The 237,121-nt window shown below is 44.1% G+C and overlaps 5 protein-coding genes and 2 long non-coding RNA genes across 14 annotated transcripts; 5 read left to right on the forward strand and 2 right to left on the reverse strand.

Moving 5' to 3' along the window:
• The first annotated feature begins 1,606 nt into the window (after positions 1 to 1,606).
• On the forward strand, positions 1,607 to 28,560 carry LOC311109631 (diacylglycerol O-acyltransferase 1-like). 2 transcript variants are annotated; one of them, XM_084152576.1, is made up of 17 exons: positions 1,607 to 1,913; positions 2,270 to 2,357; positions 8,781 to 8,821; positions 9,439 to 9,524; positions 18,090 to 18,142; positions 18,390 to 18,495; positions 20,916 to 21,044; positions 21,777 to 21,851; positions 22,656 to 22,759; positions 23,353 to 23,391; positions 25,086 to 25,127; positions 25,232 to 25,276; positions 25,446 to 25,558; positions 25,729 to 25,794; positions 26,003 to 26,090; positions 27,447 to 27,509; positions 27,628 to 28,560. In XM_084152576.1, exons 1-17 carry the CDS (start codon positions 1,693 to 1,695, stop codon positions 27,790 to 27,792), a joined length of 1,524 nt encoding a protein of 507 aa, XP_084008702.1. In that variant the 5' UTR covers positions 1,607 to 1,692; the 3' UTR covers positions 27,793 to 28,560. The 2 variants fall into 2 exon arrangements, with proteins under 2 accessions (XP_084008702.1, XP_084008703.1); XM_084152577.1 differs by lacking the exon at positions 21,777 to 21,851.
• Positions 28,561 to 42,225: 13,665 nt separating this feature from the next.
• LOC311124425 lies at positions 42,226 to 46,488 on the reverse strand. Of its 2 annotated transcripts, none has more exons than XR_014612750.1 (6): positions 46,272 to 46,488; positions 45,963 to 46,060; positions 45,745 to 45,794; positions 45,051 to 45,163; positions 44,199 to 44,295; positions 42,226 to 43,281 (listed from the first exon to the last, which is right to left on the reverse strand). It is a non-coding gene; the product is annotated as an uncharacterized lncRNA (long non-coding RNA). The 2 variants fall into 2 exon arrangements; XR_014612751.1 differs by having other exon boundaries at positions 45,963 to 46,063; positions 46,272 to 46,463.
• Positions 46,489 to 48,233: 1,745 nt separating this feature from the next.
• Positions 48,234 to 49,342, forward strand: LOC311117585 (G-protein coupled receptor 20-like; the record flags this gene model as incomplete). Its single annotated transcript, XM_084157540.1, has 1 exon — positions 48,234 to 49,342. The coding sequence occupies one exon, from the start codon at positions 48,234 to 48,236 to the stop codon at positions 49,326 to 49,328; it is 1,095 nt and encodes a 364-aa protein (XP_084013666.1). The 3' UTR covers positions 49,329 to 49,342.
• A 2,843-nt stretch (positions 49,343 to 52,185) lies between these two features.
• On the forward strand, positions 52,186 to 73,636 carry LOC311117575 (solute carrier family 45 member 4-like). Of its 2 annotated transcripts, none has more exons than XM_084157538.1 (8): positions 52,186 to 52,281; positions 57,656 to 58,292; positions 62,265 to 62,453; positions 62,795 to 62,974; positions 63,555 to 64,813; positions 65,171 to 65,270; positions 65,611 to 65,822; positions 71,517 to 73,636. In XM_084157538.1, exons 2-8 carry the CDS (start codon positions 58,067 to 58,069, stop codon positions 71,901 to 71,903), a joined length of 2,553 nt encoding a protein of 850 aa, XP_084013664.1. In that variant the 5' UTR covers positions 52,186 to 52,281; positions 57,656 to 58,066; the 3' UTR covers positions 71,904 to 73,636. The 2 variants fall into 2 exon arrangements, with proteins under 2 accessions (XP_084013664.1, XP_084013665.1); XM_084157539.1 differs by lacking the exon at positions 71,517 to 73,636 and adding an exon at positions 67,729 to 67,826.
• A 2,773-nt stretch (positions 73,637 to 76,409) lies between these two features.
• On the forward strand, positions 76,410 to 101,526 carry LOC311111486 (DENN domain-containing protein 3-like; the record flags this gene model as incomplete). Its single annotated transcript, XM_084154223.1, has 25 exons — positions 76,410 to 76,493; positions 76,627 to 76,915; positions 77,143 to 77,258; positions 77,422 to 77,549; positions 77,635 to 77,740; positions 77,992 to 78,102; positions 78,356 to 78,574; positions 80,456 to 80,571; positions 81,047 to 81,202; positions 81,508 to 81,604; positions 81,680 to 81,783; positions 84,043 to 84,227; positions 85,558 to 85,717; positions 85,975 to 86,339; positions 86,858 to 86,941; positions 87,417 to 87,676; positions 87,999 to 88,169; positions 90,185 to 90,314; positions 90,668 to 90,775; positions 93,140 to 93,279; positions 98,189 to 98,346; positions 98,995 to 99,128; positions 99,552 to 99,670; positions 99,867 to 100,004; positions 100,427 to 101,526. The coding sequence occupies 25 exons, from the start codon at positions 76,410 to 76,412 to the stop codon at positions 100,631 to 100,633; spliced, it is 3,885 nt and encodes a 1,294-aa protein (XP_084010349.1). The 3' UTR covers positions 100,634 to 101,526.
• A 991-nt stretch (positions 101,527 to 102,517) lies between these two features.
• On the forward strand, positions 102,518 to 232,388 carry LOC311124436 (focal adhesion kinase 1-like). Of its 5 annotated transcripts, none has more exons than XM_084158299.1 (32): positions 102,518 to 102,677; positions 117,836 to 117,865; positions 141,605 to 141,813; positions 143,606 to 143,772; positions 146,918 to 147,005; positions 150,257 to 150,336; positions 150,497 to 150,559; positions 158,358 to 158,412; positions 172,590 to 172,730; positions 173,042 to 173,119; positions 173,313 to 173,420; positions 173,768 to 173,885; positions 174,951 to 174,993; positions 175,647 to 175,708; positions 182,113 to 182,169; positions 186,345 to 186,442; positions 186,654 to 186,738; positions 188,402 to 188,502; positions 192,394 to 192,509; positions 192,614 to 192,714; positions 193,123 to 193,212; positions 193,335 to 193,539; positions 202,585 to 202,696; positions 206,969 to 207,073; positions 207,747 to 207,884; positions 208,066 to 208,197; positions 212,643 to 212,705; positions 217,784 to 217,823; positions 219,684 to 219,787; positions 230,866 to 231,021; positions 231,198 to 231,278; positions 231,529 to 232,388. In XM_084158299.1, exons 3-32 carry the CDS (start codon positions 141,640 to 141,642, stop codon positions 231,745 to 231,747), a joined length of 3,180 nt encoding a protein of 1,059 aa, XP_084014425.1. In that variant the 5' UTR covers positions 102,518 to 102,677; positions 117,836 to 117,865; positions 141,605 to 141,639; the 3' UTR covers positions 231,748 to 232,388. The 5 variants fall into 5 exon arrangements, with proteins under 5 accessions (XP_084014425.1, XP_084014422.1, XP_084014424.1 ...); XM_084158296.1 differs by lacking the exon at positions 102,518 to 102,677 and adding an exon at positions 103,770 to 103,844; XM_084158298.1 differs by lacking the exon at positions 102,518 to 102,677 and adding an exon at positions 103,770 to 103,844 and having other exon boundaries at positions 206,969 to 207,055.
• Positions 232,389 to 232,429: 41 nt separating this feature from the next.
• On the reverse strand, positions 232,430 to 233,760 carry LOC311124473. The gene is made up of 3 exons (XR_014612762.1): positions 233,698 to 233,760; positions 233,476 to 233,592; positions 232,430 to 232,958 (listed from the first exon to the last, which is right to left on the reverse strand). It is a non-coding gene; the product is annotated as an uncharacterized lncRNA (long non-coding RNA).
• Positions 233,761 to 237,121: the final 3,361 nt, after the last annotated feature.

Genomic DNA, 237,121 nt, shown 5'->3' on the forward strand with positions numbered 1-237,121 from the left:
TGCATCCTACCTGAATAGGGAGTTGTACAGTAGCCTGCATTTGGCCATGCCAACATTCTTCTCATCTTCCACTACAATGTTAAAACGTATATTAAATCCCCCTTGTAGGCTTTTCACTATAGGCAAACTCTTTTCCACTAACTTTAGTTTTACTTCAATTAAAAAGGCCTCCATCTTCACAATCAACAGTGGCCTAGGCCAAGGCTCCTCTCTCTCTCTATCTCCTACCCAGCATGCTCAGCAGTGGCCTAGGCCAATGCTCCTCTCTCTCTCTATCTCCTACCCTGCATGTTCAGCAGTGGCCTAGGCCAAGGCTCCTCTCTCTCTCTATCTCCTACCCTGCATGTTCAGCAGTGGCCTAGGCCAAGACTCATGTCTCTCTCTATCTCCTACCCTGCATGTTCAGCAGTGGCCTAGGCCAAGACTCCTCTCTCTCTCTATCTCCTACCCTGCATGTTCAGCAGTGGCCTAGGCCAAGACTCCTCACTCTCTCTATCTCCTACCCAGCATGCTCAGCAGTGGCCTAGGCCAAGGCTCCTCTCTCTCTCTATCTCCTACCCAGCATGCTCAGCAGTGGCCTAGGCCAAGGCTCCTCTCTCTCTCTATCTCCTACCCAGCATGCTCAGCAGTGGCCTAGGCCAAGGCTCCTCTCTCTCTCTATCTCCTACCCTGCATGTTCAGCAGTGGCCTAGGCCAAGACTCCTCACTCTCTCTATCTCCTACCCAGCATGCTCAGCAGTGGCCTAGGCCAAGGCTCCTCTCTCTCTCTATCTCCTACCCAGCATGCTCAGCAGTGGCCTAGGCCAAGGCTCCTCTCTCTCTCTATCTCCTACCCAGCATGCTCAGCAGTGGCCTAGGCCAAGGCTCCTCTCTCTCTCTATCTCCTACCCAGCATGCTCAGCAGTGGCCTAGGCCAAGGCTCCTCTCTCTCTCTCTATCTCCTAACCAGCATGCTCAGCAGTGGCCTAGGCCAAGGCTCCTCTCTCTCTATCTCCTACCCAGCATGCTCAGCAGTGGCCTAGGCCAAGGCTCCTCTCTCTATCTCCTACCCAGCATGCTCAGCAGTGGCCTAGGCCAAGGCTCCTCTCTCTCTCTATCTCCTACCCAGCATGCTCAGCAGTGGCCTAGGCAAACTGAAAAGCCTATAGTGCATAAGGAAAGTACCAAAACACCTTGATATAGGGGAGGCGCATGCAAGCAATTGAGGACATGTGGCTAGAATGGAATAAATTATATAGTAAAACCTGCAAAAGAGCGAATGTTAACCTTGAAAGAAAACATACTAGCCTCCCCTGTGCCCACACAACTCTCCCCAAAGCAAAACAAAAAAAGTTTGACAACCCTCCCCTATTTTGTACCACCGCTCCCTCCATTAAATTGCGATCTGTCCCTAACTTAATATAGCCCTTGCCTTCATCACTGGCATCCGCCCAGCCATTGTCCGCGTGAGACTCGCAACTCCTCCACGGTTCTGTTCCACTACGCCACATTCCTACGTATTGTGTCAATACGGAACTGTTGCTTGCTCCTCACTACAACTACAGTATTCATACAGTATCGCGTTTTGCAATCCCAATTTCCTCTTGCTCTCTCTGACAGTGTGATGTGTGGCAATAGTGGGCATGTGTTATAGCTGCCCGCAAAGTAGGCTACACGTCACATTAATCTAGAGCACTGAAGATCGGCGATATCATGGAAGCAACAGGGGCCATTACCCGCAAAAGAAGAGCCACTATATCCTCTGGAAAAGGTGTTACTTTGAAACAAGTGAATGGACGGTCAGCGGTTGATGAAAGTATCAACGGCCCCGGTGACAGCGGCAACATTGTAACGAAGCAAAATGTAACCGATTTGCCTTCTACAATGTCAAAGGAAAGGAAGAAACGAATAAATGTTCCTAATGATAGACAGAGGTGAGGCATAAACTAACAAAACCCGGACGTGTCCTCATAGTGTGGTGCATTTATGCCAGGGAAAACAGCTCGTTACTGTATTTATTACTGCACCTACTTGTGAAATCTTCCCTTATATGAACACTTTATAATGGCGTAGAATGAATTATGTGCATATTACTTTGAACCCTTTCGCATAGTCTATATGTCACCCATGCTGGTTCAGTAGGCTATATGTCATTTTGAATCTCGAAGGGAAGTCAGTGGTGTGTTGCGGAAGTCATTTGGGAAGGGTATTTCAGATCAGTTAACTATAGCTGTAGTATAGGAAATGAGTGCGCACGTATTCAAACTATCCATGTTTCTTCGTGCCCCAGTTGCCACAGGTTGCAGGAGTCCCTGTTGAGCTCTGCCAGTGGTTACAGGAACTACAGAGGAGTCCTCAACTGGTGTGTTGTCATGCTGGTAAGTTTTTTTCTGCATCTTCATAATGAGAGTCTCAGTTAATGCACCAGTCTGCTCAACAACACTCAGGTCAGTGTAAACACTAAAATCACTGGCCAGGTTTCCCTCTTAGGCTACATTTAAATACCTAATCATTTTTTGGGGGGGACTATTTGTTGTTCCATGTAGTGAATCTGTTATACAATGGGTTTGTATGGGCTAATAGCAGGGAAGGCCAAATATAATGATTAATCAAATAATTTTGTAAATAATAACATTTTTGATACTTCAAGGGGTCTTGAAATTCAAAATCAAATAGAAAATGATTATTGGTATGACCTTCTTAAAACAATTCCATATAGCTTAGTAGACCCCCCATTCCCCTGGTTTAGACTGGGCTTAGACTGTTTAGTGCCAAAAATAAGGGGTTAAATACATGTAAAAAACCACCAACTAATGTTTCCTGACCTTTCTTACAGTAATCTCTCAGATTTAGGACAGACACTTCAGAACAAACTTCCTTGAGATTTTTTTGGTGGGACTATCTGTTGTTCCATGTAGTGAATCTGTTATTCAATGCGTTTGTATGGGATAATAGCAGTAAGGCCAAATAACATTTTTCATCAAATATTTGTTTTAGATATATTTTCTTATACTTCAAGGGGTCTTAAAATTCAAAATCAAATAGCAAAATGATCCTTGGTATGACCTTCTTTAAAACAATTCCATATAGCTCAATTGGCCCAGCGTCGTCGAGGGTAGGGGAGGGAATGGCCGGCAGGGATGTAGCTCAGTTGGTAGAGCATGGCGTTTGCAATGCCAGGGTTGTGGGTTCGATTCCCACGGGGGGCCAGTATGGGAAAAAATAAATAATGTATGCACTCACTAACTATAAGTCGCTCTGGATAAGAGCGTCTGCTAAATTACTAAAATGTAAAATGTAGACCCCCCATTCCCCCGGCTTAGACAGGGCTTAGACTGTAATGGTTTAACACAAAGCAGCAGCAGATTCCCTACAAGAGGAGTCGATCAGAGAGCATCACTGTGTGGTGGTGGGTGTGTGCCCCCAGGCCTCACCAGAGGGCATGTTCATCCCACACTGGGCCTAAAACCAGAGTGTTTAAAGACACCTGACACTTATTCAGAACACCTCAAGAGGATTATATATCTAGCTCAAGGCTACTCTGTGTTTCTGTTCCTTTAGTTTAGTAAGATTACAGTGAAAGTGAGACAATATCATATTTCTCATCATATTCTTTTTGTCTTTTAATTATTTTGCTGCTAAAGGATCTGATGTGGATTGAGGTGAGGCCAAGGCCATACTGCTTTCATGTAGGGGACTTTTAATACTCTGATATTCTGAGAGATTCCTTTAGGCCTAACTTACTAGACACAGGATAGTTTAGGTACATTGCACTTGTGCCGCAGCGCTTACTGTTGCTGGACTAGACCTGTCCAATCCTAAAGTGGGACACGTAATGCTTAGCTATATAGTTAGCTAATGACTTTGTTAATAACCTTGTGTTTTGCTAATTCAGTTTGGCTTTGAAGTCAGTGTGTGAGAGGATGGGAAAACAGCAGGACATTCCCACTCCTCTCTAGCTTTCAGTGAGTCTCAATACAACCACATAAACCATTGTTTTACTCTTTAGAGAGAGATGTTGGAGTTCAAGGATGGTTTGATGATGCTAAGGGCAACATGGGAGTACCATTCCCATAGAAAAACACACAGACATTTAGAAGTGTATCTTAAGTGGGGAAATATAGCATTGAGAGACTATCTAAAGTAATCATTCTCCAACAGCTAGTTAGTCAGTCTGAATGCACGTCAAATCTGGAGCGCCGCCAGCTTAGTCCCCTTCATCAAAGCCGTTGAGAATAAATTCGAATTTCTAAAACTGTTGATAATCCACTCTCTGAAACAAGATAATTTTGTCATCACAGTAGTTTGTTCAGACTTTGTGAACTTCTTCTCAAATTCACATTGAACGTGGAGAAGTCTTTGTATTCCATAATAAGATGTTACAATCCAAAAGGAAACATTTTCAATGAGGGAAGGAAAGAATCGCAAGACAGACCCAAAAAATCTAGAGAGTGATTATCTTGACTTGCAAACACTTAATCTTTTAGCTGTCAAGATCAGTTCCACAAATAATACCGTGTTTAGTATTTTATTAGGATCCCCATTAACTAGAGCCAAAGCTGCAGCTACCCTTCCTGGGGTCCACATAAAACATAACATTCATAGACCATTACAGCTGAAGGGCAGAGCTACTTAAAATGACATCACACATAACATTAATAGACCATTACAGCTGAAGGGCAGGGCTACTTAAAATGACATCACACATAACATTAATAGACCATTACAGCTGAAGGGCAGAGCTACTTAAAATGACATCACACATAACATTAATAGACCATTACAGCTGAAGGGCAGAGCTACTTAAAATGACATCACACATAACATTAATAGACCATTACAGCTGAAGGGCAGAGCTACTTAAAATGACATCACACATAACATTAATAGACCAGTACAGCTGAAGGGCAGAGCTACTTAAAATGACATCATACATAACATTAATAGACCAGTACAGCTGAAGGGCAGAGCTACTTAAAATGACATCATACATAACATTAATAGACCAGTACAGCTGAAGGGCAGAGCTACTTAAAATGACATCATACATAACATTAATAGACAGGTACAGAACTACATACAGTACCAGTCAAAAGTTTGGACACACCTACTAATTCAAGGGCTTTCTTTATTTTTTTACTATTTTCTACATTGTAGAATATAAGTGAAGACTCAAAACTATGAAATAACACATATGGAATCATGTAGTAACCAAAAAAGTGTTAAACAAATCAAAATATATTTTATATTTGAGATTCTTCAAAGATTCTTCTCAACCAGCTTCACTTGGAATGCTTTTCTAACAGTCTTGTTGGCTGCTTTTCCTTCACTCTGCCGTCTGTCTCATCCCAAACCATCTCAATTGGGTTGAGGTTGGGGGATTGTGGAGGCCAGGTCATCTGATCAGCACTCCATCACTCTACTTCTTAGTAAAATAGCCCTTACACAGCCTGGAGGTGTGTTGGGTCATTGTCCTGTTGAAAAACAAATGATAGTCCCACTAAGTCCAAACCAGATGGGATGGCGTATCGCTGCAGAATGCTGTGGTAGCCATGCTGGTTAAGTGTGCCTTGAATTCTAAATAAATCACAGACAGTGTCACCAGCAAAGCACCCCCACACCATAACACCTCCTCCTCCATGCTTTACAGTGGGAAACTACACATGCGGAGATCATCCGTTCACCAACATCGCGTCTCACAAAGACACGGCGGTTAGAACCAAAAATCTCAAATTTGGACTCCAGACCAAAGGACACGTTACCTGCAAGGAAACACGTGCCGTCATCATTGCTTTGCACAAAAAGGGCTTCACAGGCAAGGATATTGCTGCTAGTAAGCTTGCACCTAAATCAACCATTTATCGGATCATCAAGAACTTCAAGGAGAGAGGTTCAATTGTTGTGAAGAAGGCGTCAGGGCGCCCAAGAAAGTCCAGCAAGCGCCAGGACCGTCTCCTAAAGTTGATTCAGCTGCGGGATCGGGGCACCACCAGTGCAGAGCTTGCTCAGGAATGGCAGCAGGCAGGTGTGAGTGCATCTACACGCACAGTGAGGCGAATACTTTTGGAGGGTGGCCTGGTGTCAAGAAGGGCAGCAAAGAAGCCACTTCTCTCCAGGAAAAACATCAGGGACAGACTGATATTCTGCAAAAGGTACAGGGATTGGACTGCTGAGGACTGGGGTAAAGTCATTTTCTCTGATGAATCCCCTTTCCGATTGTTTGGGGCATCCGGAAAACACCTTGTCCGGAGAAGAAAAGGTGAGCGCTACCATCAGTCCTGTGTCATGCCAACAGTAAAGCATCCTGAGACATTCATGTGTGGGGTTGCTTCTCAGCCAAGGGAGTGGGCTCACTCATAATTTTGCCTAAGAACACAGCCATGAATAAAGAATGGTACCAACACATCCTCCGAGAGCAACTTCTCCCAACCATCCAAAAACAGTTTGGTGACGACCAATGCCTTTTCCAGCATGATGGAGCACCTTGCCATAAGGCAAAAGTGATAACTAAGTGGCTTGGGGAACAAAACATCGAAATTTTGGGTCCATGGCCAGGAAACTCCCCAGACCTTAATCCCATTGAGAACTTGTGGTCGATCCTCAAGAGGCGGGTGGACAAACAAAAACCCACAAACTCCAAGTATTGATTATGCAAGAATGGGCTGCCATCAGTCAGGATGTGGCCCAGAAGTTAATTGACAGCATGCCAGGGGTGATTGCAGAGGTCTTGAAAAAGAAGGGTCAACACTGCAAATATTGACTCTTTGCATAAACTTAATGTAATTGTCAATAAAAGCCTTTGACACTTATGGAATGCTTGTAATTATACTTCAGTATACCATAGTAACATCTGACAAAAATATCTCATAACACTGAAGCAGTGAACTTTGTGAAGACTTGTGTCATTCTCAAAACTTTTGACCACGACTGTACTAATAACGGCTACACTGCAGTCATCCATTTCGTTACAGTTGCTTACTGTTACAATTGCAGGTCCTGATTCTAATCTCTCAGAACCAGTTGTTCTCTAAACACTAGCGAGAATTTCATAACATTAGGAACCACCCGTGTCCTTGGTTCTTCCGTTTGACGTTAATACTGTTCATAATAATAATGTGATTCATAGATGTTACTGAATGCAAGTGAATATGTAGACTTTTTATAGATCCATCACTGCATAATGTGCAATAAATTGAACAGAGTTATCATTATCATCAGATAGGCTTCACCTACGTCCTTCGCCCTGTCTAGTGCATACAAATGAACTAAACCAAACTGCCAGTAAAGGGTTTACTGAGGTATAGTGTAACGTGTTACAGTGTACTGCCCATAAAGGGTTTACTGAGGTATAGTGTAACGTGTTACAGTGTACTGCCCATAAAGGGTTTACTGAGGTATAGTGTAACGTGTTACAGTGTACTGCCCATAAAGGGTTTACTGAGGTATAGTGTAACGTGTTACAGTGTACTGCCCATAAAGGGTTTACTGAGGTATAGTGTAACGTGTTACAGTGTACTGCCCATAAAGGGTTTACTGAGGTATAGTGTAACGTGTTACAGTGTACTGCCCATAAAGGGTTTACTGAGGTATAGTGTAACGTGTTACAGTGTACTGCCCATAAAGGGTTTACTGAGGTATAGTGTAACGTGTTACAGTGTACTGCCCATAAAGGGTTTACTGAGGTATAGTGTAACGTGTTACAGTGTACTGCCCATAAAGGGTTTACTGAGGTATATTGCAACGGTTTGCAGTCTACCGCCCTTAAAGGGTTAGCTAAGGTATAGTGTAACGTGTTACAGTCAACTGCCCTTAAAGGGTTTACTGAGGTATAGTGCGTGGCCTTTGGACTTATTCATAAAATTCCCTTGATATGGAGTTTCCTCTGGTTCTCTTATGGAGTTTCCTCTGGTTCTCTTATGGAGTTTCCTCTGGTTCTCTTATGGAGTTTCCTCTGGTTCTCTTATGGAGTTTCCTCTGGTTCTCTTATGGAGTTTCCTCTGGTTCTCTTATGGAGTTTCCTCTGGTTCTCTTATGGAGTTTCCTCTGGTTCTCTTATGGAGTTTCCTCTGGTTCTCTTATGGAGTTTCCTCTGGTTCTCTTATGGAGTTTCCTCTGGTTCTCTTATGGAGTTTCCTCTGGTTCTCTTATGGAGTTTCCTCTGGTTCTCTTATGGAGTTTCCTCTGGTTCTCTTATGGAGTTTCCTCTGGTTCTCTTATGGAGTTTCCTCTGGTTCTCTTATGGAGTTTCCTCCGGTTCTCTTATGGATTTTCCTCCGGTTCTCATAAACTTGTTTTGCATTTCCATTTTCATTCCCCGCACCACACTCGCACCCAGAGGCGTCAAAATAATAATAATACTTTGATAGTTAGGTGCATCTACACAGATATACATGTACACTCATCCACACACACACACATTCATGCTACACACACATCACAACTGCTGCTACCAGACTCTTATTATGATTTCTAAATACGTCACAATTTAAACACTTTCCCCCCTTTCCCCAAAACACGTGTATTGTTATGCTAAAATGTTTATTCTACTGAGACATTTACTTTGTTTGTATTCTTATCTTTTATCATTTGTTGTTGTTGTTCCATTGTCGAAAAGGAACCTGCAAGTAAGCATTTAGTTGGATGATGTATACCATGTGTATCCCGTACGACTAATAAAACTTTAAACTTCAATGGAAAATAAACACTGTAATTTAATCCTATGATGAATGTATGCTTGTACCAAGTGAAACAAACTTTATTTTCAAGGATGCAATGAATTTACGAGCCCTCTTTTGCTGTAGGTCTTGAGCAATGCCCGTCTGTTCTTGGAAAACCTTTTAAAGTAAGTACGTTATGAGAAGCTTGACATAAAAGAGGAGGATAAAGGAGTGTGGTCTTTTCCAACGACGTTGTCATGGGCTGTTATTTGACGGTTGAAAGTAAAGGCCCAGTTTTCACAGAATGGAATGTAACGTCAGCCCCTTCACAGCTAAGACCATATGCTGTCCTGTACACTACTGCAAGCACAATGCCTCTTGACTGTCCCCAGATGCCCACCACAGTAGCAGCCTGTAGGGAACAGCTTACTAAAGGCATACTGTGGTAAAGACGTGCTAGGAGGGTACATTGTCATGTATTACTGTAAAGTAACATAGGAGGTTCTGTGTCTGATTCTCTCAAACACGCTGTATCATGTTTTACAGTATAATGCCAATGCAAATACTTGCAGCATTCTGAAAACTGAAAGGCTGAAATGTTTCAAGTGAAGTTTGAATGACACATGCACAAGTACAGTGAAATGACTTTATTGCAAGCTCTAAACCCAACAATGCAGTATTCAATAGCAATGTAGTATTAAAAATAACAAGGTAGAACAAAAACACACAAGATATACAAATAAGAATGTGGTTTGATTCAACTGAGCTCTGAGTGTCTAACCACAGTATTCTGTTTTTCTAGGTATGGCATTCTTGTGGACCCAATACAAGTGGTTTCTCTATTCATAAAGGACCCCTACAACATGCCTGCAGCATGCCTTGTTATCGGTACGTGGACTTTACTCTGCTCTAACATGGACTTTAGGGTCCTTTTGGATATACCCCCTCATTCCCCCTACGCATTAGATCACTATCACTCTCCCTATACACTAGATCACTCTCCCTACACACTATCACTATCACTCTCCCTACACACTAGATCACTCTCCCTACACACTATCACTGTCCTCTGTAACTCAATTGGTAGAGCATGGCGCTTGTAACGCCAGGGTAGTGGGTTCGATCCCCGGGACCACCCATACGTAAAAATGTATGCGCACATGACTGTAAGTCGCTTTGGATAAAAGCGTCTGCTAAATGTCATATTATTATTATTACTCTCCCTACACACTAGATCACTCTCCCATCACACTATCACTATCACTCTCCCTATGCACTAGATCACTCTCCCTACACACTATCACTATCACTCTCCCTATGCACTAGATCACTCTCCCTACACACTATCACTATCACTCTCCCTACACACTAGATCACTCTCCCATCACACTATCACTATCACTCTCCCTATGCACTAGATCACTCTCCCTACACACTATCACTATCACTCTCCCTATGCACTAGATCACTCTCCCTACACACTATCACTATCACTCTCCCTACACACTAGATCACTCTCCCTACACACTATCACTATCACTCTCCCTACACACTAGATCACTCTCCCTAGACACTATCACTCTCCCTACACACTATCACGATCAATCTCCCTACACACTAACACTATCACGCTCCCTACTTACTATAACTCTCCCCACACACTATAATTCTGACTTCACACTATCGGTCTCCCTACGCACTATCACTATCACTATCACTCTCCCTACACACTATCACTCTCCCTACACACTATCACTATAACTCTCACTACACACTATCACTCTCCCTACACACTATCACTATAACTCTCACTACACACTATGACTCTCCCCACACACTATAATTCTCCCTACACACTATCACTCTCCCTAAACACTATCACTCCCCCTACACACTATCACTCTCCTTACACACTATCACTATCACTCTCCCTACGCACTATCACTCCCCCTACACACTATCACTATCACTCCCCCTACACACTATCACTATAACTCCCCCTACACCCTATCACTATAACTCCCCCTACACCCTATCACTATAACTCCCCCTACACACTATCACTATCACTCCCCCTACACACTATCACTATCACTCCCCCTACACACTATCACTATCACTCCTCCTACACACTATCACTATCACTCCCCCTACACACTATCACTATCACTCTCCCTACACACTAGATCACTCTCCCTACACACTATCACTATCACTCTCCCTACACACTATCACTGTCCTCTGTAGCTCAATTGGTAGGACATGGTGCTTGTAACGCCAGGGTAGTGGGTTCGATCCCCGGGACCACCCATACGTAAAAATGTATGCGCACATGACTGTAAGTCGCTTTGGATAAAAGCGTCTGCTAAATGTCATATTATTATTATTATTATTACTCTCCCTACACACTAGATCACTCTCCCATCACACTATCACTATCACTCTCCCTATGCACTAGATCACTCTCCCTACACACTATCACTATCACTCTCCCTACACACTATCACTATCACTCTCCCTACACACTAGATCACTCTCCCTAGACACTATCACGATCAATCTCCCTACACACTAACACTATCACGCTCCCTACTTACTATAACTCTCCCCACACACTATAATTCTCCCTACACACTATCACTCTCCCTAAACACTATCACTCCCCCTACACACTATCACTCTCCTTACACACTATCACTATCACTCTCCCTACGCACTATCACTCCCCCTACACACTATCACTATCACTCCCCCTACACACTATCACTATAACTCCCCCTACACCCTATCACTATAACTCCCCCTACACCCTATCACTATAACTCCCCCTACACCCTATCACTATAACTCCCCCTACACACTATCACTATCACTCCCCCTACACACTATCACTATCACTCCCCCTACACACTATCACTATCACTCCCCCTACACACTATCACTATCACTCCCCCTACACACTATCACTATCACTCTCCCTACACACTAGATCACTCTCCCTACACACTATCACTATCACTCTCCCTACACACTATCACTGTCCTCTGTAGCTCAATTGGTAGGACATGGTGCTTGTAACGCCAGGGTAGTGGGTTCGATCCCCGGGACCACCCATACGTAAAAATGTATGCGCACATGACTGTAAGTCGCTTTGGATAAAAGCGTCTGCTAAATGTCATATTATTATTATTATCACTCTCCCTACACACTAGATCACTCTCCCATCACACTATCACTATCACTCTCCCTATGCACTAGATCACTCTCCCTACACACTATCACTATCACTCTCCCTACACACTATCACTATCACTCTCCCTACACACTAGATCACTCTCCCTAGACACTATCACGATCAATCTCCCTACACACTAACACTATCACGCTCCCTACTTACTATAACTCTCCCCACACACTATAATTCTGACTTCACACTATCGGTCTCCCTACGCACTATCACTCTCCCTAAACACTATCACTCTCCCTACACACTATCACTATCACTCTCCCTACACACTAGATCACTCTCCCTAGACACTATCACGATCAATCTCCCTACACACTAACACTATCACGCTCCCTACTTACTATAACTCTCCCCACACACTATAATTCTCCCTACACACTATCACTCTCCCTAAACACTATCACTCCCCCTACACACTATCACTCTCCTTACACACTATCACTATCACTCTCCCTACACACTATCACTCCCCCTACACACTATCACTATCACTCCCCCTACACACTATCACTATAACTCCCCCTACACCCTATCACTATAACTCCCCCTACACCCTATCACTATAACTCCCCCTACACCCTATCACTATAACTCCCCCTACACACTATCACTATAACTCCCCCTACACACTATCACTATCACTCCCCCTACACACTATCACTATCACTCCCCCTACACACTATCACTATCACTCCTCCTACACACTATCACTATCACTCCCCCTACACACTATCACTATCACTCTCCCTACACACTAGATCACTCTCCCTACACACTATCACTATCACTCTCCCTACATACTATCACTGTCCTCTGTAGCTCAATTGGTAGGACATGGTGCTTGTAACGCCAGGGTAGTGGGTTCGATCCCCGGGACCACCCATACGTAAAAATGTATGCGCACATGACTGTAAGTCGCTTTGGATAAAAGCGTCTGCTAAATGTCATATTATTATTATTATCACTCTCCCTACACACTAGATCACTCTCCCATCACACTATCACTATCACTCTCCCTATGCACTAGATCACTCTCCCTACACACTATCACTATCACTCTCCCTACACACTATCACTATCACTCTCCCTACACACTAGATCACTCTCCCTAGACACTATCACGATCAATCTCCCTACACACTAACACTATCACGCTCCCTACTTACTATAACTCTCCCCACACACTATAATTCTGACTTCACACTATCGGTCTCCCTACGCACTATCACTCTCCCTAAACACTATCACTCCCCCTACACACTATCACTATAACTCTCACTACACACTATGACTCTCCCCACACACTATAATTCTCCCTACACACTATCACTCTCCCTAAACACTATCACTCCCCCTACACACTATCACTCCCCCTACACACTATCACTCTCCTTACACACTATCACTATAACTCTCACTACACACTATCACTCTCCCTACACACTATCACTATAACTCTCACTACACACTATGACTCTCCCCACACACTATAATTCTCCCTACACACTATCACTCTCCCTAAACACTAATACTCCCCCTACACACTATCACTCCCCCTACACACTATCACTCTCCTTACACACTATCACTATCACTCTCCCTATACACTATCACTCTCCCTATGCACTATCACTCCCCCTACACACTATCACTATCACTCCCCCTACACACTATCACTATAACTCCCCCTACACCCTATCACTATAACTCCCCCTACACCCTATCACTATAACTCCCCCTACACCCTATCACTATAACTCCCCCTACACCCTATCACTATAACTCCCCCTACACACTATCACTATCACTCCCCCTACACACTATCACTATCACTCTCCCTACACACTAGATCACTCTCCCTACACACTATCACTATCACTCTCCCTACACACTATCACTGTCCTCTGTAGCTCAATTGGTAGAGCATGGCGCTTGTAACGCCAGGGTAGTGGGTTCAATCCCCGGGACCACCCATATGCAAAAATGTATGCTTTGGATAAAAGCGTCTGCTAAATGTCATATTATTATTATTATTATTATTATCACTCTCCCTATGCACTAGATCACTCTCCCATCACACTATCACTATCACTCTCCCTATGCACTAGATCACTCTCCCTACACACTATCACTATCACTCTCCCTACACACTAGATCACTCTCCCTACACACTATCACTATCACTATCCCTACACACTATCACTATCACTCTCCCTACACACTAGATCACTCTCCCTACACACTATCACTATCACTATCCCTACACACTATCACTATCACTCTCCCTACACACTAGATCACTCTCCCTACACACTATCACTATCACTATCCCTACACACTATCACTATCACTCTCCCTACACACTAGATCACTCTCCCTACACACTATCACTATCACTATCCCTACACACTATCACTATCACTCTCCCTACACACTAGATCACTCTCCCTACACACTATCACTATCACTCTCCCTACACACTATCACTATCACTCTCCCTACACACTATCACTATCACTCTCCCTACACACTAGATCACTCTCCCTAGACACTATCACTCTCCCTACACACTAACACTATCACGCTCCCTACTTACTATAACTCTCCCCACACACTATAATTCTGACTTCACACTATCGGTCTCCCTACGCACTATCACTATCGCTATCACTCTCCCTACACACTATCACTCTCCCTACACACTATCACTATAACTCTCACTACACACTATCACTCTCCCTATGCACTATCACTCCCCCTACACACTATCACTCCCCCTACACACTATCACTCTCCTTACACACTATCACTATCACTCTCCCTATACACTATCACTCTCCCTATGCACTATCACTCCCCCTACACACTATCACTATCACTCCCCCTACACACTATCACTATCACTCTCCCTACACACTATCACTATCACTCTCCCTACACACTATCACTATCACTCCCCCTACACACTATCACTATAACTCCCCCTACACCCTATCACTATCACTCCTCCTACACACTATCACTATCACTCCCCCTACACACTATCACTATCACTCTCCCTACACACTAGATCACTCTCCCTACACACTATCACTATCACTCTCCCTACACACTATCACTGTCCTCTGTAGCTCAATTGGTAGGACATGGCGCTTGTAACGCCAGGGTAGTGGGTTTGATCCCCGGGACCACCCATACGTAAAAATGTATGCGCACATGACTGTAAGTCGCTTTGGATAAAAGCGTCTGCTAAATGTCATATTATTATTATTATTATTATTATCACTCTCCCTATGCACTAGATCACTCTCCCATCACACTATCACTATCACTCTCCCTACACACTAGATCACTCTCCCTACACACTAGATCACTATCACTCTCCCTACACACTATCACTCTCCCTACACACTAGATCACTCTCCCTAGACACTATAACTCTCCCTACACACTAGCACTCAATCTCCCTACACACTAACACTATCAGCTCCCTACTTACTATAACTCTCCCCACACACTATAATTCTGACTTCACACTATCGGTCTCCCTACGCACTATCACTATCACTATCACTCTCCCTACACACTATCACTCTCCCTACACACTATCACTATAACTCTCACTACACACTATCACTCCCCCTACACACTATCACTCCCCCTACACACTATCACTCTCCTTACACACTATCACTATCACTCTCCCTATACACTATCACTCTCCCTACACACTATCACTCCCCCTACACACTATCACCCTACACACTATCACTCTCCCTAAACACTATCACTCCCCCTACACACTATCACTCCCCCTACACACTATCACTCTCCTTACACACTATCACTATCACTCTCCGTATACACTATCACTCTCCCTACGCACTATCACTCCCCCTACACCCTATCACTATCACTCCCCCTACACCCTATCACTATCACTCTCCCTACAGACTATCACTCCCCCTACACACTATCACTCCCCCAACACACTATCACTCCCCCAAACAATCTATCACTCTCCCTACGCACTATCACGCTCCCTACACACTATCACTCCCCCTACACACTATCACTCCCCCAACACACTATCACTCCCCCAAACAATCTATCACTCTCCCTACGCACTATCACACTCCCTACATACTATCACTCCCCCTACACCCTATCACTATCACTCCCCCTACACACTAGATCTGTAGGCAGGTCATTACAGGCTGTCCTGCTGCAGCTGTCTCCTGAGGATCATCCACCTGGCTTATTTTAGGGGCCTACAGTACTGAGAGTAGGCCTATGGGACAAGGGACTCCCTATACTGTACAGTACTGGGGCATAGCAGACAATGACGCCCTCGGAAGTCACTGGTTTTATATGCATTGCAGCATATTTTTTTTATTAACACTTGTAGTCGTTGACGCGTGATTCAGTGTCTGTTTTATTGGCTGTAGTATCAGTTAAGCTCAGGCACTTCTTGTGCTTGTGAGCCAGGCACAGATAGTGCCAAGGCACTAGAGGGAGAAGACTATTGTATTTTTATTCTCTGTTTTATTGAGGCTTGGTTTCCATAGAAGTCCACCTCAACCTATTCCATCTGGCCTTTGACATTTTGAATACTGTAGGCCTTTAGAATTGATTCTATGATGTATCCTTCAAAACACAGCAGAAAAAACATTATTACAAACACCAGGTCACATGATATGGAGTGAGAGGCAGCCCTGGAGCTAGTTAGATAATCCCGCGATTCAAAATAGTTGAGCCTTTCTGTGTTTTCTTTCTTTGTGTGTTCATGCTCATGCATACACATGTGTGTTTGCGTCCGTTCTCGTGTGTGTGTGTGTGTGTTTCATCTCCACTGCAGAGCTCCCCTGCCAGTCCTGTAGTAGAACAGTATCAGTCCTGCAGTAGAACAGTATCAGTCCTGCAGTAGAACAGTAACAGTGCAGCAGTAGAACAGTATCAGTCCTGCAGTAGAACAGTATCTGTCCTGCAGTAGAACAGTAACAGTACAGCAGTAGAACAGTATCAGTCCTGCAGTAGAACAGTATCAGTCCTGCAGTAGAACAGTATCAGTCCTGCAGTAGAACAGTAACAGTGCAGCAGTAGAACAGTATCTGTCCTCCAGTAGAACAGTAACAGTGCAGCAGTAGAACAGTATCAGTCCTGCAGTAGAACAGTAACAGTACAGCAGTAGAACAGTATCAGTCCTGCAGTAGAACAGTATCAGTCCTGCAGTAGAACAGTAACAGTGCAGCAGTAGAACAGTATCAGTCCTGCAGTAGAACAGTATCAGTCCTGCAGTAGAACAGTATCTGTCCTGCAGTAGAACAGTATCAGTCCTGCAGTAGAACAGTAACAGTACAGCAGTAGAACAGTATCTGTCCTCCAGTAGAACAGTATCAGTCCTCCAGTAGAACAGTATCAATCCTGCAGTAGAACAGTAACAGTACAGCAGTAGAACAGTATCTGTCCTGCAGTAGAACAGTATCAGTCCTGCAGTAGAACAGTATCTGTCCTGCAGTAGAACAGTAACAGTACAGCAGTAGAACAGTATCTGTCCTCCAGTAGAACAGTATCAGTCCTCCAGTAGAACAGTATCAATCCTGCAGTAGAACAGTAACAGTACAGCAGTAGAACAGTATCTGTCCTGCAGTAGAACAGTAACAGTACAGCAGTAGAACAGTATCTGTCCTCCAGTAGAACAGTATCAGTCCTCCAGTAGAACAGTATCAATCCTGCAGTAGAACAGTAACAGTACAGCAGTAGAACAGTATCTGTCCTCCAGTAGAACAGTATCAGTCCTCCAGTAGAACAGTATCAATCCTGCAGTAGAACAGTAACAGTACAGCAGTAGAACAGTATCTGTCCTGCAGTAGAACAGTAACAGTACAGCAGTAGAACAGTATCTGTCCTGCAGTAGAACAGGAACAGTGCAGCAGTAGCAGGTGGTCTGTGCAACACATGCTGTGTTTGTGCTGCCTCATTTGTCCCAGAAGCTGATGCTGTGACAGCAGGTTTATCTTAAGAGGGCAGTGGGTGGACCCCCCCCCCCCCCCCCCCCTCAGTACTGTAGCGAGGAAACAACACTAGACCTTTATTTGATCATCCTGTCATCTCCCTTTTATATGTTAACTCGCCATGCTTGTCATGTGTTTGTTTGGTAACATTTATTTGATAACCGACATCATTTGTCTCATCTTTCCTTCCAGCGTCCAACGTGTTTATTGTGGCAGCTTTGTACACAGAGAGAAGGCTCTCGGTGGTGAGTTTCATTCTGATGTACTTACCATTGTTGCTATTATTGTTATAAAAAAGTTTTGCCTGCGCTGCAGACGGCTATATCAGTCCGCTAATACAGGACTATTAAAGGCCCAGTGCACTACTTTTGTGATTTTATTGTATTCTTTTTTTCTTTTCTTTTTTCTTTTTTTTCAGGGGGTGCTGCAGTCCCCTCAGCACCCCTACTTCCTGTGGCTATGCCTTAACGTGCTGTTCTTCTGTCCATCCAGGGCTGCTTCAGTGAACGTGTTGGGCTGCTGGTTCATTCCATTAACCTGTCGATCACTCTGTGCTTCCCGGTGGCTATCGTACTGATGGTGAAGTCCATGACTCCAGGTACTGCATGTGTTCTTATCAGCCTACAGATGTAGGATCTTAATTTGATCACCCTGTTGCAGGAGAACTTTCCATTTTGCATCATCATGATGATGTGACCGGTGACACATTGCTTCTTGAAACTCCGATGTCTTGAAAACTTGACTACTGACATGCAAAACATTTTGGGACAGTATCAACTGTGGACTAATGAAATAAATATCAAAAGAGAGTTTCTGAGTGGAGTTTAACTTTAATCATAATCCACATAATAATTTACATTTCCTGTTGCTGCAGTATTGTTTTCCTGCAGTAGCAACCTGGCTCAAATTAAGATCCTACATCTGTATAGCAAATCCTGCTTTTCAGAAAAAAACGAAACTGTATCTGAATCCAGTGTGTCTCTGTGTTTCCACATTATTAGTTTAGTTAGTGTGTGTCTGTGTTTCACTATTAGTTTGGTTAGTGTGTGTCTCTGTGTCTTTACTATTAGTTTAGTTAGTGTGTGTCTCTGTGTCTATACTATTAGTTTAGTTAGTGTGTATCTCTGTGTCTTTACTATTAGTTTAGTTAGTGTGTGTCTCTGTGTCTTTACTATTAGTTTAGTTAGTGTGTAGACATATTATTTGATGATTTAAAGTGTTTAATCTTATCTGCACGAAATGACTTGGTCATTATTTAGTGTGGTATTCTATGATCTACTCCTGTAAGAGTTTATCTAAATGGAATCAGTTGCATTACAGAAGTTACAGTAGTGTAGTATTATATTATCCATGTGTGATTTTAGCTAAATGGAATCAGTGGTCATTAATGTGTAGTTAGTATAGTATTATATTATACAAGTGTGTGATTTTATCTGAATGTAATCAGTTGGGCAGTGTTTGATCAGTCCCAGTTGGCTCACAGGGAGAGGAAGGAAGGAGTGAGGTGAATATGAGGCCAAAAGAGGAGTGGCTGAGAGACAGGTCAATGTCAGGTCAGCTCTGCCTGTCTTCATCAAGCTGGTCGCTAGCCAGCATGGCATGTGGTGACATACAACAGCTAACAGCCTCTCATGTAGGCTACACATGACTCAGAACTTAGGAAGCTGACCATAACCACAAGATGTTATTAACTGTCTGTGATGTTGTTCTTTACCCACAGACTTACAGATGTAGGATCTTAGTTTGTTCACCCTGTTGCAGGAGAACTTTCCTGCAATGAAGGACATTTAAAAGTTGTGGATTACTGAAGTTTGTCATTTCCACTTTGATATTTCAGACTTGATTTTCCCTTACGAAAAATGTATCAACCCCTACACAAATGTCCATGAATTATAATCCACATAATAATAATAATAATAATAATAATAATAATAATAATAATAATAATAAAAATAAAAATTTCCCTTTGCTGCAGGATTAATTTCCTGCTGTAGCAAACTGGCTCAAATTAAGATCCTACATCTGTACACGCAAAAAGACAAAGGTGAACCTACAGTCATGAGTTTTTAGTAATCATTCTCTTAGAGGAGAATAGGAAGATTTTGTTTCTTTAAGATCTTCATTTTACCCCTCACAAATCAGATCATCTTTCCCTGGACGTTGACTGCGTAGCTACAGTATCCTTCCTTACCTAAAAGTATTTATTTCTCCTCATCTGCCGTCGCCACGGGAACTGACAAAGATGTACCATCTGTCTCTTGTACCTCATGCAGGGCCACTGTTTATACATCAAGGTCAGGGGAGTGGGCCACGGATGCTCCTCTTGGCGAGGGAGACAGTCTCTGTCGTTCTCTCTCTCTCTGTGCCCATGCCATCTACTAGGTAACCAGCACGGTCCATTTCCATGCAGCATATGGCTGCTGTTGATAAAGCAGGAGTAGTCTGTTAGAAGGACCTGGGGGCCTTGCCAGGTTTCCCTGGACCTCAGTCGGTAGCGCTGGTAGTTGGTTGAGCGTGAGTGGGCGTTTGTGTTTCCAGTCGTTCATCTTGTGTGATAGGCAGGGAGAGGATGGTGAGTGTTGTAACTCTTGACTGATATGGATAGCCCTAGATAAGGACAGTGAGAGCCAGGTGGGCAGCATTCCTCAGCTTCTTGTTAGGGCCTGCTTGTTAGCCGAACATCAAAGCCAACGTCTTCGCTAACTGGGAAACGGAGGGTTTAATTCATTCTGTCCTTGACATAGTTTGAGGTGAGACAGCTTTTCTGTTATACAGTGTGATGTGCATGTTGAATACCTCATGTTGACTGTCCCATAATATATTACACTGCACCTGTGCTACTACACATCAAGATAATTTACAACCACCCACACCCACGGCATTAACTCAATTTGATGGATAATGTGTATTGTACTGTTGTGCATGCAACACTTAATATGATTGACTATGAATTCTAACAGCAAATATTGTATAAATATTGCTCATAATTAAACATTGCACATTTGTCCTTGTCCTCAGCGGGTGGAGTGTCTGCTCTGGGAGTGTACACCATCCTGTTCCTGAAGCTCTACTCCTACAAAGATGTGAACAAGTGGTGTAGAGAGATGAGCCATGCTAAAGCCCGAAGCCTGGCCCGCTCCCTCTCATGTAAGTCCTCCACGGTCCTCTATGCCCCCTACCAGCAACTGGGCAACGACAGCACTGCTACTCTTTAACTACTTCGGATGTGCTGCTTTTGCTATCGATATGGCTCAGGCTTTCTGGGCTTTTCACTGCTTCGGATTTTACTGATACTTCTGTTCTTGAGGTTTGTGCGGTGTGAGGGAGATTTTTCAAATACTTTATATTTGATTGAGTCTGCCTGGAGTGCCAGATGGGCGGAGTATGTACTTTTGGGACTATTCCTTTTTATCCATTGCGCCAGGCAATCAAGTATTTGAAAGAAAACTAATATTGTTATACCAGGTTTGCTTTCAACCCTCACCCTCTCAGCTCTTCAGTGACGACTCCCAGAGTTGCTTTGCCTAGAGAGTTTGTGTCACCTGGATTCTACACTGACCTTTGACTAATAATAAAGGGCTTAATGAGGTTTCTGACTGGCCTCCACGGAAATGGCAACTGTTATCTCATTTTTCGTAGGCGGCAATGCTGGGTGTTTGTATATGTACCCTTAATGGAAACCGTTTTCCTGTTGGTGAAAACTTGTGATATTTTACCCTCTACACATAAAATTTAACACACACACATACAATACTACTATCCACATCGCTCCTTAACTGCTGCACTGCCACCTGCTGGTTGACTGTAGACATGAAGCCGTTCTTTAAGTAGAGTGACTGTGAGAATCATACATGTGTAATTGCTGACTCTCCTCTAAAGGTTCCTCTATACCGCGGTCTAAGGGAAGTGGAGTGGACTATCAGGTCTCCTACCCTGGAAATCTGACCCTCAGAGGTCAGTAGAGGTTGACCATTCCATCCCATGTAGACACAGACCTGGGTTCAATACAATTTCAGGTATTTCAATTACATTTCAAAACAATTTGAAAATAGTATTTGAAATAAGTATTTGAAAATATGTTCAAATACAATTTGGTCGACTATTTGGTTTTTACAAATAACCATTCAATTATTATATTTTTTTAAGTACTTGTTTTGGGCTGTGTATTTGAAAATATTCAAATACACAGAAAGTATTTAAATAACAAATACTCAAATACACAGAACTATTTAAATAACAAATACTCAAGTACACATATTTGAACCCAGTTCTGGGTAGACCCCACTCGTACTACTGCTGCCTCAACCTATCCTGCTATAGCAGACCCCACTCTTATCACTGCTGCCTCAACCTATCCTGCTGTAGCAGACCCCACTCTTATCACTGCTGCCTTAACCTATCCTGCTGAAGCAGACCCCACTCTTATCACTGCTGCCTCAACCTATTCTGCTGTAGCAGACCCCACTATTATCACTGCTGCCTCAACCTATCCTGCTGTAGCAGACCCCACTCTTATCACTGCTGCCTCAACCTATCCTGCTGTAGCAGACCCCACTCTTATCACTGCTGCCTCAACCTATCCTGCTGTAGCCTGCTACTGGAGCTGTATCAGACTATAAACATACTCTCTCTTTCTTTCTCTCTCTCCTTTCACTCTCTCTCGCTCTCTTTCTCTCTTTCTAATCTCTCTCTCTTCCCTCTCTCTCCTCTCTCTCTTTTTCTCTTTCTCCCCTCTCTCTCAACCCATTGTGTTTTTAGATTTATATTATTTTGTTTTTGCACCAACCCTCTGCTATGAATTAAACTTCCCCCGGTCTCCACGGATTCGAATGAGCTTCCTGCTGAGGAGGCTTTTTGAGATGGTGAGTTCTGTCCCCAATCATCCTTTATGCATTGGTTTGTTAATATGCTGCTTTATACTCTGTAAACTAGACTGAACAGTTGATGTGTCATGGTTCTGTCCTATTGATTATTTTATGGGTATATAAGAGGAGGTACAACTTCCTGTTTAGCCCCATGTGAAGGAGCACATTATAGAAATACAGTTACATAATAAGATCTATTCTCTTCAATACAATCTGACACAATCATCTACAGCAAACATGGATACAACAGATATAAGTAGCTTATTTAACAATGTCAACTTCCATTGTGAATTTCTCTGAACCCCCATTAGAAGATTAGCTTGGCTTATTGGTCTACTGTGGAGATGTGCACTCTGGTCCCAAGACTTATCCAAAGCTAAAAGGCAGACAGCGTTTTTCCTGCACACACACACACACACACACACACACACACACACACACACACACACACACACACACACACACACACACACACACACACACTCAGACACACACACACACACACACACACACACACAGACACTCAATTATTGCTATTTTGTTTGATTTAGAGGAGAAATGCTAAGTAAACAAGTAATCTCTCTTCCCAGCTGTTCTTCACCCAGTTATTGGTCGGATTAACACAGCAGGTATGTTTTCTACTGACACTGACTTACAGTGGGGGAAAAAAGTATTTAGTCAACCACCAATTGTGCAAGTTCTCCCACTTAAAAAGATGAGAGAGGCCTGTAATTTTCATCATAGGTACATGAATTTTTTTTCTCCAGAAAATCACATTGTAGGATTTTTAATGAATTTATTTGCAAATTATGGTGGAAAATAAGTATTTGGTCAATAACAAAAGTTTCTCAATACTTTGTTATATACGCTTTGTTGGCAATGACACAGGTCAAACGTTTTCTGTAAGTCTTCACAAGGTTTTCACACACTGTTGCTGGTATTTTGGCCCATTCCTCCATGCAGATCTCCTCTAGAGCAGTGATGTTTTGGGGCTGTCGCTGGGCAACACGGACATTCAGCTCCCTCCAAAGATTGTCTATGGGGTTGAGATCTGGAGACTGGCTAGGCCACTCCAGGACCTTGAAATGCTTCTTACGAAGCCACTCCTTCGTTGCCCGGGCGGTGTGTTTGGGATCATTGTCATGCTGAAAGACCCAGCCACGTTTCATCTTCAATGCCCTTGCTGATGGAAGGAGGTTTTCACTCAAAATCTCACGATACATGGCCCCATTCATTCTTTCCTTTACACGGATCAGTCGTCCTGGTCCCTTTGCAGAAAAACAGCCCCAAAGCATGATGTTTCCACCCCCATGCTTCACAGTAGGTATGGTGTTCTTTGGATGCAACTCAGCATTCTTTGTCCTCCAAACACGACGAGTTGAGTTTTTACCAAAAAGTTCTATTTTGGTGTCATCTGACCATATGACATTCTCCCAATCCTCTTCTGGATCATCCAAATACACTCTAGCAAACTTCAGACGGGCCTGGACATGTACTGGCTTAAGCAGGGGGACACGTCTTGCACTGCAGGATTTGAGTCCCTGGCGGCGTAGTGTGTTACTGATGGTAGGCTTTGTTACTTTGGTCCCAGCTCTCTGCAGGTCATTCACTAGGTCCCCCCGTGTGGTTCTGGGATTTTTGCTCACCGTTCTTGTGATCATTTTGACCCCACGGGGTGAGATCTTGCGTGGAGCCCCAGATCGAGGGAGATTATCAGTGGTCTTGTATGTCTTCCATTTCCTAATAATTGCTCCCACAGTTGATTTCTTCAAACCAAGCTGCTTACCTATTGCAGATTCAGTCTTCCCAGCCTGGTGCAGGTCTACAATTTTGTTTCTGGTGTCCTTTGACAGCTCTTTGGTCTTGGCCATAGTGGAGTTTGGAGTGTGACTGTTTGAGGTTGTGGACAGGTGTCTTTTATACTGATAACAAGTTCAAACAGGTGCCATTAATACAGGTAACGAGTGGAGGACAGAGGAGCTTCTTAAAGAAGAAGGTACAGGTCTGTGAGAGCCAGAAATCTTGCTTGTTTGTAGGTGACCAAATACTTATTTTCCACCATAATTTGCAAATAAATTCATAAAAAATCCTACAATGTGATATTCTGGATTTTTTTTCTCAATTTGTCTGTCATAGTTGACGTGTACCTATGATGAAAATTACAGGCCTCTCTCATCTTTTTAAGTGGGAGAACTTGCACAATTGGTGGCTGACTAAATACTTTTTTCCCCCACTGTACATAGTGTGACAACATGCATCTATTGAGAATAAGCAGTGCATGTCATTGTATTGATGATTTGTGCTGTCTCTTATTCTCCTCCAGTGGATGATACCCATAATTCAGAGTTCTATGAAGCCGTTGGAGGTAAAGTAGGATTACTGGTACATTTATCATTTTCATTTAAAGCATTTTTACTATTTTCCTCTATCAATACAATCGCTCTTTCTTCATTGATCCTGATCCTGTAGGATATGGACCTCCCAATGATGATGGAGCGTCTACTCAGACTAGCCGTAAGTACACAAGAGAACACAGTGGTATTGTGGTCATGGTAACATGATTCATAGTACCCTTGGGCCTTGAGAGATATGACATATACATAGTATTGGACAGTTCTGTTGTTCTGTTGTTGTTTTATGTTGTCCTGGATACAAACAGTATTATTTCCCTCTGTCCCATCAGGTGCCCAATCATTTTCTCTGGTTGATATTCTTCTACTGGTTCTTCCACTCCTCCTTGAACTTTATGGCTGAGCTCCTGCAGTTTGGAGACAGAGAGTTTTACAGAGACTGGTGGTAGGTGAAATGAATACGGTCTATTTTGTTACGTTGCATTGTTTATTGCCAGTATGTTACTAAGAGGGAGAAGTGATCATTTCAGATGTACAAAAGCAAAATGTCGATATCATGTACTACTGTAAAATACATCACTTCACATGACTATGAGACTTTTCCCTTTCTTGAAGGAACGCTGAGACCATCACATACTTTTGGCAAAACTGGAATATTCCAGTACACAAGTGGTGCCTTCGGTGAGTAGATGCAATGCATTCTACACATAATATATATATAACATTGAGATCCTATAAATTATTCTATAGTATGGAATCAGTGTAATGGAGGTTAATACTGAGCAGAAATGTATTGGGGATGTATTAGGTATTTGTGACATGGTTTGAAGCTGACGTGAGGTGTTTGATGATGTGCGACCTCCTGTCTCGCTCCCTCTCTCTCCCAAAGCCACTTCTACAAGCCCCTGCTGAAGTGTGGAGTCAGTAAGTGGCTCGGCCAATCAGCAGTGTTCTTGGCTTCAGCCTTCTTTCATGAGGTAAGGTGCTCTGCTCTTAGCCGGGTGAAACCAGACTGACCGCTGCGCACATGTTTAGTATCCCTTTTGAAGTGAAACAGAATGTTAGCTTTATCAGGCTGGTGTTTAATGAGGATACTCTGCTCCTACTACAGCTCATATCATCACTGTCTGACGAAAACATCTAATCGCCAAAACAGAAACTTTTCAAGAAATTATAAAAATAACCATATTTTCCCATGAACTAACATAGAATTATGACACTTAGAAGCTATTTTGAATACATTTTCTTGGTCCTAAAGTCATGAACTGTTCAGAGTACATTGAGGTTAGTTACCACTTTCAATAAATGTAAAACCATTTAAATTGGAAAAAATTGAGTTAAAATTTTTTCATCAGACACCGACGATATACAGTATTTATACCATTTGTGAAGAAATCCTGCATTTTATCGGAATACAGTTTCATAAGTGCTGAGATTGCTAGTCAGTTGATACTTTAAAGGCCACAGATATAGTTATTGCTTGACAGTACAGTGGCAATACTGCACAGTGGCTATACATTTAAAATAGGGCCCTTTCTGGGGATATTTCCCCATTGTCCAGACACACACACACACACACACACACACACACACACACACACGGGTGCGCTTGGCTCATATCCAGCACTCTTCATCATTGACGAAGGTCAGTGTTGGAGGGACGGTAGTGTAGCTGGGATGAGTGGAGGAGGAGGAGGAGGAGGAGGAGAGGAGTGTAACACAAGCCCATATCAGGCTACTGTGCTTCTGGAGGAGGAGATAAGAGGACTGTACGGTGAGGAGCCTGTTCAGTCAGCAGGTTCACAGAGATACGGCTCCCTCCCTCTCCCCGCCCCGGACAGACAGACAGACAGACGGGGCTGCTGCTGCTGTTTTAAACGGTAACCTTCAGAGGACAGTGAGCGGAGCAGAGAGGAGCGGAGTGCCACAGGGCCCTGCGGGACACTAGTCTCCCCATCTCCTCTGAGTAATGACAGGAGGGATCCTAGTGTCACACACACACACACACACACACACACACACACACACTCCCCTGAGTAATGCCAGGAGGGATCTCAGGAGATCAGAGGGTCATACAGCAGGGTTCTGTCAGCTCCCCATCACTCAGAGCAATGAGGTGAGGCTTGATAGTCATCCAGCAGTCATTCCACAGGTTAGCTATCTGTCTGTTACATCAGTTCTCTTTATGTCCTGTACAAACTGGGTGTCATTCCATAGGTTAGCTGTCTGGAGTAGAGACATTATTTTCCTGTTCGCTGTGGATGAAGGAGATGGCTGTGTGGGAAACTGTTCTTGAAAACTAAAACCTAATGTTGCTGATGTTGTCTTCACAGTACCTGGTCAGTGTTCCACTGAAGATGTTGAGACCATGGGCTTTTATGGGCATGATGTCTCAGGTGAGATGTTGGAATTGAGAAATGATCATCCAGAAGCTTATTGTCTGAAGATGTTTTTGACTCATTAAAATGAATGTTGTGTTTGTTTACTCAATGAATGGAGTCTTTGGCTTTACAGCTTCCGCTGGCCTGGTTTGTGGCCCGTTTTCTCCGAGGTAACTATGGCAACGCAGCCGTATGGATCTCTCTCATCATTGGCCAGCCAATCGCCGTGCTCATGTACGTCCACGACTACTATGTACTTCACTACCGAGACGGGTCAGCAGGGGGTGGACCTGAATGACCCCCTCAGGGAGATATAGAGTACCAGCCTCTACAGACCAGCCTTTTATAGGAAAGACAAATAGAGATAGAAATGTACTGTACTGTATGGTACTTTATGAAAGCACCTGAAAGGGGCAATCAGCAGTAGCTACATTAATTTTTGGATGTATAAATTAATTATATGTACCCATTGATTCTTAAAGAATATAACTTATATAAATGCCTTAGGAGCTTAGTTCACCAGTCATACCCCATCAGAACCTAAAATATAAGATTGTTTTACCAATGTTTGTAAACAAAGAAAATGTAAACAAACACTATATAGCCTCAAAACATGGTTAAAACTATAATTTTTATATCATGGATGGTCAATCCTTGCATCCATAGCTCTGCCCATGAATTTAAAAGTGATTACATTTCTCCAGCCCCATCCCTCAGCTTTATACCGAACCAGGGGTGGGGAGGCGCTTTGTTATTGTTTCAACTGCTGATTGACTCTTTAAAGATAACAAACTTCTCAAGGAAATAATCAATATAGTTAGTGAATATTAGAATATGCCTTATTGAAACACGTCTGACAAAAGTGCCAGTTTCTCCGAAAATTTGCACTCAAGCCTCAATATTTTGTCATCTTGTTTTACTGGGGTACGTATAGAGGGATATGTATAGATACGAAAACGGCAGCTGTTGATTCTTGACTTTTATTCCGTTAAATGTAAATTTTGCCATTATTATGTTGCCGACAGAACTACATCGACAAGTAAATATATTTCTCTATTTATTTGAATTATGTCCTATTTGACTTCTTGTTGTTACCACCATGTAATCATGTATTTCTCAGTTCCCTCTGCTTTATCTGCCACTGAGACTCATGGTCTTTGCGCCACAGTCAAAACACTGGAAAGAGGGCCACCTCTTGGCAGCTACTAGGAAGCTCATATGAAATAACAAAACTTGCACACAAAAAAGCTTCCATCTTGGTGTGCTAGTCTATTACTTCTTAATGTGGCAACATTTATCAAGTATAATTATATTCCACAGCATGTGTTGATGTATTTTAATCTCTCCTCTATCGTTTCTGGGCAAGAATCATCCAATCAGAGAGAATGTATGATGAATGGCTTCTGTAGCAGGAAGACTCCTGAAATGGCTACAGGTAATTCTACTTCCTGTCCCCGACCTACAATGTGACGCTGCTCAGATCCAGAGTCTGCAAGATGTTCTGCAGCTGATAGTGGTTTAGATTAGAACAGGAGTGCCGATTTGTTCTATTGCAGACTGCATAAAGTTGCATGCAGTTACACGTACAGTATAATGTGTATGATTTGAATAATTGTCAAGCTGCCTTTAAAAGAGTACAGTGTATTTGCTCTCACAAAAAGTGAATCTGCATTCCGTCTTAAACGTGAAGACCTAAACTGTTTATCTCCTTTCCAAATGAATTGAGAAGGATACCTTGCAGTGACTGCACTTGGCTCGTTTCCCAGTGGCCACCATGTAACTATGTTTATTCATTTAGTGACTGAGGGCCCTAGAGACATGCACCTGTGAATGCAGAGGAGAGGAGACAGGCGGATAGCCTAGCGGTTAAGAGCATTGGGCCAGTAGCTGAAAGGTTGCTGGTTCGACTCCCCGAGCCGACTAGGTGACAAATCTGCCGATGTGCCCTTGAGCAAGGCACTTAACTCTGGATAAGAGCGTCTGCTAAATGTAGGGGTCGTGGGAAGGAGTGACAACAATGGCTGGCTCCCTATATAGTGCACTTTTGACCAGGGAATAGGGTGCCATTTCTGGGACGCAGACAACGTCTCTAATTATTCACATTAGTGATTACCCTGCAGCTGTCTGACTCCAAGCCTCAGCGACTGGCTGCTAAATCATATTTGGCACCGTCGTTATCAGTTGTTTAGGGAAGTGGAGCGAGACAGGAGATTGTAATCCCTGATTGCCATGGCCTGAAGTTTGGAGTCAGTTTGTGTGTCTTTTCTCTCAAGAAGAAGGGTGTAAAGATGGAGAGAGCGAAAGAAAGAAAGAAAGAAAGAGTGTGCGTACATGCACGTCTACAGTACCTGTGTGTGTGTGTGTGTGTGTGTGTGTGTGTGGGTGTGCCGCCGAATTAACATGGTATACAGTAGGCCTATATTAAGACCTTGTTCTGTAACTCAGTGCTATTCAGAGATGATGGCTGTGTGTTTAACCTTGTTCTGTAACTCAGTGCTATTCAGAGATGATGGCGGTGTGTTTAACCTTGTTCTCTAACTCAGTGCTATTCAGAGATGATGGCTGTGTTTAACCTTGTTCTGTAACGTAGTGCTATTCAAAGATGATGGCTGTGTGTTTAACCTTGTTCTGTAACTCAGTGCTATTCAGAGATGTTGGCTGTGTGTTTAACCTTGTTCTGTAACTCAGTGCTATTCAGAGATGATGGCTGTGTGTTCAACCTTGTTCTGTAACTCAGTGCTATTCAAAGATGATGGCTGTGTGTTTAACCTTGTTCTGTAACTCAGTGTTATTCAGAGATGATGGCTGTGTGTTTAACCTTGTTCTGTAACTCAGTGCTATTCAGAGATGTTGGCTGTGTGTTTAACCTTGTTCTGTAACTCAGTGCTATTCAGAGATGTTGGCTGTGTGTTTAACCTTGTTCTGTAACTCAGTGCTATTCAGAGATGATGGCTGTGTGTTCAACCTTGAATATCTGTCAACTGTAGCCTACAACCCCAACATCCCCCTTACTTAATCCCTGACAAATGAAACAGACACCCTTTAGACAAGCTGTTAGAAAGGTCCTGATAACATCCTGAAACTCCTCAGACTTTCATCCTCCTGTCCCATCCATCTTTCCTGTCCTGTATATCATGTGGTTCCCATTGGTTCAGCTGGAGGGCTTTGTCCCAAATGGCACCCTATTCCCTATGGGTAATGGTCAAACGTAGTGCACTATATAGGGAGTAGGGTGTCAAAGTACTTCGGTATATAGGGTTTGGGTGCCTTTTGGGACGCAGCTCTAATGTGTGTGAGTGATCCAGGGGAAGTGTATTTACTTACATTACTGTCATCATTGTCGGTGTTTTTATTCACACGCTCCGTCCGCACGGTGCTCACAGCTGCCTGGAGGAGAACCTCCACACGTATTTCATTGCAGCCTGTAGCTTTTACAGCGTCGCTCTGAATTAGGGTTGCAAAATTCCGGGAACTTTCAATAAATTTCCTGATTTTCCAGAAATCCTGGTTGGAGGATTCCGGATGTCCTGCTTATTCCCTCCTGATTTCTGGAAAACCAGGGAATTTATTGAAAGTTCCTGGAATTTTGCAACCCTAGCTCTGATAGAAAGCAGAAACCTCAGACTGGGTCTTTACTGAACTGACGAAGGAAGAAGAAGAAGATGGAGTATTTTTCCGTTGTCATTTTTTTGTGCAATGGGTTCAATGGGATGTGACCCAGTTGTCCTTAATCTTTTCACATGGTTTTCTATAAAAGGACGTTTCCATTGAGTGAAAGTCCCTCCTGGTTTTCAAGTGGGTTAATGACTGAGATGATTAATGACATGTGGAAATCGTCTCTACCCCCTTACAGAGATAGTTCATCTAAATGCCAAAATTACATATTTGTTTTCTGACCTCGAAACCAGTCTCGCAACTGTTCAGATAACCATGACACTTGTTGCCTAATGTTAAGGTATTGCTTCTACGGCCCTTGGGGGTCATTTTGATCCAGCCCCAGAAAATATAACTGCGTCCATACTCGCCCTACAGCCCAACAGTGTGTCTCACTGGTGTGGTATGAGATGTTTAATGTACCAGTTTATTTTACCGTTCTCCAATCACTTACTTTGTTTATTGAAAGATCACAGGAGACTAAATGAATATTAAGTCATCCTGCAGCGAAGGGTCTGTCTAAACAACACTTAGAATGTCCTCAAACGTTAAATCCATGATGTCCAGTCAGAACCACTTGGACTGGAATTAAACAAACATTCAACCTGCATCTCTTGGACGTTGCAGGCAAGAGAGTTCTAATTCCTAATTCTATCTCAGAAGTAGAGGTGCCAGCTTTAGATACAGTCCAGTATGTATACTTTTTTTTTTTTTTTGTCATTTAGCAGATGCTCTTATCCAGAGCGACTTACAGTTAGTGAGTGCATACATTTTCATACTGGCCCCCCGTGGGAAACGAACCCACAACCCTGGCGTTGCAAGCGCCATGATCTACCAACTGAGCTGCAGGGGACTACCTTAACTCAGGTCTTTAAATACAGTCCAGTATGTATACCTTAACTCAGGTCTTTAGATACACCCCAGGATAAAAAGTGATGGCGCCGTAGAAGATGGCTGGTGTTTTACAGCCCTCTAACCAATTGTACTATTATGTGTGTTTTTCGCGTTATTTGTAATTTATTCTGTACATAATGTTTCTGCCATCGTCTCTTATTTACATTTTAGTCATTTAGCAGACGTTCTTATCCAGAGCGACTTACAGTTAGAGAGTGCATACATTTTGTAAAAAGAAAATTATACTGCCCCCCCGTGGGACACGAACCCACAACCCTGGCATTGCAAGCACCATGCTCTACCAACTGAGCTACACGGGGCCTAAAGAGCTAACCAAAAAGAGCTTCTGGATATCAGGACAGTGATTACTCACCTCGTATTGGACAAAGATTTTTCTTAAATGAGTCGGACGCGAAGGATATCCTACAGGCCCAAATCCCAGTCATTCGCAGGAGAAAAAGACGGAGATATCGTGGACGTAGGTCGGGGTGCCTCGTAAGGATCCGACGGCGAGCGAGTAAACTGCCTCTTCCATCCTATTAGCCAATGTTCAATCATTGGAAAATAAATTAGATGACCTACGATTACGCTTATCCTACCAACGGGACATTCAAAACTGTAATATCTTATGTTTCACAGAGTTGTGGCTGAACAACGACATGGACAACATACAGCTAGCGGGCTATACGCTACATCAGCAGGATAGAACGGCTGACTCCGGTAAGACAAAGGGTGGCGGTCTGTGTATATTTGTAAACAACAGCTGGTGCACAAAATCAAATACTAAGGAAGTCTCAAGGTTTTGCTCGCCTGAGGTAGAGTATCTTATGATAAGCTGTAGACCACACTATTTACCAAGAGAGTTTTCATCTATATTTTTCATAGCTGTCCATTTACCACCACAAACCAATGCTGGCATTAAGATTGCACTCAATGAGCTGTATAAGGCCATCAGTCAACAGGAAAACGCTCATCCAGAGGCAGCGCTCCTAGTGGCCGGGGACTTTAATGCAGGGAAACTTAAATCCGTTCTACCTAATTTCTAACAGCATGTTAAATGTGCAACCAGAGGAAAAAAAACTCTAGACCACCTTTACTCCACACACAGAGACGCATACAAAGCTCTCCCTCGCCCTCCATTTGGCAAATCTGACCATAACTCTATCCTCCTGATTCCTGCTTATAAGCAAAAACTAAAGCAGGAGGCACCAGTGACTCGGTTAATAAAAAAGTGGTCAGATGACGCAGATGCTAAGCTACAGGACTGTTTTGCTAGCACAGACTGGAACATGTTCCGGGATTCTTCAGATAGCATTGAGGAATACACCACATCAGTCACTGGCTTCATCAATAAGTGCATCGATGACGTCGTCCCCACAGTGACCGTACGTACATACCCCAACCAGAAGCTATGGATTACAGGCAACATCCGCACTGAGCTAAAGGGTAGAGCTGCCGCTTTCAAGGAGCAAGACTCTAACCCGGACGCTTATAAGAAATCCCGCTATGCCCTCAGACGGTCCTCTGTAGCTCAGCTGGTAGAGCACGGCGCTTGTAACGCCAAGGTAGTGGGTTCGAACCCCGGGACCACCGATACACACAAAAAAAAAAAAAATGTATGCACGCATGACTGTAAGTCGCTTTGGATAAAAGCGTCTGCTAAATGGCATATTATTATTATTATCAAACAGGCAAAGAGTCAATACAGGACTAAGATTGAATCGTACTACACCGGCTCTGATGCTCGTTGGATGTGGCAGGGCTTGAAAACTATTACAGACTACAAAGGGAAGCACTGCCGCGAGCTGCCCAGTGAGACAAGCCTACCAGACGAGCTAAACTACTTCTATGCTCGCTTCGAGGCAAGCAACACTGAAGCATGCATGAGAGCACCAGCTGTTCTGGATGACTATGTGATCACGCTCTCCGTAGCCGATGTGAGTAAGACTTTTAAGCAGGTCAACATTCATAAGGCCGCAGGGCCAGACGGATTACCAGGACGTGTACTCCGAGCATGTGCTGACCAACTGGCAAGTGTCTTCACCGACATTTTCAACATGTCCCTGACTGAGTCTGTAATACCAACATGTTTCAAGCAGACCACCATAGTCCCCGTGCCCAAGGGCACTAAGATAACCTGCCTAAATGACTACCGACCCGTAGCACTGATGTCTGTAGCCATGAAGTGCTTTGAAAGGCTGGTCATGGCTCACATCAACACCATTATCCCAGAAACCCTAGACCCACTCCAATTTGCATACCGCTGCAACAGATCCACAGATGATGCAATCTCTATTGCACTCCACACTGCCCTTTCCCACCTGGACAAGAGGAACACCTACGTGAGAATGCTATTCATTGACTACAGGTCAGCGTTCAACACCATAGTGCCCTCAAAGCTCATCACTAAGCTCAGGATCCTGGGACTAAACACCTCCCTCTGCAACTGGATCCAGGACTTCCTGACGGGCTGCCCCCAGGTGGTAAGGGTAGGTAACAACACATCTGCCATGCTGATCCTTAACACGGGGGCCCCTCAGGGGTGCGTGCTCAGTCCCCTCATGTACTCCCTGTTTACCCATGACTGCATGGCCAGGCATGACTCCAACACCATCATTAAGTTTTCAGACGACACAACAGTGGTAGGCCTGATCACCGACAACGATGAGACAGCCTATAGGGAGGAGGTCAGAGACCTGGCCGTGTGGTGCCAGGATAACAACCTCTCCCTCAACGTGACCAAGACAAAGGAGATGATTGTGGACTACAGGAAAAAAAAGAGGACTGAGCACGCCCCCATTCTCATCGACAGGGCTGTAGTGGAACAGGTTGAGAGCTTCAAGTTCCTTGGTGTCCACATCACCAATGAACTATCATGGTCCAAACACACCAAGACAGTCGTGAAGAGGGCACGACAAAGCCTATTCCCCCTCAGGAGACTGAAAAGATTTGGCATGGGTCCTCAGATCCTCAAAAAACTCTACAGCTGCACCATCGAGAGCATCCTGACTGGTTGTATCACCGCCTGGTATGGCAACTGCTCGGCCTCCGACCACAAGGCACAACAGAGGGTAGTGCGTACGGCCCAGTACATCACTGGTGCCAAGCTTCCTGCCATCCAGGACCTCTATACCAGGCGGTGTCAGAGGAAGGCCCTTAACATTGTCAAAGACTCCAGCCACCCTAGTCATAGACTGTTCTCTCTGCTACCGCACGGCAAGCGGTACCGGAGCGCCAAGTCTAGCTCCAAAAGGCTTCTCAACAGCTTCTACCCCCAAGCCATAAGACTCCTGAACAGCTAATCATGGCTACCCAGACTATTTGCACCCCCACCCCATCTTTTTACGCTGCTGCTACTCTGTTAATTATTTATTTATAGTCACTTTAACTCTACCCACATGTACATATTACCTCAACTAGCCGGTGCCCCCGCATATTGACTCTGCACCGGTACCCCCTGTATATATAGCCTCCCTACTGTTATTTGATTTTACTTTTGCTCTTTTTTTCTCAACACTTTTTTGTTGTTGTTGTTATTTTACTTTTTCATTAAGAAATAAATGCATTGTTGGTTAAGGGCTGTAAGTAAGCATTTCACGGTAATGTCTACACCTGTTGTATTCGGGGCATGTGGCAAATACAATTTGATTTGATTTGATTTGAGTATGTATACCTTAACTCAGGTCTTTAGATACACCCCAGTATGTATACCTTAACTCAGGTCCAGCAGAGTAGGGGATCTCGTTTTTGGTAGTGGGGGCGATTTGCTTTGGAGCATTCCTGCTCGTTGTCAGGAGGGACCGTTCAATGAAACACAGCTCCCTGGGCTTTGTCATGGTGACACAATGTTTAGGAGGCTGGGGACGAGGAGAACTGACTGGGACTGCATTAGGCTGGTGGCCTCTGATGCCCACAGACAGTTCATAGTAAAACACCCGGGGAAGATAGGTAACACTTGTGTTGCTATTATACTCGTGCAATAACACTGTAATTACACTAGTAACAATGTTGTATTAGCATGTTGTTACGTAATACTTTAGTAAATTCTTTATATTGGCAGTTTCAATAATGCAACTGATTTGATACCTCAAGATGAGTAAACACAGCTCACAGAAATAGATTTTTCAGCTCATTCTGCATACTTTCTGTGTGATAACAGAGTACTGACAGTGCAAGAGGAATGAGGTCCCTAACAGGAAATGTGGAAAAAGTTTAGACTCATTCTGGAAGATTAATGTGTCTTGAAGAGGTTCACTCATGGGCCATTACTTAGCTAGTACCAGAGACGGACTGGCCTAGGACAGTTCTGGCAAATACCAGATGGGTTGTCCATCTTTAGCCCAGTGGGCCTGTCTGAATTGGGCTTTTTCCACCAAATGATCATTATTCTGGCTTATAATTGAGGCCTCGAGGGAAAAATGGGCCGGTGTGCCCCAGTCTGTCCCTGAGTGATACTGTACTGAAATTATGTTTTCCAGTCTAGAAGTTTCAAGAGGAAACATCAAACTAACTTCTCACTTCAAATGCTCTTCATTATGATTCACTTTAGTTTTCCTTGCTAAATTAATGTTTGTATTGATGCAAATAATGGAATGTGTGTATTAAAGAGATCCCAAATCTAGAGTTGAAATGCAGTCATATGTGCCTCATGGCTGTTATAGGAGGATGGCACTTGATTTTTCTCATTTGTATGAAACCTCTGAAATCAGCTGTTATGGAAAAGACTTAACAATTTCCAGTTACTGTTGCCCTTTTCAGTCTCACAGGAATCAATTCCGGGATATTCCACAAGACTGTATGCGCTTCCCAAATGGCACCCTATTCCCTTTATAGTGCACTATAGTGCCCCCTGGTCAAAAGTGGGGGTGTAGGGTAGGGTGCCATTTAGGAAACAGTATGTGGTACAGAGAGTCCTCGTTTAGTGATGTCACAGTTCATGTAAACTCAGGAAGACTTCCTCTCTAAGTATCCTCAGCTAAGAGACCGGGGAGCGGATTAGTTAGTGTGATGCTGAGCGGAAGAGCAGACAGGGAGGCTAAGGCACAGAGAGACAGAACTGTGGTGTTTCCTTCTAAATGTTTAGATATGGGAAGAGTAAGAGCGCAGAGCCGTATGTTGGGGAGCAGAGGACCAGAGGTAAACAGTGAAATGAGGCGTTGACACAGTAGAGGTATAAACTAGGAAGCTGTAGGGGCAGTGAGGTTCTGGACTGAGGAGGCCCTGGTCTCTACACTAGCCTCAAGGGGTCCAAGACGTCACCTCAGACTGGCCAACAGATTTATTGATCTCCTCACTTGGTGTTGAGGTAAGTAGGGAATTATTTTTTATTTTTTTATTTTTTTAAACATGTTCTTTCTGACTGAGACGTGTCAGTGCAATATTGTTGGCAGATGATGATGGATGTTTTTTGCAAAACTTACTAAGATTCACTTTAATGCAACATTATTATTCACTTTATGTAACAAACTCTGCCTGTTACTGACACTCTTGAAAATGGTTAGAGGCTATAGCCTTATATGATGTTTATGTAGATTAGGCTACATCGTGGGATCTCACCCATGTGATGCTACATCCTGCCTGAAACAAGACATGTTCAGAACTCACACAGGGATATTTATTTGTACAAGGTTTTTCTGATCTGTTGGGATCCCTGACTGAACTTAGTTTTGCTGTCTCTATATCAGGACATGACATCCTATGAACTTTTAAAGCCCCCCTGCAGTCTTTTTTATTGTATTTTTAAATCATTACTGTATGTCTAATAAGTCCTTGAGTGTGTTAATTTAATTAAAATAACTCCAAAATATAATTTTTATCATTTAGTTCCCTGAGCATCTTTTGGCCGTTGAAATGCTCAGTCTGATCGTGTGGGTGTAGGAAACAGATTTGAATATATTTACATACACAGCCCTGATTGGCTGATGGTCTAGGGCACACCCCCTTAACCAGATCATTGGTCTATTATAAAGGAGATCAGATTGTGACACCATGATCTGGGCCAAAAACTCCATCCCACCTGAACAGGCTGAAATTCCAGGCATTCTTTTCAAACAGCTCTTACACGAAAAGGGCATTATCACAATTTCATAGTGTTATTTGGCCCTCATAAGCTAGGTTTCCATCCAATTGGTGACAGCTTTTCATGTGAATATAAAAAAAACTGCATAAAACTATATGCACATTTTCCCACAAGAGATGTGTTTCCATTAAATGGACTTGTTGCGGATAGAAGGCTGTGCGTGATGACGTAGCGCACATAAAAATTACTTTTGCGGTTAAAAATGAATGTATTGTTTAGTGTTGTGTTGTGTAGTGGCTTTGCTGGCATGCATCCCACTTTATTATTTTTTGCCCCACCAAGATTTACATGCTAAAATCACCACCCTTTAAAGTTTATCACAACTTATTTCATCTGTAGCCTTATAAACTGCATGCTTTCCCGAGTCGTAGTGGGACCACATAACATATCATCGCGTGACTCCAAGTTTACTTCGATATGATGGTTATTATATCAATATTTGCCCATAAAAGCGTTTCCACTATCATTTCTCACATAATAAATTTTACAGACACAAAAAGATCCCACCTTGTCTAGCGTATTTTGTTTCCATCAGGTTTGTCGTGAATTTTTTTATGCGACATGTACTTTACTTGTATAAAATGGTTAGACGGAAAACTGTTTAGTGTGTGGAATTATATATATTTTTTAAACAGGAAAATCCGTTTTTTAACTGCACTGTCCCTTTAAGTTAAAAGTCAGTCCTGTGGTATCTGACAATCATCTTATAAAGTCACTTATCATAATGTAATCATTACTTATATCCTTCCCACTAGGCACACACTGGTTGAATCAATGTTGTTTCCACGTCATTTAAATAAAATTGTTGTTTGTTGTTGTTTGTAGACATATCTACAGTATCTACATGCCTACATGTCTGTTTGTGTCACTTTGAGGTGCAATATCAGACCTCAATATACAATATATACAGTTGAAGTTGGAAGTTTACATACACTTAGGTTGGAGTCATTAAAACTCGTTTTTCAACCACTCCCCAAATGTCTTGTTAACAAACTATAGTTTTGGCAAATCGGTTAGGACATCTACTTTGTGCATGACACAAGTAATTTTTCCAACAATTGTTTACAGACAGATTATTTCATTTATAATTCACTGTATCACAATTCCAGTGGGTCAAAAGTTTACATACACTAAATTGACTGTGCCTTTAAACAGCTTGGAAAATTCCAGAAAATGATGTCATGGCTTTAGAAACTTCTGATAGGCTAATTGACATCATTTGAGTCAATTGGAGGTGTACCTGTGGATGTATTTCAAGGCCTGCCTTCAAACTCAGTGCCTCTTTGCTTGACATCATGGGAAAATCAAAAGAAATCAGCCAAGACCTCAGAAAAGAAATTGTAGACCTCCACAAGTCTGGTTCATCCTTGGGAGCAATTTCCAAACGCCTGAAGGTACCACGTTCATCTGTACAAACAATAGTATGCAAGTATAAACACCGTGGGACCACGCAGCCGTCATACCGCTCAGGAAGGAGACGCGTTCTGTCTCCTGGTGAGAAAAGTGCAAATCAATCCCAGAACAACATCAAAGGACCTTGCTGGCGGAAACGGGTACAAAAGTATCTATATCCACAGTAAAACGAGTCCTATATCGACATAACCTGAAAGGCCGCTCAGCAAGGAAGAAGCCACTGCTCCAAAACCGCCATAAAAAAGCCAGACTACGGTTTTCAACTGCACATGGGGACAAATATCATACTTTTTGGAGAAATGTCCTCTGGTCTGATGAAACAAAAATAGAACTGTTTGGCCATAATGACCATCGTTATGTTTGGAGGAGAAAGGGGGTCGCTTGCAAGCCGAAGAACACCATCCCAACCGTGAAGCACGGGGGTGGCAGCATCATGCTGTGGGGGTGCTTTGCTGCAGGAGGGACTGGTACACTTCACAAAATAGATGGCATCATGAGGAAGGAAAATTATGTGGATATATTGAAGCAACATCTCAAGACATCAGTCAGGAAGTTAAAGCTTGGTCGCAAATGGGTCTTCCAAATGGATAATGACCCCAAGCATACTTCCAAAGTTGTGGCAAAATGACTTAAGGACAACAAAGTCAAGATATTGGAGTGGCCATCACAAAGCCCTGACCTCAATCCTATAGAAAATGTGTGGGCAGAACAGAAAAATCGTGTGCGAGCAAGGAGGCCTACAAACCTGACTCAGTTACACCAGCTCTGTAAGGAGGAATGGGCCAAATTTCACCCAACTTATTGTGGGAAGCTTGTGGAAGGCTACCCGAAACGTTTGACCCAAGTGAAACAATTTAAAGGCAATGCTACCAAATACTAATTGAGTGTATGTAAACTTCTGACCCACTGGGAATGTGATGAAAGAAATAAAAGCACAAATAAATCATTCTCTCTACTATTATTCTGACATTTCACATTCTTAAAATAAAGTGGTGATCCTAACTGACCTAAAACAGGGAATTTTTACTAGGATTAAATGTCAGGAATTGTGAAAAACTGAGTTTACATGTATTTGGCTAAGGTGTATGTAAACTTCCGACTTCAACTGTATGTGGTGTTCTATTTTACTATTGTTTGCTTTTAAAATAGCAACAATACATCTTTATTACGTTTGTGGTTTATCATTTTGGGAGTTGTTGCTGAGGCTGGAAGCACAGTGTAAGAGAATTGTCAGCAGAAGTGTGTGAATGAATGTGTTGTAATTGGCAGAGCAAGAAACCATTTATCTCTGTAATCTCCGCAGAGAGACGTTTAATATCACATTTCCTGCAAATTACACCCTCTGTAACACATGCTCCTACTAATGATGATTAACTTGGCCTTGTGAACTGAATAATATGCAGGGATATTGAAATGAAACTAGTAATTCCTTCCCATGTATTTTTACATGTCTCTTTACAATGTGCTGTAGGCAGCCCGTGGCCATATTGCTCTCGTTGCTTTTGATAAATTACATTATTCATTTAATTATGCCCTCAACTGAGCATGTTATACTCATTAGTTTTGATGTTCTCAATTTTTCTTCTATGAAAATGTAGCAGTCAAACTCTCTACGATGCATCATATAGAAATTGAGTGTACAAAACATTAAGAACACCTTGTCTTTCCATGACATAGATTGACTAGGTGAATCCAGCTGAAGCTATGATCCCTTATTCATGTCACCTTTAAATCCACTTCAATCAGTGTAGATGAAGGGGAGGAGACAGGTTAAATAAGTAGTTTAAAGCCTTGAGACAATTGAGACATGGATTGTGTGTGTGCCATTCAGAGGGTGAATGGGCAAGACAAAATATTTAAGTGCCTTTAAACGGGGTATTGTAGTAGGTGCTGGGCGCACCGGTTTGCGTCAAAAACTGCAACACTGCTGTGTTTTTCATGCTCAACAGTTTCCCGTGTGTATAAAAAATTGTCCACCACCCAAAAGACATCCAGCCAACTTGACACAACTGTGGGAAGTATTGGAGTCAACATGAGCCAGCATCACTGTGGAACGCTTTCAACACCTTGTAGAGTCCATGCCCCGAAGAATTGAGGCTGTTCTGAGGGGAAAAGGCAGAGAGCTGTTTCTGTTCCTTTCCACTCAGTTGACTTCCCCACGATCTCCCTGCTCTGCTGCACTGTAAACCCTAATAAGTTCACATAACTCAAAAATTATTTTGTAACAGATTACACAAAAATATTTTAGTGATGTTTTTAAATGTTTTAAGTTTACATAAAATAAAAATTATATTTACAGTTGCCTTAAATTATCTCAATGTTATCTTATAAATATTGATATTCCTCAACTTATAATTAGGGAGTAATTCACTCAAAATTTTCAATATTTTTCAACTCATATAATGTGGGAAATACACTCAAAATTTTCAATATTTTTCAACTCATATAATGTGGGAAATACACTCAAAATATTAAATATTCTTCAACTCATAAATGTGGGAAATACACTCAAAATATTAAATATTCTTCAACTCATATAATGTGTGAAATACACTCAAAATTTTCAATATTCTTCAACTCATAATGTGGGACATGCAAACAAAATTAATTCTAAACTGAAATACTGATGTCGGTCCATTACACAATTATAATCAGCGAATAATGTTAGAAAACATGAAAGTGACACCACAGTGACAATTTAACTTTTTTTTTTATTCAACACAATGTGCTTTTAAAAAGGCACGAATCAAAAGGAGCTCAGTCAAAACAAAGTGCTTGTCATAAATTAAAACAAAAAAGGAAAAGGAAATGACTCCATAAAAACAAAATGTGTTTTAAAGTACATTAAGTGTTAATAGTTCCATATTCTGATAGTGGTCATTGCTACAGAGGGTAGATTCAGTATTTTGGGTCTCCATATCACACTATTCAGTAAACATTATGATAAAAACTCACAAAGGCTTCATGATAAAATTCAATAAGATTCTAATTATAATCCATCCTCAACAGCAATGACAACTATTAGAATGTGGAGCCATTTAAAACGTTTTGGCACTTACTGTACCTTGAAGGCTGCAACTCACTTTTTTTAAATAAAACATTCAAATAAAAGTACTGGTTTCTACTGTGCCGTACTTCAACTGGCAACATCAAGGTAAGCATTAGGTCACACAACATTAAACATGTATAGTGCATGAATTCAACAGTCGTTTCCCACAAGTACAGTACAAAAACTTGGGCTTGGCAATACGTCAATGTTGTGATATTTATCTATTAACAATCAATGTATTAAATCTGAGGTAGAAGAGGCAAACAGTGTAACATATTAAACATGAGGTAGAAGAGGCAAATTATTACATTTGTAAAGAGGGGAAAAAAACTAAAAACATCCTCAATACTCAGCTCAACAAATAGTCCATTCTGAGTGATTCACTCATTGAACAAATCATTCTTCAGTGTCAGTAGACGGCCTTTCAGTGGTTTGTTGTCCTCAAGACACATCACAACTTTTTGGATAAATGTGAATGTAAGCTCAAGATTCTTTGGGTACTGTAGGTCTAGTGCATAGACATACCCAAAGAGCAGGAGAAATGAGTCAGCCAGGTTTGTGGGACCACTCACAAGTATTTCATCTTCCACGACAATACAGATGCTCTCAGGGCTGAAGAGGGCCGCATCAGTAGTATCATCAGTGACAACTGTCAGGAGAGCCACCGGAGTGTCAGTGAGGTCTGGACCATCTGCTGACTATAAAACACAAATAATACAAAAATGAGTTCAGCCCCTCAAGGATACAAATCATGCTAATGATGTCTAGACATTACGGTCACTTTGCACTTAGACTGCAACTAAGCTACATGTTTAAACTATTTTCTTTACACATGCTTATTATTTTATGTTAGTTTCACACCTACCTGTAAGCATACTTTTTGTTTAGTGGAATTCTTTATACTTACCTTTTCATTTATGTAATTTCTACATGTCAGTTTGCAGAATAACAACTCAAGGAAACTTCATAAACAGGTTCTGGGGGCTATTCCAGAAAGGAGGTTCAACAAACTGAGCCTAACCCTGAACTCAGAGTTGACTTACCCCGTGAAGTGAAACTGAGTTTTCAGTTACAGAACAGCTGATCTGAGTTAGGTAAGTTGACTCAGAGTACGTTAACTCGGAGTTGAGCTTGTGCCTGACGACTAGTAAAAAGCCATCATCAATGGAGCTCCGATACGGTTATTCACCATGGCAACGGGAGAAAACAGGAAGCAGACATTTTCTGGCTGCGGCTGTTATATAAATCACTGACAGAGTTTCAGATGCAGTCGTCTTTTCATTTTGAATTTAACATCACTTTATTTTATATTAGCCTTTAAGGAAGTGGTTGAATGTTGTTCAATGTTTTATTTTAGGCTATTTTGTTTTATTTAAAATCGGCTGAAAATGAAATATAAAAACATTTTATCTCATACTCAATGCGGCGACAAACTAGAAACACGGACTTTGAAATTACGTTGTTGGAAAAAATACAATTGGCTATACTGATGGTTTTCACATAACCTGCTTTCTGGAATGCCCCTCTGGTTCTCCTAGAGTTCTTTGAGTGATGTCATGTTTAAGCTGACTGAATAGCTAAGCAAAGGGATTGATAGTGAGGCCAGTACACTTACATTACAGGTCCTGAAAAACTTGGGAGGCATCTTCACGCAGGTACACAGGAAGTGCACGAAGGACGAGGGCCCGTCTCATATTTACATCACGTTGTTCCTACATGGACAAAAAATATCCATTACAATAATAATTACACAAATATCAAAAACATTCATTGTACACTAATTATAGTAAAAATGAAAATGTTAAAAGATAAGCAAGTTAGTTATTAACAAGCAAAGCATCAAAGTTGTGTGCTTATAGATCTGCTATTTCTGTTGTTGTTCTTTGTATTTAACAAAGTATTAATAAAGGGTTCAAGTGATCAACTGTTGACCCCACAGTTGAGATAAAAACATTTAGAGAAATAGCAAAAGAATGACTGTGGAAACACATAAAATAAAACCAATTATTAGTGTAACCCTCTCACCAGGCTCGAATTTGACTCTCACGATATTACCTTATTTAGAATATCTGAACAGCATGGGATATTAGGTGAGAAGGACATCTCCAATAAGAATCCCTATTGTAAACTTGCTAGGGTGAATGACAAATAGGGTATTAACTTCAGATAGAATGATTATAGACTTGGTTATTGTTGTAAGGATATGCTTTCCCATGCATTAAATGAAACTGAAACAGTAAATGACTCCACCAATACAACAGACATAAGGTTCAGGATCTATATTAATCAAATGTTCAATGTATCACATCAAAAGAAATACAAATTATAAACCCCATTGATTTTTCCACAACCCCATGTCCAAATTATTTGCAAGCTTGCTTAAACCCTGGGCGCGCGTTGGAGCTCATAAAAAAAATGACGACATACATAAAGTCCCGAAGTCCACCCCACATTTGTAGTTACTCACTACTTGTAGATAATGCCTCAGCAAAATATAGTAGTTCCGTGCAGGTGTCCTCACAAGATCCACCGCGAACACAGCTATCAATGCAGCCAGTACTCGGTAGCAGCAACAGACATCTGTTGGAAACCCGAACTGATCGTCACAAGCAATTCTCTCCAAGTCTTGCACGATGCTAGGCTAACCTCTAGGATGTCGAATGTCGCGAATGTCTCCACAATGCGACGGCAGCTTCAGTCTCCACTTGGTCTTTCTTAACTAAATAATAAACACTCTCTTATAGAAATAAAATCAGGATTTCCCTTAAAAAAACTCTGTTTTTCTCTCTTTATCGTTTCCTTTGGTCGTTTTTCCTTCACCAACCCCACTAACGTCTCTCCTCTCCCTTCTTTCAACTTTTCCCTCCCTTTTCTTTCCCGGCAACCAGTCCACTCTCCCATTGGCCACAACTTAACAAGTTAGCTCATTGGTCAAAACTTTAACGAGATACGTGGGAAATTTAAACTTAAAAGTAAACCAACCTATTCACTTGTACATTTTTTAAAAACATTGCTTCAAAAGAAATGCATTAATGACATTACAAATCAGGAGCTATTCGATCACCTTTTAAATCTAATACCAATGAATTATAACAAATACACTCTATACTTGGTTTTAGCAATGTATTACATTAGTAACACTATTTCATAATACATCCTACCTGAACTGTTAAAAGGATTTCGAGATGATCTCACAACCACACACTTGAGCCTAGGAAGAAATACACAGGCCTGGTAAGCATAATGATAACACACTCACATTATGTTGTTTAGCATTGTTCGTTTCACGCTAGCACACACGTACACACAGCTCGATAACGTAAAATATTTACTGTGTAAGGCAGACACTTATTGAAATAAGTATAATCACAGTACGCACTTGCATTACCGGCGAACAGCGAAAACTCATGGACCTTCCTCCACCGTCAATGTCCCGGGCAAACATGCATTATGGGAAATGTAGTTCATCCAGGAAACCTGCTGATAATGTTACACCGTTGTAAGATGAAGTAACGTAACGTATTTAGCACATATTTAACAACTTCTAAAGTTACAATTACTTGGATTTTTACACTATTTACAACAAATATTCACTGTGCACATTGTACAAATGTATTCCCAGTTCCACATTTAAGACTATCGAAATTCAATTGAAAAAAAAAAATGAAAAAAAAACAGAGTTACTTACCAAATCAGAGGTGATGATAAGATGGCGCTTAAGAAAACGAGGGCAATAAGACTAATGATAAAAACGGAGGTGGTGGTGGTTTCAAGCGGGCAGCATAAAAGTGCGCATTGCAAACAAATTAAAACAAATTAAACTGTGTTCCACATCCACACGGGCGGCCCAAACAACCCCGCATCTCGGCAAATTCAAGATGGCTGACTCAGCTTTCCTGAGGGAGAGATGACCCACCCACCAGAACGTCATGACGTCGATAACGTCATGACACTTCCTAAACTTTTTGAGCGTTCCACACAAATTACCTATAAAATATTGAGCGCTCTTCAATTAAAGTGGCATAAATCTCAACAGAGCTCAACACTTTATAGTTTGGTCAACTGCATAACGACATTTGACTGTTATGACCTTATTACTTATGAGCTAGTACAACTGTTTGGGAATACAGTGTGGTCCCTCTCCTCCTCTCTGCCCTAATATGGTTAATCGCATGCTGTGGGAAGGGGATTGAGGATATGAGACCATCTATCTGTGTGTTTGTGTGTTGTGTCCGACCATTCCAAACACACTTCGATCTACTTGGTGTTATTCAAAGTGAGACTAAGCAGCTCTTCACAACATGTATTTAAGACAGGGGATTGTCTACAACGTATTGTCTTGTATACAGTGACACTAATTTATATTTCCATTGATTTGGTTTAGTTTTGACCTTGTAGTCAGATGTAGAAATAGGTGGGTTTGTTTAAAAGTTAAAAAGTAATGTGTATTGTATGATATCCCTTTATAGGAAGTTAACAGATAACTGTGTTGGTTGCTTTCATAAGGTCCCAATCTCAAAATAAAGGAGGGCTGAAATGCATAATAAGATACTATGATGACACTGCAAATACCAAAAGCCCCACAATAATTATGTCTGACGTCTTGAAATCATAGCATCTGTTTTACTCTCTATTGCTCTCTGTGCTGATTATCTTTGAAGAAGTTAACTTTGCCGGAGAACTGAATAATATGAATAATTTGTCATTCACATACAGGCTACAGCTGAATTTCCTATGTCAGTCCTGTTCCTATTGCTAGTGTATATTATGTAGCCTACGTTTTCTTATTTTTCAGTCTAAAAGCCCATCTTCACTGATAAATATAAAAATAAATTACACCCGTCTCTGATTCCCATGTCTGAGAAAACGAATGGATTTCTAGTTGGTAAATAAACTCTTGACATGAATGGAATAGCTCAGATGCCCTTGTAATTGGCTCGTTAATGGGGTTGATGCCAACAGAAACAAACACCGTGACCGTACCACAATGGGAGTGGATGGTGGAGAAGTAGTGACATTGGTGGCTAGAGTCCAGGACCCAGGTCAAAGGTGAATAAGTGTGGTAACAGAGGATGCCTGTTCTCATGAGACTCCAGATCCTCAGGAAAGATCTCCCTCCCTGATATTTACACACAAACATACATGGTTACTTTATCTGGGTTGTGTCTCAAATGGCACTACTGCACTATATAGGGAATAGGGTGCAATTTGGGACGTAGACCTGGACTGCATACACACTGACGTCCACATGATCCAATGGGATTGGCTGTATAATGTCCGACAGACTTTTCCCATCCAGTATCAAGTTACAATATTTATTTGGATCACGTCATAAAGAAATACAACAACAATGCTTGGAAGCTAATTGTGTCAGCAGGGGGTTGATATTTGTTCATTAATGTTTTGTAGATGTCTTCAGTCTTTAGAGAATATCACACCATTGAAACACTATTACAACATTATTATGATGTTGTATTATATTTAGATTTCCAATCATGTTTTGCAGAATATTCAGTATGGTTCAGAATTCCTCAACTAAAAATCCCATGGTAAATAGGTGTAGGCTAGTTGTGTTGATCTGCAAAATGAACCCACTAAAATCCATTTTGTTTTTGTTTGTTTTTCAGACCGCGGGGCCAACCACAGAACCATGGAGCCTACCTATACTGTGATGTCACTGGATAACTCTACATCAACTGTGATGCCCATGGCGATCTCCACCGGCAACACCACTGTGAGCATAGAGCCGTACATGCACCGCCTGGCCCATTTAGACGAGGGTCTCTACAACGACTTCTACGGCCTGTGGATCTGCCTGGTGGTGGTCAACACACTCATCTTCATGATGGGAATGGTCCTCAACACCCTGGCCCTGTACGTGTTCTGCTTCCGCACCAAGCCCAAGACCACCTCAGTCATCTACACCATCAATCTGGCTGTCACAGACCTACTGGTGAACCTCTCCCTGCCCACACGTATCATCCTCTACTACAGTGGGGGAAAGTGCCTCAACTGCTCCTACGTGCATATATTCAGCTACTTTGTCAACATGTACTGCAGCATCCTCTTCCTCACCAGTATATGCGTGGACAGATACCTGGCCATAGTACAGGCTGAGGCCTCTAGGAAGTGGAGGAACCCTAACGTGGCAAAGGGGGTGTGCACTTTCATCTGGCTCTTCGCTATCGTGGTCACCTACTCCTTCCTCACCACGGCGTTCCGACACGCGGGCTGCTGCGTCTCCAAGCTCTTCGCCCTGACCATCTTCGAGTTCTTCCTCCCCTTGGTCGTCATCGTGGTGTTCACCGTGCGCATCATGTGTGCCCTGTCCAACTCCAGTCTGATGCAGCAGAGCAGAGAGCGGCGCGTGCGAGCCGTGCAGCTCCTCACTACTGTCCTGGTCATCTTCACCATCTGCTTCACCCCGTTCCACGTCAGGCAGGTAATGGTGTACTTCTACCCCGACATGCCCCACCATGTCATTGTCTACCACGTCACCGTCACCCTCAGCAGCCTGAACAGCTGCATGGACCCCATCGTCTACTGCTTCGTCACCAACAACTTCCAGTCCACCATGAGGAGTTTCTTCCGCAAGGCGGAGGCGGAGCTGGAGCAGACCAGCGGGAACATCATCAGCATGCAGAATAGCTCCAAGGGCTCGGGGACTGTCACGGCTATCGCTCACAGTGTGATGATGAACGTCCTGTCCTCCTCCTCTCCCCAGCAAGGGAACCACATAGTGTGAGACTGAGAAAGGGATGGGAAGACTGAGAGAGGAATGGGATGTTCAGTGTTCAGAGAGAGATGGATTTACAGTGGGGGAAAAAAGTATTTAGTCAGCCACCAATTGTGCAAGTTCTCCCACTTAAAAAGATGAGAGAGGCCTGTAATTTTCATCATAGGTACATGTCAACTATGACAGACAAAATGAGAAAAAAAAATCCAGAAAATCACATTGTAGGATTTTTTATGAATTTATTAGCAAATTATGGTGGAAAATAAGTATTTGGTCAATAACAAAAGTTTCTCAATACTTTGTTATATACCCTTTGTTGGCAATGACACAGGTCAAACGTTTTCTGTAAGTCTTCACAAGGTTTTCACACACTGTTGCTGGTATTTTGGTCCATTCCTCCATGCAGATCTCCTCTAGAGCAGTGATGTTTTGGGGCTGTCGCTGGGCAACACTGACTTTCAACTCCCTCCAAAGATTTTCTATGGGGTTGAGATCTGGAGACTGGCTAGGCCACTCCAGGACCTTGAAATGCTTCTTACGAAGCCACTCCTTCGTTGCCCGGGCGGTGTGTTTGGGATCATTGTCATGCTGAAAGACCCAGCCACGTTTCATCTTCAATGCCCTTGCTGATGGAAGGAGGTTTTCACTCAAAATCTCACGATACATGGCCCCATTCATTCTTTCCTTTACACGGATCAGTCGTCCTGGTCCCTTTGCAGAAAAACAGCCCCAAAGCATGATGTTTCCACCCCCATGCTTCACAGTAGGTATGGTGTTCTTTGGATGCAACTCAGCATTCTTTGTCCTCCAAACACGACGAGTTGAGTTTTTACCAAAAAGTTCTATTTTGGTTTCATCTGACCATATGACATTCTCCCAATCCTCTTCTGGATCATCCAAATGCACTCTAGCAAACTTCAGACGGGCCTGGACATGTACTGGCTTAAGCAGGGGGACACGTCCTGCACTGCAGGATTTGAGTCCCTGGCGGCGTAGTGTGTTACTGATGGTAGGCTTTGTTACTTTGGTCCCAGCTCTCTGCAGGTCATTCACTAGGTCCCCCTGTGTGGTTCTGGGATTTTTGCTCACCGTTCTTGTGATCATTTTGACCCCACGGGGTGAGATCTTGCATGGAGCCCCAGATCGAGGGAGATTATCAGTGGTCTTGTATGTCTTCCATTTCCTAATAATTGCTCCCACAGTTGATTTCTTCAAACCAAGCTGCTTACCTATTGCAGATTCAGTCTTCCCAGCCTGGTGCAGGTCTACAATTTTTTTCTGGTGTCCTTTGACAGCTCTTTGGTCTTGGCCATAGTGGAGTTTGGAGTGTGACTGTTTGAGGTTGTGGACAGGTGTCTTTTATACTGATAACAAGTTCAAACAGGTGCCATTAATACAGGTAACGAGTGGAGGACAGAGGAGCCTCTTAAAGAAGAAGTTACAGGTCTGTGAGAGCCAGAAATCTTGCTTGTTTGTAGGTGACCAAATACTTATTTTCCACCATAATTTGCAAATAAATTCATTAAAAATCCTACAATGTGATTTTCTGGAGAAAAAAAATCTCAATTTGTCTGTCATAGTTGACGTGTACCTATGATGAAAATTACAGGCCTCTCTCATCTTTTTAAGTGGGAGAACCTGCACAATTGGTGGCTGACTAAATACTTTTCCCCCCCACTGTATATTGCCTAACTGTGAGACTCTGGAGTGCAATGGACATACTACAGTAGGCTATTCTCCCATTTGAGAAAATGCTTTCCTGCATACTGTATATTGTAGCCTATTGCTGGCTTGGAGATTTAAGTACTTGAAGACATTTTCAGATGAGAAACTTTATTCTTCCTGTGTTGGCCTACACCAGTCACGATGGAGGGCATTGACACTGCATACGACCTATAACCTGTTTATTGCAACTGTTATACCAGTTGCTCCTGTATTATTTATTTATACTGTACAATTATCATTTGAGGAGTATTTGTTTACTTTTATCCTAGATATTATGGACCACTGACAAAATAGACGAGTAATATTCTACTGCATTGGAAACAAATATAAATATATAATAAACAGCTTCTGTAGATTCATGTGACATTGTTGTCACAAAACATATATCTCTTCAGCCTTCTCCGAAACTGGTTTTATGCAAAGCTTATATTACTGGCAAATATTACCAAACCAATTGTCCAAAAACATATAGAATAAAACATACAAAACATTATTGATTTTATAGCAAAAACGTTGTTTCATTTAGTTTTCATTACTGTTACAGGGCCAGTAGGGGGCGCTCTTCCCTCTGGTCTAAGGCAATCCCAATGCCCCAGGGCAGTGAAGGGGACATTGCCCTGTGTAGGGTGCCTTGTTTTGTCTGGGACACTCTGTGGTCATAAAAAATCCCATGGCACTTATTGTAAGAGTAGGGGTGTTAACCCCGGTGTCATGGCTAAATTCCCAACCTGGTCCCATTCCATCATGGCCACCTAATCATCCCCCTCATTCCTAATTGGCATATATCACTCACCTCTCCACCTGATGTGTGGTGAGCATTCTGGCACAAAAATGGTCGCCGTGTGGATGAGGTGAGTTTCCCCTTTACTATGTAAAGCGTTTTGAGTTCCCGTAGAAAAGCGCTATATTAATCCACTCAATTATTATTATGTTTGTTACAATTATCATAGGACTGGTTGTCCATTGGACAAAAAATGCTACTGAATGTTGTGTACATTTGTTGAATAGCATCCAAGCTTGCCTCCCATTCGATAGAATTAGAGCAGTTGGTCATCGATTTTAGTGATGTCAGTAGGTACTGCTTTTTTACGGTGGCAATTAATGAGATTGGGCAATGCATTTGGCATTGGACTGGGCAGCAGCGTGTCGAAAAAAACTAGCAAGCTGAGGCTACTCAGGCACACGGGCGACTAAGAAAGGAACTTGAATACTTATTTACATTGGAAAAAGGGATCAGGTATGTTCGATGTGTATTTTTATGACAGCAGTCGGTAGCCCATCACAAGTCAGCAGGTTATCTACGGTTTAGATTCACCATAGCTAGCTAAAATACTGTAGCTAGCTTCAAAGCTAACGTTAACTAGCTAGTTAGCTACCGTCTAAGCATGTGAATACACCTGTTAGTTGTCAGGTGTATCATTAGCGTTCCAGACAGCTTATACAATATACACACCAACGTTAATAGCGGAGATGGTCTATAATATAGCGGGCTTTGACGTTAGATATGGGGCTAATGATACCCATGATATATCGGTAGCGCATGCCAGAACATAGTTAGCTAGCTAACGTTACAGACTGAGGAATTGCAAAAGAGCTCCTAAAGAGCTAGCCTGCTAACTTGGCTAGCTACTGTAACGTTAGCTGTTCGCAAATTTAGCAAGTTGTTGTTGATGATGATAAATACTTATTTCTTACTTCTGAGATAAAGAACCAGCCAGTCAGCATCCTGACCAGTCCTGTCTTAAACGTGTCCGAACCATTGAGGTATAAAATAATGGTCCCAACCAATAATGTGCAACTGCAGCCCGCAATAAGGGGGCGTTCCTGCATGTGGGCATTACTGCATCTATAGGAACGCCCCCCTCGAGCATCCCATTGGTTCCTGCATGAACGCCCCCTCCTCAAACAGGACATCTTCATGCTTGGGTGACACTTTCGAATGTGGGTCAAAATGTAAATAAAAGTATTATGAGTTTTTTGCCTACCGGTGTCGCCACCACCTATCGCTAGCTACTCCGGTAGGCGGGGGCGGGGGGCGCGACACCTTATGCTAGCAAGTGTGCTAGTTAGCTAGCTAGCACAGAGTGTCCTTTGCTCCCGTCTGCCGAACACCTGTCATAACAGAACTTCAGGAAAACAGTGCCCGGTGTGTACTAGCTATATTTAGCTACCGTTGTTGCCCCTGCCTCTTCTTCTTCTCTGGGGTTTATCAGTGGTTGGCATCCAACGTTATGGTGCATTATCGCCACCTACTGTATTGGAGTGCCCCTGCCCCCCACCTATGTGGCGCAGCGAGTGGCGCAGCGGTCTAAGGCACTGCATCTCAGTGCTTTAGGCGTCACTACAGACCCCCTGGTTCGATTCCAGGCTGTATCACAACCGGCCGTGATTGGGAGTCCCATAGGGAAGCGCACAATTGGCCCAGCGTCGTCCGGGTCTGGCCGGTGTAGGCCGTCATTGTAAATAATAATTTGTTCTTAACTGACTTGCCTAGTTAAATAAAGGTTAAATAAAATAAAATGTACCGGAGTCAGTATGTGAGCGGAGTGAGGAGCGGAGCATGCCCAATTTGCGGAGCGAGATTCCCAAAGGCTGGAGACATTTTTTTGATATCCTTCCCCAGATCTGTACCTCGACACAATCCTGTCTCGGAGCTCTATGGACAATTCCTTAAACCTCATGGCTTGGTTTTTGCTCTGACATGCACTGTCAACTGTGTGACCTTATATAGACAGGTGTGTGCCTTTCCAAATCATGTCCAATCAATTGAATTTACCACAGGTGGACTCCAATCAAGTTGTAGAAACATCTCAAGGATGATTAATGGAAATAGGATGCACCTGAGCTCAATTTCGAGTCTCATAGCAAAGGGTCTGAATACTTATGTAAATAAGGTATTTCTGTTTTTAATACATTTGCAAACATTTCTTTAAACCTGTTTTCGCTTTGTCATTATGGGGTATTGTGTGTAGATTGATGAGGAAATGTTTTAATTTAATCAATTTTAGAATAAGGCTGTAACGTAACAAAGTGGAAAAAGGGAAGGGGTCTGAATACTTTCCGAATGCACTGTATATGCTGTTTAATATTACATGTACCCTATTTGAAATGATGAGCGCTTCTTTTCTATTTTTTTTCATGTTTATTATAATACTTTTCATTCAAATCATATGGTTTGGTTTCAATACTTCAAAACCAAACGGTAGGTCCAGGTAGTCACAAAAATGGATGGCTGTTGGTTAAATTGTGATTTTAATGAATGGAGCGAATTTGGAGCTGCAGTTTTTTTTCTGTGAGAGAGGAGCGGCTTTTAGCAGAGCGGTTGGAATGGACGTGGAGCGGTACACAAGCACCACCCCATGAGCGATGAGCAGGATTTCCGACCGCTCAACTATTCTTCTCATGAGAATATTGTAGCTAGCTAGCTAGACTGGGTGGAGCATTGGGGGGTGGGTACTTCAAGGTAACTTTCCATATGAGGATCTTTAGAAAACATAGTTTAAGAAGTTTGGGGCTACTTCTTGTGTGGTACTTTTCTCCAGAACAGGGATTACTGTAAGACCTTATTGGAAATCCCAGCCGTCTTTTTTAAATTTATATAAAATGTAGTTCAATCTCTCTTAGAGCAGTAGGCCACCTGTTTGGGTTGTTGCTAGCTACCTCATCTACCCTCAAAGCAAGGTCAGTGACTAGAAGCACATAATGGACATCTATCTTTCTAGGCCTACACTATTCTCTCATCTCACAGCTTCTGGAACTCCTACAGGACCGCTAGTTCACCCAAGTTCACGCACTAACTGAGTTTTTGTGTTTCATGATTGCGTGGATGGAGTTTCCTTCATCCAATCTGAGGAACTTTCTCCTACAGCTGAATGGGTTGACACAGTACAGTAGCCTAATTGCAGGTGTAATTTTATAGTAATAGGGCTGATTACAGCAGCAGCTCTGCTTATCTATTTGGCAACATCCCAGCTGAACGTGCATCATTAAACTTGACCCAACTAGCTACTAATGCCATTATTGTATTTGTACTGCTGACCACTCAAAATATAAAATAGGTGTAAACTGTCAATTTGCCATAATACTAGCCTAAATCGGCCTTTCCAGAGTCCGTAACACTAAGATGTGTATTGGTTATAAAGGCGTTATTGACTATGGGTTATGTCTGGGTTAACATACTAATCAAATCAAATGTTATTTGCCACATGCGCCGAATACAACAGGTGTAGACCTTACAGTGAAATGCTTACCTACAAGCCCTTAACCAACAATGAAGTTTTAAGAAAAATAAGTGTTAAGTAAAAAATTATTAAAGAGCAGCAGTAAAATAAAATAACAGGGAGGCTATATACAGGGGGTACCGGTACAGAGTCAATGTGCGGGGGCACCGGTTAGTCGAGGTAATTGAGGTAATATGTACATGTGGGTAGAGTTAAAGTGACTATGCATAGATAATAAACAGAGTAGCAGCAGTGTAAAAGAGGGGGTGGGGTGGGGGGGACAATGCAAATAGTCTGGGTAGCCATGATTAGCTGTTCAGGAGTTTTATGGCTTGGGGGTAGAAGCTGTTAAGAAGCCTTTTGGACCTAGACTTGGTGCTCCGGTACCGCTTGCCGTGCGGTAGCAGAGAGAACAGTCTATGGTTAGGGTAGCTGGAGTCTTTGACAATATTTAGGGCCTTCCTCTGACACCGCCTGGTATCAAGGTCCTGGATGGCAGGAAGCTTGGCCCCAGTGATGTACTGGGCCGTACGCACTACCCTCTGTAGTGCCTTGCAGTTGGAGGCTGAGCAGTTGCCATACCAGGCGGTGATGCAACCAGTCAGGATGCTCTCAATGGTGCAGCTGTATAACTTTTTTAGGATCTGAGGACCCATGCCAAATCTTTTCAGTCTCCTGAGGTTGTATAGGCTTTGTTGTGCCCTCTTCACGACTGTCTTGGTGTGTTTGGACCATTATAGTTTGTTGGTGATGTGGACACCAAAGAACTTGAAGCTCTCAACCTGTTCCACTACAGCCCCGTCAATGAGAATGGGGGCGTGCTCAGTCCTCTTTTTTTCCTGTAGTCCACAATCATCTCCTTTGTCTTGGTCACGTTGAGGGAGAGGTTGTTATCCTGGCACCACACGGCCAGGTCTCTGACCTCCTCCATATAGGCTGTCTCATCATTGTCAGTGATCAGGCCTACCACTGTTGTGTCATCGGCAAACTTAATGATGGTGTTGGAGTCGTGCCTGGCCATGCAGTCATGGGTGAACAGGGAGTACAGGAGGGGACTGAGCACGCACCCCTGAGGAGCCCTTGTGTTGAGGATCAGCGTAGCAGACGTGTTGTTACCTAGCCTTACCACCTGGGGGTGGCCCGCCAGGAAGTCCAGGATCCAGTTGCAGAGGGAGGTGTTTAGTCCCAGGGTCCTTAGCTTAGTGATGAGCTTTGAGGGCACTATGGTGTTGAACGCTGAGCTGTAGTCAATGAATAGCATTCTCACGTAAGTGTTCCTCTTGTCCAGGTGGAAAAGGGCAGTGTGGAGTGCAATAGAGATTGCATCATCTGTGGATCTGTTGAGGCGGTATGCAAATTGGAGTGGGTCTAGGGTTTCTGGGATAATGGTGTTGTGAGTCATGACCAGCCTTTCAAAGCACTTCATGGCTACAGATGTGAGTGCTACGGGGGTCGGTAGTCATTTAGGCAGGTTATCTTAGTGTTCTTGGGCACAGGGACTATGGTGGTCTGCTTGAAACGTGTTGGTATTACAGACTCAGTCAGGGACATGTTGAAAATGTCAGTGAAGACACTTGCCAGTTGGTCAGCGCATGCTTGGAGTACACGTCCTGGTAATCCGTCTGGCCCTGCGGACTTGTGAATGTTGACTGGCTTAAAAGTCTTACTCACATCTGCTACGGAGAGCGTGATCACATAGTCATCCGGAACAGCTGATGCTCTCATGCATGCTTCAGTGTTGCTTGCCTCGAAGCGAGCATTGAAGTGATTTTAGCTCGTCTGGTAGGCTCATGTCACTGGGCAGCTCGCGGCTGTGCTTCCCTTTGTAGTCTGTAATAGTTTGCAAGCCCTGCCACATCCGACGAGCGTCGGAGCCGGTGTAGTATGATTCAATCTTAGTCCTGTATTGACTCTTTGCCTGTTTGATGGTTCGTCGGAGGGCATAGTGGGATTTCTTATAAGCGTCCGGGTTGGAGTCCCGCTCCTTGAAAGCGGCAGCTTTACCCTTTAGCTCAGTGCGAATGTTGCCTATAATCCATGGCTTCTGGTTGAGGTATGTACGTACGGTCACTGTGGGGACGACGTCATCGATGCACTTATTGATGAAGCCAGTGACTGATGTGGTGTACTCAATGCCATCGGAAGAATTCCGGAACATATTCCAGTCTGAATCTAGCAAAACAGTCCAGTAGGTTAGCAACTGCATTATCTGACCACTTCCTTATTAACTGAGTCACTGGTGCGTCCTGCTTTAGTTTTTGCTTATAAGCAGGAATCAGGAGGATAGAATTATGGTCACGAGGGAGAGCTTTTCCTCTGGTTGCACATTTAACATGCTCTTGCTGTCTGTCTGACACTGTCTGTATCTGTCTGTCTGTGTCCCCTCTACAGATTAATGAGTCACTCCCATGGGGCTCTACAGAGGAACGTTGTCCACCACCGCCGGCCCCCGTCTCCCCCACCCACTCAACCTCCTCAGCCTCCCCTCTACAGACATCATGAAATGGGCTTTATCTGAATGGCACTTAATATGGATTTGTATTCAGTACAGCAGCCAGGAGTGAAGAGAACGAATCTCTTACAAAGCCGCGTTTTGCCACGCAGCCTTATGAATTGCTGTCAAAAGTACCTCGAAAGAACTAAAGAAAAACAGGATTTTTCCTTGATGTATAGTGTTGCTGTTTAGAAAGACGTCCTCTGATTGAACATAAAGGGGAAACTACAGCTGCCTCAGATCGGACAGCACCATAAACTACATTAAGGCCTTAGGGGAACAGTGATAACTTCTATCTCCATGCGACCATGGTCCCCCAGAAGGCTGACTTGGACATTTTGCCAGGTCAGGATGTGGTGGAGATGCCAGTGAAGAAGCGGGACGAGGAGAGTCCTGATGGGTCTCTGGCTGAGGGTGCAGGGGGGGGGCGTATCCCCCTGCGCAAGTGGGTCATGCATGGAGCTGTCATGTTCGGACGAGAGTTCTGCTACGCCATGGAGACAGCCCTGGTCACACCAGTCTTACTGCAAATAGGTGGGTACCAATGGAGGGTGTTTGTTGATCAATTTTTTGTGGTCGAGTTAAAACTAAGGCATTTCATATATGTATTTCACACTTTTGGATAATTGTTTGCCAATTGGTTACCAAATATTGGTCCCGACCCAGTCTCTGTTAGGTTTACTCCATCATAAGGGCTGGGAGTTATGTGGGGCTATGTTAACTATCTGCACACTATGCACAGGCAGTATAACCTGTGTCTCCCGAGTGGCGCAGTGGTCTAAGGCACTGCATCGCAGTGCTAGCTGTGCCACTAGAGATCCTGGTTCGAATCCAGGCTCTGCTGTAGCCGGCCGCAACCGGGAGACCAATGGGGCGGCGCACAATTGGCCCAGCGTCGTCCAGGGTAGGGGAGGGAATGGCCGGCAGGGAGGTAGCTCAGTTGGTAGAGCATGGCGTTTGCAACGCCAGGGTTGTGGGTTCGATTCCCACGGGGGGCCAGTATTAAAAAAATAAATTTAAAAAATGAATAATGTATGCACTAACTGTAAGTCGCTCTGGATAAGAGCGTCTGCTAAATGACGTAAATGTAAATATAACCGACAGGGGCCATTACTAGGTTTGCCACCAATGCAGAAAATAACAATGGCTTCTACAAAGTTTGGTAGGTAGGGCAAGAATGTGTGTCTGCACATTTGGCAGCCTGTTTTCCCGCCGGGAAGAATTTTGTAGTAATGGGATTTGCCAAACTCCGTCCCTATGATGTAATGTCTATGTACAGTTTAGGATACATGGATAATAGGTCTCTAGGCTATCTTTATCTACACAGCATGGAACAGCTCCACATTTCTTTCAATGTATGATGAACATTGTAGGAAGACATTTTCACACAGCAAAGGGTTAGCTACAAATGAACTAGTATTGGATAACATAGGCTTATCTAAATCAGATCCTTCAGGATTATCATAATAGAAGTAAACATGTGAGTGCACATAATAATGTTTTGAAATACTGGTAAAAGTTTGTTTTTGTAACCCTTTACACTCGTACCCGTATACTGGTTGAAAATGGCAGATTTGGGCACTAATAAGCACCTAAATTGGAACGCAGTGGCTGTACAGTAACATGCTATACATGACGTCAGAGCTCAGTGGCTGTACAGTAACATGCTATACATGACGTCAGAGCTCAGTGGCTGTACAGTAACATGCTATACATGACGTCAGAGCTCAGTGGCTGTACAGTAACATGCTATACATGACGTCAGAGCTCAGTGGCTGTACAGTAACATGCTATACATGACGTCAGAGCTCAGTGGCTGTACAGTAACATGCTATACATGACGTCAGAGCTCAGTGGCTGTACAGTAACATGCTATACATGACGTCAGAGCTCAGTGGCTGTACAGTAACATGCTATACATGACGTCAGAGCTCAGTGGCTGTACAGTAACATGCTATACATGACGTCAGAGCTCAGTGGCTGTACAGTAACATGCTATACATGACGTCAGAGCTCAGTGGCTGTACAGTAACATGCTATACATGACGTCAGAGCTCAGTGGCTGTACAGTAACATGCTATACATGACGTCAGAGCTCAGTGGCTGTACAGTAACATGCCAAACATGACGTCAGAGCTCAGTGGCTGTACAGTAACATGCTATACATGACGTCAGAGCTCAGTGGCTGTACAGTAACATGCTATACATGACGTCAGAGCTCTGGCTCTGCGCTTCACAGCTCTGTATGGGTTTTGACCCATGAGCTGTTCTGGACTTGAGCACCTATACCTACTGCTAATTGGTCAACTTTTGCAAATTCTTTGTTGTCTGAGTGAGGGAAATGCTGTAAATTAAGATGACTCTGTATTTTGAAAGATGAGACGTTGAGGATTATACTAAATACCACTTTGATGTCATACAAGCAAGCCAAACAGTGTTAGATGGGACAACCACATACTACAGGCATAGAAATAAATGTTTTCCTCAATAACGTAGCTGTCAGTAGAGTCAGAGCTAGAAGGGGGGGAGGATTATTTAAGATACTGTTTGAAGAGGTAGGGTTTCAGATGTTTTCGGAAGATGGGCAGGGACTCTGCTGTCCTAGCTTCAGGGGGAAGCTGGTTCCACCATTGGGGTGCCAGGACAGAGAAGAGCTTGGACTGGGCTGAGCGGGAGCTGCCCTCCTGTAGGGCTGGGAGGGCCAAGAGACCTGATGTGGCAGAACGGAGTGCTCGGGTTGGGGTGTAGGGTTTGAGCATAGCCTGAAGGTAGGGAGGGGCAGTTCTTCTTGCTGCTCCATAGGTAAGTACCATGGTCTTGTAGTGGATGCGAGCTTCAACTGGAAGCCAGTGGAGTGTGCGGAGGAGCGGGGTGACATGAGAGAACTTGGGAAGGTTGAAAACCAGGCGGGCTGCAGCGTTTTGGATAAGTTGCAGGGGTTTGATGGCACAAGCGGGGAGCCCAGCCAACAGCGAGTTGCGGTAGTCCAGAAGGAAGAGGACAAGTGCCTGGATTAGGACCTGCGCCGCTTCCTGTGTGAGGTAGGGTCGTACTCTACGGATGTTGTAGAGCATGAACCTGCAGGAGCATGTTACTGAATGTATCCAGAGTATTTTCAGATTTCGTTATCAACAAATATGGCGAAAAGTGGCGTAAATGTAAAATCAACAGTGTGTAACGGTTGGATTCAGTCTTGTTGTGTACTCTCCTTTGGTCTAGTAATTGTCCCATTATCTCTAAACTCTTCCCTTTCAATTGCTACCAAGATTATGCATATGCTTTTCATATTTTGTTCTGTAGGAAACATTTCAATTTAGCCCTATCCATATAGGCAAATTCCCATGAGTGTAAAAGGTTAAGTCTTGGTGACATTTCCCACTATTCCCTTGAGTATAACCTAGTCCCAGTCATTCATTACGGGCCCCTGACGTGTAGCCTACGTTGAACTACTTTTCCTTGGTATTTATGAGAAGGACAATCTCACAGACATGTTGGTGAGAACATCTGACTTGATGCCATCTTCTCATATGTTGTTGATGTTCTGAGAGAGTTATAAAAGTCTGTCCAGAAGCCAGTGACATTTCAATAGCCATTTTACTGCTCAGACTGAGAAACAAACTAGGTCACATTCAGTGCATTCCACTCCATAAACGCAACAAGCTACGCATTTAGCCTTTCCTGATCAAATTCAAACGTGCACTCTACCTAGCATTTGAAAGAGGATAGAAAGCTGCCATTTATTGTGTTTCCAGTTGCACTATCTCTGTTCTGTTGTTGCCATAGCTCTGCAAGGCCTATTTCACTGTAGCGTTCCTACAGGGGGAAGTCTTGCAGCGATAAAGATTGTCAGTTTGTTTCCATACTTCCAGCAAGTTGTCTTGCGTGAGGACTCTATCTAGGTTAATGAACAACCGGCTTGTAGAAACAGGTCCTCTTGTTTTTCCTTTTTAGTGACAATTCTCTAACACACATTCTCACACATTCTAGTGGGAGATGTACAATGATTGTTGTTTAATGTGTAGGCCTACTGAAGTAGAGCATCGGTAGCATAGCCTTCACTATACTGCTCAGTAAAACAGCCTAGTTCTGAGCCACGGTCTACAGTACATCAGAGTGGAGAGTGATGGTGAACAACACATTACGTTGAGATGATTCCAGCTACCCACAAACCTCCTTTCACTTCACCTCACCTGACACGCCCCGATTTGAAATGCATTTCCTCACCAAACCTGCTAGTGACTATGGAATGGCTAGACTGTGATTCAGCATTCGTCATTGTTGATTAAAAGCTCTGATTGCTGTGGTTCTGTGTTTCTAGCCTGTAGTGTTACTATGAAGAACGCCCTTTAGGCTGCAGGCAAAATATTTTGTAATAGCTGAACTTTTGACAGACAAAAACAATTCATTGATGAATGCTAATACGATTTAATCCGTGATCAGTCTCTCTGTGGCCAAAGCCTTAAGCATATTGACTGAAGTTTTTTGTTTGTTTTTTTATCCTCCCAGGTCTTCCAGAGCAGTACTACAGCCTGACATGGTTCCTGAGCCCCATCCTGGGCCTGATCCTCACCCCTCTCATTGGTTCAGCCAGCGACCGCTGCACCCTGAAATGGGGCCGCAGGAGACCCTTCATCCTGGCACTCTGTGTGGGGGTGTTACTGGGAGTCTCTCTCTTCCTCAATGGGTCCCTCATAGGTGAGCGTAGTATCCATTGGTACTTAGTTTTGAGGGAGATACTGTCAGAGTCCCAAATGGCACCCTATTCCTTATCAAGTGCACTACTTTTGACCAGAGCCATAGAGCCCTGTGGTCAAAAGTAGTGCACTATAAAGGGAATAGGGTGCAATGTGGGACGTAGGCACTATTTAATCATCATATATTATAAATGTGAACCTCCCTTAGATGCTCATAAGAAATTGTATATCGGCTACAAATGATATTTTCTTCTGTATTGTAAAGATGATGATTCGTTGTAATGAAAGCACTATGCTATATAAATAAATGCATTATTATTGGTATTGTTCTGTATGCTCTAGGATTAGCCCTCGGGGACGTTCCCAACAGTCAGCCCGTTGGGATAGTGCTGACGGTGTTGGGTGTGGTGCTACTGGACTTCAGTGCAGACGCCTCAGAGGGGCCTATCAGAGCCTACCTGTTGGATGTAGCCGACACAGAGGAGCAGGACATGGCCCTCAACATACATGCCTTCTCTGCAGGTACACTATGCTGCCGTAGTTGTATTGGCTGCTTCCCAATAGTCTGTCCGTGATTCTTTGTGTTCGGAGGGAAGTGAGAAGAGGATTTAAGGACCCTACAAGCACATTTTCTCTCCTCATATCCTGTTCTCTTTCTCCGCTTTCGTCTGATGTTTTGAGGAGGAGGCAGGGAGAGGGCGGGAGGAGAGACCACTAAGACACTTTATAGAATCACTATGTAACTGGGGGTGGTGAATGCCAAATCCACAGTTACTCTATAACGGTTCTTCTTGCACAATGTTACATTAAGGGAGCTATCAAAGTCATGTCTCGTGTGACTTTTGAGTTCTTTGCATTTTAATGTTGTTGAAGCTGGTGTGTATGATCGGTGGCGACATGTTTGGAATGTGAGGACACATGGTGCTCCCTCTAAACAAATACAATCTTTACCTTTATTGGTCACGATTGCTCCCGTGATGATTCCCTGAGGGGAAATAAACAAAAACACATAATGAAACTCATTTATCATCGGCATTTCGAGCACCGAGAAACTCATAATGTCGCTAGCTATAACATTGTTTTGACATTGTGTTTTTGGCAGGGCTGGGAGGAGCGGTCGGCTACATGCTGGGTGGCCTGGACTGGACCAGCACCATCCTGGGCACGGCCTTCAAGTCCCAGGAGCAGATCCTGTTTGTGTTTGCTGCCGTCATCTTCACCATATCTGTGATTCTACACATGTTCAGTATCAAGGAGGAGAGTTTTGAGGCTCGTGATGACACTCCGGGAGAGGGAGACTCCGACAGACTGTCCTCTTCAGGAAAACTGAAGGGGGGCTTGGCGGGGCCTCGTAGTATACCCCAGCTGGACATTATAGGAGAGGAGGACGCCCAGTCAACGAGAGAGGTCTTCATCAACGTGGACAGGGTGAGGAGTAAGAGTGACTCGGTGCTGGCCATGCCTGACGCCACCATTGAGCTGGACTCCGACCTGGACCAGGATGGTCATTTCCTGGCCGACATCGAGCCCTCCATCTTCCAGGACTACCCCCAGGACCACCCCCAGGACTACCCCCAGGACCACCCCCAGGACTACCCCCAGGACTACCCCCAGGACCACCCCCAGGACTACCCCCAGGACCACCCCCAGGACTTCTACCCAGGCACCCCTCAGACACACTACAGCGGTTCGGGCATCCAGGACCAGGAAGGTCCCCAGCCCCAGGTCCAGGCAGACAGCCAGCTGCCCCTCTTCCTTCAGGACCCCTCCCCCTACTACAGCAGGGAGTACATGTTGCTTGACAACCAGGCCAACCAGGGAGCCAAGGGCCTCAACGGGGCCTCAGGGGCCACGGCCGTCCCCTCCAACCACACGGCCCGCGGTGCCAACAGCCAGGGCCGTATGCCAGGCATGAGGCCGTCCAACACCAGCACCACCGCCGGCTCACGCCGCTTCCCCCACACCTTCTACCGCCAGCCCTCATTTACATTCTCTTACTATGGCCGCGTGGGTTCAGCACGCTACCGCAACCGCAGAAACACCATGGGCAATCCGGCCGGCGCCAACCTCCGCATCAAGGCCTCGCAGAGCATGAACGACATCTACGAGCACATGCAGAGGCGGCAGGAGAGGAGGGAGCTCCAGCAGAGCAGCAGCACGCTGTCCAGCGGTGACTCTGAGAGCGACGACGGGGCCGAGGGGGGTACCACGGTCAAGCTGCTGTGGCTGTCCATGCTGAAGATGCCCCCCCAGCTGCTGAGGCTCTGCGTCTGTCATCTCCTCACCTGGTTCTCTATCATCGCTGAGGCAGTCTTCTACACAGACTTCATGGGACAGGTCATCTATGCTGGAAAACCCACAGTAAGAACCGGTCCAGTCCTCCATTGTAGTTCATTGTTTATTGTAGTTCATTATAGTTTATAGTTCATTTCAGTAAGAGAATGAGCAAACTCTTCCTTTATTTGTCCATCTTTCTTCTACCCAATAATCTACTGTTCCTGTTTTCCTTCCTTTTCTATTACTACTTCTCTTCTTTTGTATTCTCTGTCTCCCCTCTGCAGGACAGGGAACCCTACTGACAAGGGCTCAAGTTCTTTTAAATGCCAATGTATTGTTTTTAACGGTACAACATTACAATTCTGAGAATATGCAGAATTTTGCGCCGCAAATGTCTTTGTCAGTTTGTGGACTTCTGTATGTCCTATTTCCTCCATCTAGGCTCCTGCTAACTCCACTGAACTGCAGAACTACCATAAAGGGGTTCAGATGGGCTGCTGGGGACTGGTTGTCTATGCTGCTACCGCTGCAGTCTGCTCAGGTAGGTCCTACTCTTTAGAGAAATACACAGTATGGACAGCCACATGTACAGTATGGACAGCCACATGTACAGTATGGACAGCCACATGTACAGTATGGACAGCCACATGTACAGTATGGACAGCCACATGTACAGTATGGACAGCCACATGTACAGTATGGACAGCCACATGCAATAAACACATTAAGGCAACATGTACAGTATGGACAGCATAGTAGGGGTGAGAGTGAGGACTTGACTCACAAACAGTAAAGTGAGTAGGAAGTACAAAGTACATGCTACTTAATGCAACTCATTTGTGCCAACTTAATAATGTTGCGTATGTTGTATTTGTTGACAGCTGTGCTCCAGAAGTACCTGGACAACTACGACCTGAGCATTAAGGTAATCTACATCCTGGGTACTCTGGGCTTCTCCCTGGGAACCGCAGTCATGGCGATCTTCCCTAACGTCTACGTTGCCATGGTGATGATCAGTACCATGGGCATCATCTCCATGAGTATCTCCTACTGCCCCTACGCTCTGCTGGGCCAGTACCACGAGAACAAGCAGGTGAGGATCACTATGGTTCACTATAGATCACTATACACTGAGTGTACAAAACATTAGGAACGCCTTCCTAATATTGAGTTGCACCCCCCCTTTTGCCCTCAGAACAGCCTCAATTTGTCAGAGCATGGACTCCGCAAGGTATCAAGTATTCCTCAGGGATGCTGGCTCCAATGTTTCCCACAGTTGTCAAATTGTCTGGATGTCCTTTGGGTGGTGGACCATTCTTGATACATTCCTTCAATGGCTAATGGATGAAGGCAATGCCAAACGTCCAATGGCTGTAGTGTAGCAGAGCCGTTACGTGATTTCTGTCTCATGTCCTTTCTATTAAATGTTAACATAGAACTAGCTGGAGGTAAGCTGGAGGTAAGCTGGAGGTAAGCTGGAGGTAAGCAGGAGGTAAGCTTCTCATATGGTGTTGAGTAAAGCTTAACCATGTATTAGATCGTAGGTAGGTAGTTAGTTGTAGTTAGGTATTGTATTTATTATAGGTTAGTATTGTTGTTATTGTAGGTTTCCGTAGGTAATTGTAGGTTAGTATCGAAGCACGAGGCTAGCTAGCTAGCGGGTAGCTACTGGTAACGATTAGCAACGGTGGAGAGCTGTTTCCAATGTTAATGTGCTGCTACCCAACGTTTAATTTTTGCTGCGTTATGCGTTATGAAAGGAACTAGACACGGACATGAATTATCTGTTTAGTGTGCTAACACACTCTTGGCAGTTTGTTGTAACCAAGTATTGGTGCTAAATTGTGTGTTAATGGATGCTAGCTTGCTAGTTAGCTACGGCGTCATAGCTAGGTATCGTGGGTTGTTGTGGGTAGTTACTGCAGGTTGGCAGTGTCTTCGGCCGTGCCGGCTGTAGCACGAAGCGAGCTAACTAGCCGTTTTTCGAACAGAGTCAGAGTCAACACAGTAGCCATTGTGTGCCGGGTGTAGCACGAAGCTAGCTAGCTAGCCGTTCTTCAAACAAAGTCAACACAGTGGCCATTGCTAGCTACCCAACACGACCAGCTAACTGTACTGTAGTAGCTAAATACAATATACTTGTCCTAGCTAGCCAACGTTGAATCATTGCTGCGTCATGAAAGGAACTTGACACAGACACGAATGATCTGTTTAGTGTGTTATCATACTATTGGTGTGTCTTGGCAGTGTCTTCGGCTGTAGCACGAAGCGAGCTAACTAGCCGTTTTTTCGAACAGTCAGAGTCAACACAGTAGCCATTGTGTGCCGGGTGTAGCACGAAGCTAGCTAGCTAGCCGTTCTTCAAACAAAGTCAACACAGTGGCCATTGCTAGCTACCCAACACGTCCAGCTAACTGTACTGTAGTAGCTAAATACAATATACTTGTCCTAGCTAGCCAACGTTTAATCATTGCTGCGTCATGAAAGGAACTTGACACAGACACGAATGATCTGTTTAGTGTGTTATCACACTATTGGTGGTTTGTTGTGACCAAGTGTTTGTGCTAAACTGTGTGTTACTGGATGCTAGCATGCTAGTTAGCTAGTTAACACACTATTGGTGGTTTGTTGTGACCAAGTGTTGGTGCTAAACTGTGTGTTAAACTGTGTGTTATTGGATGCTAGCATGCTAGTTAGCTATGGTGTCATAGTTAGCTAGCTGAATAAAGTGGGTTGAATCTATTCCTTTAAACATTGAACCGCTGTGGTTCACAACAATTCTGATTTCTAAAGGTGGAAGTTGGGAGAGTTTTTGTTCGGGTGGTTCAGTGAAACAATTTTAGTTTCTGAGGTAGAAGTTTTTGGTGAGGGAGGCCCTGCTCTCTCCTCTCCCAGATGCTTAGCTCATTTCATTCCGATCTCCTCTGCATTTTTGTAGCCATTTGCTACAGCCTGTCAACTATGCCTCTGCCTATCCCTGTTCTCTCCTCTCTGCACAGGCTACACAAACGCACCACACCGCGCGGCTGCTGCCTCTCTAACCTGGTGGTCCCTGCACGCACCCCTCACCTGGAGTTCCAGGTCGCAGGCAGCCTCTGGAACTGCCGTTCTGCTGCCAACAAAGCTGACTTCATCCCAGCCTATGCCAACCTCCAGTCCCTCGACTTCCTGGCGCTGACGGAAACATGGATCACCACTGAAAACACTGCTACTCCTACTGCTCTCTCCTCGTCTGACCATGTGTTCTCGCATACCCCGAGAGCATCTGGTCAGAGGGGTGGTGGTACAGGAATCCTCATCTCTCCCAAGTGGACATTCTCAATTTTTCCCCTAACCCATCTGTCTATCTCCTCATTTGAATTCCATGCTGTCACAGTCACTAGCCCATTTAAGCTTAATATCCTTGTCATCTATCGCCCTCCAGGTTCCCTTGGAGAGTTCATCAATGAGCTTGACGCCTTGATAAGTTCCTTTCCTGAGGATGGCTCACCCCTCACAGTTTTGGGGGATTTCAACCTCCCTATGTCCACATTTGACTCATTTCTCTCTGCCTCCTTCTTTCCACTCCTCTCCTCTTTTGACCTCACCCTCTCACCGTCCCCCCCTACTCACAAGGCAGGCAATACGCTTGACCTCATCTTCACTAGATGCTGCTCCTCTACTAATCTCACTGCAACTCCCCTCCATGTCTCCGACCACTACTTTGTTTCCTTTTCTCTCTCGCTCTCCTCCCACACTACTCACTCTGCCCCTACACAGATGGTAATGCGCCGCCGCAACCTTCGCTCTCTCTCTCCCACTACTCTCTCCTCTTCCATCCTATCATCTCTTCCCTCTGCTCAATCCTTCTCCCTCCAATCTCCTGATTCTGCCTCCTCAACCCTCCTCTCCTCCCTTTCTGCATCCTTTGACTCTCTGTGTCCCCTATCCTCCCGGCCGGCTCGGTCCTCCCCTCCAGCTCCGTGGCTTGATGACTCACTGCGAGCTCACAGAACAGAGCTCCGGGCAGCGGAGCGGAAATGGAAGAAAACTAAACTCCCTGCCGACCTGGCATCTTTTCACTCCCTCCTCTCTACATTTTCTTCATCTGTTTCTGCTGCTAAGGCCACCTTCTACCACTCTAAATTCCAAGCATCTGCCTCTAACCCTAGGAAGCTCTTTGCCACATTTTCCTCCCTCCTGAATCCCCCCCCCCCCCCCCCTCCTCTCTCTCTGTGGATGACTTCGTCAACCACTTTGAAAAGAAGGTTGACGACATCCGATCCTCGTTTGTTAAGTCTAATGACACTGCTGGTCCTGCTCACACTGCCCTACCCTATGCTTTGACTTCTTTCTCCCCTCTCTCTCCAGATAAAATCCTGCGACTTGTGACTGCAGGCCGCCCAACAACCTGCCCGCTTGACCCCATCCCCTCCTCCCTTCTCCAGACCATCTCCGGTGACCTTCTCCCCTACCTCACCTCGCTGATCAACTCATCCTTGACCGCTGGCCATGTCCCTTCCTTCTTCAAGAGAGCGAGAGTTGCTCCCCTTCTCAAAAAACCAACACTCGACCCCACTGATGTCAACAACTACAGACCAGTATCCCTTCTTTCTTTTCTTTCCAAAACTATTGAGCGTGCCGTCTTTAGCCAACTCTCTTGCTATCTCTCTCAGAATGACCTTCTTGATCCAAACCAATCAGGTTTCAGGACTGGTCATTCAACTGAGACTGCTCTTCTCTGTGTCACGGAGACTCTCCGCACTGCTAAAGCTAACTCTCTCTCCTCTGCTCTTGTCCTTCTAGACCTGTCTGCTGCCTTTGATACTGTGAACCATCAGATCCTCCTCTCCACCCTCTCCGAGCTGGGCATCTCCGGCGCGGCTCACTCCTGGATTGCGTCCTACCTGACCGGTCGCTCCTACCAAGTGGCGTGGCGAGAAGCTGTCTCCGCACCACGTGCTCTCACCACTGGTGTCCCCCAAGGCTCAGTTCTAGGCCCTCTCCTTTTCTCCCTATACACCAAGTCACTTGGCTCTGTCATATCCTCACATGGTCTCTCCTATCATTGCTACGCTGACGATACACAACTAATCTTCTCCTTTCCCCCTTCTGATAACCAGGTGGCGAATCGCATCTCTGCATGTCTGGCAGACATATCAGTATGGATGACGGATCACCACCTCAAGCTGAACCCTGGCAAGACGGAGCTGCTCTTCCTCCCGGGGAAGGACTGCCCGTTCCATGATCTCGCCATCACGGTTGACAACTCCGCTGTGTCCTCCTCCCAGAGTGCGAAGAGCCTAGGCGTGACCCTGGACAACACCCTGTCGTTCTCCGCCAACATCAAGGCGGTGACCCGCTCCTGCAGGTTCATGCTCTACAACATTCGGAGAGTACGACCCTGCCTTACACAGGAAGCGGCACAGGTCCTAATCCAGGCACTTGTCATCTCCCGTCTGGACTACTGCAACTCGCTGTTGGCTGGCCTCCCTGCCTGTGCCATTAAACCCCTACAACTCATCCAGAATGCCGCAGCCCGTCTGGTGTTCAACCTTCCCAAGTTCTCTCACGTCACCCCCCTCCTCCGCACACTCCACTGGCTTCCAGTTGAAGCTCGCATCCGCTACAAGACCATGGTGCTTGCCTATGGAGCAGTGAGGGGAACGGCACCTCTGTACCTTCAGGCTCTGATCAGTCCCTACACCCAAACGAGGGCATTGCGCTCATCCACCTCTGGCCTGCTGGCTCCCCTTCCTCTGCGGAAGCATAGTTCCCGCTCAGCCCAGTCAAAACTGTTCGCTGCTCTGGCACCCCAATGGTGGAACAAGCTCCCTCACGACGCCAGGACAGCGGAGTCACTCACCACCTTCCGGAGACATTTGAAACCCCACCTCTTTAAGGAATACCTGGGATAGGATAAAGGAATCCTTCTACCCCCCCCCCCCCCAATTGTAAAGTGGTTATCCCACTGGCTATAGGGTGAACGCACCAATTTGTGAGTCGCTCTGGCTAAGAGCGTCTGCTAAATGACGTTAATGTGCCCTTGAGCAAGGCACTTAACCCTAATTGCTCCTGTAAGTCGCTCTGGATAAGAGCGTCTGCTAAATGACTAAAATGTAAATGTAAATGTAACTACATGTCCACATGTCTTGTAGGGTTAAATGAGACTATACACTGAGTATACCAAACATTAGGAACACCTCAGAACAGCCTCATTTTGTCGGGGCATGGAAACTGTTGAGCTTGAAAAACCCAGCAGCGTTGCAGTTCTTGACACAAACCGGTGCGCCTGGCACCTACTACCATACCCTGTTCAAAGGCACTTAAATATTTTATCTTGCCCATTCACCCTCTGAATGTCACACATACACAATCCATCTCAATTGTCTCAAGGCTTAACAATCCTCCTTTAACCTGTCTCCTCCCCTTCATCTACACTGATTGAAGTGGATTTAACAGGTGACATCAATAAGCTCATAGCTTTCACCTGGTCAGTCTGTCATAGAAAGAGCAGCTGCTCATAATGTTTTGTACACTCAGTGTAGATGACTATGGTTCACTATAGATCTTAACAGACCTAGTTAGTACATTCTGCTAGGCCAGTACCATGAGAACAAGGATGTCGGTACACTTTCAAACTGGTCATATTCTTAATAAAAACTACTTTATATGGATATGTTGCACATTATAGGCCAATCTGATGATAATTGAGTTTCCTACTAGGTAATAGCCTATCATGTACTGTATCTGACGTGAGAGATTAGTAAAAAAGGTAACAGCTTTTTGCCTCCTATCTTTCCCCCAGTACATCCACCACAGTCCGGGGAACTCGCGACGAGGCTTCGGCATCGACTGTGCCATACTGTCGTGCCAGGTGTACATTGCCCAGATCCTGGTTGCGTCTGCGCTGAGCGCGGTTGTGGACGCGGTGGACAGCGTGCGGGTCATCCCAATGATGGCCTCTGGAGGCTCCTTCCTTGGCTTCCTCACCTCCACCTTCCTGGTCATCTACCCAGCCTCCTCCACTCCCACCACCACGCAGGACCAGGAGGGTTATGGAGAGGAAGGGGCTCAGGCCCTGGTGGCCCCAGAACCAGGCCCCAGCGGTAGCAGTATGCAAGAGCCAGTAGTCCTGCTCAAAACGACGCCCAAGGGCAGCAGCAGCACAGCAAACCACGAGTCCACTATTTAACGAAGAAGAAGAGGGGACGGACAAAATACTGGTGGCATCTCAATAGTCATAAAGTGGCTTCCTCTCTGTCTCGTTTCTTTCCTCTGCACAGATATCTAGTGGAGAAAGACTGTGAACAAACCTTAACACTCACTAGTCGCACGAGTGGCAGTGGGATGGACTGTTCCATTAAACACATTGTTGTGCAATTCTTGACATATGGCTGTTGTACAGAGGCCTTGTGTTTTTCTCCTCCTCATGGGGTTCTAGAGTTTGTGGTTTCACTGGCTGCATCCCAAATAGCACTACTTTTGACCTGGGTCCATAAGGCTCTGGTCAAATGTAGTGCACTAAACAGGGAATAGGGTGCCATTTGGGTCTCATTCACTGTTTGAAAGGCCTGCAGGAGGCAATATCAGACTATCCACCTCATACACATAGGATCTAATGCTGGACTCTCTTTTTTTAGTCATACACAGGATCTAATGTTGGACTCTCTTTTTAGTCATACACATAGGATCTAATGCTGGACTCTCTTTTTTACTCATACACATAGGATATAATGCTGGACTCTCTTTTTTACTCATACACATAGGATCTAATGCTGGACTCTCTTTTTTACTCATACACATAGGATATAATGCTGGACTCTCTTTTTTACTCATACACATAGGATCTAATGCTGGACTCTCTTTTTTACTCATACACATAGGATCTAATGCTGGACTCTCTTTTTTTAGTCATACACATAGGATCTAATGCTGGACTCTTTTTTTTAGTCATGCACATAGGATCTAATCCTGGACTCTCTTTTTGTCTTAAATGTGACTTGGACTATTTCTGTAGATGGTTGTTTAGACTGCACATGTGAATATTTTCACTGCATTTCTACGTTGAAAACATGTTTTGTTGATTTTATTTTGTGATTGTACAAAATGGTTGGAATGACCGAAACGTAGTTTCCCCACAGACAGAATGCTATAGGTGTCTCTCTCTTACTGTGACCTCACTAAAGATGCTGCAGCCACAGAGGATCCAGTTCAGAACAATATAGGTCTCTATCTTACTGTGACCTCACTAAAGATGCTGCAGCCCACAGAGGATCCAGTTCAGAACAATATAGGTCTCTATCTTACTGTGACCTCACTAAAGATGCTGCAGCCACAGAGGATCCAGTTCAGGGTCATTCAGTTACATTCCCTATTATAAACACCCTCCACTAACTGTATTTCTACTGTCTATTGACATGTATATCATGAAAACGCTCAGGGGTAGTATACAGCACAGAAATGCTGCATCAGACAATATGATGTCCAGGTTTCACCAAAGGTCCAAAGAACCATTCAGGACATAACTTTTTGTAGCTCATATTTGCCATTGACTGGGTTGAGTGGCCTATAGCCTACTGTTTATATTACAGAGTTGGATAAACGTTTTCAGCCTTAAGATAATAAAATGCTGAAGTGATGATGCTTACATGCTAACGCATTAATGTTTTAAAAGGGATAATTTTGTAATAATCCATTATAGTATGCTGCATGGAAGGATACTAGATTTCATACTACAACTAGTACTTTAAAATGGTCTATGACCATAAGATGCCTTTGGGCCCATCCAGCATAGAAGAAACCCTATACTGTGCTGCAGTAAGTGTCCCTCTGTTGTTCTGAACCATCTGCTCCACAGGGTAACATACAATAAAAGTTGTTATGTTTAACAACTGCAAAAGCTGCACAATAAACTTTAAGACGTGACAGTGTGTGTCATTATTTATCTGGCAGAACATTAACGCAAATCTGTTGAACAATCTATATAGAGATTAACGGTATGTGTCCCAAATGTCACCCTATTCCCTATGTAGTGCACTACTTTTGAATAGAGTCCTACAGGGCATGTACATCTAACGAGCTGTGTGAGCCTAGAAGGTATTCCTAGGCCCAGAGTATTGGGTTGAGGAGTTGTTCCATCTACGTGGGGTGGTAGGTAGCCTGGGTCGTATTCACTAGGAATGAAATGGAAGTAAAAGGGTGGAAACGGGGGACAGACCTACCTGAAATTATCCAATAAGAAAAGTGTCCCGTTGCAAAGCGTTTTGCTACGGGGTTCACTAATGAAGATGATCCATCATCACAGCCAGCAGGAACATCTGGCTCTAGAAAGTGGAAAAGGAACATTGTGTTTTTTTGGTACATTTTACTTGTCAACAGCTGTAAATTGAGAGGTTTGGTTGTAATGGGGAAAATACAAATGTCTAACTGGTTGTGAATAGTTTGGGAATCAAATTGGTCACACTCAAGTATCAATCTTTATAAGATAAATTATCTCAACATTTTGGTTTCAAAGTCGAGCAATGATTTTGTCAAAGTGGAAATGTTATATTCCCTTCTGCTGTTGAACTGTACAGATGTGTTTTACTCTGTTAACAACTAACCTGCTAACCCTAACCCTGATAACTCACCTGCTAACCCTGTTAACTAACCTTCTAACCCTGTTAACAACTAACCTGCTGACCCTAACACTGTTAATTAACAAGGTATTTATGTACAAATGGAGAATAGGTAATGAATGCACCTTTAAATATCAAAATGCTGTCCCTCCCCAAACGTGTGCAAATTGATTTAAAATAACCAGCAGTGGTTGCCTTTGAAAAAGCAGAATCTTTATACTATTATTGCAACTTTGGTAACACTCAACTTACATTGAATGTTGTTGCATTGTTGAATTGTTACAATGTTACAAATTGCTCACTAGATGGCATTATAACAACAAAGTCGATTGAGAAACCGAATGAGTCTTCTGACATAATTTAATACAGCCGCTTTGTTAAGTAGGCAACGCAGTGTCTTAACTTCTACGACAGCAAATTAGAATGCATAAGGTTTTGAATTCCTTACAAAAGTAGGAGCGACTGCCTTTTTCCAAACTGTTTCCTCAGTGCACATGATTTTGTATCCTTTCTGAAAGCAGGAAGCAGCACACTGTCAATCGTAGTAAGACAGATAACAGCATTTCCTTGGAAGAGCCATTCAACTGCAGTGTTTACAGAGGTGTTTTGACTGTCGCTTTCTGTGGCTACAAATTCATTCAGACGAATGTCAGTGACTTTGGCCCTTGATCTTTGATTACCGATGGACCAACAGGTTGGTGAAGATCATTGCTTTGCATTTGAAATAAATCAGTTAAAGACTAACTTTATGTTTAGACTTTTTTTTTTTATGTAGCTACGTTCTGATAGAAGTTAAGCCTATTCATTTTCACGAAAACATTCATATGCTTTGGCGGTGATGTATGCACAGTAGCTACCTGTGTGTGATTGACAAGCAACATGGAATTTGATCACATGCTTCTTGGCCAATAAAGTTGTCTTGGGGCGGCAGGTAGCTTAGTGGTTAAGAGCGTTGTGCCAGTAACCAAAAGGTCGATGGTTCTAATCCCCGAGCCGACTAGGTGAAAAATCTGTCGATGTGCCCTTGAGCAAGGCACTTACCCCTAATTGCTCCTGTAAAGCCTATTATTTAACTATGCAAGTCAGTTAAGAACAAATTATTATTTACAATCACGGCCGGATTGTGATACAGCCTGGAATCGAACCAGGGTCTGTAGTGAGGCCTCTAGCACTGAGATGCAGTGCCTTAGAACGCTGCACCACTCGGGAGCCATGACGTGATTCATGTGTATCATATGAACACTTGTTGTTCTCCTATGCAAAGGAATGCAGGAACTGGTGACTGGTCGCCTTTCAGACAGCCCATTAGAAAATCACAGGTCTATTGTAGATGCCAAAGAGATTTTTATTTAAAAAAAATTGAAATCTCAAAAGGCACTTATTTTCAATACAGTAGCACTAGGCCATCCACCCACCCATCATAAAGTGAACTGTGCCACTCTGTAGAGTTTTCTCAGTGACCTATTAAAGGGTATCTCTGTCTTCAGCACACATTAATCCAATTTGCTCAGAACTGCCCCTCAAGCAGGGAAATGCAATTAAAGTTGGTGTATCTTTTATCTCCTTAGGTGGCTGCCTTTACAGAGGAGAAGAGCTTGTACTTTACATGACTACAGCTGTATGTCCACCAACTCTGCTTTGTTGTTTGGCGAGGTGATTCCATGGTTGCTTTTGACACATTTTTTAATGGTTTCTCAGAGCATTTGGTTTATTGGCCTAGTAGTGATCAGGTGAACTGTGTTTCAAGCCTGCGGGCCTCTCGGCTTGATGTTGTTGTTGTTATTGGGAATATCTATTAAAAGGTGATATAATAAGCAGGATGTCATGTGTTCTTTATCTTGTTATCCAGGTGCTGTGATCAAGGGTAAAACAACTTGCCCAAATGAACAAGCCAAGGAGTGTGACTCCTGTTTCTGAAGAACAATCTCTGTCTCTCTCTCACCCTTTTTCTCTTTCTTTCTCTCTCTCTCTCTCTCTCTCTCACCCTCTCTCTCGCTTGCTCCTCCAAAGCACAGATCCCATGCTTGGATGTGATTCCACCATTGTGAGCCTGAGGTACAGAGGAGGAAAGTCAGGTTCTGATGGCAGACCATCTTCCCTCAGGGTTACTGGAAGCATGTGTTGTCGTCGGAGCCTCTGGGGATCAACTCAAGGATGTCTACCAGGTAATGCCAATCAGCAAATGCAATTTTTTATACAAAGCTTATTAGGCTAGGTTGTTGTTGAATAAATATTGAATCAAAAAGCCCTATGTGCCCTGTCTGTAAAATGGAGGTTAACGTGGAATGTTCTGTTTAGTCTTTACAGCAGGGCAACAGGACAACAGACGTCCCTTTTTTAGACTCAGAGGTCTTGCAAGTCCACGTGCCTCCGTTTGTGACCAAAGAGAATGCCGATGAGTCTGGTGGCCCCAGAACCTTCAGTCAAGTCCAATGCAGACGGTCCTTTATCAAGAAGAAGGAGAGGCCAGTGGTGGCTCCTAGTGGCCCTGGAGGGGCAGGGAGCAGTGAGGGGGCCACTATAACGGAGGATGTCAGCGTCCCCAAGGACATCGACCTCATGGCCCTGCCCCAACTCTGTTTTCCAGGTAGAGTATATCGTGAAGCTGATAGCCAGTTAAATTTGTCATTGTTGGGATTATAAAGATGACTTGACTTGTTTTGACTTGACTTGAGGTAAACGCCATACCAAAATGAAGGCTGACAGACATCCCTATTTACAATGTCATTGCATTAAAACATTAGCTCGAAGACATTGCCCAATGCACTGTCTAACAATAGAGAGATACAAATAATCCTTCTTTTCTGAAATCAGGGGGGCTTCAAGTAACAAATGAACCAAAAGAAGAGCGCTTTCACTTTCTAGTCTTCACGGATGTGTTCGGTAACCAAACCCATGGAGTGGTTGTTCAGTGTTATAGACCATTTCAGGTGTGAGACTTCCCTTTTTATTCTCCTTCATAAACATATGATCATTTTCATTATAAAGCTGTGCAAAACAAAACACTGTGTTAAACGCTTTCGCTATTATGACGCTTCTTCCTGCGAAAGACTCAATGCTCAGACAGTTGATTTGTCACTTCTGTCCTCATAGGAAGGGTCAATGTTCTATCAGAATGGACACTGGTCATCCACCAAGACCACTAAGCTCTACATTGCTTATGCCATCTGTGTCATATCCAAGCATCCTTACTACAATGCTCTCAAGGACTGTCTGTCTTGGTAAGGGTCAATACATCTTCAGTACAGCCGTATCTGTGTATTGTCATTTCTTAAATCTTTCATTCTCTTCTGTACACTTCCGTAGTTTGTTGGTACAGCTTAGAACATGCAGGTTGTCTGAAGAGATGGTGAAGGAATTTGCAGCCAAACTTGCTCTGGTGCCCATTCCACCCCCTGGACAACTACATGTGGTGAGCTGCTTTATATCTATCCAAACTGCTAGGCTAACTGAAGTACCAGTGGTTGGTTGTATTTTAACACCAGTCACTCTACATGAACAATGCATTGTTAGGGTTTGATTCCTCCTCGGTCCCTCACGTCTCCCCCTCTCTCCATCCAACGGTCTGAATAAAAATGACCCAAAAATACAAAACACTCTACTACTACTACTACCTGAATGTGTAGTGATGTTGATGATGTATTCACCCCTGACTGTGCCCAGGTGTTCAACCTGAGACCCCTGATGATCGTACTACCTTCCAGAGAGGATAAGGATCACCCCGTTGTAGACCTGGACCTCCATCTGTGCTTTAGGTCCAAACAGATTTTACAGGTGAGGACAGGTAACAGCATTTTCTACAACGAGCCATTCAACTGAAGTGTTCGGAGTGGTGTTTTAACTTCATCCCAGTCTGGCAACACAAATGTCTGTTTCAATGGACAATACAGTTCTCCTCTCCTCTCCTCTCCTCTCCTCTCCTCTCCTCTCCTCTCCTCTCCTCTCCTCTCCTCTCCGCTCCTCTCCTCTCCTCTCCTCTCCTCTCCTCTGGTAGTATTGACCCCTGGCCCTGTGTTGGTTTGTCCAGATCATCACTGGTATCTTGATGGAGCAGAGGGTAGTGTTCTTCTCAGCTGACTGGGCCCGCCTCACCCTGGTGGCAGAGTGTTTCATGGTCTACATCCACCCCCTCCACTGGCAACACCCCTACGTGCCCATCCTCTCAGGCCAGATGCTGGACTTCGTCATGGCCCCCACCGCCTTCCTCATGGGCTGCCACCTCAACCACTTTGAGGAGGTCGCTGCGGTAGGAAGCTTTGTATTAGTAGTAGTAGTTTCTTTATTACAACCTTGGTACATCCTTTATATAACCATGGTTACAGTGGGGAAAAAAAGTATTTAGTCAGCCACCAATTGTGCAAGTTCTCCCACTTAAAAAGATGAGAGAGGCCTGTAATTTTCATCATAGGTACACGTCAACTATGACAGACAAATTGAGAATTTTTTTTCTCCAGAAAATCACATTGTAGGATTTTTTATGAATTTATTAGCAAATTAGGGTGGAAAATAAGTATTTGGTCACCTACAAACAAGATTTCTGGCTCTCACAGACCTGTAACTTCTTCTTTAAGAGGCTCCTCTGTCCTCCACTCGTTACCTGTATTAATGGCACCTGTTTGAACTTGTTATCAGTATAAAAGACACCTGTCCACAACCTCAAACAGTCACAATCCAAACTCCACTATGGCCAAGACCAAAGAGCTGTCAAAGGACACCAGAAAAAAACAAAATTGTAGACCTGCACCAGGCTGGGAAGACTGAATCTGCAATAGGTAAGCAGCTTGGTTTGAAGAAATCAACAATGGGAGCAATTATTAGGAAATGGAAGACATACAAGACCATTGATAATCTCCCTCGATCTGGGGCTCCACGCAAGATCTCACCCCGTGGGGTCAAAATGATCACAAGAACTGTGAGCAAAAATCCCAGAACCACACGGGGGGACCTAGTGAATGACCTGCAGAGAGCTGGGACCAAAGTAACAAAGCCTACCATCAGTAACACACTACGCCGCCAGGGACTCAAATCCTGCAGTGCAAGACGTGTCCCCATGCTTAAGCCAGTACATGTCCAGGCCCGTCTGAAGTTTGCTAGAGTGCATTTGGATGATCCAGAAGAGGATTGGGAGAATGTCATATGGTCAGATGACACCAAAATATAACTTTTTGGTAAAAACTCAACTCGTCGTGTTTGGAGGACAAAGAATGCTGAGTTGCATCCAAAGAACACCATACCTACTGTGAAGCATGGGGGTGGAAACATCATGCTTTGGGGCTGTTTTTCTGCAAAGGGACCAGGACGACTGATCCGTGTAAAGGAAAGAATGAATGGGGCCATGTATCGTGAGATTTTGAGTGAAAACCTCCTTCCATCAGCAAGGGCATTGAAGATGAAACGTGGCTGGGTCTTTCAGCATGACAATGATCCCAAACACACCGCCCGGGCAACGAAGGAGTGGCTTTGTAAGAAGCATTTCAAGGTCCTGGAGTGGCCTAGCCAGTCTCCAGATCTCAACCCCATAGAAAATCTTTGGAGGTAGTTGAAAGTCCGTGTTGCCCAGCGACAGCCCCAAAACATCACTGCTCTAGAGGAGATCTGCATGGAGGAATGGGCCAAAATACCAGCAACAGTGTGTGAAAACCTTGTGAAGACTTACAGAAAACGTTTGACCTGTGTCATTGCCAACAAAGAGTATATAACAAAGTATTGAGAAACTTTTGTTATTGACCAAATACTTATTTTCCACCATAATTTGCAAATAAATTCATTTAAAATCCTACAATGTGATTTTCTGGATTTTTTTTTCTCATTTTGTCTGTCATAGTTGACGTGTACCTATGATGAAAATTACAGGCCTCTCTCATCTTTTTAAGTGGGAGAACTTGCACAATTGGTGGCTGACTAAATACTTTTTTCCCCCACTGTATGTCTTTGTTATGTTATTTGATGTTGGACAACAATATGATTTTCATGACAAGTGTCCATCTGTCCATATACAGTGTTTAGACCTACTGCTTGGTTTTAGTGTCTTGTTCCGTTTCCAAACAGTTGAAATGTCATAGCAGTTGGAGAAAGAAAGCTTTGACTTTTGAATGTTTTTGGAACTCTCTTCTATTCTCTATGACAGGAAACAGACGACCTGATCTTGATTAATATCGATGATGGAACAGTGTCGTCCTCCTGCTCAGAGACTGTCGACCTACCAGATGTCCCCTTCGCTTCAGCAGAGTGTTTTACCAAGCGGTAGGACACACATTCCAAATGGCACCCTGTTCCCTATATAGTGCACTACTAGGGAATAGTGTACTACTTTTGACCAGAGTCTTATGGGCCCTCGTAAAAAGTAGTGCACTATATAGGAAATAGGGTGCGATTTGAGAATCAATTAACATTTTATTTGTGACATGCTTCGTAAAGAACAAGTGTCGACTAACAGTGAAATGCTTACTTGCGGGCCCTTCCCAACAATGCAGAGAGAAAAACATTATAACAGGAGGAATACATAGACAATGCAGACTATGTGCTCTGTTCTGTGCTGAAGCTCACTACAACTGAAATGAGACATCCATTGTCTCAATAACACAGAATGAGGATATTGAGAGGTAGAATATCACATCAGTTATCACTCACATTCTGGCACGAACAGTCATGTTTATATAACATTGTTTTTTGTGTCAGTGAGTGAACAACAGTTTTTTGTCCTCCTGCTGCTCTACAGGAGGAAAGGCCTCCAGCTACAATATGATCTAGAGGTGTGTCACCAAGGGGCCGGCGCAGACATTAACGAGATGCGCATGCTGAGAAGAAAATGGCAGCAGAACCTGAACTGGGAAATACAGAAGGTTACCTTGGAGTTAATTGTCAACATGTTCAGGTCAGTCGTACTGTTCATACTCTTTTTCTGAGGTGCTTAAAGTATGACATCATCATACACAGCGGGTGGACTTCCTGCTTACAGACATCAACAAGTAAATTCAAATCTGCCAAGACTGCTCTCCCTTGAGGAATGCCCACACTGGGAAGAGCTAATAGTGGCATATGTGAGATTTTGTTGGTGTTGTTTTCTATAAGGAGGAAGTCACCCCGGTGAGGTGTACGAGGATGTTATATTTCCTAGTCTTTAAAGGCACTAATGTAGCCTGTGTATTAATGGTCCGTTGCATTTCCGCCTTTCATCAGGGATGTCAGTGGTCACCTGAACTATGAACACAGAGTGTTTAATAGTGAAGAGTTCCTGAAGACCAGAGAGCAAGCTGACCAACCCTTTTATAAAAAGGTACATGTTGATCACTATCGCTATAAAGAGTACGGTTGATTCCTACGGTCAATTTATACCTGTGTGTCCGTGTAGGTCTTGGAGACACATATCTTTCATTCATTCCTGAAGGACCGCCTCAATAGGAAGATGGATGCTTTCACACGCATGGAAGTCAACACTCGCTCAGAGACACAGAAGTAAGCTCTCACTTACAATATCCCATTCCTGCATATCCCTTCCCCTACCCTCCAAATCACTTTTCTCCCTGATGGGTACAGTGATGGTTAGAATGAATCCTGAGTTATGGCACCACTGGTAACCTGCCTGGACATGTTATGGAATTCAGTCCAATTATTCAGTCACATAATTATTTTATAGAACACACTGCTGCAAACATGCTTTGTTAACATCAAAGGAAGAGTTTCTCTACAAGTCTGATCCAGTTATCCAGTCTGTTGGATGTTGTATCATTGTTCAATATTTGAATGTACAGCGGAGGGGTTTTTCTCAAACCTCTCTTCGAGAACCCCCATCCATTTACAGTGTTTGAGAGCTTCGATGATTAGTTGACCAGTTAGGCTGAATGATTAGTTGACCAGTTAGGCTTGATGATTAGTTGACCAGTTAGGCTTGATGATTAGTTGACCAGTTAGGCTGGATGATTAGTTGACCAGTTAGGCTGGATGATTAGTTGACCAGTTAGGCTGGATGATTAGTTGACCAGTTAGGCTTGATGATTAGTTGACCAGTTAGGCTTGATGATTAGTTGACCAGTTAGGCTTGATGATTAGTTGACCAGTTAGGCTGGATGATTAGTTGACCAGTTAGGCTGGATGATTAGTTGACCAGTTAGGCTGGATGATTAGTTGACCAGTTAGGCTTGATGATTAGTTGACCAGTTAGGCTGGATGATTAGTTGACCAGTTAGGCTGGATGATTAGTTGACCGGTTAGGCTGGATGATTAGTTGACCAGTTAGGCTGGATGATTAGTTGACCAGTTAGGCTTGATGATTAGTTGACCAGTTAGGCTTGATGATTAGTTGACCAGTTAGGCTTGATGATTAGTTGACCAGTTAGGCTGGATGATTAGTTGACCAGTTAGACTGGATGATTAGTTGACCAGTTAGGCTGGATGATTAGTTGACCAGTTAGGCTGGATGATTAGTTGACCAGTTAGGCTGGATGATTAGTTGACCAGTTAGACTGGATGATTAGTTGACCAGTTAGGCTGGATGATTAGTTGACCAGTTAGGCTGGATGATTAGTTGACCAGTTAGACTGGATGATTAGTTGACCAGTTGAATCAGGTGTGCTAGTGCTGGAATAGATAAAGTGAAAGAAACTGGCTAGGGGTACTGGAGGAGCGATTTGGGAAATTATTGAATTCTGTTACATAACACCCCACTGCAAACATGCTAAATCTATGACAGGTTTAGGGTCTTGTATGGTATTTAGGGTATTGTATGGTATTTAGGGTATTGTATGGTATTTAGGGTCTTGTATGGTATTTAGGGTATTGCATGGTATTTAGGGTCTTGTATGGTATTTAGGGTCTTGTATGGTATTTAGGGTCTGTATGGTATACAGTCCTTTTATGGTATTTAGGGTCTGTATGGTATTTAGGGTCTGTATGGTATACAGTCCTGTATGGTATTTAGGGTCTGTATGGTATACAGTCCTGTATGGTATTTAGGGTCTGTATGGTATACAGTCCTTAAGGTATTTAGGGTCTGTATGGTATACAGTCCTTATGGTATTTAGGGTATGTATGGTATACAGTCCTGTATGGTATTTAGGGTACTGTATGGTATTTAGGGTACTGTATGGTATTTAGGGTCTGTATGGTATTTAGGGTCTGTATGGTATTTAGGGTCTGTATCGTATACAGTCCTGTATGGTATTTAGGGTCTGTATGGTATACAGTCCTGTATGGTATTTAGGGTCTGTATGGTATACAGTCCTGTATGGTATTTAGGGTCTGTATGGTATACAGTCCTTATGGTATTTAGGGTATGTATGGTATACAGTCCTGTATGGTATTTAGGGTACTGTATGGTATTTAGGGTCTGTATGGTATTTAGGGTCTGTATGGTATTTAGGGTCTGTATCGTATACAGTCCTGTATGGTATTTAGGGTCTGTATGGTATACAGTCCTGTATGGTTTTTAGGGTACTGTATGGTATACAGTACTGTATGGTATTTAAGGTACTGTATGGTATTTAGGGTCTGTATGGTATTTAGGGTCTGTATGGTATTTAGGGTACTGTATGGTATTTAGGGTACTGTATGGTATACAGTCATGTATGGTATTTAGGGTACTGTATGGTATTTAGGGTACTGTATGGTATTTAGGGTACTGTATGGTATTTAGGGTGCTGTATGGTATTTAGGGTCTGTATGGTATTTAGGGTCTGTATGGTATTTAGGGTCTGTATGGTATTTGTCCCATGTCAGAATGAAGGCGATGATCGACATCCCCAGGAGGCCCACCATGCAGGAGATGGCCAGGAAGTATAGCAGCCGCCCAGAGAACCATCTGAACAAGAGGCTGGGGATGAGCCTCCCCAACCTGGGAGAGGAGCACCCCCTCAACCTCCTCAGACATACCTCCCTCAAGAAGATCATCATCCCTGAGAGTGGTGAGTACACTCTTAGAAAAAAGGGTTCTAAAACGGTTCTTTGGGCTGTCCCCATAGGGTAACCCTTTTTGGTTCCAGGTAGAACCCTTTTTGGTTCTAGTTAGAACCCTTTTGGGTTCCATATAGAACTCTCTGTGGAAAGGGTTGTACATGGAACCCAAAAGTGTTCTACCTGGAACCAAAAAGGGTTCTTCAAAGGGTCCTCTTATCCTATGGGGACAGCCGAAGAACCCTTTTAGGTTCTAGATCGCACCTTTTTTTTTCTAAGAGGGTTACAAACTTCCAGTAACTTTCCCCAAATTCCCAGGTTTTCCAGAAATCCTGGTTGGAAGATTACTGGAATTAGGAGGGAGTAAACAGGAAATCATCCAAACGGGATTTCTGGAAAACCAGATAATTTTGGGAAAGTTACTGTAATTTTACAACCCTAGCAGTGGGAGGACTAATAATAGCTACACACTGATTAACACATATACTGTGAGGTTAGTAACATTACACGGTTACATTAACATTACTCAGTAACATTATGCGCTTACACTTTCCTTGAAACGTCCTTCTAAAAGGCTACTTTACATAACACTGTCATAACAGATGTCATAACAAGTCATGTCTGTTGTTGTCAGCTAATGAAAACTGACTTCACACTGTTATAACACAAACAATGTAGTGTTACGTATCTCTGGTTCTACCTGGAACCAAAAAGGGTTCTTCAAAGGGTCCTCCTATGGGGACAGACGAAGAACCCTTTTACGTTCTAGATAGCACTTTTTTTTCTAATAGGGTTAAAAAATTCCAGTAACTTTCCCCATATTCCCAGGTTTTCCAGAAATCCCAGTTGGAAGGTTACTGGAATTAGGAGGGAGTAAGCAGGAAGGTTAAAGTCAAGTGCAAGTCATTAGGCCTTCTGTGAACAAGAAGATTCATCTTAAAAAGGGACATTTCACAAATGTTCAACTTCATATTCATCATCTCCAGCACCACCCCAACATCAACATATGTGAAAATGGCACGTTTCCATATTTTGTAATAAAAAAGATTGAGGGAGTTAAGCGTTCCAATGACATCATTGGTGAGCGTCATGTGATATTAACCAATTATGAGGAGGCATTACCTACTAATTGCTTACTAATTGTCTAGTTATTGGTTGATGTCATTGAAAACACTTATCCCCCTCTATCTTTTTTACTATAAAACATAGAAACGCGCCATTTTAACATATGTTGATGTTGGGGTGGTGCTGGAGATGATAAATATGAAGTAATTTGTTTTGTAATTTTCCTTTAAGGCTCCTATGTTTACAGTGTCAGTCTTTTTCTCTTTTTCTACACAGCCCTCAAGATCCCGCCCAAGCCTGTGAAGATCTTCAAGCTGCCAGAGTTTCCTCCTCCCATGGTGCACCACTATGTCCAGAACTACTACGGAGAGCTGATCATACTACTGGGGAAGGCCATCTTCTGTGTTCCTCCTGAGAACTCCACTCTCCTGGCCAGGTACTTCTGCTTTGTTTAGAACATTAGGTTTACTCATTTATATTTGTGAAGCCACACTTTAAACAAACTACATCTAAAAAAGTCCTCATAAAGTGACCAAACCGCCAAGTTTACAAAGGCAATGCTCCTGCCGGTAGCAACGAGAGGCACCTGGTGAGCGAGAAAGAGAGAGGGCGCATTAGTGTGTGTCCAACCGGTCAGAATACGCACTACATACGTCACACTACTGTCCATACAACCCTTTCCCTATTTCCAAGGTACTTCTACCTGCGCGGCTTCATGAACACGCTGTGTTCCAAGCGTCTTGACGCCCTCAGCGACTTCCAGAACCTCTACAAGACGGACATCGAGATCTTCCCCACCGTCCTGGTGAAGACGCTAGTGGACTCGCTGCAGAAGGACGAGCGCTCCCAGGCAGACCAGCGGCCAGAGCTCAAGCGGCTCATCTTCAAGGTGAAGACAGACAACGAGATGGTGCTGGTCCAAGCTGACGACCACGTGAAGAAGTTTCAGCTCCCTAAAACCCACATGCTGCAGGAGGACTTTGTGAAGCGCATCCAGGAGTCTGGGATTGTGAAAGACGTCACCACCATCCATAGGTTGTTTGAGGCTCTCACTGTGGGTAAGTTGAGATTTACCATCCATTGGCTGTCTGAGGCTCTCACTGTGGGTAAGTTGAGACTTACCATCCATAGGCTGTTTGAGGCTCTCACTGTGGGTAAGTGACTTACCCATCCGTAGGCTGTTTGAGGCTCTCACTGTGGGTAAATTGAGATTTACCATCCATAGGATGTTTGAGGCTCTCACTGTGGGTAATTAGAGATTTACCATCCATAGGCTGTTTGAGGCTCTCACTGTGGGTAAATTGAGATTTACCATCCATAGGCTCTTTGAGGGTAAGTTGAGATTTACTATCCATAGGCTGTTTGAGGCTCTCACTGTGGGAAAGTGACTTAGCGGTCAGGCCTCTCATTGACAGGACATGGAAATACATGAGCAGTACAGTATGGTTGTACTATAACAATAAGAACACCCATAATAATAAACAAGTGATTGATCTGTTAATACAGTTTGAAATACAGTACTACTCTGCCTAGGAACACGGTGTGTGTCATCTGATTATCCTTACTTTATTAATAGGATCTTGTAAGAGTGACTTGGGTTTGGATTCAGCCATGAGGAGTCCCTCCAAATCAGTATTTTACATCGACTCCTCATTGGATGGTAAGCAAAAGACTAGGCCTATGTCCAGTTTGCCTGCAGCATCCCATCGTATGACGGGTCAGCGGGACTCATGTGGCATCTCAGATTTTTCTCTCCATCTTCATCTCTGCTTGGATTTAACGCTCGTTCCATGACATCATACATGAGATGTATGGCTGTTGTTTAATGGGGCGTCTTCAGCTATGAAAGACGTATACGTGTGCTCTTTGCTTTGACAAAACACAGTGTTCCTGTTTACAATGGATGCTGTTTGAAGTAGCTTGTTTCTATTGGCTTGTATGACATGCATGAACATCAAACTAAAATGATGGAATGCATTTGCATGGTTTTAATGTGCGTTTGATGAGCATGTTCTCTTCAGGCTGCTGAGGCTTGTCATGCCTTGTTTAGATTCACACCACGACTCATACAAAGAATGGCTCCTTGAAGATTGGAGTTGATATTTCTTCTAAGAGTAGGTTACCTGTGTTTCAAGGGCAACAGAAGCAGATTGACCCAGAGGTGTTCCGTGTGTTCTACACCTTCTGGAAGGAGACGGAGGTGGAGGCCCAGGACGTTCACCTGCCAGCTGAGGTCATAGAGCACCTGGACAACAACGAGTGTGTCTACAAGCTGTCCTGCTCCGTCAAAACCAACCAGGGAGTGGGCAAGATCGCCATGACACAGAAGAGGCTCTTCCTGCTCACTGACGGGAGGCCTGGGTTTATCGAGATCACCAAGTTCAGAGACATAGAGGTGTGGTTACTTTATGTTTAGGCAGTAGTAGTAGGACTGTTCAGGGATGAGTTCTCTGAAAGCTTTGTAGTACTAAAATAATATTTGGCAAGTATAGGCAATGGACGAAAGATGATCTTAGTGCTATGAAGCTTTTGGAAACTCACTGAGTAATTAATAATACGGAAGGGTACATTGGTATGACTACAGTGTATTGCCTTCAATGTTTGGCTTTGTTCAAAGGAAAATATGTCATGATGACGATGACTCATCTGATATTCCTCTCATCACATTTCAGTTGAATGCATTCAGTTGTCCAACTGACTAGGTATCCCCCTTTCAGGAGGTGAAAATCTCCTTTGCTCCGTTCCTGCTGCTGAGGATCCCGTCTCTGAAGATCAAGTGCAGTCTGAGGAAGGAGGTGTTTGAGGCCAACCTGAAGTCTGAGTGTGACCTGTGGAACCTCATGGTCAAAGAGATGTGGGCTGGGAGGAGGATGGCAGATGTCCACAAGGTAGGATATAAACTTTGACATGATCTCAAAGACTGGTGCTGCATTCAGTAGGGTATACTGTATGTAACCAAGTCGAATTCATTCAACTAACTCAGCTTGAAATACCACAACCCGCACTGTGGAATTGCTATATTTTCGGTGGCGCAGCTGTCTGAAGGAAGCAAAAGCTGTTAAGCAGTGCAGTGACTTCTGTTAAACACTTTGTGGAACGTGTGGGTAGAAATATTAGCATAGTCCATTTTGCCCTCCTGAATGCGTCCTGTGGTTATTCATAGTCTTGAAAAACATGTCACATTCTTTTATTTTATTCTTTTATTATGAAAGATCGGTTGGCACTTTTGGCAGCAGACATTTCCTAAGGTCACAACGGCATCCTTTCTCAAACTACAGCATCCTTTCTAAAAAAGCTGTTGTTTCCTAAATCACACTTTCCTTCTTTTTTTTTTACACTGGGGAAAACACTGGCCTGGTCGTTTTCTGCAGGCTTCCTGAAGTGATATTATTCTTAAAGTACATGCTTGTCCCACCCCTCTGGCCTGATGGTTTCCTGCAAGCTTCCTAAAGTGATATTAATCTTACGGTACAGGCTTGTCCCGCCCCTCTGGCCTGATGGTTTCCTGCAAGCTTCCTAAAGTGATATTAATCTTACGGTACAGGCTTGTCCCACCCCTCTGGCCTGATGGTTTCCTGCAGGCTTCCTAAAGTGATATTAATCTTACGGTACAGGCTTGTCCCGCCCCTCTGGCCTGATGGTTTCCTGCAAGCTTCCTAAAGTGATATTAATCTTACGGTACAGGCTTGTCCCGCCCATCTAGCCTGATGGTTTCCTGCAAGCTTCCTAAAGTGATATTAATCTTACGGTACAGGCTTGTCCCGCCCCTCTGGCCTGATGGTTTCCTGCAGGCTTCCTGAAGTGATATTAATCTTACGGTACAGGTTTGTCCCGCCCCTCTGGCCTGATGGTTTCCTGCAAGCTTCCTAAAGTGATATTAATCATACGGTACAGGCTTGTCCCACCCCTCTGCTCTTGTGGAAAACATTATATTTTGTCCTAATGATTTTTTCCTGTTAATGTGATCTCTGGTTAATTGGCCCTACTCATTGTACATTGTAGTGTGTAGTAGGTTGTGTATATCTCTCTTATAGGATCCTCAGTACAGGAAGTGTGTGTAGAAGTTATCATGTTCCCTTTAAGGATCCTTAGTACAGGAAGTGTGTGTATGTTGTCATGTTCCCTTTAAGGATCCTCAGTACAGGCAGTGTGTGTAGAAGTTGTCATGTTCCCTTTAAGGATCCTCAGTACAGGAAGTGTGTGTATATTGTCATGTTCCCTTTAAGGATCCTCAGTACATGCAGTGTATGTATAAGTTGTCATGTTCCCTTTAAGGATCCTCAGTACAGGAAGTGTGTGTAGAAGTTATCATGTTCCCTTTAAGGATCCTTAGTACAGGAAGTGTGTGTATGTTGTCATGTTCCCTTTAAGGATCCTCAGTACAGGCAGTGTGTGTAGAAGTTTTCATGTTCCCTTTAAGGATGATTAGTACAGGAAGTGTGTGTATAAGTTGTCATGTTCCCTTAAGGATCCTCAGTACATGCAGTGTGTATAAGTTATCATGTTCCCTTTAAGGATCCTCAATACATGCAGTGTGTGTATAAGTTGTCATGTTCCCTTTAAGGATCCTCTGTACATGCAGTGTGTGTAAGTTCTCATGTTCCCTTTAAGGATCCTCAATACATGCAGTGTGTGTATAAGTTGTCATGTTCCCTTTAAGGATCCTCAGTACAGGCAGTGTGTGTATAAGTTGTCATGTTCCCTTTAAGGATCCTCAGTACATGCAGGGTATGTATAAGTTGTCATGTTCCCTTTAAGGATCCTCTGTACTGGCAGTGTGTGTATGTTGTCATGTTCCCTTTAAGGATCCTCAGTACATGCAGTGTATGTATAAGTTGTCATGTTCCCTTTAAGGATCCTCAGTAAAGGCAGTGTGTGTATAAGTTGTCATGTTCCCTTTAAGGATCCTCAGTACATGCAGCAGGCTTTGACTAACGTCCTGCTCATGGATGCTGTGGTTGGGAGCCTTCAGACCCAGAAGGCCATATTTGCTGCCTCCAAACTGGCATACTTTGACAGAGTGAAACATGAAGGTATGCATTATGGTCCAGATACACTGTTGATTTTTTTTGTGTGCATATAAATCAGCTGTAAGCTTTACCATTTGTATTTTTAAGGGTGGGGGGTTCCGGACACAGATTTAGCCTAGTCCTGGAATAAAATACAAACTCAATGGAGAATCATTGAAAAATGTATTTAGTCCAGGAGTTTCCAGGAAACCAGCCCTCGGAGTTCAAGGATCAAGTATACAACTAAATCAATGACATTGTATGACCCTCTGAAGAACAATAGTGTTTGATATTCATTGTGATTTTCTGTAATCAGGATAGTGAATAATCTTCTGATATGATGCCATGATGTCATTTTGTCTCCTGTCTGTGAGCAGTTCCTATGATGGTTCCGAAGACGACATCGGAGACGTTGAAACACAAGATCAATCCATCGCTTGACCTCCCAGCTCCCCAGACTGTACAGGTCTTACTCTACACACCAGGTGAGGGGATATAGACCGCTGAGTTTTTATGATAGTTTCAGTCTCTTATCTTCACTCTGATGTATCTGCCTGTAAGATAGAAGTTGTTTACGTGCCAGTTAAGTGCATGTCCTAACATGTCCAGTTAAGTGCATGTCCTAACATGTCCAGTTAAGTACATGAAGAGATGTGCTGATACATATTGACCATCTTGTTGCTATGCAACCAGTGAACTGGCCATCATTGCTAGCCATGGTCTCTCTCTGTGTTATCTGAGACAGTCACAAGATGACATGATGGTGGACGGTGTTAAATTGACCAATTTAGCATCAGTAATACATCTGAGTTGAAAACCAGAGGAGCTTTGAAGCCATCTTTGTTGGCTGCAAATACACACTAGTGGAAAGCACCCAGACAGGTCTAATTGTTTGTCTACTCTCAGCTGTTTACTTAGACGAGTACATGCGCATGTATTGTGAACTTTTGTCTAATTTCTTCACACTTGTCAGGTGTGGTAACTTATGAACATGTTATACTGTACAGTATGAGTCAACAAACGTAATATGATCTCAAAGGCACTGAAAAAAACATGATATGTTGTAATGGAGAGCTATATACCATATACACATAATATATATACAGTGGGGAGAACAAGTATTTGATACACTGCCGATTTTGCAGGTTTTCCTACTTACAAAGCATGTAGAGGTCTGTAATTTTTATCATAGGTACACTTCAACTGTGAGAGATGGAATCTAAAAAATCCAAGAAAATCACATTGTATGATTTTTAAGTAATTAATTTGCATTTTATTGCATGACATAAGTATTTGATACATCAGAAAAGCAGAACTTAATATTTGGTGCAGAAACCTTTGTTTGCAATTACAGAGATCATACGTTTCCTGTAGGTCTTGACCAGGTTTGCACACACTGCAGCAGGGATTTTGGCCCACTCCTCCATACAGACCTTCTCCAGATCCTTCAGGTTTCGGGGCTGTCAGCTCCGCAAAACTGACTTTCAGCTCCCTCCAAAGATTTTCTATTGGGTTCAGGTCTGGAGACTTGCTAGGCCACTCCAGGACCTTGAGATGCTTCTTACGGAGCCACTCCTTAGTTGCCCTGGCTGTGTGTTTCGGGTCGTTGTCATGCTGGAAGACCCAGCCACGACCCATCTTCAATGCTCTTACTGAGGGAAGGAGGTTGTTGGCCAAGATCTCGTGATACATGGCCCCATCCATCCTCCCCTCAATACGGTGCAGTCGTCCTGTCCCCTTTGCAGAAAAGCATCCCCAAAGAATGATGTTTTCCACCTCCATGCTTCACGGTTGGGATGGTGTTCTTGGGGTTGTACTCATCCTTCTTCTTCCTCCAAACACGGCGAGTGGAGTTTAGACCAAAAAGCTCTATTTTTGTCTCATCAGACCACATGACCTTCTCCCATTCCTCCTCTGGATCATCCAGATGGTCATTGGCAAACTTCAGACGGGCCTGGACATGCGCTGGCTTGAGCAGGGGGACCTTGCGTGCGCTGCAGGATTTTAATCCATGACGGCGTAGTGTGTTACTAATAGTTTTCTTTGAGACTGTGGTCCCAGCTCTCTTCAGGTCATTGACCAGGTCCTGCCGTGTGGTTCTGGGCTGATTCCTCACCTTCCTCATGATCATTGATGCCCCACGAGGTGAGATCTTGCATGGAGCCCCAGACCGAGGGTGATTGACCGTCATCTTGAACTTCTTCCATTTTCTAATAATTGCGCCAACAGTTGTTGCCTTCTCACCAAGCTGCTTGCCTATTGTCGTGTAGCCCATCCCAGCCTTGTGCAGGTCTACAATTTTATCCCTGATGTCCTTACACAGCTCTCTGGTCTTGGCCATTGTGGAGAGGTTGGAGTCTGTTTGATTGAGTGTGTGGACAGGTGTCTTTTATACAGGTAACGAGTTCAAACAGGTGCAGTTAATACAGGTAATGAGTGGAGAACAGGAGGGCTTCTTAAAGAAAAACTAACAGGTCTGTGAGAGCCGGAATTCTTACTGGTTGGTAGGTGATCAAATACTTATGTCATGCAATAAAATGCAAATTAATTACTTAAAAATCATACAATGTGATTTTCTGGATTTTTGTTTTAGATTCCGTCTCTCACAGTTGAAGTGTACCTATGATAAAAATTACAGACCTCTACATGCTTTGTAAGTAGGAAAACCTGCAAAATCGGCAGTGTATCAAATACTTGTTCTCCCCACTGTATATGACTGTGGGTGTATCCATTGACTGACTGACCCATGGATTGTACAGGTTTAGTGTATTTGATGTTGATGTAGACATTCACAGGTAAAAGCTGAACTGCTGTGACTGACTATCCAGTCTCTCTCTCTGTCTATCCAGGCCAGTTGAGTTACTCGGAGGCAGACGGAGATGGGAACCCCAAGCTGTGGTGTGCCCTCAGTGGTGGGAGGGTGGTCTTGTTTGATGCAGCCAGCTGGTCCATGCAGCAGAACTGTATTCAAGTGGGATCCTCCCAACTGGTATGATGTCTGCAAGCGTACACATACCATTTCCCCTGCACTCTCCCTGGCCTATCACTCAAGCCTCCCTGCTAGGCTTTGTTCCACTATTCACATTATAGTAGCATATCACTTAGAGAGAAGCATTGGATTTGGCCATGCATTCTAAGGGTTATATGCTAGTGTGGATATTGGAACATGTCCTTTGTTTCAGTGAAAATGCTTACAGATAGCCATTGAAAATAAATTGTTATATTGAATTAAGTACACAGTGATCTCTTTCTCTCTGTCTCTCTCTCTCTCTCCCTCTCTAGCTCTGTTTCACTTGTTCTCCCCCTCTCTCTCTCTCTCTCTCACTCTCACTCTCACTCTCACTCTCACTCTCACTCTCTAGCTCTGTTTCACTCTCACTCTCGCTCACTCTCTTTCCCTCTCACTCTCTAGCTCTGTTTCACTTGTTCTCTCTCTCTCTCCCTCTCTCTCTCTCCCTCTCACTCTCTAGCTCTGTTTCACTCGTTCTCTCTCTCTCTCTCTCTCTCTCTCTCTCTCTCTCTCTCTCTCTCTCTCTCTCTCTCTCTCTCTCTCTCCCTCTCTCTCTCTCTCTCTCTCTCTCTCCCTCTCTAGCTCTCATTTTCTCTCTTTCTCTCTCTCTTTCTCTCTCTTTCTCCCTCTCTCTAGCTCTCATTTTCTCTCTTTCTCTCTCTCTTTCTCTCTCTCCCTCTCTCTCCCTCTCGCTAGCTCTCATTTTCTCTCTTTCTCTCTCTCTCTCTCTCTCTCTCTCTCTCTCTCTCTCTCTATCTCTCATTTCCTCTCTCTCCCTCTCTCTTTTTCTTCTGTTGACAGTGTTTCCTCCTGGTGGTCCTGTAATGTATTTCTGTGGTCTCAGGAACAGGAGTTCCTACCATTCACATGACAGTGGATTAAACCTGGATATGCCTTGCAAAAGTATTCATCCCCCTTGGTGTTTTTTCTATTTTGTTGCATTACAACCTGTAATTTCAATGGATTTTTATTTGGATTTCATGTAATGGACATACACAAAATACTCAAAATTGGTGAAGTAAAAAAATAAAAAAATAAAACTTGTTTCAAAAAATTCGATAAAATAAATAACGGAAAAGTGGTGCGTGCATATTTATTCACCCCCTTTGCTATGAAGCCCCTAAATAAGATCTGGTGCAACCAATTACCTTCAGAAGTCACATAATTAGTTAAATAAAGGCTGCCTATGTGCAATCTAAGTGTCACATGATCTGTCACATGATCTCAGTATATATACACCTGTTCTGAAAGGCCCCAGAGTCTGCAACACCACTAAGCAAGGGGCAACACCAAGCAAGCGGCACCATTAAGAGCTAGGAGCTCTCCAAACAGGTCAGGGACAAAGTTGTGGAGAAGTACAGATCAGGGTTGGGTTATAAAAAAATATCAGAAACTTTGAACATCCCACGGAACACCATTAAATCCATTATTAAAAAATGAAAAGAAAATGGCACCACAACAGACCTGCGAAGAGAGGGCCACCCACCACAACTCACAGACCAGGCAAGGAGGGGATTAATCAGAGAGGCAACAAAGAGACCAAAGATAACCCTGAAGGAGCTGCAAAGCTCCACAGTCCATAGGACCACTTTAAGCCGTACACTCCACAGAGCTGGGCTTTATGGAAGAGTGGCCAGAAAAAAGCCATTGCTTAAAGAAAAAATAAGCAAACATGTTTGGTGTTCGCCAAAAGGCATGTGGGAGACTCCCCAAACATATGGAAGAAGGTACTCTGGTCAGATGAGACTAAAATTGAGCTTTTTGGCCATCAAGGAAAATGCTATGTCTGGCGCAAACCCAACACCTCTCATCACCCCGAGAACACGATCCCCACAGTGAAGCTTGTTGGTGGCAGCATCATGCTGTTGGGATGTTTTTCATCAGCAGGGACTGGGAAACTGGTCAGAATTGAAGGAATGATGCTAAATACAGGGAAATTCTTACATTTACATTTTAGTCATTTAGCAGACGCTCTTATCCAGAGCGACTCACAGTTAGTGAATACATATTTTTTTTAATATTGGCCCCCTGTGGGAAACAAACCCACAACCCTGGCGTTGCAAACGCCATGCTCTATCAACTGAGCTACATCCCTGCCGGCCATTCCCTCCCCTACCCTGGACGACGCTGGGCCAATTGTGCACCGCCCATGAGTCTCCCGGTCGCGGCCGGCTGCGACAGAGCCTGGATTCGAATCAGGATCTCTAGTGGCACAGCTAGCACTGCGATGCAGTGCCTTAGACCACTGCGCCACTCAGGAACACAAATTCTTGAGGGAAACCTGTTTCAGTCTTCCAGAGATTTGAGACTGGGACGGAGGTTCACCTTCCAGCAGGACAATGATCCTAAGCATACTGCTAAAGCAACACTCGAGTGGTTTAAGGGGAAACATTTAAATGTCTTGGAATGGCCTAGTCAAAGCCCAGACCTCAATCCAATTGAGAATCTGTGGTATGACTTAAATATTGCTGTACACCAGCGGAACCCATCCAACTTGAAGGAGCTGGAGCAGTTTTGTCTTGAAGAATGGGCAAAAATCCCAGTGGCTAGATGTGCCAAGCTTATAGAGACATACCCCAAGAGACTTGCAGCTGTAATTGCTGCAAAAGGTGGCTCTACAAAGTATTGACTTTGGGGGGGTGAATAGTTATGCATGCTCAAGTTTTCTGTTTTTTTTGTTTTATTTCTTGTTTGTTTCACAATAAAAACATATTTTGCATCTTCAAAGTGGTAGGCATGTTGTGTAAATCAAATGATACAAACCCACCAAAAATCAATTTTAATTCCAGGTTGTAAGGCAACAAAATAGGAAAAATGCCAAGGGGGTGAATACTTTCGCAACCCACTGTATGTCTGCGTCAAAAATAGCACCTATTCCTTATATAGTGCGCTTCTTTTGACGAGAACCCTATGGGCCTTGGTCAAAAGTAGTGCACTATATATGGAATTGGTGCCATTTGGGACGCTAATTACAGTGGGGGAAAAAGTATTTGATCCCCTGCTGATTTTGTACGTTTGCCCACTGAAAAAGTCATGATCAGTCTATAATTTTAATGGTAGGTTTATTTGAACAGTGAGAGACAGAATAACAACAAAAAAATCCAGAAAAACGCATGTCAAAAATTTTAGAAATTTATTTGCATTTTAATGAGGGAAATAAGTATTTGACCCCTCTACTAGTACTTGGTGGCAAAACCCTTGTTGGCAATCACAGAGGTCAGACCTTTATTGTAGTTGGCCACCAGGTTTGCACACATCTCAGGAGGGATTTTGTTCCACTCCTCTTTGCAGATCTTCTCCAAGTCATTAAGGTTTCGAGGCTGACGTTTGGCAACTCGAACCTTCAGCTCCCTCCAAATATTTTCTATGGGATTAAGGTCTGGAGACTGGCTAGGCCACTCCAGGACCTTAATGTGCTTCTTCTTGAGCCACTCTTTTGTTGCCTTGGCCGTGTGTTTTGGGTCATTGTCATGCTGGAATACCCATCCATGACCCATTTTCAATGCCCTGGCTGAGGGAAGGAGGTTCTCACCCAAGATTTGACGGTACATGGCCCTGTCCATCGTCCCTTTGATGCGGTGAAGTTGTCCTGTCCCCTTAGCAGAAAAACACCCCCAAAACATAATGTTTCCACCTCCATGTTTGACGGTGGGGATGGTGTTCTTGGGGTCATAGGCAGCATTCCTCCTTGAGTTGATGCCAAAGAGCTCCATTTTGGTCTCATCTGACCACAACACTTTCACCCAGTTCTCCTCTGAATCATTCAGATGTTCATTGGCAAACTTCAGACGGCCCTGTATATGTGCTTTCTTGAGCAGGTGGACCTTGCGGGCGCAGCAGGATTTCTGTCCTTCACGGCGTAGTGTGTTACCAATGGTTTTCTTGGTGACTATGGTCCCAGCTGCCTTGAGATCATTGACTCCTGAGTGGCGCAGTGGTCTAAGGCACTGCATCGCAGTGCTAACTGTGCCACTAGAGATCCTGGTTAGAATCCAGGCTCTGTCGCAGCCGGCCGCGACCGGGAGACTCATGGGCGGCGCACAATTGGCCCAGCGTCGTCCAGGGTAGGGGAGGGAATGGCCGGCAGGGATGTAGCTCAGTTGATAGAGCATGGCGTTTGCAACGCCAGGGTTGTGGGTTCGATTCCCACGGGGGGCCAGTATAAAAAAAATATGTATTCATTAACTGTAAGTCGCTCTGGATAAGAGCGTCTGCTAAATGACTAAAATGTAAGATCCTCCTGTGTAGTTCTGGGCTGATTCCTTAAAGTTCTCATGATCATTGCAACTCCACGAGGTGAGATCTTGCATGGAGCCCCAGGTCGAGGGAGATTGACAGTTCTTTTGTGTTTCTTCCATTTGCGAATAATCGCACCAACTGTTGTCACCTTCTCACCAAGCTGCTTGGCGATGGTCTTGTAGCCCATTCCAGCCTTGTGTAGGTCTGCAATCTTGTCCCTGACATCCTTGGAGAGCTCTTTGGTCTTGGCCATGGTGGAGAGTTTGGAATCTGATTGATTGATTGCTTCTGTGGACAGGTGTCTTTTATACAGGTAACAAACTGAGATTAGGAGCACTCCCTTTAAGAGTGTGCTCCTAATCTCAGCTCGTTACCTATATAAAAGACACCTGGGAGCCAGAAATCTTTCTGATTGAGAGGGGGTCAAATACTTCTTTCCCTAATTAAAATGCAAATCAATTTATAACATTTTTGACATGGATTTTTTTGTTGTTATTCTGTCTCTCACTGTTCAAATAAACCTACCATTAAAATTATAGACTGATAATTTATTTGTCAGTGGGCAAACATACAAAATCAGCAGGGGATCAAATACTTTTTTCCCTCACTGTGTGTATGTGCTGAATACGTGGCTTTATTATGTGCACAGAACTGCATGCTGGGATTGGACCAGGATCAAGTATGGATTGGCTCCCAGGATTCCATCATTTACATAATTGACACTCGCAGCATGTCCTGCAATAAGCAGCTGACAGAGCACAGGCATGAGGTTATGGACTTTGCCCTGGAGGAGAGTGACAAGATGAGGTAAAATGTTACACATATAGTACTGTATGTCTGTGTCCCAGAGTGCAGCTTATTCCCTATATAGGTCACTCCTTTTGACCAGGGCTCATATGGTAAAAATTAGCGCAGTATGTGTATAGGGAATAGGGTGCCATTTGGGACACAGTCGGAGTCCTCTTCATGCTACTGTCACTTCACCCTCACAAACTATTAACCCAGGATTCTATTGCAAAGGAAGGATAAAGTGTTCTTACTGCCTGTTCAAATTACCAATGCACCTATTGCAGAAAGTAGTTATTGTGGTCCTCTGTAGCTCAATTGCTAGAGCATGGCGCTTGTAACGCCAGGGTAGTGGGTTCGATCCCCGGGACCACCCATACGTAAAAATTTATGCGCACATGACTATAAGTCGCTTTGGATAAAAGCGTCTGCTAAATGGCATATTATTATATTATTAATATTCTGACTGACATCACCCCAGTATAATTTTGCAAGGCTCTTAGAATGTGGAGTGTTCAGTGTTGTGATGCCTATTTCCAACCAGCAGATGACAGTAGTGTACTTAAACGACACTACTTAACACTGTGAATCTTCAGTAGTTAAACCACAATCAGGCTTCTGCGTGGTGCTTGTTTTAATCCAACTGTCCCTCTCCTCCCTCCCTCCCAGTCAGACATACTCCTGTAGTGCCGATGGAACAGTCATTCTGTGGGACCTCTCAACGCTAAAAGTGAAAAAGCAGTTTCAACTGACCTGTGATAGGCTTATGTCCATTCAGCTCTTCAATGGAACACTGTGGTGCTGTAAGTAAACTCACTCAGTCATAGTTATACTCTAACTGTATATTATTATTATTATTATTATTATTATTATATTTTTGTACATACTCCCATGTATTGTATACCCTGCCAATGATCAATTAACAAAAGTGTGTCAAGTGAAAGACAGAAAAGTTTTTTTTTTGTTCAAATCAAATTGTGTTTGTCACACCTTACCGTGAAATGCTTACTTACAAGCCTATAACCAACAATGCAGTTTAAAGAAAAATAAGAGTTTTACTAAAATATTTACTAAACAATAAAATAACAATAAAATAACAATAACGAGGCTATATACAGGGGGTAGCGGTACCGAGTCAATGTGCGGGGGTACAGGTTAGTCGAGGTAATTGAGGTAATGTACATGTAGGTAGAGGTAAAGTTCCCATTTGTTGTTATGTTGACTAGGTGCCAGAGACGGCATCATTGAACTGAGGAAGAACGGATCCCCACTTCGTAAGATGACACTTCCTGAGGATCTACGGAGCATGCCCACTGAGTTCAGCAGCCTCATCCTCTTCTTAGAGGTAGTAGGCCTGTGTTCCCTTCATCTTGGAGATTTCACTGAACCAAGATCTTTATCTCATCCTGGCCCTTCACCTTGGCCTCCAAGTGGTCTCAGTAATCAAGCCAGGCAAAATGTATTTTTGCAACGGTCAGTTTGCTTGTCATGCGAGTGTCATGAGCTGATGGCTAAACCAGTCCACTGTGTGTTTCTTTCAGAGGGGCCAGTTGTGGACGAGCTGTTCTGATTCTGATGAGCTCTGTCTCTGGCACTTTAAAGACCTGACCAAGCCTTTCCTGAGGGTGCAGCTACAGAACTGTACAGGGGTCAACCGTATGATCAAGGTTAAGAATCAGGTGAGAAAATAATGGTCTCGGTTGGATGTTCACACCTGCTGTTCTTTGCATTTTCTTGCTGGTAAGACTTTATTGGAAGGGTACCAACATAAGAACCTCTTAACACATTACTATTAACCCATACAAAACACATTCATAAGCAGCGCCTAATAATTTAGTAAATTATTCTGTCAACAATCGTCTTTCTCTGAATTTTGCAATTTCTACAAAAGCTTTCAAAGTAGCAGTTAAGATAGTACAGGACTTAGAAATGATACCATACATTCCACCCTACCATCATTCATTTATCTTCTTTCTCATAGTGAGAATTTGCATTTCCAGAGCAAACACTGCTTTTTATTTAGGTAGTAAATGTCACAGTACAACTGCAAAGCCTCAACAAGCTTATCTTCCTTGTTTGTCTCTACCCCTCCCTCCTCCAGATCTGGGTTGGCTGCAGAGGGCCGAGCCCGGACCAGTGCAGGGTGAGTGGGAAGATCTACGTAGTGGACACAGAGAGCCACAGTGTGGCGAAGGAGCTGATGGCCCACACAGACAGTGTCCAGGCACTGTGCTCTGCCGAGGACCGCTATGTACTCAGCGGCTCCGCCTACCAGGATGGCAAAATCGCCATTTGGAAGGTCGAGTAGAGAACGAGTAGCCTGGTCCAATATCTGTTTGTGTGGTTTCGCCAACTCTTTTAAGTGAATAAAACGTTTGGCACAACAATGACAGGAGTTTCCTAAACAGCACAAATAGATCTGGGACCAGGTTAGAGGAAGAGCCCTGCAGACCCTGAGGAGTCCTAAACGTCTGAAGAAGCTATAGACCCCTCAAACTCAACTCTGGACCTCGAAGCCAGTTTCAATGCTTTGTTTCATTGTTCCCTCTAATCAGGGACTGATTTAGACCTGGGACACCAGGTGGGCGCAATGAATTATCAGGTAGAACAGAAAAGCAGCAGGCTCCGGACCTCATAGGGTCAGAGTTCAACGCCCCTGCCATAGACTATAAACTGTTCTTGTTTTTTCAAAGCATTGCTCTGAAATGTGTTTTTCCTGGATAAAAGACTGAAGACTGGCCATTTTGTTTTTCACATTCTTCGATTCTGTGTCCCGTGGCACCCACGCTGCGCCACCTTGTGGTCTGGTCTCCCTCCTCCCTGCCGTACTCAGCAGCACCACCTTGTTAGAAAATCCTGGTGAGGACCCTGCTATTCCCTATATAGTGCACTACTTTTGACCAGAGCCCTATAGAGAATAGGGTGCCTTTAGGGACGCAGTAAATATACAGTGGACAGTGAGGCTCAGGGAATTACCTGATCATGAAGAACCATGTCGTCCTCTGTTCTCTTTATTTTAATGTTGGGGACTGCCTTTATATACTGCGTGATGATGTAATAGCATTTCTCAGACTGTTTCACTGCATTTTTACTTATTTCACTAACAATGTTCTGGATACACTAAATGTCTTCTTTCAGATTCATATCTCCACTGCAACCATGTCTTAGCTGTCACTTACAATAAAAAAGTATTGTACGGTTTGTATTCCTAAACTTATTCATGCAAGTCACCCTTTCTTTCATATACAGAGAACGCTGAAATAGGTCTTGAATACAAACCATTGTCATCTAAAATCATATTCTGAGCAGTTGACGTGTGCTTCACCCCATCGTATGGGCATTGAGGGTTAGTTTTTCAGTGAATATGTCTTAGTTAGCCCTTTAAAGCGAGGTTGCCTTGGGTGTAAACAGCGAACAGATCAGTGATTCTGTATCTTACTATGGCAGGCATCCTCATCCACAATGCATTCTTCTTCCAGTCCATGTTCTGGGCAGGGATTCAGTGGTCTGGCCGAGGGTGGTGGGAGGCTGCTCTAATGCACCCTGGGGGTACGTCCCAAATGGCACCCTATTCCCTATAAAGTGCACTACTTTTGACCAGGGCCAATAAGGCTGTGGTCAAAAGTACTGCACTATTTAGGGAATAGGGTGCATTTGGGACCTTGCCTGGGTCTCTGGTATGGGCGTGGCTTGCTGTGTGTTGTAGTATTATGCAGGGAGGTTAATGAAAGGAATGTTTTGGGATGTGTGTGTTAGACAATGGAAACACAGAGTTATCTTGCTGTGTCTGTCTTTGTGGGTGTGAATGACATGTAAATGTGGGTCTGTTTAACCACAGAGAACTCTGTTGTCAAAGCATTTTTTTGCATTGCGAAATAACATTATTTCTATTGAAAGTCGCTATTTGTATAATCAATGTTGACATTTTATGAAACATCTATGAAAATTGCATTAGTCACTTTAGTATACGAAAATAAGACTTTGTGGAGAACTGCAATGCTCGTTGATGCAATTGTCAGGGAAAAAGCTATTTACAAGTAGAACAATTTATGAATTTGCCTTTTGACACCTGAGATGGTCAGTGAGTCCTCTGAACTCTCCGGCCGTTTCTACTGGGCATGGTCACTACATGGTCACTACACGTCAGCCATATTGGAACTATTAGGGTGCAATGCTGCTGTGTCAGTGGGAACCGAGAGGAGGGAGCTCGTGCACGGTGTTGTGGAGAAACAGAAACGGAGAGGGAACCCCACACAGCTATACGGTTATAACGGGATTGTAACACATATTTGCAGGATAGGAGACCGGTTAACGGAAATAGTTGAGGTGGAGCTTCGATAGTAAAGATATACGTGAGTATAACGTGGCCTTATACATTTTTTAATGATGTGGAGGATATTAAATAACTTTAACGTTAGCCAGTTAGCATAGTAAGACACCAGTCATTGACAATGGGTTGCAGTGAGAGTCGGAGCTTTCAGTTAGCCTACTTTAATTAGCGTTTTTGGTGGAGAAAATACGGTTTCATTAGATGGCGAAAAGGGGAATATACCCTTTATGCACATGAATATGCATGTTTCTGCAAACAGTGGTGCAGTGTCCGAATCTCACGCCTAGGTGCAAGGTTCAGGGAACACAGAATGTCTTATTCAAATAGTGTGCAGCGAGTAGCTACATTTCATATACCCCGTGGTGAATAGGGAAATTATACAATGTTGCTAGTTCAAAACAAAAAAGTTGTTACAACATTGTTACAATGTTACAAATTTTAACAACTCATGGTTGTTTTGAGAGCTCGCTACATTGTATGCCATTGCATTATGTAGTTCTGTAGCCTGCTCAGCCCCAGTCAATCCGTATGCAATTGTTAATATTACCTTTGACTAATGTATACTTGCAGGGGAGCAGGGGAAGATTAGAGGAGCCCCTAGTATCCTCTGTATTTGACAAGCTGATGTAATTACACAAGTCGAATATGGACTGTTCCTTATTCCACTTGTGTATTAACAAAAAGCTGCTCAACTCCATTAAAAAAACATGTATAATAACCATCATTGTGTTAGGAGGTTCACAGATATTGAGTTTTCTTCAGTTACTGTCACAGTGCAAACCGGAGAGCGTGCTCATAAACTGTAATGATTTTGTAATGAATCTTTTTTATTTAATTTTTATTTTTTACAATGAGTTGCATTGATTTGTTGACTCTGCATATGATTGCAGGCGAGCAGCATTATTTTATCTGCATTCCTGGATCATCTATTTGTTTAGTTTTGTTTCAATGATCAGTATCATTATTGCCATGCCTGCTGGTGTAACAAGTTCAAGCTAGTGTATAAAGGGAGGAGTTTGGAAGAGAGGAGGAGAGGCCAGGTGTGTTGGTAAGAGGGTGTCAGGTTATCAGCTCCGTAGCACTGACAGAAGTGCTTTGGGAAGTGATTTGCACCAGTTGGATATACTCTGTAAATGTAAATAGCCTACAAATATGCAGTTCTGGAATTTCCTGGCCTGTGGAAATGGAGGTAGGTGTACTATATTTATATCCATAATACAACTGACAGTTTGTGAGAAGCAGTGGTAGGCTTGTTTGGCTGAGAACTGAACGTGTGTCAGTCTCAAGAAGAGTGAGTCCGTGTGCCTGAGATAAGGGGAGGAATTTGCTCATGTCGTGGCCGTGCAAGCAGTTGCATGTGAAACGTCAGACAGGTCAAAGCCGTTTGCAACATGAATCTTATGTTACTAGTGGCATCAGGCATTCTTTTGTCGAGTACTGCCATTGTATGTAATCATACAGGGTATGGAGAGCAGGGTAACAATCTAAAGTGTTCAACCGTATGTTGTACTGAGTGGTCAACCCTCAGAAGAACCCATAGCATACCTTGTTTGTCAATGTTACCTGGTAAATTCCAGGACACTGAGGTATACCTCAGAGAATGTGCTGCTTCAGGGCAAGTCTTCTGGTATGAGTCATCTCTTCACATCTAATGGCTTGTAATAACCAGAAATATCAGCAGTTATAATGTGGGTATGAGTAATAGATAAGCCTATGCTTCTGCCCGTGATGATACTGGTACACACGGTGCAATAGGTACCATACACTAACTAACCCTATAGATGTGCTCATAGTGGAGTAGGCAAAATGCTGTGGATGAAACCACACAGGCAAAAACCTGGGTTTCTTTCACCTCAGTGTCATGACAACAATAGTCAGATCAACTGTAGTCAAATCAGTAGTCAAATCAATGAAGGCAGAGATTGTCAACAAATTGTCAGATAAATGTAAGCAGAGATTTTGTTGTGTACAAAATGTACCTTCTGATGTCGACCGCCCCTGCAGAGGGCGATCCAGCTGTTATGTATTGCATCACAATATTTTGAACAAATTCCAATCTCAGGCATAGACAAGCCTTCTGTTCAATTAGATTTGAGATGATCAGATGTTCACTGCCATTGTATGTAATTACATTACACAGATACAGGTTGATAATAAGTAGATGAATGAACAGGCTAGCCTTGCAATCTCAGTTTGCCTCAGGCAATCTCAGATCTTCAAATGCTCAACCTATCTATGTTGATTCATCAATGGAATTTGCATTAAACTGACTTGTCATGTTATTGTGTAAAAATCCAAATGTACACTTTTGCCATATTTGCCATCTGGTTGTAGTTAGTTCTTTCTCTCTCACACACTGTGTTGTGATGATAAGCCCTCAGTGGGGAAAAGAGACAATATGGCCTACTGTGCTTGCTAAACATCGACATGCATACCTACTGTACTCTACCTCACCTTCCAGAAGGCTTTTCAAGCTGCACGTATCAGGCAGAACCCAGATCAATGACAGGCATAATTCATTATGGAACCCTTTTTTAATATGATCCTTGGCAAGGTACACGCTGAGCAAAGGCTAGCGCTATCAAATATCTTGTCAAATGTTGTTGTTTTAACCAAGGTTTGGAGATCTGCTGTGTAAATCAGCCAACAGCGATTATAGGACGAGTGGATGGGGAGTTGAATTGTGTCTTCTGGGGGAAAGAAATGCCTGGAAAGCCCATCAACAGTGATTTATTCAAAACAGTTATGTAAAAGTGAATCTGTGTATTGAGACAACAAGGCTGTCAAGTGTAAAACACATTGTAATACAAGAAGGCAACATCTGGAAGCAAAAACATTTTATACTCTGTCAGTTAGTCTTTACTAAGAATATAGAACCATCGGTCAATAGTGTTCTGCTCAAGAAGAATGGTGGTCTGTAGTTAAATAACTACAGGGAATGGCCTTATAGACTTAGTCCAATGGGAAAGTGCTTGTGGGAATAACTTTCACTAAACTACACTCTTAGAAAAAAAGGGTTCCAAAAGGGTTCTTTGGCTGTCCCCATAGGAGAGCCCTTTTTGGTTCCAGGTAGAACCCTTTTGGGTTCCATGTAGAGCCCTCACAAAAGGGTTCTACCTGGAACCAAAAAGGTTTCTTCAAAGGGTTCTCCTATGGGGACAGCCAAAAAAACCTTTTATTTTATTTTTGTAAGAGTGTGTATTGCAAATAGAAGGACTCAAATATGCTCTAACCCTCAGTGATGTATGGTGCAGCTCTCACAAGTCTACAGCACACCTTAGGCTTGAATAGTGAACCTGTCTCTCTCTCTCTCTTTCGCTCTCGCTCGTGATGTGAGATGGTCTCTCTCTCTCTCATGATGTGAGATGGTCTCTTGTTTGAGATGGTGTCTCAAAACATCTTTAAAAATGTTGATGACACCAATAGGTTAACTGACATCCGGAGCTTTTACACAAATCAGGAAGCTCTGGCCTCCCAGGAATTCAGCGTTGAGACCACATTATACTGTCACACCCAGCTCTTATGAAGTCACTACTGGGATGTGAAGATCAAATTATCCAACTCAATTCCTCTGAGCCCACACCTTTATTACAATGCTTTCTTACTCCTTTTAGTATGTGTTGCGTACCACCATGCATACCACCATGCCTACCACCATGCGTACCACCATGCGTACCACCATGCGTACCACCATGCGTACCACCATGCATACCACAATGCCTACCACCATGCGTAACACCATGCCTACCACCATGCATACCACCATGCCTACCAACATGCGTACCACCATGCGTACCACCATGCGTACCAACATTCCTACCACCATGCGTACCACCATGCGTACCAACATTCCTACCACCATGCGTACCACCATGCGTACCAACATTCCTACCACCATGCGTACCAACATGCATACCACCATGCCTACCACCATGCGTACCAACATGCATACCACCATGCCTACCACCACCATGGCAAGTTATTTTTGTTGAACAGCAGCACACACCCACTGGGCACAGACGTCAGTTCAACGCCTTGTGGTCGGAGGCCGAGCAGTTGCCATACCAGGCGGTGATGCAACCAGTCAGGATGCTCTCGATGGTGCAGCTGTATAACTTTTTGAGGATCTGAGGACCCATGCCAAATGTTTTCAGTCTCCTGAGGGGGAATAGGCTTTGTCGTGCCCTCTTCACGACTGTCTTGGTGTGTTTGGACCATGATAGTTTGTGGGTGATGTGGACACCAAGGAACTTGAAGCTCTCAACCTGTTCCACTACAGCCCTGTTGATGAGAATGGGGGCGTGCTCAGTCCTCTTTTTTTTCCTGTAGTCCACAGATGTTTGGCCCTGCATTGACGACGGCTTTTTATAGCAAACAAATCCTAAACCGATATGTTGCCAGAGACAAATTGGATTATGTGATTAGCAGCACAAATTATGTAAATGGCAAGAACTCTGACTCAATTGCATTTTATACCTGAGGTTGAACTGATGATCAAGGTGGCTGCCGTCATCACTCTCCTTGAATTTCTTATTTTACATTTCCTGTTCATTGATAGAATGCAAACAACTGGTGTGTATTATTCAGTGAGACAACAAATATTTCTGAAACTGGTAGATAGAAATGTATTGAATAAAGCTAACATGATTTCCAATTCTACCTGACTGATAATCATGTCTGTTCTAAGCTATGCATTTCTATGTGAACATTCTGTGGCAGGATCTAGAGTTCTTACAGTAGTCATGTCTGACAGTCTGAGGCTTTTCACATCACTGTAGTTTATACAGCTAATCTTCAGGTCCCAGTAAAAAAAAATATCCATCTATCTGGATTTCACCTATTAGATAGGATGAAATTAATTAAATAGAATGAATAGAACAGACGAATCATTGTCTTGAATGGGGACTCCTGTTCTATTCATTATATTTCTATTAATTGAATCCTATCTGATAGGTGACATCCAGATAGATAATTATTTTTTAAACTGGTCCCAGGCCAATAGGATTACTCTGCTAGAGCAGCTGTTAAATGATTACCACGCAAGAACGATTGACCTCTGAGTGGAATAGCAGCAACCCACTGGGCACAGACGTCAGTTCAACGTCTAGTTTGGATTTACGTTTGGTTGAGTTGACAACTAACGTGAATTCAATGTGAAATCAACCAAAGATGTCACCCAGTCATTGGATTTAGGTTCAAAGTTGGGTGAAAAAAAGGACAATTCCCTTACGTTGATAACTTTTTGCAAATCCATTCAGTTTTCTATGTTGATTCAACGTCATCGCATTGAATCTTTTAGTTGAAATGACTTTGGAAACAACGTTGATTCAACCAGTTTTTGCCCAGTGGGAAGGTGACAATCGTTCTGTGCTGTCCTGTTAGTAATATCATTTGAGTAGTACAATTTGAATGTAGAGGCTAGGGGAATTGGGAATTCAGCATTACTGTACAGTTTTGAGTAAGATTGTGATTCATGACCATCTCCTCCCCTGTGCCTCTCCTTGGCAGGTGTTGTCTAGGTGAGTAAATGAGTGGCGTGACAGAGCCATAGCGTTGTGCTGAGTCAGACGTAGCCCATGTATAGTCTCATCCTAGACCAGGTGTACTGGTATAGGCCTATCCACACGCGCACGCACGGTCGCATACACACACACACGCACACGCACACACACACACACACAGTAATCCGTTTTGCAAGCTGCTGTCTCAGCAAGTCCAGTACACATCACCATTCAACAATCACCCAGATCAATCAAACAAGCTAGGTCTGCTGCAGTATGTCAATCCAGTCTGGTCTAGGGGAATCAGGAGGAATGTTGTAGTCAGTCAGCCAGGTCTGCTGCAATATGTCAATCCAGTCTGGTCTAGGGGAATCAGGAGGAATGTTGTAGTCAGTCAGTAATGACAGTTGACTGCCTCCTTTTAAAAGGCTGTGTTTGTCTTCCACACACACACAGACAGACAGGCATGTGCACACACACACACACTAGGGAGCTGTGTTTGGAGTCTGACCCGTTCGGGGAGGCAGAAGGACGAATGAACCCTGCAGCCAGAGAGTCCTCAATGTACACTTCCATGGTCTTGGTCTCCGGACCAGACAGAGAATAAAGCCGCCCCCGAGGCGGTGTAGTGCCTGGGAGGAGATCAAGGGCGCAGTCGTAGGCTCGATGCGGAGGAAGAGATGTGGCACGGGCCTTGTTGAAAACCTCCCGTAGGTCCTGGTACTCCGCGGGAACTGCTGAGAGGTCTGAGGCTTTTCGGCTTTTCCCAAGCCCGCAGGAGAACGCCCAGGGGCAGGCTGCGCCGCCTTGAGGCAATGTGCGTGACAGAACCGGCTCCAACCCAGGATAGAACTCGTAGCCCCCCAGTCAATCAGGGGGTTGTGCCTTTGGAGCCATGACAATCCCAAAACCACGGGTACATGAGGAGACTCAATGAGCAGAAACTGCATGGACTCACTGTGGTTACCTGACACTCGCAGGTTGATGGGAACCATACTGTGAGTGACCCTGCCAATAGAGCGTCCGTCCAATGCTCTGGCGTCCATGGGAATGGAGAGGGGTTGTGTAGAGATGCCCAGTTTCGACACCAGGGTAGCGTCCATAAAGCTCCCGTCGGCCCCAGAGTCAATGAGCACCCGGAGAGATTTAGACCGGTCACCCCACAGCAGGATAGCATGGAGAGGAGTATGAGTAATGGGAGATGGGAGACTCCCTGTATGGCCCACCAGCGTACTTGTACCTACTGATGAGCCTGGGCTTTTTACTGGACAGGTGGATATGTAATATCCTGAAGTACCACAATACAGACAACATTTGGAGGTCAGTCTGCGTAAACGTTCCTCAGAAGACAATCTAGCCTTGCCCAGTTGCATGGGCTCTTGAGGAGGCGAGTCGACAGTCCTCGATGATTCCCGGGGGAACTCGGTTGACATCGGATTCTCTCGGGAATGCAGGCGTCGGGGACTTCCGGGATTCTTCAGAGGCGAGGGGGAACCCATGGACGATCGCGTGTGGCCAGGAACAGACCTCCTCTCCCTGCTGCGTTCCCGTAACCGCCCATCAATCCTTATGGTCAGGGCTATGAGGGAGTCGAGGTCCATAGGCAGCTCCCGGGCTGCGAGCTCATCATTAATTCCCTCCGATAATCCGTGAAGGAAGGTGTCGAACAGGGACTCCGGGTTCCAGGCACTCTTGGTGGCCAACGTGCGAAAATCTACCACGTAGTCTGCCACACTACGGGAGTCTTGACTCAGCCAAAGTAGCTTCCGAGCCGCCTCTCTCCCGGACAATCGAACACTTTCCTTACCTCCGCCATGAAATCCTCCAGACTAAGGCAAACAATGGGTTGTTGCTCCCACACTGCCGTAGCCCAGGCGAGTGCCCTCCCGGACATCAGCGTATTAAGATCCGAAGGAAACGAAGAGGGCTGTAGCTCGAAGATGAGGGAACACTGGGAAAGAAACGCCCGGCAGGTTCCAGGATCCCCAGCATAGCGCTCCGGAGGAGGTAAGCGGGTTTCTCGGGAATCCGGGGTAGGCTGGGGAGAAGCACCGCTGGTAGCGTGGTTACTGGGAGTCTGGAAGGTTACCGTTGTGGCTTGCCGCCTAGTAGATAGACCGCGGAATTGTTCCAACTATGCATTGAAGGCATGGTCATGGTGTTCCGCCAAGGTATGGAGTCCCTCCACAAGGTTATGAAGTAACTCCTCGTGTCTTCCAATGGTGGCTCCTTGGAGGGAGACAGCATTGCGGAGCTGGTCCGAGTCTGCTGGGTCAGTCATGGCCAGTTCGTACTATCACGACTCAGGATATGACCCAGATGCAGACACAGGAGGCGGATAGTTCGATTCTCAGAATATTTATTAACACCAAGGGGCAGGCAAAGGGCAGGTCGAGGGCAGGCAGAAGTTCGTAATCCAAGGCAGAGTCAATAAGGGACAGAACGGCAGGCAGGCTCAGGGTCAGGACAGGCAGAAAGGTCGGAACCGGGAAGACTAGAAAACAAGAACTTGAGAACTTGAGAAACGGGAAACACGCTGGAAGACCTGACAAAACAAGACGAACTGGCAACAGACAAACAGAAAACGCAGGTATAAATACACAGGGGATAATGGGGAAGAATAGGAGACACCTGGTGGGGGGTGGAGACAAGCACAAGACAGGTGAAACAGATCAGGGTGTGACACAGTGGCATTTCATATGTGTTAAAAGAGGAATTGATAGAACCATTTATTTTGATCAGTGAGGAAGAATATACAATCTCTGTACCACACAACTTCTCTCAGTTTATGGCTTTTAGTATCCAATATCATTAATTTTTTTATTTTATTTCACCTTTATTTAACCAGGTAAGCCAGTTGAGAACAAGTTCTCATTTACAACTGCGACCTGGCCAAGATAAAGCAAAGCAGTGCGATAAAAACAACACAGAGTTACATATGGGGTAAAAAAACATAAAGTCAAAAATACAACAGAAAATATATATACAGTGGTGCAAATGTAGCAAGTTATGGAGGTAAAGCAATACCTCCATAACTCCATGTCATTTGAAGCCCTGGCGCTTAACATTTTAGTCTGTCGTTGCCTTTTTTTTTTACCCCGAATTGACTTATTTCCATCCCATCCAAAGTCTTACGTCATGGATCCCTTATTCAGTCATCGCTGTTCTCTCAGATCATCTATATCATCTCCTTCGCTGTGCTTTCTGCTGAGACAGGTTTAGTCAAGAATAACGAGCTTTATGATTAACTGATGTGCTTAGCTGCTCCTGGCTCCTCACTGATAGCAGGGCTTCTGTCTGTCTGTCTGTCTGTCTGTCTGTCTGTCTTTCTGTCTGTCTGTCTGTCTGTCTGTCTGTCTGTCTGTCTGTCTGTTTGTGTGATGAGGTGGTGTTGAAGAAGTCAGGCGCAGGAGGGTAAATCACAGAATAACAGGCTTTAATCCGCAAAATACAGGTTTACGCAGAAATACGTAATACAAGGCACACGGGAAAATACTCCCGTCGATACACAAGCCCCACCGAGCTTCACAAACCTCCACAATAAACAATCCCCCACACAGACAAGGAAGCAGAGGGAACACTTATACCATGACTAATGAGGGAATAAGGACCAGGTGTGTGTGATTGAAGACAAGACAAATGGAGTGATGATAAATGGATCGGCAGTAGCTAGTAAGCCGGTGACGCTGAACGCCGAAACCTGCCCGAACAAGGAGGGGAGGCAGCCTCGGCATAAGTCGTGACAGTTTGTTTTTCTCTCTGTCTGTCTATCGGTCAGTGGAGGCTGCTGAGGGGAGGACGGCTCATAATAATGGCCAGAACGGAGCAAATGGAATGATACCATTCCACTTACAGTGCATTTGGAAAGTATTCAGACCCCTTTACTTTTTCCACATTTTGTTACGTTACAGCCTTATATAAATAAATACATCCTCATCAAACTACGCACAATACCCCATAATGACAAAGCGAAAACAGGTTTTTATAAATTTTTGCAAATTTATTCAAAATAAAAACTGAAATACCTTATTTACTTAAGTATTCAGACCCATTGCTATGAGACTCGAATTTGAGCTCAGGTGCATCCTGTTTCCATTGATCATCCTTGAGATGTTTCTACAACTTGATTGGAGTCCACCTGTGGTAAATGTAATTGATTGGACATTATTTGGAAAGGTACACACCTGTCTATATAAGGTCCCACAGTTGACAGTGCATGTCAGAGCAAAAACCAAGCCATGAGGTTGAAGGAATTGTCCGTAGAGCTCCGAGACAGGATTGTGTCGAGGCACAGATCTGGGGAAGGGTACCAAAACATTTCTGCAGCATTGAAGGTCCCCAAGAACACAGTGGCCTCCATCATTCTTAAATGGAAAAAGATTGGAACCACCAAGACTCTTCCTAGAGCTGGCCGCCTGTCCAAACTGAGAAATCAGGGGAGAAGGGCCTTGGTCAGGGAGGTGACCAAGAACCCGATGGTTACTCTGACACAGCTCCAGAGTTCCTCTGTGGAGATGGGAGAACCTTCCAGAAGGACAACCATCTCTGCAGCACTCCACCAATTAGGCCTTAATGGTAGAGTGGCCAGACAGAAGCCACTCCTCAGTAAAAGGCACATGACAGCCCGCTTGGAGTTTGCCAAAAGGCACCTAAAGGACTCTCAGACCATGAGAAACAAGATTATGTGGCTAACAGAAGGCTGTAGTGCTGCCATTCTTAACGAGACAGCACCTGAAAAATGTGGCTATATGAATACGTGTCGAAATACGTGTACTCCTGAGTGGCGCAGTGGTGTGCTAACTGTGCCACTAGAGATCCTGGTTCGAATCCAGGCTCTGTCGCAGCCGGCCGCGACCGGGAGACTCATGGGCGGCGCACAATTGGCCCAGCGTCGTCCAGGGTAGGGGAGGGAATGGCCGGCAGGGATGTAGCTCAGTTGATAGAGCATGGCGTTTGCAACGCCAGGGTTGTGGGTTCGATTCCCACGGGGGGCCAGTATAAAAAAATATGTATTCACTAACTGTAAGTCGCTCTGGATAAGAGCGTCTGCTAAATGACTAAAATGTAAAAATGAAATGGTAGGAAAGGAGGAGGAGTGGCTGCCCTATTCAAAGATACGTTCCAGTGCAAAGAAAATACACTAGGTAATTTTATTTCTTTTGAATACCTCTGTTTTACATTGAAGGGTACCCCCAAAATTTAGTTTTTAACCATTTACAGACCTCTACGATATTCTGCAAATTTTTATTGATGATTTTGCTGAACTACTCTCTGTTATATCAGTTGATTATAACTTGTTTATTATTACAGGGGATTTTAACATCCACATAGATAATAGTACAGACAATAATGCCAAATAACTTTTTGCACTACTTGACACTTTTGATCTCCCTCAACATGTGAAAGAGCGCACACACACTCAAGGCCACATTCTAGATCTGGTAGATCTCTAAAGGTCTCGATATTTCCTCTGTCATGGTTAAAGACATGGCCTGATCATTTCTGTGTCTTTTTTTAATCACTTATCACCCCGAATGTTCCAGTAAACTCAGTTTCTGTTAAGAAAAGCTACATTAATGAGAGTACCAATGCTCAGTTTATGGAAGCCATAGCTATCTCTCCAATAATAAGTGCTGAGTCAGTTGATGTACTCCTGGATAATTTTAATGCCAAAATATTGAATGTCATGGATCGTGTTGCACCGGTAAAGGTAAAGAAAACTATGAGCAAACAGAAAACACCATGGAGAACCACCATGATGGTAAGCGCCCTGAAAAGAGAATGTAGGAAAGCGGAACGTAAGTGGAGGAAAACTAAACTTCAAATTCACTATGACATCTATAAACAAAGCCTTGGTAGCTTCAACAATGAGTTACGCAGGGCCAGACAGCAACATTTATCGAGAATGATCAACAAGAATATTAACAATACCCGCCCTGTATTTGTCATGGTCGACAAGCTTACAAACCCAATAAAGCAGATACCATCAGAACTCATGTCCACTGTGAAATGTAATGAATTTGCGTGTTTCTTTAGTGAAAAAATTATAAGTATAAGACGGACCATCAAAACTGCTCAGTCTAAAAAGGACTCTGTACCATCACCACGACCACCAAGACATAACTTGGTTATTATGTTGCATTTTAATACAATTGATCAAAAATCCCTAGAAGAAACAGTTCGACATCTTAAAGCTTCCACTTGCTGTCTCGACACACTGCCATCAGACTTTTGTTTAACTCTATAACAATGGACCTACAGCAAATAGTTAATAGCTCTCTGCAATCAGGCATTTTCCCAACGTCTCTAAAAACAGCTGCCATTAAGCCCCTATTAAAAAAGAGAACACTGGATGCATCTATAATGAACAACTATAGACCTGTATCAAATCTCCCTTTTATAGCCAAGATCATTGAGAAGGTTTTCTTCAATCAACTCAGCAATTTTGTGACCTCATGCGGTCTCTTAGACAAATTTCAGTCAGGTTTCCGACCTCACCACAGTACTGAAACGGCCCTGATTAAAGTTTTAAATGATATATCAGTTCTGGTTCTATTAGATCTCAGTGCAGCATTTGACACTGTTGATCATGGAACACTTATAGATAGGCTGGAAAAGATTGGTTCAGATCTTATCTAGATGGCCGGAGTTACTTTGTCACCATTGGTAATCATGAATCTGATAGGGTGGCTATGACATGCGGAGTTCCACAGGGATCAGTTCTCGGACTGATTCTGTTCAATCTCTATATGCTACCTCTGGGCCAAATTTTACAGAACAACAACATTAACTACCACAGCTATGCTGATGATACTCAAATATATATGGCTCTCGAACCGTATGACAACAGCTCAATAGACTCTCAGTGTCACTGTATAGAGCACATAAATACCTGGATGAGCCAAAATTGTCTACAATTAAACCAAGATAAAACTGAGATTATTGTGTTTGGCAACAAAAATAAAAGAACAAGTATTAGTAAAGAGCTGGATTCTCGGGTCCTTAAAACCAGCGATCAAGTGCGTAATCTTGGTGTTCTGATAGACTCAGACCTCACATTTAGCAGTCATATCAAAGTGGTCACTAAAACAGCATTCTATCATCTAAAAAATATAGCCAGAATCAAAGGCTTGGTGTCCCAAAAAGATCAAGAGAAGCTCATCCATGCTTTTATCTCTAGTAGGGTTGACTACTGTAATGGCCTCTTAACAGGACTCCCGAAAAAGACTGTAAAACAGCTGCAGCTCATTCAGAATGCAGCTGCTAGAATGTTAACCAGGACCAAGAGAACGGAGCACATCACTCCGGTTCTTAAATCTTTACATTGGCTTCCAGTCAGTTACAGAATTGATTTCAAAGTGGTGCTTTTAGTTTATACATCTTTGAATGGTTTAGGACCCGAGTACATGTCTGATATGTTTGAAGAATATAAACCGAGCAGGGCTCTTAGATCCATGAACACAGGTCAGCTAGTAGAGCACAGAGCCCAAACTAAACATGGAGAAGCTGCGTTTAGCACTTATGCCTTACACAACTGGAATAAACTACCAGAAGATCTTAGATGTGCCCCAAACGTATCCATTTTTAAATCCAGGTTAAAAACACTTCTCTTTTCACATGCCTACGGCTGAGCACTTAAACTTAACCACACTGTTTAGCCTTATAGCTTCCTATGTTTTTATCCCATTTTTAATTTTTAATTTTAAATCTTTAAAAAAAAAAATTTTATTTATTTTTTATTGTATTTTTATTATTATTATGTTTTCATTACTTTTGATAAACATCTTTGTAAAGCACATTGAATTGCTTCGATGTATGAATTGTGCTATATAAATAAACTTGCTTGCTTGCTTGCTTGCTTGCTTGATGAAACCAAGATTGAACTATTTGGCCTGAATGCCAAGCGTCACGTCTGGAGGAAACCTGGCACCATCCCTACGGTGAAGCAAGGTGGTGGCAGCATCATGCTGTGGGGATGTTTTTCAGCGGCAGGGACTGGGAGACTAGTCAGGATCGAGGGAAAGATGAAAGGAGCAAAGTACAGAGAGATCCTTGATGAAAACCTGCTCCGGTGTGCTCAGGACCTCAGACTGGGGCGAAGGTTCACCTTCCAACAAGACAACAACCCTAAGCACACAGCCAAGACAACGCAGGAGTGGCTTCGGGACAAGTCTCTGAATGTCCTTGATTGGCCCAGCCAGAGCCCGGATCTGAACCCGATCGAACATCTCTGGAGAGACCTGAAAATAGCTGTGCAGCGATGCTCCCCATCCACACCTGACAGAGCTTGAGAGGATCTGCAGAGAAGAATGGGAGAAACTCCCCAAATACAGGTGTGCCAAGCTTGTAGCGTCACACCCAATAAGACTTGAGGCTGTAATCGCTGCCAAAGGTGCTTCAACAAAGTACTGAATACTTATGTAAATGTAATGTTTCCGGGTTTAAAAATAAATAAATTTGCTAACATTTCTAAAAACCTGTTTTTGCTTTGTCATAATGGGGTATTGTGTGTAGATTGATGAGGGGAAAAAACTATTTAATCAATTTTAGAATAAGGCTGTAAATGAACAAAATGTGGAAAAAGTCAATGGGTCTGAATACTTTCCGAATGCACTGTATTCCGCTCCAGCCATTACTACGAGCCCGTCCTCCCCAATTAAGGTGCCACCAACCTCCTGTGCTGCCGGCTACCTGTCTGTCTGTCTGTTTGTCTGTCTGGCATGCTTTTGTCAGTCTGTCTTTTCATCTGGCTGCCTGCCTAATAATGTAGCCAGCCCTTCTAAATCGCCACCCTAAGAAGCCAGTGAAATACTGATGTGGTGAGTCCCTTGTGCTATCTAGAGGGGTCTTATCAAAACCCTGCCATCATCTGCTGTCTGTCTGAACGTGCCTCTGACTTTAATGACTGCAGGAGGATGTAATCTTGAGTGCCAAATGGCACCCTATTCCCTTTTTAGTGCACTCGTTTGACTAGGGCCCATAGGTCAGAAGTAGTGCACTATGTAGGGAATAGGGTACCATTTGGGACGCTACCATAATCTCCACTGGAGGACAAGGTTAGGTGGTGACTGACTGCAGGCAGGCAGACAAGGACCCCTGTGCTGAATCCAAAAACACTGTGTGTGGAGAAAATAGTCTAGACTGCTTAACGCTTATTAGATTAGGGCTAATCAATTCTAAAGTGATCAGAAACAGAAGCACATCCTCCTCCCTGTGTCAGGATTCGGTGCGTTCCATCCAGGATTAATACTATCTTCTTTCTTACTTTGTACCACTTTCCCCACGATCTCTCCAAATCAATTTATGACAGTCACCAGCCTGCTACCATCATGCAAGCCTTTGAGAAATGTCAAGTACCATAAATGTATAATGTTACTACTTGAGAATGACATGTAATGCTACTTGAGATTACATTCACCGTTACATCACCTGAAACAGCAAAGGTTCTGTGCAAGCAAGCCAAGACCCCAGTGCCTTTGGCAGCGCAGTCTACCAGCCTCAGGGCTGTGCTGAACACATGACCTCTAGGGGGCTGTATCTGCACAGGTGCTGCTGGCTACTGGCTAGCCTCCATTGGTGCGTAGCTTTCAATGGATCACAGTCAGCTCATGTAAATACCCTGAGTAATGCCATTGAATGCCTTCCTAACATTTCTTCTCTCTCTCTGTTTCCCTTGCAGATATTTCCAGGATATCATCATACTACGCTGGTATGTACCTGGGGATTTTTCCTCCTTGTAATTTGGCACAATTTTCCTTTAATCTTTGCACTGGCAGTAAAGATTCTGTAATTTAAAGTTAATAGTGCTACGTGTGAAGCGCTGGTTGAGTGTGTGTAGTTATTATAGAAAAGGACAAACTGCACCTAGACTTGCTCTAGATGATTGCAGCCAGATTGCATTTTGCATGTTATTCCCTATACAGTACATACAGCTATGTGACTCTGTGTTAGTTTCCTGGAGGGAGCCCAGGGCTGAAGCTAAAGGCAACATGGGTCTCTCTTCATCTCCTGCATCAGCATTTCTCTATCTGATTCTTCATCAATATTTAATTGTTTGAACAACATGTACTGGAGAAAATGTTCTAATGGAAAATATCAGATAAGTATTAGTTGCAGTAAACATCTCTGCAAAGGAATGAAGGAATGCAAACTTCTTCCAGTTTGATAGCTATTTCATTTCTCATCAGACTTACAGTTTTGACTTAAATCGGCTTGAAATTCTATGGCAAGACGTCAACATGGCTGGCTAGCACAACCTGTTCTCATAGTTTCACTTCGGAATTGCCGTAATTGGATGAACGTACATTTTTGACCCATTAATTCAGTGTGTTTACAGGGTTAATTCCACATGGTTACAGGGTTAATTCCGCGTTGTTACAGGGTTAGAACAGAAACAACTCAAAGGGTTAATGCACTGTTTTCATTAAGTATCATCAAGTACTCTCCCTGCTTGCAAGATAATTGTGAACTGCCGTGGTGCAGTGGTCTAAGCAGCGTGCTCTGGCTCAGAGCCTCGTGAGTTTGTTGTTCTTTGTGCCGTTGTTTTATTTGTAATTGTTTTTATTTATTTATATAGCTCCAACGAAGGCATATATCCACGTCCTCAGGACCTTTTCAAACGTCCAAAATCGACGGCTCTTTCTTGTGACCACCCTGGTCTACCAATGATCAACAGCCAACTTGACAGTGTTTGAAGAATTTTAACGTAATAATAACGTAATGTGCAAATATTGTACAATCCAGGTGTGCAAAGCTTTGGGAAACCCTGCCTTAGAGGATAGAGAAAATAGGAGAAAGATCTGTCTCTACACTCTTACAACCCAACTCGCGTAAACATACAGAGGTACAAGTAAAGGTCTTGAAGGGCTCAGACTTGCGTGTGAATATACTAATACCATTGTGTTTTGCAACAGGTTTATAACTGCTTAATCATGTAATAGCCTACGCCTAATTCATGCATTATGACTTTATTCCATAGAACCTCTGTTCTGATGTGTGATTGGTGGAATCAAAAAACCTCAATTTGCCACTGAGACAGGGAGGTAGCTGTGACCTCATCACACCACAGAGACAGTATCTCTGATCCAAGACATTCACTAGGATGGTGATAGCATTGCAGAGTTACTTTTCATTTAACTTAAAACATCTTATGTAACGTCATCAGAATTCCTCACCTGTCTACACCTTGGAGGAAAATTGAATGCTGCAAATGGAAAGCATACAGTAGAGAGGAGAGGAGGAGGAGAGGAGAGGAGGAGGAGAGGAGAGAGGGAGGGACATGTTTTGGCTGGGGACAGACCTGGTTATAAGGAGGAGGAGGAGGAGAAAGAGGAGGGAGAGGAGGAGGGAGAGGAGGAGATATTGTTTGCTAATGAGCTGAGCGCTAGTCATGACCCTGGTTGGACTTGATTTGCAGCTCTCTCTCTCTCTCTCACTTTCTCTCCGCTGTCCGTTTTGTAAACAGGAGAAGAGCTGAGTGTAGTTCCCTAAATGAGGTTGAGCTCTCTACTAGTCTCTCACCCTCCCTCCCTCTCTCTCTCCTCCCTTCCTCCCTCCCACCTTGCCTCCCCCCTCCCTCATTCTCTCTCTCTCTCCCTCTCCCTCTACCTCTCTCTCTCTTTGAGTCACACACAAACCCAGCTCACACTCCCTCCTGACACAGCCGGCTCGGCAGCAGTGTTTCACAGCAGCAGCAGCAGCAGTAGCAGCAGCAGCTTGTCCTGAATAACAAACTAGAGCTGAGGAGCTAAAAGGAGCTGTCACATCAGAATAGACTGGCGGTTGTAGTGCTGAATTAACTGAAGGATTGTTTTGTTTAGTTTTTTGTCTCCTCTGTCTTCTACTACACTGTTTTCCAAGTCAGCTGCCTCACGGGCTGGATTAATTTACAAGGCTGTGCAGAGGCACGCAGAGGGATTTATTTAGAGGCTGGAAGCCAACGCTGAGGGCATCTGAAGAGGAATCTGAAGACGAGCTGACAACACAGACCTGTCCCATATTGATCTCTCTCTCTCTCTCTCTCTCTCTCTCTCTCTCTCTCTCTCGGAGTGACACCAAACACCTTCTCTGACCCGGAAACAGCCTGTCTGTCAGGCAAGGTGGATGTTGGGATAAAAAACCTCTTGAGGATTTCACTGAGTTGCTCCCTTGAAGTCCTCTCCTCCTCCCCACCTTCTCTCCCCCGTGGCCCTGAGGCAGGGCTGTGTGAACGGGTCAGAGGTGGGCAGCGGTAGGGGCTGTGTGAAGCGGAGAGGGGCTGTGCGGGGTCCTCAGTAGCAGAGGGGGAAGCAGCAGCCTGTCCTGGCCTGGCCTCTATGCGGTTGTGGAAGGGGACAGGGACAGGGAGCCTGGGTCTGGTACAGGCCGCAGGGTCTGGTGGTGGGATAGACAGACAGGTGCTGCTGCTGCGGCGGCCATCATGGAGAGGAGCGGCTGCATCCCCCTATGCTGGGCTCAGGGCGCCTGTGTTTACGCTCAACACCCTCCACTCCCAAGTATGTATTGTGTACACACAGCAGATATGTTATGCACACTAGGTGCTTCTAGGTAGAGCCTTTTAACCAGTGTTCATCTCAGTGTTTTTTAGAGGTCTTTCTGTTGCTGATGGCTGTGTTTGGATGTGTGAAGACTTGATTGTCGGCTGTTGAATATGAAAGCTACACTGACTGAATGCTAATTCCCAGAACTCTGATATAGTTAGAGTTCGATTTGATTTGCCATGCCCTGCTTTATGCAGGTATTATTGCTGCCTCTCCTACTATAACTTGCCAAGACGATAGGTGCACTGAATGTCAATGGCCCAATATGTACAGTAGAATCTTACAGTAGGTTGCCATAGAGACAAAGGTCTTCTTCTCTCATCTCATCACCACAACAAACCAAGCTATGATGGTGAATAAGTCATCCATGGCTGTGAAAGTAATCAGTGCACCATCATCATCTAACGCAGGGTTTCCCAACTCCTGTCCTCGTTTTTATTGTAGCCCCGAACAAGCACACCGATTCATCTTGTCAACTAATCATCAAGCCCTAAATGAGTTGATTGAGGTATGTTTGTCCCGGGTTACAAGAAAAATGTGTGCTGTTGGGGGTACTCGAGAACCGGAGCTGGCAAACACTGACTACTGCTCAGCACTGCCTTACAGGAGGACTGCTGTCTGTCTGTGTGTCTGTCACTTGCACATATTAAGGAGCAGAGGGGTGAATTCCCATTAGTCTTGAACTGATTAAATATCAGGCAGGGCTGTGATTAGTGTGCCTGTGAGGAGACGGGATAGCTGTTGAATAACTAGGCCAGGTAGAGAGAGAACTTCCCAGGCAACAGCAGTAGCAGCAGAAACAGAACTAGCAGCAGTAGCAGTAGAAACAGAACTAGCAGTAGAAACAGAACTAGCAGCAGTAGAAACAGAAACAGAATTAGCAGCAGTAGAAACAGAACTAGCAGCATTAGAAACAGAAACAGAACTAGCAGCAGTAGCAGTAGAAACAGAACTAGTAGCAGTAGAAACAGAACTAGCAGCAGTAGAAGTAGAAACAGAACAGAAGCGTTAGAAACAGAAACAGAATTAGCAGAAGTAGCAGGAGAAACAGAAACAGAATTAGCAGCAGAAACATAACTAGCAGTAGAAACAGAACTAGCAGCAGTAGCAGTAGAAACAGAAATAGCAGCAGTAGAAACAGAAACAGAATTAGCAGCAGAAACAGAACTAGCAGCAGAAACAGAACTAGCAGCATTAGAAACAGAAACAGAACTAGCAGCAGAAACAGAACTACCAGCATTAGAAACAGAAACAGAACAAGCAGCAGAAACAGAACTAGCAGCAGTAGAAACAGAAACAGAACTAGCAGCAGTAGAAACAGAACTAGCAGCAGTAGAAACAGAAACAGAAGTAGCAGCAGTAGAATCAGAAACAGACCACTGCGCCACCCGAGTGGCGCAGTGGTCAAAGGCACTGCATCGCAGTGCTAGCTGTGCCACTAGAGATCCTGGTTCGAATCCAGGCTCTGTCGTAGCCGGCCGCGACCGGGAGACCCATGGGGCGGCGCACAATTGGCTCAGCGTCGTCCAGGGTAGGGGAGGGAATGGCCGGCAGGGATGTAGCTCAGTTGGTAGAGCATGGCATTTGTAATGCCAGGGTTGTGGGTTCGATTCCAGTATAAAAAAATAAAAATGTATGCACTCACTAACTGTAAGTCGCTCTGGATAAGAGCGTCTGCTAAATGACTAAAATGTAAATGTAACTAGCAGCAGTAGAAACAGAAACAGAAATAGCAGCAATCGAAACAGAAACAAAACTAGCAGCAGAAACAGAACTAGCAGCAGAAACAGAACTAGCAGCAGTAGAAACAGAAACAGAACTAGCAGCAGAAACAGAACTAGCAGCAGAAACAGAACTAGCAGCAGTAGAAACAGCAGTAGAAACAGAACTATCAGCAGTAGGAGTAGGAACAGAAACAGAACTAGCAGCAGTAGAAACAGAAACAGAAGTAGCAGCAGTAGAAACAGAACAAGCAGCAGTAGAAACAGAAACAGAACTAGCAGCAGTAGAAACAGAAACCGAACTAGCAGCAGTAGAAACAGAACTAGCAGCAATAGCAGTAGAAACAGAAACAGAACTAGCAGCAGTAGAAACAGAAATAGAACTAGCAGCAGTAGCAGTAGAAACAGAAACAGAACTAGCAGCAGTAGAAACAGAAACAGAACTAGTAGCAGTAGAAACAGAACTAGCAGCAGTAGGAGTAGGAACAGAAACAGAACTAGCAGCAGTAGAAACAGAAACAGAAGTAGCAGCAGTAGAAACAGAACAAGCAGCAGTAGAAACAGAACTAGCAGCAGTAGAAACAGAACTAGCAGCAATAGCAGTAGAAACAGAAACAGAACTAGCAGCAGTAGAAACAGAAATAGAACTAGCAGCAGTAGCAGTAGAAACAGAAACAGAACTAGCAGCAGTAGAAACAGAAACAGAACTAGTAGCAGTAGAAACAGAACTAGCAGCAGTAGGAACACAAACAGAACTAGCAGTAGTAGAAACAGAAACAGGACTAGCACCAGTAGCAGTAGAAACAGAACTAGTAGCAGTAGAAGTAGAAACAGAAACAGCAGTAGCAGTAGAAACAGAACTAGTACCAGTAGAAACAGAACTAGTAGCAGTAGGAACAGGAACAGAACTAGCAGCAGTAGCAGTAGCAGTAGAAACAGAACTAGTAGCAGTATAAACAGAACTAGCAGCAGTAGAAACAGAAACAGAACTAGCAGCAGTAGCAGTAGAAACAGAAACAGAACTAGCAGCAGTAGAAACAGAAACAGAACTAGCAGCAGTAGCAGTAGAAACAGAACTAGCAGCAGAAACAGCAGCAGTAGAAACAGAAACAGAACTAGCAGCAGTAGCAGTAGAAACAGAAACAGAACTAGCAGCAGTAGAAACAGAACTAGCAGCAGCAGCAGAAACAACAGCGGTGGCAGCTGCTCTGTTCTCTCCCTGGATACCAGTATCTTTCATGAGTCCTGGTGCTTTAGAAAGGCCAGAACAGAACATAATGACACTGGGGACGTCTTCCCTTCCATCTTCATCTATTTAAAGGTTCTGGCTCTCCTTCAAACTGCATCCTCCAGGGGTAGAGTAAACGCTGCAAATATTAAACCCAGGCAAAGCATTGATGTATTTTTTCTGGGGGGGGGCTGATAGTTCTGTGGGAGCTGGTACTGTAGGCAGCGGATGAGAGGAAAGGAAGCTTTAATCCAGGGAAGAAGCAGCACAAGCAGCAGCTCCAGCAGTAGCAGGTCTTAATGAGGATGTAGGAGTGTAGAGCAGAGCAATGGGACCCACAGGCTATAGGATAGATACTGGATGCCTTCTAATTGGCACCCTATTCTCTATAGAGTGCAGTACTTTGACCAGGGCTCATAGGTGCACTATGTAGGAAATAGGGTGCTGTTTGGGATACAGGCTCCAGAGGCAGCAGGTGTTGTACCCTGAGCACTAACTCCACAGTAAAGGATGGTGATGGTGATGGTATGGCGCTCCATGTACTGTACTGTACATTACATCCTCCTCCTCCTCCTGTCCTACTTGTTTAGTCTGTGAGAGAACCGTTTCCTGTATGCCTCCGTCTGTTCAGTCTCTCGCTGTGTAATGAAGGGCACAGTGTTTCTCTCAGTCAGACATAAGGCCAGATTGATCAGTCCCTTTTAAGGCGGCTAATGATGAGTGAGATTTGTTGGTGCGGTCCAATTATATAATATGCCTTTTCTTGCTGGTGTTTTTGTGACCGTTTAGCACACACAAACATTCTGAAGTGATTAGTATTAAGCTGTGGAGGGATACAGTGTAACATTCTGACGTGATTGGTATTAAGGCGTGGAGGGATACAGTGTAACATTCTGACGTGATTGGTATTAAGCCGTGGAGGGATACAGTGTAACATTCTGACGTGATTGGTATTAAGCCGTGGAGGGATACAGTGTAACATTCTGACGTGATTGGTATTAAGCCGTGGAGGGATACAGTGTAACATTCTGACGTGATCAGTTCTACTGTACTGCAGAAGCTGGGTTTTGTTTGAGCCCATGGTTCATGGTAATGCCATTGGGGCCAAATGGATCAAATCAGATTTTGTACTGTGATTTACTTGTCCCCCCCCACACACACACACACACACACCCCACCCCCAATCAGTCAGTCTCTGTGGTATTTGGTTAACAGTCCTTGGTCAAAGCAAGAGATTTCAAAGCCATTAAAAGATAAGGCTTAGTTTTCAGCTGGAGGAATGTTGTGGTCAATGAAAGATGTGGTAAGCAACAGCATTAAGGGACACAGCAAGCCAAGCCAAGACAACCAGGCATTTTGTGGGAGCAGCCAGGGAAAGGAGATGTAGGTTGAGGTTCACTCTTGGAGGGCGCCGACAGAGAGAGGCTTGCATTTCTGCCACTGTCACACTGGAGCCATAGAAACAGAGCTGCGTCCCAAATGGCACCCTATTCCCTATATCGTGCACTACTTTTGGCCAGGGCCCATATAGCACTATATAGGGAAAAAGGTGCCATTTGTGACTCAGTCAGAGAAGAACAGTGAATTTCTGAACCTGAGATAATTCCCTGTCCTGGTTGAGATCCTCTAGTTCAGGTTTTAGGTTTACACAAGTGAAAATGGGGAAGGGAAGGTTCTCATCTTCCCCACTGTAATTGCCACAGAGGGACTTATCAGCTTCCCTCCCACTCATTGCGCCCCCCGTCACATTAGATGTGTTTGTGTGTGTAATGACTTGTTAGCATTAAAGGCCGTCACAATGCACAGCCTGCCTCCCTGTATGGTATGGACTTTACCCTGGTCTCCCTCTAGTACCACAGCTTACAGAGGCCTGTATGTTATGGACTTTACCCTGGTCTCCCTCTAGTACAACAGCTTACAGAGACCTGTATGGTATGGACTTTACCCTGGTCTCCCTCTAGTACCACAGCTTACAGAGACCTGTATGGTATGGACTTTACCCTGGTCTCCCTCTAGTACCACAGCTTACAGAGGCCTGTATGGTATGGACTTTACCCTGGTCTCCCTCTAGTACCACAGCTTACAGAGACCTGTATGGTATGGACTTTACCCTGGTCTCCCTCTAGTACCACAGCTTACAGAGGCCTGTATGGTATGGACTTTACCCTGGTCTCCCTCTAGTACAACAGCTTACAGAGACCTGTATGGTATGGACTTTACCCTGGTCTCCCTCTAGTACCACAGCTTACAGAGACCTGTATGGTATGGACTTTACCCTGGTCTCCCTCTAGTACAACAGCTTACAGAGGCCTGTATGGTATGGACTTTACCCTGGTCTCCCTCTAGTACAACAGCTTACAGAGGCCTGTATGGTATGGACTTTACCCTGGTCTCCCTCTAGTACTGTCACGGATTCTGCCGAGGCTGCTCCCCCTCCTGGTACGAGCAGGCGTCGGCGGTCGCCGTCCCCGGAGTACTAGCTGCCACCGATCTATGTTTCTGTGTGTGATTGCTTTTGTCTGTCTGTCACACCTGTGTCCTATTGTGTATTCATCACCTGTCCTATAAGTTCCGTCTTTTTGCTTGGTAGGATTGTGTGTTGTTGTTCGCCTGTCGTTGTGCTGCGTGTTTTGTTTCTTGTTTGCATTTTTGTGTTTTACGCATGTTGCGTAAATGCTCGCCTCTTGTTGTTTGAGGTCGTTTGTTTTCCGTTTCCTTTTGGGGAATTTTGAGTAAACTCTGTTGGACTGAGCCTCGGTGTCCTGCGCCTGACTTCCACCACACATACACCTCACCTTTTGACAGAACAACACACCATCTCCATGGAGTCAGCAGGAACAGCGGCGATACCCGATTCCTTGGAGGACCGGATTAATTACCAGGACGCCATGATCCGGCAACTCGGGGTCGCCATGGACGAGGTGTCCAACAGTCTGCGCCGGTTGATGAATCGGGAGGTGCCCACGCCTTCTCACACCATCCCAGCACCAACGGCCAGTCCTCCTCTCTCAGCACCGGAACCCAGTGGCATTCGGCTCTCGCTCCCGAGGGCATATGACGGTTCTGCAGCCGGGTGTCAGGGCTTTCTCCTACAGGTAGAACTTTACCTTGCCACCATACACCCGGCGCCCTCGGGATACGAGAGCGTCTCCGCCCTCATCTCCTGTCTCTCCGGGAAGGCGTTGGAGTGGGCCAACGCCGAATGGAGGGGAATAGACGCCGCCACCATCACCTACGCGGAGTTTTCCCGCCGCTTCAGGACTGTCTTCGATCATCCACCTGAGGGGAAAGCGGCGGGAGAGCGTCTATTCCACCTCCGACAGGGGAAGAGGAGCGCACAGGAGTTCGCACTGGAGTTCCGGACACTAGCAGCGGATGCGGGATGGAATGAGAGGGCCCTCATTGACCACTATCGGTGTAGCCTACGAGAGGACGTTCGTCGTGAGATGGCCTGCAGGGACACCAACCTGTCGTTCGACCAGCTGGTGGACATCTCCATCAGTCTAGACACCCTGCTGGCTACCCGCGGACGTCCCGAGTGGGGGTCGTCCATTCCATCCTCCAGCACCTCCGAGCCTATTCCTATGGAGCTCGGGGGTGCTGGCGCTAGAGAGAGGAGGAGGGAGAACCCGAGGAGGGCCAACCCCTGCACCAACTGTGGCCGTGGAGGACACACCACGGCCAGGTGCTGGGGAGGGTCTTCTGAGAGAGGGGACAACAGGTCACGCACTGGGGAGTCATTTCAGGTGAGTAGGCGCCCCACTTACCCAGAGCTCTCTGTTGGTCACATGAGTATTCCTGTGCGTTTTCCACAGGTGGCACCTCATTCCCAGCATAAGGCGCTAGTAGATTCAGGCGCAGCTGGGAACTTTATTGATCGTAAATTTTGTGCTAGGTTAGGAATTCCCCTTCGGCCGGTAGAAGTTCCATTCCCTGTCCATGCATTAGACAGCCGGCCGTTGGGGTCGGGTCTGATCAGGGATGTCACAGCACCGCTGACGATGACTACGCAGGGGGGTCATGAGGAGATCATTCAGTTCTATCTGATTGACTCTCCTGCGTACCCAGTGGTGTTGGGGCTTCCCTGGTTAAGTACCCACGATCCTACCATAGCGTGGCAACAGAGGGCTCTTATGGAGTGGTCTGCCCAGTGTGTAGGGAGATGTCTAGGTGTTTCCATAGGGGCGACCTCGGTAGAGAGTCCGAACCAAGTGCCCGCACTGCGCATTCCCCCCGAGTATGAGGATTTAGCACTGGTCTTTAGTAAATCGAGGGCAGCAAGGCTACCTCCTCATAGACAGGGGGACTGTGCGATAAATATCCAGACTGGAGCAGCTCTTCCCAGGAGTCATGTGTATCCCCTGTCTCAAGAGGAGACAGCGGCTATGGAGACATACATAGCCGAGTCCTTGGCACAGGGATACATACGGCCCTCTATTTCCCCAGTCTCCTCGAGTTTCTTCTTTGTGAAGAAGAAGGACGGGGGATTGCGCCCGTGTATTGATTATCGTAGTCTCAATCAGATTACAGTTAAATACAGCTACCCACTGCCACTGATTGCGACGATGACGGAATCATTACGCGGAGCGCGATTCTTCACAAAGTTAGATCTCAGGAGCGCGTACAATCTGGTGCGCATTAAGGGGGGGGATGAATGGAAGACAGCATTTAGTACCACCTCGGGTCATTACGAGTATCTCGTCATGCCATACGGGTTAATGAATGCTCCTTCAGTCTTCCAATCCTTTGTTGACGAGATTTTCCGGGACATGCATGGGCAGGGTGTAGTAGTTTACATCGACGACATCCTGGTGTACTCTTCTACACGAGCCGAGCATGTAGCCCAGGTGCGCCGAGTATTGAGACGACTGTTGGAGCATGACTTGTATGTCAAGGCAGAGAAATGCCTGTTCTTCCAGGAGTCCGTCTCCTTTTTGGGTTATCGGTTGTCCGCGTCTGGCGTGGAGATAGAGGTAGATCGGGTATCGGCTGTGCGTAATTGGCAAACTCCAACCACCGTAAAAGAGGTGCAGCGGTTCTTGGGTTTTGCTAATTACTACCGGAGGTTTATCCGGGGCTTTGGACAGGTTGCAGTTCCCATTACGTCCCTGCTAAAGGGGGGTCCGGTGCGCTTGCAGTGGTCAGCTGAGGCGGACAGGGCATTTGTCAAACTGAAGAACCTGTTCGCCTCGGCCCCGGTGCTGGCGCATCCGGATCCCTCTTTGCCTTTCCAAGTAGAGGTGGACGCGTCCGAGACCGGTATTGGGGCAGTCCTGTCACAACGGTCCGGCACGCCACCTAAGCTCCGCCCCTGTGCATTCTACTCTAAGAAGCTCAGCTCGGCGGAGCGCAATTATGACGTTGGGGACAGGGAGCTGTTAGCTGTAGTCCAGGCCCTAAAGGTGTGGAGGCATTGGCTTGAGGGGGCTCAACACCCTTTCCTCATTCTGACTGATCACCGTAACCTGGAGTACATCCGGGCAGCTAGGAGATTGAACCCTCGTCAGGCTAGGTGGAACATGTTCCTGACCCGGTTTGTTTTTAAGATCACATACATCCCTGGGTCCCAGAACGGTAAGGCAGACGCCCTGTCCCGGCAGTATGACACAGAGGAGAGGTCCATTGAGCCTATTTCCATACTGCCGGAGTCTTGTCTGGTGGCTCCGGTAGTATGGGAGGTCGATGCGGAAATCGAGCGGGCGCTGCGTACCGACCCTACTCCCCCCGAGTGTCCTGTGGGGCGGACGTACGTTCCGCTCGAGGTTCGTGATCGGCTTATTTCTTGGGCTCATACATCACCCTCCTCTGGACATCCTGGTATTGGTCGGACGGTGCACTGCCTTAGCGTAAAATACTGGTGGCCAACGTTAGCCAGGGATGTGAGGGTTTATGTCTCCTCCTGCTCGGTATGTGCCCAGTGTAAGGCACCTAGACATTTGCCCAGAGGTAAGTTACATCCTCTGCCCGTTCCACAACGACCATGGTCCCACCTCTCGGTAGATTTTGTGACCGATCTACCCCCTTCCCAGGGTAATACCACCATTTTGGTCGTTGTGGATCGGTTTTCTAAGGCCTGTCGTCTCCTCCCACTGCCGGGTCTCCCTACTGCCCTACAGACCGCCGAGGCCCTCTTTACCCACGTGTTCCGGCACTATGGGGTCCCCGAGGATATTGTGTCCGACCGAGGTCCCCAGTTCACCTCCAGAGTCTGGGGGGCTTTCATGGAACGCCTGGGGGTCTCGGTTAGCCTTACCTCGGGGTACCACCCAGAGAGCAATGGGCAGGTTGAACGTGTGAACCAGGATGTGGGTAGGTTTTTGAGGTCCTATTGCCGGGACCGGCCGGAGGAGTGGTCGAGGTATATCCCCTGGGCAGAGATGGCCCAGAACTCTCTCCGCCACTCCTCCACCGGATTAACACCTTTCCAGTGTATTTTAGGGTATCAGCCGGTCCTGGCACCGTGGCACGAGAGCCAGACCGAGGCCCCTGCGGTGGACGAGTGGATTCGGCGCTCGGAGGAGACGTGGGACGCTGCCCATGTCCATCTGCAGCGTGCCATCCGTCAACAAAAGGCGAGCGCCGATCGCCACCGCAGTGAGGGGCCGGTGTACGCACCGGGAGATCGAGTCTGGCTCTCGACTCGAAACCTGCCCCTCCGCCTGCCCTGCCGGAAGCTGGGTCGGCGGTTTGTGGGGCCCTTTAAAGTCCTGAGAAGGTTGAACGAGGTGTGTTACAGGTTACAACTGCCTATAGAGTACAAAAATATTAACCCCTCGTTCCATGTGTCTCTTCTCAGGCCGGTGGTAGCTGGTCCACTCCAGGAGAATGAGATAGGAGAGACCCCTCCGCCCCCTTTGGACATCGAGGGGGCCCCGGCGTACAGAGTCCGGACCATCTTGGACTCGAGGCGCCGGATGAGTGGTCTCCAGTATCTCGTGGAGTGGGAGGGGTACGGTCCGGAGGAACGGTGCTGGGTGCCCAGGAGGGACATCCTCGATCCATCCCTCCTGACTGATTTCCACCGTGGGCATCCCACGCGCCCGGGTCCGCGTCCTCCTGGCCGTCCCCGAGGCCGGGGTCGGCGCACGGCTGGAGCCGCGCGTCAAGGGGGGGGTACTGTCACGGATTCTGCCGAGGCTGCTCCCCCTCCTGGTACGAGCAGGCGTCGGCGGTCGCCGTCCCCGGAGTACTAGCTGCCACCGATCTATGTTTCTGTGTGTGATTGCTTTTGTCTGTCTGTCACACCTGTGTCCTATTGTGTATTCATCACCTGTCCTATAAGTTCCGTCTTTTTGCTTGGTAGGATTGTGTGTTGTTGTTCGCCTGTCGTTGTGCTGCGTGTTTTGTTTCTTGTTTGCATTTTTGTGTTTTACGCATGTTGCGTAAATGCTCGCCTCTTGTTGTTTGAGGTCGTTTGTTTTCCGTTTCCTTTTGGGGAATTTTGAGTAAACTCTGTTGGACTGAGCCTCGGTGTCCTGCGCCTGACTTCCACCACACATACACCTCACCTTTTGACAAGTACCACAGCTTACAGAGGCCACCAGGGGAACTATGGAGGGTAGATGGAGCCTGTAGGGGAAAATATAGGCTACTGTGTCACTACAGTGCCTTGCAGTCCAAACAAGAAGCATGAGGCAAAAGTCCAGCCCTCATGTTTTTGTTCAACCTGGAATATAACTTTATTGTCCATATTATTATTATTATTATTATTATTATTATTGTCCATGTGTTACAGCGAACAACAGAAATGTGTCTTCTGCTCCGTTCTCAACCCCCCTTCAAGCGGTGGGGTGGCCACTGGAGTTTCAGCATCTGTGGATTGCTCTTTTAAAATCAAAATAGATGTGCAAGAGATCCCTCTCAGAGGACAATGGCAGTTTAATAAAAATGCCTCTTTAGTATTAATCTTAGATATATGATATATGCCTTTATCAGGGTGCTTACAACCTCTCCTTGTCTCAGTCTGTAATCCCCAAGTTTTAAGATGACCATCATCATTCCTGTTCCCAAGAACTCCTTAAGGCTTCATGCCACAATGACTACCGCCCTGTAGCACTAACATCTGTAATCATCAAGTTCTTTGAGAGGCTGGTCATGGCACACATCACCTCCATCATCCCAGACACCCTAGACCCACTCCAATTTGCAAACCGCCCCAACAGATCCATATACAATGCAATCTCAATTGCACTCTACAATGCCCTCACCCACCTAGATAAGAGGAATACCTATGTGAGAATGTTGTTCACAGGGGCCCTCCTGTACTCCCTGTTCACCCACGACTGCATGGCCTCGCACGACTCCAACACCATCATCAAGTTTGCTGACGACATGGCAGTTGAAGGTCTGATCACCGGCGACGATTAGACAGCCTACAGGGAGGAGGTCAGTGACCTGGCAGTGTGGTGCCGGAAAATCAACCTCTCCCTCAACATCAATAAGACCAAGGAGTTGATCGTGGACTACAGGAAACGGTTAAGCGAGCACGCCCCCATCCACATCGACGGGGCTGCAGTGGAGCAGGTCGAGAGCTTCAAGTTCCTCGGTGTCCAAATCACTAAGGACTTAAAATGGTCCACACACACGTGCACAATCTTGAAGAAAGCGCGACAGCATCTCTTCCTCCTCAGGAGGTTGAAAAGGTTTGGCACTGAGAGCATCTTGTCTGGCTGCATCACTGCTTGGTATGGCAATAGCAATGGCGCTACAGAGGGTGGTGCGGATAGCCTAGTACATCACTGGGGCCGAGCTCCCTGCCATCCAGGACCTCTATATCAGGCGGTGTGAAAGGAAGACCTGGAAAATCGTTAAAGACTCCAGCCACTCAAGCCATAGACTGTTCTCTCTGTTTCCGCATGGCAAGCGGTACTGGTGCATCAAGTCTGACACCAACAGGCTCCTGAACAACTTCTATCCCCAAGCCATAAGACTGCTTAAATAGCTAACAAAATGGCTACACAGACTGAGTTGACCCTCACAGGGCCCTACACACTCACACACACTGTCACTCCAACACACACACACACACAAACACTCACACCACCATTTGCTCACACATAATATGCACATACATTTATACTGACTCTACATACATGCACACACACTCACATACAATCATCATATACGCTGATGCTACTCTGTTTATCATAATATATCCTGATGTCTAGTCACCTTACCCCTATACATATCTACCTCTATCACTCCAGTATCCCAGCACATTATAAATATGGTATTGAACTGATCCTGTATATAGCTTCTTACCTTCTCCTGTTCTTCTTATTTCTTATTTTTATTTCTCGTGTTTTTGTTCTACCTTGTTATTTTCAGTGCTACATTGATATTGATTACTGCATTGTTGGGTTTGGAACTTTCAAGAAAGGCATTTCACTGCACTTGTGCATGTGACATTAAAACTGACTTGAAACCTGTCTGCTTGTTTTCCCATTGTTGTTGCGTTAGACTAGATCTAGGAGTACTTCATTGGATTTGTAGTGTAATGCAATGAGAAGCACCGGTCGTGATCTGAAACAAATTAAGCTCTGAGATAAGAGAGTATTTGTGTTGCCACTACTGTGATGCCACTGTAGTCCAGCAGCATACCACCCTGCATCCCACTGATGGCTTGCCTTTGAAGCTAAGCAGGGTTGGTCCTGGTCAGTCCCTGGATGGGAGACCAGATGCTGCAGTGTTGGAGGGCAAGTAGGAGGCAGTCTTTCCTCTGGTCTAAAATAAAATATCCCAGGGCAGCGATTGGGGACATTGCCCTGTGTAGGGTGCTTTCTTTCGGATGGGACGTTAAACGGGTGTCCTGACTCTGTGATCAATAAAAGTCCCATGGCACTTATTGTAGGGGTGTTAACCCCGGTGTCCTGGCTAAATTCCCAATCTGGACCTCATACCACCTAATCATCCCCAGCTTCCAATTGGCTCATTCATCCCTATAACTATTCCCAAGGTTGTTGCTGTAAATGAGAATGTGTTCTCAGTTAATGTAGGTAAGGAATAAATAAAATAGTCTATGTTCAAACCAGACCTGATTCCCCCCTAATGAGAGTAGGTCACTCAAATGAAATGAAGCCGTAGGCTGCACAGCAAGGAGCTCAGTTCGGTGAGGTTTGGCCCTTCAGGACTAGAATTTAACAGCCCGGTTCTACATGTCTATGTTCTCTAACTAAGAAGAGTACTCAGACTCTCTCAGGAAAATGGTGTCTTGAGACCATGCATTCATTACCTTAGAAATATTGTCTTTCGTAGGTGTGTATATACGTGTCTTTCTCTATGAATGAAGGAGATGGTTGTATGTTGAACCTTAAGATTACTGTACAGGTGTCCTGTTGCAGCTTGTCCCTCTACCTTGCACCATGCTTGTTTGAATAAAACACTTCCTCTCAGTACAAAATGCACTCACATGCCTCTAAATCTCGTTCCTATTTCCTTCACTTACTTCCAGTATTTTACTTTGTTTTCAGTATTGTTCACATTCACAGTAAGGCGTGTTACATCAGTAGCCTGCATTGTCCTGTAAGAACAGAAGGCCATGATCAAACACAACATCTCTCCTTCCCTGGAGATAGCCTGGCCTAGCTGCTGAATGGGCCCTCTGTGAGTTCGGAAAAAGGCCATGTTTTTCTTCACCGCATCGAAACAGTGGAACAGAAACCTATGGTTGTTCAGTAGTGCTGATGAAGTACTACTTGACTCTCATTGCTATTGACACGTGTTGTTATAGCAGTGTTGCTCTGGCCAATGTGGGCCCAGACTACTGTCAATAACTAACCTAGAGAGAATTCTGCAGTCACACAGTCAATCCCTCTGAGCCACCGAGACACTGTTACACAATCTCTTTAGGATGAAATGTAGACTACAGTAGAACTAGAGTAATGAGTTCAATACTCTCACGAGCTAGACAGACAGACAGTGGGCTAAGCTACAGGACTGTTTTGCTAGCACAGACTGGAACATGTTCCGGGATTCTTCAGATAGCATTGAGGAGTACACCACATCAGTCACTGGCTTCATCAATAAGTGCATCGATGATGTCGTCCCCACAGTGACCGTACGTACATACCCCAACCAGAAGCCATGGATTACAGGAAACATCCGCACTGAGCTAAAGGATAGAGCTGCCGCTTTCAAGGAGCGGGACTCTAAACCGGACGCTTATAAGAAATCCCGCTATGCCCTCCGACGAACCATCAAACAGGCAAAGAGTCAATACAGGACTAAGATTGAATCGTACTACACCGGCTCTGACGCTCGTCGGATGTGGCAGGGCTTGAAAACTATTACAGACTACAAAGGGAAGCACAGCCACGAGCTTCCCAGTGACACGAGCCTACCAGACGAGCTAAACCACTTCTATGCTCGCTTCGAGGCAAGCAACACTGAAGCATGCATGAGAGCACCAGCTGTTCCAGATGACTATGTGATCACACTCTCTATGTGATCACATAGTCCAGATGACTATTTGATCACGCTCCGATGTGAGTAAGACTTTTAAGCAGGTCAACATTCACAAGGCCGCAGGGCCAGACGGATTACCAGGACGTGTACTCCGAGCATGCGCTGACCAACTGGCAAGTGTCTTCACTGACACTTTCAACATGTCCCTGACTGAGTCTGTAATACCAACATGTTTCAAGCAGACCACCATAGTCCCCGTGCCCAAGGACACTAAGATAACCTGCCTAAATTACTACCGACCCGTAGCACTCACGTCTGTAGCCATGAAGTGCTTTGAAAGGCTGGTCATGGCTCACATCAACACCATTATCCCAGAAACCCTAGACCCACTCCAATTTGCATACCGCTGCAACAGATCCACAGATGATGCAATCTCTATTGCACTCCACACTGCTCTTTCCCACCTGGACAAGAGGAACACCTATATGAGAATGCTATTAATTGACTACAGCTCAGCGTTCAAAACCATAGTGCCCTAAAAGCTCATCACTAAGCTAAGGATCCTGGGACTAAACACCTCCCTCTGCAACTGGATCCTGGACTTCCTGACGGGCCGCCCCCAGGTGGTAAGGGTAGGTAACAACACATCTGCCACGCTGATCCTCAACACAAGGGCTCCTCAGGGGTGCGTGCTCAGTCCCCTCCTGTACTCCCTGTTCACCCATGACTGCATGGCCAGGCACGACTCCAACACCATCATTAAGTTTGCCGACGACACAACAGTGGTAGGCCTGATCACCAACAACGATGAGACAGCCTATAGGGAGGAGGTCAGAGACCTGGCCGTGTGGTGCCAGGATAACAACCTCTCCCTCAACGTGATCAAGACAAAGGAGATGATTGTGGACTACAGGAAAAAACAAAGAAGAGGACTCATCGACGGGGCTGTAGTGGAACAGGTTGAGAGCTTCAAGTTCCTTGGTGTGCACATCACCAACACACTATCATGGTCCAAACACACCAAGACAGTCGTGAAGAGGGCACGACAAAGCCTATTCCCCCTCAGGAGACTGAAAACATTTGGCATGGGTCCTCAGATCCTCAAAAAGTTCTACAGCTGACTGGTTGCATCACCGCCTGGTATGGCAACTCTTGGCCTCCGACCGCAAGGCACTACAGAGGGTAGTGCGTACGGCCCAGTACATCACTGGGGCCAAACTTCCTGCCATCCAGGACCTCTATACCAGGCGGTGTCAGAGGAAGGCCCTAAAAATTGTCAAAGACTCCAGCCACCCTAGTCATAGACTGTTCTCTCTGCTACCGCACAGCAAGCGGTACCGGAGCGCCAAGTCTAGGTTCAAAAGGCTTCTCAACAGCTTCTACCCCCAAGCCATAAGACTCCTGAACAGCTAATCATGGCTACCCGGACTATTAGCACTGCCCCCCCCCCCCCACCTCATCCCCCTCTTTTACGCTGCTGCTACTCTGTTTATTATTTATGCATAGTCACTTTAACTCTACCCACATGTACATATTACCTCAATTACCTCGACTAGCCGGTGCACCCGCACATTGACTCTGTACCGGTACCCCCCTGTATATAGCCTCCCTACTGTTATTTTATTTTAGTGCTGCTCTTTAGTTATTTGCTTGTATTTTTTTACTTAACACTTTTTTTATTAGACTTTTTCTTTGTTGGTTAAGGGCTTGTAAGTAAGCATTTCACTGTAATGTCTACACCTATTGTATTCGGCGCATGTGGCAAATAAAATTTGATTTGATTTGGTTGACTACTGACTGGCTGACTATTGCCTGGCTGACTACTGACTGGCTGACTACTGACTGGTTGACCGTTGACTGCTGACTACTGCCTGGCTGACTACTGACTGGCTGACTGCTTACTCTCTGACTGCTGACAGTCTGACTACTGCCTGGCTGACGGCTGACTGGCTGACTGCTTACTCTCTGACTGCTGACAGTCTGACTACTGCCTGGCTGACTACTGACTAGCTGACTACTGACTGGCTGACTACTTCCTGGCTGACTACTGCCTGGCTGACTACTGACTACTGACTGACTGACTACTGACTGGCTGACTATTGACTGGCTGACTACTGCCTGGCTGACTACTGACTGGCGGACTACTGACTGGCTGACTACTTCCTGGCTGACTACTGACTGGCTGACTACTTCCTGGCTGACTACTGCCTGGCTGACTACTGCCTGGCTGACTACTGACTGGTTGCTCTCATTATCACTATCGGTCACTTTGACACACCACAGAGCAAAGCTAGATACAGTATCAACCACTTATTATTTAGCTGCAATGACATTTTAATGCCTGCATGCCGCCCACGACCAGTTAGAACAATTCACTGTGTCAAAGCAGTATGCTCTTGGATTGGAAGTACAAATTAGTGAGTGAATAATATTGACAGGGACAATTGGACAAGGACAAGGACAAGCAAACCAAATTCCTATCATTCATTTCTTAGAAAGAAATCAGCTGACTGAAAAAATCCACTTCCTGTGTCCACTTTTTGGAAAACCTTAATGTTTTGGTCCTGTGTCCTCATTTTGTTGGCCTGTGGTGTAAAGTGTTAAAGTTTCGTAATGGTTAGGTTGATACGAATGAATGCACTCATATAAGTGGACGCACGCGGCATTTTGTCAAATTACTTTATATCGGAGTTGTGCCTGTTGTCATAGAGATAGATAGAGGACTCATCATGGATATAACCTGTTTTAGCATTTACGTTGTCATTTTAAAGTAGTCAACTGGGTGGGGATTCCTATGAGTTGGGAGCAATCAGCCAATGAAGAAGAAGAAAACTGACTACTTTAAAATGGAGATAGCCTCAATGGCGCTGCCAATACTGTCACAGACGCTATAATGGCACAGAAACAAAGATGAGTCCTCTATCTATCTCTATAACCCTATTGTTCACATGCGTATCTGCCCTCTAATTGGCTAGAATGGTCCCACCTGATCTTGTCTCCTCCCGCCTACCTTCCAGCTTTGAAGACATGTATTTCCATCGTTAGAGCGGTCACTTGACTATCTTGTTAATATAATTGACAATCTTTCCTCACAGTCACAACAGGTTTGTGTGTTGTTGACTCCTCCTCCCAGGCCAGCCCTCCTATCCTCCGATCCACCATGTTGATGACTCCTCCTCCCAGGACAGCCCTCCTATCCTCCTATCCACCATGTTGTTGACTCCTCCTCCTCCCAGGCCGGCCCTCCTATCATCCTATCCACCATGTTGTTGACTCCTCCTCCCAGGTCAGCCCTCCTATCCTCCGATCCACCATGTTGTTGGCTCCACCTCCCAGGCCAGCCCTCCTATCCTCCGATCCACCATGTTGTTGACTCCTCCTCCCAGGCCGGCCCTCCTATCCTCCTATCCACCATGTTGTTGACTCCTCCTCCTCCCAGGCCGGCCCTCCTATCCTCCGATATACCATGTTGATGACTCCTCCTCCCAGGCCGGCCCTCCTATCCTCCTATCCACCATGTTGTTGACTCCTCCTCCTCCCAGGCCGGCCCTCCTATCCTCCGATCCACCATGTTGATGACTCCTCCTCCTCCCAGGCCGGCCCTCCTATCCTCCGATCCACCATGTTGATGACTCCTCCTCCCAGGCCGGCCCTCCTATCCTCCTATTCACCATGTTGGCTGGGCTCCACTAAGCACGCACGCCTTGTTTACTCAACTCTTTGTTGCCAAGCCAATCACAGCCTGCCTCTCTCTGTAGAACTGAACTTCAGTCTGTCCTGCCTGGGTAACAGCAGCAACAGTGGAGTTAGGCTAGGCTAGCAGCCTGACTGTGTTCACAGTATTCAGAGGGCTGTGTTGTGTTGTGAAGCTGGAGGGCTCTGTTGTGAATGTAGACAGGGTTCTGGGCTGGCCTCGCCTTCCCCTCAGCTCAGGAAGAGAGAGGAGCGGAATTACTATGTTGTGTTGCAGAGAGGACTCTGGCCTCGCCGCCCTCATTTCAGTACAGGAAGAGCTCTTCCATGAAGAGACAGGAGTGACATATTGATCAAAGCTCAGGCATCTCCTCTTCTCAGCCAGGAAGAGCTCTGTGCTGTGTGAGGAGACAGGAGTGACATGTTGATGACTCACTGTGGCTCCTGAGGGAACAGGACGCATTGTGATAACCAGGATGTGACATGACTGGACAGGAAAGACGTGAATGTGTTGTTCACAGAGAGAGAGATGTGGGTAAGAAGAAGTGTGTTTGTGCCTGGATGAAAAAACACCAAAAGAAATCCCATGGATCTGCCGATACTGTACTGTGTAACCTAGTGGACATACTGTACTGTGTAACCTAGTGGACATACTGTACTGTGTAACCTAGTGGACATACTGTACTGTGTAACCTAGTGGACATACTGTACTGTGTAACCTAGTGGGCATACTGTACTGTGTAACCTAGTGGACATACTGTACTGTGTAACCTAGTGGACATACTGTACTGTGTAACCTAGTGGGCATACTGTACTGTGTAACCTAGTGGACATACTGTACTGTGTAACCTAGTGGGCATACTGTACTGTGTAACCTAGTGGACGTACTGTACTGTGTAACCTAGTGGGCATACTGTACTGTGTAACCTAGTGGACATACTGTACTGTGTAACCTAGTGGGCATACTGTACTGTGTAACCTAGTGGACGTACTGTACTGTGTAACCTAGTGTGCTGTTGCTATTGCACTGATGTTGTCACTACGGGACTCTACAGTGGAGTGTACCTGCTGGCCCTTCATCAGTAAAGGTAGGAGGAGTGACTGATTGAACTGTTGTTGCTGTGCTGGTGTTAGATCAGAATAGTAGTGTTTGAATTTAGTTTCACAGGAGTTTATTAAAGAACAACTCTGAAAGGAAGATGTCCAGTCGGCTCAAATGGACCAGTTGTGTCTCTACTAATCTCCATTGCTTCAATGTTGTCTGACTGATTGTCAAGAGTTAGGATACTTACCTCCATCTTCATACATGTGTTCTGCCTGGATTATCAGAAAGTAACATTGAAGAGGTAGACATCTGAGAATGTATGTGTTTTCAGTGTTGAGTAAGGGCAGGTTTTCCTGTGACGCTCTATTCTATTGATGTTGCCAACAGCAGAAACAGTCAGGAAGGCTGAGGAATGTCACTGAGTGGCTTTGGGTCAATCTTTCCAAAACACTAGAAAAGCCATGTTTTAACAAGCAAAGTGGTACTGTCTTGGCTGTACCTATTACCATACACACACACACACACACACACACACACACTAAATTACATTTACATTACATTTTAGTCATTTAGCAGACGCTCTTATCCAGAGCGACTTACAGTTAGTGAGTGCATACATTTTCATACTGGCCCCCGTGGGAATCGAACCCAAAACCCTGGCGTTGCAAACGCCATGCTCTACCAACTGAGTTACACAGGACTTTACATAGATAAAAGTCTGTGTGTATGTGTATACTCCACACACACACACACACACACACACACACACACACACACACACACACACACACACACACACACACACACACACACACACACACACACACACACACACACACACTAAATTTCACCCCATGACCATTTCCACCACAATCCAAACAGTTTATGTATAATGGCCCCAGTTTGTGGTCCATGAGGAGGGTTGTTGTGGTGCTGGCAGTGCTTCTGACAGCACTGCTCCCTGCTCATTCTCCAAAGCCACCCAGCTGTCAGGCCTCACTGTTATCTGTCAGTCTGTCCAGCCGTCCGTTTGTCTGTTCTATTCTCTCCAGTCCACTTTTGTTACTGATACAGATGAAGTTATAATTGTGAGAAAGTAACACAGAAGCCCTCCCTCCCTCCCTCACTCCCTCCCTCCCCCCTCCCTCCCTCCCTCCCTCTCTACCTCTCTCTCCCTCCCTCCCCTCCCTCCCTCTCTACCTCTCCCTCCCTCCCACCCTCCCCTCACTCCCTCTCTACCTCTCCCTCCCTCCCTCCCTCCCTCCCTCCCTCCCTCCCTCCCTCCCTCCCCCCTCCCTCCCCTCACTCCCTCTCTACCCCTCCCTCCCTCCCCTCACTCCCTCTCTACCTCTCCCTCCCTCCCCTCTCTCTCCCTCCCTCCCCTCTCTCTCCCTCCCTCCCCTCTCTCTCTACCTCTACCTTCACCTCTACCTCTACCTCTACCTCTCTCTCTCTCTCTCTCTCTCTCTCTCTCTCTCTACTTCTCCCTCCCCTCTCTCTCTCTACCTCTCCCTCCCTCTCTCTCTCTACCTCTCCCTCTCTCTACCTCTCTCTCTCTCTCCCTCCCCTCTCTCTACCTCTACCTCCCCTCTCTCTCTACCTCTCTCTCTCTCTCTCTCTCTCTCTCTCTCTCTCTCTCTCTCTCTCTCTCTCTCTCTCTCTACCTCTCCCCCACCCCCTCTCTCTCTCTCTCTCTCTCTCTCTACCTCTCCCCCCCCCCCCCTCTCTCTCTCTCTCTCTCTCTCTCTCTCTCTCTCTCTCTCTCTCTCTCTCTCTCTCTCTCTCTCTCTCTCCCTCCTTTCTGTCTATCTACCTTCAGAATATGACAGACAGCTAGCCCCCACCAAAGGAGGCATGGCGTCAGCGTACCTGGACCCCAACCTGAACCACCATGCTGGGCTGGGCGGTGGGGTGGTGAAGCCGGGGACCATGGACCGCGTGCTCAAGATCCACCACTACTTGGAGAGCAACAGTGAACCGTCCACCTGGGCCAGCCACATCCGCCATGGAGATGCCACTGACGTCAGGGTGAGCTGAGCAGCTGATTGGGTTAAACGCGGTTTACCACAGTTACAACAACTATGCTTCTTTAAGTTAGTCTCCCTATCATCCGTACAGTAGGCCGGAGGCCAGCGTTCATGAAATAATTTGGGTTCCGAGATCTGGCTACGGCATCTCGAAATGGACAAACAGTACTATTGCCGCTGTTTTCTAGTTTTTCAAGCGAAGGTCTTTTAAGGGAGAATGCAGCACAACTTGTTTAGATGGAAACAGAAAAGTCTGAGCCTTTTGGGTAAAACACTGAGGTAAGTCCTGTATGGAAATGTGCCATATATAAGCAATAGGGTGTAATTTGGGACTCGGGCATCTCACTGTAGAACTCCCCCTATCACCTGGGTGATGTTCAGTAGGGCACATTGCAGCTACAATGTTTTGCAACAGAAAACTAAAACAAGTTTTTCTTATTAGACAGATTCAGTTAGTAACTCGGACTACCTCACCATTTTAAAGTGTTTCAAAACGTTTCCTCCCTACTGGCCACAACCCGGGTATTTATGAGGTTCCCTGTTGACATTTCTACACATAGCGTCTTCCATCCCCATTAGGTTTAATAATGACCTCTATTCAGATGAAACAAGACTGTAAGAGAGTTTAGGAGGTGAAAAGAATAGCTAGTTAAGTAGGTGATTGAACAAGTGGACTGTTTCTTTGCTACCACATCTCTTCTGTTAGGCGTTTGGCTCTGTAGTCAAGTGACAAAGAGCTTCAATTCAAAGTAGACTACGTCTAATTTATGGTTCAATGGCCTCTAACTTCAATACCTGAAGTAGTGATGTCAGACGACGTTGAGGGATGTAATGGAACATGTCATCCCTGAGAGAGATGGAGGGAGGTCTTCTCGTTAATCATTTTAACCAAGAGGTGGAGTCACTTCTCAGATTGTGTCATAAACCCCACAGTGGCATTTCAATGATGGATTATTTAACCCCTCCACCCCGCGCCATTTCCCTTGCTTCTGCACATAATGACAATCTCTTCCTGGAAGCCTCAGAGAGAAAGGATCTATCATTCAGGGTGACTCTGCCAAACTGTTCTTTCTATTATATCTACTGTCATAGATAGATGGTCCCCTGGAGTCCTCATGTCACCCCTGGACTACAGGGATGGATGGATGGTTCCCCTGGAGTCCTCATGTCACCCCTGGACTACAGGGATGGATGGATAGATGGTCCCCTGGAGTCCTCATGTCACCCCTGGACTACAGGGATGGATGGATAGATGGTCCCCTGGAGTACTCATGTCACCCCTGGACTACAGGGATGGATGGATAGATGGTCCCCTGGAGTACTCATGTCACCCCTGGACTACAGGGATGGATGGATAGATGGTCCCCTGGAGTCCTCATGTCACCCCTGGACTACAGGGATGGATGGATAGATGGTCCCCTGGAGTCCTCATGTCACCCCTGGACTACAGGGATGGATGGATAGATGGTCCCCTGGAGTCCTCATGTCACCCCTGGACTACAGGGATGGATGGGCCAAGGAAGGCCCTCCCCACTGCTGTCTGTCACTCTAGCAATATGTCACTATGACTGCTATTCATTTATCTATATCTCCTGCCCTCTGAATCACAAATTACAATATGTAGGACAATTCATTACTGTCAATTACTGTCGATTGAATCTCATCTCTGAGTGATTCCTCCTCTAACCTCAGTGTGTATACTGTCTACACGTCTGTCCATGGACATTGACTGAGATTCATTTCAGAGTGACTCTATAGCCTAAGTGTGTGTCTACATGTGTGTCCCCTGACAGGGTATCATCCAGAAGATAGCAGACATCCACAAGGTGAAGTGTGTGTCCTGTCTGGGCCTGCGTCTCAGCCACCTGCGCTCAGGGGACACCCACTGGCTGCACCCCGACATGGGGGTGTCCCACGTCAGGGAGAGGTATGAGCTGCACCACCCTCAGGAAGAGTGGAGGTAAGAACTAGAACAGAGACATATTCACATACTGTATAAAGCCATATTTACACTGCTGATCCGTCCCTGGTCCCAGTTCTGTTTGTGCTGTTTGACCAACTCCTATGGTCATTGTTGCGTTGCCAAGGCAGCACAAACTGATCTGGGAGCAGGCTACATAGAGACTTTGAAACACTTTATAAAGCCATATTTATGCTGCTGTTTCACCTTAAAAGCCTTGACACTGCCACCTTTATGCATATTGGTTCCATGTAATGCTGCTTTAATATAAATATTCAAACACTTCCTATGAATACCATCGTCATAATGCATTATAAGCGCACGTATAACAACTTTACATAACTTAATTCATAACTCAATTATATGAGTAAGACATCCTTCCTACAGCCTTGCCACTTGAAACGCTTGAACGTGCTTGAATTGTCTTTAACTAGTACCTACTAGCTAAAATGGAAGATTTCCTGTGCCTGTTTTTGGGAAGAGAAAAAATGGGAACATATTTGGTTGTTTTAATGGATTCAGTCCAGTGGCAAAGCCAAGGGGCTAAAGTATGTAATGGAACGAAGAGACCTTGTTACTATGGAGATGTGTGCAATCAATGTCTTTGTAAGGCGCTTGGTTATTTGATGAATGCAGTAAGGGGGTGAAATCAGATTCTGTGTGCCTTGTATTTTCAAATGTAAACCCACGGATGGAGGAATTGGGAACCGAAAACCAATTGTTGCTATCCGGTTAGTTTGGCCGAGTGGCCTTGAATATCCTTCCAATCTGCCTGCATAAATCATGCTTCCTCAGAAGCAGACTAAAAACCCTCCATATGGTGCTGCAATGTAATTAGGCCTTTATAGCCTAAGATACATGTTTCCTCCTGTCTCATCACAGTTATTGGAAGGGAAATTAGACATACAGTGAGAGATTCGCTGCCAAAGTCAACTGATAAAGTGTTGAGGAGGATAGTAAATAGAGAGGACTGAACTATCTGATGATGTGACTTCAGTGTTTGATGTTGGAGCCTAATGCTGATATATTCCCTTCTACTCCTGACTGAGTGGAAGATATGGAGATAGAAATGCCATATCAGAGATAGCAGAGCAATGTCTAGACATAGCCTTTTATTTGGGTGATATTTCAGACACTCCCCCTCACCTCTGATTCCTTCATGGCCAGACAGAGCAGTGTGTTTACATGTTTGGGAGTTAAAGGACGTACTTAGAACTTTATCCAGCCTTCCTCTAACATATACTACTGTTCTCTGGAGCAGGGTGCTTCTCAGTCACATTATTATAACTTACTATGTGTGCTTGTGTGTGTTTGTGAGTGCTTGTGTGCCTAGGTGTGTGTGTGCTTGTGTGCGTGTCTCTTCAATTCTGAAATGTGTCCAGCTGGAAAGATACATTTTAATAATGTAGCAGGCCTAGTTAGATATCTTAATGTTCCCAAAGAATACAAAAATGACAGCAGGCGTTTCATGATTCAGTAAAAACCCTGGCCACCTGGCCTTCTCAGAATTATATATGAATCCAATCTGTGATGCTCACAAATCAAGATGGAATGTATATGTTCTAAGTGAATGTTCTAAGAATACTCAATAATTCAAGACATTCTACCTCTCAGAACAACCTGTTCTGTTCCTAAGCAGCATTATATTTGCATAGGACGGTAGGACCTACCATTGAACACAGTGAGATGATGCATGTATTATACTGTAGATGACAACCACCACAGCAAAGCTCATTCTGTCTGTCCCCACCTCATCTCAGTCAGGCATCAGTGCAGAAGTAATGGAGCTAAATAATACAGAGGATATGAATTGATTGTGTGCTATTGTTAGTGCCTCTGTTGATGTTAGCTCATGGGATTCTCAGTGACTGTGCTGCTCATTCATTATTGAAATGGTCTCTTTATTCATTTATTGTCAGCCTTAATTCCTTCTGGCGATAAAATAAGCCCTGTAGCGTCAGTAGTAGCAAAAATAAAACACCATTCAGATGCTGTAGTTCTTGAACACAGGAAGTAGACCGATTGCAGTGTCCATTTGTTATATTTCTGTTGTTTAGAGCATTTCAATGTCTGCATCCAAATGGCACCATATTTCCTTTATGGTGTCCATAGTGGCTGTACAAGACCGTTGAAAGAAAGAATGAATAATAGATGGATATCTGTGGGGGTGGGGGGTGGGGGGGGGGTTGGGTTGACCTCGTCTCAATGCTTTCATGCCATGGAGCGTATTTACTTGATTGTCCTCGAAGGGAAACTTGTCTTGGACATTGGATCTCACAGTCCTATCAATAGCATGTTCATCGAAGAAACATTCTAGAACACTGGTTCAATGGAAGTGTTGACAGACCAGCAGACACTAAAATACTCATTCAATACCCACGACACTGTCCTCAAGCCATTCATACAGACATCAAATGAATGACTTGCCTTTTACACATATAATTACAATGTACTGGGTCATGTACATTCCACTTGCTGCTGTCCTATTATCTCTCTCTAGTGTAGATCACAGCAGAGTATAGAACACCAGAACTACATTCAAAGACCATCTGATCTGATACGACAGAGCCGGGAAATGTTTTCTCTACGTCAAAGAGTTTGTAATTAGAAAGAACAGGCTTGGCACAGAGTTTGAACCAAGCAGCTATTTCAAGCTGTTCAGTAGTTTATTTCACCTTGTAGGTTGAACAGAAAGCTGTGGCTGGATGTTATAGTTATTCCTGGAATGATCATGGAGGTCTCTCCCTTTCAAAAATGATGATGTCTCGATGATGCCTGTTCCCTGTATAGTGCTCTACTTTTGACCAGGGCCCATAAAGTTCTTGTCAAACGTAGTGCACTATGTACAGTAGATATTAGGGTGCCATTTGGGACGCATCCTCAGTCTCACTAATCTCTTTGATCAGCTCCATATGAAGGGATCCTCTGGGAAAGTACAGAATAATGACAAGGTGCTGACTTGTACCGTACAGCCTACACATTCACAGCACTGTTTAATAAGACACAGAGGTTGTTTTGATATCAAAACAGCAATTGGTCTGTCCTAACTCTTCTGTGTGAATGTATTCCCTTGGAACCTTGTTTCTGAGTTGTCCTTCATCCTCGTTAGCACCAAGCTAACCATATGGCATTTCTTTCTCCACAGGTATGAGCTACGAATACGCTACTTGCCAAAAGGATTCTTGAATCATTTTTCAGAAGACAAACCTACACTGAACTACTTCTACCATCAGGTGAGGAAAGGAACCATATTCCATTTGAGTTAGGACCATCAGGTACGGACAGAAACCATATTCAGATTGAGTTAGGACCATCAGGTACGGACAGAAACCATATTCAGATTGAGTTAGGACCATCAGGTGAGGACAGAAACCATATTCAGATTGAGTTAGGGCCATCAGGTGAGGACAGAAACCATATTCAGATTGAGTTAGGACCATCAGGTACGGACAGAAACCATATTCAGATTGAGTTAGAACCATCAGGTACGGACAGAAACCATATTCAGATTGAGTTAGGACCATCAGGTGAGGACAGAAACCATATTCAGATTGAGTTAGGACCATCAGGTGAGGACAGAAACCATATTCAGATTGAGTTAGGACCATCAGGTATGGATAGAAACCATATTCAGATTGAGTTAGGACCATCAGGTGAGGACAGAAACCATATTCAGATTGAGTTAGGACCATCAGGTGAGGACAGAAACCATATTCAGATTGAGTTAGGACCACCAGGTATGGACAGAAACCATATTCAGATTGAGTTAGGACCATCAGGTATGGATAGAAACCATATTCAGATTGAGTTAGGACCATCAGGTAAGGACAGAAACCATATTCAGATTGAGTTAGGACCATCAGGTGAGGACAGAAACCATATTCAGATTGAGTTAGGACCACCAAGTATGGACAGAAACCATATTCAGATTGAGTTAGGACCATCAGGTATGGACAGAAACCATATTCAGATTGAGTTAGGACCACCAGGTATGGACAGAAACCATATTCAGATTGAGTTAGGACCATCAGGTGAGGATAGAAACCATATTCAGATTGAGTTAGGACCATCAGGTGAGGACAGAAACCATATTCAGATTGAGTTAGGACCACCAGGTATGGACAGAAACCATATTCAGATTGAGTTAGGACCATCAGGTATGGACAGAAACCATATTCAGATTGAGTTAGGACCACCAGGTATGGACAGAAACCATATTCAGATTGAGTTAGGACCATCAGGTGAGGATAGAAACCATATTCAGATTGAGTTAGGACCATCAGGTGAGGATAGAAACCATATTCAGATTGAGTTAGGACCATCAGGTGAGGACAGAAACCATATTCAGATTGAGTTAGGACCATCAGGTGAGGACAGAAACCATATTCAGATTGAGTTAGGACCATCAGGTGAGGACAGAAACCATATTCAGATTGAGTTAGGACCATCAGGTGAGAACAGAAACCATGTAGTGTTCTTCTCTCTCTGTTTATCAGAGAAATACAGTATTGTATGGTAGAGGATGTCAGTGTGAGACGCAACGTCAGATCACTATACTGTAAATGGCTGCAGGCTGTTTAGAGGGAAGATAAATGGGTGTTTCCATCTGAGGAGACCAGGGGTCTAGAGAGAGAGACTGACTGACAGCAGACTGACTGACAGCAGACTCACTGACAGCACTGAGCTTAGTTTCACCAGCAGCTGAAAAGTACATTCATATTGTATCACACAGCAAGCATGTTAGCATTGTTTGTAGGTGGGCACTAGGCATCTAGCATTGTAAACCAGTCTGACTGCTGTGCTCACCATAGTTTCACTTAACAATGGTGAAGCGCAGCAGTCAGCCTGTTTGACCAGGCTACCAGGCATCACCGCCAGGTGAACCACAGAGGCTACCCTGTGTTTGAATTAGTATGTATGGCTAGAGACAGCATGTATGGCTAGAGACAGCATGTATGGCTAGAGACAGCATGTATGGCTAGAGTCAGCATGTATGGCTAGAGTCAGTATGTATGGCTAGAGTCAGTATGTATGGCTAGAGACAGCATGTATGGCTAGAGACAGCATGTATGGCTAGAGACAGCATGTATGGCTAGAGTCAGCATGTATGGCTAGAGTCAGTATGTATGGCTAGAGACAGCATGTATGGCTAGAGTCAGCATGTATGGCTAGAGACAGCATGTATGGCTAGAGACAGCATGTATGGCTAGAGACAGCATGTATGGCTAGAGACAGCATGTATGGCTAGAGACAGCATGTATGGCTAGAGTCAGCATGTATGGCTAGAGTCAGCATGTATGGCTAGAGACAGCATGTATGGCTAGAGACAACCCTGCTGGGGTGGTTCAGTGTGACTGAGAGTGCGTTATATAGCTGCTGGTGACAGTGAAACAGCCCTGCTGGGGTGGTTCAGTGTGACTGAGAGTGCGTTATATAGCTGCTGGTGACAGTGAAACGGCCCTGCTGGGGTGGTTCAGTGTGACTGAGAGTGCGTTATATAGCTGCTGGTGACAGTGAAACAGCCCTGCTGGGGTGGTTCAGTGTGACTGAGAGTGCGTTATATAGCTGCTGGTGACAGTGAAACGGCCCTGCTGGGGTGGTTCAGTGTGACTGAGAGTGCGTTATATAGCTGCTGGTGACAGTGAAACGGCCCTGCTGGGGTGGTTCAGTGTGACTGAGAGTGCGTTATATAGCTGCTGGTGACAGTGAAACGGCCCTGCTGGGGTGGTTCAGTGTGACTGAGAGTGCGTTATATAGCTGCTGGTGACAGTGAAACGGCCCTGCTGGGGTGGTTCAGTGTGACTGAGAGTGCGTTATATAGCTGCTGGGCTGCTGGCCAGAGGTTCTTAGAGAAGAAACCCACCAGAAAGTCCAACAGCTGAAAGCAGCGTGTAGCTACAGTCTGCTAGCCATCACCTGCTGGGTATTTACGAACGGCGGCGATTGAACATATAGAACCACCTAGAAATGAATAGACATCGATGGCTGATATTCTGGTCAGAGGTCATAGGACAGCCACCTGCTGCTGTTAAATACACGGTCAGCTCTGGTGTTTCCTCTCTTAGAGAACTGAGGTAGTCTCATTAACGTCCATGTGAGCTGGACCCATCAGCTGCAGCTCAATCAGACTAACTAATTAATAATATAATAATATATGCTATTTAGCAGACGATTTTATCCAAAGCGACTTACAGTCATGCATGCATAACTTCTTTACGCATGGTTGGTCCAGGGAATCGAACCAGCTATCCTGGCGTTGCAAGCGCCATGCTCTACCAGCTAAGCATCTGAGGACAACCACAAGTAACTAACGACCTGCTTCTCTCTAGCTGTTGCTGTCTCACAGGAGATTCACATTGCTCACTACTTTACCTGTCACTACTTTTGTAGTTCACTTTGTCATGGAGAATGACTGTGATGTTGTTTCTCAGGTCAAGAGTGACTACATGTTGTCATGGAGAATGACTGTAATTATGTTTCTCAGGTCAAGAGTGACTACATGTTGGAGGTAGCAGATCAAGTTGACCAAGACATTGCACTTAAATTGGGCTGCCTTGAAATCAGGTGAGTTCTATTTCGAATACTTGAGTTTTTGGTGGCTATTGATATGTTATAAACAGTGAATTCATGTACACATCCAATATTCCATAATCTGATCTCAAGATGTAAGATATATATATATCCTACTCACAATTTCTTTTCTATATTTTGTTTTCTGTTACAGGAGATTTTTTAGGGAAATGCGAGGGAATGCCCTGGATAAGAAATCGAATTATGAATTATTAGAGTAAGTGATTATTTTACTTAAAGGCCCAGTGCAGTCAAAAACTAGATTTTCCTGTGTTTTATATACAGTACCAGTCAAAAGGTTGGACACACCTACTCATTCAAGGGTTTTTCTTTATTTTTACTATTTTCTACATTGTAGAATAATAGTGAAAACTTCAGAACAATTAAATAACACATATGGAATCAAGTAGTAACCAAAAAAGTGTTAAAGAAATCAAAATATATTTTATATTTGAGATTATTCAAATAGCCACCCTTTGCCTTGATGACAACTTTGCACACTCTTGACATTCTCTCAACCAGCTTCACCTGGAATGCTTTTCCAACAGGTTTTAAGGAGTTCCCACATATGCTTAGCACTTGTTGGTTGCTTTTCCTTCACTCTGCCGTCTGACTCATCCCAAACCATCTCAATTGGGTTGAGGTCGGGGGATTGTGAAGGCCAGGTCATCTGATGCAGCACTCCATCACTCTCCTTCTTGGTAAAATAGCCCTTACACAGCCTGGGGATGGCTGGTTCACCAACTACTTCTCAGATAGAGTTCAATGTGTCAAATCGGAGGGCCTGTTGTCTGGACCTTTGGCAGTCTCTATGGGGGTGCCACAGGGTTCAATTCTTGGGCCAACTCTTTTCTCTGTGTATATCAATTATGTCGCTCTTGCTGCTGGTGATTCTCAGATCCACCTCTACGCAGACGACACCATTTTGTATACATCTGGCCCTTCATTGGACACTGTGTTAACAAACCTCCAAACAAGCTTCAATGCCATACAACACTCCTTCCGTAGCCTCCAACTGCTCTTAAACACATGTAAAACTAAATGCATGCTCTTCAATCGAACGCTGCTGGCACCCGCCCACCCGACTATAATCACTACTCTCGACGGGTCTGACCTAGAGTATGTGGACAACTACAAATACCTAGGTGTCTGGTTAGACTGTAAATTCACCTTCCAGACTCACATTAAGCATCTCCAATCCAAAGTTAAATCCAGAATCGCCTTCCTATTTCGCAACAAAGCCTCCTTCACTCATGCTGCCAAACATGCCCTCGTAAAACTGACTATCCTACCGATCCTTGACTTCGGCGATGTCATTTACAAAATAGCCTCCAACATTCTACTCAGCAAATTGGATGTAGTCTATCACAGTGCCATCCGTTTTGTCACCAAAGCCCCATATACTACCCACCACTGTGACCTGTACGCTCTTGTTGGCTGGTCATCACTACATATTCGTCGCCAAACCCACTGGCTCCAGGCCATTAGGAGAATGGCGCCGGAGAAGATGGCTGCTGTTTTACAGCCCTCTAATCAATTGTACTATTATGTGTGTTTTTCCACGTTATTTGTAATTTATTTTGTACATAATGTTTCTGCCATCGTCTCTTATAACCAAAAAGAGCTTCTGGATATCAGGACAGCGATTACTCACCTCGTATTGGACGAAGATTTTTTCTTCAAAGAGGCGGCCGCGAAGGATATCCTACAGACACCCGACAAGGCCCAAATCCCCGTCATTCGCATGAGGAAGAGACAGAGATATCGTGGACGTAGGTCGGGGTGCCTTGTAAGGATCCGACGGCGAGCGAGTAAACTGCCTCTCCCATCAATCCTATTAGCCAATCTTCAATCATTTGAGAATAAATTGGATGACCTAAGATTACAGTTATCCTACAAACGGGACATTAAAAACTTTAATATCTTATGTTTCACCGAGTCGTGGCTGAACGACGACATGGACAACATACAGCTAGCGGGCTATATGCTACATCGGCAGGATAGAACGGCTGACTCCGGTAAGACAAGGGGTGGCGGTCTGTGTATATTTGTAAACAACAGCTGGTGCACAAAATCAAATACTAAGGAAGTCTCAAGGTTTTGCTTGCCTTAGGTAGAGTATCTTATGATAAGCTGTAGACCACACTATTTACCAAGATAGTTTTCATCTATATTTTTCATAGCTGTCTATTTACCACCACAAACCAATGCTGGCATTAAGATTGCACTGAATGAGCTGTATAAGGCCATCAGTCAACAGGAAAACGCTCATCCAGAGGCAGCGCTCCTAGTGGCCGGGGACTTTAATGCAGGGAAACTTAAATCCGTTCTACCTAATTTCTACCAGCATGTTAAATGTGCAACCAGAGTAAAAAAAAACTCTAGACCACCTTTACTCCAAACACAGAGACGCATACAAAGCTCTCCCTCGCCCTCCATTTGGCAAATCTGACCATAACTCTATCCTCCTGATTCCTGCTTATAAGCTAAAACTAGACCAGAAACCCTAGACCCACTCCAATTTGCATACCGCCCCAACAGATGATGCAATCTCTATTGCACTCCACACTGCCCTTTCCCACCTGGACAAGAGGAACACCTACGTGAGAATGCTATTCATTGACTACAGCTCAGCATTCAACTCCATAGTGCCCTCAAAGCTCATCACTAAGCTAGGGATCCTGGGACTAAACACCTCCCTCTGCAACTGGATCCTGGACTTCCTGACGGGCCGCCACCAGGTGTTAAGGGTAGGTAACAACACATCTGCCACACTGATCCTCAACACGGGGGCCCCTCAGGGGTGCGTGCTCAGTCCCCTCCTGTACTCCCTGTTCACCCATGACTGCATGGCCAGACACGACTCCAACACCATCATTAAGTTTGCCGACGACACAACAGTGGTAGGCCTGATCACCGACAACGATGAGACAGCCTATAGGGAGGAGGTCAGAGACCTGGCCGTGTGGTGCCAGGATAACAACCTCTCCCTCAACGTGACGAAGACAAAGGAGATGATTGTGGACTACAGGAAAAAAAAAGAGGACTGAGCACGCCCCCATTCTCATCGACGGGGCTGTAGTGGAACAGGTTGAGAGCTTCAAGTTCCTTGGTGTCCACATCACCAACGAACTATCATGGTCCAAACACACCAAGACAGTCGTGAAGAGGGCACGACAAAGCCTATTCCCCCTCAGGAGACTGAAAAGATTTGGCATGGGTCCTCATATCCACAAAAAACTCTACAGCTGCACCATCGAGAGCATCCTGACTGGTTGCATCACCGCCTGGTATGGCAACTGCTTGGCCTCCGACCGCAAGGCACTACAGAGGGTAGTGCGTACGGCCCAGTACATCACTGGGGCCAAGCTTCCTGCCATCCAGGACCTCTATACCAGGCGGTGTCAGTGGAAGGCCCTCTAAATTGTTTATTAAAAATAAATGCACTGTTGGTTAAGGGCTGTAAGTAAGCATTTCTCTGTAATGTCTGCACCTGTTGTATTCGGCGCATGTGGCCAATAAAATGTGATTTGATTTGATCTATAAATCACTGCTAGGCAAATCCCCGCCTTATCTTAGCTCATTGGTCACCATAGCAACACCCACCCGTAGTATATGCTCCAGCAGGTATATCTCACTGGTCATCCCCAAAGCCAACACCTCCTTTGGCCGCCATTCCTTCCAGTTCTCTGCTGCCAATGACTGGAACGAACTGCAAAAATCGCTGAAGCTGGAGACTCTTATCTCCCTCACTAACTTTAAGCATCAGTTGTCAGAGCACCTTACCGATAATGATCACTGCACCTGTACACAGCCCATCTGAAATTAGCCCACCCAACTACCTCATCACCATATTGTTATTTATTTTGCTCATTTGCACCGCAGTATCTCTATTTGCACATCATCTCTTGCACACCTATCATTCCGGTGTTAATACTAATTGTAATATTTTGCACTATGGCGTATTTATTGCCTTACCTCCATAACTTGCTACATTTGCACACACTGTATATATATTTTCTATTTTCTGTTGTATTTTTGACTTTATGTTTTGTTTTACCCCATATGTAACTATGTGTTGTTGTTTTTTATCGCACTGCTTTGCTTTATCTTGGCCAGGTCGCAGTTGTAAATGAGAACCTGTTCTCAACTGGCTTACCTAGTTAAATAAAGGTGAAATAAATAAAATAAAAATTGTCCTGTTGAAAAACAAATGATAGTCCCACTAAGCCCAAACCAGATGGGATGGCATATTGCTGCAGAATGCTGTGGTAGCCATGCTGGTTAAGTGTGACTTTAATTCTAAATAAATCACAGACAGTGTCACCAGCAAAGTACCCCCACACCATATCACCTCCTCCTCCATGCTTTACAGTGGGAACTACACATGCGGAGATAATCCGTTCACCCACACCACGTCTCACAAAGACACAGTGGTTGGAACCAAAAATCTCAAATTTGGACTCTAGACCAAAGGACACATTTCCACCGGTCTAATGTCCATTGCTTGTGTTTCTTGTCCCAAGCAGGTCTCTTCTTCTTATGATGTCCTTTAGTAGTGGTTTCTTTGCAGCAATTTGACCATGAAGGCCTGATTCACACAGTCCCCTCTGAACAGTTGATGTTGAGATGTGTCTGTGACTTGAACTCTGTGAAGCATTTATTTGGGCTGCAGTTTCTGAGGCTGGTAACTCTAATGAACTTATCCTCTGCAGCAGAGGTAACTCTGGGTCTTCCATTCCTGTGGTGTTCCTTATGAGAGCCAGTTTCATCATAGCGCTTGATGGTTTTTGCGACTGTATTTTTTTCCGTATTGACTGACCTTCATGTGTTAAAGTAATGATGGACTGTCGTTTCCCTTTGCTTATTTGAGCTTTTCTTGGACATGGTCTTGGTCTTTTACCAAATAGGGCTATCTTCTGTATACCCCCCCCCCCCCCCCCACACCTTGTCACAACACAACTGATTGGCTCAAATGCGTTAAAAAGGAAAGAAATTCCACAAATTAACTTTTAAGAAGGAACATCTGTTAATTGAAATGCATTCCAGGTGACTACCTCATGAAGCTGGTTGAGAGAATGCCAAGAGTGTGCAAAGCTGTCATCAAGGAAAATGGTGGCTATTTGAAGAATCTCAAATATAAAATATATTTTGATTTGTTTAACAATATTTTGGTTACTTCATGATTCCATATGTGTTATTTAATAGTTTTGATGTCTTCACTATTATTCTACAATGTAAAAAATATTATAAATAAAGAAAAACCCTTGAATGAGTAGGTGTGTCCAAACCTTTGACATCACTAGGCGGTAAATTAGTTAATAGACCAATAAGAAAGAGAGTTCCAAACCTCTGCCAATAACAGATCGTTTTCAGTTTTCCCCTTCCCACTCAAACCACTCCCAGACAGTCAACAACATTCTTGCTTGAGAAATTGCTCTTTGCTAAGAAGCTATTTTTGTTTCTTTTTGACCATTTTAGTTTAAAACAATTCCAGTACTTAATTGTTACATAGAAATTATTCTATATTGAGATTTTAAAAAATGGCTGCATTGGACCTTTATAGATGATGTATTTCTGTATTAACAACATACACATCTTAACACTGTCTGTGCACATAAATCCTATAGTTCACCTCTATGAGCCTGTGCTGTGCAGAGCCTTTGACCGTGTGTGTCCTCTCTCCTAACTAGACGTATGTAGGCCAGTGTAAATTTACTGTCTTCCTCTTGAACCTCTCACTCTGCCCGCGTTGCAAATGGCCCCCTATTCCCTATATCTCTGGTCAAAAGTAGTGCACTATATAGGAAATAGGGTGCCATTTGGGACGTAGTCTCTGTTGAAATGTGTCTGATCTATTTATAGTGTTAGAGTAATTTATCCTCATTCTCAGTCATCTCCTACAGCGTCATTATAATGTCCCCAGACCCCAGTGATGACACTGTGATACTGTGAACAAAACAGGACACCCACTATTTTATAGCCCTTTCAATTTAATTCAAAGGGCTTTATTGGCATGGGAAACATGTGTTTACATTACCAAAGCCTTTCAAACTCTGGGAAGGTGGCTGCCTGATAACGTCTGTCAGTTCAATGTGTCATCAACTCTGCGGATGAAAATGGCCAGTTGTGCAACATCTGTAATGTCCGTGCTTTCATCAATTGCAACCGAAAACGCAATAAATTACTTAACTTTTTGCTTCAACTGGCTGTCCAAATCCACTGAAAGATCGGAAATCCTGTCTGCAACTGTGTTTCTTGTCAGGCTGATATTTGCAAAAGCCTGGTGCTTTTCAGGGCACACAATCTCCGCTGCCTTCAACATGCATGTTTTTACAAATTCACCCTCACTAAATGGTTTTGAAGCCACTGCGATTTCATTAGCAATGAGGTAGCTAGCTTTCACTGCAGCGTCACTGATGTCTCGGCTGTGAGTAAACACAGACTGCTGTTTCTTCAGACCCGCCAACAGTTCATTCACCTTCTCTCTTCTCCGCTGTCCTTGAAAGTTGTCATATTTGTCGGCATGAAGACACACATAGTGGCGACGAAGGTTATATTCTTTCAGCACTGCAACATGCTGTGAACACACCAAACATACAGCTTTCCCATTCAATTCCGTGAATAAATAGAAGGATGACAATTTTTCTTGGAACACTCTGCACTCTGCGTCCACTTTTCTCTTTTTTGACAGAGACATATTGGGGCAATGAGGGTGCCAAAGTACATAATGTTAAAAGTAGAAGCCGTAATAAATATCGCGGGCAAAACAAAGTAGCTCATCCGGACTGGCTGCACTTGCTTGACCTATTTGCTCTGCCCCGGTATAAACAGTTTGCTTGCTTAACACAATTGCTATTGCGCCATCCAGTGGACACAATTGGAACAGCAGTTTCTTTTATTGAAAAATTGCAGCTCATTTTTATACTTTACAAAATCATCTCGCGGGCCGGATTAAACCCGTTTGCGGGCCTGATCCGGCCCGCGGGCCGGACGTTTGACACCCCTGGTGTACATCATGGAATGTTGAGTCAAATAGAACCTATTTTTAAAACCTCTTAAAAAGTTGGTTTTGTAGCATAAACTGGGAATTTGATATTTTTTACTGATATTATGATTTTCTGTTTGTTTCGTATCTGCAAAGTAGTTAAAATGCTGTCAGTTCCACTGAGCAGCTTCACACTGTAACCACCGGTTACCACAGAATCCTGGCTGTGGCTTATTCACAACAAATAGATGCAATCTGAAGATTTACCCTATCAGCAACAGCGTGTAGGCTATGGCTACATCCCAAATGGCACACTATTCCCTACATAGTGCACTACTTTTAACTCACTACTCAAAAGTAATGCAGTATAGGGAATAGTGTGCCATTTGTTCACAAAGCAAACGATTTGTTTGTTCTGGACATATTTGCGTTAGTATGTATTTTCTGACTGACTGTGTGTTGCAGAGCCAGAACAACACCACTCCACCACACTCAGAAAACAGTCAGCCAAACTGCCTGTATGAATGGTGATGCTATATATCTAGGCCAGACTGTGTATTTGGCCTATACAGAGAGAGACCGCTGGCTGGCTCTTAACCAAATGATAGGGCTATGGAGGGGTGGTGAGTGTGTTGGGTTGACTACACAGTGACTAGCTATGGAAATGGCCTCAGTCCTGTTGCCATCTACCAGCTGACAGGTGCTCTATCTGGAGCGAACTGAAAACAGAGTGGTGGTTTAAGAGGGAATTATGCTGTTTTAAAGACAATCTCTTTTTAAATAATTCTCCATTTATAAAATGAATTTTAGAAGTAGTGTTTTCAGATGCCAGGCTTGATACCGAGTCAGTGACAATAAAAATGGCTCGAAAAAAAAAATTTAAATTGATATAAATTAAAAAATCTCTACTCTGGTTATAGATGTTTCATTCAATTTCACCTGCTGCTGACCTCGTTTGTTGTAATGAGCACATATTCTTGTTGATCAATTCTGTAATTCAGACCCCTTTCTGCTCTGTCCTCTGCAGAAAAGATGTGGGTTTACGAAGATTCTTCCCCAAGAGTTTGCTGGACTCTGTGAAGGTAAGAAAACCTGCTTTGCTCCCTTTCCCAATCCTGGGGGAAACATATGCCTCTGCAAACAGGGAGATGCCATTGTTCGGATTGAATCAGTGTCATTACCTGGCTGGCTGCTCCTCGTAGTCTTACCCCAGAGAATAGACATTTACATTTTTTTTTACATTTTAGTCATTTAGCAGACGCTCTTATCCAGAGCGACTTACAGTTAGTGAATACATTTTTTTTTTTATACTGGCCCCCCGTGGGAATTGAACCCACAACCCTGGCGTTGCAAACGCAATGCTCTATCAACTGAGCTACATCCCTGCCAGCCATTCCCTCCCCTACTCTGGACGACGCTGGGCCAATTGTGCGCCGCCCATGAGTCTCCCGGTCGCGGCCGGCTGCGACAGAGCCTGGATTCGAACCAGGATCTCTAGTGGCACAGTTAGCACTGCGATGCAGTGCCTTAGACCACTGCGCCACTCAGGAGCCCAGTTCTGCCCAAACCTCACAGTCTTGTTGGAAACTGTTCCGGTGGAATGTTCAGGCTCTCTCTTCATCCTCTCTGTTTCTTGTTTCTGCGTCTGCCCTTACAGGGCTCCAGACTGCAACCATTTAGTCACATTTTGCGACCCTTTGACTTGGCTGTACGAGTTATTAGTTGCGCTGGTGCGATTTACACATTCTACCTGGTCACCTCAATCAAAACGTCCTATTTTTGGGGTGAATAAAACCATGAATTTGTCAAACAGTAAAGTGCATTATCCTCATGACTCCTATAATAAAAGTGTTGGCCCTGCCGCTGTGCCCAGCTGCTGGCATGAGCAAGCCTCTCACACTCTCTCTCCCCCATCGTGCACCACCAAAAATGCCTGCCTCTCCCTCCCACGGCTGCTTGCTTCCAGCACACCAAACCCCAACCCCTGTCACTCAAGCAGGCAGCACAGTTCCTCCAAAGAGAATTTAAATAAAAATGCCTAGAAACTGCTTCTCCAATAGAAAACCCAGATCACGCCTGTAGGTGATGTCATAGCGACATTATCTAGCTTAGCTCATGTGCAGAAACATGTCATCAGGTCTAATGGTCGTGTCGCGCCGAACTTCGCATGTGCAGGCCGTCAAATCAAAGGCAATCCTTCGATATACAATTGTTTTTGATGAAAATGAAAACGGGTCAGTTTGTCAATTTAGGTTTTGCCTTTAGATTTCGAAAAAATTAACAACTAAGGACACATTTTTCACTTCTCCCATTGACTTGCCAAACCTGAAAACCCCGGCCTGGTTTATCGAGTCTGCATTGCAAAGCGTTCCCAGTAGTTGGGCCACTGGGTTTAGAAACTCTGTGCTTCCTCACTGTTTATATTCTCTCAGCATGCTATCAATGCACTCAACAGATTCTTCCAAAACAAGAACGTTGCTTCTTAATATGAATCAACATGTTTTCTGTTCAGTAGTATTAGTTTGTGTGTCTTGCTCTCTGCAAAACGCTAGTTAGTTGGTCTTAGGAAGATGGCATATGCCTAAATTAATGCTAATCGCTAACTAGCTGAATAGCTAAAGCCATTTTGCTAATGCACTGAGCTAGGGCAAAGCAAACATGAACTCTAATACAGATTGCTACTAGCTAGCAGTGGTGGTGCTGTAGGTCAGGATGTTGTTTGTGCAACGGTATGTTCTGAATCAGAGAGCCTATATTCTAACATCTTTGTCTAAATATAACATAATCTATCAAATGTAATTAGGGTCCCCTGGGAAACACTGACCAATACTTTGGTTCCAGTGGCGGTCGGTGCCGTTTAAGATGAGGGAGGACAATTATTTATTTTATATGCATGGCCTTATTTTATTTATTTTACCCCTTTTTCTCCCCAATTTCATGATATCCAATTGGTAGTTACAGTCTTGTCCCATCGCTGCAACTCCTGTACGGACTCGGGAGAGGCGAAGGTCGAGAGCCATGCATCCTCCGAAACACGACCCTGCCAAGCCGCACTGCTTCTTGACACACTGCTCGCTTAACCCGGAAGCAAGCCGCACCAATGTGTCGGAGGAAACACCGTACAACTGGCGACCGCAGTCAGCGTGCTTGCGTTTGGGCAGAATATTAACTGTAGCGCAGCGAGAGGCTGCATGCTCCTCAAACACTAGTTGATGCGTGGAGTGAAATAAGTGTTCTTATATTTATCTCTCAGCTGCTCATATTAAGCACAGCTCCGCTATAAAACTGAAGTAGCCTATCCAGCATCATTGAAAGACTGACCGGCTCGAGCGCACGTCTTCCATTCGCTATTCCAGTGCATATGGATGACGTCTTTTTTCCCCTGTCCCTGTTCCTGCCATTTGATAATGGACCATTCTAAATCCAAACTAATTTGACATATTAGTAAAGACAACATTACATTGAAGATTGTCTGATGAGTGAAAATATGAACACTTGATGAGAGAACAGCTGTGCAGCCTGAGGTAAGGAATGGAGCGCAAGCTTTTTTTGCCGACTTTCTCAAATCATCAATAGCCTATAATCGCATCATGCAGCCCATATATGTTTTGATTTCTAGAATGGAAGAAATATCCATTCTATTTTATTCAGCTCAGTTCAATTATATTCTTCTTACTATAAAATCATATAATATAAAATAATGGCATGGGACTTTTAAGCATATCTTAAAGCATTTTAAGCATAACTCATATTCTGTTCTTCTAAAATACTTTTTACTCAGATCATAATGTTTATTTAGACCTGACAAAAATAGATAATGAATTTATTGTGATGGTGTATTTTAAATTGATTTATTAGACTTTTTAAATGTAGATGTTCCAAAGGCACACATCAGCGGCTTGTATGTACAGCTAAATGAACAAGCCTACAGCCTATGGCATGGTGGGATGAGGTGATGTCAAAGGAGTCAGGCGCAGGAGGGTAAATCACAGAATAACAGGCGTTATTCCGCAACCACAGAGTTACGCAGTCATGCGTCAAAAACCCTCCAGTGCGCAAAACAGGCGCACTGGAAATACAAGGCACACAGGGAAATATCCCGGCGAATCAAATTACAAGGAGCTCCACCGAGCTTCACTATCCTCCACAATAAAGAATCACACACAATGACAAGGGGGCAGAGGGAACACTTATACAGGTACTGATGAGGGGATATGAACCAGGTGAGTGTAATAAACAAGACAAAACAAATGGAATGATGAGATGAGGAGTGGCAGTGGCTAGAAGGCCGGTGATGGCGAACGCCCGAAGCCTACCCGAACAAGGAGAGGTGGCAGCTTCGGAGGAAGTCATGAAGTCATCCCCGAGCCGACTAGGTGAAAAATCTGCCGATGTGCCCTTGAGCAAGGCACTTAACCCTAATTGCTCATGTAAGTCGCTCTGGATAAGAGCGTCTGCTAAATGACGTAAATGTAAATGTAAATGTAAATGACATAGTCAGATAACATACAGTAGGCCAACTCATATTCTGTTGTTCTAAAATACTTTTTTCTAAGATCATAATGTTTCTTTAGACCTGACAAAAATAAATAATGGATTTATTGTGATGGTGTATACTAAATTGATTTATTTGACTTTTTAAATGTCGATGTTCCAAAGGCACACATCAGCGGCTTGTATGTGTGGAGGCCTGGAGATGCTAAACTTGTTTATGTTAATTAATTGTAAATTACTGTGAGACCGGCAGACTTTTGCATGACAATAACCTGCTGACAAAATGTCATGACCGCCACAGCCCTAGGCAAGACAAAATATTTAAGTGCCTTTGAAGGGGGTATGATAATAGGTGCCCGGCGCACCGGTTTGTGTCAAGAACTGCAAAGCTGCTGGATTTTTCACGCTCAACAGTTTCCCGTGTGTATCAAGAATGGTCCACCACCCAAAGGACATCCAGTCAACTTGATATATATACTGTATCGTTACCTGAAAATACATGATCTAAGTGATTGATCATTGCTATTCGGCAGTCATAAAAGTAAACCTTATTTACTTTGAAGAACTACAAAATAGTGATTTTGTCAGACAGCATAGGCAGCAGTTCTATAGAGATGAGATGATGACTTGGAATGAAATAATAAAGTAATCAAATAAAACAAATATTTTATTAAAGGAAAGTAATGTGAATAAATGATGTTTAATAAGTGATCAGCAGTAATGGGCAGTCACTACCATTATGGGACTTTTATTCATTGTTTTATTCTTTGTTGTTACAGCATTCAACCCACATAATGCACAGTGCATTTAATGTAAAAAAAAAAGTAATGAAAACCGTTATATATTTTGTAATAATGGAACCGAAACCTAACTGACCTCAAAAAGCACTAATTGCTCAGCACTATTGACTAGCATCATTCATTCCCGATAAGTCTAATGTTATAACTTCTAATAGAAACTGAATCCACTGGCGAATTGGGAGAGTGTGAGGTGATTGCCATCTAAGAGCCATCATATTTTTGTGTGGCATTGCTGCCTCATACACATTGACTTAGTTGCTGAGACACAAAGAAACTGATAAAGTAAAAGATACACTGGTACCTTGACCCCCTGACTGACAGCCGGCCTGACAAATTGGCCTCTCATCAAATTACACTGGCCTGAATCCTCAGCATACATTACATTACTGTCTGGTCCAACCAGTATACTTCCTCCCCACTCCTCACTCCCAGGGCCCTGAGTTTCTCCTGATCCACCTGTACTGACCAGAAAAAACTCCAAGGATGGCCTCCCGAGTGGCACAGCGATCTAAGGCACTGCATCGCAGTGTTGCAGCGTCACACTGGGAGTGACTGGGAGTCCCATAGGGAAGCGCACAATTGGCCCAGCGTCGTCCAGGTTAGGGGAGGGTTTGGCCGGGGGGGCTTTACTTGGCTCATCGCGCTCTAGCGACTCCTTGTGGCGGGCCGGGCGCCTGTAGGCTGACATCGGTTGTCAGTTGAACGGTGTTTCCTCCATCTGAGGGACGCGCTGTCGGCCAATCACTGTGTCAATCTCCTGCTGAACGTGCTCCTGAATGTCGGGGTATTTGAGAAGCAGCATGAAGGCGTATCTGATAGTGGTGCTGGTGGTCTCTGTTCCTGCCAGGAAGAGGTCCAACACTGTGGACACCAGGTTCTCATAATGGAACTCCTGGTTGAGTCTGGTGAGGAAGCGGTCTATGAAGTCTCTAGGGTTGCCTGCGTCCATGGTCTCCTGTTGCTCGTGGATCTTCTTCATCACAAAGCCTCTCAGCTCGTCCATCTGGCCGAATACAACTTGCTGCCGACCAGGCAGGCGTTCCATCAGCCAGGGGAAGATGTTGTACAGCTGTCCCAAGGGGCTGCTTCCAAAGCGCAGTGCGGCTGAGATGATGTTGTGCAAGGGCAGGAAGTTGTCATCCTCGTATTCAATTTGTAAGCTACTTTATTCACCAGAGCTGATACAGCGTGAGGCAGAGGGGCCTTGCGAGGGAGAGCAGACGGAGGAGGGGCATTGCGGTGTGTGTATTGTGAGCGAGTGAAACGGGAGCAAGGAGGAGGGAGGGAGAGGCAGCAATCAACCAAGCCGACTTGCGCTAGTAGACTTACTTCTAGCTTGTCATAGCTAGGTTGTTTATCATCCAATATGATTACGTAGTACCTGTCTTGACTGCATCAAACCTTGAGAAGCTAGTTGACTAAGATAGCTAGCTAAGTTAGCTAGCTAGGTTAATTGAGTCTTAATGTGCTTTCTCCCTGTCCTACAGCATTTTGCTGCACACGCTATAACATCTGCTAAACTGTGTACGCGACCAATACACTTTGATTTGATTTGACGTGCTTGCCGCCGGCCTTGGCAGCCTCTCACAGTCCCAAAGAGCAAACTGAGAGAGGCAGGTGGAGCCCCCATGGGTACTGAATACATTGCTGGAGGGCTACGAACTCCAATTCCGTTGCCGGTACCGCATCAGCTCTGGTGCCTGTGTCTCAGGGTCTTCTAGTGTTGACACCCTGGTTGACTAAATATTTCTGAATGGGTTCAGATGAAAGGAGTGTCGACCTCCATCCTTTGAACCGGCCATTACAGTTGTCCACATACGCCCCTCCCGCCGTTGCTGGTGAACCAGGGGCTTGTTGTGTTGTGCTCGGCCGGGGCAATGGACACTTACTTTCACAGACACAGCCAATGCAAAGGTTTTATCAGCTTTCGTTTACTAGGGTGAGAGAGTTCTGGGCCAGGGCCTATCCGACCAAACTCTCTCGTTGTATTGTGGACACTGTTACTGCAGCATTTCGGCTGGCTGGCAGGCCTTTGCCTTTTGCTGTGGTGGCACATTCTATTGGAGGAGTTACTACCTCGCGGGCTCTGCTCAGAGGAGTTCCCCTCACTGACGTTTGCGCCTCAGACAGTTGGGCGCTGTCTAGCACATGTTGCCCCCACCTATGTGGTCGGGAGGGCTGTTCTTCGTGTTGTATCTGCTTCCCTGGGATGGGGCGGAGGGACACAGCAACTATGATTGATCTGCTCCGGAATGGACTTTGCTCTTTGTCTGGCCAAAGACTAGTTCACCGATTAATCTTGTACTGTGATACCAAATTGGAGTGATCCAATATAGTGCTACATAACAAAGGTTATGTATGTAACCATGGTTATGGGAGGTATTGGATCACTCCAATCCTTTTTGTCGGTGATCTACGACGCCTCGAAAAAGGACACGAGGTGGAAGTAGTGCCACGGTAGATATTTAAGGAGGGCAGACGCAGTACCAGGGTTGTGGTCAATTCCACAAATTAAATTATAATTCAATTCTCTCTCCCTGTAAATTACATTTAATTCATTTCAGATTTCAGGTCAGATTTTGAAATCAGAGATAATTCAATTCCTCTGAATTCCAATGTTAGTTAAATTCCAAAAATTGAATTCCCAATTCAATATTATCCCCAACAATTTCACAAATTCAAATTCAATTCCCTCAGGCTTTCAGCCTCATCATGTCACTGTTCAGACAGCATAGCTATACTGGAAATATAGGAATACACTCTTAGAAAAAAAGGTGCTATCTGGAACTAAAAGTGTTCTCCGGCTGTCCCCATAGGAGAACCCTTTGAAGAACCCTTTTTGGTTCCAGGTAGAACCCTTTTGGTTCCAGGTAGAACCCTATTGGGTTCCACGTAGAACCCTTTCCCCAGAGGGTTCTACATGGAACCCAAAATAGTTCTGCCTGTGACCAAAAAGGGTTCTCTTATGGGGACAGCCGAAGAACCCTTTTGGAACCCTTTTTTTCTAAGAGTGTAGAGGTTGAAATTATTAAATACAAATCCTAGAGTACATTTTTGATACTATGTGCATTAATTCCATTGACTGGGAAATGTAAAAATATTCAATTCCAATTAAATTACAAAGATTAAATATTTTCACAATTATAATTAAATTACAATTTAAAAAAGTCCAAACAGTCTAATTTCAATTCAATTCCAATTCCATAACTTAAAGATTAAAAAAATTCAAATTTAATTCAACGTAGATTCTCCACTTCACTTCACAATTTCTAATTAAATTGGAATTGACCCCGGGACTAACCTGAAAATCCTTACTCGGAATGTATCCTGCGGCGCGGAAGGATACCATATTGGAGTGAGCCAATAGCTCACATAAATGTGTTTACATACTTAACCTTCATCGTTGTTGTTGTTCTTCTTCTTTCTTCTTCTTTAACCCTCCTCTCTATAGTATTTCCCTTATCTCTGTGTTGCTGTCTGTCTCTGTTGCCTGCCTGTGTGTGTGAGTGTGTGTGTGATGCAGATGTTTGCAGAGATAAGGGTGTGTGTTGGAACTTACTGTATTGGAACAGATGTGAACAACGGATTACGTGATTGGCTGCTGAGTCGTGCTGACATACTTTACACAGATTGCACCTTCACCCCTTCCTGCTTTTTCACAACCTGAGGCCAATGTTAACAAAGCAGATAACAGTGCAGAAATCAGCAGGAGTGGAAAGGACTAATATCTAATACTGTGTCTGTCTAGGTTTTAAAACATTTATTTGTATTTTTTATTAAACTGTTTTAAACCTAATTTCCTGCAACGATGCATATTTTGACATGGCTATAGGCCTATGACCAAGGTGGAAAACAGGTCAGGTGTATTCAGGATGCTTTGAACATTGAACGAACACTCAAAATTTGACGACTTTGTTACTTTGTGATTTGACAGTGAGGTCCAAATGTATTTGGACAGTTACACATTGTTTGTAGTTTTGGCTCTGTACTTTGGATTTGAAATGATACAATGACTATGAGGTTAAAGTGCAGACTGTCATCTTTAATTTTAGGGTAGTCATCCATATCGGGTGAACCGTTTAGAAATTACAGCACGTTTTGTACATAGTCCCCCCATTTTAGGGACCAAAATGCATTTCTAGATCACAATGACTACATCAAGCTTGTGACTCTACAAACGTGTTGGATGCATTCGCTGTTAGCTTTGGTTGTGTTTCAGATAATTTTGTGCCCAATAGAAATTAATAGTAAATAATGCGTTGTCACTTTTATTGTAAATAAGAATAGAATATGTTTCTAAACACTTCTACATGAATGTGGATACAACCATGATTACGGATAATCATGAATGAATCGTGAATAATGATGTGTGAGAAAGTTACAGAGGCACAAAGATCATACCCATTACCCGGTTCACTTCCATGCTCGCTAAAGCCTGTGATAATGCTCGATGCTGCTGGCTGCTTGAGATGCTTCAGAAGCCAAGTTGATGGTAGGGACAGAATCCACTTTGAGAAGCAAATTCTTGCTAAAGGCCTCCTTCCATTGTTGATTGCCGTGGAAGTTCTCAGGGATGAAATGTGCCCCTCAGACTGCCGATTGACGAGTAGACGCCCAATTCGCCCGCCTCATTCTCACAAACTTATCCAACTTATTAGGACATTTTTCATTGCATGGCCAAAAACTTCACTAAACTATAAACTTCACTAAACACTAAAAAGTTTATCAAAAAGGAGATGATGAATAAAAATGCAATTGTTAGCTTGTTACTGTATACAGACAAACCCACAAGGACACGAAGGGTGAGCATGGCTTTGTATTTCCACACCGTGTGGCACTGACTGCGGGGCGTTATGGGATTGTTTCCGAAGATAGAGCTGATTTGGAGAAAACTTCAAACCCAACTTTTAGAACAACATTACAATATTATAAAAATGTATTTAAGACTTTGTAATTTTGGAATGTTTTCTTGGGTGCTCTAAGTTACTATTAAATGCATTTCTGGCGTTGAGAAATAGGTGCTACGCTCACATTAATATGAATCCACATGTTTTCTGTTCTGTACTATTAGTTTGTGTGTCTTGCTCTTTGCAAAACGCTAGTCAGTTGGTCTTAGGAAGCTTTTGTAGGCCCGCGGATCAATTTCCAAAAATGAAAGAAGAAAAATCGGGGTCTCAATTTACTGTTGAGAGTTAGAATAGTCGAAAAAAACAAGGTGCATTTTCAAAATGTGGTTGTGCATCAGCAGGTATTCTCTTGTTATGTCACTCAATTAGCCAATGTCAGCTAACCTTTTTTAGATTGGTACGTTAGTCTAGCCAGCTATCTAAACTTGTAGTAATCTTGGTTGAAATTACCGACCGGGGGGCCTCCATTGATTTTGTTAGTGACTCTCACTCAGATATCATACACTGCTCAAAAAAATAAAGGGAACACTTAAACAACACATCCTAGATCTGAATGAATGAAATAATCTTATTAAATACTTTTTTCTTTACATAGTTGAATGTGCTGACAACAAAATCACACAAAAATTATCAATGGAAATCAAATGTATCAACCCATGGAGGTCTGGATTTGGAGTCACCCTCAAAATTAAAGTGGAAAACCACACTACAGGCTGATCCAACTTTGATGTAATGTCCTTAAAACAAGTCAAAATGAGGCTCAGTAGTGTGTGTGGCCTCCACGTGCCTGTATGACCTCCCTACAACGCCTGGGCATGCTCCTGATGAGGTGGCGGATGGTCTCCTGAGGGATCTCCTCCCAGACCTGGACTAAAGCATCCACCAACTCCTGGACAGTCTGTGGTGCAACATGGCGTTGGTGGATGGAGCGAGACATGATGTCCCAGATGGATTCAGGTCTGGGGAACGGGCGGGCCAGTCCATAGCATCAATGCCTTCCTCTTGCAGGAACTGCTGACACACTCCATCGACATGAGGTCTAGCATTGTCTTGCATTAGGAGGAACCCAGGGCCAACCGCACCAGCATATGGTCTCACAATGGGTCTGAGGATCTCATCTCGGTACCTAATGGCAGTCAGGCTACCTCTGGCGAGCACATGGAGGGCTGTGCGGCCCCCCAAAGAAATGCCACCCCACACTATGACTGACCCACCGCCAAACCGGTCATGCTGGAGGATGTTGCAGGCAGCAGAACGTTCTCCACGGCGTCTCCAGACACTGTCACGTCTGTCACATGTGCTCAGTGTGAACCTGCTTTCATCTGTGAAGAGCACAGGGCGCCAGTGGCGAATTTGCCAATCTTGGTGTTCTCTGGCAAATGCCAAACGTCCTGCACGGTGTTGGGCTGTAAGCACAACCCCCACCTGTGGACGTCGCGCCCTCATACCACCCTCATGGAGTCTGTTTCTGACCGTTTGAGCAGACACATGCACATTTGTTGCCTGCTGGAGGTCATTTTGCAGGGCTCTGGCAGTGCTCCTCCTGCTCCTCTTTGCACAAAGGCGGAGGTAGTGGTCCTGCTGCTGGGTTGTTGCCCTCCTACGGCCTCCTCCACGTCTCCTGATGTACTGGCCTGTCTCCTGGTAGCGCCTCCATGCTCTGGACACTACGCTGACAGACACAGCAAACCTTCTTGCCACAGCTCGCATTGATGTGCCATCCTGGATGAGCTGCACTACCTGAGCCACTTGTGTGGGTTGTAGACTCCGTCTCATGCTACCACTAGAGTGAAAGCACCGCCAGCATTCAAAAGTGACCAAAACATCAGCCAGGAAGCATAGGAACTGAGAAGTGGTCTGTGGTCACCACCTGCAGAACCACTTCTTTATTGGGGGTGTCTTGCTAATTGCCTATAATTTCCACCTGTTGTCTATTCCATTTGCACAACAGCATGTGAAATGTATTGTCAATCAGTGTTGCTTCCTAAGTGGACAGTTTGATTTCACAGAAGTGTGATTGACTTGGAGTTACATTGTGTTGTTTAAGTGTTCCCTTTATTTTTTTGAGCAGTGTATTAAAAACTGCTAAACATTTTCTCCACCCTATTGCAAAATGTGTAGGATTGCAGGAAATTTGCTTTAAAACTGCACATTTTTCTCTCTGCCACATGGAACAGTCAGTACAATTGCATGAAGTTAATTATAAAATTGCAAAATCTTCTCTCCACCCCATGGCAAAATGTGTAGAACTGTAGCGAATTTGCTTAAAAATTGCAACATTTTCTTTACGCTGCATGGCAAAATGTATAGAATTGCAGGAAATTAACTCTAAAGTTTAAAAATGTCACTTAAGGCCCCCAAAAGGCTAGGGCCGGCTCTGGCTGCATGGGTTTGTATGGATGAGGGTACTAAGACCCACGAGCCACTGCGGCCCTTCATGATGAGTTCAGATTCTTTTGTGGCCCCCAACCCCTAATCAAAGTTTCCTACCCCTGTAATAGAGCATTGTGACTTTAAATCAAATCAAATTGTAAAATGTGTGGTAGTCAAAGAAGTTTAAAACGTTGTTCTTAAGCGAAGCAGTGAAATATAGTCCAAGTTAAATATATTAAAAATATCAGGTCTCACTACTATATCAACCTTATTACTTTGGAGTGTGGGGCAGTTAGATCACATATTTCATCACAAATAACTACACTCAGACTACTAGTTTCACTCAATAAGAGGTTTAGGCTATTATTTGGAGAGAGAAATATGATGATGCAGCTAAGTGGAAGAAGTTTGTTGGTGTTGAAGAATGTAGGCAGGTGTAGTAGAGGAAGTGGTTGTTTTATAAGTAGTTGATAGTAGCCTTCAGTGGGAGACTAGGTAGTAGTAGTACCATGTAGCCCAGAAGTACTAGTAGCAGTACATTGCAGTAGTAAAAGTTAACGTTTTAGATAGGTAGGCCATGGGTTAGCTATAGTAAGTGGGGTCGCTAATGTAGTTTGGTTAGTGAGTTGTTATAGCGGGTTAGTTTAATGAGTTGGGGTGAGCTGTATGCCTAGGTGCTCCCCCAGTGCTATAATATATTTATATTCTGATTTCAGATTTAAATAGCAGAGAAGTGGACTAAGTTTTTATGTATGTTTTTGGGAAAGTGGTAAACATTTCTGTTGTTTTTAAAAGTCTGAAAACAAGTAATAACACAAGTTTATATTAACAGTTTTGCACTTTTCATGTAGCCTAATTTTGGCCAGATCCTACATCTGTATGTGTAAGACACAGCAACTGAGACTAGCTGGGATCAGGCTTTGATTTATGAAACACCATGAATGATACCGAGACCCAACTGAAAATGGATGGTTCACTCAGTAGGCTTTGTACACCAATTGAGCAGACTGACAGAGATTACTTTGTTGTCTAGAGATGTGCACAGGAGAGCATTCATATAGGATCCCAAAACTCATCATGTGACTAATTACCTTGATTGTTGTTATCCAATTAGGCGGTTCATAATTTGATGCTCCTCCAAGTTAACATTTGCATAATTAGATAATGTCTTGTTTTTTACCCATTAAGATTAATGTAAATGCTCTCAAGGATCAAATGAAGTGCTATCATCCTAGAAAATCTGATTAGATTCAGCAATTTGTCTTTTACACCTTTTGAATTTCAAAGCATATATTTGTGATTTGTTTGGCATTTTTCTTTGCAATGCTTGTAATTAGTGGGAGTGATGGGAGGAGAGGGTGACAGAGACAGATAGAGTTTCACAGGATGTGGCTGATCTTACTGTCCTGACTCTCATTATTGGGTTGTGGTGTCAGAGGCTCCTGGTGTGGATGTGTCTATGAGTCATCTGATAGGATGCTGATTAATGACTCTTCTAAGGAATAAACATTCTAAGGATTTTTTATCCTGAAGGATGGGAGCTACATTATACTGCTTTGAGTTGACTTTATGTTGAGAGTCAATCCAAACACATACTGTATAATAATTTAGTTCTGTTGATGATTTTTTAGTAATCAGTATTTGTAGGTGTAGCCTAATAATTGATAAGGATTTTAACTTTTTCCTACCCTCAGTCTTTCTTTGTTGTTAGTAACTTTCTTTTTACCAAGACATGTAGGAGTCCTTACCCTTTTTACCAAGACATGTAGGAGTCCTTACCCTTTCTACCAAGACATGTAGGAGTCCTTACCCTTTTTACCAAGACATGTAGGAGTCCTTACCCTTTCTACCAAGACATGTAGGAGTCCTTACCCTTCTTACGAAGACATGTAGGAGTCCTTACCCTTTATACCAAGACATGTAGGAGTCCTTACCCTTTTTACCAAGACATGTAGGAGTCCTTACCCTTTCTACCAAGACATGTAGGAGTCCTTACCCTTTCTACCAAGACATGTAGGAGTCCTTACCCTTTTTTACCAAGACATGTAGGAGTCCTTACCCTTTTTACCAAGACATGTAGGAGTCCTTACCCTTTATACCAAGACATGTAGGAGTCCTTACCCTTTTTTACCAAGACATGTAGGAGTCCTTACCCTTTTTACCAAGACATGTAGGAGTCCTTACCCTTTATACCAAGACATGTAGGAGTCCTTACCCTTTATACCAAGACATGTAGGAGTCCTTACCCTTTTTTACCAAGACATGTAGGAGTCCTTACCCTTTTTTACCAAGACATGTAGGAGTCCTTACCCTTTTTACCAAGACATGTAGGAGTCCTTACCCTTTTTTACCAAGACATGTAGGAGTCCTTACCCTTTTTACCAAGACATGTAGGAGTCCTTACCCTTTATACCAAGACATGTAGGAGTCCTTACCCTTTTTTACCAAGACATGTAGGAGTCCTTACCCTTTTTACCAAGACATGTAGGAGTCCTTACCCTTTATACCAAGACATGTAGGAGTCCTTACCCTTTTTACCAAGACATGTAGGAGTCCTTACCCTTTTTACCAAGACATGTAGGAGTCCTTACCCTTTTTACCAAGACATGTAGGAGTCCTTACCCTTTCTACCAAGACATGTAGGAGTCCTTACCCTTCTTTATTTATCTCTCTCTCCTCTCCAAGGCTAAACCACTAAGGAAACTGATCCAGCAGACCTTCAAACAATTTGCCAACCTAAACGATGAACAGAGCATTCACAAGTTCTTTGAGATCCTGTCTCCCATTTACAGATTCGACAAGGAATGTTTTAAATGTGCCCTTGGGGTAAGTAGCAACTGATAGACACTTCACTGTCCCACTGAGATAACCGTTGGCTGTCATCAGGGAAACCCTGGCTGGCAGTGTTCGAGATAGGAAGAGCTCAGCTCAGTAGCCTTCATGGCATTTCACAGTGACACCTGCTGGGCATGACAAACACTGTTGCTTCTTTCATATGTCTGTCTGTCTGTCTGTCCCGCCTATCTCTGTGTCTGTCTGTCTGTGTGTATGTCCTGCCTGTCTCTGTGTCCATATCTCTGTCTGTCTGTGTGTATGTCCTGCCTGTCTCTGTGTCCATATCTCTGTCTGTCTTCTAGTCTAGTTGGATTATCTCTGTGGAGCTTGCTATTGGACCTGAGGAGGGCATCAGCTACCTGACAGACAAAGGATCAACTGTGAGTACTGCTGATTTATCAAGTCTTTCCTTTATTCACCTTTTATTCACATTCTTCCGTACATTCTGTATAATTGCATTTCCTACCCAATTCAGGTCTTATTCAGTCATTCAGTGATGTTCAGGCTAGCCAGGAAGATGATTACCAGCATGGATGTTTCATTCTGTGCTTTCTGTTCTGTCCGTGTGTTCAGCCGACCCATCTGGCCAACTTCACCCAGGTACAGACCATCCAGTACTCCAGCACAGAGGACAAGGTGCGCCAGGGGATGCTGCTGCTCAATGTGGCTGGAGCCCCTGAGGTACAGTATGGCCTTGTGTGTGTGTGTGTGTGTGTGTGTCTGACTCTGTCTGACTGTCTGACTCTGTCTGACTGTCTGACTCTGTCTGTCTGTCTGTCTGACTCTGTCTGTCTGTCTGACTGTCTGACTCTGTCTGTCTGTCTGACTGTCTGACTCTGTCTGTCTGTCTGTCTGACTGTCTGTCTGTCTGTCTGTCTGTCAGTCTGACTCTGTCTGTCTGTCTGACTGTCTGACTGTCTGTCTGTCTATCTGACTGTCTGACTGTCTGTCTGTCTGACTGTCTGACTCTGTCTGACTGTCTGACTGTCTGACTGTCTGTCCATCTGTGTATCTGTGTGTGTCTGCAGCCTCTGACGGTGACCACAGCGTCTCTGAACACGGCAGAGAACATGGCTGACCTGATAGACGGATACTGTCGCCTGGTCAACGGAGCCTCCCAGTCTTTCATCGTCCGCGTTCAAAAGGGTACGCTAACACTGCTGCTGACACCTTTACACTGAATGTAGGGGGTTTTAGGCACATCCAAAATAATAACAGGATCTGGACAAAAAGAAGGTCCGACACATAGAGAAAAGGGGAATGTCTGAAAAACAGTGAGCTGACATTCCCTTTTTCCTCTGTGTACTGACAGTTCACACTGACTCCCATGCAATTACACTATACACATCTATATACACAACAATTACACAATACACATCTATATACACATTAATTACACTATACACATCTATATACACATCAATTACACAATACACGTCTATACACATCAATTACACAATAACGTCTATATACACATCAATTACACAATAACGTCTATATACACATCAATTACACAATAACGTCTATATACACATCAATTACACAATAACGTCTATATACACATCAATTACACAATAACGTCTATATACACATCAATTACACTATACATGAAAAGCAAACACAAAACACGAAAAGCAAAACACAATCATATGAAACAAACACATTCTTCAGTAAGTGAGCCCACATTCATCCACGACCTCATATGTTTTGTGACCGATTTTCATTTGAGATTATAGATTTGGTATTAATGTTGTAATTAGCATCATGTTTTTCCAGTAAATCAGCCCAGTAATAAACACATGGCTTCATGAGATTAGATTAGATCAGATCAGTTATAGAGCTGTTGAGGGACTGCCATTTCATTTCTCCACTCCATTTCTCCAGTCATTTGGAAAGCTGAACACAGCAAATCAAATTGCCCGGAAACAACTTTCACTAACATTAATTTCACTCAATGAATTCCGTCTTTTTAAAACATGAATGAATTCACTAGGGAGAAAGAAGCATCCATTTAAGGCATAGGCTTTTAGGGGCTCTTCTCTGCTTAAGGCTCATATATGAAATAATGTTACATATTTGATGTCTCATAGTGTTAAATTATATTAATAATGATGAATATGTGAATGTGGGCATTAGAATGGATCCTGTTGATGGACTGTAACTCTACTGCTAAACCTACATCTCCTAACTGCCTCTAACAATCACCAACAGAGGGAGAGAGAGCGCTACCTTCAATCCCAAAGTCCACCCCAAAGTAAGTACATATCTCTCTCTCTCTCTCTCTCTCTCTCTCTCTCTCTCTCTCTCTCTCTCTCTCTCTCTCTCTCTCTCTCTCTCTCTCTCTCTCTCTCTCTCTCTCTCTCTCTCTCTCTCTCTCTCTCCACTATCTCTCCTCTCTATCTCTCTTCTTTCTCTCCTCTCTCTCTCTCTCTCTTTCATCTGGAAAGTTTCTTCCAGACAGCAGATCAGGTTTCAGTCAGGTGCTCTGAAAACCAACACAAGCCTTGCTCTGCTCCTACCGCTTCTTATGGCTGAATCATGAGGAATTTGTCTGACCCTGTTTAGAGTTCCCGTCCCCGCCCCTCTGACCCCCCAACCCACCAACCCCCCCTTTAACCATATCCTCTTGGAAGTGCTGAAGGGCCTACTTATCTGGATCCCCCCCTGCAGTACCCCTGCCAAACATGCCCTGCCAGTGAATGGAAATGTCCTGGGACTGTCTATAATAGAGTCCAGTCATAGTGTCACAGTGTGGACAGGCCAGTCTGTCTGTCTGTCTGTCTGTCTGTCTGTCTGTCTGTCTGTCTGTCTGTTCTGTCTGTTCTGTTCTGTTGTCTGGTGACTGGAGGAACTATCCTTTCACTGGAAAATGTACAGCAATCATCTGTTCAAACCTTTATTCCACAGGGTCTCCAACCATGAGAAACGTCTGGATGGGGGGGTCCGGACAAGGGTTGCGTGTGTCTCAGGTAGGACCTTCTCGCTTTCTCTTTCTCCTTTCACATCTCCTGGTTTTGGTGTCAGATGACGTTTGGTGTCAGATGAGGTTTGGTGTCAGATGAGGTTTGGTGTCAGATAGGGGTTGGTATTGTACTGGGACTGTGAAGCTGTTGATACATTGTCTTGTTGGGCTTTGCCATGATAACAAAACATCTTTCCACACAGAAGCCTTTGCTGAAATCAGTATTTGCCATGTTAACTATCCCATAATTCACTCGTTTGTTACTGCATGCAGGGGTGACAGACAGGATGCAGAGATGTCAGTAGAATACTCATGATAATTGACAGCACTTTGATGCGCCGGTGAAGTTGAACACTTTTAGTATGAGTAGAATAGTAAAAGGAGATATATATTTCTACACAATGTTCATGACAGCCTAGTAGACTGTTGAAGCCCCTTACAGCACAGCTGTGCCTCTGCGCACAAGCTAGCTACATTACATGTTACTGTCGTCTTCCTTCTGCCCACTGTTCCTATCTGGCAATGCCTAGGGTGCATCCCAAATGGCACCCTTTCCCCCTTTATAGGGCACTACTTTCGACCAGGGCCCATAGGGATCTGGTCAAAAGTAGTGCACTATATGCAGTAGGGGATAGGGTGCCATTTAGACACATCCCTAGTAATTATCCCATTAGGGTACCCTGCCGCTGACACAGTCCCATGACTGCTGCACCATGACAGAACAACGTGAGGAGATTTTTCTATCTTTGTTGAAGGTTTACTGTCACACGTGTGAACGAAAGCACGTAAACCGCAAACAACATGGTGTGTCCCAAGCATATCAGAACAGCAGAGCCTGAACGTTGGTTAAGAAACAAGACGTTTTTAGACGTGACCCCATCCAACAAACACGGTTGAGGCAGACCAGAGAACATTGCTGAATTGTCTGTTTTTCTTGTGTAAGGGCATAAAATAGAAGAGTGATGTGGTTTGGTGGTTATCTAGCTGATATACTAGTGCAGTCTGCCCTAGATGCTCACTGATACCAGTCTGTTATCAGACAGCTCTGTAAAACATCACTATGAATCAACCATTAGTCTGTTATCAGACAGCTCTGTAAAACATCACTATGAATCACCCCTCAGTCTGTTATCAGACAGCTCTGTAAAACATCACTATGAATCAACCATTAGTCTGTTATCAGACAGCTCTGTAAAACATCACTATGAATCACCCCTCAGTCTGTTATCAGACAGCTCTGTAAAACATCACTATGAATCAACCATCAGTCTGTTATCAGACAGCTCTGTAAAACATCACTATGAATCACCCATCAGGACCAGATCAGGCCAATGGCACAAATTACACCCAAGGTTACGTTTCACCTGCCAGCCAAGGACTGTCTGACTCTGGCAATACATCCTCACCCCACAGCACCTCATCTATCACCTTAACACTGTGTGTGTGTTTGTGTGTGTGTGTGTGTGTGTGTGTGTGTGTGTGTGTGTGTGTGTGTGTGTGTGTGTGTGTGTGTGTGTGTGTGTGTCCGTCTTCTCCTCCCCATCTCTCCAGTTTAAATGTCACAGAGCACTTCCCTCAGTCTCTGGACCGCATCACAGTAGAATGTTAATGACTCTACTGGGTGAGTGTCAAATAGAGAGCTGATTGAGAGGGTGGATGGAGCAGGGTGGAGCAGGGGACAGACAGGCCTGTGTGCATATGGCCCCATTGACACAGCACACTGGCAGAACACTCAGAAAGAATAGAGAGATGCTTGTGTGAAACTCAAGTCCCGCCATATGATCAAATCAAATCAAATTTTATTGGCCACATGCGCCGAATACAACAGGTGCAGACATTACAGTGAAATGCTTACTTACAGCCCTTAACCAACAGTGCATTTATTTTTTATAAAAAAGTAAAATAAAACAACAACAAAAAAGTGTTGAGAAAAAAAGAGCAGAAGTAAAATAAAATAATAGTAGGGAGGCTATATATACAGGGGGGTACCGGTGCAGAGTCAATGTGCGGGGGCACCGGCTAGTTGAGGTAGTTGAAGTAATATGTACATGTAGGTAGAGTTAAAGTGACTATGCATAAATAATTAACAGAGTAGCAGCAGCGTAAAAAGATGGGGTGGGAGGGCAGTGCAAATAGTCCGGGTAGCCATGATTAGCTGTTCAGGAGTCTTATGGCTTGGGGGTAGAAGCTGTTGAGAAGTCTTTTGGACCTAGACTTGGCATTCCGGTACCGCTTGCCGTGCGGTAGCAGAGAGAACAGTCTATGACTAGGGTGGCTGGAGTCTTTGACAATTTTGAGGGCCTTCCTCTGACACCGCCTGGTATAGAGGTCCTGGATGGCAGGAAGCTTGGCCCCAGTGATGTACTGGGCCGTACGCACTACCCTCTGTAGTGCCTTGCGGTCGGAGGCCAAGCAGTTGCCATACCAGGCAGTGATGCAACCAGTCAGGATGCTCTCGATGGTGCAGCTGTATAATTTTTTGAGGATCTGAGGACCCATGCCGAATCTTTTCAGTCTCCTGAGGGGGAATAGGCTTTGTCGTGCCCTCTTCACGACTGTCTTGGTGTGTTTGGACCATGATAGTTCATTGGTGATCAGGCCTACCACTGTTGTGTCGTCGGCAAACTTAATGATGGTGTTGGAGTCGTGCCTGGTCATGGGTGAACAGGGAGTACAGGAGGGGACTGAGCACGCACCCCTGAGGAGCACGCACCCCTGAGGGGCCCTTGTGTTGAGGATCAGTGTGGCAGATGTGTTGTTACCTACCCTTACCACCTGGGGGCGGCCCGTCAGGAAGTCCAGGATCCAGTTGCAGAGGGAGGTGTTTAGTCCCAGGATCCTTAGCTTAGTGATGAGCTTTGAGGGCACTATGGTGTTGAATGCTGAGCTGTAGTCAATGAATAGCATTCTCACGTAGGTGTTCCTCTTGTCCAGGTGGGAAAGGGCAGTGTGGAGTGCAATAGTGGCGCAGTGGTGTCCTGAGTGGCGCAGTGGTCTAAGGCACTGCATCACAGTGCTAACTGTGCCACTAGAGATCCTGGTTCGAATCCAGGCTCTGTCGCAGCCGGCCGCGACCGGGAGACTCATGGGCGGCGCACAATTGGCCCAGCGTCGTCCAGGGTAGGGGAAGGAATGGCCGGCAGGGATGTAGCTCAGTTGATAGAGCATGGCATTTGCAACGCCAGGGTTGTGGGTTCGATTCCCACGGGGGGACAGTATAAAAAATAAATAAAAATAACTTGTATTCACTAACTGTAAGTCGCTCTGGATAAGAGCGTCTGCTAAATGACAAAAATGTAAATGTAAATGCAATAGAGATTGCATCATCTGTGGATCTGTTGGGGCGGTATGCAAATTGGAGTGGGTCTAGGGTTTCTGGGATAATGGTGTTGATGTGAGCCATGACCAGCCTTTCAAAGCGCTTCATGGCTACAGACGTCAGTGCTACGGGTCGGTAGTCATTTAGGCAGGTTATCTTAGTGTCCTTGGGCACGGGGACTATGGTGGTCTGCTTGAAACATGTTGGTATTACAGACTGAGTCAGGGACATGTTGAAAATGTCAGTGAAGACACTTGCCAGTTGGTCAGCACATGCTCGGAGTACACGTCCTGGTAATCCGTCTGGCCCTGCGGCATTGTGAATGTTGACCTGCTTAAATGTCTTACTCACATCAGCTACGGAGAGCGTGATCACATAGTCATCCGGAACAGCTGGTGCTCTCATGCATGCTTCAGTGTTGCTTGCCTCGAAGCGAGCATAGAAGTGGTTTAGCTCGTCTGGTAGGCTTGTGTCACTGGGAAGCTCGCGGCTGTGCTTCCCTTTGTAGTCTGTAATAGTTTTCAAGCCCTGCCACATCCGACGAGCGTCAGAGCCGGTGTAGTACGATTCAATCTTAGTCCTGTATTGACTCTTTGCCTGTTTGATGGTTCGTCATGATGGCACATGATGGTACTGGGGAGAAGTCTTGTTGTGGCACCCTATTCCCTATATAATGGCACCCTATTCCCTATATAGTGCACTACTTTGGACCCTGGTCGAAAGTAGTACACTACATAGGAAATAGGGTGCTGACGACCCATGCTAGATGTGCTCAGGCATCACTGTAGTTTGATGTACTCTCATGTAGTATATCTCTATTATTCTCTGACATTACGTTGTTATTATGACACTATAAGGTCGTGCAGGGTTCAGTTGATATAGTTCTGATGCAGAATGTTTAGATTAAAGTTGGCACCGTGTCTTAGAAGTGTTTGTTTTCCTCTCTTCTCTGAGTGGTCATGGACTTTGTATGACCCTGATCAAATGAAATCTCTCTGCAGACTTTGTATGACCCTGATAAAATGAAATCTCTCTGCAGACTTGGTATAACCCTGATAAAAATGAAATCTCTCTGCAGACTTGGTATAACCTTGATAAAAATGAGATCTCTCTGCAGACTTTGTATGACCCTGATAAAATGAAATTTCTCTGCAGACTTTGTATGACCCTGATAAAATGAAATCTCTCTGCAGACTTTGTATGAACCTGATAAAATGAAATCTCTCTGCAGACTTTGTATGACCCTGATTAAATGAAATATCTCTGCAGACTTCGTATGACCCTGATAAAATGAAATATCTCTGCAGAGGATGTAACAAAATAATTCAGCTCAACACAAAAACTGCACCGGGACTTCCATTCCAATGTTGCTCAACTAACTGAGACGCTCTCTGAAGTTACGTTTAGTCCTTCTTCTCCTAAACCTTTAGTTTCTCTGTTATTTGCTCGTGTGTGTGTGTGTGTGTGTGTGTGTGTGTGAGACCCTACTTACAGTGAGGTGTCTCTTTGACCTGAGTATGTTACTCACTTGGCAGCCTCTTACTATCAACACCCCTATCAATGTCTGGGGGAATCCCCTGAGAGCCAATAAGAAGTGGCTGCAACTTGGTTTTGACCTTTAAACGCATGTTATGTTGCTGTCAACTTTCTCTCAGAGGGCCAGTAAATGCCCTAACCTGTGTTTTTCTCCTCTCTCTCTCTCTCTCTCTCTCTCTCTCTCTCTCTCTCTCTCTCTCTCTCTATCTCTATCTCACTCTTTCTCTCTTTCTCTCTCTCTCTCTCTCTCTCTCTCTCTCTCTCTCTCTCTCTCTCTCTCTCACTCTTCTCTCTCTCTCTCTCTATCTCACTCTCTCTCTCTCTCTCTCTCTCTCTCTCTCTCTCTCTCTCTCTCTCTCTCTCTCTCTCTCTCTCTCTCTCTCTCTCTCTCTCTCCTCTCTCTCTCTCTCTCTCTCTCTCTCTCTCTCTCTCTCTCTCTCTCTCTCTCTCTCTCTTGCAGGGGATTTAAATGGGGACGGTAAAATTAAACCTTTTGTCCCTTTCTTTTTCCCAGTTCCTAATCTGTGTGCTTGTGTATCTGTGTTATTAAACATAGGGCTTCTACAATGATATGCGGGGTCCTCCTTTTGTTTAGAAAGGGTCATATTATTCTGTCACTCTGTTTATATATTTGGGTACATTCTGACACTTTTCAGAGTGCTCTGATATTTTTGAGTAACCCTTATCTTGAGTCTTTTCTTCATTCAGTAATAATGACACACTATCATAGCATTTCACAGCTTTTTAACACTAGTCATTAGTCAAATCAAATCATTTGACTGTTATCAGCAGCTTTTTTTCTTTATCTCAGCCTGCCGAAAGCAGGGCTGTCTCAACATTCCTCTTTTCCTGGAAACTGTTGCTTCTTCCTTAAAAGCAGAGCAGTCAGGATAGACAGGCTCACACAGTGACTCTGGAGTTACCCATGACTCAATCTGTTTTTCCTGAAGACCTTTCTCTGGGGGAAAAAAACTGTTGTCCCTCACTCCTCCTCCCCTCCTCCCCTCACTCAAATACCACTGCTGCTATTGGAGCACAGCTCAGACCTGAGGAACACATGGTGGGAGAACGCACAGAGAGGCATATCACAGAGCTGGGCTGTTTGTCGTATGTGTGGAGGGGGGGGGGGTCGGGTTGTTGTTAAGGGTTAACAACTTTGAAATGGTGGGTTTTTGGAAAAGGTACTTTATTGTACTAAAGGTAAGTTAAGTACAAGTCTAGAGGTGGTTAAACAACTTAATGCCTAGCCTAACTCTTGTGTGTCATGTGGGACTATCCTGCTTAGAGTCAGAATGCTGCTGTTAATTATCCTCACCCCTCTCTCTCTATTTCTCTCTATCTCTCTATTTCTCTCTCTCTCTCTATTTCTCTCTCTCTCTATTTCTCTTTCTCTCTCTCTATTTCACTCTCTCTCTCTGTCTCTCTCTGTCTCTCTGTCTCTGTCTCTCTCTCTGTCTCTCTCTCTGTCCCTCTCTCTGTCTCTCCCTCTCTCTCTCTATTTCTCTCTCTCTCTCAAACTGTTGGGCTCACCGTGTGTCACTCTCTTATTTCCACAGAGACTGACGACTATGCAGAGATCGTAGATGAGGAGGATACGTACACCATGCCCTCCAGTGAGTACCGTAGCATCTGTCAGACACGGAGTAAGCAAGGGATCATGTGCTGAGGAGGAGGGAGGCAGCGACAGGCAGCTGTGCTCGGTTTTAGAGTGGCTCTCAGTGGTGAGCTGCAGACCAAACTCCCCTGGAAGACCAGATGTTCTCTCCAGACCCTGAGTGCCTTTGAATCGTGGCCTCTAGTACACAGCCTTAACCCAGTTTGGAGAAGTGTGCCCCACTTTCTGATTGGTTGTTGTTACCACATTCCTTCCTGGAGTCATTGAGACTGGAGTTCTCTCAAAGCACCATAGCTACAGGGGTCAAGTTGTTGTTAGGTGTCTTTCAGTTCTTCATCTTTTATTTTCATGGTTAAGTTTTGTGTCTACTACTTTTGTAGCAGTTTTATTTGGATTGTTCTTCACTTAACTGGAATATACAGTGGGGAGAACAAGTATTTGATACACTGCCGATTTTGCAGGTTTTCCTACTTACAAAGCATGTAGAGGTCTGTAATTTTTATCATAGGTACACTTCAACTGTGAGAGACGGAATCTAAAACAAAAATCCAGAAAATCACATTGTATGATTTTTAAGTAATTAATTTGCATTTTATTGCATGACATAAGTATTTGATCACCTACCAACCAGTAAGAATTCCGGCTCTCACAGACCTGTTAGTTTTTCTTTAAGAAGCCCTCCTGTTCTCCACTCATTACCTGTATTAACTGCACCTGTTTGAACTCGTTACCTGTATAAAATACACCTGTCCACACACTCAATCAAACAGACTCCAACCTCTCCACAATGGCCAAGACCAGAGAGCTGTGTAAGGACATCAGGGATAAAATTGTAGACCTGCACAAGGCTGGGATGGGCTACAGGACAATAGGCAAGCAGCATGGTGAGAAGGCAACAACTGTTGGCGCAATTATTAGAAAATGGAAGAAGTTCAAGATGACGGTCAATCACCCTCGGTCTGGGGCTCCATGCAAGATCTCACCTCGTGGGGCATCAATGATCATGAGGAAGGTGAGGAATCAGCCCAGAACCACACGGCAGGACCTGGTCAATGACCTGAAGAGAGCTGGGACCACAGTCTCAAAGAAAACTATTAGTAACACACTACGCCGTCATGGATTAAAATCCTGCAGCGCACGCAAGGTCCCACTGCTCAAGCCAGCGCATGTCCAGGCCCGTCTGAAGTTTGCCAATGACCATCTGGATGATCCAGAGGAGGAATGGGAGAAGGTCATGTGGTCTGATGAGACAAAAATAGAGCTTTTTGGTCTAAACTCCACTCGCCGTGTTTGGAGGAAGAAGAAGGATGAGTACAACCCCAAGAACACCATCCCAACCGTGAAGCATGGAGGTGGAAACATCATTCTTTGGGGATGCTTTTCTGCAAAGGGGACAGGACGACTGCACCGTATTGAGGGGAGGATGGATGGGGCCATGTATCGCGAGATCTTGGCCAACAACCTCCTTCCCTCAGTAAGAGCATTGAAGATGGGTCGTGGCTGGGTCTTCCAGCATGACAACGACCCGAAACACACAGCCAGGGCAACTAAGGAGTGTCTCCGTAAGAAGCATCTCAAGGTCCTGGAGTGGCCTAGCCAGTCTCCAGACCTGAACCCAATAGAAAATCTTTGGAGGGAGCTGAAAGTCCGTATTGCCCAGCGACAGCCCCGAAACCTGAAGGATCTGGAGAAGGTCTGTATGGAGGAGTGGGCCAAAATCCCTGCTGCAGTGTGTGCAAACCTGGTCAAGACCTACAGGAAACGTATGATCTCTGTAATTGCAAACAAAGGTTTCTGTACCAAATATTAAGTTCTGCTTTTCTGATGTATCAAATACTTATGTCATGCAATAAAATGCAAATTAATTACTTAAAAATCATACAATGTGATTTTCTGGATTTTTGTTTTAGATTCCGTCTCTCACAGTTGAAGTGTACCTATGATAAAAATTACAGACCTCTACATGCTTTGTAAGTAGGAAAACCTGCAAAATCGGCAGTGTATCAAATACTTGTTCTCCCCACTGTATGTTTGTCAGTTATTTTATGTTCATCTATAACTATTACTGTTCATAGAGAGTAGTTCACAAATAGCTAGAATCATATGTACACAGGGAATACCCAACACAGAGTGCATGAGGTGGATCTGTGGGTCACTGTTAGTAGAATGAACTGGCTATGACTGTGACTGTGACTATGACTATGATTGTGACTGTGACTGTGACTGACTGTGATTGTGACTGCGACTGTGTGTTCTGCTGTCACTGCTGCTTTGACTGCTTATTCAAACAGTTTCCTCTCAACATTTCATTTTTCATGACATATCTGTCCTTTCTCCTACACTCTTAGAAAAAAAAGGTGCTATCTAGAACCTAAAATGGTTCTTCGGCTGTCCCCATAGGAGAATAGGAGAACCATAGGAGAACCCTTTGAATAACCCTTTTTGGTTTCAGGTAGAAAGGGTCTACATGGAACCAAAAAAGGGTTCTACCTGAAACCAAAAAGTGTTCTATCTGGAACCAAAAAGGGTTATCCTATGGGGACAGCGGAATAACCCTTTTGGTGTCACGCCCTGGCTCTGGGGACTCTTGTATGTTGAGCCAGGGTGTTAGTTTCTTTGTGTAGTGTCTATGTTTCGTTTCCTATGTTCTGTTCTAGGTTATGTGTTTCTATGTTGGCCGGGGTGGTTCTCAATCAGAGGCAACGAGAATCAGCTGTTGCTTGTTGTCTCTGATTGGGAACCATACTTAGGCAGCCTTTTGTGCACTTGTGATTCGTGGGATCTTGTTCCGTGTAGGTTTGTGTATGACCGAGGACTTCACGTTTCGTTTTGTTGTTTTGTTATTTGTATCGTGTTGCTAAGTACACTATTAAAGAGATGTACGCATATCACGCTGCGCCTTGGTCCACTCATTATGATGATCGTGACATTTGGAACCCTTTTTTCTAAGAGTGTTGTCCACACGACTCCATAGTCTACTTTATATCATAACAGTGGAGAAGTATTTAACATAGCCTGAAACACTAGCCGTTTATATTTTGTGCACGCACGCACACACACACACACATAGCCAGCCAGCCAGCAACAGAGGCTGCTGACAAATGTCAGTGTAGTCCAAGGGTATTTATCTCCCTGCAGTTCGTTTGCACTGACTGTCTTCTACATGCAACAAATGTCACTCCCCTTTGCCAGAAAAGCACTCTGAGTTAGTCATGTGTTTCTCCAAACCAGGGACAAAGGAAGGGGGACCTTTTATACAGTTTAAACAATTTAAAATTATGTTCCTCCAATGTTGATGTACTTCTAAAAGATGTCTCCTCACATGAACTGCCCTGCAGAATACTATGGACTAGAGGAAGGTAATGGTGTCCGTCTCGACCCTGTACTTGAGGATTGCTTTTTGGTTGTATTGTGGTTGTCAGACCAGGGTCAACCATACATGTCAAATACTTTCAAATACTTTAGCTACACTTGATTTAGTGTGCCAAGTACAATTGAATCAATGGAGTGGTCGCACAAGGCCAATATCCAACCTAAATGAAGTATTTGAAAATATTTACCATGTGACCCAGGTCTACCTATGGTTTGACTTGTGTGATGGTGTTTTTGTGATTTTGTTTCGATTTTGCCAATATAGCAGTACATGTAGTGTTTTGATTGATTTCTATCCACCCTGGATATCTAGTGTTGTTCATTAATATACACTGTCCAGCCCAGAGATAGATAGATAGATAGATAGATAGATAGATAGATAGATAGATAGATAGATAGATAGATAGATAGATAGATAGATATAATTTAAAGCCATCATACTGTTTCATAATGTTGTACATTTCAAGGGTAAAATAGGATTATGTCTTGGCATGTCTGCTGAAACTTTTTGCATGGTGATTTCAAATTGACAATATGATTGTATTTATTCAACAAATCAGCCATTGCATGCAACTCCATGGTCAGCCTTGGTAATCCTGATTTGAATGGAATTGCATTATTGCATGTTGTACTGTGATCTTCAGTGATCAGCTAAGACCAGATAGATTTCACATCAATCAATCGGACGGCCATACCACCCATTGCCGGTAATAAAGACAATGTGTCTAACGCTGTGTTGTACCCAGCCAGGGACTATGAGATTATAGAGTCAGTGTGTCTAATGCTGTGTGTTGTACCCAGCCAGGGACTATGAGATTCAGAGGCAGAGGATTGAGCTTGGCCGCTGTATCGGAGAGGGACAGTTCGGGGACGTCCACCAGGGAGTCTACATGAGCCCGGTAGGCCTAGGTTGTGTCCCAAATGGCACCCTATTCCCTATGTAGCGCACTAACTTTGACCAGAGCTCTATGGGCCCTGTTCAAAATGAATGCACTACATATGGAATAGGGTGCATATAGACCTGTGGAAAAACAAGACACAATCCTCTTAGATTTATTTAAACGACCATTTTCAGATTTTTTATTCGTTTTTTTTTATTTCTCTCTGTAGGAAAACCCTGCTCTGTCTGTGGCGATCAAGACGTGTAAGAACTGCACCTCTGATAGTGTCAGGGAGAAGTTTTTACAAGAAGCTCGTAAGTAACACACCTCCTGTAGTCCTTCTTGATCACAGCACATACAATATCTTGCACTTCATACGTATTCCACCAGTTATGTGTATACTACTGAGGGTTGAACACGTACCCTTTTAGTTCAAATCTAGGGTGCATTCTCAGCATAGCAATCTCAGACAGAGAGTTCTACCTTTTTAGTGCTAGAACATGCAGAGATTTGGGATGCATCCCAAATGGCACCCTATTTCCTATATAATGCACTAAAAGTAGTGCACTTGATAGGGAATAGGGTGCCATTTGTGACGTAGCCTTAGTGTAGCAGTGGGTTTTTGAAAAGCAGAAGACCTAACTGCTCTTCAGCTCCAGTGCTCCTGACAGAGAGAAAGGCTCCTTTATCCAGATGAAATGACCAGACAAGGTGGGACTGAGCTAACCCCCATGTATGAAAACACAGCAGGAATTTGTGGGAGGCTGCAGGGGGACTGGGGAGCACAGAGCACCGCTTTAGAGAGGGATGGGTTTAGAGAAAGTGGGTTTACACTAGTACAGTCCTGCTGAGTTCCCCAGTGCAATGCACACACCTTTCCTTCCCCTTGCTGAAGTCTGAGACACACACACATGCATGCCCACGCACTCTCTCTCTAACACTACACATATATACATACACACACACACATACACACACATACACACACACACACACACACACACACACACAGACAAAACCCAAACACACACAGACACACACACACACACACACTGCTCTAAAACATCAAATAGCACATCACCTCCATAAAGGCTATGTGTTTCCCCTCCAACCCCAGCCTCGCCTCTCCTCTCCTGTCCCCTCCTTTCCTCTCTTCCCCTCCTCTCCTCTCCTCTCCTCTCCTCTCCTCTCCTCTCCTCTCCTCTCCTCTCCTCTCCTCTCCTCTCCTCTCCTCTCCTCTCCTCTCCTCTCCTCTCCTCTCCTCTCCCCTGCCCTCCTCTTCTCCCCTCCTCCTCTCCTCTCCTCTCCACCCCTCCTCCTCTCCTCTCCTCTCCTCTCCTCTCCTCTCCTCTCCTCTCCTCTCCTCTCCTCTCCTCTCCTCTCCTCTCCTCTCCTCTCCTCTCCTCTCCTCTCCTGACCCCTCCCCTCTCCTTCCCTTCCAACACCGCACCGCTCTCCTCTCCTCTCCTCTCCTCTCCTCTCCTCTCCTCCCATCCTCTCCACACGAGGTACTCAGTAGCAGCAGGATTGATGAGATGTTGTCTGAGAGAAAACAAAGATGGTGGTTTGAGACTGAGCCATCCTAAAATATCCCACTGTAAACATGGACCTGCTTCCTTCATAACAGCCTTGACATTTATCATAGACATTAATAAAAATCCACTATATAATCAGTCTTCATTTCACTCTCTACCTTTTCGCCCCACATACAGTGACCTGATTCTATAAGCTGTAGCCTAGCTAACCCCTGGACTATTAAGTTACACTCAGCATTTGATTGTTTGCTCCCGCTGACTGTGTGTGTGTGTGTGTGTGTGTCTGTGTGTGTGTCTGTGTGTGTGTGTGTGTCTGTGTGTGTGTGTCTGTGTGTGTGTCTGTGTGTGTGTGTGAGTCTGTGTGTGTGTGTGTGTGTGTGTGTGTATGTGTGTGTGTGTGTGTGTGTGTGTGTGTGTGTGTGTGTGTGTTGTCCACATACAGTGACCATGCGTCAGTTTGACCACCCCCACATAGTGAAGCTGATTGGAGTGATCACAGAAAACCCAGTGTGGATCATCATGGAGCTGTGTACACTGGGAGAGGTACAGAACACACACACACACACACACACACACACACACACACACACACACACACACACACACACACACACACACACACAGTACAGCGCTTTAATACAGGAAGTACCTTTAGTACAGGAATCAGTTTAACAGTGATGACCTCAGGCTCAGTAACAGTAACCTATAGCTCATGCTGAAGAGTAGTGTTGTATGACTTCCTGGAATTTGAGTTTAGATTTTTTTTCACCCATTTTGTCTTGGATGGTACTTCTTCTACCTTTCACATGGTTTCAGCTGTTAGTGATTGCCATCTAGTGGTGGATAGAGGCATCACAATCAAGGTTCAATTTCAAGGTTCATGCAGTACATTGTAGAAGGCAGTTAGTAACTATGTCATATGTGATCAGGGCCAGATTAAGAAATCATAGCCCCGGGGCTTTAAAAAAAAAAAAGTACAGCCCCTCTTTCCCGGCACACCAGAATTTTCTGTAAACAAATCCGTGCACCAAGATGCAATTCAATGCGTGGTAAATTTACTGTTGAATAAAAAGCCCCTTTATAATAAAGCCATTGTCACAACTTCCTCCGAAGCTGCCTCCCCTCCTTGTTCGGGCAGGCTTCGGCGTTCGTCGTCACCGGCCTTCTAGCCACTGCCGCTCCATATCTCATCATTCCATTTGTTTTGTCTTGTCAATTACACACACCTGGTTCATATTCCCCTCATTAGTACATGTATAAGTGTTCCCTCTGCCCCCTTGTCCTTGTGGGTGATTGTTTCATGTGAGATGAGTGTAGCTCGGTGTAGCTACCTGTTCTTTGTATTGCCGGGGTATATTTTCCCTGTGTGCCTGTATTTGTTCCAGTGCGCCTGTTTTGCGCACTGGACTGTTGACGCTATCCAGCGTAACTGTGTACTACAGAATAAACTCAGTATTCTGTGATTTACCTTCCTGCACCTGACTCCTTCAAATCACACTCTCACAGCCATAATGACGTTTGCCATGTGGCATAGGCTACAGTTGAGCAGAGGCGGTTTTAGGATTTCCACACATGAGGATTTATTTTTAGCAGGGTCAAAAAAAAAACGGCCTTTAAAAAAACACACATTTCATGCAATTCTATGTCATTTACATGACAGAAGACATTAGCGGAATCTTTTTTTAATACCACACAAATGACTGAAATGAGCGGCTGATCTGACTGGAATTAAAACAAATAATAGCCCAGGCCAATGAAGCCACACGCAGATTGTACAATATCAGGAGGCAATATATATACAGTCTATATATCATAGGCTACAGTAGGCTACTAAATATCATTTCCAGTGGCACACTGACTCACCTAATGATGAAGATAAAGCCATATGCTACTCACGGTGATGGCTGATGCACTCGTCATGGAAATAGCCTGTCGCAAGATGAGCTACTTTTAAAAACAGTGCTGCTGTTAGCAAAACATTGGGAGTTGTTGAGAAAAAAAAATTGTATTGGTTCTACAGACAGATTAGTCTTCTCTTTTCAGCAGTAGGCATTTGCTTTCCAAAATGTAGGTTTTTCCAGCGATTGTATTTTGAAATCTGCAATAAGGCAAACTGACAGCCGCAACCAACCATAGAAATGTAATCCATAGATGGCAGTTCCCTGACATCCATTGCAAGTGTACCCATGAGTGTAACAGTCAAGTTGCCAGGGTAAGAGGTTCCAAAACCCTTCTATTGATTATAAATCTATGGCCACAACGCAACAAGCTGTAACATATATTTGGCACCCATGCTGCCCAAGCTGTGGCCTTTCCGACTGTAGGCATACTGGTAACTGCCTAAATAAAGGAAACACTTGAGTAAATGAGGGATACAAAGTATATGTTATGGTGTGGGGTGCAGTTTCCTGGCATGGTTTAGGTCCACTTGTAGAATCTATGCCAAGGCGCATTAACGCTGTTCTGGCAGCTAGTGGTGGCCCAACACCCTTTTAAGACCTTTATGTTGGTGTTTCCTTTATTTTGGCAGATAGGCTACCTGTATAAACTTAATCCACAGTTATTTTTTATAAACATTTGATCCTCTGTGGCTAAATTCTGCTCTCTGGTGTATTTTGAACATTGAGAGTGGGCTCCTGTGTTTGGATAAAAAAGTATTATAATAATAAATAAAAAATACTAAAAAAAAATGCTTGGGCCCAGCCCCTGACTCACACAATTGACCAGTCACATGTTTTTATTGATTTATTTATTATTAATCAGTTCCCCAATCAAGGCAGGGCCCCCAGTTGCCCACATGGGCCCCCTACCTCCTCTCCTCCCCCCATCTGATGATTAGCTATTTACATAAGTATTCAGACCCTTTGCTATGAGACTCGAAATTGAGCTCAGATCATCCTTGAGATGTTTCTACAACTTGATTGGAGTCCACCTGTGGTAAATTCCATTGATTTGACATGATTTGGAAAAGCACACATCTGTCTAAATAAAGTCCCACAGTTGACAGTGCATGTCAGAGCAAATACCAAGAAATGAGGTCGAAGGAATTGTCCGTAGAGCTCCGAGACAGGATTGTGTCGAGGCACAGATCTGGGGAAGGGTACCAAAAAAGTTCTGCTGGATTGAAGGTCCCCAAGAACACAGTGGCCTCCATCATTCTTAAATGGAAGAAGTTTGGAACCAAGACTCTTCCTAGAGCTGGCTGCCCAGCCAAACTGAGCAATCTTGGGAGAAGGGCCTTGGTCAGGGAGGTGACCAAGAACCCGATGGTCACTCTAACAGAGCTCCAGAGTTCCTCTGTGGAGATGGGAGAACCTTCTAGAAGGACAACCATCTCTGCAGCACTCCACCAATCAGGCCTTTATGGTAGAGTGGCCAGACAGAAGCCACTCCTCAGTAAAAGGCACATGACAGCCCGCTTGGAGTTTGCCAAAAGGCACCTAAAGGACTCTCAGACCATGAGAAACAAGATTCTCTGGTCTGATGAAACCAAGATTGAACTATTTGGCCTGAATGCCAAGGGTTACGTCTGGAGGAAACCTGGCACCATCCTTACGGTGAAGCATGGTGGTGGCAGCATCATGCTTTGGGGATGTTTTTCAGCAGCAGGGACTGGGAGACTATTCAGGATCGAGGCAAAGATGAACGGAGCAAAGTACAGAGAGATCCTTGATGAAAACCTGCTCCAGAGCGCTCAGGACGTCAGACTGGGGTGAAGGTTCACCTTCCAACAGGACAACAACCCTAAGCACACAGCCAAGACAACGCAGGAGTGGCTTTGGGCAAGTCTCTGAATGTCCTTGAGTGGCCCAGCCAGAGCCCGGACTTGAACCCGATCGAATGTCTCTGGAGAGACGTGAAAATAGCTGCGCAGCAACGCTCCCCATCCAACCTGACAGAGCTTGAGATCTGCAGAGAAGGATGGGAGAAACTACCCAAATACAGGTGTGCCAATCTTGTAGCGTCATACCCAAGAAGACTCGAGGCTGTAATCGCTGCCAAAGGTACTTCAACAAAGTACTGAGTAAAGGGTCTGGATATTATGTAAATGTTATATTTCCGTTTTTATTTGTAATACATTTGCAAAGATTTCTAAAAACCTGTTTTTACTTTGTCATTATGGGGTATTGTGTGTAGATTGATGAGAGGGAAAAAACAATTTAATCAATTTTAGAATAAGGCTGTAATGTAACAAAATGTGGAAAAAGTCAAGGGGTCTGAATACTTTCCGAATGCACTGTATATATTTCCTTTATTATTATTGATTTTTTAATGTTTTTTTTTTTTTATGTTTTTTTTCTCTCTTGGGCCCCCCACGGGCCTGGGCCCAGGGGTTTCAGCCCCGGTAAGCCCCTGCATTAATCCGGTCCTGTACGTAGTAATGTGCATGCTAAAGTGAGTATTATCTTTTGTTTTCACTTCCCATCTTTATAGCTACGCTCCTTCCTGCAAGTCAGAAAATACAATCTCGACTTGGCATCACTGATTCTCTACGCTTTCCAGCTAAGCACAGCACTCGCCTACCTGGAGAGCAAGCGGTTTGTACATAGGTAAGCCCTCACCCCAATCTAGCCTTATTAATATGTCTTGTGTGTGTTTCCTGTAAACTCACTACTCTTCTCTTTTCCATTGTAACCACGTCTGCTTCTTGCAGGGATATAGCTGCCAGGAACGTGCTGGTATCCTCAGTGGACTGTGTTAAACTGGGAGACTTTGGCTTGTCTCGATACATGGAGGACAGCTCCTATTACAAAGGTAGGAGTTTCACCTGTTCTGGGGACTAACTGTCCACAGCATACCAGAGGAGATCAATTTCTGCTGTTTTTGTTATCAGTAAGTCATGCATTAGGTTCCTCATTCTTTAAGCAGACAGCAGTGGCTGCTGTCATTCAATGGCCATTATAAACATGGAAATATCTATAGCACGTATGCATGGGGCGAGTGAAAGAAACATAACTGCTCTTTCATCAGCATATGACTCTGTAAGAATGCTGTTGTGAACAACTAATCTAACTATGGGTTAGGGAAGTCCTGTGGGAGGGGATGTGTTTGTCTCGTTCGGTCTTGTCACTTGTTCCTTTGTCTATGTGTACCTGTCTAAACCAATCACAATAAAATCATTTGAGCACCCAAAAAAAGTCATGCTTTCACCTCTCCCCCCAGCCTCCAAAGGGAAACTGCCTATCAAATGGATGGCACCAGAGTCTATTAACTTCAGACGCTTTACCTCAGCCAGTGACGTGTGGATGTTTGGTGAGTTTGGGAATTTGAAACAGTACTTATCAAACAGTACTCAAAAACTTTTAAGACAAAGGCTGTATGTTATTAGCTGATAAATTATGGTTTAAATAAATATATGTTTCTCTGTACTCCAGGTGTGTGTATGTGGGAGATCCTCATCTACGGAGTCAAACCCTTCCAGGGGGTGAAGAACAACGATGTCATCGGCCGGATAGAGAATGGAGAGCGTCTGGCCATGCCCCACAACTGCCCCCCCACCCTGTACAGCCTGATGACCAAGTGCTGGGCCTACGACCCTAGCAAGAGACCCCGCTTCACAGAGCTCAAAGCCCACCTCAGGTACGTCCGTCAGTCGGTCTATCTGCATGTACATTGCTGTAGTGCATGGTGTGTTATCATATCTCGAAGACTATCTCCTACAACTACAACGTCATAAGAGCCATACTTTAGCTAAATGTATTTTGCAGTTGTAGCTTTCACTGAGTCTGGACTGAAGTACATTGACTGAGGAGGAAAAATAATGCATACCTATCAGGGTTGGAGTACATTCCATTTCAATTCAGTCAATTCAGGAAGTAAACTGAAATTCCAATTCCAAATGTTTCTCATAGAGGGGGAGATTTTTGTCGGAGCGAATGGTCGGGAAGCCTTAAAATAATTATAATAATTTGTACAATGCAAATTGACCACAACTAAGCCCAAAAATAGTAAAATAATTTCATACCTTGATTATATTGAAACACAATCACGTCTCTTTTTTTATTTGTGGGAATACTTGGGAACAGATTTTCTCAATTAAATTCATTTTTAGCTGAATTCCTGCTGATTTACAGTTTTTTGTGAACAAAAACTAAAATAATTTTATTTTTTTATTGGGGGGCCAAAGTAAATCAGTCGCAGGCCGGTTTTGGCCTGCGGGCCGTCTGTTGCCGACCCCATCTAGATAGATTTTCATTCTTGGTCACTAGATGGCACTCTGTCACAAAAGCATCCACACAGTTCATTCATTGAAGGTGGAATTGACTGTCTTGTTTGTACAGGTAGATATACTGTACTACATGCCCAGTTCTCTGGCTGACACTTGGCTTCATGGTGTTTTGGGTTCTGTAATTTAGTTGAGGTCAGTCATACCTCTGGGTGACACTTGGCTTCATGGTGTTTTGGGTTCTGTGATTTAGTTGAGGTCAGTCATACCTCTGGGTGATACTTGGCTTCATGGTGTTTTGGGTTCTGTGATTTAGTTGAGGTCAGTCATACCTCTGGGTGACACTTGGCTTCATGGTGTTTTGGGTTCTGTGATTTAGTTGAGGTCAGTCATACCTCTGGGTGACACTTGGCTTCATGGGGTTTTGGGTTCTGTGATTTAGTTGAGGTCAGTCATACCTCTGGGTGACACTTGGCTTCATGGTGTTTTGGGTTCTGTGATTTAGTTGAGGTCAGTCATACCTCTGGGTGACACTTGGCTTCATGGTGTTTTGGGTTCTGTGATTTAGTTGAGGTCAGCTATACCTCTGGGTGACACTTGGCTTCATGGGGTTTTGGGTTCTGTGATTTAGTTGAGGTCAGTCATACCTCTGGGTGACACTTGGCTTCATGGTGTTTTGGGTTCTGTGATTTAGTTGAGGTCAGTCATACCTCTGGGTGACACTTGGCTTCATGGGGTTTTGGGTTCTGTGATTTAGTTGAGGTCAGTCATACCTCTGGGTGACACTTGGCTTCATGGTGTTTTGGGTTCTGTGATTTAGTTGAGGTCAGTCATACCTCTGGGTGACACTTGGCTTCATGGTGTTTTGGGTTCTGTGATTTAGTTGAGGTCAGTCATACCTCTGGGTGACACTTGGCTTCATGGTGTTTTGGGTTCTGTGATTTAGTTGAGGTCAGTCATACCTCTGGGTGACAGTTGGCTTCATGGGGTTTTGGGTTCTGTGATTTAGTTGAGGTCAGTCATACCTCTGGGTGACACTTGGCTTCATGGTGTTTTGGGTTCTGTGATTTAGTTGAGGTCAGTCATACCTCTGGGTGACACTTGGCTTCATGGGGTTTTGGGTTCTGTGATTCAGTTGAGGTCAGCCATACCTCTGGGTGACACTTGGCTTCATGGTGTTTTGGGTCCTGTGATTCAGTTGAGGTCAGTCATACCTCTGGGTGACACTTGGCTTCATGGGGTTTTGGGTTCTGTGATTCAGTTGAGGTCAGTCATACCTCTGGGTGACACTTGGCTTCATGGTATTTTGGGTTCTGTGATTCAGTTGAGGTCAGCTATACCTCTGGGTGACACTTGGCTTCATGGTGTTTTGGGTTCTGTGATTCAGTTGAGGTCAGTCATACCTCTGTGTGACACTTGGCTTCATGGTGTTTTGGGTTCGGTGATTCAGTTGAGGTCAGTCATACCTCTGGGTGACACTTGGCTTCATGGTATTTTGGGTTCTGTGATTCAGTTGAGGTCAGTCATACCTCTGGGTGACACTTGGCTTCATGGTATTTTGGGTTCTGTGATTCAGTTGAGGTCAGCTATACCTCTGGGTGACACTTGGCTTCATGGTGTTTTGGGTTCTGTGATTCAGTTGAGGTCAGTCATACCTCTGGGTGGCATGGGACATAGGGAAGTCCCTCTCAGTTGTTTTCCACTAGATAGCACAGCCACAAAGTCAAAATTGGCTATAAAATTCATGAAAACAGGGTTAAGGTCAGGGTAAGGTTTAAAATCACATTTTAAGAAGAGAAATTGTCGAGATAGGCGGGGTTTATGGCTTTGTGGCTGTGGTGACCAGTGACGACCCTCAGTAGCTCTGACTCGCCAGACCGTGCCCGTCTGTCCCACTTCCTGTCTGGGATGACCTCATCGTTGGGATGGTAACTGAGAGGGACAGTGCCAGGGCCCTACCCTCATCTTTTTTCTTTTTTTTTTTTTTTTTTTTTTGGGGGGGGATGGATCAGCTTAATATTGCAGATAGATTGTATCTTCTATCAATGTAATTGTCTGCATCACTTCCAATCCCCCATGTTTATTTTTATTTTTTATATATATATTCCCCTTTATTACTTTTCAACCCCACCATCCTTTCCCTACTTGGAGTAAATTAGTGAACAACAACGCCCAGGCCTCTACTTCCGGTCTATACTTACTATCTACACCTTATGGACAGAGTTAATTTTACAATAATTCTATATCTATATATATATATATATATATTTATTTATTTATTTTTTTGCTCCTGAACTTCTTCTACTCTCAACCTCTCCGATCATTTTCATGATGTCCATCCGGTTTGCTTCTAAATGCCATATCTTTCTAACTGTGCTCTTTCCCAAAAGCTCCCAACATACAACCTATATACTTATTATGGACACAGTATGCTTACATTATTAGCTATCTTTGTTATTATTTGTTGTTATTTGTTATTAGTCCCATCCTTCAACTCTATTCAATACCTCCCATCTATCTCTTAACACCATCCATATAGGATTTCTATTTGCCATATATATTTCAACCGTACTGTGATGTTTTACAAAAGTTCTGAACCTTTCTATTCTCATTGCTTCTACAGATTGTGAATTAAAAATAAACATTTTTGCTAAAAGTATTATTATATTATTGATTGATTGACTATGACTTTTCAGATCACCCAGTAATGCTATCTGCAAGGTTAGTTCCAGGTAAATATTGCAATCCTTTAGCCATTCCTGGACCTGTGTCCAAAAACAAGCTACAAATGGACAGAACCAAAACAAATGATCTAATGATTCTATCTCTTCACAGCAAAATCTGCAGAGCTGGGAAGATTGTATCCCCCATATAAATAACATTCTATTGGTAGCAAGAATTTTATATAATAATTTAAATTGAAAGATTCAAATTTTTGAATCCGGTGTCGTTTTGCGTGTCAGTTCATAAACACTATGCCATGGGATCGGTACGTCAAAGATCTCTTCCCAACTATTTTGCAATCTATATGGGACGGCTGTCAATCCTTTGGTCCTTAAGTGAAACTGATATACTTTTTTATTTATCACAGTTTTCCTTAACCAATTATGTTCTTTAATGCAAGGCCGACAAGGCCCTACCCTCATCTTGCCTTCTATCCTTAGGTTTCCATTGGTGAGGGAGTCAGACCTGTGCGTTTTATTTAGCTTGGAGTTCGCACTTTTGGGGACTATTCTATTGGTTTCATTTTATGGGGCAAACTATATTGAGTGCAGCTCAAGTGTTTGATATGTGTTTAACCCAGGTTTATTTTGGACGGCGTGAAAGCGACAATCTGCAGTTTACAAAAATAACAAAGGGACACCCCGCCACTATTTCGGTAAACAGCTGAGGAACGGGGCTGGAGAAATGTAACCTCACTCAAATTCATAGACAGAGCTATGGATGCAGGGACTGACCATCCATGATATCCGAATGATAGTTTGAACCTTTTTATGAAGCTATACAGTGTTAACAATTACATTGTTTACAAGCAATGGAGTGAAACAAGCTTATATTTTTGGTTCTGACGGGTGAACTAAGCTCTTGAGGCATTCATAAGGTATATTCTTCAAGAATAATTTATTTAAATGTCCAAAAATGAATGTAGCATTTGCAGAAAGGTCTGTATGGAGTTGAGGAAAGAACCTTTAGGTAACACTGAAGACATTCCTTCCCAGAAAAGGTCTAGACAGACACCCTGGTAACTGGCTTCGACTTCCCCTCTGATGTAGTGCTGGACATTTTCCCTTCTTTGACAGGGTAGGGTTTTTGTGAGAATGAAGTGTGAGCATCATTTCTATGCATGCTCACACTTGTGTTGCTAGGCATTTGGATGTCCAGGTAAGATACCCTGGGTCCATGATGAGGTAGTTTTAACTTCACTCCATGACGTAGGGATCTGGCTCCTTTCCATCAATGACTGCTATGGAACAGAGCTATAGCTGCTGCATCTGTATGAGCCGTCCTGTTGCCTGCCATGCTGTCTCCCATCATAGTGCCCCTGGTTTACACAGAGAAGACATGTCGGAAAATAAGAGTGCATATTAAGGGCTGTGCTTTTATTATACTGTTTAAAACTCAGCATGAGTCACACCTCCAATTTATACTTGTCTTTCTAACTCCCACCACATCGGTCATGTTATGGTGCTCCAGCAACATGGCAGAGAGGGCTGTGTCCTGGAAACCATGTCAATATTTACACTCTTAATACTATTTACATGAAAAGCCAGGCCCTTAAAAGGCATTTGATGTGGGGTTCGTTGGTCGAGACTTGTTTTATATCATAATAATATAAATTAGGGAGCGCAGCTGCCAAAAAGGGTTGTGTGTCTGTGTGTGTGTATGTATATGTATATGTATGTGTGTGTGTGTGTGTGTACGTGCGTGCGTGCATGCAGAACTACCTGGGGCGGCAGGTAGCTTAGTGGTTAAGAGCGTTGTGCCAGTAACCGAAAGGTCGCTAGTTCTAATCCCCGAGCCGACTAGGTGAAAAATCTGTCGATGTGCCCTTGAGCAAGGCACTTAACCCTAATTGCTCCTGTAAGTCGCTCTGGATAAGAGCGTCTGCTAAATGACTAAAATGTAAAATGTAAATGTAAATGTAGATGACCTGAGTCATTTTCCCATTGAAAAAGCAACTACCAATGAGAAATGAGTAACAGAGGGTTGAGATCAGACTGGTCTCACAGACTGGTCTCACAGACTGATTACAGAGACTGATTGACTGGCTTCTGCAGTACTAAGGCAGGATCTGTCTCCACATGTCAGTTGAATGAAAATGATGAACCTCAGATACAAAACCAGTCATAACAAACATGATTCTCCCTTATTGTTGCTGAAGTGTGTATTTGTATTTAATAATGTATGGTACCACTGTAATATACCCTTACATGGTACCACTGTAATATACCCTTACATGGTACCACTGTAATATACCCTTACATGGTACCACTGTAATATACCCTTACATGGTACCACTGTAATATACCCTTACATGGTACCGCTGTAATATACCCTTACATGGTACCTGTCACGATCGGCTGAGGAAGTGGACCAATGCGCAGCGTGATAAGTGAACATACTTATTTATTGAACAAACAAAACAACAAACGATACAAAACGTGAAGTCCTTGGTTACAATACACACCATACGGAACAAGATCCCACAAATGACAATGCCCAAACGGCTGCCTAAGTATGGTTCCCAATCAGAGATAACAAGCAACAGCTGATTCACGTTGCCTCTGATTGAGAACCACCCCGGCCAACATAGAAACACAAGCACTAGAACTTAACCACAGAACACAAACACATAGAAACTACACACCCTGGCTCAACATATAAGAGTCCCAGAGCCAGGGCGTGACAGTACCGCTGTAATATACCCTTACATGGTACCACTGTAATGTACCTTTACATGGTACCACTGTAATATACCCTTACATGGTACCACTGTAATATACCCTTACATGGTACCACTGTAATATACCCTTACATGGTACCACTGTAATATACCCTTACATGGTACCACTGTAATATACCCTTACATGGTACCACTGTAATATACCCTTACATGGTACCACTGTAATATACCCTTACATGGTACCACTGTAATATACCCTTACATGGTACTACTGTACTGTACATAGCTGCTGCTTGGAAGTCAGTTGTAAAGCTGTAAAGTAAGTTGTGAAGTCAGTTTTAAAGTCAGCTCTGTGGTATTGTCATGCAGATATGACTCCAGCTAGTCTCACTATGAGAGGAGAACTCTGTACTCTGAGCAGGGAGGGGACAGTATTATTAAGTTCCATGGAAAAAAGAGGGCTGTCCAAACCAAACCCTATGTGCCATGTCTCTGAGGCTGAGGCTTTCTATCTGCTCTGCAGTGCACTGAGCTGACCTGAGAGACTGGCTGTCTGTCTGGCTGCTTGACCACGTCTTGCCAGATCGGCATTCTTGGCACTAGTGGTTCTTTAACCTCACCGTCACCTAGCCATCTTCTCCAGCCTCTATCTCGGCTCCACAGCGGAGGGCTTCAGTTCAGAGACCACCCTTTAACAAGCCAACCGCCTGCCTGCCTGCCTGCCCGCCTGCCTGCCCGCCTGCCTGCCTTCCCACGCGTTATTACACCCTGTGGACAGATGCCAAGTGCAACATGCTGACTGAATAGCCCAGTTGAGTAAGAAGGAGGCAGCTGTGCTGGACAGAACAGACAGAGGGCTAGTCCCCCATTCTGTTCTCTTGTGAAGACTATTTTATTGACTGAGCTCTGTTCCGGTTCTAATAGGCCGTTGTTGCTGGGACTCTCTGCCTGGTTGTCTGTCTGGTCTCTGAGGCTCTCTGCCTGGTTGTCTGTCTGGTCTCTGGGACTCTCTGCCTGGTTGTCTATCTGGTCTCTGTGACGCTGTGCTGGTAGTGATGGCCTTGTGTCATGTATACTGGACGTCTCTCCCCTAATGGATTATCTAAATGGCTATGGTCTCCTGTTCCTCTAGCAGCTCAAGAGGTAGTTCAACTCCCACTATTGTAAGGTAACAGTCAGGGCTTTTCCTTCCTTATCTCTCTGACTCTGTTGTCTGACTATGTCCTAATGATGTGTGCCTTCAGCAAATGTGGAGTGATGTAGTTGACTATGAAGGAATGGTTTTTATTCAGGTCCCTCACAATAGAATCTTAGGGACTTATTCTGAGCATTGATGTTCTGGAACTCTAGCAAAGTGATGATGGTGAGTAGTGAATGTGTTTGGAGCATAATTTAGCATGGCACTCAGTGTGCTCCCATTGTAGTACTGTTGAGGTTATGTCAGACCATTAGATTTTGTTTTAAAAGGTAGTTGCTGTTAGCTAGGCAACATAAAGTAATACTTTATACAACCTTTTGTCAGGTCCACTGCATAATAATTTCTTATAGACAACCTTTTGTTTTTAGTGGCAACAGGGCTTTGTTAATGGCCTGTAACTTGTTAACAGACTGGTCAGGTTTGTGTTGGTTCTGGAGAATGACCAGGACAGGTGTTCCCCATGGTGTTGTTCTTGTCTCATTTACTGCTGCATGGCATCCAGGACTAATGCTGTTTCCACAAATAGCCCTCCCTCCCAAAGAGAAAGACAGATAAAGAGATAGACAGAAAGAGGGAGAGCATGAGAGGGAGAGAGCGAGAGAGAGAGAGAGAGAGAGAGAGAGAGGTTCAGGGGACACAGTTTATTCCCTGTATTTAGGCTGGAGGACCCTCCTCTTCATGTAGCTGTTCTTTGTTTAGTTGGGAAGAGATACTCCAGAGTTCTCAGCATCCAGACATATGTTTAGCTCAGTGAATTTTCTGTGTTATGTTCAGACTAGACATTGGATGACAGAAGGGGGGATAAAACACAGAACATTGGGGTCTGCGTTATGCTGGCTGAAAGGTATAGTCAGAACACTACAGTAGAATAGAGTAGACCCACCTCTCCTCTCATTGTGTGCTTCTCTTATTCCTCTAATGGCTATTGCAGGCTCTGAGGGGAGGGAAGCCGTTTCATGTGTTTGAGTAGTTTCCCCTCTTTTTGTGCATGTCCAATTGGTTTCCATTTGCTGTGGACCAAAGGCAGAAAATCACTGTCGCAGATCCAGGCTGTGTGGAGTGAGACCATTGTCTGCTTTCCTTACTCTGTATTCCTTCAAGGTCCTGTGTGTATACCGTATGTCTGCTTCTCAAATGGCACCCTATTCCCTTTATAGTGCACTACTTTAAACAAGGCCCATACAGCTCTGGTCAAAAGCAGTGCACTATATAGGGAATAGGGTGCCATTTGGTATGCATCCTATGTAATGTAGCTCAGGGCAAGGGGATGTAGCTGATTACAGGAGAAGGTTATTCTAGTACTCAGCTGTGTTTATGTGAAACCCACCCTGTCACCTAACAGGACAGCTCTGTAAACAGAACCATCTGAGAACCAAGCAGGGGTTAACAGTGAAGGACATGGGCCTTGTGGCTGTAGCTAACCTGCAACAATATCCATCCCTGAATTATAGTGGGTAAACCTGCCAATATGTACAGTACAGTACAGTACAGTACAGTACAGTACAGTACTGTAACCGCTACAGTGTTTATCCAGCGTGTCTCCCATGCTCCTGTCTCCTCTCTCAAACCCCACAGCACCACAGGTTTAGGTCTTTAGGAGAGCGATGGACCAGATGCTAAACTGAACTAAACTAGAGTTACGTTCTGGGCTGGACACTCCTGATAGTATCACGGACACACACACACACACACACACAGACACACTCAGACACACACACACACACACAGACACACACACACACACACACACACACACACACACACACAGACACACACACAGACACACTCAGACACACACACACACACAGACACACACACACACAGACACACTCAGTGGTTTGTTCTGTCTCTCTGCAGTCAGATATTGGAGGAGGAGAAGCTCCAGCAGAAGGAGAGGACACGTATGGAGATGAGACGTCAGGTCTCTGTGTCCTGGGACTCAGGGGGGTCCAACGAGGCACCGCCTAAAGTAAGAGCTTACACTCACTCACACACACACACTCACACACTCACATACACACACACACACACACACACACACAGAGTCACACACACACTCACAGATCCACACTAATAGACACACACACACACACAGCGACTTTGCGGACAGGCCACGAGGAGGCCACAGACATCATCATCAACACCTATCTTGTCAGTCAGTCAGTCACTCTATTGGCTGCTCCCATTACAAGAGGAGATGTCATGGTATGACATCTGTGAACACTGTCTACAAATACAACAGTACAGTCAAGCTTGAGGCTTTAGTCAGTGACTCCCTCAGGAACTACACACAGAGTCAGGTGGAGCCACAATTTCAGTTCTGTTGCTCAGACTGTCTGTCCGTTAGACATTATTATGAGGGAAACGTTCTTCATAGCTTCACTTTTTCCATCATCCAATGTTATTTAGGGACCTTTCATTTTCTGTCTGATATACTAATGTCATTTCTGTTCCCAGTTGTCTCTCTGCTGCAGCTGTACGCCTTATCTACGCCTTATCTATTGTTAACCCATGGTCCTATTCTCAGGAACTAGTCTCCACCATGGACAAATACAACACTGCTGGCTGGCTGCTGTGACTGAACTGCTCTGTGTACAGCCACCATATACAACCAACGTTTCTCTTCTAATACTGTGTGATGACTATGGATGATGACTATTTTATCAAAGGTTTTATTCTATGGAAATATGTCTCCCTTCCTGCTCCCCCCCCACTGACTACCCTGCTCTCTTCCCCTCACTGACTAACCTGCTTCTCCCCCACTGACTACCCTGTTCTCATCCTCCACTGACTACCCTGCTCTCCTCCCTCACTGACTACCCTGTTCTCATCCTCCACTGACTACCCTGCTCTCCTCCCTCACTGACTACCATGTTCTCCTCCCCCACTGACTACCCTGCCCCCCCCCCCCCCCCCTACTGACTACCGGCTCTCTCCTCCACTGACTACCCTGGTCTCCTCCCCCACTGACTACACTGCTCTGCCCCCTACTGACTACACTGCTCTCCTCCCCCACTGACTACCCTGTTCTCATCCACCACTGACTACCCTGCTCTCCTCCCCCACTGACTACCCTGCTCTCCCCCCCACTGACTACCCTGCTCTCCACCCCACTGACTACCCTGCTCTCCTTCCCCATTAGTTCCTCTACCAGCTCTCTGCTTACTGCTTATCACCCAGCTGGCTTTGTCTTCAGCAATGTTCCATCATGTCTCAATGTGCTTGTTGTGGTTCTGTCTGTGTGTCTGACCACATCTCCCTGTGTCTCAGTGTCTCTGTTCCCTTGTCCCTCCCTCTCTGTCTGTCCTTCTGTCTGGTCCCTCCGTCTTCCCTGTCTGTCTGTCTGTCTGGTCCCTCCGTCTGTCTGTCCGTCTGTCTGTCTGATCCCTCTGTCTGCCCTGTCTGTCTGTCTGGTCCCTCCGTCTGTCTGTCTGTCTGCCTGTGTCATCATCACCATGCTATACACATTGTGTGTGTCCTGTCCTGTCTGCAGCCCCCCCCGCAGGCCATCCTTGCAGCAAAGCTTTAGTCTGGAATGTCTGTCGGCGCCTATACCTCAACACTTTGGCTCTCAGCCCTCCCTGTGCTTTGGCGAGCGCCCCCCTCCCCACCACCGCTAATACTACCCCCCGTCTCCTCCCCCCATGCTCCGGGTCCCGGCCCCCCACCGTGCAGCCCTGGAGGAGACCCTCCATGCCCCCCGCGGTGGTCAGGTCCTCTACCCCCCCCCCCACCTCCACACTGACAGGCTGACCCGCCCCCTGCAGCAGCAGCAGCTGACCCATGCAGTCCACAGATCCATACAGGCAGGTGGGACAGGACAGAGGGCCACAGCATTAAAGAGATCACTTATTCTAGATTCTAGAGCTGTAAAGGTTTATGACATACGCCACTCTAGTGGTATCTCTATGAAAGACACACAGCAGAGCTGGACACTGTCCAGTTCCAATCCAGGGATTTCAGTGTAAACTGTGGGTCAGAGAAAACACTGTAACTGTTTCTCATAGTGCTCCTGTTAGGATCCAACAGTGATCCATTATAGTGCTATTTCACTGTGAGAAGAGGCACAAAATGGCTTGAAATCTAGTTAGATTATTATTGTGGATTTGTTAAAAGTTTTCCACTAAATACTGACACTGAATAGAATGGTAAATACACTAGAATAACATGAAATTACATTTACAATTAAATAATTTTTAGGTCCATCGTAGATTTTGTGATTTTCTTTCTTGAATATTGTGCCACTAAGCTGCTTGGAAAGCCGCATGTTGCCTTAACACATGCTAACACAATGTGCCTTTGCCTTGAGGGGGAAATGCTGTTGAACTGTCCTCAGGTTGTCACTCACCTTCAGACCCTGTGTAGGATGCTTGTATAATCCTTGTCCCAAATGGCACCCTTTTCCCTATGTAGTGCACTACTTTTGACCAGGGCCCATAGGAATCTGGTGGAAAGTAGTGCATGCTATGTAGGGAATAGGATTCCATTTGGGATGCGACCATGCAGTACTGTACAGCAGGGTGACATTCAACAGATGGTGGTCTCATCCCACCAGATCTCTGGGTGATGCACTCTACTGTTATTCTACCATGAAAACATGCTGCTCTCATTGGTCGTTTGTTTTTGCTTCTGTAGTCGTCATCTTAGCCATCCTAACTTCATGTACAACCACGTAGTTGTCTTCTGTTGACAACTAGAATCTTGGATTTCCTGTATTCTGATGTTTCTATTATACGTGTTCACAATGTATATCTGAACTCTGTATCTTGCACATCATTTCATGTTTAGTTTCCACAGTGTTGTCACTCGTTGTAAGTCTTTAACTTACAGCCTGTTCTGTTTTATTCACTGTCTTTTGCTAATCAGGAGGTTTGGCCTAGAGAAGCTTACTGTGAAAGGGTCTGTAAGGTAGATGTCTCCCTATGATCAAATATAAGGAGAGTGAGTGCAATGCTCAGTCGAGGAGGAGATTGTTGCCTGCCTGCCTATCAACAAGTCACCCTGAATTGGAGATTATTATTCACCCCTCATTATCTCTCCCCCCTGCACCAAAGATACCCAGCAACTCTACTAAGTCCAACACCGGAACTGTCATGTAACTTTGTTGTGGATGTGGAACTAACCGCCTGCTTGTTTTATAGCTTTTCTTTGTTGTGGATGTGGAACTAACCCCCTGCTTGTTTCATAGCTTTTCTTTGTTGTGGGTGTGGAAATAACCTCCTGCTTGTTTTATAGCTTTTCTTTGTTGTGGATGTGGAACTAACCCCCTGCTTGTTTCATAGCTTTTCTTTGTTGTGGATGTGGAACTAACCCCCTGCTTGTTTCATAGCTTTTCTTTGTTGTGGATGTGGAACTAACCCCTCGCTTGTTTCATAGCTTTTCTTTGTTGTGGATGTGGAACTAACCCCCTGCTTGTTTCATAGCTTTTCTTTGTTGTGGATGTGGAACTAACCCCCTGGTTGTTTCATAGCTTTTCTTTGTTGTGGATGTGGAACTAACCCCTTGCTTGTTTCATAGCTTTTCTTTGTTGTGGATGTGGAACTAACCCCCTGCTTGTTTCATAGCTTTTCTTTGTTGTGGATGTGGAACTAACCCCCTGGTTGTTTCATAGCTTTTCGTTGTTGTGGATGTGGAACTAACCTCCTGCTTGTTTTATAGCTTTACTTTGTTGTGGATGTGGAACTAACCCCCTGCTTGTTTCATAGCTTTTCTTTGTTGTGGATGTGGAACTAACCCCCTGCTTGTTTCATAGCTTTTCTTTGTTGTGGATGTGGAACTAACCCCCTGCTTGTTTCATAGCTTTTCTTTGTTGTGGATGTGGAACTAACCCCCTGCTTATTTCATAGCTTTTCTTTGTTGTGGATGTGGAACTAACCCCCTGCTTGTTTCATAGCTTTTCTTTGTTGTGGATGTGGAACTAACCCCCTGGTTGTTTCATAGCTTTTCTTTGTTGTGTGGATGTGGAACTAACCTCCTGCTTGTTTTATAGCTTTTCTTTGTTGTGGATGTGGAACTAACCCCCTGCTTGTTTCATAGTTTTTCTTTGTTGTGGATGTGGAATTAACCGCCTGCTTGTTTCATAGCTTTTCTTTGTTTCCCATTCACACAAATTGCATCTGGAGTTTGTGTGCCAGTCGGTGTGTGTGAATGCCTAGCTCCCTCTCTAACCCAGACCTAGCTATGGAGATGCAGCAGCATGTATTTAACAGAGCTCTCTGTCTCTCTCTCTCTCTCTATATAGCCCAGCAGACCAGGGTACCCCAGCCCACGCTCCAGTGAGGGGTTCTACCCCAGCCCACAGCACCTTGGGCAGCCCACACACTACCAGGTAGAGCAAGGAGAGCAGGTACATGGGCCGGCAGGTAGCCTAGTGGTTAAGAGCGTTGGGCCAGTAACCGAAATGTCGCTGGTTCGAATCCCCAAGCCGACTAGGTGAAAAATCTTCAATGTGCCCTTGAGCAAGGCACTTAACCCTAATTGCTCCAGTAAGTCGTCTGCTAAATGACTAAAATGTAAATGTGTTATAAAGTATTTATAACAAAATAACCACTACCAAGGAGCACTGGTACATTGTGTTATAAAGTAGTTATAACATCATAACCACTACCACTCCCGAGTGGCGCAGTGGTCTAAGGCACTGCATCGCAGTGCTAGCTGTGCCACTAGAGATCCTGGTTCGAGTCCAGGCTCTGTCGCAGCCGGCCGCGACCGGGAGACCCATGGGCGGCGCACAATTGGTCCAGCGTCGTCCAAGGTAGGGGAGGGTTTGGCCGGCAGGGATGTGGGTTCGTTTCCCACGGGGGGCCTGTATGAATAAAAAAACAAAACATGTATTCATTCACTAACTGTAAGTCGCTCTGGATAAGAGCGTCTGCTAAATGACTAAAATGTAAATGTAAATGTAAGGAGATGTACATTGTGTTATAACAGGTCTTCCCTAGATGTCATGGGATTCTATTTTGGTAGTTTGGTGATCTAAGTAGATACATTACTAATTCAAAGGCTCCTGTCCTTCCCAGATGGCAGGATACCCAGGCCCCCACGGCATGCCCTCCATGAGGAGTGGGATGTACCCTGCCCAGGCCTCCCACGACCCCAATGACACCTGGAACCACCACCGGCAGCAGGACCTCCCCCTGTGGTCCCCCAACATGGAGGTAAGGATTGGGGATGGACCAATGTTGTACACCTGGTGCTCCCAATAACAAGATGGTACTGTAGTAGTGATGGTGGTTGGTGAGGGAGAATGCACTGATTCTCTCTTGCTCTCTCTTTCTGTCTATCTCTCTCTCCCCCACTTCCTCTCCCTCTCCCTCTCTGTCTGTCTCTCTGTCTCAGGACAGGGGGTCTCTGGACATGCAGGTGATGGGTCAGGTTCTGCCCCCCCTCCTGATGGAGGAACAGCTGATGATGCAACAGCAGCAGATGGAGGAGGACCAGCGGTGGCTGGAGCAGGAGGAACGCTTCCTGGTAATAACACACACAAATACAGTGCCTTCAGAAAATATTCAGACCCCTTGATTTTTTCCACATTTTGTTACGTTACAGCCTTGTTCTAAAATTGATTACATTGTTTTATCTACACACAATACCCCATAATGACAAAACAAAAACTGTTTTTTAGACATTTTTGCAAATTTCTTAAAAATTAAAAACAGAAATATTACATTTACATAAGTATTCAGACCCTTTACTCAGTACTTTGTTGAAGCACCTTTGGCAGCGATTACAGCATCGAGTCTTCTTGGGTATGATGCTACAAGCTTGGCACACCTGTATTTGGGGAGTTTCTCCCATTCTTCTCTGCAGATCCTCTCAAGATCTGTCAGGTTGGATGGGGAGTGTTGCTGCACAGCTATTTTCAGGTCTCTCCAGAGATGTTCAATCGGGTTCAAGTCCGGGCTCTGTCTGGGCCACTCAAGGACATTAAGAGACTTGTCACGAAGCCACTCCTGCGTTGTCTTGGCTGTGTGCTTAGGGTCGTTGTCCTGTTGGAAGGTGAACCTTCGCCCCAGTCTGAGGTCCTGAGCGCTCTGGAACAGGTTTTCATCAATGATCTCTCTGTACTTTCCTCCGTTCATCTTTCCCTCGATCTTGACTAGTCTCCCAGTCCCTGCCGCTGAAAAACATCCCCACAGCATGATGCTGCCACCACCATGCTTCACCGTAGGGATGGTGCCAGGTTTCCTCCAGACGTGACGCTTGGCATTCAGGCCAAAGAGTTCAATCTTGGTTTCATCAGACCAGAGAATCTTGTTTCTCATGGTCTGAGAGTCTTCATGTGCCTTTTACTGAGGAGTGGCTTCCGTCTGGCCACTACCATAAAGGCCTGATTGGTGGAGTGCTGCAGAGATGGTTGTCCTTCTGGAAGGTTCTCCCATCTCCAAAGAGGAACTCTAGAGCTTCTTGTTCACCTCCCTGACCAAGCCCCTTCTCCCCCGATTGCTCAGATTGGCAGGGGGGCAGCTCTAGGAAGAGTCTTGGTGGTTCCAAACTTCTTCCATTTAAGAATGATGGAGGCCACTATGTTCTTGGGGACCTTCAATGCTGCACAAATGTTTTGGTATCCTTCCTCAGATCTGTGCCTCGACACAATCCTGTCTCTGAGCGCTATGGACAATTCCTTCGACCTCATGGCTTGGTTTCTGCTCTGACATGCCCTGTCAACTGTGGGGCCTTATATAGACAGGTGTGTGCCTTTCCAAATCATGTCCAATCAATCGAATTTACCACAGGTGGACTCCAATCAAGTTGTAGAAACATCTCAAGGATGGCACTGTATATATACAAGCACACACACCACACACATACACACACACATCACACACACACACACATAATCATTGTACATACCTGCCTCCTGTAACCCCTCTGATGGTGATGCAGGAGATAAGACTTGCCACTTCATGTTCTATTTTCAGGTCGTTTACTTACAACTGTAATGTCTGACACAAAGATAGATCAGCATTCATTTTACATTTACATTTTAGTCATTTAGCAGACGCTCTTATCCAGAGCGACTTACAGGAGCAATTAGGGTTAAGTGCCTTGCTCAAGGGCACATTTACGTCATTTAGCAGACGCTCTTATCCAGAGCGACTCACCAATTGGTGCGTTCACCCTATAGCCAGTGGGATAACCACTTACAATTTTTTTTTTTGGGGGGGGGGGTAGAAGGATTACTTTATCCTATCCCAGGTATTCCTTAAAGAGGTGGGGTTTCAAATGTCTCCGGAAGGTGGTGAGTGACTCCGCTGTCCTGGCGTCGTGAGGGAGCTTGTTCCACCATTGGGGTGCCAGAGCAGCGAACAGTTTTGACTGGGCTGAGCGGGAACTATGCTTCCGCAGAGGAAGGGGAGCCAGCAGGCCAGAGGTGGATGAACACAATGCCCTCGTTTGGGTGTAGGGACTGATCAGAGCCCGAAGGTACAGAGGTGCCGTTCCCCTCACTGCTCCATAGGCAAGCACCATGGTCTTGTAGCGGATGCGAGCTTCAACTGGAAGCCAGTGGAGTGTGCGGAGGAGGGGGGTGACGTGAGAGAACTTGGGAAGGTTGAACACCAGACGGGCTGCGGCATTCTGGATGAGTTGTAGGGGTTTAATGGCACAGGCAGGGAGGCCAGCCAACAGCGAGTTGCAGTAGTCCAGACGGGAGATGACAAGTGCCTGGATTAGGACCTGTGCCGCTTCCTGTGTAAGGCAGGGTCGTACTCTCCGAATGTTGTAGAGCATGAACCTGCAGGAGCGGGTCACCGCCTTGATGTTGGCGGAGAACGACAGGGTGTTGTCCAGGGTCACGCCTAGGCTCTTCGCACTCTGGGAGGAGGACACAGCGGAGTTGTCAACCGTGATGGCGAGATCATGGAACGGGCAGTCCTTCCCCGGGAGGAAGAGCAGCTCCGTCTTGCCAGGGTTCAGCTTGAGGTGGTGATCCGTCATCCATACTGATATGTCTGCCAGACATGCAGAGATGCGATTCGCCACCTGGTTATCAGAAGGGGGAAAGGAGAAGATTAGTTGTGTATTCCTTGGAAAGCCCTGTGATGTCGTACGTTATGTTTTACACTGGTTTCATACCCCTCAGTTATTTTAGTAGTACCGTATCATTATCTCTGAGATGTGTCCCAGAGTGCATTTCATGGTTCATTTTTCACTTTCAACGGACAAAATACGTTTTCAGAGAAGAAAGGGGGGAAACAAACTGTCGTCTGATGTTTTTCAGACCTTTGGCAAAGCTGTGAAGTTCTGTGTGTTCTCAAAGTTTTATATTGTGTGTGTGTGTGTGTGTGTGTGTGTGTGTGTGTGTGTGTGTGTGTGTGTGTGTGTGTGCATGCTGCAGGTGTGGCTACAGCAAATTCCTAGCTAATGATAGGTTTGTCCCTCCATGCGCCGTCAAGTATGGTCAACTTATTTTGACCCACAGTTGGTGAAAGCCAAATTATCTTTGCTGGAAAGCTGAGTAGGTTGTATGTAGTTTAGACCCGTAGACACTTTCATACAAGGGGAGGGACTACTAGAAGAAAGGGAGGAGAGGACCAGGGGAGAGAGAGAGGGTGGGAGAAAGAGAGAGGGTGAGAGAGCGAGAGGTGGAGAGAGAGAGGGGGGGGGGTTGAGAGCGAGGGGGGGGGGGGGGGGGGGGGGGGAGAGAGGTTGAGAGAGCGAGAGGTGGAGAGAGAGAGGGAGAAACAGAGTGGGAGGAAGAGAGAGACAGACAAACAGAGAAAGACAGCTATCTGGCTGCATGTTCACTTCGTGTGAGTCAGTCAGTGAGCCAGTGAGTCAGTCAGTCAGTCAGTCAGTGAGCCAAGCTGTATAAACAGGAGTAAAAGTGGTAAACCTCTCTCATCCTGTTGATGGAATTCCTAGCAGCTCGCTCCATGCTCTGCTCCCAGGCACTGAAACACCCGGCAGAGAACAGCAGTCCAAAGGATGCAGGTTTTCAAGTCCTGCCTCGGAAAACTGGTACAGCATTAGGGAAGGAGGGAGAGATGGGGGGTGGTATCTCGTGACTCTGTGTTTTTAATGCAAATTGTTTGGCAAGCAGCTGGTGTGAGACTGAAGTGTTAATAAATTAACGGGCAGAGCAGCAGCAGGAATACATTTTCTGCTCTGCGGGATTCTAAGCTGTGTACAACATGTTGAACTGTTCCTTCTGTGTTGAAGCGCTGGAAAGAGAAATAATTGAATGTGCCTACTACTGTAGATGTTAATAACCATAAAACATATTAGCGTGCTAGAGTTGATGCACATCAAGAAATAACAGTGACAATCGCACTGGAAAACCATTTAAATCGACTTTAGGTGCATTAGATAAAGTCGCTCAGAAGAGGTGGTTTTAGCTGCAATCTAGTGTCGACTTTGCTTGTGAAAAACCGTATCAAGCAATGTAAGGGTTTTACACGTGTGCAGTTGTTGGGTCTCGAGCTTTCCGCAAGTTGGAGGAGCAGCGCGTGTAAAGTTATTTGGAGCCATTACAAATTTACCTCAGCAACAGAAAGTCACGTCAAGAAAGTCTAATTAGCTTACATTTGCTGAAAACCTATATTGTAATACAATACACACACACACACACACACACACACACACACACACATCAATTCTAATGAATGGAGAATGTCTCTTGTTACCATTTGTCCTGTGTTTACTTAGCAGTGATTTGTATTTGTCATGATATTGGGTTGTATATTAATTTAGATTTGATCTGACTGATTTTAATATCAGTGCATCAGATGTCAGTGCACGTTAACAGATATCATACCACTATTGAAGCAAATGAATGTCCACTGTCACTGTGAAATATAGAAATAATGATTGTTTTCCACGTTGAAATCAGTCTGTTCATTCGTTCGTTCGTTTGTTTGATCATTCATTTAACCCGCTGTGTGTCTCTCTCTATCTCTCTCTGTCTCAACCAGAAGCCAGATTCAAGGAAATCCAGAGGCAGCATTGACCGGGATGACTGCAGCCTCCAAGGCCCAGTAAGTCTCCTCTTTTTACTTGGTTTCCCTAGATGGAATAACAGTCAGCTCTATCGCTTTATCTCTTTACCTCTCTCACAAACATGCAAAATACATTGGTCTCTCTCTCAAAAGAAATTGAAGAGCTTTTGTCTGGGGGGGTTTTCCCCGTCAACGTCTCTCTGTCTGTCTGTGCTTGTTGTACCACTCCTAGCCTGGGGCTGTGTATGACTTCTATAGTGAGTCAGTGAGTACTTGTCAGTCGTACAGTGGGATAGAACACTCCCAGACAGCCTGTGTAGTAACTCTAGAGGCTCAAGTCAATCAAACCAGTATTTCTGTATTTACGCTGTAGTACTGTATATTAGCAAGCATAAATGTTTTCCTTACAGAATGGTTTTGTGGTAAAATAGCAAAAGACCCCCTGACAGATAGATGCTATCAGTTTTTAGAACAAGACTTGGGCTCAGAGAGTTTCTACATATAAATACATAATAGATAGATGCTTACTACATAGGCATTCCATAAGCACGTTTTAGGTATGTGTGTTAGCACTCTGGCGATTTGCCTTCAACTGGAAAAGGGCTCTTTGAATTAACTTTAGGATACCAACATGTTTACTGGGCTTAAAAGGAGAAGAATAGAACACTGACTGAAATGAAGGAATATACATCTGTTCTCATAGAATATAGAATGTAGAACTATTAGAATGTAGAACTATTACAATATACATCTGTTCTCATGTATAGAATAAAGAATGTATAACTATTAGAACGTATAACTATTAGAACATAGAATGTAGAACTATTAGAATATAGAATGTAGAACTATTACAATATACATCTGTTCTCATGTATAGAATATAGAATGTATAACTATTAGAATGTATAACTATTAGAACATAGAATGTAGAACTATTAGAATATAGAATGTATAACTATTAGAATATAGAATGTAGAACTATTAGAATGTAAAACCATTAGAACATAAAATGTAGAACTATTAGAACATAGAATGTAGAACTATTAGAATATAGAATGTATAACTATTAGAACGTAGAACTATTAGAACATAGAATGTAGAACTATTACAATATACATCTGTTCTCATGTATAGAATATAGAATGTATAACTATTAGAACGTATAACTATTAGAACATAGAATGTAGAACTATTAGAATATAGAATGTAGAACTATTAGAATGTAAAACCATTAGAACATAAAATGTAGAACTATTAGAATATAGAATGTATAACTATTAGAATGTAAAACCATTAGAACATAAAATGTAGAACTATTAGAATATAGAATGTAGAACTATTACAATATACATCTGTTCTCATGTATAGAATATAGAATGTATAACTATTAGAACGTAGAACTATTAGAACATAGAATGTAGAACTATTACAATATACATCTGTTCTCACGTATAGAATATAGAATGTATAACTATTAGAACGTATAACTATTAGAACATAGAATGTAGAACTATTAGAATATAGAATGTAGAACTATTAGAATGTAAAACCATTAGAACATAAAATGTATAACTATTAGAATATAGAATGTATAACTATTAGAATGTAAAACCATTAGAACATAAAATGTAGAACTATTAGAACATAGAATGTAGAACTATTAGAATATAGAATGTAGAACTATTCGAACATAGAATGTAGAATTATTAGAACATAAAACGTAGAACATAGAACGTAGAACTATTAGAACATAGAATGTAGAACTATTAGAATATAGAATGTAGAACTATTAGAACATAGAATGTAGAACTATTACAATATACATCTGTTCTCATGTATAGAATATAGAATGTATAACTATTAGAATGTATAACTATTAGAACATAGAATGTAGAACTATTAGAATATAGAATGTAGAACTATTAGAATGTAAAACCATTAGAACATAAAATGTAGAACTATTAGAACATAGAATGTAGAACTATTAGAATATAGAATGTAGAACTATTCGAACATAGAATGTAGAATTATTAGAACATAAAACGTAGAACATAGAACGTAGAACTATTAGAACATAGAACGTAGAACTATTAGAACATAGAATGTAGAACTATTAGAACATAGAATGTAGAACTATTACAATATACATCTGTTATCATGTATAGAATGTAGAACTATTAGAACATAAAACGTTGAACTGTTAGAACATAGAATGTAGAACTATTAGAATATAGAATGTAGAACTATTAGAATATAGAATGTAGAACTATTAGAATGTAAAACCATTAGAACATAAAATGTAAAACTATTAGAACATAGAATGTAGAACTATTAGAATATAGAATGTAGAACTATTAGAATATAGAATGTAGAACTATTAGAATGTAAAACCATTAGAACATAAAATGTAGAACTATTAGAACATAGAATGTAGAACTATTAGAATATAGAATGTAGAACTATTACAATATACATCTGTTCTCATGTATAGAATATAGAATGTAGAACTATTAGAACGTAGAACTATTAGAACATAGAATGTAGAACTATTACAATATACATCTGTTCTCATGTATAGAATATAGAATGTATAACTATTAGAACGTATAACTATTAGAACATAGAATGTAGAACTATTAGAATATAGAATGTAGAACTATTAGAATGTAAAACCATTAGAACATAAAATGTAGAACTATTAGAATATAGAATGTATAACTATTAGAATGTAAAACCATTAGAACATAAAATGTAGAACTATTAGAATATAGAATGTAGAACTATTACAATATACATCTGTTCTCATGTATAGAATATAGAATGTATAACTATTAGAACGTAGAACTATTAGAACATAGAATGTAGAACTATTACAATATACATCTGTTCTCACGTATAGAATATAGAATGTATAACTATTAGAACGTATAACTATTAGAACATAGAATGTAGAACTATTAGAATATAGAATGTAGAACTATTAGAATGTAAAACCATTAGAACATAAAATGTATAACTATTAGAATATAGAATGTAGAACTATTAGAATGTAAAACCATTAGAACATAAAATGTAGAACTATTAGAACATAGAATGTAGAACTATTAGAATATAGAATGTAGAACTATTCGAACATAGAATGTAGAATTATTAGAACATAAAACGTAGAACATAGAACGTAGAACTATTAGAACATAGAATGTAGAACTATTAGAATATAGAATGTAGAACTATTAGAACATAGAATGTAGAACTATTAGAATATACATCTGTTCTCATGTATAGAATATAGAATGTATAACTATTAGAATGTATAACTATTAGAACATAGAATGTAGAACTATTAGAATATAGAATGTATAACTATTAGAATATAGAATGTAGAACTATTAGAATGTAAAACCATTAGAACATAAAATGTAGAACTATTAGAACATAGAATGTAGAACTATTAGAATATAGAATGTAGAACTATTCGAACATAGAATGTAGAATTATTAAAACATAAAACGTAGAACATAGAACGTAGAACTATTAGAACATAGAACGTAGAACTATTAGAACATAGAATGTAGAACTATTAGAACATAGAATGTAGAACTATTACAATATACATCTGTTATCATGTATAGAATGTAGAACTATTAGAACATAAAACGTTGAACTGTTAGAACATAGAATGTAGAACTATTAGAATATAGAATGTAGAACTATTAGAATATAGAATGTAGAACTATTAGAATGTAAAACCATTAGAACATAAAATGTAAAACTATTAGAACATAGAATGTAGAACTATTAGAATGTAGAATGTAGAACTATTAGAACATAGAATGTAGAACTATTAGAACATAAAACGTAGAACTATTAGAACATAAAACGTAGAACTGGTAGAACATAGAACTATTAGAACATAGAACGTAGAACTATTAGAACATAGAATGTAGAACTATTAGAACATAGAATGTAGAACTATTAGAACATAAAACGTAGAACTATTAGAACATAAAACATTGAACTATTAGAACATAGAATGTAGAACTATTAGAACATAAAACGTTGAACTATTAGAACATAGAATGTAGAACTATTAGAATATAGAATGTAGAACTATTAGAACATAAAACGTTGAACTATTAGAACATAGAATGTAGAACTATTAGAATATAGAATGTAGAACTATTAGAACATAGAATGTAGAACTATTAGAACATAGAATGTAGAACTATTAGAACATAAAACGTAGAACTGGTAGAACATAGAACGTAGAACTATTAGAACATAGAACTATTAGAACATAAAACATTGAACTATTAGAACATAGAATGTAGAACTATTAGAACATAGAATGTAGAACTATTAGAACATAAAACGTAGAACTATTAGAACATAAAACGTTGAACTATTAGAACATAGAATGTAGAACTATTAGAACATAGAATGTAGAACTGTTTAATTTGTTCCCTGTCATTGCTCAGTATCATTACATTGAGCTGTATGGACAGCTGTGTTCTGAGCTGCATGGAACATTAGAAGGGTATAGCCCCAAACCAAACTCACTCTTAGCTAAAAACACAGCCACATTAAAGCAGCAGTTCTCATGCAATCCACACTACTTTACTGGGCCATTTGCAAAAAAACAAAATCAAGCTTCAGCACAAGATAACTGTCAGGATAATTATAGCCAGGCAGAGGATGAAGCCAAGGAGTGATGGATAGCCGTTTAGCATGTTGAGTTGATGCACAAAAATATTGAATAAAACTCTCAATAACCTCTAGGCTATTCTGTAAACTTCAATCAGCAAGTGTTTTATTGACTTACAATTAAACAGGGAATGGTGCATATTGTCTGTTCTACAGTTTGTTTTAGGGCTATCACAATAAAGCAGAGATGTGTTTTTACTGTGGCACGTCATGTAAACTGATGGTTTGCTGTGGTCCGGTTAGATCTGTGTCGCCAAGCAGCAGGAGTATTTTGAGTGTTGTTGGAGAGACCACAACATCACAGATGGCACCAGAGAGACTGCTAACTGGGATGCTGTGGAAAAACAGTGTTGGAAATGTGGAATGAATCCTGCTTGTTTACTTCAACTGCTTGTTTGTGTTTGTTTGTGCAGACAGGAAACCAGCACATATACCAACCCATAGGCAAACCAGGTAATGTCTCAGCCAATGTAGTTACGGGTTTACCACCACGTATTGTTTTCACAGTTCCCCTGTGGTTCTCTAACTCTGACTCTAACTGCACTGTTATTCCGTCAAATGTTCTACCACATTCCTCAACCATTTTAACTGCTGAACTATGTTGACAGGCTGACAATTTGGCTATTTCTGCTAGGCCTGTGTTGTGAGGGGAAAAAGTATTTGATCCCCTGCTGATTTTGTACGTTTGCCCACTGACAAAGACATGATCAGTCTATAATTTTAATGGTAGGTTTATTTGAACAGTGAGAGACAGAATAACAACAAAAAAATCCAGAAAAACGCATGTCGAAAATGTTATCAATTGATTTGCATTTTAATGAGGGAAATAAATATTTGACCCCTCTGCAAAACATGACTTAGTACTTGGTGGCAAAACCCTTGTTGGCAATCACAGAGGTCAGACGTTTCTTGCAGTTGGCCACCAGGTTTGCACATATCTCAGGAGGGATTTTGTCCCACTCCTCTTTGCAGATCTTCTCCAAGTCATTAAGGTTTTGAGGCTGACGTTTGGCAACTCGAACCTTCAGCTCCCTCCACAGATTTTCTATGGGATTAAGGTCTGGAGACTGGCTAGGCCACTCCAGGACCTTAATGTGCTTCTTCTTGAGCCACTCCTTTGTTGCCTTGGCCGTGTGTTTTGGGTCAGGGAAGGAGGTTCTCACCCAAGATTTGACGGTACATTGCCCCGTCCATCGTCCCTTTGATGCGGTGAAGTTGTCCTGTCCCCTTAGCAGAAAACACCCCCAAAGCATAATGTTTATACCTCCATGTTTGACGGTGGGGATGGTGTTCTTGGGGTCATAGGCAGCATTCCTCCTCCTCCAAACACGGCAAGTTGAGTTGCTGCCAAAGAGCTCGATTTTGGTCTCATCTGACCACAACACTTTCACTCAGTTCTCCTCTGAATCATTCAGATTGGCAAACTTCAGACGGCCCTGTATATGTGCTTTCTTGAGCAGGGGGACCTTGCGGGCGCTGCAGGATTTCAGTCCTTCACGACGTAGTGTGTTACCAATTGTTTTCTTGGTGACTATGGTCCCAGCTGCCTTGTGATCATTGACAAGATCCTCCCGTGTAGTTCTGGGCTGATTCCTCACCGTTCTCATGATCATTGCAACTCCACGAGGTGAGATCTTGCATGGATCCCCAGGCCGAGGGAGATTGACAGTTATTTTGAGTTTCTTCCATTTGCGAATAATCGCACCAACTGTTGTCACCTTCTCACCAAGCTGCTTGGCGATGGTTTTGTAGCCCATTCCAGCCTTGTGTAGGTCTACAATCTTGTCCCTGACATCCTTGGAGAGCTCTTTGGTGTTGGCCATGGTGGAGAGTTTTGAATCTGATTGATTGATTGCTTCTGTGGACAGGTGTCTTTTATACAGGTAACAAGGTGAGATTAGGAGCACTCCCTTTAAGAGTGTGCTCCTAATCTCAGCTCATAACCTGTATAAAAGACACCTGGGAGCCAGAAATCTTTCTGATTGAGAGGGGGTCAAATACTAATTTCCCTCATTATAATGCAAATCAATTTATAACATTTTTGACATTAGTTTTTCTGGATTTTTTGTTGTTATTCTGTCTCTCACTGTTCAAATAAACCTACCATTACAATTATAGACTGATAATTTCTTTGTCAGTGGGCAAACATACAAAATCAGCATGGGATCAAATACTTTTTTTCCCTCACTGTATGTAACTGATGATCGGTCCTTTGCCTCCACATAACATGCATATATTGTACTATATGTTGTAGTTTAAGTGTCTGTTGATTCTGTTGTACTCAAGTATCTGATGGGTCCTTTGCCTCCACAGAACATGCAGCTCCACCAAAGAAGCCCCCCCGTCCTGGAGCCCCCAGTCACCTGGGTAGTCAGGCCAGCCTGAACCCCGTAGACAGCTACAATGAGGGAGTTAAGGTAAGCTGATGCTCACATGTTTATTTTACCATACCTAGCAATCAAACTTTACACAGATTCTACAACAATCCAATGATTTGGCTTTATCGCTCAATTTAAGCCCACAGATGTGCAACATGTTTCAATTTCTTTTTAGTTATTGTGTTGCTATTTTACTCCAAAACAAAGTGTTTATCCATCATTTTAAAGCTAGAATCCTTAATTGAAATGATAACAAACTGGGTCACCCCACCTCTGTTTTGGGTTTTTCTTTAAGCTGAGGGATGGACCTGGAGAAATGTAACCACTCAAAAATTAATAGACAGAGCTATGGATGCAAGGACTGGCCATTCATGATATCAACATTATAGTTTTAACCATGTTTTGAGGCTATATGGTGTTTGTTTACATTTACTTTGTTTACAAACATTGGAGTAAAACAATCTTATATTTTGGGTGCTGATGGGGTTCGACAGTTGAACTAAGCTCATGAGGCATTTATAAGTTATATTCTTCAAGAATCAATGGGTACATACACTGAGTGGACAAAACATTAAGGTCACCTTCCTAATATTGAGTTGCACCCCCTTCCTTTTGCCCTCAGAACAGCCTCAATTCGTCGGGGCATGGACTCTACAAGGTGTCAAAAGCGTTTCACAGGGATGCTGGCCCATGTTGACTCCAATGCTTCCCACAGTTGTGTCAAGTTGGCTGGATGTCCATTGGGTGGTGGACCATTCTTGATACACATGGGAAATTGTTTAGCGTGAAAAACCCAGCAGCATTGCAGTTCTTGACACAAACCGGTGCGCCTGGTACATACTACCATATCCATGTCTCAATTGTCTCAAGGCTTAAAAATACTTATTTAACCTGTCTCCTCCCCTTCATCTACAGTCGTGGTAGTATTGGTCTTCACAAAGTTTGCTGCTTCAGTGTTTTTAGATATTTTTGTCAGATGTTACTATGGTATACTGAAGTATAATTACAAGCATTCCATAAGTGTCAAAGGCTTTTATTGCAGTGTTGACCCTTCTTCAATCCGCCCTGGCATGCTGTCAATTAACTTCTGGGCCACATCCTGACTGATGGCAGCCCATTCTTGCATAATCAATGCTTGGAGTTTGTCAGAATTTGTGGGTTTTTGTTTTGTTTGTCCACCCGCCTCTTGAGGATTGACCACAAGTTCTTAATGGGATTAAGGTCTGGGGAGTTTCCTGGCCATGGACCCAAAATGTCGATGTTTTGTTCCCCGAGCCACTTAGTTATCACTTTTGCCTTATGGCAAGGTGCTCCATCATGCTGGAAAAGGCATTGTTCGTCACCAAACTGTTCTTGGATGGTTGGGAGAAGTTGCTCTCGGAGGATGTGTTGGTACCATTCTTTATTCATGGCTGTGTTTTTAAGCAAAATTGTGAGTGAACCCACTCCCTTGGCTGAGAAGCAACCCCACACATGAATGGTCTCAGGATGCTTTACTGTTGGCATGACACAGGACTGATGGTAGCGCTCACCTTGTCTTCTCCGGACAAGGTGTTTTCCGGATGCCCCAAACAATCAGAAAGGGGATTCATCAGAGATGACTTTACCCCAGTCCTCAGCAGTCCAATCCCTGTACCTTTTGCAGAATATCAGTCTGTCCCTGATGTTTTTCCTGGAAAGAAGTGGCTTCCTCGCTGCCCTTCTTGACACCAGGCCATCCTCCAAAAGTTTTTTGCCTCACTGTGCGTGCAGATGTACTCACACCTGCCTGCTGCCATTCCTGAGCAAGCTCTGCACTGGTGGTGCCCTGATCCCGCAGCTGAATCAACTTTAGGAGACGGTCCTGGCGCTTGCTGGACTTTCTTGGGCGCCCTGACGCCTTCTTCACAACAATTGAACCTCTCTCCTTGAAGTTCTTGATGATCCGAATAATGGTTGATTTAGGTGCAATCTTACTAGCAGCAATATCCTTGCCTGTGAAGCCCTTTTGTGCAAAGCAATGATGACGGCACGTGTTTCCTTGCAGGTAACCATAGTTAACAGAGGAAGAACAATGATTTCAAGCACCAGCCTCATTTTAAAGCTTCCAGTCTGTTGTTCTAATTCAATCAGCATGACAGAGTGATCTCCAGCCTTGTCCTCGTCAACACTCTCACCTGTGTTAACGAGAGAATCACTGACATGATGTCAGCTGGTCCTTTTGTGGCAGGGCTGAAATGAGGTGGAAATGTTTTTTTTGATTAAGTTCATTTTCATGGCAAAGAGGGACTTTGCAATTAATTGCAATTCATCTGATCACTCTTCATAACATTCTGGAGTATATGCAAATTGCCATCATAAAAACTGAGGCAGCAGACTTTGTGAAAATTTATATTTGTGTCCAAGATTATTCCAAGATGGCGTAGCAGTGCGGTCGTGTTCTCTTGTGTGTCCATGTAAATAGCCTGTTTTTTGTATTTTTTTTGTATTTTACGTATATATTTCCCAATCACACTTTTCATCCTTCTACTAAATATACTTTCCTGCAACCCGCCTCACTCAATGTAGAACAGATTCTATTATTTACTCACCTTTATCTAGGATCTCCAGTTGAAACGAGCCAGCCAGCTAACTAGATAACTAGCTACTTGCTATTAGCCACCGTTAGCGGTTTTCACCCAGAACATCGGATTTTCTGCCAGAATAACTGAATCACTGGACCTTAACACCGGATCGCAACTAGCTAGCCACAACCGAATGGATGTCGAATGGATGTTGCTGTAGGCTAATCACCACTGCCCCCGAAGCAAGCATCAGTTAGCCTTGAGCTAGCCTCGAGCAGGCCCATATCCCAGCTATCTACCTCTCTGTCTACCGGACGGGAGTAGCCAGCTAACCAGCTAACTAGCTACTTGCTATTAGCCACCGTTAGCGGTTTTTCACCATTGTCCGTGGCCTGCACTACCTACCAGCCAGCTCTAGCCTGGACTATTATCGGTCAGTCTGCACTGTCTGCACAGCGCGTTATCGACCCAGAACCTATCGGATTTTCTGCCGGAATCACTGAATCACTGGACCTTTAACACTGGATAATTGCAACTAGCTAGCTGCAACCAAATGAACGTTGTTGTTGGCTAATCAGCCTTGAGCTAGCCTTGAGTCAGGCACATCTCCCGGCTATCTACCTCTCTGTCAACCGGACGGGACCTCCTAGAGTCGACACGGAGCCCCGCCGATCCATCTCGACTGGTCTGCCGACGTAATCTTCTGTGGTTTCAACAGGCTTCCCGTTGCGACGACCACGAAGATCCATCTGCTAGCCCCGGCCCGCTAGCACACGCAAACGACAGCCGTGCTTCCTGATCGCTGTGCTGTAGTACCAATTCGAACTGCTCTCGGACTCACATATTGCTGTTCACTGGACCTTATGATCACGCAGCTGCACAGCTGATGCCTGCTGGACTGTTCCTTTACACGGTACCCTGTCCTGTTTATCTGTTTAGCATCAGCCTCAGCCTCTTTATCGCCATTACCAGTTGTTGTCTTAGCTCTATCTAATAACACCTGTGATTGCTTTATGCCTCTCTACCATGTCAATATGCCTTGCCTATTGCTGTTCCAGTTAGTTATTATTATACAATTTCACTGTAGAACCCCAAGTCCCTCTCAAACTGCCTCAAATAGTTCCTTTGTTCCACCCCCCATACACGCCGAGACCGGCTCAATCGGTGCCTCCAGTGATGCTATCTCTGTCATTGTTACCCAACGCTTAGGTTAACCTCCACTGTACTCATATCCTTCCATACCCTTGTCTGTACATAATGCCCTGAATCTATTCTACAACGCCCGGAAATCTGCCTCCTTTATTCTCTGTAACCAACGCACTAAAAGACCAGTTCTTAAAGCCTTTAGCCGTATCCTTATTCTAGTCCTCCTCTGTTACTCTGGTGATGTAGAGGCTAACCCAGGCCCTGCAGCCCCCAGTAACACTCCTACTCCCCAGGAGCTATCATTTGTTGACTTCTGTAACCGTAAAAGCCTTGGTTTTCTGCACGTTAACATCAGAAGCCTCCTTCCTAAGTTTGAGTTATTCAATGCATTAGCACACTCCGCCAACTCTGATGTTCTAGCAGTGTCTGAATCCTGGCTTAGGAAGGCCACCAAAAATTCTGAAATGTCCATCCCCAACTACAGCATTTTCCGTCTAGATAGAACTGCCAAAGGGGGTGGAGTTGCAATCTACTGTAGAGATAGCCTGCAGAGCTCTATCATACTATCCAGGTCTGTGCCTAAACAGTTTGAGCTTCTACTTCTAAAAATCCACCTTTCCAGAAATAAGTCTCTCACTGTTGCCGCTTGCTACAGACCCCCCTCAGCCCCCAGCTGTGCCCTGGACACCATATGTGAATTGATTGCCCCCCATTTATCCTCAGAGTTCGTACTGCTTGGTGACCTAAATTGGGATATGCTTAACACCCCGGCCATCCTACAGTCCAAACTAGATGCCCTCAATCTCATGCAAATTATCAACGAACCTACCAGGTACAACACTAAATCCGTAAACATGGGCACCCTCATAGATATCATCCTGACTAACTTACCCTCTAAATACACCTCCGCTGTCTTCAACCAGGATCTCAGCGATCACTGCCTTATTGCCTGCGTCCGTAACGGGTCCGCGGTCAAACGACCACCCCTCATCACTGTTAAACGCTTCTATAAAACACTTTAGCGAGCAGGCCTTCCTAATTGACCTGGCCCAGGTATCCTGGATGGATATCGATCTCATTCCGTCAGTAGAGGATGCCTGGTTGTTCTTTAAAAGTAATTTCCTCTCAATCTTAAATAAACATGCCCCATTCAAATAATACAGAACTAAGAACAGATATAGCCCCTGGTTCTCCTCAGACTTGACTGCCCTTGAACAGCACAAAAACATCCTGTGGCGTACTGCATTAGCATCGAATAGCCCCCGCGATATGCAACTTTTCAGGGAAGTTAGGATCCAATATACACAAGCAGTTAGGAAAGCAAAGGCTAGCTTTTTGAAACAGAAATGTGCAACTCCAAAAAGTTTTGGGACACTATAAAGTCCATGGAGAATAAGAGCACCTCCTCCCAGCTGCCCACTACACTGAGGCTAGGAAACACTATCACCACCGATAAATCTACAATAATCGAGAATTTCAACAAGCATTTTGCTACGGCTGGCCATGCTATCCACCTGGCTACCACTACCCCGGCCACCAGCTCTGCACCCTCCGCTGCAACTTGCCCATGCCCCCCCCCCCCCCCCCCCCCCCCCCGCTTCTCCTTCACACAAATTCAGACAGCTGATGTTCTGAAAGAGCTGCAAAATCTGGACCCCTACAAATCATCTGGGCTAGACAATCTGGACCCTTTCTTTCTAAAACTAGCCGCCGAAATTGTCGCAACCCCTATTACTAGCCTGAGATCCCCAGAGATTGGAAACCTGCCGCGGTCATCCCCCTCTTCAAAGGGGGTGACACTCTAGATCCAAACTGTTACAGACCTATATCCATCCTGCCCTGCCTTTCGAAAGTTTTTGAAAGCCAAGTTAACAAACAGATCACCGACCATTTCGAATCCCACCGTACCTTCTCCGCTATGCAATCCGGTTTCCGAGCTGGTCATGGGTGCACCTCAGCCACGCTCAAGGTCCTAAACGATATTATAACCGCGATCGATAATAGACAGTACTGTGCAGCCGTCTTCATCGACGTGGCCAAGGCTTTCGACTCTGTCAACCACCGCATTCTTATTGGCAGACTAAATAGCCTTGGTTTCTCAAATGACTGCCTCGCCTGGTTCACCAACTACTTCTCAGATAGAGTTCAATGTGTCAAATCGGAGGGCCTGTTGTCTGGACCTATGGCAGTCTCTATGGGGGTGCCACAGGGTTCAATTCTTGGGCCGACTCTTTTCTCTGTGTATATCAATGATGTCGCTCTTGCTGCTGGTGACTCTCAGATCCACCTCTACGCAGACGACACCATTTTGTATACATCTGGCCCTTCATTGGACACTGTTAACAAACCTCCAAACGAGCTTCAATGCCATACAACACTCCTTCAGTAGCCTCCAACTGCTCTTAAACACTAGTAAAACTAAATGCATGCTCTTCAATCGAACGCTGCTGGCACCCGCCCACACGACTAGAATCACTACTCTCGACGGGTCTGACCTAGAGTATGTGGACAACTACAAATACCTAGGTGTCTGGTTAGACTGTAAACTCTCCTTCCAGACTCACATTAAGCATCTCCAATCCAAAGTTAAATCTAGAATCGGCTTCCTATTTCGCAACAAAGCCTCATTCACTCATGCTGCCAAACATTTCCTCGTAAAACTGACTATCCTACCGATCCTTGACTTCGGCAATGTAATTTACAAAATAGCCTCCAACATTCTACTCAGCAAATTGGATGTAGTCTATCACAGTGCCATCCGTTTTGTCACCAAAGCCCCATATACTACCCACCACTGTGACCTGTACGCTCTTGTTGGCTGGTCCTCGCTACATATTTGTCGCCAAACCCACTGGCAAATCCCTGCCTTATCTTAGCTCATTGGTCACCATAGCAACACCCACCCGTATGCGCTCCAGCAGTTATATCTCACTGGTCATCCCCAAAGCCAACTCCTCCTTTGGCCGCCATTCCTTCCAGTTCTCTGCTGTCAATAACTGGAACGGATTGCAAAAATCTCTGAAGCTGGAGACTCTTATCTCCCTCACTAACTTTAAGCATCAGTTGTCAGAGCACCTTACCGATCACTGCACCTTTACACAGCCCATCTGAAATTAGCCCACCCAACTACCTCATCCCCATATTGTTATTTATTTTTGCTCATTTGCACCCCAGTATCTCTATTTGCACATCATCTCTTGCACATCTATCATTCCAGTGTTAATACTAATTGTAATTATTTTGCACTATGGCCTATTTATTGCCTTACCACCATAACTTGCTACATTTGAACACACTGTATATATATTTTCTGTTGTATTTTTGACTTTATGTTTTGTTTTACCCCATATGTAACTCTGTGTTGTTGTTTTTATCGCACTGCTTTGCTTTATCTTGGCCAGGTCGCAGTTGTAAATGAGAACTTGTTCTCAACTGGCTTACCTGGTTAAATATATATATTTTTTTAAATCTCAAAACTTTTGACCACGACTGTACACTGATTGAAGTGGATTTAACAAGTGACGTCAATAAGGGATCATAGCTTTCACCTGGATTCACCTGGTTAGTATATGTCATGAAAAGAGCAGGTGTCCTTAATGTTTTGTACATTCAGTGTATAATTAATTTATACATCCAAAAATGGATGTCGCAATTTAGGATTCTATCTTTAAGCTAAGGAGTTCACGACTACTTGCATCTAAAACATGACTAACTGGCCCCATTTCTGTTAGAACATTCCTACATTCCTTAACCACGTTGGCCAGATCACAACGACTACCACTGTACTTCAACTACACAGACTTCCCCTTTTTTTATGACACCCAAAAGACTGGAGAGACATGTCACTATTTCCCTAGTGATGGTTACTATGGTAACAGTCAGCTTGAGTTTCTCTGTGTCAGCATAGAGCATCCAGGAGCATTTCCTTCCCTAAGTTATCCAAACTGATAGCTCTGCTCTGCTACCGCTGGCCTTCAAATGGCACACTATTCCCATTTGAAGGCCAGCGGGAATAGTGCACTACACCACTTTTGACCAGAGTCCTATGGGCCCTGGTCAAAAGCAGTGCACTAAATAGGGAATAAGGGGCCATTAGGGACTCACCCTAAACCTCAGCTAAAGCAGTCCCAGCTGTAATTCACCCCCTCTCCCCTCCTTCCCTTCCTTCCCCAAACACGCTCTTAAATACTACATGATCAACCAGGCAGTCAGGCCTGCAATGCATCCTGGGAAGGAACACACTCTTTCCATTACCCTGCCTTATTAACATCACCATGGAAAATTATTTTAAAAGAGGAATAATCTATCTAATGTGGTTCCTTCTTTCTGGAAGAAAAAAATGAAATCAGGGATGGAAGCCAAGCCAACATGTAAACACTGACATGGACATTATCAGCTCATCATGACTGGAACTGAGATGGTCAGACTGGGCTATGATATGATGCGTCACAAATTACATACTATTCCCTATATAGTGCACTGCTTTTGATCAGAGCCTCATAGGCCCTAGTGGTCAAAAGTAGTGCACTATATAGGAAATAGGATGCCTTTTGTGACGATGTACTACCATGTACTCAGTACTGTACTACCATGTACTCAGTACTGTACTACCATGTACTCAGTACTGTACTACCATGGCAACCTCTTCCTGTTCTGATGAGGGAATTAGTGAAATGTCAAATAAAACACAAAGGCTACGTTTACACAGGCAGCCCAATTCTGATATTTTGCCAGTAATTGGTCTTTTGACCAATCAGATCAGATCATTTGCCAATAATTGGGTACATTTTCAGAATTGGGCTGCCTGTATAAACACAGACATAGTTGCATGACCACAACATTTGAATCACCACCTCTGTAGATATTTAGGTATTTACTCAACCAACCTCTCCAAAACCATCATTATTTTGATAACACTTTGCTCTCTTGTGTTGTTGCGTGTATTGTTAATGCTTGTTGCATTAATATTTTCTCCCTCTTCTGTCCCTCTTGCCTCTGCCTTACTGTTGTTGAGCTTAGCCCTGGAGGGTAAGAGAACGCTGTGAATGTGTGTGTGTACGTTCATACGCTCCTGTGTGTCTCTTTAGACCTCATTTCTCACAGAATTGTCAATCAGTTGTTATTTGATGTTGAAAAAGCAGGCAATGGGTTAGATTATAAAGTGGGGTGGGACTATGGAGTCTGTCTGTATCTCTGGTAACAGTTGTGAATTTGTAATGCATCATCTGATTTGGGGTGCTTTACAAATGGCACCCCATACCCTATGTAGTGCACTACTTTTGACCAGAGGGCCCTGGTCAGAAGAAGTGCAGTATATAAGGAACAGGGTGCCATTTGGGACTCAACCAGGGTTCATTCACCTGTTGTCTGTTCATTGAACCACTTTAGCCTTCTCTTCCTAATGCATTTCTTCCATTCACCGTACTGACACAACACCTCTTTACGTCCATAAAGTAGGCCATGTAGTGGGTCTTATATTGGGCCATGTAGTGGGTCTTATAGTGGGCCATTTAGTGGGGCATGTAGTGGGCCATGTAATGGGTCTTGTAGTGGGCCATGTAGTGGGTATTGTAGTGGGTCTTGTAATGGGCCATGTAGTGGGTCTTACAGCGGGCCATGTAGTGGGTCTTGTAGTTGGCCATGTAGTGGGTCTTATAGTGGGCCATGTAGTGGGTCTTGTAGTGGGCCATGTAGTGGGTCTTATAGTGGGTCTTGTAGTGGGCCATGTAGTGGATCTTATAGTGGGCCATGTAGTGGGTATTGTAGTGGGCCTTGTAGTGAGCCATGTAGTGGGCCTTGTAGTGGGCCATGTAGTGGGTCTTGTAGTGGGCCATGTAGTGGGTCTTACAGTGGGCCATGTAGTGGGTCTTGTAGTGGGCCATGTAGTGGGTCTTATAGTGGGTCTTGTAGTGGGCCATGTAGTGGGTCTTATAGTGGGTCTTGTAGTAGGCCATGTAGTGGGTCTTATAGTGGGCCATGTAGTGGGTCTTGTAGTGGGCCATGTAGTGGGTCTTGTAGTGGGCCATGTAGTGGGTCTTGTAGTGGGCCATGTAGTGGGCCATGTAGTTGGTCTTATAGTGGGCCATGTAGTGGGTCTTGTAGTGGGCCATGTAGTGGGTCTTACAGTGGGCCATGTAGTGGGTCTTGTAGTTGGCCATGTAGTGAGTCTTATGGTGGGCCATGTAGTGGGTCTTGTAGTGGGCCATGTAGTGGGTCTTATAGTGGGTCTTGTAGTGGGCCATGTAGTGAATCTTATAGTGGGCCATGTAGTGGGTATTGTAGTGGGCCTTGTAGTGGGCCTTGTAGTGGGCCATGTAGTGGGCCTTGTAGTGGGCCTTGTAGTGGGCCATGTAGTGGGTCTTGTAGTGGGCCATGTAGTGGGTCTTACAGTGGGCCATGTAGGGGGTCTTGTAGTGGGCCATGTAGTGGGTCTTATAGTGGGTCTTGTAGTGGGCCATGTAGTGGGTCTTATAGTGGGTCTTGTAGTGGGCCATGTAGTGGGTCTTATAGTGGTCCATGTAGTGGGCCATGTAGTGGGTCTTGTAGTGGGCCATGTAGGGGGTATTGTAGTGGGTCTTGTAGTGGGCCATGTAGTGGGCCATGTAGTTGGTATTATAGTGGGTCTTGTAGTGGGCCATGTAATGGGTCTTACAGTGGGCCATGTAGTGGGTCTTGTAGTGGGCCATGTAGTGGGTCTTATCGTTGGTCTTGTAGTGGGCCATGTAGTGGGTCTTGTAGTGGGCCATGTAGTGGGTCTTATAGTTGGTCTTGTAGTGGGCCATGTAGTGGGTCTTATAGTGGGCCATGTAGTTGGCCTTGTAGTGGGCCATGTAGTGGGTATTGTAGTGGGTCTTATAGTGGGCCGTGTAGTGGGTCTTGTAGTGGGTCTTGTAGTGGGCCGTGTAGTGGGTATTGTAGTGGGCCATGTAGTGCTTGTGTATGGTCAGATCTGTGTTTGTGTGGCTGTAATAATGTGTGTTTGTCTACGACATTGTTTCAAACAACCCTCTGAATCCTAAACGTAACACACTGACTTCTTCCTAAATGGAATCTGTGCACTTTTGACCCTTTTGACATGAATTATAAATAATGCTGAATTCCATATAACTCCACTATAGAATGCATTGCTTATTCCAGATGCTGATATCTTCCTAACATAACCTCTAACCCTCTCTAGATCCAACTTACAATTTCAAGGATATATTTGACTTAATTTAGCTCCTGGTCTCTACAAACATTTCAAATTCCTTGGGTTTTTGTCATTGTGATTCACTACCATGAATGACTGTGGTGTTGACTGACTCGTGATATATACTGCCATCTATTGGTGAGAGTTAAGAAATGCAAGGTTGAACATAATATAAAACATCTGACCCTCTGTGTTATTTCTCCATCTCTGCTCACAGTGTATTCTTGTCCTTCATTTAGCTCCAGCCTCAGGAGATCAGCCCGCCCCCCACTGCCAACCTGGACCGCTCTAATGACAAGGTCTATGAGAATGTCACAGGACTGGTGAAGGCTGTCATAGAGATGTCCAGTAAAATTCAGCCTGCGCCTCCCGAGGAATACGTGCCAATGGTCAAGGTAGGAGAGACACAGTTTTCGTTAACTCCACATTTAATCATCAGGGTTCATTAGGGCACACTATAGCAAAACGTCTACGTTTCGCTCTTTTTGGAAATGTTTTAACCCTACTGAACATGGCTACACGTGACAGAGCAGAGTTCTAGGATTGGTTCATATGAGTGTTTGTGTTTCAGGATGTGGGTCTGGCACTGAGGACACTCCTGGCCACAGTGGATGAAACAATCACGTTACTTCCAGCTAGCACACACAGAGAGGTACGTTAACCAGGCATGGGCCATTTCTGATCCAGTACTATGTTAGTACCCTCTGCCTTCCCTTATACAGGAACTTACAGGAAATGATGTTTTAATGAGTAATATAATACTGTGCACCCTGTTCATTCTCCAAACTATTTTTATTTAATCTTTCAATATATAATAATAATAATAATAATAATAATAATATATGGAACATTATGTTTTAATAAAGTACTATCTTATCTTACTATCCTATCTTATCTTAAAGGTGGAGATGGCCCAGAAGCTGTTGAACTCTGACCTGGCCGAGTTGATCAACAAGATGAAGCTGGCCCAGCAGTATGTCATGACCAGCCTGCAGCAGGACTATAAGAAACAGATGCTGACAGCCGCACACGCCCTGGCTGTAGACGCCAAGAACCTTCTGGACGTCATCGACCAGAGCCGGCTCAGGATGTTGGGCCAGGCCCGGCCGCCACCTCACTAGTGCTGGTGGAGGAGGGTTTGGAGTGTGGGATGAACTGACTGAACTCAAAGCTTCTGGCTGAATGACTGTCGGGACAGATGGAAGCCATGTAGTGGGTTTGTTCACTTACTATCATGTCTAATCAGTGATTACTTAAAGGAAGGGAGGAAGGAGGAAGAATGCACTGTTAAGTCATTTGAACTGGTCACTGCTTCTACAGTACCGTCAGGATGGACTGGACACCATGCGCTACACCAGGCAGACTAGCGACCACCTCTGACCCTCTCTCCCCAACACAGAACTCCTTTTTATAGACTTGGAATCTTTGAAGAGTTCTTTTATTTTATGCTGCACCGATTGTGTCGGCTGACTAACTGTGAATTCCTACAGTCCCAGATTTCGGCTGAAGAAGGATCAGGAGGCACACTTCAGAAATTGCTCCCCCTAAAGGACATAGAGGAGATGACGTGGACAACACAACTGAACTGGAACCTCTATGCTTTAGTAGACAGAACTCCTCACACTACGTCTAACGTCTGTTTCATTGTTAACAAGCTCAATAGTGATTAATGGTGGATCACAAACACTGGTATATATTTTGTCTTGGCTCAATCGGCCATCTTGTCAAATAGGAGAAAATAAAGTATGAAATAAAATGATGACCGAGAGACAAAGCTGTGACAGTGCTTCCCTGTGTTTATGAATGACAGGCAAAGGATGGTGTTTGCATGTCATTTATTTTCCTAAATTATGTTTAGCAGAATTTTTCATTTTTCCAATAGTTAAATAGATTTACATTCATATTTTAAACTTCTCGACACGTCATCAACACATGTTCCCATTTAACACCAACAGCAGACATAAGGTCTCGTTTACAGGAATGAATACCTTAAAGGGAGCATCTCAGCAGTACTTCTCAAACTAATCAGCTATTACATAAGTCTTATTAATAGCCTACTGACAAGTGACCATACTTATAATTTAGGTCTATCTGTAATATTTGCTGAGGAGAGAGAGGACACCTATTGGCAGAAGCAGGAGAGCTGTGTGGATGTGAATGGTAGTAGCCCCACTGCTGGGTTTGGCAGTAGCCACAGCGACATTGTTACACAGATCAGTACTGCAGCAGGTCACCACGTTGCCGTCTCCGAAGGGATCCAAACCAGCACCATCCTCCGCTCCCTGACAGGTGGCAAAACTGGCACACTGTTTCACCATGATTTTCTTATCACCTATCAACAGAAAACATGTTTTGTGAACAATTGTTTTTTTATTATTAATACAATCAATGAAAATCATAATTTGAACAACCACCCTCTCTCACCAGAAAACAACATGTTTCTATCTCCCTCACGTAAGTCAGTTGATCAAGTCCTGTCCAATAGATAGACTATTACTTTAGCTTGCACCAACTAACATTAAATGTATCTTAGTAAATGTAGGTTTAATTTAAAACTAGTTTTGTGCAACATGATGAATAGATCAAACTCAATTTTTAATCCAGTTTAAAAGTTAATGTATGTTGGTGTAACCCACCCCATTATTTACTACGCCAGAGCTTTCTATTTAAAGTGGAAAGTCAGTGGTAACTTGTATTTTCTATGATTGCAGTGTATTAACTGACTTTTACATATTCTACAATCAGTTCAAAATGTAAAGTAATGATATTGATCTGGATATTGAGCTTGGTTAATACCAGTTCCCTACCAGCTATTCAACAAGGTGTATTATTCCTCCTGCTTTCCTTACCAGCAATATCCTCTGTTGTCATGCAGGTGTCAAGAGGCTCCAGGCATTGTTTTATGTTCTGATTACAGTCAGCGTTGGAGGTGACTGAACTGCATGAGTAGCATCTCAGTGCATCGACTGAAACGACATACAAATGAAATGATAAACAATTGAAATGACAAACAAATTAAATTACTAAAAAATTAAATGACAAATTGCAAAATGTGTAGCATAATGAATTACCTTTGTAAAGGGATAAACTGAGTAGTAGAATAAAGGAGAGAGTCCTCATGTTTATATCATGAGTTGGATGATCAACTAAAAAAAAAAAAAAAACATACAACACAGGGTGGAGCTGTGTTGACTAATCAAACATGACCTTTTGACACTAAGATTCTGATGAAATGTGGGATGATTCCATTCTCAGTGGGGGTTCAGTTCTAGTTTTTGGTTTAAAAAAAGTTTGTTGAAAGAAACCAAGGAGAACATTTGACAGTTTAGGAGATTTCAAATAGATTAGAACATGAGGGAACAGCTTCCATTCCTACTGAAAGGTGACTTCAGAGCTGTGTGGCTCAGCACTAGCTTGGGTACCAGTCTGTTTACAGTAGCTACCATTCCACTCCTAGTAGGGCCTACTTCGTGTCATCGCCAAACAATGGAGCTAATACTTATTTTATGATAAGTGGGAATTGAGCATACACACAAATTGCTAATAAAAAAACGGTGTATGACAAAGAAGACATTATTCTCATTGACAGGTATTCTGAAACATACAGTGGGGGAAAAAATTATTTAGTCAGCCACCAATTGTGCAAGTTCTCCCACTTAAAAAGATGAGAGAGGCCTGTAATTTTCATCATAGGTACACGTCAACTATGACAGACAAAATGAGGAAAACAAATCCAGAAAATCACATTGTAGGATTTTTTATGAATTTATTTGCAAATTATGGTGGAAAATAAGTATTTGGTCAATAACAAAAGTTTCTCAATACTTTGTTATATACCCTTTGTTGGCAATGACACAGGTCAAACGTTTTCTGTAAGTCTTCACAAGGTTTTCACACACTGTTGCTGGTATTTTGGCCCATTCCTCCATGCAGATCTCTTCTAGAGCAGTGATGTTTTGGGGCTGTCGCTGGGCAACACGGACTTTCAACTCCCTCCAAAGATTTTCTATGGGGTTGAGATCTGGAGACTGGCTAGGCCACTCCAGGACCTTGAAATGCTTCTTACGAAGCCACTCCTTCGTTGCCCGGGCGGTGTGTTTGGGATCCTTGTCATGCTGAAAGACCCAGCCACGTTTCATCTTCAATGCCCTTGCTGATGGAAGGAGGTTTTCACTCAAAATCTCACGATACATGGCCCCATTCATTCTTTCCTTTACACAGATCAGTCGTCCTGGTCCCTTTGCAGAAAAACAGCCCCAAAGCATGATGTTTCCACCCCCATGCTTCACAGTAGGTATGGTGTTCTTTGGATGCAACTCAGCATTCTTTGTCCTCCAAACACGACGAGTTTAGTTTTTACCAAAAAGTTATATTTTGGTTTCATCTGACCATATGACATTCTCCCAATCCTCTTCTGGATCATCCAAATGCACTCTAGCAAACTTCAGACAGGCCTGGACATGTACTGGCTTAAGCAGGGGGACACGTCTGGCACTGCAGGATTTGAGTCCCTGGCGGCGTAGTGTGTTACTGATGGTAGGCTTTGTTACTTTGGTCCCAGCTCTCTGCAGGTCATTCACTAGGTCCCCCCGTGTGGTTCTGGGATTTTTGCTTGTGATAATTTTGACCCCACGGGGTGAGATCTTGCGTGGAGCCCCAGATCGATGGAGATTATCAGTGTTCTTGTATGTCTTCCATTTCCTAATAATTGCTCCCACAGTTGATTTCTTCAAACCAAGCTGCTTACTTATTGCAGATTCAGTCTTCCCAGCCTGGTGCAGGACTACAATTTAGTTTCTGGTGTCCTTTGACAGCTCTTTGGTCTTGGCCATAGTGGAGTTTGGAGTGTGACTGTTTGAGGTTGTGGACAGGTGTCTTTTATACTGATAACAAGTTCAAACAGGTGCCATTAATACAGGTAACGAGTGGAGGACAGAGGAGTCTCTTAAAGAAGAAGTTACAGGTCTGTGAGAGCCAGAAATCTTGCTTGTTTGTAGGTGACCAAATACTTATTTTCCACCATAATTTGCAAATAAATTCATTAAAAATCCTACAATGTGACTTTCTGAAGAAAAAAAATCTCAATTTGTCTGTCATAGTTGACATGTACCTATGATGAAAATAACAGGCCTCTCATCTTTTTAAGTGGGAGAACTTGCACAATTGGTGGCTGACTAAATACTTTTTTCCCCACTGTATATCATTTTGTATAGCCTTAACATCATGAAGTGTGAAAATCTTGTTGCAAAATTGTTTTTCATTAGCTACATGATCTAAAAGGCTGAACATGTGCATGGTGTTTGCAGTGCCAGTGCACTCAGTCGCATTGATTCCTATGGCACCAGTTTAGTGTGGTTCCTCCAGTGATGTCACAGAGTAATTGACAGAAATCAACAGTTTTTCAGAATGTCTCTGCAAAAGCACATAAAAATATGTTTTACTTTTAAAATGAGGTCAAATGTGAGTACAAGGCATGTGCACAGATAGAAACCTAGCGGTGCTGGAGCACCTGCCCTTTTATCCTGCTATGAAAAAAGTAAACTCATGAATCTCATCTCATTAACTCACGAATCATGAAAAAAGTAACCTTCACCGCCCTGCTGCGTCGGGCAGGCAGGCCCCGGGCCGTGATTTTGAAATGAATAACGCCAGTAGGTTAATTTTGAGTTTCTAGCATGTGTTGTCTCTTCATGGTCTGGGACAGGGAAGGGTCAACTGCAGTTCGGCTGTTTGTTACTAGCAGAACACATTCAAACCATAATTAAAGACTACAATCTTAGAATTAGTGGTGACTCGAGGAACCCTGGAAATCCTCAAGGAATCATTGTTGCTAGTCAACCATGTCTGTATTACTCTGTAGAGACTTTCTTCTCAATTCATTATATTTTTTTAAACAACCATGGGCTGCTTCTAACTCAACTACAATAGGACTATTTCAGGCTCTACAAGATGACTGGACTGGATCACTTTCACAGTTGCTCTCTCTTGTGAAATCAGTTCTGCAAAATAACGCACCAGCAGTGATGTTGTCACTGAGATTGAGAAAGATGTTATTGGTCATATTTTAGCCAGAAAAGGAGAAGACACTGGTTCCTTTTTAGTGAACCCAAGATATAATTTGTTTGTCTCTGTAACGAGGACAGTTGCATAGTAATTTAACTTGTTGATAGAATAAAATGAAAATATAATCACCTTTGGGTTTCAGAAAAGTGCTATAGAAGACCTATGTATTATTGTTATTATTATTATAATAATCATTATTATCATGTTGTTGGAAACAGAAGACCATATTAAGTTACTTCAGATTCCAGCCACAAGCAGGCTTTTAATGTTTAGTCATGACAATGCAACAGAGATACAGGTAAATCATTTAATTGTAATAATTGAATCAAAGAGGAAAGGCATTCCCTAAACCCTAGTAGAGGGATGTGATTCAAAAACATCACGCTAGCCTTCCTACTTATTTTTAAAAGACCTTACAGTATCTTCATTATT

Source organism: Coregonus lavaretus, assembly GCF_964263955.1.
Source record: "Coregonus lavaretus genome assembly, chromosome: 3".
Lineage (NCBI taxonomy): Eukaryota > Metazoa > Chordata > Actinopteri > Salmoniformes > Salmonidae > Coregonus > Coregonus lavaretus.

Coding starts and splice junctions, on each gene's coding strand:
- LOC311124436 (XM_084158296.1), top strand. CDS start 103,808: ATGCAGTTCTGGAATTTCCTGGCCTGTGGAAATGGAG. Junction 103,845..117,835: donor CCTGGCCTGTGGAAATGGAG/GTAGGTGTACTA, acceptor TTTCCCTTGCAG/ATATTTCCAGGATATCATCA. Junction 202,697..206,968: donor CCAACGAGGCACCGCCTAAA/GTAAGAGCTTAC, acceptor CTCTCTATATAG/CCCAGCAGACCAGGGTACCC.
- LOC311109631 (XM_084152576.1), top strand. CDS start 1,693: ATGGAAGCAACAGGGGCCATTACCCGCAAAAGAAGAGCCACTATATCC. Junction 25,277..25,445: donor AGCGTCTACTCAGACTAGCC/GTAAGTACACAA, acceptor CTGTCCCATCAG/GTGCCCAATCATTTTCTCTG. Junction 26,091..27,446: donor CTTCAGCCTTCTTTCATGAG/GTAAGGTGCTCT, acceptor TTGTCTTCACAG/TACCTGGTCAGTGTTCCACT.
- LOC311117575 (XM_084157538.1), top strand. CDS start 58,067: ATGGTCCCCCAGAAGGCTGACTTGGACATTTTGCCAGGTCAGGATGTG. Junction 58,293..62,264: donor ACCAGTCTTACTGCAAATAG/GTGGGTACCAAT, acceptor TTATCCTCCCAG/GTCTTCCAGAGCAGTACTAC. Junction 62,454..62,794: donor CCTCAATGGGTCCCTCATAG/GTGAGCGTAGTA, acceptor TGTATGCTCTAG/GATTAGCCCTCGGGGACGTT.